The 273,165-nt window shown below is 38.1% G+C and overlaps 8 protein-coding genes across 10 annotated transcripts; 3 read left to right on the plus strand and 5 right to left on the minus strand.

The window, feature by feature from the left end:
- Positions 1 to 16,223: 16,223 nt before the first annotated feature.
- On the minus strand, positions 16,224 to 17,712 carry LOC129727932 (40-kDa huntingtin-associated protein). The gene is made up of 2 exons (XM_055686218.1): positions 17,520 to 17,712; positions 16,224 to 17,464 (listed from the first exon to the last, which is right to left on the minus strand). The coding sequence occupies exons 1-2, from the start codon at positions 17,603 to 17,605 to the stop codon at positions 16,651 to 16,653; spliced, it is 900 nt and encodes a 299-aa protein (XP_055542193.1). The 5' UTR covers positions 17,606 to 17,712; the 3' UTR covers positions 16,224 to 16,650.
- Positions 17,713 to 17,757: 45 nt separating this feature from the next.
- LOC129727933 (28S ribosomal protein S21, mitochondrial) lies at positions 17,758 to 18,326 on the plus strand. The gene is made up of 2 exons (XM_055686219.1): positions 17,758 to 17,916; positions 18,013 to 18,326. The coding sequence occupies exon 2, from the start codon at positions 18,030 to 18,032 to the stop codon at positions 18,291 to 18,293; it is 264 nt and encodes an 87-aa protein (XP_055542194.1). The 5' UTR covers positions 17,758 to 17,916; positions 18,013 to 18,029; the 3' UTR covers positions 18,294 to 18,326.
- An 8,200-nt stretch (positions 18,327 to 26,526) lies between these two features.
- LOC129730216 (probable actin-related protein 2/3 complex subunit 2) lies at positions 26,527 to 37,855 on the plus strand. The gene is made up of 7 exons (XM_055689367.1): positions 26,527 to 27,204; positions 32,956 to 33,049; positions 33,303 to 33,592; positions 33,647 to 33,867; positions 33,933 to 34,024; positions 36,312 to 36,421; positions 36,489 to 37,855. Exons 1-7 carry the CDS (start codon positions 27,131 to 27,133, stop codon positions 36,514 to 36,516), a joined length of 909 nt encoding a protein of 302 aa, XP_055545342.1. The 5' UTR covers positions 26,527 to 27,130; the 3' UTR covers positions 36,517 to 37,855.
- LOC129730217 (transmembrane inner ear expressed protein) lies at positions 37,840 to 38,909 on the minus strand. Its single transcript, XM_055689368.1, has 2 exons — positions 38,322 to 38,909; positions 37,840 to 38,260 (listed from the first exon to the last, which is right to left on the minus strand). The coding sequence occupies exons 1-2, from the start codon at positions 38,572 to 38,574 to the stop codon at positions 38,160 to 38,162; spliced, it is 354 nt and encodes a 117-aa protein (XP_055545343.1). The 5' UTR covers positions 38,575 to 38,909; the 3' UTR covers positions 37,840 to 38,159.
- Positions 38,910 to 48,210: 9,301 nt separating this feature from the next.
- On the plus strand, positions 48,211 to 69,553 carry LOC129732460 (uncharacterized). Its single transcript, XM_055693359.1, has 3 exons — positions 48,211 to 48,511; positions 67,534 to 68,317; positions 68,412 to 69,553. The coding sequence occupies exons 1-3, from the start codon at positions 48,431 to 48,433 to the stop codon at positions 68,513 to 68,515; spliced, it is 969 nt and encodes a 322-aa protein (XP_055549334.1). The 5' UTR covers positions 48,211 to 48,430; the 3' UTR covers positions 68,516 to 69,553.
- Positions 69,554 to 71,404: 1,851 nt separating this feature from the next.
- LOC129732457 (receptor-type guanylate cyclase gcy-5-like) lies at positions 71,405 to 227,211 on the minus strand. 3 transcript variants are annotated; one of them, XM_055693353.1, is made up of 7 exons: positions 226,510 to 227,211; positions 156,697 to 156,887; positions 137,272 to 137,485; positions 113,963 to 115,140; positions 113,571 to 113,869; positions 113,358 to 113,456; positions 71,405 to 74,895 (listed from the first exon to the last, which is right to left on the minus strand). In XM_055693353.1, exons 2-7 carry the CDS (start codon positions 156,875 to 156,877, stop codon positions 72,727 to 72,729), a joined length of 4,140 nt encoding a protein of 1,379 aa, XP_055549328.1. In that variant the 5' UTR covers positions 156,878 to 156,887; positions 226,510 to 227,211; the 3' UTR covers positions 71,405 to 72,726. The 3 variants fall into 3 exon arrangements, with proteins under 3 accessions (XP_055549328.1, XP_055549327.1, XP_055549329.1); XM_055693352.1 differs by having other exon boundaries at positions 226,340 to 227,211; XM_055693354.1 differs by lacking the exon at positions 156,697 to 156,887 and having other exon boundaries at positions 226,340 to 227,211.
- Positions 209,350 to 211,092, minus strand: LOC129732459 (ATP-dependent DNA helicase PIF1-like). Its single transcript, XM_055693358.1, has 2 exons — positions 210,363 to 211,092; positions 209,350 to 210,296 (listed from the first exon to the last, which is right to left on the minus strand). The coding sequence occupies exons 1-2, from the start codon at positions 210,457 to 210,459 to the stop codon at positions 209,365 to 209,367; spliced, it is 1,029 nt and encodes a 342-aa protein (XP_055549333.1). The 5' UTR covers positions 210,460 to 211,092; the 3' UTR covers positions 209,350 to 209,364.
- Positions 227,212 to 256,086: 28,875 nt separating the features above from the next.
- LOC129728325 (uncharacterized) lies at positions 256,087 to 260,039 on the minus strand. The gene is made up of 3 exons (XM_055686761.1): positions 259,895 to 260,039; positions 259,180 to 259,827; positions 256,087 to 258,983 (listed from the first exon to the last, which is right to left on the minus strand). Exons 1-3 carry the CDS (start codon positions 260,037 to 260,039, stop codon positions 256,087 to 256,089), a joined length of 3,690 nt encoding a protein of 1,229 aa, XP_055542736.1.
- Between the last annotated feature and the right edge of the window lie 13,126 nt (positions 260,040 to 273,165).

Raw genomic sequence — 273,165 nt, forward strand, 5'->3', positions numbered from 1 at the left:
GATCCCTGTTTCCATCTAATTAGTAATGTCAATTTTTTTAACAATAATACTGCCCAAATGTTTGTCATAAATATTTTTTAATCTTCTCACAATAATTTTTAAATAATGATACAATTAAGTAAAATATACAGACTATCTCAATCTACAGTGGAGTTATGCATGACTGACGATTTCTGCTTTCGCTTTGCTACTTAATACATTGTTACGCCAACCAAGCTGGTGGCCTGGGTTCGTATCCCACCGCTGACATAGGTGTCGATGGTTGTGGGGTAGCGTGATCCACTCCCTAGAATTAATTCGAGCCGACACCGGGAGATTTTCTGAGGCGAAGAATCTCTGGGATCACGCCTTCCATCGCATGAGGAAGTAAAGTCGTTGGTCGTAAGTTAGGATCCTGGGTGGAGTCGCCTAATCAGGCGTCGGTGATTGGCACAACAACAGTGGCGGACTAAACCGACAGCAAAATAAGCGAGAATAAAAAAAAAATTTGTTACTGAAATAATTTATTTTATCTTTTGTTGCAATGCTTTAAAATGCATTCCCATGGAGTTCTTGCCATTGAATCTCACTTATACACGAAATCACGATTGCAATTATTACGTGCATGCACTGACACATATCCATTTTATCAGAAAATAAACTACAGAGAACAAACGTTCATCTTATTTTGAAGAGATGTGTAAAAACTTGAAGCCATCATTATAAACGTAAGTGGTAATGCTCCCGCTATGCGGCACTCTTGTCACTGACATAAATTCGAATCAAAATACGTTAAAACACTAACGACATCTGTCTTGTGGTCCCCAGTTGCACTGCATAAATATTGTCGTATCAATATTTTATTAACCCATTATGGACCGGGTGTTTGGTTTTCCGAACAGTACTTTAGAAATTTTTCACGAATAACTGAGATAAGATAAAAACATTCCGTCTTCTGTATATGATAGCTGGGAATGTTAGCTACAAAAAAAATGTACTGGACACCCCTCCCCAACCATCCCGTAGGGTGGCTAGCGTTTCGCGCAGATGTGTTCAAAAACAAAATTTTTCATTATAATTTTTAAAACTGAAAATAATAATTGAAGCTATTGATATTGATATATTCTAGTTACTAATGGATGACTTTCATTTTATACCATTTATCAATACTCTACGAGCATTACAACGCGCGTACCCTTTGATCGAAAATGACTGTTCGTTTTTCCGAACAGTGGTCCTATAGGTGTTCACTTTGTTTACGTACTGTCAAACGCAGTTGGTTGAGTGGCTGGATTGGTTATAAATGTTTATTTTATAGTGCTTCAATTATTATTGTTTTATGTTGACTGAATCTGTATTGAAGCTATCGTAAGTATCAGTTTTATGTCTTTTGATTACTTTGCTCTAAGTATATATATAGTGAATTCGATCTTCATGTTTAGAAATCAAGATGAATCGACACCGCGCATTGACGATGCATGAAGTTTTTACTATACTGGAGGAAGAGAGTGATGATGAAGAAACTTTTGCTATTCAACGGGCATCTGAAGAAAATGTGGTATATATTCCCCCTCTCGTTGATTTCAAGTATTAGACTACACTTTTCAGCTAGATCTCACGATGAAAAGTCAAGTAGATGCAGGCATTGTCACAAACCCACAATATTCATCTGTAAAAAATGTAATGTTCATGTACATCCCAAATGTTTTGAAGCTCTTGAACCACATAAATAATAAATTTCAATGAAATCATATGACTCAGGATTTATTGATTCGTTACCACACATTGGCCCACTGTTCGGAAAAACGAACAGTGAAATACTCGGTTGTGGAAAGTCGGAAAATTTTTTCTTCACCATTTTTTTCTTGATTAGAACAATACAAGCCTGTGTTGTGAAAATCGCGTTAGAGAAAATCAGGATCTAGGTCCGGTCCATAATGGGTTAATATCAGCTTGGTTTGTCAATGACGCGAACGCCACATAGGGGGAGCTTTACCACTTACGGTTAAAACAACGGTTTCAAGTTTTTACACATCGCTTGAATATAAGATAGATGTCTGTTATCTGTGGTTTAACCGCAGTTTGTGATCTACCTTCAACCAGTAAAATGCATGAAATCCATGAAATGCATGTGAAGGGGCTCACTAACACTATAGCGATACGGGCTATATCGAATCATTTAGATCATTGGACCACAGACAAACAGACGTGCCTTTTCAAAGAAAAATCTTTGTCCTTATTCGTAACGTTACACCAACGACGAGATAACAAGATACACAAGTGTCAGATCTTCTCATATACCTTGCGAACTTCCGGTAATATGGCGCCCCCGAACGACTCCCAGAAACATCAATGGTGAATGTGTGTGTGTGTGTAACCTGCATAAGCTATCGAATACGAGCTTGACAATAACAACTACAGAAATATCTTGTCATTCGTACCAAACCGATAGTACGCACACAAACACAGTTGATGTTTCTTGGACACGTTGAGGGCGTTTCGATCTTGTTTCCAGTCACATGCAGAGAGCTGTGTGTCTTGTTATTGCTCGTTTTAGGTTATACTCATGCACCACCATGTGAGCTTATTGCCTACTAACCTATTTTCGTGAAACGTTTTTTGTCTTTGCTAATAAGTGTGCAGGCTTGCCTAAATCAACACCAGCGGCATTACTGACGGTTTTTGTCTTTGATAATGAATGTGCATGCTTGCTTCTAGCGGCGATACTGCCCACTAAGCAAAATTTCAAAATAACACAGTGCAACAAAAATTGACTTTTTTTTCTGCTTTGGCTTCTATATATAATTTTTTTTTGTGTATTTTTATGCAAAACTGAATTTCCCCGAGTTTGAACATATTCCAACTTAAGGGGCAACAATGGCGCCATTTTGAATTTTTGAGAAACCGGTAATTTTTGAGGTTTTTTCGACGCCATTTTGTTTTAAGACCAATTATCAAAATTCCAAGAGTTTGTCCACATATTAGCATCTTTTTACTTATCTTTAAAAAAAACAGATCTTAAATCGGACAAAAACTTAGCTCAAAACAATGATTCTACGAAACCGGTTTTGGCATAGTTTTAGTATATTTCCAAATATCTTAAAATAACAATATAGTTCACTCTCGAATTTCCCATATATTTCCGTGAAGACAGACAGGGAACACCCCCTCTTGTGGTGAAAAAGGTAACTAAACTCATTGCACAGTGGTACAGTAAGGCAATTTAGGCGGACATGAGCTTTTCGTAGCGATTTTGGTTTGCGGTTTAAAGCCATAGTTTTTGTAAAAGGTTGTTTCTTATACATACTCCTCTATTTATGTGAAAATGAAAATTAGGGTGGTCCTATAATCAAAGAAATAAAAACAAACTAACTTGTTTTTATTTGCATAAATAATTGTAAACATTCTTTGGCAAACTTGTAGATCAACTAATTCTAAGTAGACAGTAGACATTAAATTTGGTTTCCAAAAACAGTCTTTTCGCTCTATTTTTCCAATTCAAATTTCAAAACAAAGTTTTTTTTTTTTTTTATTCTCGCTTATTTTCCGTCGGTCTAGTTCCGCCACTGTTGTGGCCAATCACCGACGCCCAGGGAGGCGACTCCACACCCAGGACCCTAACTCACGACCCGTTTATTAACGGACCGGCGCCAACGGCTTTACTTCCTCATGCGATGGAAGGCGTGATCCCAGAGATTTCTCGCCTCAGAAAATCTCCCGGTGTTGGCTAGGATTGAATCTAGACCAGTTGGGTTGGTTGTGAGTGGATCACGCCACCTCACAACCATCGGCACCTATGTCGGCGGTGGGATTCGAACCCAGGCGTCGAGCGTGGTTGGCGGAGACGTTACCAACCACACTAGGCCCCCGCTAAAAACAAAGTTTTCTTCGGTAACTTTAATAAAAAATACACCAATTTTGACGAAAGAACATTGTCGATATATCGACAGATGAAGAGTCGATATATCGACAGATGAAGAGTTTTAGGCCCTTTTAAAATATTGAAGTCTCCGTTTAGGGCAAACATAAATAATATTTTTTGGTATCATTTGATAGAACAAATATTGTATAAATATTGTGAGGAAATACCGAAAGTTGCTTAAAATTAGGTGATCTACAACTGTGCCGATGAATGTATACATTTATTTCTGCAAATAAAAAAGTTAGTCTTTTTATTTAGTCGATTTTAGGACCTCCCTAGTTTTCATTTGCACATAAAAAATAGACTAAATATAAGAAACAAGTTCTTAGAAAAAAAATTTTACTCTAAAACCACAAAATCGCATCGAAAAACTCATGTCCGCCTACATTGCCTTACTGTACCACTGTGCATTGTTGTAGAATTTCTGTGGGCGTGTGACATTCTCACACACGAAACTGAATTTACTGAATTTTAGCTTTAGTTGACTCAATTCCATACTTCCACAGAAAAAAATATGTTGTAGATTTCGTGCGTATATTGTTTGTATGTAAAACTAACGCCATTCCAGGAGTTAAATATTGATAATATAATAGATGTAGCTTATCGAGGCACGAAGAAGAAATATTCAAATAATCAGGCCACGACGTGTAAATGGTAAACTAATCCCAAGTTGCTATAGACGTGGTTCCCTGTGTATCTTCACTAGCTCAGATCCATCACGGGAAGCAACTACGAAATGTGCGGCCGTCAAGCTCAAGCTCAATAATCAGGCCACGAAGTGTACAATTAAATGAATGTTTCAATTACCTCGTGGAAAAGATAAAAGGAGAAACCGCACAATGATTGTCAATAGTCGTATATGGTTGTTGTGCAACTTTTAGCTTAGATAACACTTGAATGTTCTATCAATTTAACAATTTAAGTATGGATACATATCATGTTGTAATTGGTTTCAAAGCTTTTTTATATTATATATAAAAGATATTCAACAAAACAAACATAATTAGTGATAACAACTGTTATGCAAAAACTATTATTTAATGCTTAGTTTTCTTCGTTTTGAAAGTATTTTTTGTTTCTTTTACCCCTCCAAATTTTTTGCTCTCGAGTTCTAATCTTCGTATTCATCACTTGCAGCTTTGCTTTAACCAGCATATTTATGTATTTACTAGTTGACCCGGCAAATTTAATAATTTTCAACATTCCAAATTCATTGATTTTTTGCGATTTGTTTATATCGTTTGAAATTTTTGGTTTTATCGGAATGACAACATCCTCGCCTTTGGCTTTAGTACATCACCTCTATTCCGAAAACACTCATATTGGGTGGTATTCAGTTATTCTCTTTGTTTTCCACACGCAAAAGTTGGATGGTGCGAAACCAGTACAAAATTGTGCGTTTTTAGCGCAATTGTTGATGTAATTTGGAACCAGTACAATGATTACGTGTTGGACATAACGCAATTAATGCTCTAGCATTTGTTCAATGTATTTGGCAGCTCCAAACTACTACACCTAAACAGTTTCAACTGGTATCAAGCAGCATTGCAAAGCGAGCGAGAAGCAAAACCTTTCTCATCCTTTCTGCTTGAGAACGAGACATATGCTAGGCTTCTCAAATCTTTTGCACACACGCTTTCGAGATACTTTTTCTTCTTCATGCATTTCCCTGAGTTGCAGCAAGCACGCACCGACAGTATGAGTGAGACTAACAACACTATGGTATCAAGAATGTACAACACGGGTGTCTCGCTCATTTCGTGAAGCCGACAAGACATTGCCTTGCGCGTCGCAATCCGAACCGGAAGAGAAGCGAAAAAGCAACCTGCAAATTGTATGTGATTTGTCGGATTTGTCTAGTCTCGTCGCACGTACATGGAAATCATACGAGCGAGAGACAAATTTCTTGAAAAAAAAGCGGGTGCACAAGTTGTTATTTGCTGCTTGCCCTGCTCCATGAGTAGCAGTCACTAATACACTCGACGCGAGAAATAAAGTGTCGGTATACGATACATATTCTGATTTCATTCTATGTCAATGTATTCGCACATAACACCAATAATAGGTGTTATTTAGTAATTTTCGGGTGTTTTACAGAAACCGGAGGTCACCATTTGAGAATTCAAAATGGTGTCTGTGGTCGATTCTAGCTCCTGTGTATCATTCTGGTATCGAAGCATCTCATATTGGATGGGAATCGGCCGGTTGAAGAAATACCCATATTGGGTGGTATTTGGTCATTTTCGGCAGTTTCCCATTCACCGGAAGTCGTCATTTTACAATTCATAATGTTGTCTGAGGTCGATTTTGAGCTTCAGTGCATCATAACAATCCCGGAAATACCCATAATGAGTGTTATTTGGTCTTTTGCCATTGTTGTTTAGGAACCGGAAGTCGCCATATTGGATTTCAAAACGGCATTTGGAGACAATTTCTGGCCTCTGAGCATCATTCTGGTTAAAGAAACACCCATATTTAGTTGTTTTTGGGTCATTTTCGGCAATTTTCCAGTCACCAAAAGTCGCCATTTTACAACTCAAAATGTTGTCTGAGGTCGATTTGTGATTCAGTGCATCATCACGATTTCGGAAATACCCATATTGGGTGGTATTTGGCCATATCTCGCTGTTTCTCAGAAACCGGAAGTCGCCATCTTGGATTTCAAATGGTATTCAGAGACAATTTCTGGCCTCTGAGCGTCATTCTAGTTAAAGAAACATCCATATTAGGTGGTATTTGGTCATTTTCGTCTCTTTTCCAATCACTGGAAGTCGTCATTTTACAACTTAAGATATTGTCGGAGGTCGACAAACGTACAAACCGTGGAACACCACCGATGGATTGCCTCATACATAGGCGAACTTTATTATTATAAAATATTCGGCCGAGTCCACTTCACAATAAAATGTGCATTTTTTTCAGTGCACCCATTAGGGTAATATTATTGTCAAAAGTTACTCTTTTCGCATGTCGTGTAGAACAAAATCAGAAGTGGCGTACCTAGCGGTCGAAAAGGTGACTAACGCTTCTGTCATTTTCAATTTGTCTTCATAATTTCACGTAAGTGAAATATATTGGTATTTAAGATATTTGATATTTCACAAAGTAAAATAATATCGATTATTTTTGGGCATTAATGGTATTCCGCTAATATCTTAAAGTGGTAGTCAAATTATATCTTATTTTGAGTAAAAAAGTCTCAGAAATCGAATGGTAGGTGTCTGATCTACGTAATATGTCAGCAAAATATCGATTTTGCCCCAATTCCTCTAAAATACAAAAATAGGTTTATCTGCTGACATTTTACGTAGATCAGACACCTACCTTTAGATTTCTGAGATTTTTTTACTCAAAATAAGATATATTTTGACTACCTCTTTAAGATATTAGCGAATTACCATTAATGCTCATAAATAATCGATATTATTTTGCTTTGTGAATTATACTAAACTATGCCAAAACCGGTTTCGTAGAATCACCGTTTTAAGCTCAGTTTTGGTCCGATTTAAGATCTGTTTTTTTTAGAGATGGGTAAAAAGATGCTAATATGTGGACAAACTCTTGGAATTTTGATATTTGGTCTTAAAACAAAATGGCGTCGAAAAAACCTCAAAAACTTCCAGTTTCTCAAAAATTCAAAATGGCGCCATTGTTGCCCCTTAAGTTGAAATATGTTCAAACTCGGGGAAATTTAGTTTTGCATAAAAATACACAAAAAAATTATATCTAGAAGCCAAGGCAAAATATTGTTGCACTGTGTAATCACTTACTGGTCGATGAAATCATCATCGAGTGCACGTCTCTTTGTTTGTGATTGGACGATGACGTCGCCAACGGAATTTTTACAGTTCAACGCTCAGCGGCTAAATTCCGAGCACACCTTTCTTCGAAGAGAAGAAATTTTTTTCATGTACTTGCAATGAAGAAATTTTCTTCTCTTCGAAGGCATTTCTGCTCGGAGTTCACACACAGGCAGGCATGGGGGAAACACAGCACACCAAAGCGCGTGTGGCCCATCTGCTAACAAACACACCACGCAGGGCTATTCGTATTACCATCCGTCGCTAGATAAAGACAAAACACCGGAAAGCCATTCATTAACACGCGAGCCGAGGGTTTTTAACTTCGGCACATGAGGCAACCGAGGGTTTGCAGTTTCGGGGAACACACAAGCATTGGTCGCCACGACGAGATCGACAATGACACAATAATGGATAGCTTGACGGTAGTCATCGCATACAACCACCTGCAATGTTTTTTTTTTTCATATGTACTTTTGTAAAAATGAAGCGTTTGAGAAAACACGTGTCAGCAAGCGGGCTCCCGAGGGCTCACGAAGTCGGGAACACTCGGGCCCGTGTTTGCCGAAGCTTCTGAAGGGCTTTTTTTATTTAGAACACTTTGGGTTTCCGTTTTTATTTAGAACACTGTGGGTTTCCGTTTTGTATAAGCACTGAAGGCAATGAAAAAACTCTCCGTGACATCGCTTAAAACACACACGCAGTGGTGTGGTGGGTTTGGACATGCCTACTCACAGAGAGTAAATTGTCGGACTTAATTCTATTTCACGATGAACCCGAAGGGGACTAAAACTTTTTATTACTGTTTTCAATGCGCTTTGTTTTTTTGAAGTAGAATACTTCTCTCAGGAAGTTCGGCTACATAGGGATGTGAAATGAAAATCTAAAACCGAAAAAAGTAAAAAATATGTCCAATTTCAAATGCTAATAAATCGGTTAGTATTCAATGGATTTCCTTCGTTCTTGCAGCAATAGATTGGAAAATCTTCTAAGATTCTTCCCAAAATAAGATAATTGTGATTTTATTATTCACGCTATTGTACTATTGAAAATAGTCAAGCCTTGTCAAAATGAAAAATTCGACCCCTGATTGGTCGTTATATGCTTGCTTCCCAAGCATGGTCGACAGAATCATATACCTTGCAATTGAAAACATGCTATTTGGCCTATATAAGTGCCTGTTTTAGCCGGAGCCGCTCATAATAGTTCTGAACAGCGACGACAGCAGTCCTCCCTTAGCAGCAGCGGGAGCGAGCAGTGGGTACCATCGATAGCGGAAAGCGACCACAACTGTGGCATGGCTGTGGATAGGCGTAGCAGTTCCAGCGGATCTCACCATCGATAGCAGCAGGGCCAGCAGATGCAGGTACAGTGGATACCAATGGCGGCCACAACTGTGGCATGGCTACGGATAGTGTTGCAGTTGCTCAGCAGTTAGGCCAGCGTATAGCGGCCACAACTGTGGCATGGCTATGCATAGCGTAGCATCAGACAGCGACAACAGCAGTCGTCCTTCCTCAGCAGCAGCACTAGCCCTGTGGTTGGTCACCACGTCTCAGGAGCAGCGCGGTTTTTCTCAGCGTGTGTCGCCAGACAGCCATTATTCCCCCCGTGTTGGGGCAGCATGAAGATTGCCATCAGGAAATCCAATTTTGGAAATCAAAATGCCTTTTTGAAGGCAAATAAACAAGTCATTGAAAGTTAATAATTTTTATCAATGCAAGCAAGCATTCTGTGTTGCATCCTAGCAATTTAAATTTGTCGCACCCGTCTAATTTACTGAAAGTGAAATAGCTTCCACAGTGCGTGTTGTCCGTGTATCTTAATTCCCCCAATGTTAGGGCAGCTCAAAGGTTGTAATTAGCAACCGATTTTGAACCGCAACATGCTTTTTTCAAGACAAAAAAAAATAATTGAAGGTTAATAATTTTCTGGCATCAACACAAGCAGACATTCTGTGCGGGATGCAATAAGATTCTGTTGTAGTTGTCTATTTTTTACTTTCACTTTATTTAGTAAACCCCCCACTGTAGGGGCAGCGCAAAGGCTGCGATCAGCATAACCGACATTGAATAATAAATTGCCCTGTTAGTACGCATTAACAAAAGCAGTCAGTTCGACTATGCAAAGCTAATATGAAGACGATTCAATCAATCAGCGTAAACAGAATTTCGTCGTCTCCCAGCTGCCAAGTTGCAACATGATGCAACACGCAACAGCGAGCAAACGAAATCGCTTGATGTTACAAACCGCAATAAGATACGGGTTAAAACCGTTGCGTGTGTGAGAGCACCATCGGTGTTTATTCGCTGGATACACTATCTACTGTCTACTGAACGCAATAATCTGCTTACATGCGACACGGGGACGGGAACATTTTCTTTAACCAAGCTGCACAACACGACACAAAAAATGTTATTTTGTTGCTTCAATGAGAGTGCTATCGGTCCGGCTCGACAGAATGTTCACAAGAAATCATTTTTGTGCATCCGTGCTACGAAACTGAGGAAAAACTTTAGAAACTGGAAAAAGAGGTGGAGCTTATCAAATGATCGCTCTGAGCCATGAGCTATATCATTCCACCACGTACGTAAAATAATTCATTCCTATTTTCATCCCTATATAAGAGCCTGTTTTAGTCGAAGCCGCTCATAATAGTTCTGAACAGCGACAACAGCAGTCTTCCCTTAGCAGCAGCGGGAGCAGAGCAATGGGTACCATCGATAGCGGATAGCGGCCACAACTGTGGCATGGCTGTGGATAAGCGTAGCAGTTTCTGCGGATCTCAGCATCGCATCGATAGCAGCTGGGCCAGCAAAAGCAGGTACAGCGGAAACCAATGGCAGCGTTTAGCGGCCACAACTGTGGCGTGGCTACGGATAGCGTTGCAGTTGCTCAGCAGTTGGGCCAGCGTATAGCGGCCACAACTGTGCCATGGCTATGCATAGCGTAGCTGTTACAGCGGGTATATCAGCATCGATAGTAGCAGGGTCAGCTGATGCAACGACACTCCCTTCACTAAAATGCTGTTTCAATGTGATAGCGGGAAGCATCAGCAGCAGGCTTGCATGAAGTGAATACATCAGCCAGCAACTTTCTCTAAGGCCTCTGTCATAGTAGACGCGAAAAGCGGTGCGAACCGATTCGCTCGGCCGTAGGTTAATGTACAGCTCTACTGATGGCTGTACATTAACCTACAGCCGAGCGAATCGGTTCGCGTCGCTTTTCGCGTCTATTATGGCAGAGGCCTAATGGGAAAGTTGTATCATTTTGTTCAGAAGAATATTATTGTCGGTAATATTACAGAGATGCGATTGCGTAAATCCGATTTTGAATTAAAAAATTGTTCTTTTGAGAACAAATAAAACACTTATTTGAAGAGTTAATAGCTTTTGGTACCAATAGCAGTATAGTGACAGCCTCAACGGTAGATGCAGATGCAGCCGGTACTTCCCTGAGGCCGATGTAAAGGTAAATGGGAGCAGCACGGCGAAACAGTTCGGGTTATGCTTAGACGCGCGTCATTTTTCGTTGTTGATATTCTCCACATGAAACGACGCGCTTTCGTATGATAGCGGTGGTATTAGCGGTAGATGCATTTGCCAACAAGCCGTGTCTTGTTTTCAATGTGAAAACACCTTTCTCATTGTGTTGACCGTGCGCCTTAGTCCTCACTATCAAGGTAACACAGAGATGTAAGATAAACACTACATCCTACACACCAAATTTTCATTGCTGGAAACCAGCAAAATTTTGCTGATTTTTGGTGTGCTGTGTTTCCAGCAATCTGTTCAGCAAAATGAAATTTGCTGATTATTCAGTAATGCTCAATTGCATAAAAATGACAGATCGTTTGCTGCATGTTCAGTAAAACAAAACACAAATTGCTGATTGTCAGCTTCGACAATTTGCTGTACATTCAGCAAAGCATAAATCAATTTACTGGTTAACCAGTTAGTTCAAGGGAACCATGTTTCCTTCAGGCACCAGCTTCCATCCGCCCATCGGATCATAGCCAAATTACTGTTGAACTAAAGATGTATGATTATCATTTCAACCTTTGAGTTCATCTAGCCCAACAGTGACTTAGCTATGGTCCCATATCCGCTATCAGGAGCTTAGAGATGATCCCGTACCAGCTGCACAGCGATTTGGCGCGTTTTACTTATGTCAGCTTGACGTAAAATATTTTGACATATCAATTCTTTCGCTGGATTCCAGCAAACATTCATTTACTGTTTTCTGTTCAGCAAATAGATTTGCTGTATTTTTGCGAATCACTGAATCGATTACTGGTTTTCAGTAAATTTATCAATGAAATACTGGTTTACAGCAAAAATAAAATTACTGAACGAAATTCAGTAAACTGTAGAACTGAATTACAGTAAACTTTTGAAAAAAATGCTGTGATTCAGTAAACAAGTGATTTGCTGATACACTTTCAGCAATGTACTTTGCTGAACCATAAAGAGAATTTTTGGTGTGTATGATAAATTGAACAATTGTCCTTATAAGGACAACAAATGAATTAATGAAGATTAAATTTTGAATTAGAATACTTCTCTCAGGAAGTTCGGCTACATAGGGATGTGAAATGAAAATCTAAAACTGAAAAAAGTGAGAAAAATTTCAAATGCTAATGAATCGGTTAGTTTCCGATGGATTTCCTTCGTTTTTGCAGCAATCGATTAGAAAATCTTCCAAGATTCCTACCAAATGCATGAAATTGCAATTTTATCATTCGAACTATTGTACTATTGAAAACTCTTAAGCCTTGTCAAAACACAAAATTCGACCTCTGATTGGTCGTTATACCGCGCATTCCCAAGCACGGTCGGCAGAGTTATGGACCTAGTAAATTGGGAATGCATCATTTGGCCATATAAGAGCTTCATCAGATAATGAACAAACATTTCATCGGATATTAAATTGAACAACTGAAATTTGAAGAACACAAATGATTATTTGAAGAGTTAATATTTTCTCGTTTTGCGCTATAATTCAAAGTTAATTATCTTCATCTACATGCATACTCTGATTATTATTACGTGTTTGCGTCGCTTAGTGTTTGGCTACGGTCATGCAGAACGCAAATAATGGCGCGATGCGATTCGGCAAGACGAAATCTGTTGAAATGTATAGCTCTACTTCGCTTAAAAAAGAGCTGTACATTTCACCACGGTAAGGCGAATCGCATCGCGCCGGCATTCGCGTTCTGCATAACCGTAGCCTTTGTTCCGTTCCCGTTTAATGATGTCGTATTAAATGTGCATATTACAATTCGGCAGCACTTCAACGTCTCATTTGCACAAAATTTAAAAATATTCAATGAACTTCATTCAAAATATCAGACAAAAAGAAATTACTATACTGCCAATTAACGGTCAACGTTTATTTACTAGAAAAAATGACTGACACGCAAGCAGCAGGGTTATCTTTCTTGTAAAAGTATTCTACTTCAACCTTGCGGTCGTGGCTTTGCATACAACCTTCTTGTGATTTTTTTTTGCGGTAACAAGCTTAGAGACCAAAAATCGATTTTACGTTCCTAAAGGTGCTGCCACACGGAGCACGAAAATTATGGCATAGTAGTCTATAACATAGTCGTGATAGATTTCTATGTCATAGTTCTATGACATTTTGGAAACAATTTTTAAAAAGTCGGAGCTATAACGTTATAGAAGCTATGTAATAGATAGCTATGAAGTAGGCGCTACGAAGTAGAATCTTCCAACGTTCACACGAGTAAAACAAATTGTGTAGTTTAGCTCGCAAAAATTAAACAATCGCTCCCTTACGCATTCGGTCTGGATTCGTCGGATCCCACAGCACTGGATGCTGCTCCCACAATTCAATAAGCCAGATCTTCTGATTTCGATCCATAACAAACACTCACAAATAAAAACAATCGAGCCAACTCACGGCCAAAACCAAAAAGTACAATCAGAAAACCAGAATAATAACACAACGCGAGCGCGAACAGAGTTGAACTGTCAAAAAACTATCACAAAGTGACTTTAAACTATTCCGTCATGACGGAATAGATCAAAGCAGGAAAGTATGACGCAGAAGATAATGCTGGAGTGTACACACGGCAACAACTTTTTTCTACGTCATAGCTGTTGAAATTTAACATACAAGTCATAGCTATGAGCTATAACGTTACAGTGTAGGTGTTCCTATGAGCTAAGACTTAGTTTTCTAAATAATAGCCAACTATGTACAAGAAATAGCATCCGTGTGACAGCACCTTAATTCTAACACCTTGAAACCATATTTCTCTAAACTGTAAAAAATGAGGTTAGCCCTCTTCATGCAATGGTCTAAAGAAACATTATTCTTGATGTAATTTATTAGTTTGCCACTTTATATTCATTAATCTTATCGAGAATGATTGAAAATTCCTTCCACGTCCCGCTACTCGCAATACTGAACAACCGATTTGACAACGTTTGTTTTACATGGCAGCTTTTCGATCCAAGTTGCGACAATTCGAATATACCAGAGGATGTCAAAAGTTTAATACAAACTGAAATCAGCTGATCGCAACTGTCTCGTGAATTTCCTTACTATAGACAACCTCACCGAATCTCTTTAACCTTACTTTTCTGACAGTTAGCGGTAACTTTGTTTAATTTTGGACTTCGTGCCTTTTTGCTGACTGAGCAATCGTGTGTATTGTGAATAAGCTGCTCAATTTATAGTTGTTCTTAATGTACTGGCACCTCACGCACAACATTTAAAGGGCATTTTGCTAACATTCGAAATGGTTTGCTATTCGCGTTGACGGTGTTGCTGATATTTGTTTGGTTTTTGCATGCGAAAAAGAAGGAAGGAAATATTTTTGCTTTTGTCATCACGCACATTTTGACAATTGCATATGAGAGTTCACGTAGGTGCGAACAGCCTTCGAAATCTCTTTCAACGCGAATAACCCGAATAATTAAGGCAAAACTGCATCGCCCGAAGGTAGATAAAGTTACCAGTAGCTGTCAAATTCTGATGCGTGACGTCACCGTGCGATGATCTATAGAAACGAAAAATGACAGACTGCGTATTTCCAAGTGCACAAGACACGGAAAAGTCAAAACACTACTTTATGCGAAGGGCAAGACAGCTTTTATCTGAGTTAATCTTATACTTGGGAGTAACTCTAATTTACTCAATATTACTCCGAAATTTCCAGATGATTCACATCTTCGATTACCTTGAGAACAAGAAAAATATATGAGCGGTGAGACCGAGTAACATTGATATTTATATTCACGGTGGGGGAAAGGTTTAAGGATGGATTTTCAGAGACACGAGAATTACTCAGATTTGCTTTTTAATTTTCACGTTTCCTTAATCGGTTTCCGTTATACTCTACTGAATTTTTTGGAAATAAATATTGAAATTCAGTCCGCAAATATATATTTCGACTGTGACTTACAGTCTTCCTCAGTGCTTATGTGGACACATTTCAATAGAAGATTTCAATCCAACTATGTACAATGAACAGAATAACTTACCCATTTTCGTTCATGAGATATATGTAACCTGTATTTTGCATCCTGAAAGTTTTTAATAAATTTCCAATTGCATTTCAGGTAGTTTCAATTATTCAAACTAACATCTTGAAAAGATTTCTTATTTGATTGAAAGCTGTCTGACTTCGTCACACACACACCTTTTTCAAAAATAAAAAACTTTAAACAAGTTAATCTATGGTAGATAAGTATTTCGATATTTTTTCATAAACGTCACTCTCGTTAAGGCGAAATTGTGCAGGAGCCACAAATGGCTGACTTTGAATTTTTAAAAGTACAGACTCGGAAATAGTTAAAGTGTCACGTGAGAAAACACTACCTCATGTTTGTGTGGTGTAGTAAAAATATGGTAGTGTTGTCACAAGTAGGTAACGCATTGAATATGTTCAAGTCTTGTACCTTTGAAAATTCGCAATGGATCATTTGTGGCTTCTAGACAGTGTCACCTTAATAACGCTTTAAATAATGATTCAAATCGAATCTATATGATGTATTACCATTCCAGCTGAAAATCGAAAAAACGACTAAACAGTTTATATTTTTCGAATGATCGGTTGTTCGACGGATTGGCTATGGTATTCTTAAATACACCAGCAAATTCAAATGAGATCGAATCAGATTCGATCAACGGTTCGGTACGAACTATTCAGCTCTAAAGGTGAATGCGGAAAGACAAATTGATATTTTGGTGAAAACATTTTAGTATTTTTGTACATAGGTACTCAATCAAGAAACCTTGCTATCCACACACTTTTCTAGTCAAACGGCAATAAATGTATCGTAGGAAGTTTACTAAATGTGCCTAAAACAAGTTTGGCCAAGCCACAAATTTACTTTTTACCATGCAGAATTGGTATCTGATACCCTCCTCGAATCAGTATAATCTAGCTAACTGTAAGAGGCACTAGTTGTAAGTAGTAGAAACCTTGGACATATCTTTCGGACATTTAAGATTATAAATAAGACTAACATTATTAGCATAATGCATTTATATGTATTAATATAGATATAACACTCTTATATATTGGAGCACTGCTCCATCAATGTTTCGAATTATAAACCTTCTAACAGATAATTCTACTCATTCAAGAAACAAAACAAAAAACAATTTTTCACTTTCAAAACCAATAATCATGGCATATCGTGTTGCGTCAATTTCATTAGCTTTATAAAAATACCTGTTTTAAGCCCAGATGTTCAACCGTACTTAAAATTTTTCTTACAGTGCAATTCGGAAACACTCCCAGTTTACAGCAAATTAACTGGGATGGGATGCATTTTCGAACTCATCAATCTTGTTTGAATGTGTCAATTTTAACAATCCTTTGCCCATGATTTTGCAATCATCTCAGGGACAGAACATGTTCACCCAATTAGAGTAAGTATTCTCCCTGATCCAACAGCCCCCGCACACCTAATATCATTTACAATACTTTGAAACGAGCTGTTTTAGCAACAGTTGCTGTGATTCCGTTAATTGTTTGCAATGACTCAGCTCATCTCGTACAGCAACCAGAGATGCTACATTCTTGGACTGACAGGAAACCACCAGCGACTGCAATAGGAAAAACAGTTCTTCAGGGATGATACCTGTCTGACTACTGCCCGTATCACTGTCTCCAATAGTCGAATATCGTTCGATAAACTTGTGATCATATCGAACGGATGGAGGCAACTGGAGCAGACAGAGCAGCAGTAATCGGGATATCTCCACCCTCTTCATAACTTCTGGATAAAGTTCCGCACATCGTCTCTCCGTTATATCGTCGTAGATTTCCGATAATTTTTCAAACGCTGCTACGTAGTCCACTGCTCTGATACTATCTTCCGCTGACTGTTCCAAGTCCCATATTCTATGGCTTGGTGAGCTAAAATTGCTGGTTATTTCCGCGTTCGGGTTTATTTCTCGCAGCTCTCGAATAATAGCAGCCTTGGCTACGGAATCCTCTGGCAAACTCGACAGAGCATGTGTGTAACAGCGGAAGGCTCCCTCCAGGCAGTCGCTGGTTCTATTGTCGGTTCGAATATTGGTTTGCTTGTCGTGTGCCGTTCGGAAAGCGCGTGCCGCCTTGAGTAGGGCGTCAACTTCAGCAGTCTCATTGCCGATTAGTTTTTCACATTTACCCTGTCCCATGAAGCACAGGGCTGCATACTCTGGGAGAAACGAGTTGTTAAAGTTGGTGGCTAGTGTGCCAAATTCGTCTGCCACTTCGGAAACATTTGGTGCAAATTGCCTGCAATCGAATTGCAAATAAAAAATGTTTGGTGATTTCGTGTTGTAATACATACTTGAAAAATACCCGCTGAATTTTCTTCAATTTATTACAGGTTGTTTTATATTGATGTATTAAATCGTTATGAAACTGGTTCGACATTTTTAATTAATCAGATCTATCGGAACTACAGTGCTTTTCCCTGTTATTGCGGCTTTCGAGTATTGATTACTGCAGTCTGCAGTTTTCTGTGTTTATTTCGTTTGATTTCAAGAGAGAGCAAATAATGAGAATTTGAGAACGTAAACATGGATTTTTGAGAACTGTCAAACTATCAACTGTCAGGTGAATGTTTGGATGGTGCATGTGAGCCGAATTGCGGCACAAAATTGAAATAAAACTTTTTTTGTATTGAATAAATTCCACAAAAGCTTCGCAATATTTGGTAACTTTTTATTACTGACTGTTGCTTGGTAAGTTAAAGACACAAACCAGAACTTGTTCAATATAGACGAATAATTATAACATCCGATTGTTCGAAGATTGATATTTACATAATTCTCTTTCAGGAGCAAAACGGAACAAAATGCGCCACGCTAAATTTATCGCCCGAACGGTGCTTGTCCAGAATAATAATATAGAGGAAGCTTGCCGTGTTTTAAATCGGATTCTCGGCAAAGAGGAAATTTTCGATCAATTCCGGCGCACACGGTATTACGAGAAACCTTTCCAAACCAGACGCCGCGTCAACTTCGAGCGTTGCAAAGCCATCTACAATGAGGACATGAACCGAAAAATCCAGTTTGTTTTGCGTAAGAATCGAGTTGATCCTTTTCCAGGATGCTCGTAAGCGACTTAAAAATAACAATAATAAACGAGTAAATATGTTTCTTATTCACTCCTAAAGCCACACAAATCTATGTTTATTTTAACATTTTCAAAACAATTGTGAATAAAATTTTGCTCGATGCAATTGCAGTACTTTTAGCAAACATTCACAAGCCTTCAGTAGTAAAAGTAGATAGTTTCATTAACGTGTTGCTTGATGGTCTGGTTTATACATATTGCAAAAAAAGTCAGATAGCGAGAGGCGCCCAAACTCCGTGCGACTTCTTACCTTGTGCGCCTCGTATCAAAATGTGTGAAAAATATGTATAAATTTTAAAAAGAGTGTTTTGAGCAGTTTTTCTGTATGCAGCAAATCATCTTCAAACATATTTTTTGAAGTCTTTTTATATTTGTTATTTTTCTCACATGTTCATACTAAGTGCACAGATTAAGGAGCCGCGCGGAATTAGGGCGCCTCACGGTAATACGCGAGTGTTGTAATAAGCTGAGTATTACCGAGATTACAGACATTTTGTGCCGAAACTTCAGTTGGGTGAACCAAGTAGTGATGGGAAACTTATCGATAATATCGATAAGTGCTTGACATCGATATTATCGTTAATTTTTTGACGTTAACGATATTATAAGGGTGAGCACAAGTCAGTGCGGCTGGTTACTGGAGGAGACCCAAAAGAAGGAGACCTCACCTACCCTTCCCCAGGAGTTGCTTTTGCCGCTGGGTATTTGTTGCTATTCGACAAGATTTAGCATTGTTGGGGGTGGTGTAAAGGTTCGCCCCGGATGTCACCGAGTTTCTGAGAAATAATGGTAACTAAAAAGGTAGTTTTTAGTTTCCTATGAACAGATGAATTCGACAACTCAGTACTGGAGAACTTTAAAAAAATATCGCACCATCTCGTAAAAAGCAATGACACGAAATTGTAATAAAATGCATTTTCTTTGGCTTGCCAACTCTTATAATATGATGGACATGCATAGCGGCAGTCTATTGGTAATTCTCTGGTAATTGTTTAGATTCACTTGGAACTGTTTAAGTTTAAAGTATCTGTTACCCAACAAACAATTTTTAGTTCCACTAAAAATCCAAATCAACGAAATTGTTGCGCCAAAAAAAGTATCCTGACCTTTTTAAATCCAGATAAATTTTCAAACGCAAGTTTGCAAAGTTGCTTGGTTTAATAAGACCTACACACCCACAATGTTCGATTGAATTCTGCTAGAGTGCTGCAAGCTCAAAGAAAATTAGTACCCAACAGGGAAAAACCGCCAAAATCAACACCTATACTTAATAAATTCATACCTCGATGATTCCTTGGCGAATTTTCAATCTTTGGCTACCAATGAACCTGAAATAAATTCTGATTTATTGACAACATATAAACCTATGTGAAACAGAATGTCAGAAAAAGTTCTACGCGTTGCAAAAATGTACACTTTGGCACACACTCCGGAAATCTGAAACATTTCCAGTGACCCTTGGTCACGTCAAGTTCTCAAGTTATACTAGGAATCTAGGACCGTTTTCCAGTAAAATGAAACCTGTTTTGTCTGAATTGATTCATTTTTCGTGAAGTTTTGGCCATTTGAAAATTGACAGAATTTTGCCTGCTTCAATTATTTCCCTTATTACGCAACCTTCAAAAGAACTTCGGCTTGAAACTACTCCGTAGAAAGCACTCCCGGCGTAAAACTCAAAGATTTTCCAAAACAAACTGTTTAACTCGTCCGGTAGTTTGAATTATCATTCGCAGTATCGTAAGATTTGTCAATCAAGGCCTTAACACAATGGATACGTTGCGGCTGCGTTTGCGGCAATTCGACAGTTAGCCCATACATTTACTATCAAATTGACGCCAACGCAACACAAACGTATCCATTCTGTTTGGGCCGTTACTATAACCGCAATAACGTTTGCGGTAAAAAAATGGACAAAAATTGCCGATTTCATGGGTTTCAAAATGGCGTCAAAAACAGACATCGTGCGGCACTTTGTGGACGCCGGGTATGCCGGTTCTGGCATCTACAACATTTTGACACTATTGGACAATGATCAGAGCATCGAACGAAAACCCGGTTCTGGACGGCCAACGACCCTGAGTGACAAGAAGCTTCAAAGGATGCTGAAGAGGAAGACCGAGGGAAAAGTGGCTAAATCGCTGCGTGCACTTGGCCGAGAGGTTGGTGCATGCTCTAAAACAGTGAAAAAGTATCTGGAGAACATGGACATGCATACAAGAAGCTGCAGTCCCGACCACTGGTCTCGGAGCTGCAGGCAATGACGCAGCGACAGCGGTTGAGTAAGATGGTCAAGTCGATTTTCTCGGCGAATCGCGACGTGGCAGTGGTGATGGACGACTAGACCTATCCCACCCTGGATGGCAACGACTAGCAGGGTTCTTCGTATTTTACCTCCCCCACGAAGGAAGTGAGCACCGAGGTAAAGTTTATTTCACAGACCAAGTTCCCCAAGAAGGTGCGGCTGTGGCTGACAATTAGCGAGAAAGGGATGTCAAAGTTACTCTTCTTTCGCTCCGGGCTGGCCGTGAACGGGGAAATTTATAGTACGAAGTGCCTGACAGACGTTGCGTCGTTCATCAAGAAATACCATAAGCGCGAAGACACGGTGTTCTGGCCAGATTTGACGTCGGCCAACTACTCGAAGCGGTCGTAGGAGGAGATGGAGCGGCTGAATATCGATGTGGTACCGAAGTCGGCGAATCCGTCCAATGTCCCCCACCTGCTTCCCATCGTGAATTTCTGGGCAAACTTGAAGCGCAAGATCTATTCCAACAATTTTGTCGCGAAAACGGAGGAGGAATTAATAAAAAACGAAGAAAGAGCTTTAAAACATGGCTAAACACATGTTTTCGTCCGCCATGGCAAATGTTACGGTTAACTGCCGGAAGGCCGCACGCAAGGACGTAATATTTTTTTTCGAGGAAGCTAACATGATAACCTTGCATGGAAAATTCATCCAACTCAGTTATCTGTCATAGTTTCTTTTTCATCACCATCTGAAATAGTTTTTTTTTCATCATCTGAAAAAAAAAATTTTTACCGCAAACGTTAGCTGTCAAATTATCGATACTTATCGATAATATCGATAAAACCCCCGGAATTATCAATTGTTATCGATGTACGTTTTGGGCGATATTTCCCATCACTAGAACCAAGATTTACGAAAAAATGTGACAGCTGTCATTATTTTTTTAACCGAGCACTCAGTGGTGCCGTTATCGGTTAAAATTACCCGTGCCGGCATTAAATTTTGAGTGTGAATCAAAACTATAAATGATTAATTTCAGAAATCCATCTTTTTAAATTTGAATATAATAAAGTTTGAAAATCAACTCTAAATTATATATTTGTTCTAAGGACAGTTGAATTTCCCCTGAAACTTGACATTATTCAGCAAAGAGATGGAAAGAATAATTCTCGCCCAATATGTGAAAAGGGCCCATGTGCCATTTGTAAACAAGCCAAAGTTTCTCATTTTGTGATTGATACAAGCGTAATCTATCCCTAAAAATAAGATTTGTTGGTAAAAGAAGTTTTTTTAATCAACAAATCTTATTTGTATGGGCAGATTAAGCTTGTATTCGTCAAAAAACGTGAGGTTGTGGCTTGCTTACATATGGCACATGGGCCTTTTCACATGTTTGGCGAGAATTCAGATATTATGGTTATGTTAATTTTACGTCGAATTCGTTTTTAGGGCGGATCTACATCAGAACTAAATCCCATGTGCATTCAGGGTTGCCACATTTATATCTGTATTTTTCTATGAAAATATCTGTATATCTGTATCTCGGGCCAAAAAATCTGTATTAAAAATCTGTATCGAGCAAACTCAGAACGTTTCATGGAAACATTTTCACTTGCAGAATATATTTGAGCAAATTCATTTTTTTCTACGTAATGTTTATACAGGTTTTGTTAAATTGTTTTTTAAAGTTTTCGTAATTTTAATATTAGTATCTCTTCCTTGGTCTGCAACATAGCTTTCAGCTTTTAAAATTGAGATCATTAGCTTAGCGACCATTTCTGGTTTCAACTATATTTTAAAAGTAGGCGTTCCAAACAAACAGAAGAGTGTGGATTTATTATAAAAAAAAACTCACTAATGACCTGTAACGGAAACTTGAAATTAAGTCATTGGTTTCAATGGATCTTCCGGCCAAAAGTTTTTTTCAAGCGTACGAAAATCGTTAGATTGCCCTTGTCAGTTAGTTACTGTTATGAATTTGGGGAATTGTCGCATCAAATCGTTTAAATTTTCCAATTTTACGAACGATTTAATATTACTTAAAGCTGCCGTTTTTACAACAGAATCGCGCTCTTTGCAATTTGTTTTACGAACTTTGCATAGAAATCCTGACAAATATTTTGAAACGTTCATTTTCGCGCTTCGTTCATTCCACTTCTTCTGCATCGGTACCAACATAATCCTAATGTTGTTTTTTACAAAACTTTTAAAATCGTATAACCGAATTCTACCTTTGGAATTGATTTCAGTTCGGCGGTATAACAAAAAAGTAGGAGGTTGTATCCAAGACACGACCGCATAAATGACGTAGAACTACGTACACTATTAACAAATGCATTGAGTATTTCATTACCCTAGTAACACAACTGTTTTTATCAATGTTTTATAGCGCTTTTTTGGCTGTATTGAGCGCTATAAAACTTTGATAAAACCAATATTTTTACTTGGGTAATGAGTTATAATGTCTAATAATGTTTAATGTGACGTTATAATGACTTAATGAAGGGTTGTGAATTTCGTGAACCGGTTTCAGCAGTTAGCAGACCGTGGCGAGGTAAAAACCATAAACAGCACACACACACAAATCATACCATATCATAGACACACACACATCATACCATATCATTATACCATAAACACATCATACCATATCATACACTCATACACACATACACACATGATACCATATCATACACACACAGCAAGCAAGCGACCAATCAGAGGACGTTATTTTTATTTCAACAAGGCTTGACAATTTTCAATAGTGCAATAGTTCGTAGATTCAAACAACATTTTTCTGCATTTGGGCAGATGCGTGTATAATTTTCCAATCGATTGCTGCAAGAATGAAGAAAATCGGTTGAAAACCAACCGACCTATAAGCATTTGAAAAGGGACAAATTTCGTCCCAGTTTTTCAGTTTGCATCCCTGTGTGGTATGCTAAAGTAAAACGTAGTTCTACGCCAAAAAGATATTTTGTTGTTCAAAATTGGTTGCTGATCGCAACCTTTGTGCTGCCCCAACAGTGGGAGAGTTAAGATACACGGACAACATGCACTGTGGAAGCTATTTCACCTTCTGTAAATTAGACGGCCGCGACAGATGTAACTGCTAGAATCCGCATAGAATGCTAGCTTACGTTGTCAAAAATTATTAACTTTCAATGACTTGTTTATTTGCCTTGAAAAAAGGCATTTTGCTGTTCAAAATTGGATTTGGTGATGACGATCTTTATGGTGCCCCAACAGTGGGGGAATAATGGCAGTCTGGCGAAGCACGCTGAGAAGAATCGCGCTGCTACTGAGACATGGTGACCAACCACAGCGCAAGTGGTTTATTTAATTTGAAGGCAGCCACAGGCGCAACTCGCTGTTACTTCTGAGCAGAGTAGGCAGTGTGACTTTGCCCTCGTATCCAAGTGAGTTTTAAAACTTGCTTGCACATTTATTTTCGGTTTGCACGTAAACCCTACTAACAGTGTTTTACACTTGAGTTGGATTTGAGTTTTAACCCTGCATAACAACAATTGCATAAAAATCGAAATGCGATGAAATTCGCGCCGCGTCTACTGCAACAGTTTGTTGCATTGTCCTTTGAAAGCATAAATTCGGTCTAAAAACAAATTTCATCGCGTTACATCATCGCCTGCATCGCTGGATACATCGTGCACTGCATGCATTGCACGCATTTAAACTCAATCGATCAGAGTGTGCGGTGCAAAAAAACTCAAACTATCGAGAGGAAGCAGATACAAGTTGGATTCAAATCTGGAAAAGTGTTACTCAGTTCAACTTCGCACGAATTCATGCCATCACTGCTTCTGTGTGCTGTATCTGCTTCTACTGCTGTCAACGTTGTGGACGGTCCATCCAGCTCGCCTTCCGACTAATGAATGTAGCTAGTTTTCCCAGAAACACTCTTATAGCCGAAGGGTGCTACGTAATAGGCCACGCCTTTCAGTTCAGTTGTCTAATTCTCTAATATTCTTTAGACGAATTATTCCACAATTCGCATTCGATATTTGTTTCCAGCGAATAAACACCGATGGTGCTCTAACACACGTAACGGTTTTAACCCGTATTTTTTGCGGTTTGTAACATCAAGCGATTTCGTTTGCTTGTTGTTGCGTGTTACATCATGTTGCAACTGAGCAGTTGAGAGACGACGCAATTCTGTTCATGCTGATTGATAGAATCGACTTTATATCAGTACTGCATATTCGAATTTACTGCCTTTGTGGATGCGTTCTAACAGGGCAGTTTGTTATTCAAAATCGGTTATGCTGATCGCAACCTTTGTGCTGCCCCAACAGTGGGGGAGTTAAGATACACGGACAACATGCACTGTGGAAGCTATTTCACCTTCTGTAAATTAGACGGCCGCGACAGATGTAACTGCTAGAATCCGCACAGAATGCTTGCTTACGTTGTCAAAAATTATTAACTTTCAATGACTTGTTTATTTGCCTTGAAAAAAGGCATTTTGCTGTTCAAAATTGGATTTGGTGATGACGATCTTCATGCTGCCTTAACACGGGGGAATAATAACAGTCTGGCGACACACGCTGAGAAGAACCGCGCTGCTCCTGGGACGTGGTGACCAACCACAGGGGTAGTGCTGCTGCTAAGGAAGGACGACTGCTGTTGCCAACTTGTTGCTGTCCAGAAGTATTATGAGCGGCTTCGGCTGAAACAGGCTCTTATATAGGCCAAATAGCATGTTTTCAATTGCATAGTATATGATTCTGTCGACCGTGCTTGGGAAGCAATCATATAACGACCAATCAGAGGACGTAATTTTCGTTTAAACAAGGCTTGACAATTATCAATAGTACAATAGTTTACATAATCAATCAACAATTTTCTACATTTGGGTGGATGCGTGTATAATTTTCCAAACAATTGCTGCGAAAATGAAGGAAATCGGTTGAAAACAAACCGATTTATAAGCATTTAAAAAGGGACATACTTCGTCCCCTTTTCGTAAATAGTTTTCCTATTTACATCTCTATGTGGTAGGCTAAAAAAAACGTAGTTCTACGTCAAAAATCTGTAAAATCTGTATTTTTGGCAATATTCTGTAATTCTGTAATACAGATTCTGTATTACTTTTTCAGGTCAAAAATCTGTAAAATACAGAAAAATCTGTATATGTGGCATCCCTGGTGCTAATGTCATAATTTTTATATACGAGTTGACATTACTTGTGTCGTTTTCGTTTTCGCGGTGTACTACACTTTTTCCGTGCTATACTTTGCAGTTTTAAATAAAACATTTTCAGTGTCATTGCACTGGTATGCGTAATAACGGGATAGCTGTCAATTCGTTTTGTTTTGGTCATAATCGCATTCGTCATTCTGTCTCGTTTCCATTTCATATGTCCATCTCGCAAATGTGCTGAGAAAAAATTTACCTGACACTCTACCACGTGGAACGAAAACCAAAACAAACCAGTTTTGACACATACGTGTGAATGTGTTGGTAACTTCCTACTGCACAGTCTGCTTTTTTCGGGTGTCATCAGTGACAGAAAAAGTGTAGGGAGAGACAGAAAAAGGGTAACACGAAAAATCAAATAAAACATTTTCGGTGTCAAAAGTGTCATTTGAGTGTAGTACACCGCGAAAACGAAAACGACATTGATTTCCAGATTACACTACACTGCATTTCTTTAATTTTATTCGCAATACCTTATTTGTACAATTAATTTCCAAGGAATTTTACGCGTAACCATTACCATAAACGGATGATATGGTTTGACGATTGTTAGGCAGATTTTATGGTTATTAATTATCGATTATGCGGGTTGAGCGATTTACCGATGAGAACCGGTTTAGAATAGGAAAAAATCAGATTCAGGGTCCCTCGGAGAGATGAGAACTAGGCGCCATTTTGCAAACTCAAACCGTTCCCGATTTTAAACGTCAAAGATTACACCCGCTCTCTTTCAGTACCATACTGGTTTCTCTCATTTTAGCTGTTCCGTCAGATCGTGCACGACTACGAACAGTCATCATCACCGCGGCTGGGGTTGACTGATTGGGAGCCTCTTCTATCTGCAAGGAGAAAAAAGAACTATTGCCTCGCTATAACAAGAAAAAAGTGTGTCAGCCGCGGTATAGTTTGCGTAAATTAAGTGAATGGGGTACGGATTAAAGTGTTAAGCTTAGAATAGTTAGAGAAACGTACGGTGTTGAGGCCGCCGTTTGACCGGAAGTAGTTTTTTCCGAGTTTGCACTTATAGACGGTTCGAAGTTTTGGTTATAAGGTAGCTGGTTTTTTTTCTCTTCACATAAGCCGCCCCCGGAAAGTTGAAGGAGTTTCACCGATTTGATAGATAGTGCTTGTGTAAAAAAGAGAGTGATAGTGCCGTGGTGGAGAAAAATTGCTGTGTGCTCGATTGTTTTCTATGTTTAGCCGATATTCCCGCTGGCCTGTTTAATGTGTGTCGCTGTCCCCTGGATTAAAACTATAGAGGAGCTATTAACTCTTAGGATTACAGTGTAGCATCAACGACACTGCGTCAAAATTCCACACTAGGAGTAGCTACGGATGAGAAGCACTGAACCAAAATGATTCTACTTGAGATCAATAACCGGATTGTGGAGGAAACCCTAACTGTCAAATACAAGAATGCTATTGCTGGGTGAGTAATATTCCTGCGGAATTCCGAAATCTCTTCGTACCCTATACCGAGTTTAAACGGACGGCCTTTCCACTCCGAAACCTGCTAGTCGAAGGGCATGTGGTGACACAAGAGCGATGACGATGACGGCAGTAATGATTCAGAAGAGTTGGAAAGGAATACGCCTTGTGCGAAAAAATCGCAGCAGTAAAAGACGAACGCGAATGTGTCATGAAACGTTGCTCCGGTCAGAGGCATGTAATTTTTACGTTTGGAGCAGCGTTGTCAGGAATTCATATCAATATAATTACTTATTATATCAAGACTATTACTGCGTGTGGCCTGTCGAAAAATCCGTTTAGATATTTTGAATAATTCGCCTTTAGGCTCGGGAACGAAAATATTTAACATTTAGTTTACCGACGAACAATATCTACAAATTTCCTGCGAATGTTGCCGTATGGCAACACGGGACTTCTTAGGTTTGATTACATTTTAAAAATTTTACAAAAAATATTTGATCTTAAAATGATTAGATAAGAACGGATAGATAGTAGATCAATCTTTCATTTCAAACACAGATTTACAATCACTACTATTACTATAATGTGGTATGTGGTATGTTTTTTTAGGTTTGTCTACTTTAAACTCATGTCTTGGTCTACTTAAAACGCATATCTTCTAGCGAAACGTACTTTTGAAATTGTTCCTGTTTTGAGTCATACATTGATATTATGCACTTTTGCTTCCGTTTAGATTTTTGTGAGAAAAATTTCTTTGCTTGCGATTATCGAAAATCTTTAAAATAAATTTCTCCAACTTTGCAATTCTCGCAACTTTGCGTGTAAAATGCTCATCATATAGACATTAAACTTCTAGCGCATTATTTTAACTAAATTCTGTCCGCACTGCACCAATCTGGAATCAGTTCGTCATATAACGAGATATCGAGCACCATCATGTAGGCAGCAAGCAGCCAGCCAATGTGGAGTTTAATGGTTGCTTCCTCTTTTCTTCATAAGTCTCTCACTTCGGCACGCTTTTGTCGCACTGCCCGCCAAGCACGGAGAGCGATGGATAGGCCCCGATTGGTCATAATGGCTTATTCTTTACTTTTGTCCAGCTGGCAGGTCTCTGTCCTCTTTAAACAAGCGGTACTAAATTTAATTATGCAAGCAAGATGATAAAGCAACAACAGGTGCTTCTTCTTTCTTTATTGTTTTATTATGTTTTTTTCTACGTTCGACACTCAGTGTGGTGAAAAATTCCTTATGTACTCTATGCATGAAGTCAATCCGGTCAAAGTTTTGCTGCAGCTCACACCCAGTTTTCTCATCGGGTGTTGGCAAATTACCAAGCGACTGAACAGTTCACTCGAGTTGTCTTATCGATAAATAGTCTGGGCTCATGTTTTTAGGCTGATAAGACTTGCCAACAGCGATAAAGCGACTGCTCCGTTTCTCGTTACATCGTTCCCGATAACTTGTGAAGGGTGAGCGTTGTGAAACATCGATTTCTAACCGATATCTGCTATCTGACTTTACTGATAACTCGATGATCAAGTTACTGAACAACGAGTCCAGTTGTATTCCGACGCGAGCTGATTGGCTTTGGTCTGGCTACTCCGTTGATCATTATAGGCATGCATTTCTGCCTGTACGTGATGTTAAATGCACATACATTTATTCTAGGTAGCTGCACCTATTCTAGTTCCGATCGATATTTTAGAGCAATCGGAAATCAGAAGTAGACTATTTTCAAATGTCATACTTCAATCGACACAAATAGGTACTGTGACCATCAGCGAGTTTCACTCTCCATAGACTGATAGGGTAAGTTTCCTTACCGAGTAATTCTCCACGGCTGCGGCTTGCACGTTTTAAAATGCATTCAGTCCGAGCGATGCCCTTCGCGCTGAGCACATTTGTTAATGTTTATGTTTATACATGCTGGAAAATATGGTTGATTTGCGCATGAACGAACGTTTTTTTTAGATAAGTGCGTCATTGTAGACAGAATATGTCTATGGTATATTGCTGCATTTTTAAAAAGCAATTATCGTGTCGAACTGTGAGTTGTACAGATATCGCTGCATGAAACGAAGCAGCTGAGAAACGTAAATAATTTATTTATTAAGTCATATATGGAAATTTATCTTCTATGAGTTGAAATATTTTTGCGTTTCTATGTTTCAACATGCCATGTTTAATTAATATAGTCTATTATTGATTTTATTAGAGATTTAACGACATGAAAATGTTCCTATCCTTTATTCAGACACTGGGAGCAACACTTTAACCTTTTATGTATTTGTTGTTCTTTCTGTGCTTGTCAAAGGACACATTCAACAAGAGGCTCTTGTGGCTGTCAAACTCCATACATTTTCCATCCACCACTCATTGCCCTAAAACTAGTGCAATAGGGTAAACGTCTCAAATTGTTGGTAAACTTATTTTCGGATAAATATCGTTTTAGGTGGAAAAAACAAGAACTCAACATTTGTTTTCAGTACAATGTGCACTTTCAATGGCTCATTTCAAGATGGCTTGACAAAGTATTTTTTTTAAATTCTTTTAGCACCAATATTTAGTGGTTAATTTGTGGTTTCGAAATCCAATTTGTGGTAATTTGTGGTTGAGTAATTTTTGAGAAATTTTCAGAAAACTGAGTCAAGCCATCTCTGAAAATGATTTCGCTTCAAATGAATCGGACAACGATGATATATACATCAATCGAAAGCTCTTAATTTGTAGGTCACGAAAATGTAGTTTTTGTAGGCATACTTTATATTAAAATAATTAAAAAAAACTATTATTTAAATTTTTGATCATTGTTTACCTCTTGTTGTCAACACCGACCGTACGCGGCGCTGGTAGACCATCAAGAGCTAAGAGATCTAGAGCATATCGAAAACCGGTAAATCTTTGTTTGAATTCTATTATCTACCTGCGCCATCTGCACGTAACGTTTTCCAATCCGTCATTTTTGTGTAGTGAGTATTGTTCGAGTAACGTAAAACAGATGTTTTTTTCTCAGAAAGCTTTCGTGTAGCGATGAGTATGGTGAACCTAGAGATGCTCAGAGGGAGAGATATGCGGTGAGCCAAACGAACCGTCAAAATTGGAGCCAAACGAACAAGAACGGTAACACCACATTGAGAGGTATTGCAATCAGGTACAAAAAAAACGTGTTTATTTCTATACGATTTTTTGTTCTATTGCCAATGAATGAAATAAGAATGCTGTGAGATTTTAACCCGTAGTTCAACAAACCTTGTGTATAGGTAACAAAATAAGTGAAGATGTATAAAATTAAACATAAACATAAAATATATCACCTTAACAGGTTTTGCTATTCTTAAGGACTTTCACCGTCACCACCGATTATACAAGTCGAATGTTAGTCAACATTGCGCTTTGAGAAGAGATCTGGCACCTCTGACATATGAAACCCAGTTGCCGAATTGGCGATTTTTTTTACCGCGAATCTCTTCCTCTGAGTATTTCTAGGTAAAACAGTATGTAAACAGCAGGGATACTATATGTGCAGATTTGCTGCGAAATGCAAATGTTGATCAATTAGCAGATATTTGTAGTTGACAAGCCTCCGTGTGTTTTACGTAAATTTCCTCAAAATAAGTGAAGTTTTACGTGGGCATGCGAGCGTAATTTTCTCGATCTTCGGTCGAATCATTTCCCGAAAATTTAGTTTTGCCGTTGACCGATTGTTTGAAAAAAAAAAAACCTAAATTAATACACAAAGGGGTGTGATCTGGTCTTTCTCATACAAAATCTATCATATGTTAAAATCTATTAGCACATACGTTTTAACTCTTGAAATGAATTACAGCCTGATAATAATAAAGAACAATTTTTTGTTTCGATAAATATAATAATATTTTGGTAACCAATTACGCAACTGTATTCGACTGTTGGGTATTTTAGAAACCGGAATGATGCCTGAAGATCGGAAATGGGCCTTAGAACTGTAGGGAACGGTTGAAACGCATGGTAAATGCCCAAAGGTGTGAGTCCTGACTAGAATTAAAATTCGATATTTTCTCGTCTCAGGAATATGCTTGTTGTGAACGCCCCTCGTCAGTGAGCGCACCTTGAAACCTACATGCCGACTGATAACGACAGATCTGTCGTTGGTTGCTGAATTGAGGGAAGCAGATCGAACCTAACGATAAAAACTTCTTTTTGCTTGGAGATCGCGTAAAATTATATATCTGTACGACTCATAATTAAGCCAAACGTGTTAATTGTTCATTTGTTAACCTTGAAATCGTATAGTAAGCTAAACTAAAACTTGTTCTAAATTTAAATAAACTGGAAATTTGTTTGTAGGTAAAATTAGTTATTAAATAAAATTATTGTATTCCGAGTAAAGCGAGCCAGAAAGTTACAAAACGTAAGCTTAATTAAAACCTTATATTATATCCTATACTATACCCTGATAATTTGCAGAAAACTTTAACTTGGATGATAAACCAGTTGTAAAATTTCGGAACTCGCTTTCTTTACGTTGCAAAGGCAACAATGCTACTACAACTACCCCCTTAATAATGAAACAAAAAAGCTTTCAACGGCAGCGACAGCGGCAGCGATGTCGTATATATGAACGACTGTCGATATGTTCTAGATAACCCACTAGCACTAACATCGGCAGGTGCCAGTACTACGCTCATCCAACGCCGCGTACGGCCTGTGTTGACAACAAGAGGTAAACAATGTTCAAAAATTTGAATAATAGTTATATAATTATTTTAATATGAAGTATGTCTACAAAAACTACATTTTCGTGAACCACAAATTAAGAGCTTTCGATTGATGTATATATCATCGTTGTCCGATTCATTTGAAGCGAAATCATTTTAAGAGATGGCTTGACTCAGTTTTCTGAAAATTCCTCAGAAATTACTCAACCACAAATTACCACAAATTGGATTTCGAAACCACAAATTAACCACTAAATATTAGTGCTAAAAGAATTAAAAAAAAATACTTCGTCAAGCCATCTTGAAATGAGCCTTTCAATGAATAAAATAGGTTTTGTAAGTATTTGAAATGAAATATCGACGCCGTAATGAATTGGTGATTGGTAGGCAAAATGTTGACGTTTATAGTCCCCTGACATTCAATGAGAATATAGTGCTCTAGTCAGGCCCGGATTTGGGGGGGGGGGGGCAAAGGGGGCAAATGCCCCGGTCCTCCCGATTTAGGGGCCCCCCTAGTCCTGGGGTGACCTTTTTTTTGCTCGTCACCTTTCAGAACGTTACCTCTAAATGTTTTAAGAAAAGAGGGCCTCGCAAACAAATTTGCCCCGGGCCCCCCACCGTCTAAATCCGGCCCTGGCTCTAGTCACATTCAAACCAAAAAAAGGTCAAATTTTATCGATCTTTCCTCAACCTGAAATGTGATGGTTTCAACGTTGATTTATTATCAGGTTGAAACATATTTAAAACCATAACTTTTGCATTGATGTAAACAAAACTAAGGAGAAGAATATTTTTAAATAACATTGCGAGCAACATTAAATTTCGTTCCATTTTTATTATTCATCATAAATATTTTTAATTGATGTCTGATTTATTGTAAAAAGGGTAAACATTGAATAGCATCATGACTCACTTCGATCGAAACAAATCATCGCCTGTTACATCGCCCGTTCGCCTGGTGACGTTTATTTTATTACATTATTTCCGTTTTTTCCTGTGCTACATGTTCATGCTTCTTTTCATCTTTGCTTTTTTTTCTCTCCATACATTAGCAACAAAGCGGAATCCATTGATGTCACTGTGGCAGACTTCGACGGGGTATTGTTTCACATTTCCAACGTAAACGGCGACAAAACAAAAGTGCGAGTAAGTATCACGACGCGTCTCCCCTTCATCATCATCATCGGTGGGTGTTATTCAATCAACCAACCGGTCTGTCCCATCTCTGTCTACGGCAGAACATGGGAAGTTGTTCCACCACATTATCTAAATTATCGTGATCGATGCTACTGAGTGACTGACTGAATGCAGTAGGTCAGTGACTTGTTTGCATCATCGGCTAAAATTTAATAAACAAGATTAAATTACTTGAATGCTAACAGTTTTGTTTTCCCTGCAGATCAGCATATCGCTGAAGTTCTATAAACAGCTGCAAGAACACGGGGCGGACGAGCTGCTGAAACGAGAATATGGAGACCTGCTTATCACGCCGGAGGATGGCTATAATGTTTCGGTACTGGTCGACCTGGAAAATATTCCCGCAAACTGGGAAGAAACCGTGCGGAAGATTGGTCTCTTGAAGCGAAATTGCTTCGCATCGGTATTTGAGAAATACTTCGACTTTCAGACGCAGGGCGAGGTCGAAGGACAGAAGCGAGCGGTGATAAACTACCGAAACGATGAAACGATGTATGAGCTGGTAATTTCCTAATTGAATTCAATTGACCTGGTTCGATTTCGCAGGTACGTGGAGGCAAAGTCGGACCGGGTGACAGTCGTATTCAGTACGATATTCCGGGACGAGGACGATGTAGTGTTAGGCAAAGTGTTCATGCAGGAACTGCGAGAGGGAAGGAGGGCATCACACACGGCACCACAAGTACTGTTCTCCCATCGGGAACCTCCGCTAGAGCTTGCAAACACGGGTGCTAGAGTAGGCGAAAACATCGGATATGTTACGTTTGGTAAGTGGTTTCATTGTCAATGCCGATCTGGTATAATGTTTAACGGAATTTATATTAAATTTTAGTACTCTTTCCGAGGCATACTTCGAAGGAAACGCGGGATAACACGATCAATTTAATCCATATGTTCCGTGATTACTTGCACTATCACATCAAGGTACGTAATAATTGTGTGTAAGTTGTAGTAATTAAGATATTTAGATAGAATATCATTGATTCGTCCTCTATTGTTGACGTTAGTGCTTAATTTGACGGAACAATTGCTCGGCAATATTTTCATTGACCAATTTCCTAATTAGAAATTATTAACTTTTAAATTCATTCAACAATAAGAAAAAAAAAAACAAAATATTATCCGATCACCTTTGATTTAGTTGGAGATAAGCTTAGTATTTTTTGGAGGTTTCGTTCATTAAAAAGTAGTTTTGAAAGCAAAAAAAATAGCAAACCATTTTCGGCCTAATAGTTTAGATCATTCTCTGTTTTGCCTTTTCTGCATTGCGGAGACGTTATTATTTATTTTGAGCCTAGGATTCTATTACACTTTTGCGGCCTTCAAGAAATTTTTAGTTATCTGAAGCAGATTTTTTTTATTAATTACTTTATCGGCCCTTTTTTGTCTTTCATTCTTTTGAAAATAGCAAGACGGAGCTTCAACATTGTAGAACAACTTTTTTTCTATCTACAAAGATAAAAAGAGTTAGATACTTTATTTCATCAAAAAATTGGGTCCCCCCAATTCTTGATAATTTTTGAAGAAGCACTTCATCATATGTGACAACTTTGTAGAAGAAAGTTTTTCTCTAAAATATTGCTATAGAGCTCTGGACCCGATTTTTCTCCCAAATTTGGTTTCTGGACCATTGTGCAATGGTTCAGAACATATATCAACAAAAGAAAAATAATCTCACTATGATGCTCATGGCAGTAAATCCTTAAAACAGATGTTGCCCGAGAGAGTTATAAAATTTGGATTGAAAATTTTCTGGCTGATTCTGCTGATGCAGTAATTCTGTACGAGCGCATAATACCTACACGCGTAACCTTTTATTTTTGACGTAGGACTACGTCTATCTGGAAGTTAGGTAGCTGAATTTGAAAATCTAGTAATTTAACCAGGGAAAAGTGGTCAGGTTTTGAGCGCTGATATGTCAGTCACTTATAATCAGGTTATCGAGGTTTTGGCATCAACCGATCAGAAATTCTTTTACGGTTAAATTTATGTACCAAAAACAACCTATTGTTTGAGATACACTATTGAAAAATTGGTAAATAATCGATTGTCTGAATCATACCGAGCAATCATCGCTACCTATCTTCCCAAGCACAGCCAACACTAACGGATACAACCGATCTGACTTTTTAAATAATTTGTTGTTGTTTTACTCGAGGTCAATTTCTGTTTCCGATGCTTTTTTACTTTCCTTACCATTCCCTATTTTTCTTAACTCCTCCCTCTTTCCGAATAACTGACGAAACCTGGATATAAAAGGTATCATTCGAACATTTCGCCCCATCATTTTCATTCCAAAACCGTACCAGTGACATACGGACGCTAGCTGCTAGCCTTTGAAATGAGAAAAGACAAAATAGTACCGGTCATCTCGTGCCAGGTTTCACCGTAATGCTGGTGGCTGTTAGTAGTACATGGCTGCTGCAAAAGTACTAAAATGTCTGGAATTCTGGCCTGAATAACCAGAGAACAATAATCATCGGCAACTGACACCTTTTAGGGCCTCAAAGTGTTGTAATTGAAGTGGCTAGTTGAATTCGTAGCTGCTACCTACTGAGGATACACCGAATTCGCTAATTCTAATATTTGTCTTGTCATTACAAGCTACGAACAAATGCTTATTTTAATTCGAAGATCTGCGAAGTAGAGGTGCTAATAATGTTTCATCCGTATATTTTATTTATATTAATAATTGTTCAAAGCGCTCTAATGTCTCAGCAAATAATAATGCACTGTTAGATAAAAAATTAGAAAAATATCGTAGTCCTACGTCATGCGGTCGTCCTACTATTTTATCCTCGTAACGAAAATTTTTTGCATGTGAAGCTACAAGGATGTTGTACATTAGTTTAGGTTTCATCATAGAATTGTAGAATATTATTTAGTATTCCTGGTTCTATTCAAGTTAATTTACCAGTTTAAATGGAAGAGTATTGTCTGTTGTATGATGTTCAAGAATTTTTATATTCCTTCCAAAGACAAGTTGAAGTTATATCCCTTGAAATGTATGGAATGTGACTCTAGACACTTCGTAGTTGCGGGAGAAATAAAAATGAATTAGTTCTTTCAGTGTTTAGGGTTTCTTGAGACAAATGCGCAATTATTTGAGGTCACTTTTAGTATATTTCAAATTGATTCAGCGGTCTAGATTTTTCATCAGGTTTTCGTGGTTTTATCATTTGACTAATAACTCTAATCCTGCTCTCAATAGTGTTCGAAGGCGTACATCCACTCTAGAATGCGAGCAAAGACATCGGAATTCTTAAAGGTGCTCAACCGTGCTCGTCCAGAGCCGAAAAATACGGAAAAGAAAACAATCACGTAAGTTACTGTTAGAAAAAAAATAACACCTTCCACTTCTAATCTTCTCCTATTTTGCTGTTTCCAGTGGCCGAACATTCATAAGAAAAGAATGATTTTGGAACTCGTCTTAGTTATTAAATGTGTAAGTAAAAAATTATTAATAATGAAAAGCAAAAAAAAACCAAGCCAGACATATAGCGATTGTATCAAAAAGGAAGGAATGAATGAACAAGCGAACAAGTGCTTTCCGTTGTGCATATATTTTGAAGAGTACTGGGGTAACTTGTAGATGAGAGCATACTTTTGCATCAAATATTACGAATAATGAAAACTAAGCATTTAAAGGAAGAAAAAAAAGATAAAAACAAGTTTGAAAACGCAACATGTATTTGTATGCATTCTGAAATACTAATTAGGAACTTTAGCAGTAAATTCCTTGATCGCCGCTGCCAACAACAAAAGAATTACAGTTATTATAAAACTAACTATAATAAATCCATTTTTAATGAAATTTAAATATTTTATTTAAATAAAGAAACAAATTGCAATTAACTTCGAATGAATGCATAATGGACAGACACTACTAAAATATTGAAGTACACAAAAGCAATCAAGCGGAAGTACGCGACGAAACCTGCAGAAGAGTATGTCAAACAATGTGAGTAAGAAGAGCAAACGTAGAGGATTGTTTTTGGGATACTACCTATTATCGCATCAACGTTTTATACTCCTGGTGACTGCAAAGATGGGTATTGAAATTACTGGTGCAAAGGATAGGTTTTTGATACCAATGTAGTGTCGTTGTAATCTAAGAAATAATCCATGAAATGTGTCGCACAATTCGGAGATTATAGACGAACCCAAAAAAAAAAAAAAAAAAACAAAACCGTGAAAAATTTATTGAAAAGTCCAATCCCCAAACTCTAGTGTAAAGCAGTAATTAATGATTAGGGAACGAATTACACAAAGAACTACCGCATAGGATGGTTGTTCATCACTTTGTGGAAACTAGTTTATTCGAAAACCGTGTGAAGAGCGAGAGAATCGTTTCCGTTTCCTAGCATTACCCTGTGGACTGATGCACTTGTCCGTTAGCTAATCTAGATTTTCTAAATTAATTTCCCGGTATTCCGATAGAAGATTTTCCGAAAATGATGTTCATACCATGAAAATACAAACGTTGTTTATGGAGTACTCAGTTACAATGTTTAAACGCAAACTTGTGAGAAATCAGCGCGCAGTTTATTTTGGCTCTTAACCGAACAAGTTAGCGCTATAAAGTAATTAGAAATCGCGCGACTATAATGCTGTTTCAACCTAACAAACGAAACTTGGCGGTACGTTTGTACCCTGTCATAACAACTACGCGGCCGCTGTGAGGTGATAAAAATCGACACTGCGATCACCGCGGTAACCCATTGAAACTAATAAACTGAAACGTGTAAAATATAATCGAAACTGGGTTAAAATCCTCTAACGATGACATTTCACCCAAAAAGTTTCGAATTTAGGTTTTTTGAAACTACTAGCTCAAATAATCTGGCCTTCTACAATTTACATTCATAAATCTAATATCTAAAATCAGTTTCTCTAAACCGGTTGTGACTCATGAAACAATTTATTCAACAAACAACACACAATCAATCATTTATTAATTAAGTAATGTTCACCGGGTGCCACTCTTTATGTTTAAAATGCAACTTTACAATAACGTTGGATACTGCAAGATGACTTTGAAGCCAACATTTTCAAATTTTCATACTCCATTGATCGAATTGTTATCGGCCTTTCCATCGACGTCTTTGCGCTTCGTCCTCTGCATTTCAACCAAAAATTCCTCACGCACTCTTTCCAGAGCTAATGAAAAAAACAGAAGAATGGTTGATACCAGACTTCACCAAGCCACGACGCTACAAACCTTTCATCAAATCCATGTCATCGATCTCAGTGTTGTTCAAACAATCCAAACGTTCGCGAAACTTTCGGGTCAATTTCTTTCGACGGTAGTCTGCTTCGATTTCTTGCTTAGTGCGTGGAATCCGGAAACGGATACAGCAGCAAAACATTATGATTACACCCAGTACCGCACCGAGGCAAAGAAATAGCAGCTGCCACACTCGCAGTCCCAAATTGGTTTCCTGCTCCAAGATGGCTTCGGCATCCTGGTTCATCGTGTTCGGTTACCTTACAAAATTGACGTAATACAGTTATAACGCGAGGAAGAGCAAGTGTGGTTGATTGGAGATCCTTATCGTCACTGCGGGATCATCCGCCGTTAGCTTTATAATGCTGCTGTATGCAGAACAGATCATATTTCATGCGCCAGGCGACTGTTTCAGTACAGAGCTGTACTGGTATCGCAGAAGCTGCTCATTAATATCTACTGCCGAGACTCATTCGACCCTGTACGGAAGAGTGAAATTCCATACCTCTAGCGAAATGAAGAAATGGAAACACAAAGGACACGCTATATAGGTTTACCTACCACCCGAGCGGGAGTGGTATCCTGTTCCTTATAGCAATAGGACTGCGCCTACAGTGTGTTATGCCTTTATTCACAGTTTGGCTTGTGGGTGCGATATTGAGGAGTGCCACCTGCTGCGGCGCGTACGCTCTTCGATTACAGCAAGTGGCCCAATGATAACCTGGTGGTTATCCGAACTGGAAGTATGTTTTTGTTAGCGCACTGTTGCTTTATTGGACTTAAAGTGCTTCGGCACTCAATAAATTGATGGGAGCAGGAACATTGAAGTTATCTGTTGATACATAGAAAATAGCTACAACATTTTCATACCCTGGCATTTTTACCAGATGAATAAACCTAAACATAGTGATAGTGAAAACCTGTTTAAGTTTTATTCTATTTTTATATTCTTATGGATTTTTTTTAATTTTCCTGCAAACTTATAAATGCTGGTGTTCTTTCAATAACTATATTTTTTAATTTTTTGAGTGTTAAAGTGTTATGACTACAGCCCTTTAAAACAACGAATTTAAGATCGCAAGCATAATGATACTTCAACCCAATAGTTATGTCTTCTCGTACAAAAAACTTGTACTAACAGCGATTATACTAAAAACCAATTATTTTTTTCTTTAAACGTGAGTGTTTCGGAAATTCACCTAATTATTCATTTATTGACGTCCTCCTTTTTATATTTATCTTACGAATAAGCAATGCATTTATTTTAAACTTTTCGTCATTGTGAAATTATATTCCCAAACAAATTGGTTTGCTCGAATTGTTGAGATTATGTTACGGTTAATTTATATAATGACAATGGCTCCGCATTTTATGATTCAGTCGGCCGCTCCGGATCAGACGTTGTTCTACGCCGTCCCTAACATGGGGACACAATCGCGTATGACCCCTCTTACCAGTCAGCATTCGACCAAAGGGGGTTGGCTACGCGATCTCCGCTAAGGTTACTAGTATTCCGGAATAGAAGTTGCTGAACAAAGGTGAATGACCACAATATGGTATTAGGCGACACGTGTCTAGCCATTTACCAACCATTATCATTATTGAGCGATTAACAAATTCGAATTGATACCTGTTTTGTTTTGATTAAACATTGAATGTTTTAGTGTGAATAAATGCCCTCTTATTTGCTCTGATTTTAAATATTTTGCCAATTAAACATTGACTGTTTCTTTAATATTCTAATATCATTTCAGAGTGTCTGATTGTGAAACCGGTGATGAAATAGAATAAAATTTGAAATTTGGCATATTATTGTAAGATTTACTTTCGGTTTAATATACTTTCAACATCAAGGTTTACACCCTCTTTACCGATTAACTGTCAACGCAGCATACATAAAAGAAGACAACAACGAAGAGTCAAATATATATATACCAGTGAAACCTGTAGAAGCTGATACAATAAACTAGTCGGCATTTCTTTTACTGGTGACAACTCAAACTCAAATTACACAAGTGTTTTTGATGTCCTTTTAATTATAAGTTTCCAACGGATTTTCTTCGCTTTGAAGCTAGCGATTGGAATCTATTGGAATCATGTATGCATCTGCCTAAATGCAGAACATTTTAATTTGATTTTTCGAACTATTGTACTATTGAAAATTGTCAGACTTTGATTTAGTAAATCGAAAACGCACGTTTTGAGCTATATAGACGGGAAATGCTCAAACCAATCGTTTTACTAGTAGATGGCGACAAGGACGGTCCTAACAAAGTAGCAGCGAGTATCAACGGTAGTGGTAGGAGCGTCAGCGCTAAAAAATTATAAAAATTTCCGATTTTTCATGGGTTCACCTTCACACGCACTGATGAAACTAACCATGCAGTATCAAACATAGTAACCCATGAGTCAACAGGAAAACTCTATCAGTCGAACTCTAAAGGCCCAAGCACAATGGATACGTTTGCGTTGCGTTGACGTTAGTTTGACAGTAAATGTATGGGGTAACTGTCAAATTGCCGCAAACGCAGCCGCAACGTATCCATTGTGTTTAGGCCTTGACTCGGCATCTAAAACATCTCAGCACTATTGGGCAACAATCACCAAGGGTGAGGTGGCTACATCACTGCGTGTGTTTTGTCGGGAGGTCGTTGCAACTGGCTTAAAAGCGAAAAGTACCTAGCGAACATGGGCATACATGTCAGAAAGCGGCAGTCGTCCACTGGTCTCGGAGGTGCAGACAATGACGCAGCGACAGCGGCTGAATAAGATGGCCAAGTCGATTTTCCCGGCGAATCGCGGCGTGGCGGTATTGATGCACGGCGAGACCTATTTTGCCCTGAATGGCAACGACTGGCAGGGTACTTCGTATTTTCATTCATTTCACACATCAAGTTCCCCAAGAAGATGCCGTTGTGGCTGAAAATCAGCGAGAAGGGGATGTACTTCCTCCAGTAAAACGCTGCCGTGTTCTGACAGTACCCAAACGTTTTCAAAATTTCAAATTTTTAGTGTGAAAACAACTTTCAACTGTGTTACCAGAAGAATGTCCTATTCTCACTCTCGGCGATAGCACAGAAATGCGATCAGCATCATATCCGATATTAAATTAAAAACTTAATTGAAGAGTTAGTATTTTCGGGTACCAACAGCGGGTAACAACAGTGGTGGTAGCAGCGAAAGCGGTAGGTGTAGCAGCACTTCCTTTAGTAAAAAACTGCCTTTGTGCGGTAGCGGCAATATCAACGGTAGATGCATTGACCGGCACTTCCTCCAGTGAAAAGCTCTGCCACATTTTTGCAACACGCAAACGTTTTTGGGATGCTGGCATTCATAATCTACCAGCCGTTTCTAGTTTTAAGTGTACAAACAGTCTCCCCTTTTGTTATCAGAGTGCCTCATTGAGATTTATTAATACTATTTGAATCAAATCCGGAGTGATTCGCGTTTAGATCGCAACTAACAAAATGTAAACAAATCGTTTTATTACACCGTTGGTTTTGATAAGACTCACACAATTCATGGCAAGAACCCTTTTTTTTGTATAAATCGATAAAATTATTTAAATCAAGTTTTTAGTAAAGGGCGACAAAACAGTTTACCCAAAACAAAAGATACTTTGGAACTAAGCCCTTTACATTGTTTCGAAACAACGCGAAATATTTCGTAAACAGGCGACAGTAAAGGGTGGATCAATATTGTTTTCAAAATAAAGGCGCATTTAAAGGGGCGCAACGGGAGAAAAAATGAAACAAAACAAGGCGAAAAGAAGGTGGGCGTACCTCGTTGTCAGAATGCTTTGAGGCGAAAAAGAGGTGGGCGAATCTAAAGCCCTAGAGTTAAAGTTTGGCCCACTGTCACTGAAAAGTTCCAATCGAACAGTCAACAGTTTTTTCATCATAGTTTGAACATTGCTGATGTTCGATTGGAACGAGTTTTGACAGTTCGATTGGAGCTTTTAGTGACAGTCGGCCAAACTTTAACTCTAAGCCTTTAGGCGAATCTCGTTGTCAGAATGATTTATGGCTCATTTGAAAAGGGTTAGAAGAAAAGCGCAGATTTTAGCCATAAACGCACAAATTTAATGTAGTATTGTTAGGAAACTATAAGATAGTGTTATCACAGACAAACAGACGTGCCTCTTCGAACAAAACTCCTGAAAAATCTTCGTCCTTATTCAAAACGTTACACTCATGCGCTTCTATGTGAGCTTATTGCCTACTAACTTATTTTCGTAAACCGGTTTTTGGCTTTGCTAATGGGTGTGCACGCTTGCTAAAATCAATACAAGTTGCTTTACTACTGGTTTTTGTCTCAGATAACAAATGTGCACACTTGCTTATAGCGACCTAGCGGCATTATTGCCCGCTAAGCAAAATTTCAAAAATAACGTTATTTTTCTGGTCGATGAAATCGTCATCGAGTGGCACGTCTGTTTGTCTGTGGTGTTATTTTACGTCGATTTTTGGTATTGATGTCAATGTTAGTCACTTCCTTTGAAATTACGAATTTAAAATGTACTTGCAAATTTTCAAACCGATATTCCCCAATGTTTATCTTTTGCCAGTTGCGCCCTTATCGCAAATCACTCCGGAAATGTTTACAAGGTTATAAAATATTTTGCTTTCTTCTATCCTATTAAACAGATGGTATGATACAATGAGGTATGCAAAGGTAAGGAAGAAGAAGTGCCTGTATAAGTAACGAAAAATAGGTAAACAGAAGCACGTGTTGGGGTTGTAACGTAGAACTCCAAAAACAAGAAAATGCCATATGGAATTGTGTTACGCATTGTTTAACGACGCAGGCACGCATTTTCAGCCGTAAACTGTCATAGCTTGTGAAAATTTCTTGAAAAAAATGTACCGAACATTGAATTCTGGGCAATGTTTTTTGACTTCTACGTCATCACTGTTACCCAGAGATGCCAGATATACAGACAAATCTGTATTATACAGACTTTCTGTGTTGCGATACAGACACGCATAAGCCTACAGATTTTATACAGACATTTAGTATAATACAGATATTACACAGATATCTGATATTCTACATAATGGTTTTACCAGTATACACAAAAAAAACGAACACAAAAACCAAAAGTCACTGTAGCCGTTGCTGGAAAAAGTGAACTAGAAACTGAACACTTTGCTGAACATATTAATCTTGCGTTTTTGAGAGTGAAATCATGACAACGGGAATCGAGTCAGGCTATCGGGGTTTTTATCGGCCCCGTGGGCACTAATCTGCCTGTTTCGCCCCCAGTAACAAACAGCTGATTGTCTCGATCGATTGCCATGCAGGTTATATTGGTGAAAAGACCGTTTGTTCTATTCGGAGCAATATCCAACGTTGAAGAATTGCTTAAAATGTCCCAAACCTTGAAGGTACTATTTTGATAACCGCGAGACTTCTGCCATCATGTATCAGTTTAGCTACATTACGACGAACGACGATTTTTATCACGGGAAAGACTCTTACTTCTATGTGTTACTTAGATTTAAAAGATAAATTAGCTATCGATTAATCGACCAACTATGATAGACTCGAAAAAGAACAATCAAAACAAGCAATAAAACAAAACAATCTGACAGGTCGACAAATAATTAGGTATCAATGTATCGGTAACTTTTTTTCGCAGCGGTATACAGACTTATACAGACATTTTTATGGATTATACAGACTTGCCAAAAAAAAAAGTCTGGCATCTCTGCTGTTAACAAAAAAGAAGCCCTTTAGACCCGAGACTCAAACCATCTCCGTACCTTTCTATATTCCATTGGGTTTGATACTTTCGACATACGAAAATGTACCATAATTCCCGCTCTCATATTCGATTTGGATTTGATTAAGTTGAACTGTCCTTTTTGAGACTACCAAACAAATAAATCGAAGGTCAATTTTCTCGTTTGCGCTTATTTTCTCGTTTTGCGCTATAATTGAAAGTGAATGTTATTTAAACATGCATGCACTCTAACTGTTGAAGCTTGTTTGCGCCGCATAGTGTTTGTTGCATTCCTGTTCAAAGATGTCGTATTTATATGTGCCAATTGAAACTCGGTAGCACTTTTACTTCTCTTTTGCACTAAATTTAAAAAAAATTCAATACTAGTAACTGAGCCGTTGCGGAACAGAGTGGTCTAAAGACCATTTTTTTCGAAAATGAGTTTTTTGCATAAACCGCATCTACTCAAGAAGCTGAAGTTGGGAGATTAAGAAAATTTCGGAAAATCGAATTTTAAAGTTGATTTATTCCGTGTTGAAAATTCGTCCGAAACAGAATGGCCGTTTTGTTTCGGAACAGAGTGGTCTATCTACATAAATCTATGTAATACTATCATGTAACACGTAACATGCAGCATATTACATGTGATAAGGAACATGTCTCTTGTTTTGTACAAGTTACACGTGATATGTAACATGTTACACGTAATGTAACACGAAAAATGTAACATGTAAAATATTATGTAATATGTAATATCTTGTGTTACATGTAATGTAACACGTGACATCTTACATGTGACAGGCTATATGTATCATATAACATGTGACAGTAGCCATTTTTTACGATTTACCGTCATTTTCTTCGTCATTTACCGAGTTTGTGTACATAGACCACTCTGTTCCGTAACGATTCGAGGATTCCAGTGAATATATATATATATATATATATATATATATATATATATATATATATATATATATATATATATATATATATATATATATATATATATATATATATATATATATATATATATATATATATATATATATATATATATATATATATATATATATATATATGAAGTCAGAGTGGTCTATGTACATTGGTGAGATAAAGTCACCGATTTCGCAAAAAAACTGTTAATTTTATGTATCCCAATGTTAAACCACTTCGTAACCTTTACATTAGAACATTTTGTTTGAAAGAATCCGTTGAACAGAATTTTATACAGAGATTTTTCGAAAATCGCTTCTCCTGAACAATTTGCTCGATGGAACATAGACCACTCTGGTTCGCAACGGCTTAACTATATGTTAGGGTGGGGAATCGTTATATGGAAAAAACGAAACTTGATAGCAGAAGGCCAGAACCAAGTTTTTTTTGTTCTTTTGTGGCCCCTAATAATCCTAAATTTATCGGAAGTCGATTGGTTTTGTCTCCGCTTGGCGCATTGCATTTCAAATTTATATGAAGATTTGTATGGAAAAACCAACTTTTTTGCATTTTCCATTCTAATGAGCTCAAAATGGCTCAAACCAAAGGTTTCATGACTTCAAATGGTAGGTTTTTTGATGCCTAAAAACTTGGCCGAAGACACGAAAGAGCTAGGGTGTCCCAAAAAAATACTAGAGCTGTTCAAAGTTGAGTATGTCGAAATTTATGTTGCAAATCATTTTTTCTGCCAACACTGCCGGTGTACCGGCGTTAGTCAGGTTTCCATCAGAAGTAACCTCTAATACACGTTGTAGATTCTACCTACGCCTAGAATATTGACCTGAATTTGTTTGTTTGATCCAGCTGAGTGTATGAACTCGTTACGACAGGTTATTTCTGATGGGAATGCTACTGGCGCCGGTACATTGGTAATGTTGGCAGAAAACAAGATTTTCTGCATTTAAATTGACATACTCAACTTTGAACAGCTATAGCTCTTCTTATGGACACCCTAGCTCTTCAGTGTCTTCGGCAAAGTTGCTAGGCATCTAAAATACTATACTTTAACATAATGTAGTGCATTATTAGAGTATTATTGGACTCTCTAGAAAGGTAAATGCAAAAAAGTAGGTTTTCTCATATAAATTTTCATACAAATTTGAAATGCAATGCGCCAAGCCGAGACAAAACCAATCGACTTCCGGTAAGTTTAGGGTTGTTTGGGGCCCCAAAAGGAACCAAAAGAACTTGGTTCTGGAAAATCGATCATTTTCCCCACCCTACTTTATGTAGTTCTACTTCAACCTTGCGATCGTGGCTCAACGGTTTCCGATTGTATGCTCCCGATGAATTTGCATTAGTCCTATTTTTGTTTTTTTTTTTATTATCAGTGCTTACAAATTTGATTTTAAATATTCAAATTTTCGGATTGTCTATTCATTGTTTTTATAAAATGTAAATTCGTTTGTGACAAAGCAATGTGAAAAGCAGGATATAAATTTTATTAAGAAAATGTAATGTTAAATTTATCATATATTCAACAAAAATGTTTTGCTAAATTTAAATGGTTTCAGCCACTGGCGTAGCGTGGTGGGGGCGGTCCGCCCCGGGTGTCACTCTCAAGGGGGGTGACACCCATGAGGATATTCGTGAGATTAACTATCAATTAGGTGGAGGTGTAACACCTTTGAAAATTACATAAATTTGCTCCTAAGATTATAATCTCAACCAGTTTTTCGAAAATGGGTGGATTAAGTGCTAATGAAAACAATCGTGCTAACTCTCACAACTTTTGATAACAAAATGATTTCACCTGGTGGGGGTGACACCCAGGGGAAAGGAGTGACACTCAAATTTTCCGCCCCGGGTGTCACCCGGTCACGCTACGCCACTGGTTTCAGCGAAATTACACAGCATTACGATATCCACTTGAAAATAACAAGATATACATTCAAAAACACTTTTAAGTGAAATGTAATTCTTAGGTAATTTTTATTTGCTCAGGACTTTTTTTATCCACCACCGAATGTTGCCGGAAAATTTTTGTTTTGTTCTGTGATTCAATGCACTTTTTGAGATATTGAATTTTTCTCAAGTAACTTATTCTACAATTTGTTGGAGACATCAATTCGATCAAAATACAAAATACAATATATTATTTATCACAGCAATTTTTGAAAAACAACAGTGAATATAAATGAATTTTTTTTTCATAAAATGAGTACTCCCAAAACCCGATCAGCTGCGCTAATTTAAAGCCGAACCGCAGAATAGCGTAAAATGGAATGAGTTTTAATATCTTTCAGGTTGAGGTTATTTGGAATTGTTGTTTGTTATTACGCTGGTTATCTTTAATTTGCATATAACTTTAATTTTATTGTCCTTATTCTCAATTCTATATTCGTTTTTATTTTTGTATTCATATTTTCAGAATTCTGATTGGGATCTCTCATTTTTTGAGATATTTTTATTGTTAGCTGAGATTTTTTATTGTTAGCTGAGTTATTAATTATCATATTTTTGTGTTTTTTTATATTTCTATATTTTCTGTGATTTACATTTAAATTTATTCATAGCTTTCAAATATCAAAATTTTCCAATTGCTACCAAATGATAGTTTAAATTATACTATTTCATCTGTTTCAACAAACTAGTTTTTCTTTATCGACTGAATTTGAGTAGTCGTATCATGGTATCAATATTTACACACTTTTCGAATTTAACATAAGGTTCATTTAAGATTAAAATACAATTTTTATCGTGAGCTACCCTAGCAACTATTTTTTAATACTCCTTCATCCCGCCATAACATAAAGACGCTAGCGCCAACTGGTGTGTTCAACACACAGTTATTATGTGCTCGTTCATTCATAACATTTTACGTCTTTCTTCTGCCATCAGCACTGCTCTCCCGAGCAATGTGTAAGTGAGATAAAACAACTGTATTCGTTGTATTTATTCGGAGAACCTTTGAGACACAGGTATATGATATTTGCTCTTGTCGTTTGCGGCTCAAACAGGGTTGTTCAAATTTTATGTTCTTCATATTTTTATGATTAAAATAGTTTCCTTTCCCTAATTAAGTTCAATAGCAAACGTGATTTGTATTGTAAAAATTCTATTAAGCTACTTTTTTGTATGTCACAGAACGTCTTATCGGTAGTTGACATCCCTAAGCACTATCTTTCCAGACCATTCGTCGGTTATGATATTTCACGAGCCTATTCGAGTGTGCCTCAAACGAAAATCGCCAGTGCAGTAACGAGAGAACAACATAAACATTCGTGTCGCTTACTGGGATTGTCTCGCGTACTGTCGGATTGTTGTGTACTGATTTTCACTGGGAAGGAAAAATCACCCATTTGCGATCATTGGAATTATTTTCATCAGCTTCTGTTGTTTTGACCGAGTATTGGATTAATAGTAACCGATCTGTGGAAAGATGACTATCCTGACGAAGCCCTTTGGGGATATCAAAAAGCCAGAAAACCCCCTTGTGGGAGGTGTACCCAGTGCACCTGAGGTGAGTTGATTTTTAACAGGCATTAGTTACATTATATCTTGCCGTCATTTTCTCTGTATCATGATATGCTCTGTAATAATGGTAGTCGTGGCTAACAATCACAGCGAAATTAGCACCTATGGTTGAGTCTGATATTTTTTCCAAACGAAAATCGATTAAAAACTCAATAATGAATGGAAATCACGTGTAATTGACGTTTCAAATTATTACTACTTATATGTCTCGAGTGGCAAAATGAAAGCCATATCTTTAGTCCGGTTGTAATGTGTGAATCATAGACAGCTAAGCTAAGCGTAAATCGGCTAGAAGGGCGGATACAATGGATGCCACCATTTTAGTTTAATTTCTCGTGCTCTGATATGTAGTAAAAAGCAAACAATGCAAAATAGATAAAAATATTTTCAACGCATTTTCTTTGTAATGCGAAAACATTTATTGACTTACGTGAATAGCTAAATGAAAGCAGGAAGAGATACACATTATTTTACAATGCAAATTGGTAGGCTTTTCACCAATTTCGTTCGCGATAATTTTCATTATAAATGCTCTCCGACAAAGTCCGGCAAAAGCATAACTTGCTGTTAACTATTGTGTGCATTGAATGTACCGAATATATTTGCTGGCGAAGCAATTGGTACTATACATATGTGGCCACTTACCTGTATGCTGTGTGCATGTACGCGGTTCGATTATCGTAGTTTTGTTTTCCACTGGTAAGGGGGTATCGTTGTTTGGGAAATCAATACTTTAGAAGTGGATGTTTTGAACGGCTAATATGTGGAACGTAGTCGGTGCCGGGGATTGCACCGGGAGGGGAGAGACAAGTGTACTGGATTTGTGGAAATTGGTACAAAATGTGCAACTTCTTCAACGTGAAATACCTAGATAGTAGCGGCGATTTTAGTGGGCTAGAATCATCAGACATTTGCGATATAATTGAAATATTCGTCTAGAATATTTATTTACCTTAAATTAATTTTCTTCAAGAAAATTTCTTTAAAGTAAAATAGGTTACTTTAACATACAAGTAATTTTTTGCAGGTTGCGGTTGCATGTTGTAAAGCTGGAATAGCTATAAATCAGGGGTATTTTATAATTTTTGACTCAAAAAGAGAGCATTTGCTTCTTATGAAAATCTGACTTTCAATAAACAATAACCTAAGACTAAGTTCTGACAGGAAAATTTGCCCTTAGGCTTGGCATTTTCAACAACAAAATCACAAACTACAGTTTGTATCGCCAAGACTATTCAAAATAAATGAGCATTTAAAAGAGGGAAAATAAAGAGAAACTTAGCATATCTCTCAATCAAATAGTCAAACTTGGCAGCTTCCATCTTTTGATTCGTTAGTCGTAAGATTACGATATACGACTCGATTTTCCAGAAAGTGTTATGGGGTGATACATGAGTTCAGTCAAGAGGGTAAACTCTGCTTTAAAAGAAATTTGTTTTTAAATTCGAAAACTGAAGCCAGAGTTACGGATGACTTTGCTAAGAATTTTCTGATTTAAATTCACTTAGAAATTTAAAATATAATTCAACTTACTTGAAACCTTAAAATTTCTGGTTAACATTATTTTTAGAAAAATATACAATTGTTAATCTTCAATTAATACCAGTTTTGATTAATGTACACTAAAGTCGCTTTTTACGCGGGGGATACGTGCCGCGTAAGAAAAAACCGCGTAAAAAAACCGCGTAAATTCCGGAATCCGCGTGAAAAAACCGCGTAAAATCCGGAATCCGCGTAAAAAAACCATCGTCAATTTTGCATTCCGAGTGAAGGGAAACCGATATCCGAGCAAAAAAAAAATACCACGTAAATTCCGGAATCCGCGTAAAAAAAACCGCCTAAATTCCGGAATCCGCGTAAAAAAACCGCGTAAATTCCGGAATCCGCGTAAAAAAAGCCGCGTAAAAAAACGCGTAAAAAGCGACCTTAGTGTAATTGAATTGCGAAAAAGACTACAAGAGACCACATTAAAACAAATAAACAAAAATTTGACAGTTATATCGCTGATGTCTGTGTAAGCAAAGGAAACCGATTTACGAATATTAGTTAGTAGACAGTGAGATCACATGGTGACACATAAGTGTAACGTTTCAAACAAGGACGAAGATTGTGTTTATATTCCTACCTATCAAAAGAACAATGATTACATAACAAGATAGGAAATGCTTTCTATGCAATGGCGTAGTAAGAATTTTCTTCTAGGGGATTGATAAAAAACCTATAAATTATAAGAATATTGAAGAGAGAGGCAGATTGAGAGAGAGAGTAAATTAAATCAATGACTGTTATGTAGCAAAACGCCACTAAAGAAACAGTGGCTCAGCGTACTCACGTCACCCACTCTGAATACGGGTTGCGTTGTAGTACGGATTTGAGTGCAAGAAAACATTGAAGATATAGGATAGAATAGGAGAGAACAACGTGAAGGATGAAGTGTTCTCCTAATATTATCAGCAATTCCACTTACTGAGCAACGCACGTCAATAAATCAATACGGGAACAACATTCGAATATTTATTTATCGCATAACATAAACAGTAGGGTGCCAATAGAAATCGACTTTTTAAATTTCATTTAACGACAGGTCTTGAAGGTTTCGTCTCGACAAAAATTCGCATGCAAAATTCCAGCTCAATCGTGCAGCAGCCACTTTCCCAGTACGGCAGGAAAAAATGCGAAAATTTAAGGTATTTCTTCAAACTGCATTTTCAACTACTTTAAGCAAGAATATCACAATTTTCGAGTTCAGCTATCATTAGGCTCTTTCAAACAAATTTACTCGATGCTCGATATGTATTCCATTTTTATCAATGACACCCTTAAGACTGCAACTAGAATATTACTTTCCCCGGAACACCGCAAATTTCTTCGGTGAAATGACCCGGTCTGTGCGACTCTAAGATACGGCATCGATGCTGAACAGCTGTTCGTCAGAGAACAGGAGTTTTAGTATTTCCTTTTCCAACAAAAAAAATAACTCTTTGAACGAGTCACTCGTAGCACCTTTACTGACTCCGTAATAAAATGGCGTATCACTCTAGCTCTGGTAAATCCGTAAAAAAGATCTTTATGATGATCTTTCGCATCGATTTTCCAGAAATGATGGCTTCTTTAGCATATTCACTGATAAAACAGTAAACTCGTAATATTTTTTTGGCGTACATTTTTAAAAATGCAATAAAATAATGCCAATGTTCTGATGCAGCACTTGAAACATAGCGTAACCGAACCAAGTACACTGTCAACGGAAATAATTCTATAGTTACACAAATTGACCGAATATTAATGTTTAAAGATTTTAGCACTTTTTCTGCCGCACCTTGTAGTCTAAAATAGTATATTTGCCCGAGATTTTTTCGCTGGAGTGCTGATACCAGACACCTTGTTTCTCGTGAGAGAAACAACGACGTCGCATAGCAGCGAAACAAGTAGGTAAGGACAAAAACAAGTAGCAACAAAGTTGTCCCTTCTTCGTAACTATAGGTAAAAGGAACAAAACTGAGAAATAAAAAGCTAGGAAAGAACAGGGAGAAAAATCGCAAAAGAGAATTGTTTCTCCCCGGTTGAAATGAAAAATGAAAAATTGAAAAATTTCATTTTTTCATCAATCAAAAACTCTATTGAAAGAATGAAAGATTTCCATTAAATTCTACTATCAACTTCAGAAGTGAACATTACTCGTCCGCAATTTACTCGTCCGCAGATACGTATTTCGAATGATGACTTGTAGTCTTCTGCTTTACTGAGAGGAAAAGTTTACATACGTTGGATCATACGATGAGAAGATGCCATTTTGTACAGAAAGAAATGGTTTAAAGTGTTAGGTATTACCCGCTTTGTATCTGTGGGTTTACTGAAAATCTCAAATTTTGAGTTCGTAGATTTTATGACTATAACGACGTCTAGAAAAGGGTGTGTGTTATTCAGTTCTTTTTCTATTGTAAAAGTTATATCTTCATGGGTGTTGTTAAGAGATATGATAAGGGCTTCAAGATCCGCTCATTTTAAAGTACAAAAAATATCATCCACATACCTCCAGCATTGAGCTGGTACGAGTTTTTTTTTTCACCAATATATTTTTTATATTTGCCATGAAAAGCTCACATAGAAAAGGAGAAAGCGGATTTCCCATTGGTGCCTCTTTAGTCAGTTTATAAAATCTACCAAGAAATGTGAAATAATTTTTTTTCATGCAAACATGTGTTAGTATTAGACCTGTGCGCCGACCATATCATGGGCGGCGGCGGCGTAGAAAACATTTTACCTCGGCGGCGACCGGCGCGCCGGCGTGACGCCGTTGGCTTATATCGGCGGTGGCGGCGGCGGCGTGTGTCGGCGTGACACTAATTACCACTTATAATTGCGCATAATGTGTGCTTTGAACTCTCATTTTCGGTTTTTTGTTAATTCAACGATAATAAAAAAATTATTGCGTCAGGGTTGACATGATGTCAAAACTAGAAATAAGAATGGTAAGAAATCAAGTAAATAAACAATTTAGCAACCAGAAAATAAGCAGAGAAAGTAAAACAAGTGTAAATCCCAAAAAAATGGCAAGGAACACTATTTCCAAAGACGTTCAGTTTTGAAAAAAAAAGATAGATAGTTTGTCGATGAGTTCATTTTGATTAACCGTAGACCGACTTTGGAAAAATTCGATAGATCTTACGTTAGAGGGTCGTTTTCAACTTTCATATATTTGGTTAGGTTACCCATGGAAAAACTGAAAAAATGGGATACTCTTTTCATTCAAATAGAAATCTTCGTTAAACTCCACAGATTCTTCATTACCATCTGGAAAATTTTTGTTTGCTCGAAATAGCGTTGAAAAAAGCAACAAAATCACATGAACTAATTTAAATATGGTTTATTTGACACGGCACGATACAATTTTTAGTTTAACTGAGGCAAGTACACTTTTTATTAATTCTAGATTAGCGGGAAAAGGAGGGGACCTTTTTCTTATTTCTCGCGGCCGACTACGAGCTAGTGGGGATTAAAGAGGAGGGGAGGGGAGTTACAATTCTTGCTTTAAACTAATTAAGATATACGATCTATTTGTGTTTCGACTGGTGTTCTTTTTGTTTTTCAAACATAGATTTAGGCTCTTCGTGTTCGTGTCTCCAGCGTCGTATACTGGTATTCTGACAAATAGACAAAAGAATATTAAATTTTATGTCAGTCTTTTTCAAATAACAGTACATTTGTGTCATGTACTGAAGATCACCGCTTCCCAGAATGTCTCTAACGGGAACGTTCGGTTGTTTTCCTCGGGCTCGGAGGGAATCTATAAGCTCGGACCTAACATCACAGAATTCGGCACACGACCGAACAACATGCTCGATGTCATGGTAGCCATCGCCACAAACGCAGTGATTACTGTCTACAAGCCCTATACGAAAGAGATGCGTGTTTAACGTGTAGTGATTGGACATAAGTCTGGACATCACGCGAATGAAGTCCCGACCTACATCCAACCCCTTGAACCATGCTTTCGACGATACCTTAGGAAAAATGGAATGTAGCCACCGTCCCAGTTCATCTGAGTTCCATGATAATTGCCAACTGTTGAGTGTTCTCTGACGCAAAATGCTATAAAATTCATCATAAGCAATTGGTCTTACATAAATATCGCCATCAATAGCACCCACCTTAGCTAAAGCGTCAGCCTTTTCATTGCCCGGAATGGAACAATGAGAAGGGACCCACGCTAAGGTAACCCGGTATTTTTTATCTGTTAAAGCACTTAAAAACCGCCGTTTTTTCCCCAGGAAATACGGGGTGTGCTTCACAGTCTTCATCGATCGCAGAGCCTCAATGGCACTGAGACTGTCTGTGAAGATGAAGTAGTGGTCTATGGGTAGGGTTTCGATGATTCCAAGAAAGTACTGAATAGCAACAAGTTCTGCGACGTTCACGGAAGCAGGAGCATCGAGTTTGTAGGAGGCGATAAAACTTTCGTGAAAAACACCGAAGCCAGTGGACTCATCTAGATTAGATCCGTCAGTGTAAAACATTTTACCACAACTAACATGTTTGAACTTATTGGAAAAAATCTTAGGTATCTCTTGCGGTCGCAATTGATCCGGGATACCAATAATATCTTCTTTCATGGTGGTGTCGAAGAATATAGCATTATTAGAAGTATCTAAAAGTGCGACATTGGAGAAATCGTATGAAGAAGGATTAATATCTTGAGCCATGTAGACAAAATATAAAGTCATAAATCTGGTTTGGGATTGAAGGTCGACCAACCTCTCGAAATTTTCAATTACTAATGGGTTCATGACTGTGCATCGAATTAGCAACCGATAAGAGAGATTCCAAAAGCGATGTTTCAACGGAAGGATACCCGCTAGCACTTCAAGACTCATCGTATGGGTCGACTGCATGCAACCTAAGGCAATACGCAAACAACGATATTGTATTCGTTCCAGTTTGATCAAATGTGTGTTTGCTGCGGAGCGGAACAGAAACACCCGTACTCAAGAACTCACAATATCGTTGTTTGGTATAACCTTAGAAGGTCTCCTGGGTGGGCACCCCACCATGTTCCGGTAATCGTACGAAGAAAATTAAACATGAGCCCTGGGGAAGACCCATGTAACTAATTCGGGAAGTTGTCGAATCGCCATGTGAGAAATACATATACTTTTCTGACAACAAGTTGAGCAAAAAGTTATTCAAATTTGGTGAAAGTCCCTGCGAGTGAAGTTTCTCGCTTAAAACTTCTACAGAGACGGAGTCAAAAGCCCCCTTAATATCCAAGAATGCAGAAGCCATTTGCTCTTTTCGAGCAAAGGCGAGTTGAATTTCAGTAGAAAGCAACGCTAGGCAATCGTTCGTCCCTTTGCCCCGGCGAAAGCCAAATTGAGTATCTGAAAGTAAACCATTTGTTTCGACCCATTTGTCTAACCGTAAGAGGATCATTTTCTCCATTAATTTCCGGAGGCAAGAGAGCATAGCAATCGGCCTATAAGAATTGTGGTCAGCGGCAGGTTTTCCGGGTTTTTGAATAGCAATGACTTTTACCTCCCTCCAGTCGTGCGGAACAATGTTTAGCTCAAGAAACTTGTTGAACAAGTCCAACAAGCGTCTTTTTGCAGAGTCGGGTAGATTCTTCAACAAGTTGAATTTGATTCTATCCAACCCTGGAGCTTTACGAGAGGAGAGCCATCGAAAATTCCAACATAGAAAATGGAGGCTCTTCCGTAGCTACTAAAAACGCGTCTGCGGAAGGTTTTCTGTTCCGGTACAGAGTCCGGGCAGACCTTTTTGGAAAAATCGAGTATCCAGCGGCCTGAATATTCTTCGCTCTCATTAGAAACGTTACGATTCCGCATGCGTCTGGCCGTGTCCCAAAGAGTGCTCATCGCTGTTTCCCTTGACAACGCGTTTACAAACCGCCGCCAGTATCCGCGTTTTTTCGCTTTAATTTAACTCGTCATCTGTCTATCCAGTACATCGTACTTTCGGAGCAGATCAAGAGTACCGTGTTTACGGTAGGCCAAATACACCGAGGACCTTTGCGCGTACAGCTCAGAGCACTCTTTGTCCCACCACTTGTTGGGAGGACGCTGTCTAATCGTTACCCCGGGTATCGGTTTCGTCTGAGCTTGAGTCGCGGCGTCGATGATCAAGCCAGAAAGGAACGCGTATTCTTCCTCCGGAGGAAGTTCCTCGTGAGACTCGATGGATTCCGCTATGATCGTCTCATATGACTTCCAATCAATATTACGAGTAAGGTCGTATGAAATATTGATTGGGTCCGGGGGAGTTGAACCATTAGCAATTGAGATAACGATTGGAAGGTGATCACTACCGTGGGGATCATTGATTACTTTCCACCGGCAATCTAACGCTAGTGATGTCGAGCAAAGGGATAGGTAAAGCACGCTTTCACGAGCTGGAGGATTAGGTACACGTGTCGCTTCCCCAGTATTCAAGAGTGTCATATTGAAGTCATCGATTAAGGAACAGATTAACGAAGATCGGTTGTCGTCGTACAGCGACCCCCATTGCGAACAGTGAGAGTTAAAATCTCCCATTATCAGAAAAGGTGCGGGAAGCAATTCTGCTATATCAGAAAGTTGCTTCTGTTCAATCGCGGCGCGGCTGGAGGTATATATAGTAAAACAAGGCAAAGATCTTTTCCATTCATATTGGTTTGAATGGCAACGACTTCAATACTCGAGATCGAGGGGAGGTTGATTCTGAAGAAGGAAAAGCACTTTTTAATCCCTAAAAGTACCCCTCCACCGTGTGAGTCTCGATCTCGACGAATAATGTTAAAATCGTGGAAATTGCGTTGATCGTTTGAATTGAGAAAGGTTTCACAGAGCGCGAATGCGTCACAATTGTATGTATTTATCAAATGAGAAAATAAATCGAATTTGGGGATGATACTTCTGCAATTCCACTGTAATACAGTGATAAAAATCCTATCCTCTTTCGCCGTATTAGTCATCGAAAGATATAATAGCTGAAATAACGGGCCAAGTTGCTGCTAGTTGCTTCAAAAAGGTTTTCACTGTAGGAAGAAGGGCAAGAAGAATATTTTGTAGGGGATCTGGTATGTTGAATGTTTTTACTATCCAGTCCACAATATCAGAAAATTTTATGAACCCTGTTTCTTTTTTATCTTCTGATCGAGAAATGGGTGCACGAGGGGTTTTTGGTGCCCCAGGAAGCGGTGGGTACTCCTGGTTTGATTTAAAATTAAAACCGGGAGGAACTTGCTTCGGTTTTTCTTCACCGCTTCCTTTTTGTGTGGGCTTATTGGTCATTCCGCTAGGGGTTATCTTGCGGCCTTTGCGAGAAAGATTAGGAGAGTTGATCATTCTCCTCTTCCTAGATCCTTCTGGCATGACATAAGAACACCCTTCGACGGGATCGTCAGAGGTACCCTCATCGGTTGGCAAAAAGGAAAAAATGTTTCCTGTCGAGGGTGGCTCAGCCCTCTTAAGCATTTCTGCAAAAGAGCGCTTTGATCGTTCCTTGAGGGAACGCTTAATTTTTTCCTCGCGCTGTTTGTACGCGGGACACGCCGAAAGGTCATGCCGAGTTCCCTCGCAGTAAAGACACTTTTCAGTATCCTCACTGCAAGCGGTCTCAGCATGATTGCCTCCGCACTTGCTGCAGCGTGCCTTGTTGCAGCAGTAGGTGGCTGTATGACCTAACTGCTCGCAGTTTTGGCAATGCATGACTCGCGGTACGAACAGGCGTACAGGCAGACGAACCCTGTCCAAAGAGATGTAGTTCGGCAGTGCGGATCCGGCGAATGTTACACGGAAGGAATCCGAAGGGAGGAATTTCTTCTTCCCTTCTTCGATGGATACTGAATGCAATTGCTTGACATCCAGTATCTTTACATCTTGAATCAGGGTGTTCTTGAAGCAGCCAACCCCGTGACGCAAAATGTCATCGACCGTGAGGCTTCCTTCGGTAACCACACCGTCGATCTCCACGTCCTTGACAGGGATGTACACGCGGTACTCCCTTGTAAAGAGCTCGTAGCTAGCAATTTCGTTTGCTTGCTTCAAGCTACTCACGACAACTCGCAGTTTGTTCGGCCTCACCTTCGTAATCTCGGTTACGGCCGAAAACTGTTTTGCCAGGTCTTTGCCTATTTGAATTATATTCAAAGGTTTTTTTATGGGCCGGAAGTAAACAACGTAGGGACCGCTAGCGGCATCTGGGTAAGCTTTTACCCGTATTTCCGGTACCCTTGGTACGGGGCTAGGTAGCGGGGGTGGTACAGGGGAAGGTAAGGGAGAACTGCTGGGGGAAATTTCAATTTCTTCCCCATTTGTTTCAACATCCAGGAAAAGTTGCACCTGCATGTCGTCCATTTTGCGGGAGCGTTACGCTCTACCGCACACAAACGATAAATATTCGAATGTGTGGGGGGGATCAAATAGTTGATATTAAATTTTGAAAAAACAATTTCTCAAACTACAAGGGATGAAAATGAAAAAAAGACAGTAATACTAATACTAATAACAAAAGTAATAATAGTAATAATAATAATAATAATAATAATAATAATAATAATAATAATAATTATAATTATAATAATAATAACAACAATAATAATAATAATAATAATAATAATATTAATAATAATAATATTGATAGTAATAATATTAATAATAATGATAAAAAATCTAAAGTGAATACTTCACCGAACGTCTAAGTCACGACCTCACGGCTGATAGTAGGATCAATCGAGTGTCTCCGCAGAACAAACAATGACGATCCAGCTTCGTGTTGTGACACAGTGGCCGTATCCTACACGCGACCTTGTAGATGCCACTTGTAGTTGACTTCCACTCGCTCGATCGTATGGTGGTGCGTGCTGCTAGCGGGGTAACAGCGGTGCGGGAGAATTATTCTTGCTGATATATCAGCTGCGTATCAGATCACTGGCGGGGTAGCCTGCCCCTACCAGTGTGCAGAAGATGTTTCTGCCGATAAACTGCAGGCTATTGTTATCGCACAACACAAGAACTAATCGAAAAAAAAACACCCGTACGATAACTCGTGTATTGTTATTTTGCGAATCAAACGGAGAGAAACAATTTGCGTCTAATCGAGACGAAAGCAAAACAACGAATGTAAATCACATGAACTATGTGATCTCATTACTATGAAAATCACCCTTAAATATGATGGGTCGAAGGCGATCCATTCTGACCGAAAAATCCGCAAATATCACCATGGTAATGGATAATAGCTGAGAGTGTTTTTTTCGATGCCTTAACGTTCAAGCAACAAAGCAAGGAGGATTCAGCAAAAACATAGTCGATTTTCAAGGAAACCTCGCATATTGATCTAAAAAAAACTTAGTATTCTAGAGAAAACTAAAATCTTTACCAGAAAAAAAAGGTGAAAAACCACTTATCATTTTTTCTTATTTTTTTTAACATTCCCGGATTGCTCATACGTTCACATAAAAATTTAAAATAAAAATAAACATATAAACTTATGTTATAATGACTGAAACAATATTCTCGAAGCAAACTGGCCCCGTGCAAATTATTGATAATGACTTCGAAATTTTTTATATCTTTCGATGGAAAAGACTAAAGTCTAAATATTTAATGTCAAATATTGTATCAAATTACCACAAATTTAAATAATTTACACTTAGAGAACATTCGTAAAAGATAACAACCCGTTAAGCATACAAACGGAAAGCATACGGACGCAAGGCATAGAACGCTAGGCATAATGGATGGCAGGCATATGGGCACGTCCATTCGGCCTCGCGTCCATTCGGCCTCACGTCCATTCGGCCTCGCGTTATGGCAGTATGCCTCGTATTCATTATGCCTCACATCCATTAAGCCTCGCGTCTGTATGCCTAGCATACTATGCCTAACATCCATATGCCTAGCGTCAATATGTCTCGTGTCCCGTACCCTTCGTAAATACAGGGGAGGTACTTAGCGAAGTGTTACACTGCGTGAGGCCACCATGCAAAATTGCGTTACGTCGGAGTGAAGGGGTATTAAGAATTGCCAAATTCCGCGTTACTTAATATATGAGTGTTCCCTTATCGGCTGTGATTTGCGGTATTTCTATAATCAGGAAAAAATCCAGCATACACAATCACTATCGGCGCGGTAAAAATTTCCTCGGCGTCGCGCCGAGTCCAAATCATCGGCGGCGGCGGCGTGCGTAAAAGTGTCGGCGGCGGCGGCGCGGCGTGGTGGCGCACAGGACTAGTTAGTATTAATAAACTGTCGACTTCCTTTTTCCAAGTGTTACCACCAGTCCAGACCAGATTTAGGGTTTCATTCATTGGATCGTTAGGGAATAAAGCCGTTACGTTGAATGAAACCACTATCTCATCAGCTTCGATGTAACCCGAGAATCTCAAATGCTCTTAACATATGGACTTGGAAATATCTTGGGCATAGCTTGAAATTTTTTCACTAGCCATTTAGGCAATTTTTCTGTTGGAATTTTTTAGTTTGAAAATATTGAAATTCGAAAGGAAATTTTTTGGCTAGTTTTAAATGAAGAGAAAGGACATCCCAACGTTGTAGAGCTAAGTTTACTATAAAGAAACTAAATAGAGGATGGCAATTTCAAGCATAACAAAAAAAATGCTCTTAAAATACAATTGAAATCTGGACATAAAAATTCAATTGTGATACTCTTTTTTTTTCAGATGTTTCAGAACAAAGTTTTAACACCAAACGTTTGGCGTAAGATCCCAAATACTCAAACGGTTTTTTCTGCCAAGATTCGATCATGCAATGGTATACAAAAATACGTAAATTTTTGACGGATGTTTTTTTTTTCCCAGTGTGGACTCATCACTGCGACCAGAGACATTTCCAGACTACTTCGTGATAAAGGCGAATCGGTGCCTTGTTTTTCTATCTAGTTTCGCCCTAATTTCTGTTCTAATATAGTCCCAGGGCCGGATTTTGGTGCTGCGGGGCCCTCTTTTTTTATTTTTTTTTTCAAACGCTTCGATGGAAGATGACGAGCAAAAAAAAGGTCAGTCACTATGATTCGCAGTATCGCTAGTGAAGTAAGTGGTACGCTTATCATTTATATTCGGGCTTGTGTGTGAATTTAGCTTTTCCATTTCGAGCTTCTGCAGTACTAACGTTTGCGGTAAAAAAATGGACTTTTTTCAGATGGTGATGAGAAAAAACTAAGACAGAAAATTGAGTTGGATAAATTTCCCATTAATGGTAATTATATTATCCTATTTGCAAAAATATTCTACGCCCTTGCGAGCGGCCTTCCGGCAGTTAACCGGAACATCCCCCGTTTTCGAGACAAAATTGTTGGAATAGATCTTGCGCTTCACGTTTGCCCAGGAATTCTCGATGGGACGCAGCTGGGGGACGTTGGGCAGATTCGTCGACTTCGGTACCACATCGATATTCAGCCGCTTCATCTCCTTCAACGATCGCTTCGAGTAGTGGGCCGACGCCAAATCTGGCCAGAACACCGTGTCTTCGCCCTTATGGTATTTCTTGATTAACGACGCAACTTCTGGCAGGCACTTTGTGCTAAAAATTTCCCCGTTCACAGCCAGCCCGGAGCGAAAGAAGAGCGACTTTGACATCCCTTTCTCGCACCTTCTTGGGGAACTTAGTCTGTGAAATAAACTTCACCTCGGTGCTCACTTTCTTCGTGGGGGAGGGAAAATACGAAGTGCCCTGCTAATCGTTGCCATCCAGGGTGAGATAGGTCTCGTCGTCCATCACCACTACCACGTCGCGATTCGCCGGGAATATCGACTTGACCATCTTATTCAACCGCTGTCGCTGCGTCATTGCTTGCAGCTCCGAAGCCAGTGGACGGGACTGCCGTTTCCTGCCATGTATGTCCATATTCGCTAGATACTTTTTCACTATTTTACCGCCTGTACCGACCTCCCGGCGATTTAGCCACTTTTCCCTCGGTCTTCCTCTTCAGCATCCTTTGCAGCTTCTTGTCGCTCAGGGTCGTTGGCCGTCAGGAACCGGGCTTTCTTTCCATACTCTGATCGTTGTCTAATAGTGTCAAGATGTTGTAGATGCCGGAAAGGGCATACCCGGCGTCCACAAAGTGCTGCACGATGTCCGTTTTCTCCATCACAGTTAGAATTACTGATAGAGCTGTCAATTTTTTTTTGCTTACTCATGGATTACTAGGATTGCGATGCATGAGTAGTTTCGTCAGTGTGATTGAAGGTAAACCCATGAAAAATCGGCAATTTTTGTCCTTTTTTTTACCGCAAATGTTATACCGAGTCTCCAAACCGCCAAATTCCCTGGAGAGAGACTTCACCTAACTTTCCTCTTTGTTCAGGTTTATTCTAAAAGGGACTTATTATGTTCCCTGGAGAAGATTAAAATTTCTCTGGTCAGTTTTACTCATTTTGAGAGAAATACACATTTTGTCAACTCTCGATCCTCCAGAGCCAATTTCGCGCTATAAATAAAATACCCTGAAGAGAGCTATTATACGTTGCTCAGGTTAGTTTTATGATAAGAGCGATTTATTTCTGATAGGAGGAAAGTTAACAGACGTACTGTAGAATTCAGATTGAAAGAAGAGTACATGGTGGGGTGGGGAGCCTGAGAAAAAAAAAGTTCTTCGGCAACTAAATGGTCTAATTCTACTATGATTTAAATCCACTACCACCTTGCCTGTAACCTTGCGGCTACGAAGTTACCCTGACGAATGTTTAGATGAATAAATTCTGGATGGTTTCCTACTTTTACTTTTTTTTGACGTTGGACTAACGTCTATATCGAAGTTAGGCACCTGAATTTGAAAATCTAGTAATTCAACCAGGGAAAACCAGGGAAAAGTGGTCAGGTTTTGAGCGCTTATATATCAGTCATTTCTTTTCAGAATTTCGAGGTTTTGGCATCAACCGATCAGAAATTCTTTTACGGTTGAATTTATGTAACAAAAATAACCTATTGTTCGAGATACACTATTGAAAAATTGATAAATCACATCGATTGTCTAAATCATACCGAGCAACCAATCACCACCTCTCTTCACAAGCACAGTCGACACTAACGGATACAACCGATCTGACTTTGTAAACAGTCTCGCAGCTTTCAACCAATAGCGAGCTCGCTTTCGGTAGTTGCAACAGGTGTTTCAACACCGTTTTATAATGCTTCTTTTATCATTACCACTGAACAGATTCTAAACACCAATGGCTTGATTGATAGGGGAAATATTGCGCAAGATTGTCATATAATGATTTAAATATGTTTTCGATACTAAACTAGTTAAAAGTTGTGTTAAAAGTCGTGCACATTCAACCAATCACAAGCTCGCTTCTCCTTTGCTCGCGGATGGATTTTTGCTTTGGGCTATAGCCTGCGTCGTCTCATAGCAGTCATAAGTTAACAAGTGGAAGGCCACTAGAACGGTCCTGATTAATTAGCAGAGGTGACTGATTCCAGTGGCGGAACTGAGCTGCAGCAGAACCAGAGCGGTGGTATCAGGCAGCAGCGGCGGAGGTAGTGGGCAGCTGCATTTCTTCATTCAGTTCGGTTCCCCTTCGATCTGAGTTGGACCCCACCAGCGGTAATCCAATTCAGATATCCTTGGGTAAAAACAGCCAGAAACTGCACGAGCCAGCACCGCCACTAGGAAAGCTACCTCCATTTAGTGTGTGTGCAGTGTGCACATATAGCGTATGTGCATCTGCATAGCTATGACATTTGCGATAATAGTGATGATAGCTAACCAACCCATGTGTATTGATAGCTAGAGCTGTTGCTAGCTATAGTGTGTGTAAGGCAGGTATTAGACGAAGAAAATATTTGCTTTTTTTGGTACGGATTTTATTTTGTGTAAATAAAATTCGTACCAAAAATAGCAAATGTTTGCTTCGTCTAATACCTGCTTAAGACATAGCATGTGTAGCATATTATGGCTATTGCGTGTATATCCAGCGTGTGTACGGATAGTTATAGCGTGTCTGTGGATAGCGTGTGTAATGATTAGTTATTGCGTTTGTATGGATAGTAATAGCGCATGGTTGGATAGCTCATGCGTATGTATAGATAGTTGTATCGGATATATGGATAGGAATAGCGTGTGTATAGATAGCTTTAGCATGTGTGTATTAAAAACTACAGTTTTTACGTGTGTATAGATAGTTATAGAATGTGTGTGGATAACTATAGCGGGTGTTTATCGAAGATTATTATTGTTATTAAAAATATCGTCATAACGAACACAGTTGTGAATTTGATTTAACAGCAGCGATTTTAACTTCTTCACCCAGTCTTAATTCATCGAGGAAAAATTACTGCCTATGAATGATCAACACTTATTTACTAGAAATTTCATTTAGATCAAAACAGGTTCTTTTGAGTATCATAAATTATTGGTAAAGAGAGTTGCAAGTTTTCTCAATGAGCATTCATTAAATTTTCGTTTTTGTTTCTCGGTGCGCGGTTTTGATTTTGTTTCTCACACACAGAGAAAGAAACAAACTTGTCGCTATCGTGAAAAATTACAAAACAATTAGAAATGCTCTGAATCACAATTGAAGAAGTTAAGATATTTTCCTGTCACTCGCCAAAACCTTGATAACAACTACCGAAAAACGTGTAGTTGAGCTCTAGCTATATAAGGTTATTGAAATAAACGTATTTTTTTAATACATGAAGCTATATGCTGGGCTGGAGCTAACCTAGCATGAGTTTTATCGACTTAACCCTTAAATGCGCAATGTTGTTTTAAAACAACACTACTAAAAACGTTTTAAAGTATACGTATTGTAGTATTTTTTAGAAATAATTGAATAAGATTCCCGACTGGTGCTGACTGTCTTTGAAAAAAAATTTTAAAATAAGGTTAGTGGTTAGTGAAAATGTTTGAATTATCAGTAATTATACTAACAAAAGGTCAATTTTAAAGATACTGTTAAAAAAAGTAATTGTTTCGACTTTATTCTGCGATAAAGTCACAGTGTTGTTTAAAAACAACATGATAATATTTGCACATTAAAAAGTAAATCTATCAATTTTTTTATGCATATTTGTTAGTTTAAGAGCAGTTACAAAGATTTTATGTATTTAGATGATCATTTAAGGGTTAATCTATCATTTAAGGGTTAATGTCAAACAATTTTTAAATTCAAAATTTTCGTTTGAATCGTTCTGGGCTCCAATTTCAGATAGTTTCGTTAAGTTTGCTTTTTGCTTAGATAGGAAAATTTTACCAATTCGCTCAATTAAATGATTGTCTTGGTAGTGCAGCTACGAACAAAGGTTTGATTCGAATATGTATGAAATGACAGCGATTAAATAAAAGATATCCATTCTTTTAGTATATATTATTATTTATAACGTTTTAACGTTTCAGCATTCAGAAATGCGCTGTTAGATAAAATTGCAGCAAATACTAGAGTTGCAATTCTCTCTATTATTTGTTTTAATGGAATATAAGAATACCGCAGTCCAACGTCATGCGGTCGTGTCTTGAATACCACCCTCCTACTTTTTGTTTTTACATTTCACGCATTTGAAGTTTTTGGCATGAAAAATTAATTAGAAGGTTGAATTTTCGGTACTGATTGTGCGAAGAGATTTTATACAATTGAATCCAATTTCGAGCTTTTTTTTTTCAAGTGGAAATGGTTTCAGAAAAAAATTCATTGGGTTAGACTATGATTGGATTACTGTTTAATGATAGATCGGTTTTTTTAATGAGGACATGTTTGAGAAAATTTGTCTGCATTGTTAGGTAATTTGTATTATTTAAAAAAATCGATTTTTGCCTTCAATAAAATAAAGATTTTTGACTATGTCAAGACAATCCACAGATGAAAAATCATGACAAAGTTTGGTAAACTTATTTGTATTAAGAACTAATTTGAAAACTATATATTAATTTTCACACCAATAAAACATTGTTCCATGAAAAGGATAAAAACTCTTGCTTTAGGAAATGTTTTATCGATATTTACTAGGTCCCAATCCATCATTACCAGATTTACTCTATTGCTAAATGGCAATAGTTATCGTTAATGATACCATTTTGTAATCCTATTACTATGAGGCTATAATCGATTCGATTACAGGTCGAACTCGATTATAGTGAGCATTAATGGTTTTCAGTTTGTCATCAATCATTTAGACATAATACTGAATTCATTTGGTCTTAATGTATGAATGAGGGGAAAAGACTAGCAGTGGAAATTTTTCGAAAAGGAATTATTAATTCTTTATTAAATATTTATGAAAAATATGTTATTTTGAGACATCCGAGGCATACCCGAGGATTTATTTTCGACAAACTTTAATAATAAAAATTTTCAGCCAAAACAACTTATGTTTATTTTTTTTTTGCTGAATTATTTTTATACGTAACTTTTATAACGACAACTTTCCTTGTGGCGTGATTCGTGATCAGAAATTAAATTCTTATTTGAAAGAATAATCTCGTTTCTAAATTCACTTTTTACTTTGAATGAAACAAATTATATTCAAAGGGAAATCACAGACCTTCGCACCATTCATTTAAATCAAAAATAGTCGAGACGAACCGATTTGCTATTTTTGTTGAAAATGCTCGACAGCCAAAGAAGAACACGAAAAAATCAATAGTAATTATAGAAAAGTTTGCTTCTGAACGTTTAAGGCGACATGTTTTAAGCTTGTTTTAGAGAGAACAGATTTGCCTCAAAAACGACTAATATGTAGCTAATGTTACTTCGTTCTTATTACAATTTAAAACGCAATAGCAAAGAGTTACAAAAATGTCGGAATTAAGTTGTTAACTACATTAGAGCTAAAATTTTATTTGGTTTTATTTAAAACTCTTCATGAGAATGAAAAAATAACAGAAACATTTAGTTAATCTGTGCTCTGTTCTGTAGAATCGAAGCCCAATTGCATATCAATCGGCGCGAAGTTAATAAATAATGCATATTTTCTCCCAGACGGATACCTGGGAATCAGCCGCAAACATTTGTTTTGTTTGCCTTTTTTAGGTCCGCCGCAGCTGTAGTCCTAACGCTTGTAGATCTCAATCTGTGTACAGACTGTTTGTTTGGCAACAGTTCAGAATATGGTCGCGGAAAAAAGTTGGCTGAAACGTGCGCTTTGTAATAGTTGTGTATCGTTAGAGTTCGTGTCTATTTAGAAATGAAAGCTTTATATTCGAGTTTCCTGCAAGAATTTTATCAATAGTTAGACGTGCTTTTAGTGTATACACACGTGGGCAATTGATTATGGAATTCCCCTTTTTTAAATCATCCAATTGAAACTCTTTCAATCCTAAATGTTGCGAATCAATATTTGCCAAAAAAATATCTTGGAATCTAATAGCTTAGAAAGCAATACAATTTTTCATCCAATATCATTCGTGTCGAATGTAGTAAAGAAGGTCAAAACTAACCTTTCGCAAATAAACGGCTCCCACTTCCTACTATCAGTTACCGTTCGATGATTTCTGCCTTGCCTGCTAGCAAACACCTATTACGACTTATTGTTCACGCTTTATTAATTATTCTAGGATGCTTCACCCGATGCCGAATCAGGCGTACCTAGCGTCATTCTAGTCCGCCGAGGTCGTCGTACTGTGTCACCCGTTGTCTCCTATATACTATTTCTGATTGCGACGCTAATTACAACCCTCGGAATTTGCATCGGTGTGTTTTATTATCACCAACAGTGGCACTCGCGCGGCCAATTGCGGTTCCATGGTTTCTGCCAGATTCCGTACGATTCGTCCAATGTCAACGACAACAACATGGTTTACATGAACTCGATGCTTCGTGACGACAGCGATGATGGCATAACACGACTAAACTCTGCACTGCATCGATTCGGTCGCATCGAGGATCTCTTTAAACCATTCCAGAATGAGATGAACGAAATGGAGTCACGAATGGAAGAAACCGAAAAGGAAGTTAGCGATCAGTTCTTCAAGGAAGAATTCGAGCTGGGTCTGTCTGATGATGAAAACTACTCGAAAATTGACGTGCCGGTGTTCCGTGGTCAACGACAGGGCCGTTTCCTGCACGACTTCCATTACAATCAGTCCGGCATTATCGATAAGGACAACGGCCGTTGTTTCTTGATGCCACTAGATCGCGAAACAGTGCTACCACCGAAATCACTTCGCGATTTGATCGAAAAAATGTGGAATGGATACTACAACATCAATACGAACACGATCCGTAAGAACATGCGCGTTATTACCCCCGAGTTGAAGGAATTGGACGATGTTTCGCCCAGGATCACAAAGGAGTGTGAAGACATGAAGATCTATCGATTGGAGAAGCTTGTTTCTGGAGGTAAGTTTCCTTGGTTTGCCAAAATAACATCGTGTTCATTTTTTTGTAGCTCGCTCTTGGTAACAAAAATCATTGTATTCCCTCTCCTTTTCAGTTTTCAAACGATCCGCAGATCTTCACGAGCATGCCAAATTCGCTGAATTTGGCGGCAACTACATCTCTGTGATCGATATTCAAAACATGGAGGATATTGTTTAATACAGCAGAATAACAGAAAGCTAACTTATTCTGAATCAAGAGAGTAAGTAAAATTTAACGTAGTAGAGTAAAAATAACACCCAGGAAAATAGCAAGAAATAGCCGATTCAGCTTGCGGAATTTCCCTCGGGAAACCGTTGCCCGTGTACAGTCATTACTGGATTTCATGTTACAGGCCCGATTCAGAGAATTGATTTCCTGATGAAAAACTACAAAATTGGTGCGTTTACGTTATATAGAAAGCCAATGCGCTGGAACTTACCATGTTATGATTGAAAAAGACAAATTAGGTTACTATAGATCGCATCCTCTAAATTGTAGCAGACGTGTAAACCTATATTTTGATGCTGGAAAATTTATTTTACCAAAACACCATTGAGGGTCAGGTGTTGAACATTCAAAGAGGAATGTTAGCACGCGATAGTTTTATATATAAATATAAAAAAAGAATACATTTCAAATATTAACCATATTTATAACCAACACCCCTTGTCAATCTCTGAATGTAGCTTTCGTGAAGCATTTTTGGTTCACTTCAACAATTCTGCAGTCAATCATGTGATACCAATTTTTTTCAGATTAGTTTATATTTTGTCGATTGCAAATCAAAATAGAATGGTGATGCTGCTAAAGTCCAACTGCTTTTAAGTTTTATCAGACGTTAAAAATGAGTAAACAACCGTTACCGTTTCTTTCAAAAAAAGCAACAACAAATAACTGAGCTAGAACAGTGTGCTATTCCTGAAAATTTGTAATTTGATCAGTAACTCTATAAGATATAAGTAAAATAATTTATCGTAGTTACGAGCCGTTTACGAACAGATTTAGACCACATTCGGGTGGCTGCATTGGGACGGGGTCTTGTTCTGGCTTTCTGATTTTACTGTACGAATACAGAATCTGTAATTGTTCAAGGCACGAAACGAAAGTGAGTGTAATAATCCCTGTACATTTGGGTACGCAACAATGTAGTACCATCACAATAATTGAATTGCAGTTTACATTGAAGTATTCAAATAAAGATTTACTATAAACTAAGGCGTGTATTTTGTTTTAAGTTAAGATTTCGTGTGTCACACTGTCATTCTGTTTATGAGATGAGGAACGTCGGTTGGTTGACTTCTTTGAACGGTTTTTTTTATAAATAGTAAAAGTTTAGAAGAAAAAACATTGAATCCAGATAGCATTGACGAACCCTTATTCAGTTCTTGCGTTATCAACTGATCCGCTTACGGATGTTTGTAACATCGAGAAGTCGATTTTAAGAATTTAGACAAAGCCTACTAAAGAGCATCTGAACTTTGTTGAACATTGAGGATATTCAACGATTATATTACTGCAGGAAACCGTTCTATTCATTACTAAAACATAGCAACCGCGTAAATCAATGGTTGTTATTTTGACGTTTTCGCAAACGCAATATTTTAAATTATTTTGTTGGCGCTTGTGGGTAGTTAAGTTTACTTGTACCTAATTGTGATGAATGTTGTAAACGAAAGTAAGTACCTACACAAGAAACCTTTATTTTGCGCATTTACCGTAAGGCGCTCTGACTCTGTGCGGCTCGTAATTTTGCACACTTCGTATTAAAATGCTTAAAATACCAAAAAAAGCAGATTTAAAAAAATTATGTTCGGAAGTGATTTCCTATATATTATCTGGTAACTTTCTGCTTATGTTTCCTTTTTTACTAAACGGCATCAACATTTTGATACGAGCCGCGCAGAATTAGAGCGCCTCACGGTATTTAATCTAGCGACTTTATAAACATTCGAAACCTATCATGTAAATAACGTTTTGTTTTATATTTTTTTCAAGTTTCTTATATCACAGTTGAACCGAGCTAAGGTAATATTAAGAATATAACGTAAAACATTTGTTTGTTTAAAAAAGACGTTTCGAACGTATTTGCTGATTTTGTTGTTGATTATTTGTAACATTTTTTATTGGTAATAGGTACTATATCGATTTCATTAACGATAAAATTCAGAGTAATTTTTTTTTTTTACTGCATACCTAATGATTGGAAGCTCCAATCTGTAAAAGAAATTCACAGGTATTTACAGACAATCCAGCTGGTCTCGAGGTACGATGCTGGCCTAACAAGCGAGTTCGAGTCCCGGCTCGAGAGAGACTGTTAGTGTCAGTAGGATCGTAGCGCCTAGCTCCGCAATTGTTCTGTACACTTAACAGTCGGTCGCGATGTCTGTGTATAGTAAAACAGAAGGTCAAGTTCCGATACGGAATGTGGCACCAAGGCTTTGCTTTGCTTATTTACAGACCACAATTTGTAAAAAACTCAAAAATTCACTAAACTACAGGATCGACTTGCTTTGAGAATGTTGATCGACACATTATGCTGACATTGTCGAATAATTTCTCCGAGTTGGTAATTTTACCGAGATAAATAAGCGTACATTATCCATTTTCTCACTACTACTTTCTGTTAATAAAAATATGGTAGATCATCTATGTTCTCATTCCATACTGTGCAGTTCTTCAAAAAAAAAACACTTTTTCATGCTGCGCGTACTACACCTGTACTTTAAGTCCCTCTCTTCAATTAAGCCTTCGAACGACAGCTCATTTACTTCCCATTGTGCTCAATTGTGCAGTTGTAAGCGACAATAAAATTGCTTATTTTAATAATTTCCACAATTTGCCGTTTTATAGCTCTCTTGATTGCATATTCTGTTCATAGTGTGAAACTAAACGAGCGTCGCTGCAATACTTGTCGGTTTTCATAGCAATGGAGTATGATACATGGCAACATTACAGGTTTATTTGGTAAGGACGAAATGAAATCGTTACCAAAGTTGAAGTGCAATAAATAATCAGACTGTGATGAGGTCTTTCGGATTAAATTCCCCATTACCCTAGCGAACGGCGTAAGAGTTCAACAAACTTTATTTGTGAATAGAATTGATTGCAACAGTAGTATCTCGTTGATATAATTGTCCCTAAAATTTATATCTAATTAGACTCATCCGGTAACTAAATACTTAGCGATGAATAACCATCATTTCAAATGATTATTAGGAGTTGGTCGCACGTGTCACAAGCAGCATTAGGCTTACCTAAATCCGTTGCCCGTTGTTCACGTTTGTCACCGTTCAACCAGCGAATAGTTCTAAAGATAAATCTAACTAATTGAATCTTGCTTTGGATCGCGTATTACAATTTGCTCTCTTCCTCTTCATTCGAGAAACCCGCGCTCACTTATGATGCTAATCAGTCTTGTTCTGAGGGGTGTTTAAAGCTACACTACTATATTGGTTTCTTTTCTGTTGCTGGTGCTTCACAACTGCTTGCTCGAATGCTCGGTAACTAATTGTTAACATGTTATGTTTTGCTTTCCGCAACATGAGGTAAACTACAGCAGATCAATCAGATCAAACTATCTTATCTAACGTGGCACGCTCACACATCCGCAAACAGACTTTTAATATTATGAATGAAGAACAAAAAAACGAATAAATCTTAGTTGAGAGCTATTATTTGCCACACAGTAGAGGCCGACTAGCTTATTGAATCTCGTACACGCGAATAGATTTCGTCGCATTGGTTAGATTTTTATTATTAAATATGTATTAATATTAAATTTTAGCAGAGACTGTCATTAGGGTAAGGCAGGAGCAGCCTAAAGCTAGTAATGAAAACTGGTAAATTTGATAGAGGAAGTAGTTTTAAATTTTAGATCGGATGACTAACTTTTCGAATGCATGTTTACCAGCAATTAACTCTTTTTTATCTATAGATAACCTGTTCACTGTTGTGGCATTAAGAACTAGAGACCCGTTCCATTTGTGGGTAGCCTATCTGTCGTCAGCCAAATTCTTTAAACTTGCTTTGTCATTCATAGTGATCGGAGAAATAGGATTGAGAGAAAAATGTGTGTAATGATTCTCCTATTCTCTCGGACGGTGTAATATTTGTACTATTGTATGTTTTTGTTGCATTTTCCTTTATCCTTTGCTAGTTAGTATTCCTTCTACTATGAAAAAATAGTATGATTTAACATAATATGCACTGTTTCGATTAGATCGATAAAATATATTTTACTTCCTAGTACAAAATTCTGAGGTAATACAATTATTCGGAAGCGAATGTAGTCTTTTCAAGCACAGCAAGAGTTCTTCCGTTCGTACTTTTTCTTGATCGACTTTGGTTTTAGTAGCGTTTTTTCCTGCATGCCTTTCGGTCGTTTCATGCTATAATACACTAGTGCTGGTGCTGCGGTTGCCAATAGTGACAGAACCGTTAGCGTGGGTTATCAGTACTGGGGCTCGGTTCTTGCCAAAGCCAAACATGGGCACATATCGCAACAGGCTATTATTGCTTTTCGATATTTCCGAGTCCCGTTGCAGCAGTGGCTCGACTGGATTGTAAACGTTTTGACCGGCCTGGCCATTGGCACTACAGTCGGCAGCCGGCCGGGTGGGACTTTCACACACTCGGAACTCGGTTGCTACGTTTAAATCGTTCAGATTGATTCCCGGACGCATGTTCATTCCTATATATCCGCTTGAAGTTTGATTCAGATCATTCATGTGCGTAGTTCCAACCAGAAGAGCAGCTGACGGTTCTTCTTTACGTTTTCTTAGTCCCGGAGGCAGCTCGAACTGGTCACTGTCAGTTTCGTTCATCTGAACTGACGCTAACGGTACATCCAGACATGGATTCAGCAGTCTGGGGTAGTTGGAAATGAACTCGGCCACTTCGGATGCAGTCGGTCGCTTTTTATAATCGGTGTTCCAGCATGCTTTCATGAGGCCTTCCAGCTGTGGTTTAACTCCAGCAGGTGTGGTTAGACAATTTCCTTTTATGAGATGTTCCAGCACTTGATTGTTAGTCATGCCTTGAAAAGGAAACGATCCGAATGTGATGATTTCGTACAGCAGAACCGCATAGGACCAAACATCGGAGGCTGGAGTGAAAACTCCCAGAGCTAGTGATTCTGGAGCCATCCAGCGAACTGGAAGCATTCCCTTTCGGTTGAAACGGTAATAGTCATTCTCGAAGGTCGGTCGGGCCATGCCGAAGTCACCGAGTTTCACCATTCGCTGGGCATTTACCATGCAATTCCGGCAGGCTATATCTCTGTGGACATATTTTTGCTCTGCCAGATAGGAAAGTGCACGAGAAACATCCAGTGCCATCATTGTTAGTCGTTTGGAAGAAATATCAGACTCTTCCGAATGCTTAGCATTCACCAGATGACGACGTGCTAGCAAAAACGTTTTCAGATCACCGTACAGCATGAATTCCATAACGGTATAAACCGGTTCACTTTGCAGGCACACTCCCAGTAATTTTACAATGTTACTGTGATCGAATCGTTTCATAGCTTCGGCCTCTGACAAAAAGTCAACCTTATCCTCAGTAGTTGAGCCAATCTTCAGTGTTTTCACTGCAACAGCAGTCCAAGCGTCTCCATCAATTTGCGCCTCACCTCCATACACAGTTCCGAAAGCACCTTCGCCCAAGCGCCGGTTGATAACAACCCGATCCTTTGGAATTTCCCATTTGTCCAGTGTGTTCAGTGGAATCGATGTCGGTGACAGCAAATCGATGCCAAACTTTTGCAAATACTTAGCGGAGCTTTTCATTTTCTGATCGTACCGTATCTGGAAAAAGCAAAACGATGCCAGGGAAATCAGCGCAATAACCAGCACACACATGAATCCCGTGAAGATCAGTACCGCCCCGTCACAATCGGTTCCGAAAACCTTTGCCAAACCACCTAAATTACAGTCAAGTGCCCCATCATCGGGTGGTTTGCCGTCCCGAGTAAACCACACAATCGCAGACTTGTTCAGCGTCAGTGTTCCGCCAACCAACTGATAGTTACTTTCGGAAATGTTCGGCGTAAACTGTCCCACAATGTTCGGCGTTCCGTTGATCCACTGCAATACATTGATAATGGCATACCGAGATCCCTCATCGCCGAATCGAATACGACCGGATACTCCCTGAAAATCGGTCGCCCGTATGACCTCCATTAGCCGGTTAGTCGTTTTGATCGAATGCAAATCACTCAGATAGGAAGGATCCTCCTTGATGAGTTTATCCAAAGCCAGCGCGTACACCCAAACCGCATCGTACGCGTACCCGGCGTAATCCGACTGGACCAAATTGTGCTGCTGCAGGACATTCCGGTACTGAGCCTTCCAGTCGCCGACGGTCATATTGCTCACGTCCAGTGCGTTCTGATCGTTGGCAAACGGAGCGTGCGAGAGTGAAAAGTGTCCGTTGATTGCTTTGAGCATCTCGTGCCGGGTACACTTGGCTTGCAGTCGACTCGAATCGTTCTGCGTTTGGTTCCACTGGTTCGACAGCCAGACCGGTAGAAACCACACGTAACCATTCTCCGCCGTCATCTGAAAGAAGAGGAAAAAAAAAAACGGGGAATGAATACGTAATTGTAGTAGCAATGTATGACCTTTCGTTGGAACTTTGTTGTGACTAAGCAGCAGTGAATTCGTGTTGATAGTTTGTGGGTTAAGGTAAACTTTGATTATGACATTATGATTACTTCTTCGTGGTTAAAGCAATCGTTAGTTCGTTCAAATAGTGCTGAAACATAAATTAACTGAGTTTGACTTCAAATAGTAATAAAATGAATATGCGTTTCAGATATAAAAAATTGTCTTGAAATTTCAAACAAATAATAATTCCCTTGAAACAAAAAAAAATACACTGTATTTTGTTTGGAAGGCCAAACTACTATCTACAACGTTGTCGAAGCCATCACACCAATCGAAAAACCCGTTTTGGTTCTAAACACGTTTTTAAACATCAACACGATTTTTACACAAACCCTTTTCACAAATTAGTTGTGATTAAAGAAAATACTAATATACTAATAGCGTAAAATAACGTATGTAGCCATCATTTGTGCAGAGTTTCAGTCAAACAAAAAATAATGATTCAAAACAACATTAAATTGCCATATTTTGCTCAGAGATAGCTTTTGATGATTTTCCGTCGAAATGCAGAACACGTCAAGATCTGGTGTTATCTGAAAAAACGAAAAAACCGACTTTCTGGGACTTAGAGATTTTTGAGCTGGGAAACGATCTCATTTCACTTGTCCTATTCTCAATATCACTTCACTGTCAATCTCACTACACGGAGGTGATTTTTGTCACCTCACTTGAGGTGGAATCGGAAATAGGTCTAAAAAGGGAAGTGAGCGTGAGAGTGAAATATATTTCACCGTGAAGTGAGTCCCGTAATAAGCACCCTATCCCCGATTCCACATCAAGTGAGGTGACATAAATCACCTCCGTGAAGTGAGATTGACAGTGAAGTGAAAAAGAGAATAGGACAAGTGAAATCAGATTGTTTCCCAGCTGAAAAATGTCTAAGTCCCAAAAAGTCGTTTTTTCCCGTTTTTTTAGATAACGGTGCTTATTACGGGAGTCACTTCACGGTGAAATCAAAGTGAAGTGAACAAAATCCTATTACGGGACTCACGTAAGTGAGAAAAACGTCGCGAAGTGACATCTGCCGTGGAATCTGGGTTATTATGAGTGTCATATCAGTGAAGTGAGAACGGAAAAAGCGACGTTTCGCGTGGAATTATTTCACGACCATTTTGAACGGTGAAATGATTCCACGAAGATGCCATAAGTCTTAAAGTTGATTGATTTTTGATCTAATGGTAAATATTGGATTTTTTCTTCAGTAACGAAACGAATCAGAATTTGTTCCGTGCCTTAAAGCGGTCAAATTATCATTTTTTTTTGCCCGATGAAAAAAATGCAAACTAGTTCAGGAAATTTTCGATACCGAAAAAAACATTTTTTTTTATGCCGAATGTCTTAGAAATGCAGAACATGTCAAGATCTGGTGTTATCTAAAAAAACGGGAAAAAACGACTTTCTGGGACTTAAACATTTTTGAGCTGGGAAACAATCTCATTTCACTTGTCCTATTCTCAATTTCACTTCACTGTCAATCTCATTTTTGGTGATTTTTGTCACCTCACTTGAGGTGGAATCGGGAATAGGTCTAAAAAAGTGAAGTGAGCGTGAGAGTGAAATCTATTTCACCGTGAAGTGACTCCCGTAATAAGCACCAACACCAGATCTTGACGTGTTCTGCATTTCTAAAACATTCGGCATAATAAAAAAATGTTTTTTTCGGTATCGAAAATTTCCTGAACTAGTTTGCTTTTTTTTCATCGGGCAAAAAAATGAAAATTTGACCGCTTTAAGGCACGGATCAAATTCTGACTCGCTTCGTTACTGAAGAATAAATCCAATATTTACCATTAGATCACAAATCAATAAACTTCAAGACTTATGGCATCTTCGTGGAATCATTTCACCGTTCAAAATGGTCGTGAAATAATTCCACGCGAAACGTCGCTTTTTCCGTTCTCACTTCACTGATATGACACTCATAATAACCCAGATAGCCTCCCCAGCTGGTCTCGAGGTACGATGGTGGCCTAACAAGTCAGTTGTCGTAGGTTCGAGTCTCGGCTCGGGAGAGACTGTTAGTGTCAGTAGGATCGTAGCGCTAGCCCCGCAATTGTCCTGTACACTCAACAGTTGGCTGCGAAGTCTGTGTATAGTAAACAGAAGGTCAAGTTCCGAATCGGAATGTAGCACCAAGATTTTGTTTTTAATAACCCAGATTCCACGGCAGATGTCACTTTGCGACGTTTTTCTCACTTACGTGAGTCCCGTAATAGGATTTTGTTCACTTTACTCTGATTTCACCATGGAGTGACTCCCGTAATAAGCACCATTAGCTTAACTGGACTGGACTTTCCATTAAAGAAATATAAAAACATTAAATTAATTAAAAAAGTTATGGCTATTCGGTCTAGATCCGCCACTGTTGTTTTGGCAATCACCGATGCCCGGGGAGACCAGTATGGTTTAAATGGGGTTTGTCAATGGTAACGGTGCTTATTACGGGAGTCACTTCACGGTGAAATATATTTCACTCTCACGCTCACTTCACTTTTTTAGACCTATTCCCGATTCCACCTCAAGTGAGGTGACAAAAATCACCTCCGTGGGGTGAGATTGACAGTGAAGTGAAATTGAGAATAGGACAAGTGAAATGAGATTTTTTCCCAGTTTAAAAATCTCTAAGTCTCAGAAAGTCGTTTTCGACGTTAACTAACGTCTATATCGAAGTTAGGCACCTGAATTTGAAAATCTAGTAATTCAACCAGGGAAAACCAGGGAAAAGTGGTCAGGTTTTGAGCGCTTATTCTTCAGTCATTTATAATCAGGTTTTTGAGGTTTTGGTATCAACCGATCAGAAATTCTTTTACGGTTTAATTTACGTAACAAAAACAAACTATTGTTTGAGATACACTATTGCAAGATTGGTAATTAATATCGATTGTCCAAATCATAGCGCGCAGCCAATCACTACCCCTTTTCCCAAGCACAGTCGACACTAACGGATACAATCGATCTGACTTTGTTGTTATTGTCGTTGTCACTTTCTGTTTCCGATGCTTATTTACGCTCCTTGTCATTTCATTAGCTACTTAGCCCCTCCTTATTTCTTACTAACTGACGAAGCCTTGGTATAAAGGTACCGTTCGAACATTTCACCCCATCAGTTAAGTTTACTAACAGCAGGCAGCAGCAGCGGACATCAACACCGATGGCAGTAGGCGAAGTGGATCAGCAGCGGGCAATAGCGGCGGTGGTAGTGGTTGGCTGCAGTTCTTACCTCTTTCAGTTCGGCTTCCCTTCGTTCTGAGTTGGACCACCAGTAATCCAATTCAGATATCGTTGGGTGAATACAACCCAAAACCGAAAGAGACTCGCACCGCCAGGTGGTTTGAGATGCCATCATCATCCAGCGTATGTGTATATATGCATGTGCACATAACGTGTGTGAATATCTGTAGCGTGTGTCCCTAATATATAAGGTGTGTGGATTGCTATATAGCGTGTGTGTATGTTTATGGCGTGTATGCATGTTTGTAGCGCGCGTGTGCATGTTTATAGCGCGTGTGGCCAGTGATGCCACATATACAGATTTATCTGCATTTATACAGATTTTTTGCGTATTTTTCATACAGAAATCTGCATATACAGATTACAGATTTTCTGGAAATAATACAGATTTATACAGTTTTTTTTTTGGTTTTCATGGGTTCATAAATTAAACTTCTTTATATAATTGAAAAATATAAATTACCTCAAACGCGGTGGAACGTGTCAGAGGTTTTATTATATTCATCCAGTACATATGCAGATTTTATTTTACAGATTTCTTCAAATTTTACCATGGTGATAAGATTTTTTGAGCTCCAAAATACAGATGAAAATGTGGCATCACTGCGTATGGCACCGCCACCGGCACCGCCAGATTTGAGAAGCCACCATCATCCAGCGTATGTCTTTGAGCTATAGAAGAGACTGTTTCTCCTCAAGCAAAGCAGAGGGACGAATGACCGTTTGGGGTTAAAGTCCCTTAAAAAAAATCAATCAATCAAACCCCATCAGTTTCATTACTAAACCGTACCGGTTACATACGGACGCTAGGTGTTAGCAACTGAAAGGAGGAAAGACAAAATAGTACCGTTCATCTCGGGCAGATTTCACCCGTAATGCTGGTGGCTGTTAGTAGTACATGGCTACTGCAAAATACTGAAATGTCTGGAATTCTGGACGGACTAACCAGTAAACAAGAATAATCGGCACCTGGTAACAATTCAAAACCCGTTTGAGAGAGCATAAACATGCGGTTAGAAACAATAAGATCAACGTTTCAAGTGAAGCCGCACACACGTCCAATCTACACCATGATATCGACTGGGAGAGTGCGAAGCTAATTAAAACCGTCCAGAAGGTTTCTCTGCTGAATGCATGGGAATCAATGTACATTTCTAACGCGGAGGAGCCTTCAACCTAGCTAGAAAGAGAGTACGGAGCTCCCCATCTCTCTGAGACTGGGAAGCTGTAGCAAAAAACATTTGTTATCAGTTGGACATCGGGCCTCGTCCTGTAGATGAGTATAAAAATGCTCGAAACCGGTCGACTCTAAAAAGGTAAATTTTATAATTTATCCTTAATATTAAGCAAGAGCAATAAGTGTTGTTGTCTGGTCCCGTTTACGTGTCCGTTCTATCAGTGTTGTATTGTGAAGCTCTTACGTTAGCACTGCTCATATGAATACTAGTGGTACCTTTTGGTGACTCTAAGTTTTGTAATAGAAGCGTTGCAATTCCCTCTCCTATTTGTTTTAATGGAATATAAGAATACGGTAGTCAACGTCATGCGGTCGTGTCTTGAATACCACCCTCCTACTATTTTCGTTTTTTTTTTTAGATAACACCAGATCTTGACGTGTTCTGTATTCCTAAGACATTCGGCATCAAAAAAAATGTTTTTTCGGTATCGAACATTTCCTGAACTAGTTTGCATTTTTTTCATCGAACAAAAAAATTAAAATTTTACCGCTTTAAGGCACGGATCAAATTCGGTTTCGTTTCGTTACTAAAGAATAAATCCAATATTTACCATTAGATCACAAATCAATCAACTTTAAGACTTATGGCATCTTCGTGGAATCAATTCACCGTTCAAAATGGTCGTGAAATGATTCCACGCGAAACGTCGCTTTTTCCGTTCTCACTTCACTGATATGACACTCAGAATAACCCAGATTCCGCGGCAGATGTCACTTTGCGACGCTTTTCTCACTTACGTGAGTCCCGTAATAGGATTTTGTTCACTTCACTCTGATTTCACCGTGAAGTGACTCCCGTAATAAGCACCAGTTCTACATCTACATCTACATTTTTTTATATCATGTGTAAAACTACTATGATGTTATTTACACAACTGTTGCTACGAAAGGGTCCTACGTCATACCCATGTTTGGGTTTCATATTCTTGCAGTGCTAAAGTGTAATTTAATAGCAATGGATTAGAAATCTTCCCAGATGGTCTCGAGGTACGACGCTGGCCTAATAAACCAGCCGTCATAGGTTCGAGTCTCGTCTCGGGAGAGACTGTTAAGGTCAGTAGGATCGTAGCGCTAGCCCCGCAATTGTCCTGTACACTAAACAGTCGGCTGCGAAGTCTGTTTATAAATAAATAGAAGGTCAAGTTCCGAATCGGAATACAGCACCAAGGCTTTGCTTTGCTTTTTTCTTTTGGATTAGAAATTAAGTTATTTTCCTGCCAAAAATGAGAAGATTACTAAAATGTGTAATTGTGCAGTCAACTGTTATGGCGTTATTATTAATTGTACTGAAAAAGCCACAGTTTCCATTGCGAAGAAACAGGTGTTGCGAGAAAAGTGATTATAGTTTTGAGCAGTTGAAATGGAAAGTGTTCTTTCCAGCAGTCATTTTTCGAAATCGAAATACGGATGTGCCAAAAGAAACAGGTACCTACTTTGAAAATATGGAATAATATCGTCCAATCATGATTAACATTTTATAGTTATCCCATCACCGAACCGAGCTATCTGTTTTGAAAATTCAAATTCAAATCACACATTACAATTTTCGGTCAATTCCAGTGAAGTTGTCAATTGGCTGCAGAGCCTCGGACAGTTAATGAATTTCACAGAAACTGATACGAAGATACAGAAATTCTAGCACAGAATATTTTCAAGGTAGGAGCCAAAAAATATAGATAAATGCTGCTTAATACAAACGTAATGTCATTGAGGATTGAATTGAAAGTGTAGAGAAAGATGACCAGACCTATTCGATAAATTTGACCGACCAGATTGGAAAAAAATATGTTGGAATAATATCAATGAAATCTAACAGATGGACAACATTTACATGATCATATGCATATGCAAAGATTATTAGATTATTAGAAGATAAAAAAAGAAAATACACCAATACAAAACTCAGAAGAAACAACTTAAAAATGAAAGAAGCCCTACAAAGACAAAAAAAATATTGATATTTCAATGTATTGAACATTAGAAATAAAAAGCTTATTAAAGCTTTTTTGCAAATGAGCAGTTTGGTTTTCGTCATGGGCATTCCACTACTCATCAGTTACTTAGAGTAACAAATATGATTCGAACTAATAAATCTGAAGGCTATGCGACTGAAGCTGCCCTTCTAGATATAGAAAAGGCATTCGACAGTGTTTGGCATAAAGGTTTATTAGCTAAAATGTCAAATTTCAGTTTTCCGCTTTACCTCTCAAAAATGATACAAAGTTATTCAACTGACCGCACTCTCCAGGTTAACTATCTAAATGGTAAATCTAATAGATTGCCTGTTAGAGCTGGTGTGCCTCAGGGGAGTATCTTGAACCCAATCTTATATAACATTTTCACTTCTGATCTTCATGATTTACCACCAGGTTGTGAGAAATCTCTGTTTTGTGACGATACAAGCATTTCCGCAAAAGGGAAAAGCATTCGTGTTATATGCAGTCGGCTACAAAAAAGTTTAGATATATTTTCTTCATACTTGCAGAAATGGAAGATTTCCCCTAATGCTTCTAAAACACAGTCAATTACTTTTCCTCATAAGCCAAGAGTTTCATTACTCAAACCCACCCATAACCACGTTATTAAGATGAACGGTGTGGTCTTAAATTGGTCTGATCAAGTTAAATACTCAGGGCTAATTTATGATGAGAATCTTACTTTCAAAGAGCACATTGAAAATATCCAGTCAAAGTGCAATTAGTATATCAAATTTTTATATATTCTTATCAACAGGAATTCTAGACTTTGTCTCTAGAATAAACTGTTAATTTACAAACAAATTTTTAGGCCAGCAATGTTATTGTTGTTGTGCAACCAGGAAGAAGACACTTCAAAAAATTCAGAATAAACTTTTGAAAATGATTTTGAAGCGTCCTCGCTGGTTTATCACGAACGAGCTACATAGGCTCACTAATGTAGAAACATCAGAAAATATGTCAAGCCAAATTATCAACAAATTCCGACAAAAATCGTTGCAATCCTCAGCTGCAACGACTAGCTCACTTTATAGTCAGTAAGATAGTTTTAAGTTTATTTTAAGTTTTGTTTTATTCCCTTTTTTTCCTTGACAAGTAGGTTTAATAATTTTTCTACAGTTACATTAACTTAACTGCGAAAGCTAAAAACATTCAATAATATAAAAACGCGTACAAATATTGATTGTTGATATGCCACCATTTGTTGCCGAACACACAATATTAATTCTGAATAGATATTAATACATAAATAAATCATTACAAACATGAATTTCAGATGAAAACGGTTGGCTGCGAATCTCAAGTTTCTACATATCAATTACTAGAACACAGGTAGCATCACCAAAAACAACAGGTTATCGACAACAAAGGAATTGGCAAAGAAATAGCGGCAAACCTGCGCTAGAAGAAAAAAATCCTCACGTTCGATTATGCATTCCACTAATAGCAATAGTTTATCATCGTATGCGTGGAACATCGACATGTTCCGATGCTGTTTTGTTGTTGCTGTTCGTTATTGCCAAATGTTTGAGGACTTGCAAAATTCATTCTAAATTTAAAAAATCGACATTTTTTAGAGAATAAGAACTATCCGTGCCACAGTATAAAAAAGTTTACGGCTAGGATTATTATTAGGAGGAACGATTAGTAGGAGTGGAAATTAATGGACTATTTCTATTTCTAGACATTTGATTTGGCAAAGTAGGCTTAGTTTTTATAGATCATGTGTTTGCTTTATTTTCGGACCACGATTTTATTTTAGATTTTCTTTATATCGATTAACTGTTTTAGTACCAGTTGGCGGTATCCAGAGTACCTCCAGTTTAATATTTGCATATATCCACGTACTCATAACAGTGAAAATTTAAAGCAGCATAACATTTCCACTCACTCGTTGGCTGTGATGATTCATACTAACAATTTTAAAACGTAATTGAACGAGTTCCGATTTAAATTTATTGTACGATGCTGACCTAAGAAGTGCTCCGCTTGACATTTTGCATCCTAACATGTTGTGCACTGGAACCCCTTTGCCAAACAGTTGAAACAGCACATGCCGCATTTTACGGTTCATACCTGGCAAAATTTTATATTTGATAACACTCGCATATATCTACATACCGCTCAGGCAGTGTGGTATAAAGCCACTAGGCGCTCTAATAGCCGCCGTGCCACACCGAGCTGAAACGTTTCCAAATGCAAATCTGCGAGCGGTGTAACTACGGAGGAAAGTCTGGGATTATAAAAACATAATCGAGTATTAAGATATGTAAACGCTTGGAGAAATCTTCGCCAAGGTCACGTCTAGGATACTTGTAAATATGCAAAATGTAAGTGTAATTTTTATTATGTTCAATTACGCAGGAAATACTGACTGGCTCCAAACTATGCCTTTATAATTTATAAGGATGTCTTCAGTAGAAACTTAATTTAGAGATGAATACGGGATTTTTTTCAGGCCTGGCTCGAGGCCAAATCGCGGTAGATCGACTCCCGACTTTCGTTAAACTTGTTTAGCTGTAGTATTTTGCATCCATGGGTTAGGTGTGAGCTACCTATCCTCAAATGCAAATGTGAAGTAGCATTAGATATTTTTTTAACTTTGACCGCTTCTCTATACACATTTTAAATGAGTTAAGCATTGTCTAGTAAATCGTTTCTGATGAAAATTTGGTCGGAGTTTCACATCATTTATTAGCTGAAAAAGAGGAGTGGTTTATGATTATTTTCATTTTTTATCCATCAGGCACTTTGTGATTCCGGAAATTTCCGACATTTGGACATGCTTGACATTTTTTGTGATTTTGGCATTTCTACCATTTTTGAAATCCTTGACATTTCCGCTTATTTTGGGCTCTCAATAGGGTAAATTCAAGTACAAAAACTTAAATCGATGCAACAGTTTTTGTAAAAAAATCTTCTCAACTAAAAAAGAGAAAGAACACTTTTTTGAAAATACTTATTTTAGTTTACTTAAGAAAACCACCACAAGGGAAATGATAAGATCATAACATTTCATGAATGCACAAATCTGGAATTATGGTATTTACCATGGAAGACCTTCTAAACAGCAAAAGAACGTTGTACAGTATGCAAAAAAGTTTATCCACCCCTCGCTCGCTCTCACCAATTTGTTTTTTTTCTGATAAAAATCCGCTTAATTTAATGAGTGTTCCTTCATGATTTATCATGTTATGGTTTTTTATCACATTGCTAATGAAAACACGGCGCCAGTGGGACGAAATCGAAAATAGTGGGACATCGGAGTTTGTGATGAAGCGCATGGTTTTAGCGTAACGATGTCTTCTATAAAGTTCCTCAGGTTTGTAAGTACTTTATTTGGATGGTGAATTTTTGTTTGAGGGGGGAGTACAGTAAAATAAAAAAAATACTTTTGACGTTGACTAACGTCTATATCGAAGTTAGGCACCCGAATTTGAAAATCTAGTAATTCAACCAGGGAAAAGTGGTCAGGTTTTGAACGCTTATTTTTCAGTCATTTATAATCAGGTTCTCGAGGTTTTGGCATCCATCGATCAAAAATTCTTTTACGGTTAAATTCATGTAACAAAAACAAACTATTGTTTGAGTACACTATTGAAAAATTGGTAATTAATATCGATTGTCTAAATCATACCGCGCAGCCAATCACTACCTCTCTTCCCAAGCACAGTCGACACTAACGGATACAATCGATCTGACTTTGTTTTTATTGTTGTTGTCACTTTCTGTTTTCGATGTTTATTTGCGTTCCTTGTCAATCCATTTTCTACTTAGCCCCTCCTTCTTTCTAACTAACTGACGAAGCCTTGGTATAAAAGGTACCGTTCGAACATTTCACCCCATCAGTTTTAAAACTAAACCTTACCGGTTACATACGGACGCTAGGTATTAGCAGCCGAAAGGAGGAAAGACAAAATAGTACCGGTCATCTCGTGCCGGTTTCACCCGTAATGCTGGTGGCTGTTAGTAGTACATAACTACTGCAAAATACTAAAATGACTGGAATTCTGGACGGACTTACGAGAATAATTGGCAACTGGCACCTTGTGGTGCCTTGAAGTTTTATAATAGAAGCGGTTAATTGAATTTTCTGTTTTGCAAAATGCTGCTGCTAGCGGAAAAAAACCTTGCAAAATTGCATGTTTTTGTTGGTGTTAATATTACGACAGCGGCCGGCGCAGCTTTCAAGAAATTTTTTTCCTTGCCATTTCATCATCTGCTTAGCTCCTCCTTCTTTCTAACTAACTGACGAAGTCTTGGTATAAAAGGTACCGTTCGAACATTTCACCCCATCAGTTTTATTACAAAACCGTACCGGTTACACACGGACGCTAGGTTCTAGCAGCTGAAAGTTAGTAGTACATGGCTACTGCAAAATACTAAAATGACTGGAATTCTGGACGGACTAACCAGTAAACGAGAATAATCGGCAACTGGTACCTTTTGGCGCCTCGAAGTTTTATAATAGAAGCGGTTAATTGAATTTTCTGTTTTACAAAATACTGCTGCTAGCGGAAAAAACCTTGCAAAAATGCATGTTTGTGTTGGTGTTAATTTTACGGCAGCGCTAGGTGTTAGCAGCTGAAAGGAGGAAAAACAAAATAGTTCCGGTCATCTCGTGCCGGTTTCACCCGTTATGCTGGTGGCTGTTAGTAGTACATGGCTACTGCAAAATACTAAAATGGCTGAAATTCTGAACGGACTAACCAGTAAACTAGAATAATCGGCAACTGGCACCTTTTGGTGCCTCGAAGTTTTGTAAAAGAAGCGTTGCAATTCCCTCTACTATTTCTTTCAATGGAATATAAGAATACGGTAGTCAACGTCATGCGGTCGTGTCTTGAATACCACCCTCCTACTATTTTATTTCTCAATTAACTTGTCAACTTTCTTCCGAAACATTGCAGAACTAACTATTTTGAACAAGTTTGGAGAAGATCAAAAAATTGTATCTTTAAGTTGACTAAGTTATGAGATATAAAAGTAAAGCACCCCCTTAAAATGTGTTTTTGCGTAATCACTCTCTGATCTTAAATTTTGCATTATTAAAGTGTTCTTTTAAGTTCAAACTAAGATTATAAGACACATTTTTCTAAAAGAAAGTGTATCGTTATCTCTTAGTTTGAATGAGGTATGTCTGTTTTTGCAATTTTCTGACACAATTTTCACGAAAGCGTATCTTACGGAAAGGCAGATTTTGCCAACTACTTCCAGTTCCATTTTGTTCGGATACTTATTCCCTCCAATTGTGTATGTATATGGTACTGGGAACTCATAATAATTACTTGAAAAAAAAAACTGCAACTTTTTTGGAATTTGAATAATTGCTAATTTTTATTCATCCTCTGAATATTCATATCATCCTACTATATCGTTACAAGAGATGTTCGCTTATTTCAACAGTCGCAACATATCTTCTATAAAGGTTCATGACACCATCAGTCTGTTTGGTGAGTGACACATTCGGTGCATTCCATGCTGACCTTATGCGTTTTGCTCGTGTTGGGGTTGACTACATGGTTTCCGTAAAAAGCTTGGCAGCATTTTTCTTGTTTTCACTACGAGCATTTATTTGAGCAGCAAATGAAAGCTCAGCAGCAGTCCTCCACTATCTGGGATTAGCAACCCACCGTCTCTTACTTCGATCAGTCAGTCTATCAAAAGCTTTTTATCTTCACTTTTTCTGCAAGCCAAGTTATGTTATAATCCGCGAAAAAGGTATAAGTCCGCCTGGATTTGTTAGACGTTTCAACACTTCTCGTAAACTTTTAAGCCCCTCCCTCTCAAATTATCAAGCGTCCATGGCCTACTCATTTACGGGCACCGGTTGTCCTAATTGCAACACATAACATGAAATGATGAGGATTGAAATTTTATCAAACTCCGAAAAAGTTGCAGTTTAATTTCCGAAAAGTAATTATGAATCTCCCTCGATTTCTGTTTGATATATACTGCCCTTCCAAGCATAGTTGTCCCAGCGTGCATAAGGTTTGTGTAGAACATGGGACTATTATGATTGGAACGGCAGTATACACAATAGAATAAGTATCCGCACAAAATTACCATCCAAATAAAGTACTCACAAAACTGAGAATCTTTCTAAAAGACATCGTTGCGCTAAAATCATGCGTTTCGTCACAAACACCGATGTCTCACTATTTTTGATTCCGTGCCAATGTGCGAAGATTTTAACTTTACTTTAGATTTTATGTGATGCAAGACGAAAAAGGTAACAAATTACGCAAAAATGTTTATCCATCCCCAAACGGATATTACGATTCAAGTGTGCTTACCAAAGTTTTAGTGTCTATTCTGCAACTATCTCGAATGTAAATATTGTGTCTGGCTGTCATCTAGTGTTCTGAGCATTTTGAAAAGCACAATTCAAAATTATTGAACATCACAAAACTGGTAAAAGCTAACGTAATATTGCCAATACTGTCCAGCTTTACAAAGATACGGTCGCTAGGATTTTGCAGATGGACAAAAAACGTGGTTCTATCTCACCAGCTGAGAGAGTGGAGTGTCCTTCAAAGGCAACTGGCCGAATTGACAGAGCTATCGTGAAGAAGGCAGAGTGGGAACTATCAGCTCTGAAAATTGCGAAACAAACTGAAAGCGATTTTCCATTCTGACATCACAATCCGTACGAAATCGCCTTCATAAGAAGAGTCTGAAAGGCAGAAGCCATGGTGAATTGAGTCCTGGACCACATTTCATGAACCAGCGGTGACTGGAATAAGGAGATTTGATCAGACGAGCCGAAAGCAATACTTTTTGGGTCTGATGGTATCACAAGAATATGGTGGTGAACCGGTGAAAGTTTAAAAACGGAGTGTTTGTGACCTACAATCGAGTATAGCGGTGCACACTGGTTCAATAAGACAAAAAGTGGAACTACATTCTTTGTATAGCACCTTTCCTCTTCAACTTAGCTTAACGGTTTCTTCGGAACAATTGTTTGTATGAACGGGCCACATGATCTCAAATTGTCAAAAGTTATGTGAAGTTTACTATATTAAAAAAAACTAACATTATTTTGTTAAGAGATAGAGGAATAGTTTGTTCAGCAAAGTTGAAGAAAACTTATATACCTATGAAACTTTGCTGAAGAACAAAATTCCTATCTTCATTTGATATAAAGTTATGAGGTATATTATATGGAAGTTACTTAAAATTTAGTTCTTTGTACTCACTTCTGTTGTTTGCATTTTACTTTTTTTAAATTGTTATGGTACACAATACACACAATACAGACTCTACATCTCCAGGACTTTTGCTTACAAAGTTATATAAGTTATAAAGTTATATGGTTCATTTATTTTTTTCACTAGGGTGGTTCCAAACGCTTGGTAGATTGTCGAGGGTCGGAAATCACAACTCTGAGCGCTTTGAGGCATCTCTAAATCATGTCCAATTGAGCTGAAATTTTGCACAGATCATTTTTTTTGGGTCAGTGAACAAAATGTACATGATTGGTTTTTGATGATTTTTTTTCCTACGGTCATTATCACCCTACTCTGTACTCAATGAAAATACGAATTCTATATGTTCAGCAAAAAATCATATTTCTACACGTTCTAAAGCTTTGTCAAATAAACCATTCACCAGCTAGGATGAAGGTGAAAGCCGCTATGGAATAAAGTTCCACTTTTTGCCCTATTGGACCACTACATAACGCACAGTGGTACAATAAGGCAAAAAGTGGAACTTAATTCCATAGCGCCTTTTACCTTCATCCTAGCTTAATAATGTCTTCGAAACAATTGTTTGTATGAATTACCCGCATAATCGCAAATTGTCAAAAAATAAGGAAAGGTAACTAAGCTAAAAATAAAAGAAAAAACTTTTTTGTGTTAAGAGGTATAGAAATGTTTTATTCAAGAAAATTGTAGAAAACTCAAAATATGAAACTTTGTTGAACAAATAAAAATCCTATCTTTTTTCGGTACAAAGTCATAAAGTATATTACATGGAACTTACTCAAAAGTTTGTTTTTTGTACTTAACTTTTGTTATTAGCATTTTACACGAAAGTGTTGCTCGGAGGAATTGTTAGTGCATACAAAACACACATTTTTACTGAAGACCATATATCTCCAGGACATTTCCTTACAAAGTTATATCGTATTATAGCTTATTTTTTCGATAACTTGAAGAACGTATAGGTTTAAAAGGGGCAGGGGGAATCATGATGTCAATACTTTTCCTTGAACACACGTTTTTGTAGAAGGTCACACATCTCCAGAACTTTTCCTTACAAAGTTATAGCATATTTTGGTTCATTTTTTTCGATAACTTTAAGAACGTATAAAGTAAAAAGGGACAAGTGGAATCATGATGTCAATACTTTTTCTCAAAGTTTAGCTCGAGTGCTCAAAACTGTTAAAAGTTCCATCTGTCCCAATCCACCTTATCTTTATTCTATACGCTGTTAAGGTTATCGAAAAAATACGCTGAAATGTGCTTTAACTTTGTAAAGAAAAGTCCTGGGGATGTGTGGCCTTCAACAAAAACATGTGTCTTGTAGGCCCAAATGCTTCTTTCGAACAACGTTTTCTTTAAAAATGTAACTAACAAAAGTCAAGTACAAAAAACTAACTTTTAAGTAACTTTTATAAAATAAACTCTGTAACTCTGTACTCAATGAAGATAGGGATTTTGTTTGTTCAGAAAAGTTTCATATTCTTGCATGTTCTAAAACTTTGCAAATAAGCCATTCGTCTGTCTCTTCACACAAAAAAGTTAGTATTTTTTATATATGAAAACCTACTGTAACATATGCTCGCCGTACTCTAATCTGGGTGGATTGGGACAAATGAAACCTAAAGGAGATTATAGTAGTTTAGCTTAACTTCAAGGAAAAGTATTGAAATCATGATTCCACTTGCCTCTTTTGAACCTATACGTTCTTGAAATTATCGAAAAAATAAGCTAAAATATTATATAACTTTGTAAGGAAAAGTCCTGGAGATATATGGTCTTTGGCAAAAATGTGTGTTTTGTGTGCCCTAACAATTTCTCCAAACAAAACTTTCGTGTAAAATGCAACTACAAAAAACAAACCTTCAAGTAAGTTCCATGTAATATACTTCATAACTTTGTACCGAAAAAAGATAGGATTTTCATTTGTTCAACATTTGTTCATATTTTTTAATTTTCTACAACTTTACTGAATAAACTATTCTTCTATTTCTTAACACACAAAAGTTAATTTTTTTTTATTTTTAGTATAGGAAACTTTTTATATTTTTCGACAATTTGCGATTATGCGGGTCATTTATACAAACAATTGTTCCGAAGCAACTATTAGGCTAGAATGAAGGTGAAAAACGCTATAGAATTAAGTTCCACTTTTTGCCTTATTGGACCACTGTGCAATGGGGAATCGCTGGCCATCAGCCCAATTTTTTTTTACGTCAACTGTTTTATAATATTTTTTCTTTCTTGCTACACCATTCAAGTGCCTAAATCCAAAATTTGGGCGCAATATTATGAAAACTGATTTTTTATGACTTTTCGAAGCTTGGCATACTGACGTTTTTTGACATATTTTTGAAAAAAAAAAGTACCTACATTATTTTGAAACGCTCTGCAGCTTCAATAATAACTTGGTTTTTTATGGAGTCAAAGGAAAAGTTGCTCGAAATATTGTGCAAAACAAATCTCTTTCATAAGATATTGTGAAATTTGGTCATAGTAGGCCTAACACTAGAAAATTGATGGAAACGTATTTTTTTGTAGAAAAGCAGCTTAAAAGTTTGGTTACCGCAGTTTGCCACGGTTGTGACTACATCCAAAATTTAGGTAAAAACGTATGTTTTCAAATGCATACTGTCCGCTGTAACGCGAAACTGCGCAAATTGTCTCTTTAGTGAGAAATGCGATAGAAGATTTTTTTATTATATTTTTTACACTTAACATTTTATCAAGAATTTAATTTAATCAAACTCATAATGCTGCATTGATGGAAATGTGTGATATCAACATCAATCCGTAATGGTTAAAAAATAAAATTGGGCAAAAATCACAAAATCAATCAATAGAAGTTATAAAAAAAAACATGATCATTGTTTCTTTCTCATTAAATATTTCTTACAATGATTGATGAGAATCACGGTGTCTCTGGTTGAAGAACTTATCAAAAAAAAAAATTAGTATCGCTCTAATACTCGTCATTCGAAAGCTTGAGCTGTCCCCTCTAATTTCCTACCAAAATTGAAATGTTCTATCGGGGGGTCTAGAACAATTTGTTTTCGAACATATATTTGTAATTGAAAAACTAGTTAAATGGAAATAAATAATATGTTTCAGAAATACAAAAAGTTATCAGGGCTCTCTGATCGTACTGAAATATTCAGGGTTGTTTTTATTTATATAACAAAACGAAGCTTTACATAATATCACATTTTTTTAAAAGGGTTAATTTGGAGTCGAAAATCAGCTGAAAACAAATAAAATGTTGTGACTTTGAATACATTGATTTTGATTGATGATTGATTTGATTGATTTCTTAAAATCCTATAAAAAAATATAAAATACCGGTTGTTAAGAGTTGCTGTCGTGGTTTCATTATAGGATATTTGCATTTTTCTTCAAAAAATGGTGATTATTACAGCTCTTTTTTGCTTGTCAACAAAACTGGACCTTGTATCTAAGCTATACGTTTTATAGAGCAACTCAAGAGCTTTCATTTGATGTTATTAAAAACTGCGCCGTTTTAGTAACGACCGAGAAAATTTCATTATTCATACATGTTCTACAACATTATTTAAACCCATTGTGTCAGGAGCGCAACTACGTTTTGTATCGGTGTCCCCCAATCGAGCTTAAATTTCCAGGGTTTGTTCATTCATGAAATAATTTGTACATATAAGTTTTTTGGGAAAAGTGTGAGTGGAGTGAAAAGGTTTCCAACCTGTATTCACGTCTGGTCTAGAACCAGGGGGACCCCTGGTGTCGAAAGGCCCCGGACATTTGCCCTCCCCACTTAAATCCGGCCTGGTGAAATGGCATTTTGAACTCTCATGTCCAGGTGCTGCTAAAATCATAATGTTACTGTAACTTTGACTAGAATGCATCGATTTTTCTGCAATTCGGTATGCTTACTGAACCATTGTACCAGAGATGGTCGAGTTTGCCTTTTTTCAAACCCGTACCCGAATTTAGTTTTTCGGTTGAAACCCGAACCCGACCCGAAACTTTTTTCCGTCCAAACCGGAACCCGAAAATTTTATTTTTGGGAAACCCGAACCCGACCCGAATCCGAAGCTGTGAACCCCGAGCCAGACCCGAACCCGAGATTTTTTTGGAGGTCAATTTTTTAAACCAATTTGAGACTGGAATGTTATAGAGCTATAGCCTGCTATAGCCAGCATTTTGAATGCAGGTACAAAATGGAGTTGCGCTCCTTGTGTAACAGGTTCAAATGATGGCCCAAACATTGTTATAAAAAAATCGATTTATTTTTAAACGGTGAACTTTTTGAATACGTTCAATAAAAACTATTCATTCCGCGTCGAACACTCGACAGAAACGGACGTGCAAAGTGGTCGTTCTATTACAATCCGGTCCGTGTGTACGAATAGCCAAACAAAAGAGTGTATTATTCGCGCTAAAGGCCAACTAGATTGTGAGTTGTGTCGCTTCGTTCTGTACCCGGCTCGCAACTTTGGCTGTATTGGTGCAAAATACCAGCTGCAGTTTTGATCTGTGCACAGTGAATAGATCTTTCTAATTCAAGGCCATCAGTAGACAGTCGAGTCGTGTCGCTGTGCTGAGTGATCTCACACCCGGCTCACTGCTGGTGGCTGTATTGGTGCTGCTGTACTGGTGCTGCTGTACTGGTGCTGCTGGCTGCTTTGGGTGCAGCTTCGAACTATCGGACAACCACTGCTGGAAGGAAGAAGTAAATAGGTACGTGTTCTTGTCGGCGCTAGTGCGCTACATTTAGCGCGATGGATATAGATCCCTCACCTCCCGTGCCACCATCCCCGAACCCCCCCTGACCCTGACCCTTCTGTTACCCCCTCCCCTGTTCATTCTCCAGTCCCCCCTCGCCCCAGGCTTTACCCGGACGGATCTCAACAGGGCAGCTATACTGTTTATTTTCGTCCAAAGGCAGGAGTGAATTCAAAGCGATTAAACATATTGCAAATTTCTAAAGACCTGACGAAGGGGTACAAGGCCGTGACCGAAATTTCCAAGGTCCGACCTAACAAGCTCCGTGTCGTGGTCAGTGATCTGGCACAGGCCAATGCTATCGCTTGCTATGAGCTTTTTTTGTCTCAGCAGTTTGTACACTCACAATTTTCGAGTCTTTTTTACCCCACTTTACCCTTTTCAAAAAATCTAAGATTATGCCACACATTGTTTTATTATATGAATAAACAAAACTTGAAGGTTTCAACACTATCTGATCGGGCTCCCAGCACCTAAATCGTTATAAAAAATTTATTCTGCCGCAATATCGCACCAACAAGTACGGAAATTCATTTTTTGTCAGAGGTGTGGTGCTTTGGAATTCATTGCCTGTTTATCTCTCTAATGAAAAATCATTTTTAGCTTTTAAGGGGGGATGTAAAAAGCACTCAGGTGAGATAGTTGAGAAAAAGATTAAACGAAGAGTAAGAATATTTATAAGAAAAGTACTGTAGTCCAACAACTTCAAGTATAATTAGAGACCGGCACTTTTCTACTAGAAACTACATAATGTAACATAAAAAGACATAGTCTTACGTTACAAAATTTGAAATAAATAAATAAATAAATAAATAAATCCCTTGATAAGTATACATAAGTCCCATTCCACCAGCTTTTCAATTACAAAAAAAATGTCTGAAAAAAAATGTTCTGGACCCGCCGATAGAACATTTCAATTTTAGTAGCATATCAAAGGGGACACCTTGAGCTTTCGAATGATGAGTATAAGAGCGATACTAGTTTTGCTCGGATAAGTTTCTTCTACCAAAGACACCGTGGAATGCGTCGTTTCCTTAGCTAATAAAACTTTTGCTCAACGCTGTTATGCTTGTAAAGCTACGATATCGGAGTTTAATAACATTAAAAATGCAAACATTGTGAACGCATATTATTTGAATTACGGAATATCTTCGCTTCATGGTAGGATACGTTGTTTTCCAGAGTAGGGAGGGGGGTTAAATTTGGTTCCATTTTCTTGGCTAGTTCTCAAACTACCCTCTCCTAGGTTGAGGGGCTTGACGGTTTTGCAATTAGTAATATCTGGTTTAAATTCGCGAACTAACATACTCTTTTCGTTTACGTATTATACAAGATATATCCAGTCTAATAAGGCCAGATGCTAGTTGCAAAACACCTCAAACGTTCTTTGAAAGACTTCGATGGGCTTTTCGGTAGTAATCAAAGTGAGGAAGCAATAAAAATTAACCTAATGACATACTGCATGACCATAGTGAAATGATTAGAATAAATGGACTTTTAACTATGAAGCTCATTGGATTCTTTCATTGCAACGGGCAACGGCCGTAATAAGGCGAAGTTGAATGTTAATGACAATGATTGGGTGGAATGTTTGAGTCATTTAACACTTTGATGAAAGGTCAGATTGATTGATCTCGTCTTTTACGGATTAAACAGTTTTAATTGACTATTGTAACAACTAAGACATGCTTTCTACTGAGGTGCCGAGAGGGCTCAGTAAAGAAATTTGGCATAGTAATCAAAAGATTGCGTTATCAACTTTCTCAAAGCCAACGCTTAACCAGTAGTTAGATATATGCGTGGTAGGAATTCAGATTTATTTACATCAATTTTCATTGTTCCAATCAAATTATCAATCCAATTTCCTTTCTTTTTTTCTCAAATGCGAGAAAAATCAAGAATTAGAACGAACGAACAATCAAGCAATTACCCTGAGGAATATAATCAAACAAAGGTCAACGAAAAAATGGTTATAGGTAACAAACATGAAACAGGGTAAGTAAAAGATTGAAGCACAGCAGGTATGTAAAAAAGCAAATAAGGTTATTATTGTTATTACTATTTATCAAATGTTTCATCGGACAAGAGTTTTAATGAATAAAAATATTTAACCCTCTAGTGCCCAAATTAATTTCTAGACGGGCTTCGGTAAAATCACTATGAATCAATATAAACACTTTTTAAGAATTTATTGAAGCTTTTTTTTTTGACTGAAGCCCGCCAAAAGGCGGCATTGGGCACTAGAGGGTTAAATATATGTGCGGTTGGGAGGGGCTACCTTGAGAGACCCTGGACGCAGACCGTCATACGAGACAAATATTACATAGATAACATATATTACAAATGGATAAAATATATTAACATCAACCACAGATGCATCTATTTCTTCATCTATATCTAATTTTTCTTTTCATGCACCTTTCTGCAACTACTATCACTGTTCCCTTCGACTATCCCCTATATTCAATCTTGTCTTACTATACGGCGTTCCAACGCAGAATTTATTTGACCTCTCGGGTTACTATGCTGCGATGCCAAATCTAAATCTCTCCTCTGGTACAGCATGGAAAGTGCTTAAACACTGGAGACTTGGCCCTGCGGCCCCCTTCTGAACCCAAAAATTAAAATGAAAATGGAAATTTACTTGATTAGTTCTCAAACTATGCAAAAGTTAGTGTTTCATCAGTATGGGAATCCTCTCTTCTAGAGGAGGGAGGGGTGTCGAATCACCATTGAAATTTTTCTTGCTCCCAAAAACTTTCACATGCCAAATTTGGTTCTATTTGTTTGATTAGTTCTTGAGTTATGCAGAAATTTGTATAAACCCACTTCTCTGCTAGAGTGTGAACGGGTGTCATATAACCATAGAATCATATTTGGTCCCTGCAAACAACCACATGTCAAATTTGGTTCCATTTACTTAAACAGTTCTTGAGTTATGCAAAAATAGGAACCCTCTTTTCTACAGGAGGAGTCTCAAACTTTCCCGGCATCAAAACATATTTTTTCACGCCGATCAGTTCAGCCATTTCCAAGCCTATATGGATCAGACAGACAGACAGAACTCCATTTTTATATGTATAGCGAAAAATGCAAATCAAGCTATTTTTAAATTTTTTTCTAAGCAGTAAATTTAGGGATGAAGGTGGAAAAATGAATTAATTAAAAAATAGTATTTTTAAAACTTCGAAAATATAGTTTAACAGAACTCGAACTCGCTTAAATTGCCTTTGTTTTACATAAATGATAATAACCTGAGCAACAATTAACCGTGTTTTAATTTTATGATGGTTTTTTCTTTGGTAGAAATCTAATTTTTAACTAGGGGTGAATAAACTTTTTTGCATACTGTTTTTATGCCATTTTCATCGAAAATCATTCTCACCTTCGAAATAAGAACGTTTTCGGCAACAAGAATGTTAGAGCTCCGTGGCGTTTATGCTGGATTTATGTTGCGATGCTAACCAAACCGGTTAACAAACGAAACCACCAGTGAAATTAAGCATACACACTGAAAATTCTTGGCTAGCGTCTGGGCTGGTTTGCGGCGCACCCGAGCTTCTGCAAATTTTGCAACAATCAGCGATGGACTTCTGAAAACAACAACAAACCTCAAACTTCGTACATTTCTCGCGACTTGCTGGCGACACGTTTTACCTTTCGAAACATATTTCCTTTGTTTACGTAGCAACCTTCTCGGGTGCTCACACCGATATTGTGGTGAGTTAGGCAAATAGCTGAAGCAAAACCGTCCCGTCGGCTACTCTCCGAGAGGTGCATGCGTATAAAATTTCTGCCAGTCCAAGCGAAACCAACCTGTCGAAGTACTGCACTCAAAGCGGAAATTAGCATCAGCTGGTTTATATTTACTGGATAGTATTTCTAAATAGAATCAGGATAACTAGACTCCCACATTAGAATCCAAACGAGAAACTTCCACCACTCGTATCCATCCGGATATCAAGTAGCGACATAATTTGATTCCTGTCGGCGTTTGGTTTCTCGCCGCACATGATGGTTTGTGATTTCCTGATTCGACACCCGAAGTTAGTGCCCGCGCCCAGAAGCGACCTCACAAGGTTTGACGCCAGTCTTGAACCTCAAAACCGCTAGTCCGCTAATTTGAAAGTTAGTATAGCTAACTAGCGAATTGACGAATTAATGGAACAACCGGAACGTGTACAAAACTTGTGGATGGTGTCATCGCAAAAAACACAGCAAACGGAAACAACTTTTGTTGATTCGATGTCATTTTATGGTAAGGAATACCGCCAGCAGCAACCAGATTTCATCATAAAAAAGCATGAACAAGCGATATCATCTTAAAATCAATCTCGACTGCTGTGCAAATGTGATATAATTTGAGTCAATTTGTAGCACCATGAAAAGTGAGCGGTAAATAAAACCGTAAAATCAAACAGAAAAAAAAACGGTATGAACCTGTCCGAGTTGTTGCTGGCAGCGCGGTACGATAATACAGGTTTGCTATCAGTTTATCATTATCCCACGAATCTCGGCTGACACGAACAACGTGGTTGTGTCTAGCGGCTGTTACACATCAGACGATCTGTGGGTAAATATTCCACGGAGGGAACTTCAGGGTGGCCACTCATTTTACATTTTCGAGTTCCCGCATTTTTCCCGACTTTTTCCCGCATGATTGCAAGAAATTCCCGATTGTCAAAAACGGTAACTAGGGTATGTTATATCGACGATTGAACGTCAATTTTTGAACCTTAAATTGGAAGTAATAGCGTATATCACTTCTACCGAATTTGCTCGGGACATTCTACACAAACAGTTGATTAGTTACATAAAATGTAACTTTGGCCTCTCCATGGTAAACAGGTTAAATATAATTTTTGCGATTTTCTCAAATTTGCAAATATTCATTAAGCAGTCAATAATCGTGTTAGCTATTTTGTGCATTCATTATGTTTGTCTATCTGTCTATCTTTTTTAAATATGATATAAGCACCGTTTTTATTCAACGCATAACAACCTATTAGGGGAACAACAACAAACAAAACAGCACTTTGCGTACAAATTTTTTTTCCGTTGTTAAAATCGTCGGAAAAAGTCATGGGAAGTTAAGGGTGAACATAAAACTACTTAACCTAAGAATAAAAAATATTTTGATTGAATTGATTATTTAAGGAACAAAACTTGTGACATGGATTTGCGTTTTTTTTCCTCGAATTAAAGATAATGTTATTTTACGTTCAGGAAAAATACTGCGATTTAACTGTATTTCGTTTATCACGTGTTACATAGATTCAAAACTTATCAGAAGTGAATTCACAACTTTTTCAGCATTTGATTTGCTAGTCAATTAAAGTTGCATCTCTCTGGTCATCTGCCAACATCTTCAACTTGTTTGCATCCAGCGCTCAAAATGGTCAAGCTGATAAAAAAATGGTATTGGGGACTAACATTTCGGAATAAGTGATTTCAAAACTTAAAAAAATAACCTGGAAATCAGAAAAAAAGATCTTAAATTATTATTTTTCAAATTAAAAGTCTTTTACTGCACGAACATGTCTTGCAGAAACCGTTGAAAAAGAAACAAATTTATTTTTAATTTTTTTTTGAACTTTTCAAGAAAAAAAAAGTTTCCTGGATTTGGGAAAATATCCTTTTTATTAGAATTTTTTTAAAAGAATTTTTAGTTTTTATTCCTCCATGATCATCAATGTTCAGTTTACATTATGCGGTTTTTAAAAAATATAATAATATTTTCAAAAATCAGCACCTTGAAACGTTTAATTTAGAATATTATTTATACTCAACAACTGCCAACAACTTTGCCGAAAACATCTCACCAATCAAACAAATCGTTCTGGTTTCGAAAAAAAAATCTTCAGAAATTTTAACTTCTTCCGTGTTCAAATAATCAACGTTGAAACATTTGGCAACTTAGAATTCAAAAAATAAGCTTTTTGAGATATTCAATCAATGTTTTAAATAGAACTACCATCTACAGCTTTGCCGGAAACATCACACCAATCAAGCTAATTACACAGTGCAACAATTTTTGAACTTTGATGCGAAAATAAATTTCCCTGAGTTTGAACATATTTCAACTTAAGGGGCAACAATGGCGCCATTTTGAATTTTTGAGAAACCAGTAATTTTTGTGTTTTTTTCGACGCCACTTTGTTTTGAGGCCAAATATCAAAATTCTAAGAGTTTGTCCACATATAAGCATCCTTTTACCCATCTTTTGAAAAAGAAATAGATCTCAAATCGGACAAAAACTGAGCTCAAAACGGTGATTCTACGAAACCGGTTTTGGCATAGTTTTAGTATATTTCACAAAGCAAAATAATATCGATTATTTCTGATAATTAATGGTAATTCGCTAATATCTTAAAGTGCTAGTCAAATTATATCTTATTTTGAGTAAAAAAGTCTCAGAAATCGAATGGTAGGTGTCTGATCAACGTAAAATGTCAGCAAAATGTCGATTTTGCCCCAATTCCCCTACAATACTAAAATAGGTTTATCTGCTGACATTTTACATAGCAAGTTCGTCCCAAACCCAAAATTTCACCAGCATTGAGTTTTGAGAACTGTGTGCCACTTATTTTATCCTCAATTTGTTTATTCAAATAACTACTAATAACAAGTAATGTTAGAAAGATTGTACAGTGGAACTTATTTTGCATTGCTCTTAGAAAATGAAACAGTTTCTATTGTACATATGAGAATTTATGATTGATTCTCTCACTTAAACGTTTTCTCGATAAACTGGCAACTTCTAGTCCCAGAATCCGGACCGGTTTTCGACCCCGGTTTTAATTCGCTTTACCATCTTGAGAAGTCCTACAGAGTTCATTCAATTTTTGTAGATAACACCAGATTTCGACGATTTATGCTATTCTAAAACATTTGGTGTCAAAATTTATTTCATTTGAAAAGTAGGACCGATAAAAGTAGTCAGCTGGTCAGCGGGTCAAAAGAAGTAAGTTTAGTGACTTTTTGGTTAAAAAATTGACTACTGAAGAAAAATGGGATCAACTTGCACTTTCAACTTCTTCATCATTTGTAATTGCATCATACACAAAACTTTGAAAAAATTTTGGTAACAAAATCCCGATTGAATAAAAAAATTCCCGACTTTCTCCCGCATTTTTTCCGATGTAATTCAATTCCCGACTTTTTCCCGCATTTCCCGTTTTCCCGATTGAGTGGCCACCCTGGAACTTTTACTCAGCAGGATTCATGGTAATACATTAACTTTGCAACCATTCACTTGGCTTGATCCAAATCAAGGTTATATAATAATGAATGTAGAAAAAGGGATAAAGCTTTTTGTATTGTAAAATACCGTACTTATTCATTGAATCAATTCGATTGCATAAAACAAGAAAATGACTGCTGTGCTTTCATATCATATATTGACACAGCCTTAGAAAAAGTATAACTTCTACTCAGTTTTCCAAAGCGAATGGCGAAATTTACCTTTTCTGCCGAATATTTACGAACTAAATATAGGTATAAAACAATTTTTCATTATAAAAAATCTGAGTCCTTTTCGAATACTGCAATGCAATATAACTATATAATGCATTTTTAGCAAGTTTTTTATGAGGTCATCAGTGAATATGCACTGAAGTCACTTTTTACGCGGAAGATATGGTGTTTATAAAAAAATCTTGTGAATTGCGGAATCCGTGTAGAAACACCGAGTGAATTCTAAATTCTGCATGAAAAACTTCACTTGTAAAAAATTTTTTATTAGGTATGTCTGCTGAATACTGAATCAAGATAAAAAATAGGAAAAAATTAATAATAAAGTTAGGCGAATGAATATTGGATATTTCATTTTCGGAAATTTGAATGAAACTCAGAATAAATGATTTGTAAAAAAAAATATTCAAATAATCCGCGTGAAGAAGCGCATTTTTGCAATACAAAACGAACAAGCAAAGTTTTCATGAAAAGACACATGAACGATTTCATGCAAGATGCATGTGGTTTGTTGGCCGAAAACAAAAACTAGCTCGCCTTGAACATTTTACCCCTACAAAATGATAAATGTATTTAAAATATTTATGAAGCTTTTGTAGATTGTTGTTCACAGGCCGGTTATCTCTACACGCGGGAAATGTATACAATTTTGAGACCCATCGTACCATTTTGCTCGAGCATGATATGCCAGCAAAAGTGAATGCATTCAAAATAATTTATTTCCTAGAACTATTTTTTAAATTCCAACGTCTGCTGCAACAGGTTGTATACATATCCCAAATGATTAATTGAAAATAACAATCGCCAGAGCAGAAAACAGCTTTCGCACAAAAAAAATCATTTGTTAAACTAAAAGCCAAGCCGGGCTGAAAATTGCATCCTGAGTGACTGCATCTTATTCATAGCGTTTCGTATGACTGAATTAGTAACGGCAGGGTATTAATAGTGGCTTTGTTCAGAACAAGTTTACTCTCGTAGCTATTTTTAGAGATTATAATCTGTCGACATTATTGTATGATTAGCGGCAGTCGAAAATAAAACCAGCAAAGCTTTTCGCCAAATAGCCAACAGGCAAGCTAAAGTTTTTTTGTTTAGTAACAAATTGTATTGGAGATTGAATGGAAACGTTGGAAAAATATCCAGAGGATAGTGTCGATACGCCCCAAGTATGGTAAATAGTCTTATAAATAGATAGACTTAACATACTAAATAACCACGGAATATTTCAGGTGCAACATTAAACACGTCTGCATTATTCATACGACGCATTGATTTTTATGTGTTATAGTGGTTCTGGGTAAAGGAGTGAGTGGGGGTTTGTTTTCAGTTTCAGGTCCCCGTGGTTCTGTGGTTAGCGGTGTCGGTCGGCTAGCTCTCCCACACGGTTGTGATATCGGGTTCGATTCCCGATCAGGTCGAGGAACTTTTCGAGATGGAAATTTTCTCGACTCAGCACTGGGGCACGGTGTATCGTTGTACTTACCCTACAACATGCAAAATGTGCCGAAAACAATATCGATAACGAATTCTCTCAACTAATCTAGTTGATCGAGACCGCATTAGCCCCCAGGCTAGCGTGCGATATTGTTGTTTTTTGGGGGTTTGTTTTGAGGTCATCGACGCTGATTTGTGCGATCAACTATAACTTTTCGAATTTTGAGACAACTGAAGGTAGTGTGTTTGAAAAGTTGCAACCGCTTGCAACTATCAGTTGATTAATTCTTCTGAAAATAACTTTACAGAAATTTCACATAAAGAGTGTAACAATTATCTGATTCTGTTCAAACTTTGGTGTTTGTGGCTTTTCGGATAATTTCAATTGATTTCTTCCAAACTAATACTTACAAAATATTTTCAAAATATAATTTTTTAGGAGATGGAATTTTTCCATGAATCAATGATTGATTGTAAATCATTTCGTAAATTGCTCTAGAAATTTTTCTGAACGAATTTATTTAAAAAAAACATCGTCTTGGTGCTAAAATAAGTAGTTGGGATTTGGTAAACCGTTGATAGTTTTCCAATGCGCTGATGATAAAACATGATGATGCAGATCGAAAGAACTCTGAATATACAGAACAGAAAAATCAGATTTATTACCTTACCCATAGGCCTAATAGACCACGGTGCTCCCACAGACCGTTATTATAAAAAAAATGCACCAAAGAATCTGAGTATTACAATTACAATTTATTACGAAAGTTCACATCAATGGACAACGTAATCCTAATTCCCTAACAAAAAAAATTTTGAGTACACCATTCGATTCGTTATGACGTCCAGAATCTCTGGTCAAAATTTGAAAATCATCGTACGGTACATTTTTGAGTAATGCCCTTTTGAAGGTCGTGAAGTAAAAAAAGTGTTATAAAAACGACGAAATACTTTTTTCAGCCAAAATTTTATGGAACAACTTTCAAAATAGTTTCTACACATTCCAAGTATTCATACCATAACAAAAAAAAATTATAGACAAAAAACTGATTTTAAGGAGGGTTGTTCGACAAAAAACTCTATTTTGCCGTGTTTAACGTACAGATAGGACATCGCAGTATTAAGCAATTGTTTCTATTTTAAAATTTTCCACAACTTTGCTGAAGAAAGCAATCCGGTATATTGAAAATTAGAGAAAATATTTTTTTATCTAACTGTTAGGTGGATTGATCAAAAAACGGAAAACTCCAAAAGTAAGGCCTTGTTCTATGAAACAATTTTGCTGGAGACATCGAGTACATAAAATCAATTTTTGATAGTCAAATCTAGAACGATCACGATTTTTCGAATTTAGACCACTGTGCACAGTGGGATTTTCAAATAAATCTTTCCACCAATTGTAAATGTCTCGAAATATATACTTGAAATGTGTAGAAACTATTTTGGAAGTTGTTTCATAAAATTGTGGCTGAAAAACATGCTTTACATTAAGTATTTTGTCGTTTTTATATCACTATTTCGAACATTACGACTTTCGAAAGGGCATTACTCAAAAATGTACCGTACGATGATTTTGAAATTTTGACCAGAGAATCTGGACGTCATAGCGAATCGAATGGTATACTCAGATTCTTTGGTGCATTTTTTTATAATAACGGTCTGTGGGAGCACCGTGAGACTTTTTATCGCTTCTAAAATTCGCTCGTGAAAAACTGAACATTTGTAAGCGTTTCCTGTTCAATACACTGTGTTTGAATTCAAAAGTAAATTGAATTTCAATAAAAAACCAGTTGCATGAAAATTTAAAATCCACCTAAAGTGACCGCAGAACTAAAGTTTTAGATATCTAGATGTTCCATGTCAGTTGAGCTGAAAATGCGCAAAAAATTAATCGACTATTTTACTTAAGACTACTTCTTCGTTGTCTCAAGGGTAAAGCTTTTCTGGTAAGTTCTTGATGATTTAAGATTTGTAAGATTTGATGTGAGAATGGTATCGAAACTGATGTCTCGAAGGAAAACATGCTGGTACATAAGCTTTACCAAGCCGTGCCGAAAAAGAGCATCAAGCAATCGGTGTTCGATGCACATTTTTGGCTCGGTACGCAACGATTAAAGAACAGCATCACATAACGATTATCTTTTTCTCTACGATTACATGGAGCGTCCGGTGTGGCTCTGAATCAAGGCTTGGGGCCTTTTTTCCCTATAACCACTCCAGGCACATTATCGAAAAATTGTCGATAAATTCATTAAAATCAGAGAATTCTTTTCTCGATCAGGAAAACCAGGAAATATCAGAGAAAACTGGAAAAATCGGAAAAGTTTTTCAGTTGCGTCTCGCAGGTTAAGATATTGAATCTGCACACTCGAAGTTGTCCCACGCAAACACTTTTCCTACATCATCATTGATGTGCAAGTTAAACACATTTATGCATGTATCTCTGATGATTGAGTATTTATTTTTCTTTTGTGGTTTTAAAAACCTTTCTTTAATTATGTCATATGAAGAATAAAATTTATTTATGAAAACATCGTTTTCGAACACCTGATTTTTTTTTTAAATTCTTTAGTAAACATTCAACATTTCGTATTGCTATGGTTTGTTTTTGCCTTTCTCCTAGAAAGGTATAGCAATCACTTGCAAAACTGAAAGTATAAAAGTGCTCCAAAGGGCCGAATGGCATATATCACTCGACTCAGTGTGTGTGTATGTGCAGATTTTTATTCTCACTCACTTTTCTCAGAGATGGCTGAACCGATTTTCATGGAATCAATTGCAAATGAAAGGTCTTGTTGTCCCATAAGACCCTATTAAATTTCATTGTAATCAGATTTATAGTTTAGAGGTTATGTATCAAAATGTAAAAATCATGAAACATCATTATCTCAAAAACTACCAAACCAATTTGAACAAAATTGAATTCAAATGAACAGGCTACCTGAAATACCCTTAACTTTTGAATTTTATAAAGATTGAACTAGTGGTTCAAAAGTTATGAAAAGAAACGTATTCTGAAGACTGTTTAATCTCACTCATGTTTCTCAGAGATGGCTGGACCGATCTTAATTAAATCAGTGTCAAATCCCCTTCCGCAGAGTACTTACCATGCCCTTGCTCAGTTTCAGTATCCCACTACCCCCCCCCCCCCCCATCACATGAAACTGCATTCTATTGCTTCTGGAGAGTATTCAACGTTATCAAACTTCAACGCTCACTCATTGATTTCGGGAGAATATGAACAAGAATTTATATTATACAAGTTGATCACCGATACTGTTTGATAGATTTGTTCAACTTTTTTTCTATAAAATTAGTATGAAGCCTTCATCCATAACACCTAGTGTAGTGAACGTTGTGCTCATTAGGACGAGACGCCACTGTTTTTTAGGCGAAACGCGGTTCTTTGTTAAACGGCTCTTTAGCGCTAAAACGAATTATTTTCAGCATAAAAGGCTAATGCGGGACCTCTATTCTTTGGTTACATATCCGGTCAACAATTTTTCACAAGGATTTCAGAGTTGCATTCATCTACGTTGCACTTTTTTTGTGCTGAATGCTGCAAACCAACAGGAGAATGCTGAATGCCGCAAAATTGCAGGGAATATCAGGGAAAATCAGAGGAATGAATTTAGAAAAATTTTTCGCCACCCTTAAAGCTATTAATGTTTTCTAAAGAATATCACGCCGTTTATATTATTTTTTGCTGATCAAAATAATTGATCTGCCTATTGATCAATTTAATTAATTAATCAATCAATTAATCAATTTAATTTAATTTGTGCAAAACAAGCTGATTTTTTTATGTTTTGATGTAGAATTACGTTTAACGGCAACATTATAGGAGTGAAAATAAAAAACTGAAAACATCGAGAGCGTCACGAAAATTGTACACTTTCAATTGCTTTAGAACTTAGTTAGTTTTCATCAGATTTTCTTCATTTTTACAGCAAACCAATGAAAAATTAGCTATGCATCCATTTCAATGCGGAAAATTGTAATTCTGAAGCCTTGTTTTAAACGCAAAATCCGACCAATCAGACCCGAAAATCAGGCCAAGGCCATTCGCACTCGCCGTAGTAACAGCTAACGTGCACCAGCACGCAAAAACTCTTTTGTCTTTCTATTCAGCGACTGTAATGGGGCACGCGAGTTCCTACTTGCAAGTAGGAGTACTCGGCTAAAATTGCTAGACTAGAAGTGTTTGAAAAAATGTGAAAACGAAATGCTTTCTTCATCTACCCGATTTTACTTCGGGCACCGATTTTTCAGAATATTTATATTCTATTGATTTTAAAAGATTTGAACAGATATTTTGATTCGAAAAGCTTTAGTGACTGTCTTTCTAAATGCATCCGTTTATTAACTGGGTGAACGTTTTCATCTAGGACCCTTACTTACGACCCGTTGATTAACGGACCGGCGTCAAAGGTTTTACTTTTTCATGCGATGAAAGGCGTTTTTGAGATGTTTTAGGTGAGCTTTTTATGGAGGTACACCTTTTTCGTGGGTTATCCGTAGTTCTCCAGTAACAAGTATAGATAAGGTTGGCAGCGAAAATGGTCATGTCACCGACCATGTACATTTTGTTTATTGACCTAAAAAATGATCTGTGTATCTGTGAGCGATCTGTGGGCGTGGCCTGTACACTAAGAATGGCTTGCTACTCCCGAGCACCATTTTGACGGTTCTATGTGCAATTTCTGCTGATTCTGGTCAATCGCGGGCAACACACGGGCGATCAAATATGCTATGCTATGAATATAAGTTAGATCGATTTATCAGATGAAACTTCAGCTCTTTTCAAATGTTAGTACTAGTAAAAAGCAAAGCCTTGGTGCTACATTCCGATTCGGAACTTGACCTTTTGTTTATACACAGACTTCGCAGCCAACTGTTTTAGTGTAGGGATACTGGGGGTAAGCCCGGCACTGAGGGTAAGACCGTCACCCCTGGGATTTAACTAGAAAACGCTAATTAACTGTGTTTTGGAATATGTGAAGTGTTGGTATTTAATATTTTAGACATTTAAAGACACATCGAAGCCACCGTGAAACGTCAAACGTCAAAATAATAGACAAAACATGCGCTACTGCAGCTGATGCGTAAAAGGATGTAATTTTTCGTGAGTGGAACTTAAGCTTTTATTCATTTGGAAAGACTAAAATAATTTTTCGTTGCTCTACAATTTATTGCCTGTATTGTTAGCAATCACAGGAATTCGATCTGAGGTAAATTGAAAAGATAAATTTGTAGAAATACTCTTTTTAAAAAAATGTGTGCTGTCGGGGTAACACCGTCACCCAGTGAGTGGGGTAAACCCGACATGGTCTGAGGCTAGTTGGATGTTACTGACACAAATTTCTCATCTATTACCGATGGCTCGCTGCTAAATAAATTGATTAGTCGACCTGAAACCATGCAATCAAGTCCTTCTGTGATTTATGTATGATGATTCCAAGGGTTATTAGAGGTGTCAAATGTACTGAATCAAGTCACAAAACTGACCGCTTTCCCGGTGGTATTTGAAATATGCTCCGGTGTGGTCAATGTGATCCTGGCTGCGATTAAACTAGTTAATAATATGATTTAAAGTGCCACATGATAAGTTTGCCGAGTATCAAATTCTTTTATTGTTTATACATAATGTTCACCGGCACTTGTTCCGGCAATCTCCCCAGAACCAGCTGACCGACAACAACCAAATTCAACAGTAACATACAGAATTGTAAGATCCCTCATTTGGCGGTTTCCGAATTCAACATGGTTCAGTTGATTCTAGTAAATTCATGAACAAACTTAGGTGCCGGTGTTACCCCCAAGGGGTGCCGGTTTTACCCGCACTGATTGCTAAACGTCGTTTTTATCTTAGTTTCAAAACTTCACTATTCCTTGTAAAATAACAGTTTGAAAGTACTGAAAACCTTCATATCTTGTAGAAAACAATCTGGGCAATGATTCTGTGAAAGAAACATAACAATATTCGCCATCAAGTGCTACTAAAGAATCATTTTCCTTAGTAGGCCGGGCTTACCCCCAGTACCCCTACAGGACAACTGCGGGGTTAGTGCGACGATCCTACTAACACTAACAGTCTCTCCCGAGCCGAGACTCGAACCTACGACGACTGGCTTGTTGGGCCAGCATCGTACCTCGAGACACTCTGGAAGACACTTAGTGCTAGTAATCTTACAAAAAAAAAATTGAATGCTGCCAGCCCCTAAGTCAAAGTGCGCGAAATTCTTCAGAAGTTACAGTTCTGTTTACATTCATGCAGATTTATTTTCATGGTGTGATCAAATAAAAGTACTGACATAACTTGTTAATTATTCGTGCAATTGAATGAATTGTGTTACATTGATCATATTTTTCAATGAATCTATATTAAGGTGGCAATGCGATGTATGGAAAAATCGAATCTGAAGAACTGACCATGTACATTTTGTTCATTTGCCCAAACTCCTGTGCAAAATATCAGCTCAATCCGACATGATTTAGAGGTGCCTTAAAGTGTTCAAAGTTCTCATGTTTTGACCCTCGAAAATGGACATCCCTAATCTTGTTTAAAATGCCTAAACTTTGAAATGATTCACCAAACCACATGGTCAATAACGTAGCCTGTCACGCTCAATGCAAATCAATAGAGGAATGGATATCGGGAGTGTTAGTCAAGTACTTGTTGCTACTAGATACCGAGAAATCCTCTGCATCATCCACAAGGAATTAGTTCTAGTGAAAAGGAATTGATCTGGATCCATCGAAGTTGATGGTGCGATCTTTCCCACACAAATTCGCGCACGATATGGTTACTTCTCCATCTCTGGGCAACCGGCCACCAGGAGACGATATAAACAGAACTGCGTTACGATCGCTGTATCGGCATACAGGAGAATCGAAGTTTCTAGTTATCTCCGGCAACCAACCAATCGTTAACAGTCTGTATCACACCAAACTTCGCGTTTCACCCCGTGAACTTTTTAAATTTACCTGAAAATGAATGGGATTCGTAAAATGCAACAACCGCACGCCGACACAAACTACGCAAACTACTGGTACCAGTGACAAATATCTTACCGCATTGTAAAAAAAAAAACGATAGAGCGAGTATGGGAAAAAAACCCCGCGAGCAAAGTTTCTAACCTGAAGCCACCACGAGGCACACCCGAGCATTATACAATGTAATGGTCATTGATGCGTGGTCATTGTATTTCGAAACCGCTGTGTATTAAGATAGTCACACTAAGCGCAGTCAAAATACCGCGCGCGAAACTGAACCAGGCTTCGAAATGGTCACGGTAGAACCACTTTTCACTGCGATAATCGTCTTCTTCTTCCTCTGACGCTACCAAGGCTCGCTGTCTAAATACATTCTTAAACAAACATGTCAAATGAGTATCGCCATCACGACGTTATTTTCCCCAAACGTATTTTGACATTTTTTCTGGTAATGAGAATTACGCACGTTGAGTGCGTGTATTCTGGAAATTATTTATATCATTGATCTTGTAATAATATTGCTCAACATAAATAAACGAAGTAGACAGGAATAGGCCGAAATAACATCGCTAAACGATTGACAGTGTGCATCTCTTTGATACGCGAGTGTCGTTTGACCATCCTTTTCTTTCTGTGAGCTGAGCGGCGATGGTTTGGTTGTTTTACATTTACGAGCGAAAGCCGACTATGACGCACGCCAAGGAAGCGAGATCAAATGAAAATGGTGACCGTTTACAAGCCTGAACTGAACTACCCTCTCCGAAAGCAAACAAGAGCGTGTATGACGAAAAAGCCAAAACACCTTGATCACCTTGATATCTTCTGTTTTTTTGTAATATTTCAGTTATGCTCTTGTGATCGGGTTATCATTAGTTTTCCATATCACGGTTTTATTCCGGTGGTGTGGTTCAAGAGTTATAGGAAAACGACAGAAGACGAGGCGAGCGGCAATTTACTTGAGTGACCAGTTTTGGTATTACAGATGGAGTTTGCAAAAGTTTCTTGTCTGAGTAAACTCGAGTTTCCTAATAAAACAGTTTGCTCGTCTCGTCAGTGATTGGAAACGAGCTGAGATGCTCGCCTTGTCTTCTGTAATAGGAGCCAGAGTATTCAAAACATCGTTTTATAGGCCAAAAAAATTTCTTTAACTCATGAAAAGAACCCTAACGGCCATATGAAAAAGACGTGGTTTTTCACTTTTCCAAAAATCGAACATTTTTTGTGAAACTGCTGTCTGTTTGTACGAATTTATCAAAAGGTTTTCAACAAATCAGCCTTTCGCACTGTTGAGGTTGGAAACAATGAACTGGTAGAGTTAATTGTTTTATTTGCTCAAAAAACCACATGGCGAACATAATTTGGAAAAAAACATGCAACACAGCTCCCCATTGTCTCCTATACAGACCTTGTTGTTTTCGATTCCAAGCACGGCCACAGTATAGTCAGAGAGATTTATTGTTTAGCAAAAAAAAAAAATGAATGCGATCCGAACAAGTTTTTCCGTTACTATTTTTAGAGCTCAAATATATTTCGCTGTCAAAATAAGTTAAATCGCTAATATGTAACCAGAATGATTGCCAAAAAATAACTGAGCCTCTTGTTTTTGGCAGTCGATAAACATAGCAATTATCAGTAAATTAAAGGTCAACTGGATTTTAATATTGAGTACTGCGCTATATTTTTTTTCGTTCCGAGATTCGTTTACATTTATGACAAAAACGATATGCTTCTAAATCCTACGCTAATTATAAATTAATCATCCATTGTCAAATCGATTTCATGCTGCGAGAAGGACTTCTACCGGTTTGGGACTGGTTTTCGCCATTTTCGATTGGAAACGAGCTGAGATGCTCGCCTTGTCTTCTGTAATAGGAGCCAGAGTATTCAAAACATCGTTTTATAGGCCAAAAAAATTTCTTTAACTCATGAAAAGAACCCTAACGGCCATATGAAAAAGACGTGGTTTTTCACTTTTCCAAAAATCGAACATTTTTTGTGAAACTGCTGTCTGTTTGTACGAATTTATCAAAAGGTTTTCAACAAATCAGCCTTTCGCACTGTTGAGGTTGGAAACAATGAACTGGTAGAGTTAATTGTTTTATTTGCTCAAAAAACCACATGGCGAACATAATTTGGAAAAAAACATGCAACACAGCTCCCCATTGTCTCCTATACAGACCTTGTTGTTTTCGATTCCAAGCACGGCCACAGTATAGTCAGAGAGATTTATTGTTTAGCAAAAAAAAAAAATGAATGGGATCCGAACAAGTTTTTCCGTTACTATTTTTAGAGCTCAAATATATTTCGCTGTCAAAATAAGTTAAATCGCTAATATGTAACCAGAATGATTGCCAAAAAATAACTGAGCCTCTTGTTTTTGGCAGTCTATAAACATAGCAATTATCAGTAAATTAAAGGTCAACTGGATTTTAATATTGAGTACTGCGCTATATTTTTTTTCGTTCCGAGATTCGTTTACATTTATGACAAAAACGATATGCTTCTAAATCCTACGCTAATTATAAATTAATCATCCATTGTCAAATCGATTTCATGCTGCGAGAAGGACTTCTACCGGTTTGGGACTGGTTTTCACCATTTCGTTCCTTTGTCGGCACGGGTGGTTTGCTGCTTTGGAATAAATTATAGTAATAACCTATCAATTGTTGCAAAACTGTTTTAGCTGCTACACATTTTCCAAAAACAGCGTTCATGTTGTTTTGAAAATCACCTGCGATGGTCTAATTGCGTAGGTTCCGAAAAAGCAACAGAGCATAGGTAATAAAGTGGCTCTTATCTTATGCATCGAAAAGTGAATGTATGTATTCAGAGCTAGTTTTCGGATTTCGTCGCTATTTTAAGAGTTAAATTATCCGCTATAATCGGACTGGTTAAAATAAGGTTGCCGGTAGCTACTTGCCTTAAAATAACGGCCATTTCCGGTAGAATATAAAAACAAGCTTACGGGCTCCAAGAAACATCACCGAATTAAAGGTTAAATTAGGCATGTTTTTCTAACGTTGAGCGCTCTCAACCTAATGCTGGAGTTACGCTCATTGAGACCACGAAAAGTTTGGATTTCAGAAGACCATTTATTATCATAAATTACCGCAGTGCGAGTACCATCGTATATTATGTTGCTTCGTTTCGCTTCAAGAAATATCTTTTCTCTTGAAATATTAATTGCCCTAATAGTAACAGGTTACCGTTTTTATTTTCATTTTTCACGCTGCTTTTATGCGATTCAGTTCCAAAACTTATCCGAGGGTAGAATTAGAAAACAAAATTTAAAGTAATTATTAAACGTAAATGAACGATAAATAACTTTTGGATGAGCAAAATTAGTTTGTTACCTAGTGGTGACTCACTTAGGCAAAAAAAAAAACAGATGTCCAAGGCGTTAGACATATTTACATATCATGTTGCTATGATGATAATCAAATAAACGCTGTGGTAATTATTACCTATTGGAACTATATCCGCAAGGGGAACGGAAAAATAAGTTCCCTCCAACTTGACCATTTTAATCGGAAGCCGGCGTGCCCAAAGATTGGGTGATCAATTGCGATTCGAACCTGCCTGCCAGGGTAAACAAGATTTTATTGTGGCTATCGGGTACCGTTTCTCGTCCAACCGTAAAGTTTCCCTGCTGCCTGATATCACTTTACCATGAAACAGATGCGGCCGTATCTATTTCATGAGCATTAGAACTAAAAAAAACACGCTCGTCCGAAGTTTGAGAATCGGTAGCGAGCATCACAACACTGATGGGTGAGATTTTATTTTGATGGTCGAAATTTGTTGATTCCGAGTCACTACACTGTCAGAATAAACATGAAGGAAATTGATCCGGCAATATTATAAAATTTTGCCCATCGAAAGCCTTTCGCTGTAAAGCCAATCCAAACTTCTGGCCCAAATTATACCCACATTGAGAGCCTACCCATATTACTCAAGCGATTTGTATTCAAATGGCTCTAGGTGGGGACGATGAAGCGATGAGAAACAATGCAAAAAATAGCAAATTCGTGCAACGATACTTACCTCTAGCTTGTACGCTTCGCACATTATCACATGGGCCACCTTGTCGTCGACGTCAGCAATGATGATCCGGGCGTTTTTCGTCTTTAGATCCAGCATGTACTGGAATGAATGCAATGAATTTCGAAACAGTTTATGTACTTGATATTCGGACAAATCAAAATAGATTAAGGAGGTAGGTCTAAATTTGACTTCACAGGAAATCTCGATACTTACCCGATTCATTGCAGTATCGCCGTGATCGCGAGGAAACTTTTTGTTCGAAATCAGCTCAATGTCGTTCTCTTTAAGCAACGTTTCCATGTGTGAAATATATTCGGTCGATTTTTGACCGTCCTCTGTGAGGGCGGCAACTCGGTTCCAGTTCAACTGTTTCAGCAGTCTTGCGTACACATGCTCGTACTGTCGATTTTCGCCAATAGTGCGAAAAAAATATGGGTATGTTTCACGATCCGAGAGAAAAGCTCCTTCCGCAGAGTATGAGATGACAGCCATCCGAAAGTGTTTAGAAACCCCTGGTGAAATAGGTTAGAAACAATTTGAATTTCAAACAAAACTTGAACTTGCAAAGGTAACTCGAACGAACAAAGAAATTGATTTCTACGCACCTGCTATCGGTTCAACCGTATCACTACATGCCGGTCCCAGGACGCCAATCATACGCTCCTGTCTGATGTAGTAATTGATGAAGGTTTTCATTACCGTATCCGCACGACACTGGCCATCGCTCTTCAGTATAATCAGACGATGATTGGGCAAAATGGTGCCATTGAGATTAACCGCCTGCTGGGCCATTACTGCCGCAGGCATGATACCCAGATAGGCTTTTCCCAGACCGGATAGAGGAAAGATACCACCAATGTAAATGTCTTCCTTTGCCTCACCTTTCGGTCTCCACTTATTCCATCGAGCTTCGTTGGCCATCATCCATTCACATGCTATTTGGTTGTAATGTCTCGCGACAGCGTGTTCATCATAGTCTAGATTCGTTTCGTCGCGAGCCGGCAGGATATGGGTTTCGTATTTATCATACAGATCGACAAGCGCCTGGATATCTGATTTATCGAAATATACCCTCATCAATGATTGGAGAGCATGCTGCGAAGTTTCGAACTCGTGCGCGTGGTACTTAAGCAGAGGAGTAAGTTCGTATTTACAACCAGTATTGTTGCTAACTATGATATCCTCACATCGGGGCATAGTCACTGCTACGTACTCAATCGTTTTACTGTCGATTACTTCCGACGGGGTCCAGTGCAGAACCACAAATTTCTTCGTGATTTTTCGATCCCCACCATACTGAGACATTAGGTATTTAATACCTTGCTTTATTTTTCCCCCAAGCCAGATCACCTTTAACTGAAATTTCAGCTCGTTGATATGCTTCACTATGAATTTAGTATCCTCGTAGTGCGGTGCCAGTACCAGAGCACATTTTTGTCCCTGCTTGCATTGCTCCGGAATGTACATTCCCGACCGATCACAGTCGATTGAGCATCGCTTCTCTGCCCACTTCTTCAGCACATCCAAAACGCTATCCACAACTTCGAATTTCTTTATCAGCTCGTAATAATCGCGCTCTTTCCCATTCTCTTGAAACATTGTGTACGGGTAAAGCTTGGGAAAAACGTCTTCTTTCCGGATCAGCGGCTTGGGGATGAACAAACCGAACCGTCCGGGATGTGTTATGGCACCCGCTTCTTCGATTTCCGGTGGAATGATATGGTAGTCGGACAGCATCCACACCTCAAGATCGATCGTCGGCTCCGGCCAGCTGGTGCCGTCTCTATTGGGTAAAAAAGAAAGCAACAATTAAATTAATTATTAGCATAGTTTGCCGGAAGAGGAAGCGGACCTTACGAATTCCAATTATGCCATAAAGTCTGCTGTTTGATGCATGTGTATAAACACATACACTACAGAAGGGATATTACCCGTGTAAGGTTGCATGGTAGTGATTACTTTTGCGCAACTAAGTCTGCTTTCCATGGTGTGAATTATTTTGATTTGCACATGGTGATGCATTTCAAAATTAGAAACAAACTGTCTACTGACACTGACATTTTAAATAAAGAAAGTTGTATTTGTTTTTCTAACTCCCAAGTCTTTTTCGCGAGAAATTTCGATGTAAATCAAATTTGTCAAATTTAAAATACACTCCCAAACTGATTGACGAAAAAAAATCATGATCCATAAAAAAAATGTTGTGCGGTTTACACCGATCTGAAGGCAGCTTTCGATCGTATTGGCCATTGCATATTAATGCGTAACATTTCACGACTTACGTCCGTTCATAGAATGACTGAGTTGGTACTTTTGTGGTGGGATTTTACATGTGAATTTTGGTTCTTGTGTTTCGTCATATCTCACTAATAAATCGGAGTACCGCAAGGCAGCAACATGGTGCCTTTACTTTTTGCTCTTTCCTTTAATGATGCTGTGCTACTGTTGAAGATTACTTGTGAATTATAATACGCGGATGACTTAAACTTGTACTTGCTAGTCCGTACAGTTGGCGATTGTCGCCGCCTAAAAGCTTCACTAAATGTTTTTTGTTGACTGGTGTCATAGGAACTGGTTAGTAATTAGCATAGGAAATACAGGGTTAAGACATTTCACCTAAAAAGAGTTGACCGTGTTCGCGACCTTGGCACTTTACTTGACGATAAACTCACTTTTTATTTGCACCATGCCATCGAAAGCGGATCGGTCGAGACTTCAGAGATTCTCACTATCACGCCGAATATCTTGGAAAGGCCTAAAACGTCGAGATCTGGTACGATCTCGAAAAAGTAGACTTTCTGGGAAGTTTTTAAGCTCAAAAATTTCTAAATCCCAAAAAGGTAATTTACACCAGTCAATTAACATCAAAAACTCGTGTATAATAAACCGTATAGCTACAAGTCGATTTCTATTTGTCATGAAAATACATTTTTGACGTGGGACTACTTCTTTGTTTACTATACTGGGATGCATTCTGTAAAATTGGAAATGAAACTGGCAAATGTTGCGTCAGATTTCAAACGTTAATACTAGCATAACCATATGATGGATAACAATAACCAATATGTTGTTGGATAGATAAAATGTATAACAATTTTGTAGTATGCTAGTTATCACTCTAATTTCATTGCTAACCGGTAAAATTGATAAAAAGTTTCAATAACAAATTTACGCGAATAATGAACCAATTACATGCGAGCATTCCTAGCACAGACGACGTTAATGAACACCATCCGTTCCCTATGATATTCTCTGTATAAATATCAAAATAAAAATTGACAGAGTCTCCCCGTCCCAATAGGTCAATTTATTTATTGATTTATTTATTAAATTAACGAGGTTTTAACCATGTGTTGGTCATTCGCCTCGAACAAAATAGGTCAATTTGTTTTTGCTTCAATGGACTTAGACTAATATGATGTCTCGAGGGTAAAAGTTTTTCAAAAAGTTTGAAACAATCCTCATTTTTAAACAATATCTAAACCTGCTTTCAGAACTTAATCAAAACTGATGTCTTGAAAGAAAACATGCCGGTAAAAGCAACAGTACCAATGGAGTAAAAACTGCAGGTCTCTCGTCGTCTATGATCGCAGCGGTACACTTCTATTCGTACTGCAGCGGTACTATTCGTATTGCAATGGTAAACTTTTGCTCGTACATTTCTATACGTGTGCAATCGAGGAAAAACTGCAATGCTGCTGTTGATGGTGATTGAAAGTTTATCTCATAAATATGATTACCATAAATTACTCAACAAGAATTGTAAACTTTTGCAACGGATATTTATTTAATTTTGTCTTCGATATTCAGTAAATAATCGTGACCGGATAGTATCGAAAGAGTTAATTCCTAAATATATGCATTTATAGAAGAGTGAGAGCCTGCGAATGTTTGTGAATTTTTTGTTTATTTATTAAGATTCATTCAGAATCTCTTTTTACATTTCAAAATTGTTAGATGATATATTATTATTATGCGAAGCTTTACCATAATGAACGTATGTATATTAGCTGTCTTAGTCATACAGCGAATGTAGTTGTAGGCAATTGAAAAACCTAAATTATTCCACCTAGCGGTCAGACCCAGCCTTTCTCATTCAAACTTACTATTTGTAAAAATAGATTTACATGAATGCTTAAATCCAATAAAGGTATATTCACTCTTTGGGTTCTTAAATATTGATGTTGTGATTAAAGTATAAAATATGGAATTTGACGTAATGTTAGTGCTTAAGAAATAGCGAAATAAAAGAAATGACTCTTAATTTCGAACAATTTAATCACGAGCGGTACCGGGAACGTTCAAATAGTACGATACCACATTTAAATCATATGGGCCATATATATTGATCAAAGCAGGCATTGTTTTGAATAGTCTTTGAAATTCTTTTCTTTTCGAAACTTTTGAACCACATATCAAATTGTTATGAAGTTTGTTATTTGTAAGTTTGAGAGATGACTCGTTTGTATGACACTAGTTATGTTCAAATAAGTCGTGTAATACTTGAGATAATAGACTTTTGTTGTTTTGACAATTCAATACATAACGGTTGCTTAAGTTCGATTATAATCAAATGAAAAGGGAACGTATAGGGAAGCCAAACTTTGAAACCACATGTTCAATCATAATTCATCAGTTAACCTTAACTAGCCCGTTTATCTGATATCAATATTGTTCAAATCGGTTGTGTAGTTTCTAAGATAATGAACTTTCGTTATTTTCACATTTCGGTACATTACAGACGAAGTTACAGTCCGATTACAGCAAAATTCAACAGGGGCATTATGAGGCAGCTAGACTAGTTGATACTAGTTCTGTGGAAATCGGGTCAACCATCTCTGAGAAAAATGAGTGAGTCCAAGTAGACTTCGGAATATGTTTCTTTTCATAGCTGGATTTCAGATTTTTAAACATAACAGGCAAAGTAATAATCCGTTTGAAAAAAAAATCATTAGGGTCTTATGGGGCAACAAGACCTTCCATATGACACTGATTTAATTAAAATCGGTCCAGCCATCTCTGAGAAACATGCGTGAGATTAAATAGTCTCTAGAACACGTTTCTTTCCACACCTTCTGAACCACATGTTCAATCTTTATAAAATTCAAAAGTTGAGGATTTTTTAGGTAGCCCGTTCATTTGAAATCAATTTTGTTCAAATCGGTTGTGTAGTTTCTGAGATATTGATGTTTCGTGATTGTTACATTTTGATACATAACCTCTAAACTAGAAATCAGATTACAATCAATTCAATAGGGTTTTAAAGGGCAACTAGACCTATCATTTGCAATTAATTTAATTGAAATCGGTTCAGCCATCTCTGAGAAAATCGAGTGAGATTGAGAGAGCGTTCACACACACATGCAGAAAAAGCTCAGCTCGTCGAACTGAGTCGAGTGGTATACGACATTCGGCCCTTTTGAGCACTCTTATACCTTTAGTTTTTGCGGTGATTGCTATACTTTCTAGGAGAAAGGCAAAAAGTGAAAAGATTGAAATGACTTTTTATTTAAACTTCAATCCCTAGCAAGGCCGCAAACATTGAAATAGTACAATATCAAATTTGAATGATGTTGAGGCCACATATTTTGATCGTAGCTATAGTTTTAAACAGTCTGCGGGTTACGTTTCTTTCTATTACTTTCAAACCACATGTTTAAACATTATGAAATTCATTGTTTAAGGGTTTGAAAGCCCATTTATTTGAATTCAACTATGTTCATAGCTTCTGAGATATAAGAGCGTTTTTCACATTCTGATGCAGCGCCAAAACTAAAAGTTTGATTACAATGAAATTCAATAACCTAAGCGGCAAATAGACCCTTCATTTGACACCAAGATAGAAAGAATCGGTCAGACCATCTCTGAGAAAAGTGAGTGCGAAAAAAAGGTGCACATACACACGTACACACCCACACACAAACATATACACCTATACATGCATATATGCAGAAAATGCTCGATTCGTCAAACTGAGTCGAGTAGTATATGACACTCGGCCATTTGGATCATTTTTCTACCTTTTAATTAGCCAGTGATCGTTAGGAGAAAGTCAATATGTTTACTTTCATTATTTGATTTCACATTTTTATGAACAACGGACACAGTTACAATCCGATTGCAATGAAATTCAACAGCAACTTATGGGGCAACTAGACCTTTCATTTGACACTAATTTTGTGAAAATCGGTTCAGCCATCTGTGAGAAAAATGAGTGAGTTTAAACAACCTCAGGATAACTTTTCTTTACATAACTTTTTGACCATATGTTCAATCATAACGAAATTCAAAAGTTAAGAGTTCCAATCATTTGAAACCAGTTTTATTGAATTCGGTTGTGTGGTTTCTGAGATATTGATGTGATTTTTACATATTGATACATAACCTCTAAACTAAATAAATCCGATTACAATGAAATTCAATAGCAACCTATGGCACAACTAGACCTTTCATTTGCAATTAATTTTATGAAAATCGGTCCAGCCATCTATGAGAAAAGTGAGTGAGAAAAAAATCTGCACATACACACACACACACACACACAGAGAAAATGCTCAGCTCATCGAGTGATATATGCCATTCGGCCCTTTGGAGCACTTTTATACTTTCAGTTTTGCAAGTGATTGCTATAGCTTTCTAGGAGAAAGGCAAAAATAGAAAATAATAAAAAAAGGTTATTTTAGGAAAGACAAAGTCAAACTATCTACAACTCTGCCAGAAACGTCACACCAATCAAACAAACCGTTATGGCTTCAAACATATTTGTAATCATTAGAACCATTTATACATAAACCCTTTTTATAAATAAGTCGTAATTAAAAAAAGTACTAATAGTACAAAAAGACATTTTTTGCTCATGAGACCATCTGAGCAAAGTTCTAGCCAGATCAGAAATAGTCGATAAAAATGGTTGCCTGCTTTTTGTGGAATTGCACAATGTTTAAATTATCACCACAGTTACGCATGAACAAATCGGTACTTTTAAATTGACATTAAACAACGTGTTCTGAAGACAATGAGGGATTTATGACACGCATACAGAATATAATTTAAATTCCACTTCGTTAGGAACTGTGCAAATGGGAGCAGAGAACACAAGTAATAGTCAGGGACTACTTATTACAGCAGGGGTGTTATTTATGTTTTTCCTTTTACTTTAAAATTAAACATGTGGCTGTCGAATTGTCAAACTATTGACAACTCATGTAAAGTTTTTTTTTTTTGACAATTTTCCACGTCGGTAGAAAAAATGTATATTTTTGTATGAATTTGTTGTTTACTTCTCCGAGAGATCTGAACTAGACTTTAACGGGACAAACAATATTTAAAAATTATTTGTACCAATTTTCGCATGATAACGCTCCCTTTCCATACCAGCTCATTAATATTTATTTGAAGTAAATATTTGCGTACTGCGGTACGGCGAATCATGTTGTATCATGTTGGCTTGGTCATGCTAAAAGTTCACTCTGCCGTCACGGTCTGCCCACAAGCAGACAAGTCACTAGATTTGATAATAGCGTTTCTGCTGCCATTATTAACCGACTCATTACCGTTGAGGATTAAGGAATTATTTCGACCAGCAAATTGAATTTTGCCCAGCACGTAAATGCGATTAGAAGCTAAGGCTTATGCTGTTTTGATATTTATTAGGACAAAAAATCTGAACTACGCTAGCTGGTCTAACTTGCTGCATTGTGGGATCGTAGGCAATGCGCTTGGGATGGAGTTGCATTGGCATCATACCTGCTGTATTTCAAGAATTGACCGGTTGATCTCTGGGGTGGTCTAATTCGCGGTAATTTCTTAAAATTACTCATGTTCGTGAGGTAAACGACAACCATTACCAGAATGAAAGAAGTAAGTTTAATTAACCTTTTTTTTTTTCATTTCCAGCAATCAGTCAGTGGAGCTCAGCTCCCATGTGTGAGAGCGAATTGTGGCATGTACACGTAAAAAATGCGGCATATTCAAGGCTGTTCAGCCACGGCGCATAAAAAACCACTATAGCAATCAATAATTAGGGGGTAAATCGTACACCGACATCTCAGCGAGTTACTTCGCAAATTAATCTCGTGGATGCACATTTGTGAAATAATGGATGTGAAAAATCGATGATTGAATGGATTCGGAATTACATAATCTAACCCGTAGCGGCAATGTTTAATGCAAAAATAGAGATTTTTCTAGTTCTGCATTAAAAGCATAAAACGTTGACCTATAAAGTGAATCACAAAAGAAATATTGATTCCGTTTATCCCAAAGAGTCAAGGCGATCGATTTAGACTGTCCGGATTATTCGAACCCTTTTTTGATGGGTGATGGGTGATGGGTGTTCAACAGCTAGTGCATTTTTGTTTCCCACAAAATGATGATTTATTTCACTTAGTGATGCAACCCTAACCGCAGATTTGAACGGTTGAAACCGTCGGCAGTACAACATAAACCGGTAGCTGGAGTAAAGGATGTTTTCATCAAGGGCATTCCGATACAATGGAAAATGGAACCGAAAATTGGAATGTTATTGATCGATTCCGTTATTGATACTGATGAAATAAATTTGCTCCTTTTTATTTACTACGAAATTGCCGGATACTTTCTAAAGCCACACAAACGCAAAAACAGAGTGTGGTCAGAGAAAGAAGTATAACGGCATAAAATCGTCATTGCTAGCATTGGCCAAAAATTGCGGAAGTATCGATACTCAAGTATCGATAATTGTTCCCTGGCGGTATCGATGCCTAGTTGATATTGAGGACGGAGCATCGATACCAGCTGTATCGATTCTCTGCCTGCTACTTGAAACAGGTCTATGAAAAGCTACCATTTTTTCTTGATCATTAATACGGAAAATTGGAGAAGCCAGATGTTTTTGAAAAATGTAAGCGACTATTCGAAAAACCGACAAAATCTGTTTGAAGTCTGAAAAAAATTTGTCTGTGATTTGAGAAAATGCGTTCGCGCAGGCAAAAGTCTGCAAAAATTTTCACAGATGTTGAGAAAGTCTGCGTAAATATAAAGAAACTGTGACAAAAATCTACAGAGACTCTTGAAAAAATATAATTATCTGCGAATCAACAAAAATCTGCACAAAAACCGACTCTAATAATCTGCGTTTTGAAGACAAATCTGCATATTTTGTATCCCTGCGGTCAATAGACTAATGGTACCAGAATAGGATAGTGGTGACAGAATTATATGTCACACACAAATCAATGCAATAGCATACGCGCGTCGGCGGCCATATTGAAATATAGGGCAGCACGATAATCCTGGCTTCTTATTCTTTATTGCCTGCCTTTTTGCAAAATCTCGGCGCTTAGGATTTCGCTCTGCACAGACAGTATTACCAAATGCGGCAGAATTTTTCTCGTAAGAGGCATGAAAAACCGCCTTAGAAATGAGCGGGTATATTCAATCCTGTTGGTGTCTTTTACAAAAAAAGCACAAACCAAATTTCTGCACTGTTTGTAGAAGACTTTAACGCGATGGATCATATCCGCGCACTTCTACAAGGCTTTTCCGTTAGACAATTTGTAGCAATCGACAATATTTTCCGATTTTATAGTTTCTCTTCAGTATCGAAAAAATATCGGGGCGAAAGTATCGATCCAGCTCGATATCAAAGTAGCTTGCATCGATGAAAAATAACGATATTTTAGCCTCAAGGTATCGATACCGCAAGAATCGATACGATATCGGCCAATGCTAGTCATTGCTACAATTTCAAATTGAGAGTACTCTAGATTTACAAACCCTTGCCCTGTTGCTCGAACAGAAGAATATGAAGACTAGCGTGCAGTTTTTAAGTTGAGCGAACTTTAGATACTTTCCGAATTTTCGCCTTAACGTCGAAGTCATCCAAACTAATAATGTTGAATTAATTCCAGACACGCAAAATGGCTAGTGAACAACTGTTATAATAACGCCTTTCGGCCTCACTTGTCTGCCCCTGCCGTGCAGAGTTGAGAGTATACTGATTTGGTTTACATAACGTTGCTGGTAAGTGCATGGTGTGTAGAGACATCGTGTGAAGATGTGTCAAAGGAGCAATGAAGCATTTTGTAAAGAAAAATAGGCAGAAAACTGAATTGTTTGCGAACACATATTGTAACAAAATATCGTTTAGCGGCATTTAAATTTAATTTTACAAATACTTACTAGCCATATTCACAATTTACGAACATAGAAAGATAAATTTACATACACGACCGTTTTTAGCTGTTACTAAATGATGCTCGTTTATAACCCACCAACGCAAAAGAAAAGCTTTTGCCCCCCCGCCCACGTTCCAAATCAACTAATCAGTAACACTTTAATTAATTGATCGGTTCTATTCGTATTTTATAATCTTTTCTGGAAAATAATAAAACAAACAAATAAAAAAGTAAACGGGTGTCGATGGCCCAGGCTATATGCTGTTGACTAGCGTGTAAACAAACGATTTAAAAGCGATAAATCAATGTTTGCTTCGCGGTGGAGTGTTTGACACGTTCACTGTCATGGGGAAAGAGCAACAAACAAAAGCATGAATGAATCGACGATCCAACGGAAAACAATCACTGACACATTGCACGCGGTATACATACTCATAAGTCGGCGGCTCGCACATATTCGCTAGACATAATTCTTAATCTTAACATTTAACCCTTTCGTGTCCATGTTGTTTATCAACAGCAACGTGTGAATCTCTATGTTATATTAACAAGCACATAACGTTAAGCGAAAAGCAATGAATAATACATGTTGCCATATTTCGCACAAAGACTTTATTATTGAATATACAACTTCTAACTTCTTCAAAGAATTCCGGTATGAAAGGGTTAGTTGCGCCAGCACGATTATTAACGACTGTTCAATTTGGGAATGAAAAAAAAAAATCACGCGCATATGACGAGTGTCTATTACGGTTTCAACCAGTTATGCAGCGGTGCAGTACCTAACCTGAAATTTTCGAAAAGCATTGAATAATCCGCAAAAAATGGCACACATAGCACACTTTGTTTTCAATTCATCAGATGACACTATCACGGAGGAATGTAAGAAAACATGGTTACCATGTTTGCAAGCTCAGAAATTGAGTGTATCAAGCAATGGATTTTTTTTTTGGGGTTAATGAAAGTCGCAACTCACGAATGCAAATGCATTTCGCGACACGGTGAAAGATATAAATTACTTCTATCCGGTGAATTCAAATTCGTTTCAAAGCAGAATAGAAATTATTCATTACAAAATCTTAACGGATTCTCTCCACGCACACAATCAGATGAAATGAACAGAATGTGAGCATTATTGCCTGTACGTGTGCTCAGCGCCGCATGCATGCTTGCAACACTTTTGATTCATTCATCAATTTCAGTCGGCCGTTTACTGTCGTTTCCCGATCCGATGAAGTGGCAGGAGTTGAAATCTTTCGATCGTATTCTTTTGTGATACCATAAGGCGTGTTCGGAATGAAAATGTTTTGAAAATCGACATGTAGTGGCAGGTATGCAAATTTAGCCTTGAATAAGCTAGTAACTAGTGAACGAAAATTAAAAAATCCTTGGAACAAGTATTTGTAACTTTAGATCTAGTAAAAATCCATCTAGTACATCAAATTGAAATTTGAAACAAAGATTTTGTGATTAAAAAAACGTTTGAAAGTTACAATTACAATTATATTTGAAAAAGCGAACAATATGAATCAATTCGTACGACAGCGTCTATAGTTTAAATGGTTACAAATCCTGGACCCAACGTGAATGGTTCCATTTCCCTACAATTAGAACGAGAGAATGTATATTCCATGTCTAAGACATCCATTATACAATACATTGCCGATTTTATCTTAGTTTTTGGTTTAAAACTCTGAACGCGCCTGGTGCTATCACAAATTGAATCTGCTAGATTTATCCCTTACTTTTCAACTGGTGATCGATATCGGACGGGAGGAAGTCCAGAAGGTCTGTTTCGAATTATGGTGCGAAGTGCGACCAGATCAAAATCTCGTAATCCCATTCAATATCCAAGCGAGGGAATCCCCAAAAGGTGCCGGACAAGATAGTGCTGTTCTGTATCTCGAATATTATGACCGTTTTAACAGCTTCCGTAATAGGGTGTAGTTTTATTTTGCTAGGCGTCATCAAAGAATTCGTAAAATATTAAAAAAAAAAAACTTAGCATCAAATACAATTAATGCATAAAAACAATGTATTTGAATTTAAACAACACCCAAAGTCTAATTATTTTATGAATATATTATGGTTGTTAGAATCGAGCTCGTATACAAACACCCAGCCGTAAAAATACAGTTTACGATTGGGTATTTGTTTACGAGTTCGACGTGAAGACCCCTATGCAGTTTCGTGTTATGATAATACACCCCGAACAATATTCTTGATATCCTGAACCAACTTTGGGTTACGCTATCTATGCGTTACGGTTTTACGCTGTCCAGCAGGTAGAACTAGATTCATGAAATAATTCAAATTTATTCATGAAACGTAGAATTTCATTCATGATTCTGATTACCTGGAATTCTTTTCACGATTCTGGATTATGCAAATCATGATCGTTCAACTTAAAAACATGAATAAAAATCATGTAGTTTTCTGTATCTTATCTATAATTATGAATAATGAGGACAAACTTTTGTATCCGACAAGTAAATAACAAACTGTAGATGGCGTCAATTCGGTTGCAAGAGGATAATGCGTTGAAAGATGCGCTTCCTCTCTTTTTTTCCTCTCATAAAATCTAGTTTCATTATGTATCTATAAATTTTTGTAACCTCAATTCAAATATCGTTCAAAACCTTCAAAATTGCGGATGCTTCTACTTACTTCTAGCAATCATTTTTCCGCTTCGCAGCCCTAGTTTCAAATAAGCTCACTCACAAAATCGCGTTTGACATGGTCATATACTGCCTATAATCGCATACCAGTCCCACCTGCAATTTTGTCGTTCTTCTAGAGAAGTTATGGTTAATGTCTATCTCATTTTATTATGTCGAAAATATGGAAATAAACCACGCTCAACAGCTGAAATAACTTAACCCTTTATAAGGCAGTGGTATCTATATTGCCACCAACAACTTTCGCTTTTTTTCTGCTACATAATTACGAGCTATGATCAGTGATCAGAAATAAACAATAAAATTTAATCACATTTTTTTAGCCTCGGCCCGTTGAAGGGTTAAGGAAGAAAAATACCTTTACGCGATGTTTTGTCAACTTGTTGAAAATGAAGCTGGGACTGATATGCGATTATGGATAGTATAGGTGTACGCTTGTAGTAGCCATTAATGATATTCATCAATTAGGCGTCGTACAAAAATTACGTAACGCTAAACATCCAGGGTTCAGACCCCCTCTCCCCCCTATGTAACGATAGGTAACGTTCGAAATAGCTCCCCGCCCCCCTATGTAACGATAGGTAACGTTCGAATAACTTCCCTCCCCCCTAAAATTACGTAACGCTGAACAGCCTGACCCCCCCTTAAAAATTTTCAATTTCAAGCAAACATCTCAGTTACGTAAGTATCTCTACTACCCTCCTCCCCCCTACGTCACAAAAAGTAACGCAGACTAAACCCCCTCCCCCCTTCATGCGTTACGTAATTTGTATACGACGCCTTATACCATAATATTATGAGTCATAGTTCATGAATTGATCGAATTCTTCCAAAAATGATTAAAATTTTTTTCCCTTAAGCCCGAGATATAAAAAAAAACTAGTTCTCAGGAACAACTTGTTCCGAACAAGCGAAAGGTGAAAGCAAAAAACTGCATGTTCTTAGGTACAAAAAATAGACAAAAATATTATTCAAACCTGGTGGAGCAAAATTTTAGAAAATCCTGAAACAAGTTATTAATTATCTTGAAGTTGTCATTTTTCGCCTTTCTCCTAGAGAGGTATAGCAATCACTGCAAAAACTGAAGGTATGAAAGTGCTTCAAAAGGCCACTCGACTCAGTTCGACGAGCTGAGCATTTTCTGCATGTATGTATGTATGTGTGTATGTGTGTGTGTGTATGTGCAACTTTTTTTCTCACTTACTTTTCTCAGAGATGGCTGGACCGATTTCCGTGAAATTAATTGCAAACGAAAGGTCCAGTTGCCCCATAGGTTGCTATTGAATTTTATTGTAATCGGATTTTTAGTTTAGAGGTTATGTATCAAAATGTAAAAATCACGAAACATCAATATCTAAGAAACTACAAAACCGATTTTAACAAAACAGGTGTTAAATGAACGGATTATCTCCAGAACCCTTAACTTATTAATTTCATAATGATTAAACATATGGTTCAAAAGTTATATAAATAAATTTTTCCGGGGGCTGCTTAAACTCACTCATTTTTCTCAGAGATGGCGTTCACAAAATTAGTCTCGAACGAAAGGTCAAGGTGTCCCATAGGTTGCTATTGAATTTCATTGTAATCGGTTGATAACTTTGTTCGTTGTTTATAAAAATGTGAAATCACGTTATAGAAGCAAAGCTTATACAAAAGCCTGCTTAAACTCACTCTCTTTTCTCAGAGATGGTTTGACCGATTTTCACGAAATCAGTTCCAAATGAAAGGTCTAGTGACTTTATAACACCTTCTTGAATTTCATTGTAATCGGATTTTTAGTTTAGGCACCGTGTTTCAAAATGTGAATCACGAAATTTCATTATCTCAGAAACTACATAACCAATTTAAACAAAACTGGTGTCAAATGAACGGGCTGTTTTGAAAATCTTTAACTAATGAATTAACATGTGGTTCGAAAATTTTTAAATGAAACGTGTTCCGGAGGCTTTAAAACTCACTCATTTTTCTAAGAATTAGCTGAATCCATTATGTTTTTCAAAATTATTGGCATATTGAAGGACTAGTTATCCTACAAGACCCTATTGAATTTTATTGTAATTGGACTATAACTTTGTCTGTTATATATGAAAGAAGCGAATCACATATTCACATACATATCACAAAAAGAAACATATTCCAAAGACTACTCACTAATTTTTTTCAGAATGGTTGGACCGATTTTTACAAAATTAGTCTCAAACATACTTAAATTATAACTTCATATAACATCAATATTCTAGAACCCAAAGAATGAATATACCTTCACTAGATTGTATTTGACAATTTAAGGATGTTTTCCAGAAACAGAAGCTGCAAAATTGGGTTCAAAGTAAAGTATAGAGTTCACCCCGGCTTCCGAGCACTATCCCGATTCCTGAAAAACATTGGGTAATATTTGTCCTTCTTAGTTTGCTTTCCATAAATCCATAAAGGAATGATATTTGGTCACTTTAAGTTGTTCTCCAGAATCTGAAAGTCTACATCTTCGTCATCGAAATACCTAGATTAGGCGGAATTTGGTAATTTTAGGATGTATTCCGATAACCAGGAGTAGTGATCTGGATTTTTCGCGTGATGTATTTGAAAAATATTTATTTTATGGTATTTGCATGTGTATGTGATTATGTATTAGGGTGGGGAAAATTGATCGATTTTCCAGAACCAAGTTTTTTTGGTTCGTATTGAGGTCCCGAACAACCCTTAACTTACCTGAGGTCGGTTGGTTTTGTCTCCGCTTGGCGCATTGCATTTCAAATTTGTATGAAAATTCATATGGGAAAACCTATTTTTGTGCATTTACCTTTCTAGAGAGCTCAATAATGCTCTAATAATGCACTACATTATGTTAAAGTATAGTATTTTAGATGCCTAACAACTTTGCAGAAGACACTGAAGAGCTAGAATGTCCCAAAGAGCTATACTGCCGTTCTACGCATAGTTGTCCCATGTTACTTTTGGTCGATTTTCGTTTTTTATCACCAATGAGTCTATTTTCACGTATATTTTTCAAAAACTTTTTAAAATAACATTGTTTGTTCCGAAAATCTTGAAAAACCATATTAAGCCTGTTTGTCCCATCGATGATTTTCTACACATATTTGTCCCACTAGATTTTTTCTATTCTAATTCATCCCAACAACCACTAATTCCCACATTTATAACTTGGGAAGTGCTACAGAGCACTAAAGACTTCTCCTAACAACGTTTGGTACATTACGGGTTTCAGAAATTCGGTACCGAAAATCACTTTGCTTGATTATTTAAATGCGGTACGTTCATATCTTTGTTAGGGATAACTAAGCAATGTTTGCTGGTTCGTAATCTAAATAATCTTCCTTTTCGAGCATAAAAAAAGATAAACGCATGATATTCATGCTAATTGGCAGTTGGAAGAACTGTCTTTTGTGTGTAGTAAAAATGGTGAAAGCCCAACAACGTTCAAATATGATCGGAATGGGCAATCTAAAAAAACAGTTTTCCTATTTAATGGTAAGGCATCTGATACTTATTCAATTAACTAAATTTTCATCTCGACTATCATCACTTGCGTATAAAGACAACAAGATTAGCGTGATCATTTTCGTTAAAGGTTAAACAGCCTTGTATCCCCCCAGTACGAACTTTGTATTAGGAAACATCGAATGCACGTGGTGGGACTGATATGCGTAGAAATTACATATTAGAAGGCAAATTTCTCGGCATTATTGTCCCAGTGGGTATTTTTATGAAGAAGAGTGTTAAATGCAAAAGCCCTCAACTAGATTTATTGAAAACAGCCTATTACAAGGTAAATCTGGTTACAAGCCCATAATTGCATTTGTCACATTGACGCAATGCGTAAAAGTATTGTAAAACTTTAACATCGTTTTTCTCGTTTGCATGATTTGAAACATGGGACAATATGCGTAGAACGGCAGTATAGCTGTTCAAAGTTGAGTATGTCGATTTAAATGCAGAAAATCTTGTTTTCTGCCAACATTACCAATGTACCGGCGTCAGTAGGATTCCCATCAGAAGTTACCTGTTATAACGAGTTTATACACTCAGCTAGACCAAGAAAACAAATTCAGGTCAATATTCTAGCCGTAAATAGAATCTACAACGTGTTTCAGAGGTAACTTCTGATGGAAATCTGACTGACGCCGTTACACTGGCAGTGTTGGCAGAAAAAATGACTTGCAACATTAATTTTGACATACTCAACTTTGAACAGCTCTAGTATTTTTTTGGCACACCCTAGTTCTTTAGTGTCTTCGGCCAAGTTGTTAGGCATCAAAAAACCTACCATTTAAAGTCATGAAACCTATGGTTTGAGCCATTTTGAGCTATTTAGAATGGAAAATGCAAAAAAGTTGGTTTTTCCATACAAATCTCCATATAAATTTAAAATTCCAATAAATTCAGGATTGTTTGGGGCCCCAAATAGAACAAAAAAAAAACTTGGTTCTGGCTTTCTGCTATCAAGTTTCGTTTTTTCCCAATAACGATTCCCCACCCTATTGAAAAAGATCGCAGTAAGCTACGAAAACGAACGGACGCGAAAAATTTTCGTGTCACAATTTTTAAAGTTTCGATTGTGCTTTTTGTGAGGATATAAAGATATTTGGACGACTGGAACTAGTTTATTGGTTAACTTAATCCTGTTTTTGCTGGCTTGGGTCCAATCAACCTGCGCTCAAGGTCTTTTGTTGCTGTTCATCGCTGACAGTTGCCGCACCGATTCGACGCTGGAGTGCTGTGCGTTACAGAGGACCGGCTCCGGTGGATACTCACTACAACGAGGTTGAGGAGGTCGAAAGTGTAGAAGAATCATCGGTCGGCGTGCACTGCTTGCTGGAAGGTGTTGTGTTGTGTATAGGCCTGCAATTACTATTATATTTTGAATTGTTGCCTATCTTTACTGTCCGGAAAGCAAAGCGCACTATGCGTAGCTCACAAACCACTTCCAAAGTCAAGGTCTGGGTTAACCGACAGTTAGGTCGTGAAGCAGGATCATCGCTCTGGATGTGCTGCTTCCCCGGTGAAATTCTGTTGGGCGATGTGAGTCTAGGGGCTATCTACAGATAAGTACACAGCTTTTTTTTTGTTTCTCTATAAAGGTGCTAGTATTAGTAATAAACTAAGCGTGTAACATTATTCAATTCACCCGATTACCACGGTTATGCGCGGCCTAGTTCGCAGGCTTTCATTGACAAGCATTGTTTTCGTCTAGAAAATGTTAGTGTAGTTTGTGGGAGTTTGGAATATGCGTTTTACCATAATCATATGCTTTGATTCTTTGATTTTACTAGCTTTTGAGCAGTTGTTTTATGTAATTTTTCGTATATTCTATCTATGGCTTTGTCAACAAATTTAAGACTATGTTCTGTATACTATGTATATCTGCTTTTTTTAAATTTTTGAGGCTTTGGATGCATGGAACATTGCCAATTTTCATATTTAATAGGCGATTCGTACGTCGAGTAGAGAAAATCGACATAAACGCCGGGTTCCTGCACGTCTGTGTCGGCCAGAAAGATTGAAGCGGTCGTTCGTTACGTTTCGTTGAAAACGCGTATTCAACCCGGGTGAGTTTTGCTGATATATGGATTTTTGGAGTGTAACGATTTCGCAAAATGAACCCAGATATTTGATAACATCTGTTTTATCATCACCGTTTAGCCGGAATCTGCTCGCGCAAACTATATTAATACATCGCGAATCGAAGTAGATTTCGTTCAGTCGATAAATATCGTGTTTAATCGAATGACTACGCGATATATGCCTTTCAAAGAACCGCGTTTGCTTTCTCGAGGATATTCTGGATTAGTAATAGACAAATATTTGAATTCTTGGTCGGCCTAGCACATTTTGTGACTCGGTGCCCGCATTTTGTACGCCGTATATCAACAAAAACGTTGACAATAAAAAAAAACTAGTAGGGCTTCAGGATTTGAGTGGAAGGAATGGAGAAAATAGCTCGTATGCTACGCAAGATAAGTAACCTTTTTTATGGAAAAATTACTGCGCGCGGATTCATCGTTTCAATTCTTCATTATACCGCTTCGTATGGGTTTTTATATATACAATTCAAATAGTATTTTTGCTTCGTTTCCTTAAAATCACCTATAAAAATAGTATGTTGGTGAAGCAGTTGATAATTTTCCTATAGGATGATTTTCTGGTGCGGGAGGTGGTTACATGCTTTGTGCCACCTGCGACATATCAATGGTTGTCGTTGACACTAGGACATTAGTGGTGTTATCGATGGGAGGCGGTTGTCGATGTTAAAGATGGGTACCAATAACTTTTCTATAATGTAATGGAAAATATGGGAAAGATCACGAAAGATCTTTATTCTTGTACGAAAATAGACCTGGAACAGAAATTTAAAAAGCAGGGTTTTCTATAAATTGCACACTATTTACCAATGTCATTATCGGACTATGGTGCAGTAATGATAGCCAAAATCTTATGCTTCACTTTTTCGATTTTTATAGCTTTTGGGCAGATGTTTTATATAATACGTTCCAATTATGACTGGTTCGGCATTTTGTTAATAAACTTGAGACTATATATTGGTCAATATGGATAACTTCGTTTTTAAATTATTAAGGCTTTGTATGCATGAAACTTTGCCAATTTTTCTATTAAATAGGTAACATTCACATCGAAATGTCGTATCCCCGAGCGTCTGCGTCGGTAGAAGAAAAAATAGCGGTCGTGCGTAATGCTTCGGTGTAAACCGCGTTTCCGGTTCGGGAGAGTTTTGCTCATATGAACGTTTTCGAAATTAAGTGATTTCGCGGAGTTTACCCAGATGCTTGTTCATGTCTCACCGAACATTTCGATCGGTCGATAAATATCGTGACTAACGAAAACGCGATGTATACCTTCCAAAGAATCGCGGCCAACGTGTACTCGAGATTGACAAATAACTGGTTGCTACAAGTGGTAAAGGCTACTTCACGCGCGTCGTACGCAGAGGATTGCGGTATTTGGCAAGAAAGATACTCATGGTTCGTTTCCGTAATAAGCGCGCATCATTTTTATATTCCGTTTTTCAGGTGTGTTTTTCGCGGGATCGTTTTTTTAGAGCAGACGAAGTGAATACGAGAGACGTCGTTTGTCGATCTGTTATATAGTTGACCGAACCTAGAGAGACTCCGCGTTTATACATTTCAAGAGGCCTATCTTCAGATACATCAACAACGCGCAATAGCTTTCGGTATAAAGAGGATCACCTTACGAGGAGATATCCGATCATTTGAAGTTGTCTCGATTCGGTCAAAGATCCAGTATCCTTGCGTACGATTTATTGTTGCTGTGTTACATTTTAAAACTGAATAAGTTCGAATCGCATTATGAATATCGTGGCGGATGTAATGAACTCAATGGCGCGACACTTGTTGTAAAGAACCCGACGCTCGAAATCAGCGCATCGTTCACCAAAACAAACCCTGCTATATACCTTGCCCTTTCTCCAACATCCCAGTGATTTCTCGTGGAAGTGCAGAGGTGTTCTCGGCTTCCATAAAGCGAGTATCACGTCAACATTTTCCTCCTTCTTTGACCTGCATTCGGATGCGGCCGGCGCTGGTATTTTAAATTTAAATTCCTTTTAAAACATCAGAGAAAACTTGTTCATGTGTTGAAAACTTTTTTTAAGTCCCATATTTTTACCTGCTAGTTTTCCAACAAACCTTCAGTTTTATTGCAGAATACTAAAAAAAAACAAACATCAAAAGAAGACAGTAATGTTTTTTCCTTATTCGTAAACTGTGAATCGTTCGTTTCAATTGCTACTGCGGTGCTATGCCGAGACTGTTTCCATTCTATCAATCCATTTAATCCCTGGAGAGAAACATCACATAACGTTCCTCTCTGATCACGTTTAATTTAAGAAGGACATATTATGTCTAGAGGAAGGAGTCTTATCGAAATTTTGTTCCTTCTGTTAGTACCAAATCACAATCACAATTCGCTGAAGATGCTAATTCTCTGGACTCATTTTGCCAAGAGGAAGCAGTCTTATCGAAACCTCGTTCCTCCTGTCAACTAATCACATTTTTGTCCTAAGACTTACATTTTAAGTTATAAAGTAGACAATGTATGTGATTTTTTCGAGGATGCTAATAATGACAACGGGCTGAGGATATGATATAGACTTAGAAAATTCTCCCTCGTCGGGACTCGAACCCGCAATGTCCGATGTCTCCGGCATGGTGTTTTGGCCAATTATGCTACTGAGAGAGGTAGTTTCCCCTAAGACCAATATCGATCACCCTTCTCTATTGCTCTATGCTCCACACACGCCTCGATCAACCACACACACACTGCACACTGTAAAAGATATTTTTGGAACTGAACGATTGCCTGCTTTCACACGCGACTTACTATATCTGATGGGAAGAGAAGACGAGGTGATTCAGTCTCCTGCGGACCTTCCACGGGAACGCATCTAACGGAAGAGCTCCGTTAAGCAGGGATTACTTCATGAACTAATTGCTTTTTTTTCTAAGTCTATATCACATCCTCAGCCCGTGTTCATTATTAGCATCCTCGAATAAATCACATACATTGCCTACTTTATAACTTAAAATGTAAGTCTTATAAATGAAAACTGTTTTAGAATTAATTGTAAAAAACTAATTATGCTTTACAAAAAATTAAAAAAAAAATTAAACACAAAAATTTTTTGACCAGAAAAATTCATTTTAAGAAAAAAAAGGTTGAATTTTTCTCATTTTTTTTTCAAAGAAACTCGAAGTTACAACGCAAAAGAAAGAAAGATGGATTATTGAAAAATAACACTGGTCAACACAGGTTTTGCCCTAGAGCTCAAACCGGAAAAAATAAACGGGGCTACAACAATATAAGAACATCGTTTAACTCTATCTGCAAAAATATAAAAGTTAGATGCTGGATTTAGTCGAAAATGTGCGTCACCCCAATTTTTCTGATTACAGGAAAATGTGCGCTTCACCATATTTTTTTTATTCTCGCTTATTTTCCGTCGGTCTGGTTCCGCCACTGTTTGTTGTTCCAATCACCGACGCCCGGGGAGGCGGCTCCACCCAGGACCCGAACTTACGACCCGTTGATTAACGGACCGGCGCCAACGGCTTCACTTCCTCATGCGATGGAAGGCGTGATCCCAGAGATTTTTCACCTCAAAAAATATTCCGGTGTCGGCTAGAATTGAATCTAGACCAGTTGGGTTTGTTGTGAGTGGATCACGCCACCCCACAACCATCGACACCTATATCGGCGGTGGGATTCGAACCCATTCGACGTTACCAACTACGCTAAACCCCCGCTCAACGCTCCAGCATATGTAACAACTTTGTTGAAGAAAGTTTTTCTCTAGAATATTACTATCGAGCTCTAGATCCAAATTTCCCACTAAGCTCGTTCCCTAGAAGGCTGTCGAATAATTAACTTAGCGTCTCCATCGATTCAACAGTAACAGGAGGCGCACGGTTACCGTTCGCGTTGGAGTTGGTGGGAGCTTTTGTCGCGTAACTGAAATGGCTAGGGACATCAAAATTCACAGGAATAGTTAAATAGCTATAATTTTTCAGTTTTTCCAGTTTGAGCATTGGGGCCGCATATTTTCGACCAGTGTAATTTTTGATGGAAGGGTTTTGAACAATTGCAATAGTCATTTCAAATCGAAAAGATTATAATAATTCACCTCGTGAATGCATCCGTTTTCAAGTTATTCTGAAATTTAATTCAAGAAAATTTTAAAACAAACAATGAATTTTATTGTATAATTTATCCCGAATTATTGATCCAATTTCTATGATGTCGAAAAATGCATTGTGTTATATTGATCTATATTTCAATAAATCTATGTTTGAAGCTGGAGAACAACAAATAACTCACTAAAAAGTGTGTTTCCATAAAAATTGAAATTTTTCAAACCTAATAAATATCTTAAAAACAGATGCGTGTAGAAAATTAATTGCCAAAGTTTTGGAATAATGTCAAATTTCAAAAAAAAGCATAATTCGAGGGGGAAGACCAAAAAATTTTCTTGTATTTTTTTTTTGTATAGAACAATTAGTTACCTACAGTTCGTTCTCAGACAATTTTCTGTACAATGAGAGGTTTCTGAGCTACAATGATTTTAATAAAACCTACGCAAGAAAAGAATACGTCCTTCTAAGAAATTATGCTTGAGTCTGAAAAATTTATTCACCCGCGGAAAATACTCAGCTTTGACAATAAACCCATTTTATAGTCCTTTGACAAACAAAATTGCCTAATTCCACTCAAATTTGAACTTCCGACCACCCGCTTGTCAAAGTAACCTTGCCTCTGTAGTGTCATTTACTATAGGTTTGATCTGCTTAAAAAGGCTCACTAACTTTTGCATAACTATAACTAACCAATTTTTCCGCACATTGGAATTGAAATAAAACGTTTGAGAGAATAGGGAATCTAATCTGAAGTTCAGGTTACTTTTTACATTATCAAACAACATACATCCTACATTAAAAAAACTAATTTGTGATTAGAAAAAATCTTATTGGTAGATGCTTCTCAATATAATTATACCACTACTCCTTTCTACGTAAAAATATAAAAAAAAAACTAGCTTATTTTTAAGACAGAATATAATGCAAAATATCATAATTTTGTGATTCTTTCGTCAAAACAGGCAGGGTGGGGGGGGGGAAACTGACAACAACACATCATCAGTTTTTCGGCTCTGAAAAAAACCGTTACGCGTTTTCACATTTACTGCCTAACGGATTGCTTTTTTCACATGTATTTTTGAAACGGCTTGAATCAAGCCGTGAAGAAAAGAGAGTAATCAAGGTTTACACTCATACATAATTTATTCGGGTAACAAAAAATCGAGCTAAATTCAAAACATTCGGTCCTTGCTGTGGGAAGGCTATAAAATCTGCTAATTATAAAGCAAGTACAAACAATTTCAAATTACGTAATCTCAAATGTCCCTTTCGAACTAATTGTAATGGATGCGCTCAGCTGTTTATCAATACGGAAGCTCAACAGTTGGTAGTGCGAGCAGATAGAACTGGATTAAGTGTTTAAACAGAATAGCAGATATTTTATACTCACGAAACAAGATTTTCCAGCGTGACAAACAACCGCTCTCGTTCGATCTCGTGCGTCCGCTCGTACAGGTCCACCAGCTTCACGTTGCGGTAGCCGAGTATCTCGCGCAGGAAGATGCTGTAGATGCGCGATATAATTTGATGGGTATATCGTCTGCTCACTTGTATGGCTATTGAATCATTCTGGTTGCGTGAGGCGAATCGTGGCAGGAGGTTTTCTGCGTTGAGTGGGTCCAAGAGGAGAGAGTGCGCGAGAGAGAGAGAGAAAAAAACGAAATTTGTGAGAGCTATACAATCGTCAGCCACCATGCGTTGGCGGGAAATAAGCAAGACTATAAAAATAAGTGAACAGTTGTTGACCAGCAGACACGAAAATAATTGACACTAGCCGAGGGGGAAAGCGACAGTCAGTCGTTTCCGTTACGCGCAATTCGGTTGATTTTTAAATTTAGAAACATTTTCCATTTGTTACATTTGCTACCTGTTCGATATGATCTATATCATTGTTCGGGCAGGCATGACGGGTTTCACGGAAAGAAAGACATTTCACAAGAAAATCTTGAAGGTTTGCGTCGTAATTAGGTGCGAAGGTCTGCTAATTGCCAATGAAGGCTTGTAGCAAAGGAATTTCATTGTATTTTCTCTTTGGTAAACAGAACTATTAGGTAGGTAAACCTTCAATTAAAAATAGGATGTAACACATTGAAGTCGGCTTATAAAATCAGTACTTTCTACCTTGCAGTGTAGTATTATGTATGTGTGTGGGGTTTAAGATTTATTCTCTAATCGTCAGATCGATGCCAACTTCATCGTATTCAATAAACAAAATATTTAATCTTCCAATTATAGGATACCTAGCGAACATAGAATACATCGACACCCGTGCGCGTTGAATGGCAATAGATGGACAACAGATAAATTATATCCACAATTAGGTTGCGCAGACCGCTCGCCAAGAGCTAGCGGTCTTAAAACGACGACGTTCGCCGATAGGTATCACTTACTTGCTTTGCGCGTCTAATTGTTGATGACAACAAAAAAGTAAACAACGACTCTAGCCAGTCCCGACTGTCCGTCCGCAGGAAGCACAGCATTTTATTGAGTTTCTCAGAAAATAATATGTACGGTGAAACACCGTATTCGGTCAACGCGGTGAAGGGGGTTGTAAACCTACACTAAATCGACATTCCGTTCACTGAACGATTGCGCCGTTCCGAAAATCCACTTGAGGTGGATATTTTATTGGACATAATAAACCACCAATCTACACGAATCGTGGATCAAATCCTTCTGTTTGTAAAATACGGAACGGAATAAAATCGAAGCCATTATAAATATTATATAACGCTACGTTACCGGCTTCTTGGAATTTGAAGTGGCAGGACTATTGTATAAGACCGCCCATAAACACCTCCTTCTAAACTAACGCGAAGAGCGTGCGTTAGAAATGGCATATTCAAAAAGCGCATCATTAAAAAAATTGATTTTAGTATCAGTTTGCGAAATAGAATTATTAAGTTTCACCCGCGCGCGTTCGCAACAATATAAAATTTTGTTCCTTCTTTTGTTTGGTGAACTCGAGGACATAAACTGATGAATTACCATTTTATTTATTATTGGGTAAAAAGTCACAATTGATTGAATCCTGCATTCAATATGGTTCACAGTGAATTGGCACCTTCAACGATTTCAATAAATTTGATATTTTATTTCGGATAACTTTAGCATTTAAACAATGTCAAATTAGTATGGATGCCCGACTCTTGGTTTGCTGGAAGAGGACATCATGTGTTTTAATGTTCATGCCCTTCATAAACCTAATGTGCGATAATTTATTTGAGGAATAATGGATGTATTAGGCATAATTTTTCGCACGTTGTTCAGCATTGTTTCAACAGACCCAAAAGAATGTAAAACGTGTTCAACCTGCTAAACAAGATTCATAAAATAAAGAAAGTGCATTTTGTGAAAAAGTCCAGGGATACGCAATTTCAATGTTCAAGTAAAGTAAACTTCAATTGTTTAACGTGAAATGACGGTCAAGAATTTGAATGAAATCGAATGGGGAAAGGCTGAGTATCCCACAGAAGCTGTAAACTACGCTTACTGACTGTTAAATAGTTTTCTGAACGGGCTGAGCTGTTGAAGAACTAACTTGTAACGGCAGATAAATATCCATCATTTCCCGCATGTTTTGCGATAATCTGTTGATGTGACCTTTCCAGCATGCGGAATTGAATCTGATCGAAAATTTACGATCTGGTATTGGATGCAAATATGGTTAAAAAACGATAAACATCTACTTTGTGATGCTCGCAACAGACGATAAAGGATTCAATTAACGAATGCTACTTTATGGAGGGTCATTCGAAGTTTTGGTTGGGGATTATTGGTTTTTAATTTATGTAGCTATCATGTACTTTAAGTCAAATAAGTTAAGAGTTCAAGAATTAACACCGCTTCTGGTTAATTGTCGAACACATTAAGTTGTTTACATACTTTATCACTGTTAATATGCTTGTTTTTACCAAAAAATCTATGCAAGATAAAACCAAGCTATTGAGTATTTGTTAAAATATGATAATTTGGTTCTTTTTTATCAGTTTTGGTAATGTGTGGCAACATATTAAAATAATCATCCGTTTTTACATTCTCCTAGAATATAACGTCAGTTACGAGTTACCTTCTCATAACAACTTATTATGATATACAAGCAAACAGTACTAATAACCGCTACGATCTGAAGCACTGTTCTCTGGAAAATTAATATCCCTCATTAACGGATTTCAACAATCATCAAATATATTTTATTAAAAAAAATATGATCGAATACCGCCAATATCTAAAAGTTTAGCAACTTTCATACAAAACGCATTATCTGATATCGATGAATGAAAGGTACTGCGCTCGTGCAGCATTCTTTCCCCAATTTTAAACTATTGTTCCTAGAACAATAATAATACATGAAATTTAATTATCTTAAAAAGCTCATTTTTTAGGAATGTCATTTAAAAAAAAAACTACAAAAGATTAGCTAAACATTGATGATCTGATCATCAAGAAATGAGAAACGAAAAAATAAAAATCATCAAAAAAAGAAGATAAAAGTCTGAACGTTTGGGTTGATTGGTATAACGCCTTTAGCAAAGTTGTAGTTTTGTCCTTCCAGAAAAAATATATCGTGAAATAAGAAATTTTTTATTAGAAAAACAGAAAAAATATGAATACAAATAAAATATCCTGAGAAACTCACTTTTTATGAATCTGATTTTATTTTCTACGAAACTACACACTGTAAGCTAAGCTAACCAATAACAGTTGAATGAACTTGAAGAAATATAAAATTAAAAAAATTAAAATTTGTCAAAAATAAACATTTTTTTAATTTTTTTACATAAGACGCAAAAGCTTCAAGTAGAGAACAAATAACAAATAACTGCTACCCACGGAAGAGCAGCTTGGCGCAGCTACCCTTGAAGATGGCTGGAGGAGCATCCAATCCGCCATAGGTAGCACTGCTGTAGCGCTACTAGGTACAAGGGCCCCGAATCATAGAAATGACTGGTTTGACGGCGAATGCAAACGGTTAGTCGAGGAGAAGAATGCAGCACGGGCGAGAATGCTGCAACCTGCAACACCGCACGAGAGCGAACGTGGAACGATACCGACAGGCACGGAACAGCCAAAACTCAGTCCTCCGAAGGAAGAAGCGCCAGCAAGAGGACCGAGATCGCGTAGCGATGGAAGAGCTGTACCAAGCTAACGACACTCGGAAGTTCTACGAGAAGCTGAACAGCTCCCGTAAAGGCTTCGTACCGCAAGCCGATATGTGCAGGAGCTTGGACGGCAACCTCCTTACTGACGAGTGTGAGGTGATCGAAAGGTGGAGGCAGCACTTCGACGAGCATCTAAACGACGATGCAGTAGAGCGCGAGGACGGTATGGCAACTGATCTTGGTGCACGAGCAGAAGACATCAGAATTCCAGCCCCCGATCTTCTGGAGGTGGAGGAGGAGATTGGTCGGCTGAAAAACAACAAAGCTGCTGGAGTGGACCAACTTCCCAGCGAGCTATTGAAATACGGTGGAGAAACACTGGCTAAAGCCGTGCACTGGGTCATTGTCAAGGTTTGGGAGGAAGAACGAGTACCGGAGGAGTGGATGGAGGGTATTGTGTGTCCCATCTACAAAAAGGGCGATAAACTGGAGTGCTGCAATTACCGGGCAATCACTCTGTTGAACGCCGCCTACAAGGTACTCTCCCAAATACTTTGCCGTCGACTATCGCCATTTGCGAAGCAGTTCGTGGGTCATTACCAGGCGGGATTTATGGGTGCCCGAGCCACCACGGATCAGATATTCGCGGTTCGGCAAGTTATGCAGAAATGCCGCGAATATAACGTGCTCACACATCATTTGTTCATCGATTTCAAATCGGCGTACGACACAATCGATCGGGACAAGCTATGGCAAATTATGCACGACTACGGTTTTCCGGACAAACTGACGCGGTTGGTCAAAGCGACGATGGATCGAGTGATGTGTGTAGTTCGTGTTTCGGGGCACTCTCGAGCCCCTTCGAAACCCGAAGAGGGCTGAGGGAAGGTGATGGTCTCTCGTGCCTACTGTTCAACATTGCCCTGGAAGGTGTCATTAGAAGAGCGGGGATTAACACGAGTGGCACGATTTTCCAAAAGTCGGTTCAACTGTTTGGTTTCGCCGACGATATTGACATTGTGGCTCGGACCTTTGTGAAGATGGCGGATACGTACATCGGACTAAAGGCTGAAGCCAAACGGATTGGACTGGTCATCAATGCATCGAAGACGAAGTACATGAAAGGAAGGGGTTTACGTGAAGACAGTAACAGTATCAGTAACCTCCCACCTCGAGTTCAAATTGGTGGTAATGAAATCGAGGTGGTCGATGAGTTCGTGTACCTGGGCTCACTGGTAACTGCCGACAACGATACCAGCAGAGAAATTCAACGGCGTATTATGGCAGGAAATCGTGCATACTTTGGCCTCCGGAGGACCCTTCGATCGAGTAGAATTCGCCGCCGCACCAAGTTAACCATCTACAAGACGCTGATCAGACCGGTAGTCCTCTACGGGTATGAGACATGGACTATGCTTGTGGAGGACCAACGCGCCCTTGCGGTGTTCGAGCGGAAGGTACTGCGTACCATTTTCGGTGGACTGCAGATGGAAAACGGAGTGCGGAGAAGGCGAATGAACCACGAACTGCAGGAGCTGCTTGGGGAGCCGTCTATCGTCCACACCGCTAAGATAGGCAGGCTGCGGTGGGCTGGGCATGTTGTAAGGATGTCAGACGACAGCCCGGTAAAGATGGTTCTTGAAACCAATCCGTCAGGGACGAGACGGAGAGGTGCACAGCGGGCAAGGTGGATCGATTAGGTGGAAGACGACCTGCGGACCCTACGCAGACTGCAGAGCTGGCGAACCGCAGCCATGGACCGAGTGGAATGGAGACGACTCTTACGTACAGCAAAGGCCACACCACGGCTTGGGACTGTTTGGTAAGGTAAGGTAAGTAAGAGAACAAATAAAGACACATAAAGATCTACAAGTGTAACAGACACATGTCACTTGAAACCCTATTGTGGTCATTCAGCTCTGTTTTTATTGTTCAACATCGCATTGGAAAGTACTATACGGAGGGCTGGCCTGCAGAGAAGTAGCACCATCATAACGAAGTCTAACATGCCTCTAGATTTTGCGGACGATATCGACATCCTTGTTATTACCGTAGAGCGGTGGAAGAGACCTTTGGACCTCTCTAGAGGAAAGCTGCGAGAATTGGGCTTGTCATAAACTCTGCCAAAGTACATGATGGTTAGTAGAGAGCGTGGTAACCCGTCGGATGCTGATGCTGGGGTAATAGATGGGGAAGCACTTGAAGTGGTCGACGAGTTTTTTTGCCTGGGTAGATTGGTGACGTGAGGCAAGCAATAAGGTTAGTCGTGCGAAAAAGGGACGGATAGCGGCCGCAAACAGGGTTTTCTACTAATTGCGTAACGAGCTGAGGTCTCGCGGCCTGCAATCCCGTACAAAACTAGCACTCTATGGAACACTGATTCACGTGGTGGCTCTCTATGGTCATGGTTTTTTTGAGCGTACTGGAAAGGTGAGGTATACTGGAAAATAGTGTTTTGCGCAGACGCATGAACCATGAAGTGTACCAGGCATACAAATCGGCGAATATAGTCAAGTGGATAAAACACGGTAGGCTACAGTGAGCTGGGCATGTAGCAAAAATGCCAGAGGAACCGACAGCAAAAACTAAATTTAGCAGGAATCCCAATAGAGACCGTCAACTTTGGGGTAGACCTTGCACTCGTTGAATGTGTGCTGTCGACGAGGAAGTCCGCGCAATAGGTGTTAGAGGCGACTCGATGATTGCAGCCCAAGACTGAGTGATATGGCGACGTATTCTGGATTCGGCACTGGATCGATAATCGGTTTGTCGACGCAAGAGTAAAGTAAGTGACGTTTGCTTTAAAAAAAATGGATTTTTTTTGTTGGTGATAAAAAATCTAAGGTTTTGATGAATTTCCCTTGGAAAGAAATGTTACTACCACATCGCTATTCAGCCGCTCCATTTCCTCCGATGATTGCTACGTATAGTGGGCCAACGGCAGATCCGACAAGAACACCGCGGCTTCGCCCTTATGGTAGTCCTTGATGAACGACGCAACTTCCGATAGTCACTTCTTACTAGAAATTTCCACGTTCCGGCCAGTCCGCAGTTTATTGCTCTTAATTGCGCTTACGGGTGACTTTGTGCAGTTTTCGGCACCCAAGCCAAGCGGAAGACTTGACTTCGAGTGTGAGCAAGTTTTGACCTACTTCTATAGGCAGCTGAAGGCTGTTCTTTTTCGCGTGGTCAGAACGAGGTGTGAACTGGTAAGAACGAGGTCTGAAACTCTAAGTGAGAGTTCGAGTGATAAAGCTGTTTATTTTTTCTGCCGAGTCATGGGCTTGCTATGATTGAGTTTCGTCAGTGCGTGTAAAGGTAAACACATAAGAAATCGGCAATTGTTGTAGTTGTTGAGCATATGAGCAGATTATGTGTGTACAGGACCTTCAAACGATTCGAGGAAACTTGCATAGTGGTCCCCAAACAGAAACTGGGTAAAAAACGGAGAGTGCGGACTGCACGTTTTTGACGAAATCCAGCCCAGTCGGCAAGAAAAATGGTTCATAAAATAAACACGAGTCATAAAACTATGCATAAAATTATCGCAAAGGACCTTGTATACGGAGCTTTCAAGACCACAAAGATTAACGCATTATCCAGCAAAAATATTGCCGACAGGATTGCAAGATCTCGATTGCGACTGAAGAGGCACGCTGCGCACAACATTTTTATTACTTTGGAAGCTGTTTTCAACAAGCAGAAAGATCATGTATATAGAGCATGTCTTCAAGGTATTGCCGATCGAAGTCGTGCGTGCAGCTTGAGATAATTTTCAGAAGCTTTATACGGGGATTCGACTGTAACACTAAATTTGATTTTGTTTCGGCTTAGCAGTCTCAATAAAAACAGCGCTGATCTCTATGGGGTTATCGCCAACGTTTCGATCCGGTTGGTTGGGATCTTCATCAGGGCTCGACACTAATCATATTGTACAGTTACAGAAAATATCCTACGTGTGGAAGTCAGGTTCGAAAAGGGGGAATTTTTTTACGATCGTCGTACACTATCTTTTGCGGGAAACAGTTGAACCCAAATAGCAGCCGCTAATTAGCAAAATAAAACAATTATATTGAAGTATTAGAGTAAATTTAAAAAAGTGAGAATAGAGCTAGAATAGATGTTTCAGACGCAGTGCAATTCCCCCCTTTCGAACCTGACTTCCACACGTAGGATATTTTCTGTAACTGTACAAGCTGATTAGTGTCGAGCCCTGATTAAAATCCCAACCAACCGGATCGAAACGTTGGCGATGACCCCATAGAGATCAGCGCTGTTTTTATTGAGACTGCTAAGCCGAAACAAAATCAAATTTTCAGAAGCGTTTGCGGACTACAAATATTAGGGTGGGGAATCGTTATATGAAAAAAACGAAACTTGATAGCAGAAAGCCAGAACCAAGTTTTTTTTGTTCTATTTGAGGCCCCAAACAATCCTAAATTTATCGGAAGTCGATTGGTTTTGTCTCCGCTTGGTGCATTTCAATTCAAATTTATATGGAGATTTGTATGGAAAAACCAACTTTTATGCCTTTTTCATTCTAAAGAGCTCAAAATGGCTCAAACCATAGGTTTCATAACTTCAAATGGTAGGTTTTTTGATGCCTAACAACTTGGCCGAAGACACTCAAGAGCTAGGGTGTCCCAAAAAATATTAAAGCTGTTCAGAGTTGAGTATGTCTAAATTTATGTTGCAAATCATTTTTTCTGCCAGCACTGCCAGTGTATCGGCGTCAGTCAGATTTCCATCAGAAGTAACCTCTGAAACACGTTTTAGATTCTTTCTAAGCCTAGAATATTGACCTAAATTTGTTTGCTTGATCCAGCTGAGTGTACAAACTCGTAACGACAGGTTACTTCTGATGGGAATGCTACTGACGCCGGTACATTGGTAATGTTGGCAAAAAACAAGATTTTCTGCATTTAAATCGACATACTCAACAACTATGGCTCTTCTTAGGGACATTCTAGCTCTTCAGTGTCCTCCGCAAAGTTGTTAGGCATCTAAAATACTTTAACTTAATGTAATGCATTATTAGAGCATTATTGAGCTCTCTAGGAAGGTAAATGCAAAAAAATAGGTTCTCCCATATAAATTTCCTCCAAGCGGAGACAAAACCAATCGACTTCAGGTAACTTTAGGGTTGTTTGGGGCCCCAAAAGGAACCAAAAAAAACTTGGTTCTGGAAAACCGATCATTTTTCCCCACCCTAATAAATATATACAAATGCAAAAGATGTGAACTGAACTAATCCTACTGTAGCTTTACTACTCTACCGAGAAAATAATCAGAGAAGAGATATTCATCTGTTCTCCTTTTATGGCATAAATGAAGTGCATCACTTTCACGGTAACACCCTGTATATCAGGACAAAATCCAGGACACCAAATTTTGGGATTATCTCCTGTCCCTCACTCCTTGTTTCTTATTTCTACATGATCAGATAACCATAACCAACTCCGTAGCTGCAAGGTTACCGAGTCCGCTATGGTAAGCGAGTGGTCGTGGGTTCGAATGTTAGTTGAATCAGGCCATTTGGTTGTTAAAGGACTTCCGCATGGGTTTACTCTCAGGCTCTCCACCACGTACCTTCCTTCAATCTGAATTCTGCAGTACCCCGTTGACTCTTCTTCTAATAAAAATAAGACCCTATTATAATAAAACTGGTGTGAGTAACGTATGAAAGTTCTCTCCGGTGAATGGTAATAGGCGATATTGTGAGGATGGACAGAGGCTCGGTATAGTAGAGCAGTAAGCTTGAGACGGAAAGGTAAAACTTACACACAAGCAACGGAAATGATAAGCGTATCACTTACTTCAATAGTGATACTGCTAATAATATGAAGTGCGGAGTACAGAAAACATCTGGGCAATATCACAATAGATCTAATCTCTGGTCGCAGTGATGACTTGATGAGTCCACACAGGAAAAAAAACCATCAATGTTTAGTAAATCTTTTGTAGTTTTTATGAAAAAAATGAAATTTTTTGAAAAGTGTTTTTTTTTCTTCACGGTGAATATTTTTTTGGATGAACAAAATCATTATCTCCAACTTTACCGAAGACATCACACCGATCAACCAACCATTCAGGCTCTAAAAATATTTGTAATCACCAATACCCTTTTTTCATAAACCCTTTTTACGTAATTTTAAAAAAAATACCAATACCACAAAGTGACATCTCTAGCCCATAGTAACATGTAATTTTTAAGTGTTTAAGAACATCAAGTGCATAGTGTTAGAGTCAGTGCAACAAGTTTCCACAATTCATTTTTTCATTGTGTTTCAATTGCTGTTTGCGATGTGGTGACGCTTAATGGGAGTCGCTAAAAAAATTTAGGGAATCGAAGACATTTTTCACTGATTCGGCAATAATGGGGACGCATAGTTATTTTTAACTTTGGCGTTCACATCGACTTTGTCGAGAAGGGTACGTACAATTCCTTCCAATTCTTGGGAACCAAATCTTAATTTTCATACCAGGTTTTCCTATTGGCATTTGCGACATTCGTTTTATAAAGCAGCCGGATCATGTATGTATTTTTATCTGCATTTCAAATATATTTCCATTTTTTTGGAATGAAACCAAATCCGACAAAAGTTGTTTTGAAAATTCCAAGTAGTTGTTTACCGACAAAAGTATATAAATTGTATTGATAATCACAAAGTAAACTATATCGAACAGTGACTACATGTCGTTATGGAACTTTTCGAAACAAGAACTGGAGACTGTTCCAGTTTTTGGGGCCGGTATTGTATCGCATTATACCCTATCTTTCACAGGTATGTATTACGCAAATAAAAATAAGAAGAAAAAATAAATTGTACCGGTTTTACGATATAAAGCAAATTAAACAATCATTTTCCATCCTTAAATCAATGGTGGAATAAAGAGCGGATCGAGTGAGCGATCGTTAAAATCTGCAAAGAGAAAGGTAATATCGATTGAGCATACTGGCATACGTATATGTATCCAGAGCTTGGTCAAGTTGACATTAAACTGTGAAGGCGAAAAATAAAAGTATTCGATACACAATGTTTTTGCCTCTCTCTTTTTTTTTCTGTCCGTGAAAGAGTACCTTCTAACCAATACTGGTTTTCGTACGGATAGCAAGACGAATTTCCTGTTTGTTTCAATTCCATTCAGTCAACGATTGTTTAACGGAAGTCTCTGCTTGACAGTTAGTTGCTTTTTGAGATTGGAAATATTTTTTTCTATTTTCGAAGGTGAAATATCCAATGATCGGTTTTTTGTTATCAAATATTTTCATAGTTTGGAAAGCCGGTTTAGGGTTCAAAAAATACTTCGCGGAAATCTACTAACGAAAACGTCAGGCACCTGAACTCGATACAGCTGGACTAGTAAATGAGGACAAGAACTGATCATTTTGTTTTCAGTTCTGATATATTACGAAAAATGAATATGAGACACCTGTTTTTTCGATTTCGGATAACCTTGTTTATCGATAGATTCAATGACTGTGTACCTACATGCAAGGAAAAAAATTCGGTCAATTTTCCGCCCTGCCTTGAATTAGCCTTAACACGCCACATCTGAGATGATGGTTTTGATGGTATGAATGTTGTATGTGACACGCGATTCTTTGTAATCTGTGTTTTTTGACGTAGGACTACGTCTAACCGCACTATATTGAGATACATTCTGCGGAAACTGAAACCAAGATGTAACGTTGGAATGAAAGATTTTAAACGGTAATACTGATGTAACCACAGGACGGATCACAATAATAAATATGTCCTTGGATTGATAAAATGATGGACAATTTTGTGATTTTTCAGTTATTTTTATCACTTCATTGTTAAACAGTGAAAATTCCATAAAAGTTTCAAGGTCGAGTTTTCACGAACAATGTACCAATCACATGCAAGCACGCCTGGCACAGACTTCATGAATAGACACCAACTTCCTGCTGTGTTTTCTGCATAGCAGTGGCAAAAAAAATTTGACAGAATCTCCCCGTCCCAATAGGTCAACTAATGTTTGCTTCCATGAGCCTAGACTATTTTGATGTCTTGAAGGTGAAGCTTTTTCGGAAAGTTCTTAACCACCTCCACTATCAGACAGTTTTACGTTCTGCTGTTAGAATGTTTTTAAAACTGATGTCTTGAAGAAAAACATGGTGGCACAGGTACCATGGTGGCAGTGCTGCACCGATCAATGTATGAATAGAGCGCTGGTCACACGTCATCCAGCAGTGCAGAAGAACTCGATATTCATAAGTGTGTAGCCAAGCCAAAAGACTACATTGCCGCTGTCGACGCACAGTGAGGCGTGTTGGGTTAACGCGTAGGTGTCGTTTTGCGATCTGGAACACAATCGAATTGCCGTTTGAATTGTCTTCTTCTTCTCTTTGTTTCGTATAGTAGCAAATATCAGTATTCAATTATTCGGTCGCCGCAAAAACGCTGCGCCACCGGGGATAGCAAAATTTTGTACGGATCGGTAGAGGTAGAGCATCCAAATTTGGTCCATTGTACAGATAAAATCATTGTTCATTTTTCAACTCTACACTCTGCTTTTTTTCTCAGATTTATTAAAATAACTAAAAATAGAGTATTTAACAGACAATAGAGAACCAAAATGCTTCATACAGATCTTGAAAAGGTATTTAAATGAGCTGTACTGATGAATTATATTCTGCTAGCAAAATGAATTTAGTTCAATATAATAATCCTAGTTGCATCCCGATTTGGCGGTATAGAGGAAAACCAAATTCATTTCATCTTGATATTAGAGTTCCCACATTTGTATATGTATTTTTCGATTAATTTTTTTTTTACATTACCATCTTCAAGATAATATTACTTTCCATAACCTTACTTGTAATTGAACAACATAATGCAAACATTTATTGCTGAGGCTAATGTTGTTTATCCTTCTAGCCCGGTTTATTTTTGAAGATAGCAGACATATGACTTTCAAATATGGCATGTTCGTTGTTTTGTGGTATTTTGAAACTGATTCATTTGTTTTCTGATTCTGTTTACTGATAAAATGTTTAAGTTTACCTGAATTGAATGTTAACATGTTTATAAAATTCTAGGTCAATTTGTAATTTTCAGTGAATACAGTCATACCTCGATATAAGGCAACCTCGATATAACGTAACCCGATATAACGTAACTTTTACCTCGATATAACGTAACTTTGAAAATGTATTGAAATTGAAAATAAATGATGCAGCAACTGTTTTCGGGGTATAAATTGCTTCAAAAAATGTTTGCAGTAAGTTTTAAAATTAATGAAACTAATGCGAAAATTGTCCTAAATGGGCATAAGAAAGGTTTAAAAATACTAATAGGTGATGGAAAGTAGGTTTTCACGCATCCTTCAGTAACAATTCACAGTCTTGCATCAATTAGAAAAAAATTTTTTTTTGCTTGTTGAAATTTTCTCTAAATGGGCATAAGAAAGGTTTAAAAATACTGATAGGTGATGAGAAATAGGTTTTCGCACATCTTTGAGTAACCGTCAACAGTCTTGCATCAATTAAAAAAAATTGTTTTTAGCTCGTTGAAAATTGTCCTAATGGGCATAAGAATGGTTTAAAAATACTGATAGGTGATAAGAAATAGGTTTTAAGGGGGGCATAAGAATGGTTTAAAAATACTGATAGGTGATAAAAAATAGGTTTTCACGCATGAGTAACCTGTGGGCATAAGAAAGGTTTAAAAATACTGATAGGTGATGGAAAATGGGTTTACGCGCATATTTGAGTAACCATTAACATTCTTGCATAAATTCGATATAACGTAACTCGATATAACGTAACGAAAATATAAATAAAGTTGCCTTATATCGAGGTATGACTGTATACAGTTTCGTCTAAAAACTGTAATTCTTTATCGTTATTTCTCCCACGAACTGTAACTTCAGAAATTTATTTATGTGACATCTTTGCCACTTGACGATTTGTGAGTGAGCCATTTTTCACAAGACAAATAAATATAGAAGGAAGTTTAATTTCTAGTAAGTCGTATTCAATTTGCCATTTCGCGTATTGAAGAAAATTGATTATATTAATTGATAATACGGTCATTTCTCAGGAACCGTTTCAACGATTCCATCCGCTTCGGCAACATAAAAATTCAAAATACCTTTCTTTTGGAGGATGTTGAGCTTAAATTGGTTGAAAAATCAAGAAAACTAAAATATGTGATTAAACATAATCGCTCGTTTTTGGCACATGTGTGCCAAAATCGAACCGTGCCAAAAGTAAAACTATCTCAAATCAAACAGAGCCTCAAAAGAAAATATAAAACTATTGTAGTCCTACGTCAACTATGCGGTCGTGTCTTGGATACCACCCTCCTACTTTTTTTGTGATACAGAAGAGTGTCAAAGTGGCAAGACTATATAATTGGCCTCTAATATGTTGCCAGCTAGTCCCAGCACACGTAGAGCGGATATCGAATCAGTTGTCTAATCAACATAGATCACACTTCATAACGTGCCCGACATTCTGACCTTATTGTCGCTTTATCGATTGTTCAAGCAGAAGTTTACCGTATGATGGTTTTATTACTCACAGCGAGTATTTGAGAATATTGCTGAGCGGTACGTTAGCTAGCGGAATTTGTTCTGCTGATTATGTTTCGCAGGATTACGCGCTTCTCGTACGCTCAACCTTGCCTACGCTAATTTGGTATCAACAACATTCACGGAAAAAGCGTAAAAGGTGTGTGGAGCAAGTTTGGTCCTTTTGAAAATATTCAATTGTTTAAAGAAAACAAACAAACTTTTCGATCTGTTGCTTGTGTGTAAGCACAGAAAAAAAAATCAATAACAGTAATTGGATCTTCCCAAACTTTGCAACAGTACGGTAAAGCTGTGACGCCAGAATGGTTATGCTGTAGCGACGTTCAGCTGGCCAGACTAAAGAGTAAATGCCAAAAATTATCTCATCCGGTTATCGGCATCACAGCCGAATATGTGAAGCCCTATCGGAGGAATAAAGAGAAAGAGAAAAACAACAAAAACAGGGCAAGTTGGTTGGCTCTTGATGTCACATAATATTTCAGAGCTTGCCGTGGATAAGACGTAGTTTTGGTTGCTCGCTAAGCAAGGCTATAATTATTACGAAAAGGTTATTCGATCCCGAAAAGACAAAGTTTTTTATTTTTTCAGTATATCTTTGATCACGAACGCACGCGAGGTGATCAAAAGCTGAAAGCGGGCACCTTAACGGTTCAGTTGAACGAGGTGGAACAGAAACCAATCCAAGAGAGTGGCTATAGAATTTATCAAGATCTCTTCGTCCGATCGGTTTCGAATGATGGGCTGCGAAAATTGCTTCATAAATATGGTAAAGAAATTCTAGAGAAAAATTGAGGGAATCGAAGACATTCCTCGGGAGACTAGTGATTTGTGACCCATGAATGAGACTCGTCTGTATGCTAGCTACACGCGAAAGTTTGAGCCTGAGCAATTATAGCGTTCTTCCGATTCGCATAAGTTTTGATCTGATTTCCCACATGAATTGCGCGCGAAGCACAGCGCAATAGAAGCATTTCGCGCCAACCAACCACTTCTTAAAGTCCGACTGAGCATGAAAACTTTCACGAGCCGTTCTACTAAACGAAATTCGAAGTCAATTTTTTCCATACATTCCGTTATCCTCAGTTCAAAAATTTTTAAGTCGTTTTTTTTTTTCAAAAAAAAAGGGTGATACTTCGAATTTTGTCAATTTCATGAACTTGCTGTTTTAATCGGCCAAAGAAGTGAAATTTTGATTAATTTTTTTGTGCCAAATTGTTGGTTTTCCACTGCAGATCATTATGACATTACAAAAGTTTTGTACTGACAAGGAGCTGACTATAAACCACGTAAACTGTGGCAAATGTCTTGTGTTTTCGAATAAACGTAAATAACTCGTTAGTGGAACGAGATAAACGATTCCTGTTTCCAGCAAAGATGCACATTATAGTAAAACGCTTCTTATGGCTTTGAGAGTTAGTTCACGATTTGTCCGCAGAGATGGCGCACGAATCTAACTTTTGATAGGAGCATTCAAGAGATATGGTTTCTTCAGCAAAGTTGTAAAGCTATTCAATTCAAACAAAACTACTGAAGACGAAACGATTTAGCAAATCTCGATTGTAGAGCCAGCAAATGTTAATACAGTTTTTTATGGTCTTGTTTATAAAAAACTGTTCTACAACGGTGCTTGATCAATTCAATGCAATCATTTATAACGTTTTCTATTGTAGGTTGTATGAACAAACTCACTAAATCGATCTTATTAACTTCCTCGTAAGACATTGCTCGCTTCTTCGTAAAACACTTGAATAAAACTTAAGAACTGTAAAGCACACATAAAAATTTGTTTCCTCCACATACACAAGCAATCACTCAAAGAAATGAACTAGAATCAGTCAGCCATAAAAGACATATGAGCCGTATGATTCAAGAGTATAACACTATGTGTGAGATTGCGTTTATGCGTGGGAGTAGTTATGAGATTGACGGTTAACTCAATGCAATTTTGTGTATGAAACATCTGACTGCAGTGTTGGAAAGTTCGACCATGAGAACCTCCATTTGTTTATGCTGTACGCCGACATATCCGGTACACAGCTTCTACTTCGGCTGTAACTGACGAGTAAATGCCCAAATGCAAGCTCGAACCATTTGTCTAACTCTGGCAGTGGTATTTGTGTTTGGTGAGAGAAGTTCGCGTGAGGTGTTTCATAGCCGTGTTTTTATAAAACAAACACTGGGAATCATTTTTGGGATAATAATTCATTTTTTTATTCGGTTAAGTATGATTTCACATGAATAATCGCTAAGTCTCTTAGCGATGTTGTAATGGGTTAACAAAATAAATTTCAGAAAAAAACTTTGGGTTGGTAAAAAAACATCGATACACGCGAAAACCAATTTATAATTTATTTATAATGAAAAAAATATTTTTTTTACCCAAGTGTGTACAACTGAAGAATCACACTAATTTTAAGTTTTTCCAGTATATTTTTGAACCTAATTGCTATGACATACGTTGATAAGTCTTCATAAAACTCCATAAAATTACATGAAAAAGTAAAAATTTTAAATTACCTTTTTCTACAAAAACGCAAATTTTACTCAAACTTTTAACATATGTTTTAAACAACGTATATTCTAATAAACCAATTAATATAATAATTTCACGTTTTTTTAGTGTGTTTTGAACCAAATTGCTATGATATACGAAAAACTTTGTTGATAAATCACCCAAAAATTCAAAAATTGCAAAAATGGAAAATTTTTAATCATCTTTTTCTACCAAAACGCAAATTTTCCGCAATCTTTTAACACATATTCTTGAAGGGCACAAGAAGGGCTCTCAGGTGCTGTGCTTACATTTAATGTTTTTGATGGTAAAAATTAGGAAAATTACGCATATTTTCAATGTGGCCTGCGACTGACTCTGTAGGGTTGAAATCCATTGCTCATCTTGTTTTAGGAAACTAATTTAATAAGCTTTCAATCATATGTGAACATATCATGATCGCTTTAGTAGGTTTTTATATATTCCAAAATATTCAGGAAAACTATTTTTCTCCGTTTCTGAAATAGGTAACTTTGAAGGCATTTTTCAGCATGAACCTTTTTTTGTATCAAGATTTCGTTCAAAAATTATGAAAATATAAATAAAATACAACAAAACTATGTGCTCAAAACATCCTGAATATGAAATTCGCATTTTGGTAATTTTGGCCACTCTTTTATATAGGGACCGTCTTATGTGCGCTTTGAGGTACGACCTTCCGAAGGAGGGGACTTTTTTTGAGAAGACGAAATTTTTAAATCTGATTGCTGAACAAAATTCTAAAGCCAAATTGTTCTCAAACAATCCTTTGGCACCCTAAAACACAGCTACATTGGAATTGCTTAGAACAAACACTCATGCACAGGTGCCCCCGCACATAAAGAAATTCAAGTTTCGGCACAGAACAGGACCGAGCAATAGAGCTTAGAAAAAAAAAACCGACTTAGTGCTATTATCTGCTGATTTTAGGTCTGCCAATTTCCATTTTATGATTCAATAAAGCATGTTTGCGAATCTATAAAATGGTTTGGAATTAAAGCACGAAACCAGTTCTCGAGCGAACATTCGGTATTAAATGGGTGTGATTTCTGAAGAAATTTAAATAATTTCGATGCAGATGTTGTCATTTATTGTGTCCATATGGATAAACTTTAAAAGGGTTCTATTGAGCGGAAACATTTTGCAACTTATTATTTGCATATAATCAAACAAATTTTACATTAGAGGTTAAGCTCGGTCATCGATGGTGGTAGGACTGACTACCAGAAATTTCAACAGTAGTCATTTGGCGCTTACTTTCAGTCTTTCAAATGTTTGTAAACAGGATAAAGCGATGAAATGAATAACTTTTAGGAGATATCGTCATCATCATCAAAAGTTATGTACTTTTATGACGGCTGGGCAGAGTGTCAAAAATTCCAGTTTTTATCCTCAGAAAGAACGCCCAGCTAGTTGTAAATTAAAAACCCAGACATTCAAGCAACGCATAAAAACACGACACTATAAAATTATTGGTCCAAAAATCGAAAAAAAAAGTTGATTGCAAATCAACATCGCAAATGTCTTATTCCCTTGCCGTTCGGATAACTGCTTCGCACGGCCCACTAGAGTTCGGGTAGCACAATAAAAAAATTAGGCGAAATTATCTGCTGTAATATCACCCCACCAAAACAACGTATAAAATGCCTGTTCAAATTTATTTACGTCTCCTCGCAGACAAACCTAAGGTAAGCACCTTTGCGCTATTCAATTATTTTCTGTAAATAAAGAAATTGTTATGTATTTTTGAATTTTAAGATTACTCTGCATGCCATAGTCATGCCAAGACAGCGTGGGGGTAGCACTCATGAAAATCACAGAATTAAATTGAGTTGTTGGCTCAGAGTGCCCGATAGGAACGTTTGTCGGTGTGATGAACAACGCTTTTTCATTCGGTTGCGTATCAACGTTTATATTTTGCTTCGACAAACATTTCCCGTTATTTATTGCGAGTTTTGTTTTATTTAGATTTAATGATTTCAGCTACTTTAGGATAAATTAAGTTATCGAAGGTCGGTCAGGGCCTGACCAGTGGCATGTTATTTAAATAATGAACACCAATCTCCGTTTTAATGACCTTCCACGAAGTTCATTTCCATGGCGAAAATCAAATAAACATACTGTTATTAAGATATTCCACAGGTGTTTTGACAACATCATTTACCAACATAAGCGATTATTTCCCACTTCGTGGCGTTGTGTCACTGAGTTTGGCATACGAAGTGCTGCTTGTCATTTCCCGTGTCGACTGGAAAGTCGACATGCTGGTGCTAAAAAGCTTCAATTAACCGTTAATTGTTTTGTTACCTCCCGACGGATTTTATATGCCATCCACTGCTACCTAAATTCTTCCCATCAATTTGAGGTCATACACCGTTAACACTTCCAGATTTTCTTTTTTTTTCCGTTGTGAGATATAAAACAAAATGGAGGACCTTTTAATTAGATTTCATATTCTCGTCTCCTGACCAAAAGCTTATCGTTCCCACTAGAGATGATCGGCCATGAATATTTAGACACCCGAACTCGACTCGTACTAAGGTTCACAAAATTATATTACCCGACTCTCTTTTGTTGGCGGTTCACAGCTTCTATGAATTAGCAAACGTGCTATAGCTACCTTTCATGTTTGCCGGAAAACAGTCATACTCATACTGTTCCGTTGTGAGGCCCGATCCGAGAGTTTCGGTTGGCAGCATGTAGGATGTGACACTGCCTGATAGCGTCACAACAAGTAGCAAGGAGGTGACAGCAATTGCCAATTTAGATTTTAATCTAGTTGATCGGGTTCTGAATGCCATCGCGGAAAATCTGAAAATGAATTAAAGGGAGTTTAGTGGAATTGGAAGAAAAATATGTTGAAAACAGTATATGTGATTCAAAATGATGAACAAATAAATTAATATAATGAAAAATTTCAAAACACCACAAATATTAAAAATGTTAAAAATATCAAAAAGATTAGATGAATGATTCAGAAAGATTCCAGCATACGAGTTATGCAAACCCGAAAAAATAGTAAACAAAAAAATACTAGAAATAAATGGTAAATTTTGAACTTAAAAAAAATTGAATTTTTTCTTCAAAAATCAAAAATAGCTTTAAGTTTTCATAATAAATAACATTTACCATTTTTTGATTCAAAATTGAGTGTTTATGTTAAATTTGAAGTTTTTAAAAATTAGATTTTTAAGTTTAATTTTAAACTTAAAAAAAATTGAATTTTTTCTTCAAAAATCAAAATAGCTTTAAGTTTTCATAATAAATAACATTTACCATTTTTTGATTCAAAATTGAGTGTTATGTTACATTTGAAGTTTTTAAAAATTAGATTTTTTTGTGTTATATAGCTTCCCAGTTGTCCTTGAGATAGAAGGCAGTCCTCGTATTTTTGAATCTCGGTTGGGTTAGAAGAGATCGTTAGAGGTAACAGGATCGTAGCGGTAACCCCGCACCTGTCCTGTACACTTACCGGTTGACCACCACTAGGACTTCGTTATGCTTACAATGCAATAAGGCAAAAAGTGGAACTTAATTTCATAGCGCCTTTTACCTTCATCCTAGCTTAAAAGTGTCTTCGGAACAATTGTTTGTATGAATGACCCGCATATTCGCAAATTGTCAAAAAGTATGAAAAATTTACACTACTAAAAATAAAAAAAAATTAACTTTTTTGTGTTAAGAGATGGAAGAATAATTTATTCAACAAAGTTGTAGGAGATTCAAAAATATTGAACTTTGTTGAACAAATGAAAAACCTATCTTTTTTTGGTACAAAGTTATAAAGTATATAACATGGAACTTACTAAAAAGTTAGTTTTTTGTACTTAACTTTTGTTAGTTGCATTATACACGTAAGTATTGTTCGGAGAAATTGTTAGGGCATACAAACACACATTTTTGCCAAAGGCCTTATATCTCCCGGACGTTTCCTTACAAAGTTATATCATATTTTAGCTTATTTTTTCGATAATTTCAAAAACGTATAGGTTAAAAAGGGGCAAGTGGAATCATGATGTCAATACTGTTTCTTGAAGTTAAGCTGAAGTACTATAAACTCCTTAAGGTTCCATTTGTCTCAATCCATCCATGTTAGAGTACGCCGAGCATATGTTACAGAAGGTTTTCATATATCAAAAATACTAACTTTTTTGTGTTAAGAGATAGAGGAATGTTCAAGTTTTAGAACGTGCAAAAATATGAATCTTTGCTGAACAAACAAAATTCCTATCTTCATTGGGTACAGAGTTACAGAGTATTTTCCGTAAAAGTTACTAAAAAGTAAATTTTTTGCACTTAACTTTTGTTAGCTACATTTTACAAGAAAATGTTGTTCTAAAGAAGCATTTGGTCATACAAAACACACGTTTTTGTTGAAGGCCACACATCTCCAGAACTTTTCCTTGCAAAGTTATAGCATGTTTTAGCTTGTTTTTCCGATAACTTTAAGAACGTATAAAGTAAAAAGTGGCAAGTAAAATCATTATGTTAATACTTTCTCTCGAAGTTTAGCTCAAATGCTCAGAAATGTTATAATTTCCATCTGTTCCAATCCACCTAATCTTTATTCTATGCGTTGTTGAAGTTATCGAAAAAATATGCTGAAATGTGCTATAACTTGGTAAGGAAAAGTTGTGGAGATGTGTAGTCTTCAACAAAAACGTGTTTTTTGTATGCCCAAATGCTTCTTTAGAACAACGTTTTCTTGTAAAATGTAACTAATAAAAGTTAAGTACAAAAAACTAACTTTTAAGTAACTTTCATAGAATATACTCTGTAACTCTGTACCCAATGAAGTTGGAATTTTGTTTGTTCAGCAAAGATTCATATTTTTGCACGTTCTAAAACTTTGCCGAATTAACCAATCCTCTATCTCATAACACAACAAAGTTAGTATTTTTGATATATGAAATCCTACTGTAACATGTGCTCGCCGTACACCAATATGGGTGGATTGGGACAAATGGAACCTAAAGAAGTTTATAGTACTTCAGCTTAACTTCAAGGGAAAGTATTGTCATCCTGATTCCACTTGCCCCTTTTTAACCTATACGTTTTTGAAATTATCGAAAAAATAAGCTAAAATATGATACAACTTTTTAAGAAAAAGTCCGGGAGATATATGACCTTTGGTAAAAATGTGTGTTTTGTGTGCCCTAACAATTTCTCCGAACAATACTTTCGTGTAAAATGCAGCAAACAAAAGTTAAACATAAAAAAACTAACTTTTAAGTAAGTTCCATGTTATATACTTTATAACTTTGTAGCAAAAAAAGATAGGGTTTTCATTTGTTCAACAAAGTTTCATATTTTTGAATCTCCTACAACGTTGCTGAATAAACTATTCTTCTATCTCTTAACACAAAGAAGTTATTTTTTTTTATTTTTAGTATGGTAAACTCTCATACTTTTTGACAATTTGCGAATATGCGGGTCATTCATATAAACAATTGTTCCGAAGACACTTTTAAGCTAGGATGAAGGTCAAAGGCGCTATGGAATTAAGTTCCACTTTTTGCCTTATTGGACACCTATATTCGTATCATCGCTCTTAAATATTTGTCGAATTTACAGTCAAATTTCACTAATTTATTCTAAAGTAAAACTTCCGATAGTATCCAATTGTATAGTAAAATAACGTTTACAATAAAAAATTGACTCATTTCGGATGGCATTGAAAAACTAAGACAAATAATTGAGTTTGATAAATTTCCCATGGAAAGTAATATATTAGCTTACTTGCAAAACAATTCTACGCTCTTGCGAGCGGCCTTCCGGCAGTTAACTGGAAAATTCGCCATGGCAAACGAAACATGTTTTCAAGCATGTTTTTAAGTTTTTTCTTCGTTTTATTTACCGATTACTCCTTAGAATTTGGGATAAAAAATTTAGCAATTGATAGCAAAGTTAATTCTTGATTACGTATGCAGATTGAAGAAGTTGTTTAGAGGATGCGGCAGCAGGGTTCACGCAAAAGTTCAAGCTTTAATCATCCAATGTGTCCTTTCAATTCGCACAGAATTTGCTCTGACTTCGCACAACCAATGCGTGATACGCATAACGCAAACTTTGTACAAGGAATACATTGACAGAGATCAAAATCAGAATATGTGACATATACACAAAAATCGTAATGTCTCGGTAAACTTCGGCTTCGAACACGATCAGTTTCGAGGCGCTCAAAAAACTTTACTTTCGCGAGCCGGTGCGTATCAACGGCTCGTGCATCCCTAAAAATCGTCAGCAACCGAAACAGCCAATGGCGAGCCTTGTTGCCGTGGAAGTTATTGACGCTGGTGCCAGTAACGCAGAACCGAATGCATGTGAATGAAACCAGAGTCATAATTAAATGCAAAATGTTTTGGACTAATCTCATGTTTTTGTTTATTGTTAATGATTGAATGATGTTTTCAAATGACCAGATTCATGAAAAAGAATCGATCAGACAATAATTTTTTCAATGGAGTCAGTACCCAACTTATCAGTATTGATTGCTGGTTATACTGTTTTAACGACGCCAACCTTCTGAACATCGGCTGATGCTTTATAAGTGTAGTGGTTTGGAGCTGCGCAATACATTCAAAATACGCTAGAGCATCAAATGCGTTATGCCCAACGCACATGCGTTGTACTGGCTGAGTTGGCGTTTTAACAGATTTTTCTGCGAAATCACAGAATTTTTTCTTTTTTCAAATCACAGAATCTGTGATCACAGATGACAGATATTTTTGGAAAATCACAGATTTTCACAGATTTTTCCCATAAATGCCGGAAATAATAAATAACCCAATTTTTCTACAAGTCAGGCTTATTTCTCCGAAGATACGATTTTCCAGAGGGTCGATTAATCATCCGGAGAAATAGGTTTAACTAACCGGAGTCTTTTTTTTTCTTAAATTTCGGATTTGCCTTTTATTCGATTCCTTCTAGAATACCAGTTTTTGCGCTATATGTTGCTTAGTTGAATCAGTGAAGTATGCAGAGAGGGGACCTGATTGAATCACCTCATTAAGATTGAGTATTTAATATTTTGACGTTTACCGTATCCTATTTATATACGAGTTTCTTCTGATTAAATCATAGCCACTTTCTTTGATCCACAGCTTATCTGGTTTGTTTCAGTAAGGTCGCAAACAGAGCAGACAGAATAATTACTCTAAACTATTTCCGCAGATCATTCGTTTGTAACTTTTATCATAAACAGGGACTTTATGGATGTGATTTTTTAGATATCTGCAGATGCTGTTACAATTCACTTTCCTTCTAGTTGCTTTTTACTTCCTACACAGTACCAAAAAATTAAATTCACAATTAATACAAAAGAAAGCACACAACGGTTACTAGCACATAAAGTGAAAAACAAATACAATTTCACACCGTTAATAATGCACAGTACAGAATCGTTTAAAACCATGTAAATTTGTACGTTAAGTGATGTAAACTTAAAACTTTGAATATAAACTTGCATGCAAATTCACATTATATTCATTTACATAGCATGTGAATATAATGCGACACGGAATATTACATGGTTTCCAATGCTCCATTTATGTGCATTAAAACAGATGTAAATTTTTTTTACTGTGTAGCTTCGGGTCGTTACTTTGGTCTCCTGTAGAAAATTCAATTGGGCGGACTTTCAACCCACCTCAACCGTTGTTCACTGAGCGAAATTCACAGATTATTCACTAATACTGAGCAGAAACAAGTCAAAAGGACTCACAATTATTTTAACAAAGAACAGCTTGAAAATTACGAGACCATACAATAGTTTTATTATAATTATTTTCGCGGGAAGGAAGGGTTAGTAGGAATAATTTTACTTGCGCTCTTTTTCTTTTTTCCACGGTAACACGTCCGTCGGGCACTCCGCTCGCTGGGGGTGTAGATGCTGATCGGGTGGCTGCTTCGTTGCCTTAGAGATGCGGTGGATTCTTTGGTCGGATCCGGTCTTCTGGCCAGCTGGGCGTTGTAGTATCGGACGCAGCGGCGTCGGTGGTCACCAGTGGGGTGTCACAAGCGTAGCACCGGCTTGTTGATTGCTGGATAATCGGCTGGCTAGTAACCCGGAGGGTGTCACTGTTGCACTATGGATGACTTCAATTGGCTTCAACTCGCCTTTCACCACGGCCGCGGTTTTCAACGACGCGCCAAAACTTAGCGTACAAAATGGCCTTTCGATTTTGCCACAAAAGGTCTCACTTAGGGCGTTATTCCGCCAAAACTTCGAAACTGGATATTCAGTGCGCGACTACACTCCTCCGGGTTATAATCAAAAATTCTCTCGCATATTCGCTATCCGACCTTTTTATTTACAACCTGTCCGCTTTCCATCGTAGACCCTCCCTGCCGCGTAGCGCACCACCCCGTTGTTTGTACCCGACGACTCGAAGCTTTTATAAACTTATCGTTTAGTTTGGTGCCAGGGTTTTATTTATCATTATTTGATTTTTTTAGAACAATTTATTGATTTTACCTAATCTACGACTTGTTTTCTCTTAAATTTAAATTTTATATACATGCAAAATACAACAAAATAGTTTAAATAAATAATTCATATAAACAAAAACTAAGCAAAATGGCACCAAACCGAGGCTATTAAACAAAAATTAAACAAAACTCAAACATAACATTGGAGTATGTAAATGAATAATTTTTGCTTAGACATTTACTGACAATTATTCATACGTGTAAACAAACAACAGGCATCGTCAAACACAAATTGTGGACCTGGCACTGCGGTCTGCTGACACTAAAAAAAATTACAATATAAATACGAGTAAAGATCAAGCTGGCTCAGCGACCAATGGATTTTATTGTGACCGTCAAAGAGTTTGGTCACAATGCAGATGTCGATTTTCATGTTCTGTATTTACGTAAACAGATGCGGATATCCGTAACATCTCAGGTGTTTTATTTCGCTTGTTTCGCATGACAAATCGCATCCCAGTGCAAAAGCTATTGAAGCGAACAGCAAATACACCAAGGAAAATTTTGCTACAAAATTTTATGAAGGGATATTTTTTTCAACATCCGCATGATATCTCGTGATACATGATGCGGATACGGATGCGCATGCGGATGTCAATTCTCATGCAGACGTTACGCATTTACGGATGCGGATACGGATTTCCGTAACATCCCTAATTATAATACCTCTTTCATCAGCAGTTGGAGAGATAATTTTCTATCAATGCCAACCTAAACAAAACTACGTTGAGGAAGAAGACTGTTTCAGTGCAATTTCAAAAGCTAAATAGTAATTCAATCGAGTGGAGGAAAATTTAATGTTAATATAATGTCTAAGTTAAAATATTTATAGAACGATTCATTAACAAACTATCAAACTATATTCAGTAATTTAATCAATGTCGTTTTCTTTCAAACGAATATTCATATCCCAGATATGATGACAGATTTTTTTTCTCTGGTCACAGATTTTCACAGATTTTTACTGTCAAAACACAGATTTCGGAATGGCAACTCTGTGTACTGGTTCCAATTTTAATCAGTAAATGCGCTAATTTCGCTCATAGACTATCTCACCGAATCTCTTTAACCTCACTTTTCTGACACTTAGTGGTAACTTTGTTTACGTTTTGGACTTTGTGCTTTTTTCTGATGGAGCAATCGTGCGCGTAGTGGAAATGCTGCTCAATTTATAATTGTTCTTAGTGTACTGGCACCTCACGTACAACATTTAAAGGACATTTTGGTCACAATTGAAAAGATTTGCTATAACTGAGAACCGAACTGCATCACCTGGAGGTAAACAAAGTTACCAGTAGCTGTCAAACTCAGGTGCGTGACGTCACCGTGCGATGGTCTATAAATGATCTGGTTACGCACACTCCAACTTTTGCGTGTTAACGTAGAATTACGACATCCTGTCTATTGCAATATATAGTTTGCAATAGGTTTGAGAATGTACTCGATTAGGGTTAATTAAGTTGAGAGTGTGAAGCGGTAAGTTTTAGTGATAGTTCCCTTTCAACTCTTTTTCAATAATTGATCATTATTGTTATTAGTTCAGAAACAATACTTGACCGTCATTGGGACATCTGTTTTCTGTTGATGCTGACTAAATAAATAAATAAATTGATTGTTTTTGATAACGCTAAACGATAAAGAATATAATTACGCTGTCCAACGATATGAACTTTTTAATGAATGATTAATTGATTGGTAAACTGGAAGAGCAGCGTTGATTTTGGATCTGTATTTACCGATGATACGGGATGATTCTAGAACTTTTATGATTCTCCACTCCGCACACACTGCAAACAGCAAACAAGGCATAGCGATCATACAAACGCGCTACCGGCACACTAACAGCTATTAGCAGTGGCCAAACGGCTGAAAGCGAAAGCGGCGTGACAGATCCGAACAAAATTACTAGCATATCCGGACATGTTAAATAATGCTGTGCAGTGCGGTTCACCGCACAGTGTGTCTTCTAGAAAGTTGCTTCGTTTACTGCTGTCCATCATATTAGGAATGGACGATACTAGCATCGATACCAGCGGTATTGATACTGGGGGTAGCGGCAGCGAGTATTTTGACATCGATACTCACCGCGAGAAATGAGTATCGATACTTTCTAAACGACGGTTTTTGAGAAAAAAATGTAGGTCTGATACCGATACTATCGAAGCATCGATAATCGATACTTCTTCAACCGAAACCCCGATGTCTGGTATCGAAGTTTATTGAAGTATCGCGATACCAAAATATCGATACTTTTGTCAGTATCGCCCATCCCTACATCATATGCTTTAATGGAATTAGTTACAAAGTTCGCCGTACAGAGGGCGCCATACCTAAATGTTGAACGTGACTTGCTAGACGAATAGTTCCTTCTGCAAAGTTGTGTAAAATTTTATTATAAAACTTTTTGATGAATACCTCAAACCTCTAGAAATTGAGATTTCAGAGCTACAAGACGTTTTCTAAAAAGGCTTTTCAAAAGCAGTTCCGATGTACGCGCCGGCCTTTGTGCTATAAAGAGCGCCCAAATGCATGTTTAAATCGGTAACTACAGTTGGCCATATATATTCAAAACTACAAATAACCCAGTGTAGTTGTGTGTTTTTCTGTTAGTCAGAAAGGTACTCTATCGGATGGCTTCATAGAAGCTTGGATTCGTTAGCGCCTTTTCGAGTTTCAACTCAAATAAAAAAAAGCCTTTAAAAACACTTTTTTCCAGTTTTTATTCATGAATACTGTATAGGTTTAATAACCAACATATCATCAGAAATTGTTGATCTTGATTTACCGCGTCACTCTCAATTCTATACAGTCATGTTTTAGGCCTTAGAGTTGAACATATGAATGAAAAACTGCTTTGAAAAGCCTTTTAGAAAACGTCTTGTAGCTCTGAAATTTCAATTTCTAGAGGTTTGAGGTATTCAGCAAACAGTTTTGTAATAAAATTGTACACAACTTTGCAGAAGAAACTATTAATCTATTTAGCAAGTCACGTTCAAAAGTTAAGTATGGCACCCTCTATACGGCAAAATTTGTAACTAATTTCATTAAAGCATATGGAGGACAGCAGTAAACGAAGCAACTTTCTAGAAGTTACTGATAACATAGGACTTTTGCCGTCCGTTTCTCGATTTGGACACACTGTGCGCCGGTTGGTCCGTCTGCTGTGGAACGCTGCGATCGAATGAGTCGTCTGCTCAGCATAGCTGTGCTCAAATCAGCTGCTGCTCTGCCGGCTGCGGGTCAAGTCAGTTTCCGGCAGGAATCAACCGTTTTCTTGCTACAGTTATCAGTTATACAATGAAGACTAAATGTTTGCATGCTAGCTTTCATACGTGACTACTGAGAGGTAAACTTCTACAAGGCTTTACATTTTTAATAGTACAATAGATAGCATCACAAAACCCCAATCGTTGAAAATCTGTCCACGTGGAATGTGGATGACTCCTAAAACAATTGAAAAATGTCAAAGATGTGTTTTATTACGCGGGGCCGTCCACATTTCATGTGGACAGCTTATGAGAGTTAGGCGGTACGCAAATGTCCACGGTAGGGAGAGAAGGGTGTAATGATAATATCCACGTGGATACGATTTTTTTTCCAAAAAATGGAAATCTACCAAAAAAAACATATTGGCCTATAAACAAAATTTTGCGAATATTTTGGGTTTCAGAGTCGTTGTCAGCAATACTTGAGATAAATTTGGAATCATGTTATTTGTGGCCTCTTCTTTTTTTTTTTTTTGGAAAGATTTTCAGGCATGTTGAACACATGTTGAGAACCTTTCAAAAGTTTCAGGTAAAATGAGATTTTATTTGTTCTCTCTTGTTAGCAGAGGTGCTTTTAAGTTTTTTTCAGGTTTATTCAAAATCTTTTTTCATAAACTTTGTTTCAACTCTGTGAAGCACTTTTAACTATGCTGTGAGCTAAGTTTGGATTCAGTTTTGTCATCCTTCTATAGAATCAATTTATGTCTTTTTTCTTTGGCGTCCTCCAACCATTAGGCTGAGTTTGAATCATCATCTTTTTGGCATTTTCCTTTCGTTTGAATTACCTACTGTATTAATTTGAATCAAATTTAAGATATTTTTTCCGGTTTCAACTGTCTTTTAAAAGTATCATCCATTCTCTAAAATAAATTAAGAACTGTTTTATATTTAAAAAAGGTTTGAACCGGTTCGAGGAAAGTTTATAATTCCTTTCATTTTTATTTTTTTCACCATCGATGCGTTTTTAGAATACTTGTTTTTTATTCTTTAAGATGTTTTAGTCACTAAAGCTTATATTCAAGATTACTTTCTTTTCGACTTCTTTTGGATTTGAGGGATGTTTTTCAGCAAAAACTTCTGTAAGCCCTCTTTTTATCTATAAAACGCATTTGATTGTTTTTAAGGTTAATTTAAGATATATTTCCGATAGTAGTTTTCAGCTTTTTCTGAAGCTAAGTTTTTTGGATTTTCCTGTTTTCCTAAGATTTTGTTAAACTGAATTTGGAGCAATTTTGTGTTAACTTTCTATTAAAAATGATTTAGTCAGTTTGCTTCCCGGAGGGTTTTCATGCATCATGAGTTAAATTTGAAGAATTTGTTATTTTATTAATCTTCTGTAACTTGTAGAAAAGTTTTTATCTTCCCAGCTTCCAGTTTTTTCAATGTCCATGGTTGTCCAGGGGGGGCAGGGGGTTCTAAAATGACTATTTTTCTGTTCCGGTTCGAATGTGGAAGGACCCTCTAACAAAAACAAAAAATAAGAGAATCTTCACAGATAACAATGATCCTATTCTTCAAATCTCAAATTATCAGGTAAACTTTACATAATTTGTTAGCTGTACATACTACCTGAAATAGAGTCATTCCTAATCTTTGGAATTTTCACAAGCACGCATCAGCTCACCCGTATTTTGAATTTGGCGTTCCGGTGCCCAATTCTCATGCTATGTCAGTATCCAGTGCTAATAAGTGTTAATTTATTAGTTGCACCCGAGACACTCTGTGAGCAAAAAATATTTAATCCATGTTAACAAAACAGCCATTACGATCAAGATTAATATCTAGCGCGTATTATATTGACAGATTCGAAAGGTCGTATCAAAACCAGACAATAGCCATTAAGTGAGTTATAATCCTGTTTTAATCATCACTGAGAAAAGTGAGGGATTAGCACTTGTTTGGTACGCATATTTGAGAACACGTTTTGACGGGGCACCATTGTAAGGCTCTTTTGGGAAACGGAAGTGTAACAATTCTTAGCGAAAAACAAAACCCATCCATCCAGTTTCAGTTGTGAGATGTGAAAAAGCACTTTGCAGGATTTTTGTTAAATTGCATTATAACTCGGATACAACTTTCGCAAAAACAAATTCGCGTCGATAACAAACGCAAGGTCAAACCTTTCATTTTTCAAGCGCAGACACAGTAAAACTGGCTAGTGAATAACATCATTGATAAACTTTGGTAAAATTTATTAACATCGTGTTGATAAATTAGTTTTTCAGCTATGATTCTTGTCTTGTTACTTGTTAATGCCAGGCTTGTTTAACAAATTTTTAAGAGATAATACAAAAAGCATCATTGCGTCACATGTCACAGTGCATCTATTTTATATTTTATTTATTTTATTTCTATGCGGTGTTTGGTTTATGCTTTACCCCAACTTTCGTGGCTGATCGTTATTTTAAATTAAGTATTTTAAATGTCAACGAACCATCAGCTTATTTCAAATAATCACTGATTTCTCATATCGCCTTTGAAGATCGGTAGCCATAATCACGACTAAAAGCAAAGACTAACAATAGGATCCTTATCCCGGCCAGCCCAGATTTGCGCATAGTAGCACCTTACCCGGAGTGCAGAACGAAACCATTAAGATAATATCAGAGGTAAGGTTTCCAACCATCAACGCCGATATTTATGTAAATATCTGATTGCCCGTTTCCTCATTCGCTATAAAATCCATTTCCTAATTCGTCTGCCGTTGCTAAATACAGCACAGTGCGCTCCAAGTCGCCGCCCGAAACTATAAACATAAGTGGTAATACGCGTAAGATTTAGAAAGCATACAATTTTCTACATTCGCTTTACGGACTAAGGAGTGCGAACTATAGACCGTGACAGAAACATTTGGTCACATGGCAAATACTCAACCGTTCGTGCTGGCAAACGAAAAGGCATTCCCATTTTTCTTTGTTGTTTATTATTACCAATAATTTCTTTAAATTTTCGAGTCAGCATTTTTTCTATTTTTGTAATTTCAATTTCAACATACTAAACCAATTTATTATAGTCGGTTGATGGCTATCACACCATTCTTCATTGATCCGAAGTCGCCACAAGTGGTCCGAGGATATATCATCCTCTAGACATGTATTGCCTTGAACTGTATAAATCATTTTTATTTTCTTTACATCATTGCCGAATCGGCTTGGCTGTTTATCGGAAAGTTCTAACTCGTCGCAATAGTTTTTTTCTACACATTGGAGTTGGAAAATAGTTTTGAATATTTATCGTGAAAATTCTGAATACTAATATAATTTATTGATTGAATAATTTAAAATTTCGTACTTTAAGAAAGTCGTAGTAAACTGCTTTAATATTAGTTGAGAAGCCTATAACGCACCAGCTAGAAGACAGCGCAAACACTTAACCTAACATGCCTGCTAAAACTAGGTTATTGACCGTTGAACTCATGAAATTCTTCATTGCTGAGTATTAAACGTTAAATTGTTCTTATTTCGTTTGTACACCGTGCAGCAATACTGTGTGCGTTAAACTCGAGGCACATGTATATGCACACATGAGAATGGCGCCTTATCAGTTAACACGTGAGTGAAAACGAAACCAAGTGCTGATTCACAGCAAGCTTCACCTAGCCATGGTCTACTTGCAGTGCTCGTTTATGACTCTTCCGGCTTTGGTGGGAAAAATCTATTTGGCCGTCGAGATGCTGGTTGTAAATGTGTAACTCGGTAATCCACAGCGATAACAGCTTCGTTTATGTGTTTTGCTATAATTGACACATTGTAGAATTGAGTAAACCTTTTTACGTGGCATGTGGCAGTTGTTGACACGGTTGTGGAGATAGGACAAAATCGATTCAATACTTTGTTGCAAGTGCTGTGACTCCCACATGTGGCGCAAACTTCTCTATATTGGATGTATATTCACATAGATTCTTGGGAACAGTTGAATATTGTCTGTTAAGAAGCAGGATATTATTTATGCATGTACGATCGAATGTCTTTAACAACCTAAGCATCCGGGGAGACATGTCTGATGTCCCGTGAAATACAATAAAATTTTACTTCATTGGTAGTGTTATGTTGTTTCAATAGGGCTCTAGTCGTTATGGAGATTTGTTTCTAAATAATTACAATATATTGCTGCCAGAGCACATGCAAAAACAATTACAAACATAACTTTTTTGTTATGAGTAGTATGAGAATAGTAATTTCGAATTTGTTCGAATGAACCTTTTCACACGAAGGTGGACTACGGTCGTAAACAAGAATATCTTTATTAATTATTATTATGTTCAAAATGTCAATAGGATGAAAAGTATCAAAAGTGCCAAGAGTGTCGAGAATAGCAAAAACATCAAAATGGTAAAATAAGTTCAGTTATGAAAACATAGATTTCGTGCTGTGTGTATTTTAATTTCAATCTAATATGTTTCTGCACTTAAATGTAATAGAAATTCTTTTATAATCAGGTAAATTTTACAATATAAAACCATTCTTCGTACTTTTTCATAGATCATCCAATATATTTTCATAATTTTCATTTCCTTTCCAAATGGCGGTCTTGATAAAAAGAAAATTTCACCTATACTTTATACGTAAATTGTTAGCGGTACAATCTAAAATAGAGTCATTTCCAACCTTTGAAAGTTTAGCATGCATGCAAAGCAGCCGCATTTTGAATGTGGCGTTCCGGTGCCCAATTCTTTTGCTGTGCCGGTATCCCCCAAGCTAATGGGTGATAATTTATTAGTTGCACCCGATACACTCTGTGAGCGAAAAATCTTTAACCCATGTTAACAAAATAGCCATTACGATCAAGATTAATTCGAGCGACTGACAGATTCGAGCCACTGCATACACACTTCAAAACTCGTATTGCAACGTTGTACCAAGAACAGCCAATAGCAATTAATTAATTTTAATCCTGATTCAAACATCACTGTCAAAATGAGGGGGAAATAGCACTTAAATACACTATGAGAAAAAAACCTCTGTCTGTCTGATCCATATAGGCTTGGAACCTACGGAACCGATCCGCGTGAAAAGTTGTATGCAGGGTTTTGGGGGACGGGAAAGATGATTGAGATAGTTCGGGATCCCTTCCTCTTTTGAAAGGAAGAGGTACATACTAATGAAACAAAAATTTCTGTACAACTCGAATACAAATTTAGCATGTAAAGGTTTTTGGGAGCAAGAAATATTTCCATGGAGGTTCGTCACCCCTCTACCTCCTTGAAGAGGGGGTTCTCATACAAATGAAACACAAATTTCTGTACAACTCGAGAACAAATCAAAAAAATGAAATCAAATTTGTCATGTGAAGGCTTTTGGGAGCAAAAAAATTTCTCATGGAAGTACGAAACCCACTTTTGGAAGGGAGGGTTTCCATACAAACACAAATTTCTGTACAACTCAACAATAACCAATCAAGCAAAAGGAACCAAACTTGTCATGTGAAGTTTTTTGGGAGTAAGAAACATTTTCATGGTGGTTTGACACTCCTGCCTCATTTCTGAAAAGGGGAAAGGAGGACGCCTAACATATGGGACACAAATTACTGTATAACTTGAGAACTAATTAAGCAAATGGAACCAAATTTGGTTTTTGGGGCCAAAAAAAATCCATGGTAGTCCGATACCTATTCCTCTTCTGGAAAGGAGGGTTCACATACAAATCAAACCTTTTTTGTAAACGGTGATTTGTTAGTAGCTAATTAGTAATGAGTTTGTTTGGCCAATCACAAATGGTGAAATTTATAATTTCAAGTATTAGGATTTGTTTTTAATAAAGGATTTAATCACATTCAAGTTAGTTTCAATTATTTCTGCTGATAAAAAATTCTAAGAAGAACTTAAATCAAATTGACGTGTGTCCAGCGTTGCCAATTCTCCAGTTTTTCCTGGATATCTCAAGTTTTTTTGAAGATCGTCAGCGAAACAGCTGAAGGTTGAATATTTCCAGTTTTTTGATAACTGTTCCAGTTTTATCCATTTTTCTGTTCATCGCCACATTTTTTGAACTCATTTCCATTACATTTTGGTCTTTTCAGTATTTTGTGCATTCATGCGTTTCGGTTGTAAGATTTTATTTGAAATCTACTCAATTTCAAGTACGCCGGTAACTATAATCTCCATGTGTAAACAATTTTCTTTCAGCCTTTTTGGTTACATGCAATAATACGGTGCAGCATTTTCGGACCGAAAATCAAATAAATTTATGTAAAAGCTTCAAATTTATATATCCAGTTTTCTCCAGTTTTTTATTTTGAATTCTTCCAGCTTTTTATAAAAAAAAGGTTGGCATCGCTGCGTGTGACTTTATTCTCACTTGGACGCACAAAATTCAAATTTGAATTATGAACTCTCTCAAACTGCTGAGCAAGTCTTTGAGTCTTTTGTTCATTGGACACAAGAAAATGTTAACAATCTAGTCTCAAAATTTTGATTTCTCATAAGAGTAAATCTATGTTTAATCTCTTTCTGTAAATCGTTATAAATAGTTTGAAAAACAGGGTCACGAGAATGTTGCTTGATTCGGTGCTGGAATACAATTGCAACTCCACCGCCGAAACCCTGTATTCTATCATATCTATGAACCACGTAATTGGGACCATACTTTAATTTAATGTTAGACTTCAAAAATGTTTCAGTGATAACTGCAATGTGCACATTATTTACTGTTAAAAAATTGAAAAGTTCATTCTCATTGGCTTTTAATGAGCGAGCATTCCAATTTAAAATTTTGATTGATTTATTAACAATCATTGTTAAATTTCAAATTGGAAACGATTTTAAGTGTAAAATTTGTTTCAATTCGAATTGCTCCTAACATGGAATTTGCCTGCAACATGGCGGTCATAAGTTGGCTGCGGAGTCTGTGTATAACAAACAAAAGGTCAAGTTCTGAATCGGAATGTAGCACCAAGGCTTTGCTTTGCTTTGCTTTTTAATCAATGTACTTTTATGTTCTACCGTTTTTTGTTTACCCCCCACATTACCGATCATTTTCGAACTACCTACATTAGGCGGAATTATATTCGAACTATCTGTAACCTGTGCATACGTAAGAGGGGTATGCAAAGGAGTAGGTAAACTATGCGTCACTGGTACGCTTGGAGAATTAGTTTTTGAAGTTTGTTTTGATTGAGAAATTGAATTTTGTTTATCCTGTCTTGCCTTAACACTGGCTAAAAGGACAGGGCATTCGTAAAAAATTGACATTTGATTGCCGTTACAATTGACTCAGCGAAAATTTTTACTCTCTTTCACAGGACAGGTGTCCTTTTTGTGAGAGTTTTCACAATAAAGACATTTTTGGTCCATGTTACAGAAATTAGATCCATGGCCATATCGTTAACAAGTACGGCATTGGGTGATATGCTTTTCACCTCCGCCAAACTTTCGATATAATTCCCATTTCACTCTCACATTATATAAAGCATTTGCTTTTTCAAATAATTTTAAATTGTTAACCTCAGTGCGGTTAATATGAATTAAATAGTAAACAAGGGAAACACCAGTTCTCTGACTGTTTTCACCTCGTGATTTTTGTTTCATAAGAATTACTAGGGTAGGGGCTGTGTCAAGTATTTCTGTCGAAATAATTTAAATCTCATCAACGGTTTGATCGTTGGTGAGACCTTTCAAGACAACCTTGAGCGGTTTGATATTTTTGATGTCGTAGATAAAAAATTTGCACACCTTGTCTGTTGAATACAGAACAAGACGATTACGACCCTTTATTGAGTCGGCTATTAGGCGGTATTCGTCTCTACGGCCAATCAAACGTTGAAAGTTCCCTTTGAAAATATTGAATTCAGAAGAAATGGTTACCACAATAGGTGGAACTTTCTCCTTTTAAAAGAATTTACATTTTGTGAAGTTTTATTAGTGATAACTTCCATATCGCTGGCTTCTTGCTCAGGCAAAATATCAAATACGTTTTGCTGCAGGCACTCCAATTGTCCGAGAGAGAATACTCTTTTTTCCTCCTCATAGTGATGCGCGGTTTTTTTTCGAGCTGTCATTTCAGGTGATACGAAAAAAGTTAAAAACAAATGTTAAATTCAAAAGTAAATAGTCTTGATAAAGACTGAAAAAATAAATTTTTTTAAAAGACGCACTAACAAAACACAAACTTTCAAGCTATGGGCAGTCGAGGACCAGTCCACAAGCAACCGAAAACACATCTGACCTGTCGGGCAGCTCAAGACGCACTGACGCACAGTCTTTTTATTTCTGGTTTTGTATGAGGACAAGAGAGACCGAAATAATTCTTCACCGCGAGCAGGTATGAATGGTATGAGTGTAATAAAATTTTGAATGTAAAATGCGTCTTCTCCACCGCTAGAAGTCGATACTTAAAGTAAAGAGATCTGGTCTCGTTTTTGGTTCTACAGTTGAATATCTGTTCTGTGGTGTCAGCCAAATCGGTTACTGTAAACGCGGCTTACTCTGGTTGTGCGGGTGACATTGATAGCGTATGATGACCTGCATATAATTACTTATAAAATTTGTTTCGTTATTTTCTTAACTGTTTCACAGCTATTTCAAGGTTAAAGTATTACTGTTTGTATAAAACTATGATTTTGAGTACTCAAGAGAAGTGCTTACGCATAAACCTTCTAAACTGGCCACTTTCAGAGTACCTAATGTATCTTATTATGTGTCGTTGAAATAGGCTAACTTTAGGTACACGGAGCTAAAAGATGTGTGAATAGTGGCTATAGATATAAGAATCATAATTTCTTATCAATAGTTAGAAAGTCTTTATATATTTTCGAAATGGTCACGGTAGAACCACTTTTCACTGCGATAATCGTCTTCTTTTTCCTCTGACGGTGGTAAGGCTCGCTGTCCAAATACTAAGGCTGTGCGTAATTTCGAGGTTTTCGAAATTTAACGAAATTTTTCTCGAAATTCTTTATAAAATAAGTAAAATTTATAAATCTTAGGTCAATTTTTTCGTTGATTCGTATTTAAAAAGTCTACTTAGGGGCCATCCACATTCTACGTGAAAATTTTTATTTCTTATTTCCAACACCAACACTGGGTGGCAATTGCTAGGCACGTCGTTTCGTGTTTTAAATATATCCCTCAGTGCAGAGCGTGTTTTGGGCATGACTGGTTCTGTCACTTTTTCCGAACTCTGCTTTTGTGTGAGAGGCCACTGTTGTTTTACATTTACGAGCGAAAGCCTTCTGTGGCGTATGCTGAGGAATCAAAAACAAATGAAAATGCTAACCGTTTACAAGCCTGATATGTCGTTATAAAATTCAACTTATTCATTAAGAAATTGGTTTCAAATAACCATACTTACAAGCTTGCCAAATGCGATGTAAACTATACATTGAATAAAAAAAGGTTTCCAAGGGTTGACATTGTAAAATAATCACATTTCCATATCAAATCGGTGTTTTGGTAACTTTCTTTACTTACTTTACTTTTAAGGCGACAGACCGATTATCGATCCAGTGCCGAATCCAGAATACGTCGCCATGTCCCTCAGTCTTGGGCTGCTATCCTCCAATCGCCCCTAACACCTATTTCGCGTGCATCCTCGTCGACAGCACATATCCAACGAGTGCGGGGTCTACCTCGAAGTCGACGACCTCTTTCGGGATTCCTGCTAAATATAGCCTTCGCTTGACGCTCATCCGGCATTCTCGCTACATGCCCAGCCCACTGAAGCCTGCCGTGTTTTATCCGCTTGACTATATCCGCCGATTTGTATGCCTGGTACACTTCATGGTTCATGCGTCTGCGCCAAACACCATTTTCTAGTTTGCCGCCAAGGATTGAACGCAAAATCCTACGCTCAAAAACACCAAGAGCTCGCCGATCAGCCTCTTTCAGCGTCCATGATTCATGACCGTAGAGAGCCACCGGAAGAATCAGTGTTTTATAGAGTGCAAGTTTAGTACGGATTTGCAGACTGCGGGACCTTAGCTGGTTACGTAGTCCGTAAAAGGCCCTGTTTGCGGCTGCTATCCGCCTCTTTATCTCACGGCTAACCTCGTTGTCACATGTCACTAATGTTCCCAGTTAAATAAATTCGTCGACTGTTTCCCCATCTAGCACCACCGCAGCACCAACATCCGACGGAGTACCACGCACTCTGCCAGCCACCATGTATTTCGTTTTGGCAGAGTTTATGACGAGCCCTAATCTCGCAGCTTCCCTCCTGAGAGGTCCGAAGGCCTCTTCCACAGCTCTACGGTTGATACCAATGATGTCGATATCGTCCGCAAAACCGAGAAGCATGTGCGACTTCGTAATGATGGTGCCGCTTCTCTGCACACCAGCCCTCCGTATAGCACCTTCCAATGCGATGTTGAACAATAAGTTCGACAGCCCGTCGCCCTGCTTCAAACCATCTAACGTCACGAACGAGTCCGATATCTCACCGGCTATCCTGACGCTTGATGTAGAACCTTCAAGGGTGGCACGAATCAGCCTAATCAGCTTTGTTGGGAAGCCATGTTCAATCATAATCTGCCATAACTCATTTCTCTTAACTGAATCGTACGCTGCCCTTAAGTCTATGAACAGATGGTGCGTCTGCAAGTTGAATTCTCGAAATTTATCGAGGATTTGTCGCAAGGTAAACATTTGGTCCGTCGTGGAGCGTCCCCTTCGAAAACCGCATTGGTACTCGCCAACAAAGGTCTCCTGCAACGGCCTCAGTCTGTGGAACAGGATGCGGGAGAGAATTTTGTACACGGTATTGAGAAGAGTTATGCCCCGATAATTGCTACAGTCCAGGCGATGGCCTTTTTTGTAGATCGGGCATATGAGACCCTCCAACCAGTCCGAGGGCAATTCTTCATCAGACCACACTTTTAGCATGATCCGATGGATGGCACGATACAGCTGTTCGCACCCGACTTTGAAGAGTTCGGCGGGAATGCCGTCCTTCCCGGCTGCCTTGCAGTTTCTCAGCTCCTTCACTGCTTTCTTCACCTCGTCCATGGATGGTGGATCCACAGCTTGACCATCATTCTCAATAGTCATCCTGCTCCTTTCGACTCCACTATTTCCCTCACCGTTCAACAGCACACTGAAGTGTTCCTTCCAACACCTGGTCACCTCTGTTTTATCGGTTATCAGGTTCCCCTCCCTATCGTTGCACATGACAGGGGCTGACACGTTTCGATTCCTGATTCCGTTGACCTTCTTGTAGAAGCTCCTCGCATCGTGCCTGGAGAAGCAACCTTCCGCCTCCGAAAGAATACGCTCCCAATGCTGTCGTTTCTTCCGGCGATGGAGTCTCTTTTCAGCGGCTCTTGCATCTCGATATCTACCCATGCTCTGACGAGTCACAGCCGTGGCCAACATGTGACCCCTGGCGCGGTTCTTCTCTTCCGTCACTCGCTGGCACTCAGCGTCAAACACAGCTGCCGCAGTTGTACCCAACACTTCTCGCGCTGTAGGGCTGATCGAACTGTGGATGTGCCTCCACTGTTCATTCAGGTTCCCTTCAAATCTTTCCTCAATCCGTTCATCAACTTTCTGCGAGTACTCTGCAGCCACTCCTTCAGTTGATAGCCGCTGGATGTTCAACTGCATCCTCCTCGTTGCCTTGGATTTCAGCACGTTGGACAGCCGGGCGCGGATTTTGGCTACTACGAGATAGTGATCCGAGTCAACGTTCGGTCCTCTGAACGACCTCACGTCTGTAACGTCTGAAAAGTGCCGTCCATCAATCAGAACGTGGTCAATTTGAGAGTAAAGCTCTCCATTCGGGTGCATCCAGGTATGCTTACGTATGTTCCGGCGTGCAAAATAAGTGCTACATATAGCCATCCCCCTAGCTGCAGCGAAATTAACAAGCCTCAGGCCATTGTCATTCGTAGTAGAGTGGAAGCTTTCCCTACCAGCTACGGGGCGGAAGAAGTCTTCCTGCCCGACCTGTGCATTTGCATCTCCGATGACAATCTTTATATCGTGTCCTGGACACTCATTGTATGTCTTTTCCAGGAGCTCATAGAACTCCTCCTTTTCGTCATCGGGTTTCTCGTTGGTCGGTGCGTACACATTTATTAGGCTGTAGTTGAAGAATTTGCCCTTTATTCTCAACACGCATATACGGTCACTGATCGGCCTCCATCTAATGACACGCTTCATCTGTTTTCCAATTAGCACGAAACCGACTCCTCTTTCTGCTTTCACGCCGCCGCTATAGTAGATGTGGTACTTAAATGAAGTGTCCGCAATAGGATCTACTGCTCGGAGTTCGCGTTCTCCCGATTTCGGCCACCGCACCTCTTGGATAGCTGCAACCTCCACTTTCACCTTCCGCAGCTCTCTAGCCAGGATACTTGCGCGTGCCGGTTCGAGTAGAGTCCTTACATTCCAAGTACCGAGTTTCCAATAATCGTTGTCCTTTTTCGTTCGCCTAGGTCCATGCCGATTATTCCGTTCCGTATTTATATCTGGATTGTTCGTAGTATTTAATATTTAGTATGCTGCCTTACTAGGGCTGCGATACCTAGTCTCGCGACGGGGCTGCCGTCTTTGATATAGCTGGCGAGACACCGCGTTTCATGATTCAGCCGCCCGCTCCGGATCAGACGCTGTTGTACGCCGCCCCTAACATGGGGGAACAGCCGCGTACGGTTTGGTTATTGAAGATCATTTTGAATTAAAATGTTGAATATTTCCCCAATAGTGCAACTATCGGTACACATCTACTAAGGAAGCATGTACCCTAACTCTTATTGTTTCGACCTTTTTTCTTTCAAGGTGAAATAAGCGACACAGAGGAACGATGAGTGAGAAATGCATTTGTTTAAAGATAAAACACCAGAAAAATATTTTTTATTTTTGGAAGAGTCTACCGCAATTAATTACCTTTTGATGCAACAAAAGCGTTGACAAACATTGAATAAACATCGGTTTTTTTTCTTGTTTTGTAATCCAGAGCAAGCCGCCGTGTGAGTTTGTTAACAAATTCGTCTTTTATCGGTGAATGTGGAGAAAAAAAACGACTTCGTTGGACTTTGACCGGCGTAAAAAGAAACGGGAAAATAACTATCAGAAGAGAACAGTGCTCACTGGACACAGAGAAAGCAGGATAAATCTTTTGCCGGATTATTGAGATCATGGAATTTCCTTAATGCATATTTCTGTTAATAAGCTAAGTATATTTTTTCCTTAGTACTGAAAATCTGTTCAAAGTTTCATCCGCGATGGACGTTTGCCACGCGGGGGCTAGAAACATAGCAACAAAAATCTTTTTTTTTGTTTTTATTTGGTGTAGACCAGTGACCCGGGGTTGCCAGCTATAATAAAAAGACTACGAACTTAAATTCAATCTGATAACTCTTGTTGGGCTCGTTTTATAATTAGTTTGGCTTTTGAAAAATGAGCTGTGAATGCATGACACTCTTACAAAACAAAATAGGCAGTTTTCCAATAGAGTTTAAAAATAGTTTGAAAATTCAATATCGCGCTCGACAAGTATTTGATCCCATCGTCTACCATGCCCTAACTGGTCGGTTACAGACATTTCACTTAGTTCTATGCTTTTATTTTATGACTTTTCTAGCTTTTGGACAATTGTAATACACACAAACAATTTTTATTTAATTATACTGTAACCGTTTTGGTCGGGCTGACGATAGTCCACGACAACTAAATTTTGATTGCGATTGTTTTGGCATTTTGTTAATAAACTTAGCACTTTGTTTGGTTTGATATGCATATTTGCATTTTTCCTAGTTTTTAGGCTTTGGAGGCATGGAACTTTGCCAGTAGGTATCTTAGTTTATTTATTATAAGAGAGAACCGGTGCGAAACACCGTGTCCCTGCGCGTCTGCGTCGGTAGAAGGGAATAGTGCTGCCGTGCATAACGCTCCGGTGTAAAGGCGTCTTCGGCTCGGGTTAGTTAAGCACATCTAAGGGTTTACAGAGTGTAGTGAATCGCTTTTTAAGAACAGACGAATGTCGTTAGTCGACCTGTTAAGCAGAAAGCCATATCTCCGGGTGACCGAATATCTACCGTTATAATTTTCGGTATAAAGAGGGTCCTTCACGAAGAAACGATAGAAGTGGCGAGACGTTAACGTGGACTCAACTCCAGTAGTTTTCGTAAAATCGTGTAGTCAGCTGAGATAAATCACGTTTCGGTAGTTGTATAAGGACTTCTTAAACAGATGTCCGAATGTCTCGTCGATACCTTCCATGAGTTCGTGTTTTCTACAGATAGATTATCAACGCGATGTAGTTTTCGGTATAACCTCTTGGAGGAAACAATAGAAGTGTCGAGACGTTGACGTGGATAGAGCTTTCGTAGCTCTCGTAACATTGTGTAGTCGGCTGAGATACACCAATGGGAGACTCTCTTCGGTAGTTGCATGATGATTTGTTGAGGGAATGTTCGAATATTTTAGTCTGTATTAATTTAATCGCAGTTCCGGTATTCTCGCGTGCTCTTTTTTCGGTGGTATATCAAACAGAACGAGTTCGAATCGCGTAATAATTTTCGCGGAGGTTAATATGAACTTGTAGGCGCGATATTTGCTATGAACCCGGTACCCGAATTCAGCGCATCGTTTACCAAAACGAAATCTGCTGCAAACCCTACCCTTTTCTCCAACATCCCAGTGATTTCTCGTGGAAGTGCAGAGGTGTTCTCGGCTTCCAATAAAGCGAGTATCACGTCAACATATTCCCATACACACTCCTTCTTTGACCTGCATTCGGATGCGGCCGGCGCTGGTATTGCCTAACATAAAGATAAGATCACCAGTTTTTACACATTGAGGATGAATGTTAGTCCCAAACATCACCCATTGGTTCTCTGTGTAATTACAGCTGATCTGGCAATAACGGAGTAGCAACCGCGGGCGGTCAATCATGCTCATGCTCATGCTCAAATTCGTCTTTTATCGGTGAAGTATTTTATCGGTGAGGTATTCATGCCTAAATCTAGCTTTAATAAAATGCATAATGACATAATTTCTCTGCATCGTTTTTTTACCTCGAAAAAATTAGGAGCAACCGCTTTTATTAAACCTACCGATGAGGAGACCCGCTTAACCTCACCTTCGAATACAGATGAAAATCTGGTAATAAGGTCAGGGCCTGTAGTTTCAGCTGCTAGTGATTTAAATCATGTTAAATTCTTATTTTTATTTTATTTTTTTCCGGACCCCGGGGGCATTACCCGGATTAACCGACCCGGATGGCTCTGTTCCAGTCCGGTCCAAAAAAATCAGACTTTGAAGGGTCCGGTCCGATAGGTTTTCGGACCGGACTTCCGAACGGGAAAGGTAAAATTAGAGAATCTTAACCAAAACACAAAAACGTACGAATGAAATAGAAAAAAAAAACAATTGAGATTGATTAAAATTGAACTAAAATTGAGATAACATTGCGTCACAATTTTGAAAATACTTTGGCAAAATAAAACTCTGAACCAAACTTTGATAATGCGTGGACATAAGCTAATAAGCCTCATCTCAATTTAATTTTGCTATAAATTTATGACCTGTTTCATAAAATTGTACATCCGACACTAAACCGTCTCAAAAATTATAGCCGCTGTTGGTCGTTGCATCAACTACATTTCATCATTTATTTGGTTTTTGTTTTTATAATTATAACAACATGAATTAATGTTAGTTATGTTGCATATTTCGTAAAATCTTACGTCGATTAAACTGAGGAATTAAAACGTTTATTATTATGCAATTGTCATTCATAATCGGTGAAAAAATATATCGCTTGTCGCTACCGTATCACCCGTCAAAATTATTTTTGGTTATTTTGAACGTCGTCAATCGACGTGACAGCACTGCAACGCAGGCAGGCGTGGCAATGACTAAAACCACACACACACGTCTTGTGTTGTGCTCACTGTGCACCAGTTGTTGACTGAAAAACGTCTTATTTATTCGAATGTTCCTTTCTTGTATTATAGGTAACAAATTTCGCAGCTGATGCACTGAATGTTGTTTTTTCATCTTCGGTAACCAATAGCAGATTCAATTGACTAATTTAAATCGTTTTTTTTTTGACAAGTGCATTTTATTGAAGCTTAATTCCAATTGCGCAGAAAGATCAACTCGATGTTAAATAATCCTGTGTATATTATGAATACTTAACTTTTTATTAAATATCCACGCAACATTTAAGTCTTGAATAAGTTAGTTATTTTGTCAGGACAGGACCTGAAGCTGGTCAGTATCAGTTCATCCATACTATTTATAACGCGCAAAAGATCACGAAATTTTATTAGCGTGTACGTCTCATAGCAACCTTTTATTTTTAGGAAATTATATGATTCTTTGCCCTAATCATAAAAATCAAAACTGAATTCCTGCAATTTCTATGCATATCTGAATGTCACCGATACTCGTACAACTTAATTTTGTACTCGTTTGTATTTACTTTTGTAAAAATTCACGTTAGCGGTTAGAAAACGGCATGGTAACAGATAACTTTAATTAATCGGGACCCGCGAAACTGCAAAAACCAGATAACCCGATTTTTGTGAACATACATTTAATCGTTAAAAATCGAAAAATCATGTTTTTTTATAACCATCTGAGCAACGGTTCGAATGTTAATTGCTTCGTTTAGGCAAGCACGGAAATGAATGTATCTTTGAAACAGGTTCTCCATGCAGCGCATGTGGCAAACTGAACAAATCATTAAAATATATAAATAAATAAATGTTAGTTATCGTACAAAAACATCTCCGAGAGAATGGACTTGCTTCAAAATAAAAATAAGTGTCTATCAATCGACCTTACATTATGTGCACGCTTTGCTCACACATGACACAACACTATTAATTTCAGCCCAAATCTGTCAAAATATAGAAAAAAAAAAGATTTGTCCTTGTTTGATCACAATAGGCACTTTGCTGTGTAACTTAAAAAAGAACGCTCAAAATTACATTGTAGCGTGTCTATACTTTTTTTTATTATTTTGATGGTATCGGAATCGGACAATTCAAAAGATCTTCCAAAAAAATACAAACAATTAACACTGCACGCAGCAAGGTTAAAAACTGGAGGACAATAAAACTAATAGGTGAACACCGAATATAACCTTGGTGAGTTTTAATAATGTTTCTCAAATGGAAGAGTGAAATAAAAATTTTATTTGCCCGAACCAGGACTTTGTGCAATCGTAAAACCCGATGTTCATCTAATAGTTTCGCCTGTCGTGTATATAGTGGGCCAATGCTAAGCATGCATAATCTTTCCGGAGCGCGTAAAAAAAAGTAAAAAAAAAGCGTACGAACAGGTTTTTTGACCAGTTGTAATTAGTCGGTATAACTTTTCAACTATCTGGAAATAAAGATCTAATCCTACTAATGATTTAAAAATAAAAACTGAAAGTGATTTTGAACAAATAGTATTGGACTACATACCTATTTGTGGAAGGAAATCGGCATCAGAAACAACTCGCAGTTGCCCCGTCAACAAACAGTGATCTCGTTGGGTGTCCTCAGTTGAATTAAAGGCTGACCAGCATTTTTTAACTACGTTATTTTCCGGTTCCTTATGGAAACTGGCTACAAAAAGTACTTTAAAATCTATCATGTGGAAGTGGAAAAACCATGAACATATCTGATCATGGTTTTTCCACTTTAAGAACTTTGGTAATTCCAAATATTTGAATTTCTAATAAATTTTAAAAAAATCCAGAAAGCTCAGCTTCAATTATTAAATTTCATAATCATCAGTGCTCTAAAAAGTTAGTTAAATAACTGACTATTATCGGGCTGTTACTTTTATTTTTTTCCCACATGAGTGTTCCAAAAAAATTTTGTTTGATAATTCTCAGCTTTTCTACTGAAATTATCGCCAGTGTGACGAAAAATTTTCCAAATCATACATTCATAATTTATCAAGAATGCAAATCCAACAAGCTTACTCGTCTGTTTCACTGTACCAAAACGTGAAACAAAACTAATTTTTTACGCCACTACGGAAGGCTCGAATACTCAAACCTTCCCCTGCTGCCCGTACGCATGGCTATGCTAAGAAATGATAAATTTGACTGCGAACCACGACCGGAAACTGCAATCTCGAGTAGACACACACAAAGTGACGAATGGTTCTGAATGTCGGCGTGGGGGTAGGAATTTTTTTTCTTCTAATCCTATTTTAAGTTATTAATGCTCCGTTAAATGTTATATTGTTACGTTGAAGTGAGCTCTAAAAACATAAATTCGAAACAGAATTAATAAATGTAAGCGGTTTTTTTTTTCAGAAGCACGAGAATTCCAGTGTCAAGAGGATGGTTAAAAATAAAACTGTCACATTGTTTATTCCGCTTTAACGCTCAGGAAAATCGGCGAGTCTCATTCGGAAGATTAAAAATTCTGAACATCAATCAACACCACTGACAAAACTGACTGATTGATAATATCGAGCAGATGATTGCTGACCTTGGCTGTCGATGACGATGCACTTACTGCACTAATAATATTATCAAAATAAAACCCATTCTGATTGATTCAGAAACAAATCGTTCTCTCTTCAGCGAAAATGCTACACGTCATTTCCGATCGAATATTTTATCAATTTGAAGTTCAAATACAGAGCACCGATTGGTCTATTCCAACGTCAACTGCAGCAATGTGATGTAGCTTATTTGTTATAATTTGCTATCAATGAATATTCAAATCGTACCATTCCTTACAGTGCACACTGGGCAAACGTTCGCGAGCTCGTTATAATTCATTTTATGACAACTATATTTTTCGCCATACGCTCGCGCCCGAACAAAACAAGTTTAGCTTGATTAAATTAAAATAGAGGTTATCGAAGTTAACAAACGTCTCCGAAAAAATGCCGACATTTAGTTAAGGTAGCTTGGCCGATGGCAAGTTCTATTCTCGCAGTAGAACTTCGACAGCGATACACGTATCATTGAAATGGGCTTTTAATGAACCAATCGTTCCAAATGGTGCCTTCGGTTATGAAACTACCGTGATCGCAAAGTTGTGTATAGAGTTATTCCCTCTGAGTTGTGTTTTCGACGTTGAAAAAATTGCCTCAGTTGAAAAACATTTATAAACTTAATTGTTTGCGTTTCTCTGTTGCAGACGAAAACTAAAACTTTACCCTGTCCCAGGAAGAATAATATCTTGGCTAATTATTTTTAATGCGTCACGAAACTTGTTTACGGCTAGCGCATCCGTGAGACGGAACGCGGGGAATTTGTTGATATTTCGGCACAACACTTGCGCCGCGCGTTCACTCGAACATCTATCCAGTCTATCGAGGTCCACCAAAATCCTTGCAGAACGAGTCGCACGATAATAGACGGTAAACAATCGACGCTAGGGCAACGAGGAGCCCAGGTATCCGTATTCGATAAGACTGTGCTTTTGAGTTATACTTATTTATTCATTTTGTTTTTGGTATGATTGTTTCTCTGTAGGAAAAGATGCCGATTCAAGGAGTCATCCCAAAATGTCACATAATTACATAAAATAGCTAGCTTACGATGAGGATGCTGTGCGATGGAATGTTGCAGAATGAGTTTGGTTTCAGTGAAAATAGGACAATAAAACCTGGTAAAGTATCATTCACTTTATATTGAATATTAAATTTACATAAATGATCGTTAGACTACTAATCATTGCTTATGATAATATAAACAATGTGAATCGTTTTCCGTACAACTAGAACAGCCAGGATTAGCAAGTGAAATTATCCAATGGCGAAAATTCTTTCATTTCAGCTAATGTGATAGCAGTGAATCTCTCCACTACAGAAATGAGTCTTCCCGAGGAAGCAGAATGAGGTCATAGTTTTTTTCCAAAGTTTGGTCAAGAATAGCAAATTTTGCATATCGAAAAATCGAATCACATTGAAATTAATCAAAAGTCGTTTTTCCATTTAAAACCATTCTTATCTAATAACTCGCGTCTCGTTGTCTAATTTCTATGTTCACGAGAGCTCAGAAAAAAGAGAAATACACGGAATTTAGAAAGGTTATCGCTAGTTCTATTCCACTACATTTTCGGCTCGATTCACGCTCAATTTAAATTGGAAATTTATTTGAAGAACATGAAGAAAAAATCCAACATGTTCTTTTCTCAATTAAGCCTAAAAACAGATGGTGTTGATATCGGTAATGATTGGTAGAAAACAACAAACGCAGGTTTGTTGTCTCCCTTCACGAATGATACGCTTATTAAATCAAACGTTATTCAACGATGTCTACCACATGAATATGTAAAATCAGTAGCACGTGAATGCACTAAACAAGATAGAAAAAAAAAAACAAGTTGTGACTTTGACCGTTTTGTCAACGGAGGATCCCAGAGAGGCATGGTCAAAGAAGCAACCGAACTAGGAAAACTCATTTTTCGTCAGTCTGAGTCCTATTGACGCGCCGGGCGTTGATGATTCGTTCTCTGCATACATAATTCGTCTGTGTCTACTATTTGCAAAGATAAACAGGAAAGGTTGTTTTTTTTTGCCAAAAGAATAATTTACAAATTTTGGAATATTTTTTAAAAATTTTTACGCTTCAACATGTCTTCTTTCTTTGCCTCGAGTCGGCCAGAGTTAATAAGAACTGTTACATATAGTTTCGACCATTTCATAATGTTTAGCGTCTTGACGATTCCGGTTTCGTGACCCAACTGGGGGATTCCATGCCAAAGTCGTGGTCGTTACAGAGGGTCGGGGGAACAAATCAAATCAATCAAGATGACATTAAGTTGATCTTTTATGGACTTTATGAATTAAAAAAAACCAGTTGGGGCTTTCGTCAGAACGTCACGGACAATAGAATCCTAGCTGGTAACATTCTAGCAAAGATTCCAAAGAACATGTCAGGCACTTCAGGAACCAAAAGGTTCCAGCTCGAACATATTGAAAACCACTTGAACACCATATGCACACTGGAATAAAAGTGAATTCGATAAGGTAAAAACCAATTCAAGTGGGACCACTTCATTCATTATTGATTATTACCACACCCAACGCAAACGGGGAACATTTTATTACTTTAGGAAAACTTTTATTACTTTTTGTGTCTTATGACTGCGCATTATACACAAAAAGTAATAAAAATTATGACGGCCACACGCTTGTATGTGTTTCTTCAGGATAACATACAGCCAAGCACCGCAATGCATGTGTTAGCAAGACTTCACTCGCTGCATTTGTATTGATGCAACGATCTGGTTCATTTTTTTCCTTTTCATCCACATATAATCAGAATCTCAACCGTCAACCTCAAATGTTTAATTAGAAACACTTTCGTTTCGTCCCCCAGTGTTTACTTGAAATGGAAATATGTAATACTGTCTGACCAGAGTTGTCGAAGTTGCGAACATTGTTCTGGATGGGCACAAGTTCTGTATTTTCAAACAGGTCCAAATGGGTTTCCATGAACCAATGATTATGTGCTGTAGATAACTTGCATGAAAGCGAATGTTTTTGTTTTTCTCTAACGCAGTTTACAGATCGTGTGTCATTGTAAGGCGCATTTCAAGTCTTTGAAATCATCAACGTTTGCATACTCTATGACGGGGAAAATGCTGCTTGGCAGCTCTTGTCATATTTTTTCGCTACTCCGTAAGCATACGGAGTGGGGGCTAATACACGCACATCGGATGAATTGGAGATTGAAGAAACTTGTAAGGCCTCTGCCAGGCTGAACGCCAACACGAGCGATGGGGCGAGATTTTTGCCGTAGGTTAATGAACAGCTCTACTTGCGGCTGTTTATTTACCTACGGCAAGAATCTCGCCCGATCGCTCGCGTTGGCATTCAGTGTGATTTTTTTTTTTTTGACTTGAGACAGAAAGGGAGCATTTTCGACAGAAAAAAAATTGCATGTGGTTGAAACGACCTTTATTAGATAGTCGTACTCCCGTAACACGTGCTAAATATATGACAGTATGTGTTGTTACATGACTGGGGAAGAATTTTATTGCCTTTTAAGTAATGGATTTGTTACTTAAAAGGCAATTTTGCGCTATTGCTTCTAAAGTAATAAGGAAAAATTTTGCGTGCATGATATTTTAGCTTAAATTGGTTGTGCAATATTCTTGAAAAGGTATGGAAAAACTAGTGTCCCCTCAAAATACGCTGTGTTTGTTCATTTTGTTAAAAAAAATCATCTTATTATTTGCATTTGTTTGTTTTGATTTTATTGTTACTATCGCCATATCTGTACATTGCTCAATAAAATACCTGCAAATCTTTAATTTTCTCTTTCTGTTAATTTTTTCTACGTACTGTTCTAAGTTAAACAAGAATTAATCCACCTAGCAATGCAACGTACTTTTGTTATACCATTACATCGTTTTAGGCTAACAATGTAAGCGTTAATATATTCTATTATAAACATTTATCATAAATTTGCGAAAAAGAATTAATTCATATTTCAGAAATAATGAAAGCTTCTGAACTCAGTGGTTGCTAAATATATCTTGTAAGTAAAATTTCATAACCCTGTTGGCTTCTATTTCGCTATTATTATTAAGGACGATACAAATTTTGAATTGTTTTTATGTCCAAGTTTATTAAAGTTAGCCAAGTAGAGGACAAAAAATAAATAGCACCGAAAAGAAAATCTTTAATGAAATTTTGTATGCAAGTTACTATGTTTGTAACCTGCATGCAAATGAAGCATGAAAATAAAACTTTATTGTTATTATTATTCCTTTGGTTTGCTTCTGAATGACACTCTCGCTGGCACTTGGCCTGGTGGTTGCTGAATTGAGAATTAGAGTGACAATGACTTGTATGAGAAAAATTTGATCTATGAATTTCGCTTAGAAGTAATGCTCAAAAGTTTCGTCATCACGAAAAAAGCCTCCGTGCAAAGATTTAGCTCAATCGGACTTCGGGAACGGTCAAAGTTTCACTTTTTTGATTAATGAAAGCTGGGAAACTTCCTTATCTCAAAATTTTTAAGTCCCATAAAGTCGACTTTCTCGAAATAACATCATATATCGACATTTAATGCATTTCTAAGACATTTGGTATAAAAAAAATTCCTGAAGTACTAGGGTTAGGCAACCTATTTTAAGCAGCTTGTGGAGCCTCCTGTGTATTGAGACGAAATACTCGAAATATGTGTGGTTAAATACAAACATAAGTATATCAATTTGTTTACTATCTTTCTGACTGTCAGCCCTTGTTTTCAGATTGTGAAACCCATTTAGCAAACTTTAACAGTAATCAAATGAAACTCCCAATCGAGGAACACAATTTCAATTACACAATTCTGTATGCGATTTTATTTCAGCGCCCGAAAGGCGCCTGAATGGCTACAATTTTGGTTGAGTTTTTTCAATTGATGTTTATTCAAATGTTGAACGATGTCTTATATATTCGTAAGACAGCTATTTGATCGAAGTTTTCGTTCTCGTCATTGAAACTATCGATATTGATCAAAATTCAGTAGTTTGAAGCCCGTTTTCTTCGACTGATTAGAGTAAGTGCCACTACTTGAGCCGTTTCTTACCCTATCTGTGTGTTTCTTCATCAGACGAAGAAGTGAAACATTGACAGCTTTGAGGCACGTGTTCCCGGAGTCCGATTGAGCTGAAATTTTGCATGGGTAGGGTAACGGGGGTATTTTGATCAGCTTTAGGAAGTGGTTGCACAATTTAAAAAAGAAAACACGATTTTTTCAACATAAATATCTGCTCTATCATACCATTGTTAAATATCTATTTTAGCATATAATGCAACTTGTTGAAAAATATCCTAGAAAGAACAAAATTCCTACGAAGTACTGAAAACATATTTTGAACCACCAAGTCTACATTTTGGCCCACCTCTATATTTAGAGCCATGTGTAGAAATATTCCGGATTATTTATATTATAGATCATCATAGATCTTTTAAGAGCAGAAATAGGGGATTTGAGGAGGACATCTTTCTGCCGTGAATTTTTCACAATTTTGGGCAACACTGTAATTAAAGAGATTTTTTGTTACAAAGGGTACAGTATCCGCAGACAGAATCAATTCGTTTATTCAGCGACTTACGTATTTTTTCTCAGCCGCCTTTAAATTTTTCCAGAAATATATTTAACAACACTCTAAAGAATATCATTTACACTTGGTGATATTGTGCCTGTAGTGTTTTTTTCGATTGATCAAATTTGTTATCTGAATCTTACTCTGACAATAATATCCAAGCCGGAATAGACAAACATAGGAAGCTATGTTGAAGAATATCAACAAGTTCCTGCAAAAAATCGTAGCAATCAACAATTCCAAAGAAGTTGAATTCGCTGTACTACGAAAACAGCTCATATAATATAATATTTGTTAAGTTAAAAATTAAAAAAAAAACATTTTTTTTTTGTAAATACATCTTAGTGAATGGACCAAAAATTTTCCAAGCATTCGCCAGCTCTTACTCTCTTCAAAGTTTTGTTTTTTATTATTTATTTTGTACATTCAATAATTTATTCTTTCGATTTTATGCCGGTCACGATTATTTAGTGAGTATCGAAGATAGAATAAATTTAAAATAACTGAAAACTCATAACCGTTGCAAAAATGTTCAATTCTTTTTGAGTAATTTATGGTAATCATATTCATAAGATAAACTTTCAATCACCGTCAGAAGCAGTATTGCAGTTTTTCCTCGATTGCACACGAACAGAATTGAACGAATGGAAGTGTACCGCTGCAATACGAATAGTAACGCTGCAGTATGAATAGTACTGCTGCAGTACGAATAGAAGTGTACCGTTGCAATTATAGAGAGACCTGCGGCGCTCTGCTCAACATACACTACGGTACTGTTGCTTTTACTATGTTGCATATCTTCTTTCAAGACATCAATTTTTATTACGCTCTAACAGCAGGTTTATGAATTGTTCAAGAAAAAGGGGTTGTTTCAAACTATTCGAAAATATTTTACCTTCGAGACATCACATTAGTCTAAATTCATAGAAGCAAACATAAATTGACCTACTGGGACGGGGAGACTCTGTTAATTTTTTTTTTCGATATTGATATAGAGAATATCACAGGGAATGGTTGGTGTCTATTCACGTCGTCTGTGCTAGGAATGCTGGCATGTGATTGGTTCATTTTGGTGTAAAAATTTGTCCTTGAGATTTTTTTATCACTTTTTACCACTATGCAATGAATAAATAATGATAACTAGCGTATTACAAAATTGTCCATCCAACAACATATTGGTTATTGTTATCCGTCATGTGGTTATGCTGTTATTGCCTTTTGAAATCTGACGCAACATTTACCAGTTGCATTTATCATTTTACAGAATGCATCCCAGTTTAGAAAACAAAGACGTAGTCCCACGTTAAAAATCTGGTTTATATCGGTTTTGAAAAGCATTCTCAGTCAATTTCATATCGTTAAATGTAATAAATTAGGGAATATTTACCTGTAAACTGCTACAAGCAGCTTCTTTGTTCAGCACGCAACAGGCGAATGGAAAACAAAGAGCTCAAAACTTGGCGTGGCCAAAATATGTTCGCTTTAGTCAGAGACAAACATATTTCGGTCATGCCCTCAACTACTATTTTAACTTTTTCCAACTTGTTAGAGTATAAAAACTGTTTCTATGGTATTTGATTGATGTTACTGCAACAATGAATTGTTTTAAAAGCATATCTATTTGTTACAATAGCTTTCGAAAGATGAATTAAATATTAGCACTTCCTTTCGACTTTGGGTTGACTCTAACTAATTCCAAAATAATGCTACCAAGAATCCATGTTTTGCCGTAAACTATGATGTAGTATGATTCCAAAGTATGTTTTTTTCATGATGCATTCATAGTTTTTGTAATTTTCATTAAATGCGTAAAATGTTCCCGGGTGGGTCAAAGTATGGAGATGGGCCAAAATACCCCCGCCGTTTCCCTACTCTCCTCGAGAAGACAAAAGTTTCGGTCAATAACGGCGCCGGTTACGTCTGTGATCATTAGGACAAGGCAGAAAATTGTAAGGAAGGAAGTGTAGCCGTTGTTCTTGTCGGAGACCGCGTATACCTATGCATCTCCACGACTGCGACAAAAAGGAAGGGCAGTGTCACCGTGGTAACTGACTGAGTCAGAAAAACAACAAGCTTATCAGTTCAGACCGTCCTGTTCGATGCCGCAGGAGATAAACTATTGATATTGTTCTGAAACATTTTGTTTTTTTCTTTATCCCAATTAGACACCAACTGATCGGAATTGCTCTTGTTTGTTTACACTTTTAATCAGAATACAAAAGAATATTTATGATCCTATTGGACCAGAATATGTAGTGCCACACAGTTTATGTTGATTGCTTGAATCGCTCAAAAGTAAATTTCTAACTGAAACTGGGAGTGATAAATTTTCTAAGAAGTGGAAACGGTAAAAAACATACGAACACGTTATTACTGCGACTGACGGATGACTTGACTTTCTTTTTTTACCAATGGAAGAGAGAATGAACATTGCAAGGCAGTGAAATATTTCGTTCTAATGGAAACAAACACTAACATTCATGGTGACTATTTTCTACATTCTATTTTCATGCAATAGCGCAGAAATATATAAGCCACATTAAACAGATTTCAAATAAGTTAATTTATCGTCGAGATAAACCTATTTTAGTATTGTAGGGGAAATGGGGCAAAATCGACATGTTGCTGACATTTTACGTAGATCACACACCTACCAATCGATTTTGAGACTTTTTTACTCAATATAAGATATAATTTAACTACCACTTTTCGATATTGGCGCATTACCTTTAATGCTCATACATACTCGATATTTTTTTTGCTCTGTGAAATATACTAAAACCATGCCAAAACCGGTTTCGTAGAATCACCGTTTTGAGCTCAGTTTTTGTCCGATTTAAGATCTGTTTTTCTTGTAAAAGATGGGTAAGAAGATGCCAATATGTGGACAAACTCTTAGAACTTTGATATTTGGTCTTTGAACAAAATAGCGTCAAAAAACATCGAAAATTTCCGGTTTCTCAAAAATTCAAAATGGCGCCATTGTTGCCCCTTAAGTTAAAATATGTTCAAACTCGGGGATATTTATTTTCGCATCAAACTTCATCAAAAAATCATGCATTGAAGCCGAGGCAAAAAAAATGTTGCACTGTGTAATATAGGAATTTATAAACGGTATTAATAGTAAATGAGTTCCAAATATAAATGGTAAACTGCTAAATGTTATGTCAAATTCTTCTACGTTTGACTTTTTTCTATGTTTGTATAAATTGTCATAGAATAAGTAAATGGAATCTTATGGTAGTTTGGAGAAGAAACAAAACGCGATTAGAGCTTACAAAGGAGGAAATGCAGCCTTCTGTTACAATTGACCTTAGCAAAGCAAAGACTTCTAAAGCAATACAGTATGATGATATATCTACAGTGCAAAAATTTTTCCGGTTTCAATTCAATTTCAAGATTCCGAGCGCTTCTAACACCAATTTCCGGGATGAAAGGATTGATGCTTCAAAATTCAAATCTTACGCTACAGGAACCACTCACTACTACCGACGACGGTTGTGTGCCAACAACGGTGTACGCATTACTGATTCATGGATGTCAAATAATCGATCAATCCTCGATTCACATTGGTAAACATTTGTAAGAGGGCCAAGAAAGCATGAATAAAAAAAAGTGGAAAACACGAGATAATCATTGCCGCCTAAAGGGGATCCCGTGAGACGACAACCGATAACATGTTTCGTAGGTTATTGATTGCAACGGATCCGATAGCTCCGATTTTTATTCACAACAAATGTAAGGCGACAAAATGCATGTTTTGGTAGAAGATGAGATGAATTTATAAATTATAAACTATCATTTTGTGCTATATTTTTACAAACCACCATGCGTCTTTTGGAGTAACCATTTTGTTCAACGAGGCGAGACAGAAAATAAGAAAATATTTCCTACAGAACGTATATTTTACAAGACAGATGTATTTTTGGAGATCATTTTACAATAAACCTTCAGGATGTGGTTTTTGTGCATTAAACTCATTAATATAAAAAATCTTAACAGTGTGCTCGTCTAAGCTCAAATCTCATCCAGGAATTGAGAAAAACTCAGGAAAAGTATAAAATATCAACAATAAGAACACGAGTATTTTTCGGCGATGGTTTCATTTCTCGATCCCAGTTCCGGTACACCTAATTATTTCCGGAGTAACTGGTTTACTTACCCAATTAACAACTTCTCCCAAGTAACAAACGCTAGAATTATCTACTTTTCACATAGCCGAGTTTGAAGAAACTCCTAATAAAGATGTTTCATTCGTATCTGGGCATGAATGACGATACGCTCGAGCTCTGTGCTGAGATTTTTGTGGCGAAATCCCACCAATGCTGAAGCAACAATTCGAATTTCCTCTTCGCTGTGGCTTCGCTCCTCACCCGAAGAGACAACCCGACAAGAGCGAGGTTTCAACGGTTAATTTATGGTTTTGTTTTGTTTCCGCGAGTTCGTGGAAGGTGTTTTGTTATTTTGAAACTGTGAATGAACGAAAAATGAATCACAACTTCGCACCGCCTCCCGTATCCTGTGTTGATAGACATTAAACATAACGCGGCTGCTGTCTGGTCTGTCTGGTGCGTTCACAAACCTTAAACTGAAGAAGAACTATAGAAATGTTCGCTCAGCTTTTCAGAATTGCCGCAATTGACATAGTTTTACCAATATTTATTAATCTATGTGGGCTTTCTTTTTTCAGCCGCTAAAAAAATGAATTGGCTAACGGCAGTTGATTCCGGCGTCCATTAATTACTAGTCAGACAAGGCAACTGAACACCTTATTTCCCCAAGCGTACAAGCAGTTGGTTCAAATGAAAATAATTAAGGTTTAGCGTTACAGTGCTCAACTGAACAAATCAAAAGTTAATAGCTTGTAACATAGAATTGAAAGTTTATTTCAGAATTTCTAATGAGCTAATCATCAAGAGAAACGAAATAATAATTAGAAATTGAAATTCAACAAATTGGTACTACTCATTTGTACCACAGCCTGCATATGGAGCACAATAGTCGACTACAGCTTGCAGTAGTCAGCACGTAATCAAGCACATGAACCAGTTTACGAGCAGTCATTAAACAATGCCTAGAGTACTCAGTATTTGCTTTCATGTTACGAAAATAAGTGTTTTCCCTTTTTCTTTCAGAACAATCCATTTGCGCACAGTGGTTAGAACAGTATGAACAAAGTAAACGTGTAGAACGTATTTAGCTCGCTTTCCACTAAGACACGTGACAAGTGTTTGAAAAGTAATGAAATCAATTTTTCATGCCGTAAGAATGTTGATTTTCAAATTCGATATACACTTGCCTGGGGCTGTGTGATACACTTTTCACTTCAAGCCGATGTTAGCAATAATCAGCACAGCTATAATTCACAGTACGCTACGCGGGTTGGGTGAGTAAAGTTTAAAACCACAAACCGCGAGCGACAAAAATAAAAAGACGCTTTACGGCATGCTCCAAGGTTTTAATTATTTGTAATTTTTTAATTTCTTTCACGCATGCGAAAACATGTATCATCCATCGCGCTATGGTATGAATAAATAAATTCTAATTAACATATTTGTAAAAAATCAAAATTGGTTTTGTTCAATTTGCGATAAAGACAAAAACAGGAGAAGCGAAAACCACAACAGTCAATGATCTGTTAAATAAATCCATCTTTCCGCGCTCCCCAACAGCATCAAATTTATTCTTCAAGTAGCTTCTTCTTTTCTTTGATCTTGTCTCGAAGGTAGAACGCTACTCTCGCAAACCATCCGCTGTCGTCGTCGTCGGTCCTGACGTTGGACCCCCGTTCTGATTCAACCCCGAAAGAGAAATGCAGTGTCAAGGCTTTGCTAGCGATGTTGGAAAGCGAGTCTGCTTGGAATTAATTACCATCACATTCACAGCTTTTTGTCTTGAATTTTCGCTTTTGTCTGGTTGAGTTTCGTCTTCCAATTTTCTAATATTCTGAGCGAACGCATAAATAAAGAAAACATATATAATGCGGGAGCACTGACAAGCAACTGTAGTTTTCGTAAGAGTTTCGTTTGAAATGATTTTTTTCTTGCGACACTCAATATTTTAGTTCTCAACGTCTATACAAAAACTTGAATGGTCGTGACATTCGATCCTCTGCGTCCTAAAGAAAGAGGAAAATCGCTAAGAATAAGAACCAGGCTTAGCCAACAAATAAATATGAAAATTGTCGCAGAGATATTGAAAAATAGAACAAGGCACAAGCTGAGAATAACTAAGCCTTGTGAGCAAAAGAGACGCCTAGAAACAAAGTAAGGGAGGCTTGTTTTGACAAGCTAATGGTCATGAATTCGAATCTTAGTAGAATAAAACCGTTTGGTGTCAGAGATACTTTTACGAATAAATTTATTTACATGCTCCCTTCCATCATACCTACTTGACCCATCCCTCACACTAAATTCCAAAAAATAAAATCACACACAGATAGATAAATACCTCTCCAGGCGGCTATAATTGCCGTTACTTGGCAGGGTAACTAACAAGGCTCGACTTTTCTCTTAACAAAAAAAAAAATCCCTCTTATAATAAAACAAGTCTGAGTAACATATAATAGATCTCTTCAGGGAGTTGAAATTATGGCGCGATATTGGCTGGAGGAACGTGGTTTCGGTAAGACTCCTTCCTCTTGACATGATATGAAGTCCTACTTATAACGAAACTGATCAGAGGTTTAGCATTATGAGCCTCTTCAGGTAATTGTGTTTGTGACACGATGTTGGCAGGAGGCACGAGGTTTCGATAATACTCCTTACTCTCGACAAACAATGTCCTTATAGTAAAACTGACCTGAGGAATATTAATCTTCTCCAGGAAATTGTAACTGGCTCTGGAAACGAGGTTCCGATAAGACTCGTTTCTTCTGACATAATAAGTCCCTCTTAGAATAAACCTGGCCAAAATAGGTTTGTTAGGTGTGGTCTCTCTCCAGGAAATTGTAATTTAGTAATATTGAGCGTCGTGCACAAATTATGTAACGCTAAAAACATAGATTTCAGTTCCCCCCCCCCTATGTAACGATAAGTAACGTTCGATATGACCCCCCCTAAAATTACGTAACGCTGGACATCCTGCCCCTCCTTACAAATTTGCAATTTTGAGGAAACATCACAGTTACGTAACGGCCTCAACTACCCCCCCCCCCCCCCCTTTACCCTATGTAACAATAAGTAACGCGGACTCAACCTCCCCCTCCCCCTTCATGCGTTACGTAATTTGTGTACGACGCCTTAGTCAGATGGGAACAATAATATGAAGTGCGGAGTACAGAAAACACCTGAACATTATCACGACACATCAAATGTCTCTGGTCGCAGTGATAAGTCCACACAGAGAACAAAAGAAAAAAAGACTCGGTAAGAAATAGCAGTAAAGCCGATATATAGGCCTGTCGAGGAAAGGTATAAGTATAAAATTCTGTCACTGGCCACGGTGGCAAAGTAACCTTTCTTTAGGTTATAGTCGTTAGAGGTAAACTCGGTCGCTGGTAACAGCGAATGTAACACTTCCATCTTTCTTTACCCGACCGACCATAAGGACGTAGCCGGCGCCGTTATCAATCAATAAAAAGCATCAATTTTCAGCAGAATTTTTATTGGTACTCCGAAAATTTAAGATAAAAAATAAGGCATTTTATTAATTTACGTCGGGGCTGTCCAAATTCCACGTAGACACAAAAATCGTCATTTTTTACCCCCCGTCCCCTCTCGTGGACAAGCGTGGATATTTACAAACCCCCCTCCCCCCTCTTTGTCCACGTTGACATTTTTTTACAACGAAAATTCAAAAAATATTTATTTCGGTGGTTTTATTCAGTGATTAAACAAAAAATGTGTCAGCAAAAGAACCAAATGGTTGAAATATAAAAGCGTTCTGAAAGAAAAGGACAAAGCAAAAAATGTTTCCAAATTTAGCGAAAAGTGGATTGATAGATTGATGAGACACAAGACAAAAATAATTCCAAATTGAGCTTAGTTGATAGTGCCCCGAAGACCTCTGCTAACGAAAAAAATGTTAAAAAAGAAATATACCTTAGAAGTCAAATTTATCCCAAATAAAGCTGACAACGACTCCAAAACTAGAACAGCTGTGGATTTTTTATTGCAAGCCAATTTTTTTTTCGGCAGATTTTATTTCAGCCCCTGTATTATCGTGGAACCTTGACATTCAAATAAAAATTTGGAAAAACACATATTTTAAGTGACGAATGACCCTAAGAGTTTAAACCACTATAGTCTAATCTAGTCTAGTCTAGTCTACACTATCACAGCCAGTGCTTGAAAGGATCCTGGAAAATGATATCCACCATTTTTTTAAAAAAATATTTCCATACATTTTTCTTGTCAACAGCCAGGCCTATCCGGGGACAATCCGTACCAACAAATCCGTATGTAAGAAGTAATAAAATTCGTTGGGAGTGAAAAAGCTAAGAAAGTACACTTTTTAGTTGACCAATCTTCTGGGATGGAACATGGGTATTTCCTCCTTATGTCTGAGTTTCGAAACCTAGGATAAAGTGCCTTTACTCGCTTCAACTGTTACGGTTGAAACTTAAATACTGACTCTAGTCTTAGCATTTTTAGTTTATGGTTATAGCAGCATTACTCGCTCTCTAAAAGGAATATGAATAAGGAAATAAATTTGAGTTCAATATATACTTAGAATTTGTCTATATTCCCTGTTTCTTAAGCAAAATTTATGGCTCCCCTGTGACACTTCGCGTGAACTAACATGAGTCAACCCTCGCTTGTGAACGATCACGTGGAACAAACTCACCATCCAGGATTCCGTTTTTGTCGACGTTCACCCTTGACGGACCCGAACTGCCACTGAAATCGAAACCAAAAATGCTTTGACCTTGAACGTCCGCAGCGGCAGCCACGTCACTGTCAATTTTTATGTTGCGGTGTTTGTTCCAAAACAACTCGACTCCGATCCAGAAATACTACCAAACGCTAGTGGGGCTCTGATGCTACCACCAACGCCTGTTTGAAGGACATTATGCCGGATCGATCTGGGAGTGGGTACCACAAAGAACATAATTTGCGAATTTTTTTAGTGAAATAAAAACCACATCAAAAATTTACGTCTATTCGCGCTCTTGGCTTGCTGCCTGACGTTAAGAGTTAAAACCACTATAAAAAAATCATATTTTCTAACTTATTAATCCATGAAACGGAATCCTCTCAGTTTGCTGCAGGTTCCTAAATAAAAACACTAGAAACTAAATTAAATAATCTTAATTTGATAGGATTCTTGGGCATTAGCACTGGAAAATTCATTTATTCAAATCATCTTTCTCAAATTGCACTATTTCACACAACTACTACCAGGCTCAGGTTCCTCAGAAATTCACTAGCGTGTAGTAGAATCAAAACAATAGAAATGGTCGGGTTTGCTGACCTGTACCCGTCCCGAATCCGAATTATTGTTTGGTTGAAACCCGATCCGAAACTTTTTTTTTTAGATCAAACCCGACTCGAACCCGAGAATTTTATTTTTGTGAAACCCGAACCCGAAATTGTGAAACCCGAGCCCGGATTTATTTTCTCACCAAATACGATCCCGACCCGAACCCGACATTTTCAAACCCGAACGGATACGGGTCGTGTTCGGGTTTCGGGTTTGAAAACCCGAAATCCAACCATCGTTGGAAAACAACTGCTCTTACACTGGTGAGCAAAGCGAGGCACTTGCAACAACGAATCATGTGTATTTGAATAGCTTACAAAAAAAACATCTCGGTAGAATCTTAAATATCACTCAAGAGAGATAATGAACTGGTACGATATTTCCCACGCTCAATAACTACACAACAGCCGTTACTGTATAAATGAGGGCATCATCTAGGTAAGAAAGTAGATTGCGTTGTTTTCTTTGTATCTCGAAACTGAAAAAAAATCAGCCACCCGTCCCGCATGATTGCTTTTCGAATGCTATCGGACTTATCTCAGCGGTGTATACTTCTGTGTATTCTCATTAGAGTGATTCACCACTCTTCATAGTGGCAAATCATAAAAAAACTTAAAGGTCTTTTAAAAATGATAGAAAATGATAAATAATGCCAATATTCGGGTGCTGAACTCATTTCTGATGTCAGAAAATGTAATTCACCTAAAACACCGTTAGACCTTTCTTATTAACAGATTCCGTTTTTGTTCAGATCAAGCTCAACATTGGTATACTTGTTCCTTATCGAAAAACATTAGACACGTAACTTTTTGTTTGGTCCTTGGGGCGCTTCTTTTTGAATTAGGGTTGTGCAGAAATAGACAATATTATTTTCAAAAGTTTGTAACTTTTGAATCATTTACCGATTTAAAATCTTCTAAATACAAATTGAAGGTAATTAACAGGCCATTCAAGGAAAAATAAGATATCGTATGTCAATGTACGTTAGTTATATTTTTCCCGTTCACGGATTTGGATTAACCATTATTTTACCCTTTGGAGTGAAGATGTGTAAACCGGGACCCAAAAATTCGAAAAGTACGGTAAATTTCCAATAGGCTGTTGAATATCCGATCGTTCCAAACTGTTACACAAAACTGTACGGTACACATGAGTTCTGAAATACATCTTTTTTGGCCTTCCGGTAATATGTTTTGATTTAAAATCTGGTTGTTTTTTCGGCAAACGTTGAAAAATGACAAAATTACATCAATTTCCCTTCAAAATGAAATTTGTTGATCCAAAATCGGACTTTCGAACAAAAAAATCATTGAAATTGCCTAACAAGCAACATTAAAAATGCTGCCTAAAATCGGTTAATCAACCGATTCTGTGCTTCCTGTGCTTCAACAACCGTTAACAATATGATACATATTAGCAGGGATTTAAGTGTTGAAATTAATATGGTGTGTTTTACGAAATTTAGGATAAATTTCCATTTCTGAACGATTCCATAAGAGCACGTAAGCGTCTTTGCAGGACGCACGCTCCTATTTTCGGTAATGCAGTACGCGCAAATGATCTCACGTAGCCTTTTTATCGCAACAGGTTAAGAGAGGTAAACACCTGTGAAATAGCTTCTCTTCCGTATATTTTTATTCCAAAAATATTTGATTAATTGATAGGATATCTGACAAAAGCTCGATGTGAGAAATTTAATTTATAAAAAATCAGCTTCACCAGTGAATATATTTTTCACAAAACGGTAAATGTTAGTTTCGAGTTGAATAGGTTTAGCTGTAAATGCAAGCTATAAAAACCCTCACTTGACCAAGTTGATGTCATCAGTCCTGCCAGAAATGTATGCCAATTTAACATTGAAACGAACTTTTACCCCTTCCTTCCGCTGTATGGCGCAACTGCGACCTAAAACGGAACAATATGTATTGTACATGCATTAGTTCCACTCGATTACGTACAGTCGTTTTAATGCCTACGCGCAAATGCTCTACTGCTCGAAACGACTGTGTTACATTTTTGGTAATAATTTTATTATATTCACCAAAGTTTCTCGCAGTGATTTGGGCAGACAGAAGAAGAACATTGGGTACCGAAGCTACTGCGACAGTCTTATTGATTTTACGTTGTGGTGTGGCAGAAAAGCAACCCCCCTGCTAATGTTGTTCGGGCAATAAACCCAGCTTTTACGTGTATAGATTTTCAGATTGTCGCAGTGTCAGCTCAAGGCAATCAAGCAGTTAATATTTAAAAAGACAAGAATCCGCTATTGGTTATAATTAATGCATCACAACCACAAATATAAAATGGCAAAGTTAGAGACAGCATCTGTCATCATGTATGATACCTGGGTATCATGGATATACAGGGAAAAGGATGACAGAATGAGGGTTTACTTCTGTCTCCACATAACGCCACAAACGTGACGAATATTTTTCATTAGTGGCACTGCTGCTGCCTTTGAAGCAACATCGAGAAATAAATTTATTCTTGTCTCTCGAGCAATAGAACTTTTAACCGGAGCATGCATCAGTACGAGTAGCATCATCGTGTGGTCGCTGTAACCAATTTCACGTCTTGCCTTATCACTCCGCAACATTCGACTGGTATGGTAGACACAATACAAATTACGTGTCCCCAAGAGGAGAAGCTAACCTAACAGCGGCACAGCTTCAGCAGAAGCAGAAAACGCAAAACCTGAAAGTAATGTCTTTCCGAGTGCCTCCGTGGATGGAGAATCAGAAGGCTCCGGGCCGCAAAATAAAGAATGTTCACCAGCGTGTGAAAGAGAAGCAAACTAAAAATCGATTCCTCCGCCAAGGTCGTTTGAGCTACTTCTTAGAGCTTTCCCTCTGCTCTGGTTGGCAGGCAAGGGCAACTCAGCCGGATTCGGTAGTAGAGTCGTTTTTAACATTGGGGTATACTTATTTTTGGGGAACACGTCGCCGCTGCTGACAGTAATATGTGGCCTAGAACTTATTACCTTTCTCCCCAGATTGACTGTTTTTGCGCTTTCTCTTTTTTGGTTGCGCATTTACATATGTATTCGAGCGTTACTGTGCGGTGGGTACGCACGCTTGCGTTAGGGTATCGTGACTAGCGCCGTAGGAACTAAAAATAAAGAAAAAGAAAAACCTAGACAGTTTTGGTTGCTTTAACCGAAAACCGAGAGTATGCAAATGTTTATAATAATTGGGCAGTATTAAATGCGTCGTAATGTGATTATTATCAGCAGAATGTTAATATCCAAACAAAGTGTACCAAAACAGTAAAATTAATAGAAATTACATTGTTTGTTTTCGTTAGGAAAAAAATAAACAAGGCGTAGGGCCTTTTTTACTCTATTCATAGAGAGAATGACACACTCTGTAGAATGATTTCGCTCCAGCTCTAATTCTAAACTCTAAATACTCGTTTAGTCTTAGAGCTGACTTCATCAATTAACTAAATGCTCGCGTTAAATGCAAAAAAAAGTCTTAAGCACCACGCTAAACGAATTTTCGATTTATTTTGTTTGGGTCAGACACCGAAAAAGCCAGACATCGAAGCGGAATAATTCCTGAAAATCACCGGCACGCTAGGCTTTCTGGCTGTAACACGATATCGCCCGTTCATTCGTTGTTGTTCTGTCTAAGAGGCGTACTGGAATAAGCGAAAAGTGAGCCAATTTAGGATCAAGGCCTTATTTGCATGAAACAGTCGTAAAATTATGCATATTAGAATGCCCAAAATAGGTAAGTTCTATGGGATCCATTGCCAGCTATACACGGCAATTGAATGTTAAATTATTCTTATTAATGACCGAATATCGATATTTCATCTTGGACCCAAACGAATTAGGGCATGTTTTAAACTTTCAGCTTGCCCCCTGTTGGGAGCTAATTTTTCCTATGAAAAGGTTGCTCTGTTTCGTTAATGTAGAAGATATTTTGTAAAGATTCTACGTCGTAAAAATCACCTCTCGAACAAGTAGGTTACACTTGACGGTAGTTGGTAGTATACCTTTACTGGTTTTTTATACCAGCATGATCTGCGATGAGCGAATTTCAACACGCTGATAAACTGATGACACTGTTACAGCCGACATTTAGTTGAAATGGAACTTTTTATAGCTTACAGAAGGTTAACCTAGTTAACGGTAACTAGTGATTACTGTAATTTTATTGGTCTTTGTGTTTTTCGTGTTAAAATTATTTGGGTTAAGATCAACAACGATCCCGCTAACATATGTCATAAAAAAATACTTTTTTTAAAGAATTAATTGCTTTCGCCAAAAATAAGAGGATCAGAAATTTAGTTTAACCCGTAAAGACCCGGGACGGAACTTGTTTTTCGAAAATGCTCGTTCTCAGCACTGGAACGGCCGGTTTGGGAAAACTTGGAATTTTATTCAAGGGGAATAGTTGCTCTAAGTTTTGGTAAAGGTGCCACCCATCTGGGCCCCTCCCCGTTTTTGTGAGACGCAAATATAGCTGTGTTTTTTTTCTAATTTTTCAAACAGATTTAGCAAACACTGGGAATTTTCATACGTATCAATTGCTCCATTTATCAAATCATGTCAGGTAGATGAAATATAGTATGTAGGAGTGAATTTTGAAGTTTCCAAATTATTTCAGTACAAAATCACAAAACTACGTATTTTCATAAACATTCAACTAACGAAATCGTTCTTCAAATTTTAAGTTCTACATTTTTGGAGTAAGGTCTCCTGAATCCATACGCGATGAAATATTCATTTTAGTATGCAAACATTTTGAGAAAAACGAGTTTAAATTTACCAAAGTACGTATTCTCATGGGAACCTGATTTTCTTAGTCTCCCACGGTAGGTTTCAACTTGGCTCTTCAATTTTCAAGCTCTATATTTTTAGAGTAACGTCGTTTGAATCCAGAGATAGTGAAAGATTTATTCTAACATGCACAGATTTGGAGAAAATCAAGTTTTCATAAGAACTCGTACTTTAGTGAATTCAAACTCGTTTTTCTCTATTTTGTATTGAAATAATTTGTAATCTCCAAAATTCACACTTACATGCCATATTTCATCCACCTGACATGATTTGATACATGGAGCGATTGATACGTATGAAAATTCCCAGTGTTTGCTCAATCTGTTTGAAAAATTAGAAAAAAACACAGACATATTTGCGTCTCACAAAAACGGGGAGAAATCCAGAGGGGTGGCACTTTTACCAAAACTTAGAGCAACTATTCCCCTGGATTAAAATACCAAGTTTTCCCAAATCGGCCGTTCCAGTGCTGAGAACGAGCATTTTAAAAAAACAAGTTCCGTCCCGGGTCTTTACGGGTTAAAAGAGGAGTAAAACTATCCTGCGGATGCACTGGATCCAGCTCAACAACCAACACAACACAGCTTACAACTTAATCATATCTTCTGAGGTTTCGCATTACTCATACATCCCACCTTTCCCTGGGCGCGCGAGAAACAATTAGTTTAACATTTCACAACATTCAATTTGCTATATCAGGCACAGTTTTATTCATTCCAGGATTGAAAGATTATTTAGTTTTTTATGTTATGAAGTCGGCATGGGAGATTTTTTGCCCTAATGTTGAATGTAAATTTGGATTTTCGTCGTATTTAATATTAATTTCAACATTGTTTATCGTGTATAAACATGAGACGACACATTTTCCCAACAACCATATTATCCAACGCCATGGAAAGCATCCTGGTATTGCGAAGATCATTCGCTATTCGCTTCTGGCTATAATGGTGCGGTTTTATACTTCCGCCCCGAACTGATAACCATAACTTTCTTACAGTAGGTATTTATGGTAATGGCAGAAGCGCACCCCGTACTGATTTGATCGGCGCAATCGGTAATATCGATGAAATGTGACTAATATACGTTATGGGAAAAGCATAGGTAGCGGATTCGTCGCATGTAGGAAATTGAATAAATATGTACGCAAGTGTTTAGTATTTCATACTTCCGCTCGTAAACTCAGATTGACTAGTGAAAAGTAGTCTTTCGATTGAAACGGATTAATAGATGGATAGGACATTGTTATCAACGAAAAATCAATATTTAAAAAAAGAAGAAATATATTCAGTTTCTAAGTAAAATATTAGCAAAGATGCAAATGAAGTTGAACTGGCCGATCACGACCTGACGTTTGTTCCTTAAAACCTCTGACAAGTGTTTTTTGTTTGGCTCAAAAATACATAGAAAATTCAAACGCAAACATGGGTACTCCTTCCATTTGATTATACGTTACGTTCAAATGTAGGATTGTTTTCTTCCAAGAGGAGGAGGTTTTGATTAAAAAGTGTAAATTATGAGTATTCTCATAATTTACACTTTTTAAGAGGCAGAGAGGCAGTTTAAGAGGGAGTTATATGCGCTCACTTTATTCACCCTGAAAACGGGTTGCGTTGTAGTAGGGATATGAATGCGGGAGAATATTGAAGAGACGAAATAGGATAGAACAACGTAGAAGATTAAATATTTTCCTACTACCATTAGCGATTCCGCTTACCGAGCAACGCACATGAAATATATAAAAAAAAACCGTTGCAGAGTCCAGCCAATGATCAATTCGAGAACAACATTCGAATAGTTGTTCATCGCTTAACATAAAGATGCTGATATAAATCGTCTTTCGAATTCCGTTTAGCGATAGGTCTCAAAAGTTTCGTCTTCTCGAAAAAAGTCCTTATGCAAAATTCCAGTTCAAACGTACAGCAGCCACTTTTCCAGAATCATTTCACTTCTGCCAGTTGATCATACGAAATCCTGAGCAGACATCTATATACGACATTCGTGCGCAGAACATAACATGTGTGCTTGCTTATAAGTTTTCATCTCTTGTTCAGCACAAAAAGCTATATTTCTACTGGGTTTTACCCTGGTCAATCCGTTTCCACTAACTTTCACTCTGCTTGCGCGGTATGGATCGTAGTCTTCAGATTGATACTGTCTAGAAGCTGCTTCTATTCGCGTTGATCATGAATTATTTTGTGCCAAATGCGACAGGCTCGGAACTTTAACTGGACTTTAACTTTAGCAACAACACTAGTGCTCCTCAGGGCAGTATTCTTGGGCCGCTGCTTTTTTCTTCGTACATTTATAATGTTACTCAAGTTTTACCACCCAGCACTCAATAATTGTACTCAGTTGACGCTAAACTATTCCGAATTATCGAAAATCATGACGATTGCTGTATACTTTAAACGTTACTTGATTAGTTCGACGACTGGTGCCCACGCAACTATATGATGTTCGGCATTTCCAAATGTACCGTGATCAGTTTCCTGCGCATAAAACAGCCGTTGTTGTTTGACTATCGTATTACTTCTCTGAAGCTTTAGGCTTAATGGTGGAAGCCCATTTTCCGGGTTCCATTTCTGGAAACTGTGAAACCAACCCAGCCTGCGACATAAGATGTTTTCGAGTGATCACTCCAAGATCTGATAGAACAAAAGAGGTGCAGATGGGATTCTACCTGCCATGATTCAAAATGGAGAATCAGCACTAATCCCATCTCTTATGGAGATTTTCAAGGCAAGCCTAATACTTCACCACATACCTTCTGCATGGAGACCAGTAAAGGTAGTCTTCATACCAAAAGCAGGGAAACGCGACAAGTCACTCCCTAAAGACACACCCACCCATCAGTTTATCATCCATTCTACTGAAAACGATGGAGAAGGTTATATACGAATACCTAAAATCTGAAAACATGACTAAATCTCCACTATCTGAGTTCCAGTTTGCTCATCAAGCTGGAACATCAATGATCACAGAGTTACACTCGCTTGTGATCAAAGTAGAAAAATCGTTCTCTTGGAAAGAATTGGCACTGTGCGCATTTCTCGACGTTGAAAGGGCCTTCGATAATGCTTCATATTTATCGATGACACAAGCCATGAAAAAGAGACATTTCGATAATGGCATAGTCGAATGGATCCATAGCATGCTCACAAACAGACAAATAACCTCAGAGCTGGCTGGGTCGTCAACTATCGTGACTGCAACTAAAGGTTGCCCGCAAGGGGGGGTTCTCTCTTCCTTGCTATGGTCATTGGTGGTTGACGACCTTCTAAGGGGCCTTGAGGCAGAAGGTTTTAAAGTTGTGGGCTTTGCTGACGACCTAGTTATAGTGGTTCGTTGTAAATTCGACAATGTTATATCAGATAGGATGCAGCAGGTCTTAAACCTTACCCGCTCTTGGTGTATGAAAAAAGGCCTGAGCATCAACCCAGCAAAAACATCAATTGTTCCCTCCACAGAAAGAAGATGACTGCACTAGCAGTCTCTACATCTTAGTGGGGTGAAAACCAAATACAGCGACTCAGGTAAATATCTCGGTGTAATCCTAGATGCTATATTAACCTGGAACGCACAGTTAGATTTGATAATAAGCAAGGCAAACTTAGCGTTGTGGGTTTGCTTCAAGATGGTGGGAAGAACTTGGGGCTTAAAACCAAAAATGGTAATGTGGGTGTACACCGCCATAGTAAGGCCTCGAATTTCTTACGCTTCGTTAATATGGTGGCCAAAAACCAAGGAGACCACGGCAACGAGGAAGCTAAATAAACTTTAGCGGCTAGCTTGGCTAGCAAGGCCAAGAAAAGTGCACTTAAGCTCAAACGACAAAAGATGATACTAGACGTCACTTGAAGATCGTCAATCTCCTACCTGCTGAATTAGCAACGAACATGAACTGTGATTAAATGGAACCTAGATCCAACTACGACATCCCATACTCAGTGTATGAACCCTCTCGCTCAGTATGGGATGCGTGAGGACCTAGCGTTCGTAATGGATCGATCAAGTTCTATACTGACGGTTCAAAACTAGGGATCGTAACAGGAGCAGGAGTGTACGGTCCTAGAACAAAAATCGCAGTAACTATGGGAAACTGGCCAACAGTGTTTCAGGCTGAAATAGTCGCCATTATAGAATGTGCAAATATCTGCCTGAGAAGGAAGCATAGACACGCCAACATCTGCATTTTCTCGGACAGTCAAGCGGCTATTGAGGCCCCGAAAGCTTGCAAGTGCATGACTAGAATTGTCTGTGACTGCATTTGCCTTCTACAACAGATGAGCCAGTAAAATTCTGTAAATCTTTACTGGATTCCTGGTCACTGCGAAATAGAGGGCAATGAAGTTGCAGATGAACTCGCCAGATTTGGTTCCCAATCAACCATCATTGGTCCAGAACCGTTTTGTGGTATCTCAGACTGAGTCCTGAAGGCTGAGCTAAAGAAGTGGGAACAACGAGAGATTACAGTCAATTGGAAGGCAGTGAAATCTCTAAACCAATCAAAAAGATTTATAACGCCAAACACAAAAATTTCTCAAAAGTTGCTGAGTCTCGCCTTCCAATGGCTTTTAAGGTAGCTTTACCCAGCCAATATATACTTACTTATCCATTAAGACTTCTAGATTTAATTCAATAAATAATAATTATAAATAACTAGCTGACCCGGCAAATTTCATTTCGCCAAAAAATGGTTTTAATTTTAAATATAGGGTAAGCAATCCATTAATCACAGTTTGTGTTTCTATTGTTGCATTGTTAATTTATTCGCAATTTTTCAACACAACTTGCTGAAGGACATTTTATCAACGGTGTTACCACTTCCATATGACAGAATACTTTATTAGATAGATTCACATTTTGTGGCGAATTTCCTCCAAATTGCTGAATGTTGAATGACTAATTGAGTAACTTATTTACATCTAATCTACATGAAAAGTATTAATTTAAGTATGGACAGAAAAAATAAAAATACCCCTTCCTCAACATATCGTTAATATTTCTAACTACTCAAATGCCGCAAAATGGGACATGATTCTCATTCAAATGAGTCATTCCGTCTATTTTGGTTTCTTATAATTGCATCCTAGTTTTTATTTGTTATTGAATAAACTGTTGTTTTAATATAATCACATTCTACATCATCATAATTTTTTACATCATATACATTTTGAGCATTATTAACATTAGTTTCATTTTTTACATTATCTACATTATTTACGTCATTTACATTTACTATATTATTTACATTGTTTAAACTATTTACATTATTTACATTAACTACATTATTTACCCTATTTAACTTATTTACATGACATTAACTGCATTATATACATCAATAGCGAAATGGGTTAAGTAATCACATTAAAAGTCAATTCAATGCTTTGTGGTAAACTACGTTTTTCGTTTTTTTGTCTGGTGCATAAATAAACAAAGACGATGGCTTACCAACACGCGAGCATGCCACATACAATTGACCATGTGAAAAGCATGGAAACTCAAGATTCACTCTGCATACCTCCAAAGATTGACCTTGAGATTTGTTTATAGTCATAGCGAATGCAAGGCGTACGGGAAATTGAATGCGTTTGAACTCAAATGGTAAATCGGTAGTAATTAAAGGAATTCTGGGTATAAGCACTTCTTCGCCCTGGAATTTCCCTTTGAGTATTGTTCCTTGAATTATATTGTTTTTGAGTTGCTTGACTACTAATCTTGTCCCATTGCATAACTTAGGTTGGTTGAGGTTCCTGAGCATGATGATGACTGATCCAATCTTTAGCTGCAAATTGTGCGGTGGAAATCCTGGCAAATCCAATGAATTTAGGAACTCCGTTGGATAATTGGTCACTTCTTCAGGATTAGTCACACAATCTACTGACTTGAATTGACACAAATGTCCAGGAATTGCATTTTGAATTGCGAAGTTCAACTCATCGACATCTTTATTTTTTGCTGCCAAAATAGCACGTGCACTCAACCAATCGTAATTTGTATAATTGTGTATGATATTTGGGAATACATTAGTAATCAGTTCCTCTTTCGTCGTTGTGTAATGGCAGAAATTCGGCGGCAGTGTAATCAATCCGTTGCAAACATCGATTGGTATTTCCCCATTACCAATGGCTAACAATTGATTTGAGAACACATCTGCGGACGAATCATTTTGCATCAGCACTCGCATGTTGGTTGTCAATTTCAGCTTCTTCACAAAACGCCACAAATGAGAGAGTTTAAGGCAAGCGTTGATTGCATCTGCTGCCGTTGATCGCGGAATAACGGGAAGCGTTTGTCGAAAATCGCCTAGAAGTTATGTTCCTGAATATTAGTTCTATACCTACTTGATTGATGAAATAAAAGAAAAATCACCTGCCAACACAATAAGTGCCCCTCCAAAGTGTCTTGCGTTGCTTCGTAGATCTCTCATTGTTCTATCTAGTGCCTCCAATGCTCGTTTGTTTGCCATTGTGCATTCGTATGATCATCAGAAGGCATAACCTGCAAGACCGTTTTAAATAGCCGAATCAAAGCGTTATGTTCGTGGAGAAGTTCTTGTAGTTCTCCAATGATGTGACGCTTCATAGCACGGTTGATGGCACAACGCTTATCAATTTCTGTTTCATAATTTCCAACGAAATATATTTGAAGGAATTTATGATCTTCATTTATCGGTGGCAATAACGATCCTGTTCTATGGTGAATTTGACCTTGAATCTGAAACGGTTTTTGATTAATATAAAAATGGGTGAGATAATCCTAGTACAGAGGAAGTCATAATTCAGTTCAGTTATAAATTATATTTTAACTGTCCACTGTTCAAAGATAGATTATTTCAATGAAAATATACCTTAAACGTTGGGTTGAATCCACTTTCTTCAACGATATTCGCTCCGAAAGACGTCATTTGAAAGCAGCTATTATACTTATGAACATTCGTTAAAAAATGTTTTGCTTCCAGCGAGTCTTGAGTCAACAATGATAGCAATGGTTCTGGTGGTTGAGCCAGTGGTGGCAACTTCACTTTGCCACCTGAACAACAGAATCCTGCTGTTTCCGAGTGAAATTTCAGAGCATTGCAATGTTGGCATACCAAATCCATGGGTCCAATAGTAACGCATGGCAGTTTGCTGTAGTCTGTTGTGCAGTCATATTGGAACGCAGCGCGATGCAATTGGATGTTTAAAGCGCTTATTGTTCTTCGGCGATTGGCGTTAGATATCAAATTGTGTTCGTCCTGCGGTCCAGCATTCACCTGTGCTTCTGCTTCCACCTGAGTTCGTCGTGCACGAATTCTCGTCATCCGTTCCCGAAGCTGTTCATTTGCTGCAGTGTTTTGCTCAGAGCTTCTAGTTGCACGGAGAATTGCTATTTTTCGTGCATTACGGCTGCGTGAACCAATGTTTGGTCTTCTGATTGGCGGCATACTGCTTTTCAAATATTGTAGCTGGTGAGCCGAATAAATCAAATACCTTGGAGTAATCAGATAATCAGAAGAAATCAGCACCGGTCATTACTTACCTGAGCCAATCAAACTCTCCCTTCACCTTTCTCACCGAAATTTTCACAATAAATAAAAAAATGGACTTTTAATTGATAAACAAACCTCGTAATTATTTTTCACCGTCCAACAACCTATTAATAACGTTTTATTAAATTATAAGCAGAAGCTGTCAACTGATAAACAAACAACTGAAAATTTGTCAAAGCCTTCTGACAATGCGCGATGTATGGCTTTCTCTCCTTACGAATGCTTTCTGTAGAAACACTATTTTTCTCCTCAATGTTTTTTCTTCAATATTTTCCAGGTTTTCTCATCGTACAAACTTTCTTTGTATAAAGACAAACAAAACAAAAAAAAACTGCATTCAAATCAGAAAATCCATTACAAAGTTATGGAGGTACGCACATTTCTGTCTCTCTTCTTAATTTATATAATAGATAACCAAGCGTAGACACAAAATTCCATTCCCACAGACAGACAGACAATCGGCGTAACCTTGAGTTACATAGTCTGAAATAGTATATTTTCCCGAAGTTCCTTCGACGGAATGAAGTGCTGATACTAGACACTTTGTTTCCCATGTGACAAACAACGACGTCCACATAGCAGCGAAATAAGTAAGCAACGACAAAAAAAGGTAGTGATAACATTTTCTCTTCTTAGTAACTATAGATGACAAGGACAAAGCCGAAAAATACAAAGCTAGAGAACAGGAAAGAACACCATTATTACTCAACCATTTTTACAGGAGGTATATTATTACTCTCGAGGTTCCTGTAGATTAGGTTTAACCCTCTAGTGCCCAATACCGCCATTTGGCGGGCTTCAGTCGAAGTTTTGAAAAGCTTCAATATGTACTTAAAAAGTGTTTATAATGATTCATAGTGATTTTAACGAAGCCCGTTTAGAAATTAACTTGGGCACTAGAGGGTTAAGTAGAATTTGTTAGAAAAATCCAAGAACAGACTTGAATCAGGGTGGTCACTATTTATCAACACGAACCCAGACCTAAGTATTATAAGTCCCTGGTAATTGTCTACATGATTAACTCAACCTTTGCAATCGGGCTTGCGAAATCATGACTCAAAGCAGTTGAAGTTTCACTTTCTTGACCACTGAAAAAAAAAAGCGTGAAATGTTTCCTGAAGAAGCTCAATTGTTTTTCATGAAATTACCGAAATCGATTTTTTTAAACCAATTGTGTTAGAAAAGCACAAAACTTCGAAATCTAGTGTTGTCTCTGAAAAAAATGTTGTAAAGTTCGTCTTTCCCGGAAATCAGAGAGTTTTCGAGCCGGAAGACTTTCCCAGAAAGTCGATTTTTCACAAAAAAATGTTTTCAAACAACACCAGATCTTGAAATATCATGCATTTTTAAGACATTTGGTTTCGAAAAACTTTCGATTTTCTTCGAACTTCTTAAGAAATATATTTCTGTGCATTTTTTCATCGATCAAAAAGTGTAGCTTGACCGCTATAAGGTTCCACATCCTGAAGCTCGATTAAGCAGAAATTTTGCATAGGGACTTTTCTTTCAAAAAGACTGCGCTTTCGAGCTCTACTGCTAAACGAAGTTCGAAGATCAAATGTTCGCATCCACTAATAAACAGTAATAGCGAACCCTAATAACTTGGAAAAAAATTAAGATCAAAGGCTCCGGAGGGTTGAATCCTGGCAAATCCCCCCCCCCCTTAACATTGGCTACGCCCATGCCTCCAGGTAAATCCGAGTATGCTTAGATTAACTGAAAGCCGTGTTTTTTCAAGAATTGTTACTGTCAATTCTATCACAATTCCAAAAATCCGAATCTATTAATATAATACAAAAGGAATGCGTCTTTGCATTAAATTTATTACCTAACTGATATTTGCAAAGTGGTCAATTATAAAACTTAGATGTTTTATAGTAAAATTTGAATAGCAATAAAAAACAAAAAAAAACAAACATGGAAATAGTAATGTTAATCATGTAAAAAATTAATCCATAGAAACTTTAAAAGAATTAATCATCATTGGATTTACTTCAAAAAACCACGCACACAAGTTTTTTAGGTCACACTAGGGCAGTGCCATCACCATCATTAGCCATCACTTTGGTGCGAAAACGATGTTCCGTGTTAGCTGGGGGCAGAAGTGTAAGGTCTATTACGAGCTGATGAATTTTTTTTTTGATACTAAGCGCTACCATTTACAACTGAGAGCAGCTCTTCGATTACTATACACATATACACGGTGACAAAAAAGTCCGGTCACACTTTTTTGGCGTCGCCTGTAGCCTACACGGTGCATCTCTCTGGTGCCATCTATATGCCAAATGAAAGGGTTAACTTTGCTGCCCAAAGTGGCAGAGTTTCGTTTCTGTGCAGTTTGTTTACATTGAGTTGTGAGCCATGGCAGAGTTAAGAGCAGCTGTTATCGCTGAATATGTGAAAGGGTACAAACCCGGACATATATTCAAACACCTAAAACCACTCGGAATCAACCGGAAACTCGTGTACCGGACCATAAATCGGTACCTAGAGACCGGAGGCACCGAGGACAAGGCACGATCTGGACGACCAAGGTCTGTGAGAACTCCAAGGCTGAAAAAGATTATAAGAGACCGGATTCGCCGGAATCCCGCCCAATCTGCACGGAAGCTGGCCAGGAACCTTAAAATGAACCGAGAATCAATCCGCCTGCTTCTGCGCAAGGATTTGAAACTTACACCGTACAAAAAACAGGTGGTTCATGGGTTCACGGTCGCGGGAGTAGCTCGGTTGGCGCGCAGATGACGAGATTAGTTTTTCGGACGAGAAGCTGTTCGTTTTGGAGCAAACAGTCAATCGCCAAAATGATCGAGTTTGGAGTGTGAGCCTCCAGCAAGCTCCTGCGGACAAGCTGAACGTTTCCCGGTTCCAAAATAAGACGTCAGTGATGGTTTGAGGAGCCATTTGCAAGAGAGGTAAACTGCCTCTTATTTTTATCAATAAAAGGGGTCAAAATCAACGCAGCGTACTACCTGGACACGGTTTTGAATAGAAATGTTCTGCCTCAAGCTGAACTATTGTTTGAAGACGATTAGGCCGTTACAAATTTTATTTTCATTTTATGTCACCCCCCCCCCCTTCAAAAATCTTAAATATTGGAAGGGGAAGAAAAAAAGCTCAATCCGCTTTGTTCATTTTATTGGTTTTCCGACAGCATAAATGCTTCATTTAGCAACAAACAAGTCCAGTAACAGCGAGAGTGTCGTCAAAAGACAAGCGAAATAAATAATAATAATAAAAAACTATTATTTTTCAACATTTATTTGAGTGCAAGTTAAAAACGTCATAACTTGCACACAAACTTTGATCAAAGATATTTCTTTTTTTTCGTCTCGGTGTTATTTATTTTTTGCCACCTCCTTTGCTAACTTTGATAACCTCGGACATAAAAAGAATTCGAAATTTGTATCAGCCTTACTACTGCGTGCAGCAAGATGGCGCCCCATCCCACACCGCAAAGGTTGTTCAGGCGTGGTGTGAGGAAAACTTGACCGATTTCATTTCGAAGAATGAATGTCCTCCGTCGTCTCCGGATCTGAATCCACTGGATTATTTCACGAAAATCTGGGACGAGATGCCGATGGAGCATGTGCGCGCCGCTTGCGACGACCTTTCGAGACGTCTGAAGCTGGTTCGATAAGAGAAAGGTGGTGTAATTCCGAGATATCGTCTGTGAAGTATCTTTATGAGTTACTGCATAAAGCTATGAAATCCAGATTCAGATTTTCTTCTTATTCTTTGAAATATTGAGATTTTCCTGTGTGACCGAACTTTTTTGTCACCCCGTAAGTATTATATAAGTCCCTGGTAATAGTCTACATGATTAACTCAACCTTTGCAAACAAACTTGCGGAAATCGTGGCTCATAGTAGTTGAAGTTTCAGTATTTTGACAACTGAGCATGAAATTTTTCCTGAAGAAGCTCAATTGTTTCTCATAAAATTACCGAAATCGATTCTTTTGGAACCAATTGTATTAGAAAAGCACAAAACTTCGAAATCTAGTGTTGTCTCTGAAAAAAATGTTGTAAAGTTCGTCTTTCCCGGAAATCAGAGAGTTTTCGAACCGGAAAACTTTCCCAGAAAGTCGATTTTTCACAAAAAATTGTTTACAGACAACACCAGATCTTGAAGTATCATGCATTTTAAAGACATTTGGCTTCGAAAAACTTTCGATTTTCTTCGAGGTTCTTTGTGAAATATTTCTGTGCATGTTTTCATCGATCAAAAAAGTTAAGCTTGACCGCTTTAAGGTTTCACATCCTGAAGTTCGATTGAGCTGAAATATTGTATAGGGACTGCGCTTTCGAGCTCTACTGCTAAACGAAGTTCGAAGATTAAATGTTCGCACCCACTAATAAACAGTAATAGCAAACCCTAATATGGAAAAAATTAAGATCAAATGCTCCCGGGGGTTGAATCCTAACACGGACAAATCCCCCCCCCCCTCCCCCCTTAACCTTGGCTACGCCCCTGCCTCCAGGTAAATCCGAGTTTGCTTCGATTAACTGAAAGCCGTGTTTTTTCAAGAATTGTTACTGTCAATTCTATCAAAATTCCACAAATCCAAATCTATTAATATAATACAAAGGAATGCGTCTATGCATTAAATTTATTGCCCAACTGATATTTGCAAAGTGGTCAATTATAAAACTTAAATGGTTTATAGTAAAATTTGAATAGCAATAAAAAACAAAAAAAAACAAAAATGGAAATAGTAATGGTAATCATGTAAAAAATTAATCCATAGAAACTTTAAAAGAAATTAATCATGATTGGATTTACTTTTAAAAACCACGCACACAAGTTTTTTTTAGGTAAGCCGACACGCACTGTCCCCATTAGCCATCACTTTGGTGCGAAAACGATGTTCCGTGTTAGCTGGGGGCAGAAGTGTAAGGTTTATTACGAGCTGTTGAATTTTTTATTTGATACTTAGCGCTACCATTTACAACTGAGAGCAGCTCTTCGATTGCTATTCACATATAAGTTCCTATGTTGTGATAGAGATTTGTGGATACTCCTGAAGAGCGAAGGTGATATGAACTTTCCTAAATATTAACCAAATGATAATCGATGCCTTACACTGCCGGCAAAGTCCAACTGCAGCACCTAATTTTGAGTAATTTTAGTTATTAACTTGGTGTGAGTTAGAGACTTGAGAAAAAATGTCACTTGAGAATAAATGTCATCTAGTGCCCAAATTAATTTTTAGACGGACTTCGAAAAAATCACTATGAAGCTTTATAAACATTCTTTAAGTTCTTATTGAAGCTTTTTAGAGGTTCAACTGAAGACCGTCTGGAGGCGGCATTGGGCACTTAAGGGTTAAAATTGATAAAGTACGAGGTAATCGCCACGCGAAAAACTAGAATAAGTAGTGAAAAAGGTTGGAACCAACAATATTCATGTTCAGGATATAAACGACCCGCTGCAATTGAAACTGTCACTTAAAAGTCTTCTCATCAGACGACTTCAAAAATAAATTTTTTTTACTGCAATCGTTAGGTTTTGTATCAAAAAATATTGTGAAAAAATTTCAGAGCCTAACTCAAAGAGACCGAGGCCCGAGAATCGATAGATTGTTCGAATTGGCGTACTGGTTTACAAAAAAAAACTTGAGCTGTTTATACAAAGTTACATTTGTTGCAAAGATAACACGGGTCGACAAAAGCGAATAAAATAATGCCCTAAAGCTCAAAATAGTCGCCCTTAAAAGATTCCTGTGAATTTTGGAGGACTTAGTGTATGCAGAAGGGCATTAAACAGCCGCACAGTAAGTGCTCGCCGGGTCCGTCTACGTTGGCTTACGGGAAAACTTAATTTAAGCCTTTGAAAAAATGTTGGTGGCTAAGTACACCAAAACTCACAGGAATGATCAAAAGCTATAATCTTCCATTTTCTTTCAGTTTAAGCTCTAGGGCAAAACCTGTGTTTACCAGCGCAATTTAAACACGCAACTATTCCTCTGTAATTATCAAAAACAAACTTGTTTTTTGAAGGTTTTTCAACGCCTTCATTGTAAAAAGGAAGCGAAAATAAAGCCCTTTATTGAATGATTTATTTCACATTTATTTTTTATCCTTTCTTAGCAAAAGTGCATGATTACATGCTCTTCCAATCCTTTCGAATATCGAATATACATACTTTTCTTGTGTGTTACAGGTGAAAGGGAAGGCCTAAATTGTGCACGCCTTTTAGCTTGTTAGCGACGAGCCGCCGTGCGAGATCGTTAATAACAACTTGTAGGAGCATGAGCGAACCAAATTTGCGCAGGAACATGTTTGGGCCATCCACATTCTACGTGGACAGATTTTTGACAATTTTGACCCCCCCCCCCCCCCCATCAACGCAGTCCACGTGAAATGTGCATGGCCCTTTGATAAATTAATAATGTGGTAATTGTATCCACATGCCCGTACAGTGCACACTGTTTCCAAAGCTGCAAAAACGTGATCGAAATTATTTTGACCCATAAACGTTGATTTTAGAGCCGTGACGTCTTCAGCAAAGTTGTTCCATTATTTATTCTCCATGTTATAGAAGTTGCGATTCCATGAATGATCAACTCAACAGTGAAAAACGAATGTTACTTTTTTCATTTTGGAATATAAAAATTCACAAGTTGTAGCAAATTTTGAAAGAAACAACTTTGCGGAAAACACCATACTTCTATCTATCTTTTCAAATGGACTTTTGTGGAGTTTTCATAGATTACTGCTAAAAATCTTTATTCGTATTTAACTTTTTATAGTGATTTTATACAAATTTTGAATGTTCTACAAAATTGTTTGCTACAACAAAACAAACAATATCACCGAAGGAGGTTTATTTTTATCTTACATATATTTTTGGTTGTTGACGATTTTTACTAGAATAATGCGCTAATTTACACTAATTACTCTTAACTCAAAAAATAATGATTTTGGAGTCATAGTGTCTTCAATAAACTTGTTCTGTCAATAATTTATAACTTTGTTGAAGTTAGAATTTTGTGATTAATTTACCTAAAAGTGAGAAATGAGTTTAATTTTTCTCATTTTTGCAAAAAAAATCCTCTTTGCAGAGTAAAGTTTTAGCACATTTTGTAAGAAACAGGTTTGTCGACGACACTTTACTTATATCTGCTAATTTAAATGAACTTTTGTGAAGTTTTCTCTAGATTGCCCCTTAAATTCATTTTTTCAATATAGATTTTTATGGTGATTTCTAAAATTTTTCAAAGTTTTACAATGTTGTTAACTATAATAAAACACACAAGTTCACCGAAAAAAGTTTATTTTTATCTGTCAAGTTTATTTAGTTATTAAAGATTTTTATTAAAATTATGCACTTATTTATTTACAAATATCTACACTGGAGACAGCGAGAGACAAATGCCTAAATCTGGATTAAATAATGTCTCACTCATACTTATCACTCATACTTTCAAGGAAATTGTTCGTTTTGTGATATCAAACAACAATATAGAACATTGAAAAATTGTAGAAAATCACTTCTAAATGTTATATTGAAAAAATGATTTTTATTGGCAATCTGTAGAAAACTTCACAAAAGTCCATTTAAAAAGTAGATATAAGTATGGTACCTTTTACAAAGTTGTTTCTTTTAAAATGTGAAACAACTTTCCTGAGCAAAGTGAATTTTTATATGCAAAAATGAAAAAAATAAATTTGGCTTCTCACTGTTAAGTGGATTAATCACAAAATTGTAACTTCTATAAAATGGAGAATGATTAATGGATCAACTTTCCTGAAAATACTATGGCTCTAAAATCTATTTTTTCGGGTCAAAATAATTTCGAACACGTTTTTGCAGCTTTGGAAACAGTGTGCAGCGGCCGGTTCAGCAAATTGATTCAGTTTGCAAAAAAAAAAAAAGAAAAATCATCTGGTTTAACACAAAAAACAGATATCAGTTTTGAGACGACCGACGCATTTTTATTATCATCGATAATGAAGTGAGTCAATGAATAGACGATGATAAGAGCACAATCCTCAGTTGTAAATATTTCTGGTCTGATCAGTCTTTCATTGCACCAAATTTGGGGGGAAAATTGGGTCTATATCTCTATAGCAAAATTTTACTTACGCACAGAATTATAAATTGCATTTTGTGTTCTACCAAAATTACAATTGGAGGGGCTTTATTTACATCACAAGAAGTTCGAGTGCTTTGCTACATGAATAGAGTTAAGTTTTCCCATATTCCTGGGCATTTGAAAGGATGCTAAACAGACACAGTGCTGTAAGTTGTAACATTGTTAAAGTTCTCCAGCGGTAAAGATAGTTTTCAACCCTAAATCAAGTTAACCGCAGACTCATATTAAAAGGTGATCGGTTTTCACACAGAGTTAATGAGACTTGTTGAAAACAACGCCCATTAGCCGTAATAAAGTTTATTCTCATTAACATCAAGAAGGTAAATTGACTTAAAAGGATTTGTGAAAGGGTACAGTGCTTCATAAATAGCGCATGGTGCCCAGGCACTCAACACTTAGTTTCCTGTTGCCTTGAGATGAGTATTGATTTACCTACTATCATACCAAAACTCGTCGAATTATACGCTGATAAACTTAAATGCCTCAAATAAACCTCTGAAAATTAAATTGGTTTGCTATACGTTACTTTACTGTTCAAAATTGCATAAAATTTTAGTATGCAGAAACGTCAAATATGTTTTTAATATAAACATATTCCGAGGTTGTAATATGATCCTAATGATCATTTCAAATGATTGTGATCCGTTTCCAGGATATTTCAGATACAAGTAACAGAATCGAATTATGGACGAAAACGTAAACAGTTAACAAGCAATAAGATGATATATTCTTATGCGGCAAGCCCGTTTCACAATTTGTGTGTCAAACTATTCCTTTATTGTTTGATGACTCCAAAATTCAGACATAATTGTCAGTATCCTTATTTTGTCTTCTCTCGAACAGCCAATTTCTTTTTTATTGCAGAGTCATCTCGTCAAAGCATGTCGCCCCGTCAAAGCATGTGAACCGAGGATATCTGGGGTATCGAGGGTATCAAAACCATACATGTGTTTTTTTTTTGACGTTGACTAACGTCTATATCGAAGTTAGGCCCCTGAATTTAAAAATCTAGTAATTCAACCAGGGAAAACCAGAGAAAAGTGGTCAGGTTTTGAGCGCTTATTTTGCAGTCATCTATAATCAGGTTTTCGAGGTTTTGGCATCAATCGATCAGAAATTCTTTTACGGGTAAATTTATGTAACAAAAACAAACTATTGTTTGAGATACACTATTGAAAAATTGGTAATTAATATCGATTGTCTAAATCATACCGCGCAGCCAATCACTACCTCTCTTCCCAAGCACAGTCGACACTAACGGATACAATCGATCTGACTTTGTTGTTATTGTTGTTGTCACTTTCTGTTTCCGATGTTTATGCTGCTGCTAGCGGAAAAAACCTTGCAAATATGCATCTTTTTGTTGGTGTTAATTTTACGACAGCGGCCGGCGCCCCATCATTCTGATTCCAAAACCGCACCAGTGACATGCGGACGCTAGGTGATAGCAGCTGAAAGGAGGAAATACAAAATAGTACCGGTCATCTCGTGCCGGTTTCACCCGTAATGCTGGTGGCTTTAGTAGTAAATGGCTACTGCAAAACACTTAAATGGCTGGAATTCTGGACGGACTAACCAGGAAACTATAATCGGCAACTGGCACCTTTTGGTGCCTCGAAATTTTGGTATAGAAGCGGCTAATTGAATTTTCTGTTTTACCAAATGATGCTGCTAGCGGAAAAAACCTTGCAAAAATGCATGTTTGTGTTGGTGTTAATATTATGACAGCGGCCGGCGCAGCTTTCAAGAAACATTTGTCTCTTCCATTCCATAATTTATGTAGCCCATCCCTCTTTTAATTTATCTGACGAAGCCTTGGTATAAAACGTACCGTTCGAACATTTCACCCCATCAGTTTCATTACTAAACCGTACCGGCTACATACGGACGCTATCTTGAAAGAATTCTGGACGGACTGACCAAAAACATGGATATATTCGGCACCTGGCCCCTTTTGGTGCCTCGAAATTTTGTTACAGAAGCGGCTAATTGAATTTTCTGTTTTATTACAAAATGCTGCTGCTAGCGGAAAAAACCTTGCAAATATGCATCTTTTTGTTGGTGTTAATTTTACGACAGCGGCCGGCGCCCCATCATTCTGATTCCAAAACCGCACCAGTGACATGCGGACGCTAGATGATAGCAGCTGAAAGGAGGAAATACAAAATAGTACCGGTCATCTCGTGCCGGTTTCACCCGTTATGCTGGTGGCTCTTAGTAGATTAACCAGAAAACAACAATGTAATCGGCAACTGGCACCTTTTGGTGCCTCTAAATTTTGTTACAGAAGCGGCAAATTGAATTTTCTGTTTTACCAAATGATGCTGCTAGCGGAAAAAACCTTGCAAAAATGCATGTTTGTGTTGGTGTTAATATTATGACAGCGGCCGGCGCAGCTTTCAAGAAACATTTGTCTCTTCCATTCCATAATTTATGTAGCCCATCCCTCTTTTAATTTATCTGACGAAGCCTTGGTATAAAACGTACCGTTCGAACATTTCACCCCATCAGTTTCATTACTAAACCGTACCGACTACATACGGACGCTATCTTGAAAGAATTCTGGACGGACTGACCAAAAACATGGATATATTCGGCACCTGGCCCCTTTTGGTGCCTCGAAATTTTGTTACAGAAGCGGCTAATTGAATTTTCTGTTTTATTACAAAATGCTGCTGCTAGCGGAAAAAACCTTGCAAATATGCATCTTTTTGTTGGTGTTAATTTTACGACAGCGGCCGGCGCCCCATCATTCTGATTCCAAAACCGCACCAGTGACATGCGGACGCTAGGTGATAGCAGCTGAAAGGAGGAAATACAAAATAGTACCGGTCATCTCGTGCCGGTTTCACCCGTAATGCTGGTGGCTTTAGTAGTAAATGGCTACTGCAAAACACTTAAATGGCTGGAATTCTGGACGGACTAACCAGGAAACTATAATCGGCAACTGGCACCTTTTGGTGCCTCGAAATTTTGGTACAGAAGCGGCTAATTGAATTTTCTGTTTTACCAAATGATGCTGCTAGCGGAAAAAACCTTGCAAAAATGCATGTTTGTGTTGGTGTTAATATTATGACAGCGGCCGGCGCAGCTTTCAAGAAACATTTGTCTCTTCCATTCCATAATTTATGTAGCCCATCCCTCTTTTAATTTATCTGACGAAGCCTTGGTATAAAACGTACCGTTCGAACATTTCACCCCATCAGTTTCATTACTAAACCGTACCGGCTGCATACGGACGCTATCTTGAAAGAATTCTGGACGGACTGACCAAAAACATGGATATATTCGGCACCTGGCCCCTTTTGGTGCCTCGAAATTTTGTTACAGAAGTGGCTAATGGAATTTTCTGTTTTATTACAAAATGCTGCTGCTAGCGGAAAAAACCTTGCAAATATGCATCTTTTTGTTGGTGTTAATTTTACGACAGCGGCCGGCGCCCCATCATTCTGATTCCAAAACCGCACCAGTGACATGCGGACGCTAGGTGATAGCAGCTGAAAGGAGGAAATACAAAATAGTACCGGTCATCTCGTGCCGGTTTCACCCGTAATGCTGGTGGCTTTAGTAGTAAATGGCTACTGCAAAACACTTAAATGGCTGGAATTCTGGACGGACTAACCAGGAAACTATAATCGGCAACTGGCACCTTTTGGTGCCTCTAAATTTTGTTACAGAAGCGGCAAATTGAATTTTCTGTTTTACCAAATGATGCTGCTAGCGGAAAAAAAGTAGGAGGGTGGCATTCAAGACACGACCGCATGACGTTGACTACCGTATTCTTAAAAAAATAGTACCGGTCATTTCGTGCCGGTTTCACCCGTTATGCTGGTGGCTGTTAGTAATAAATGGCTACTGCAAAATACTAAAATGGCTGGAATTCTGGACGAGAATAATCGGAAACTGGTACCTTTTGGAGCCACGAAATTTTGTTACAGAAGTTTTGTAAAAGAAGCGTTGCAATTCCCTCTACTATTTGCTTCAATGGAATATTTTTTTTAAGAATACGGTAGTCAACGTCATGCGGTCGTGTCTTGAATACCACCCTCCTACTTTTTCATACCGTCAGTGATGTTCAAATACTTTTTTTTCTAGCATGTTTAATCTCATAAATGTTGCCGATGTTATCGGTAAAACGTTGATTCCAGTTATGTTTTTGTTAAATGACTTAGAATAAAATTTGAAATATCTTGATTAGAGATGCTTTTAAAAAGTTTACCTTTCAAAAATGGCCACTAGGATTATATTTCGTCATCGGAAAAGGTTCATCACGAAAAAAAAAAAACAATTTAAAAAAATGCCCTAAATTTTTCAAAAAAAATACTCGTAAGTCAAAACAGTTTCCTGTAAAACGCTAAACTTTCAAACTAAATACATGTGCAACATTTCATTACAATCAGAGCCACCCAAAATCGGACAATCGGTCATTTAGCGTGGATATACTCTAAAGCTAATCACATTATAGCAATCCCTGTTTCGAGCTTTCTAACATGTAAATACATGTATATTGGCTAAAGATTAATGCGACAACAATCGAAATAGCGTATCGATTATTGATTGTGTACCTAATCGAATAGTAGTCATTCGAGTGAAAAACGCTAACAATATGTACTATTTTTTTCTCACCTAAACGTCTAGCCATCATTGATAGTCTGACTCTTTAAATACGATATTAGATTGACCCCATTATCATAACATTGAAGTGTGTCCAATGTTTGTCCCAATATGTGTGCACGTAAGCTATCGAAAAAAAACTGGCATTGAATAGAAGAAGCTCTTCTTGGACTGTCAGCGTCGATTGCATCATTAATCAACAAGAGAGTCGATATCGTGCGCGTAGAATCAGTATCATATCAAGCGTACACATCGCACCTGTTCGTGTTTTGTTTTGCTTGAGGTGGACTGTCTATCTTCCCAATCTAGATATTTACTATCATTTATCCAAGGGCTTCGTAGAAGTTTTATTTCTAGGTGTGAGAAATTAACCCAATTAAAAATGATTTCATTAATGATGCATACAGGTCGGACTCGATTATATACAGTCTCCGAAAAATTTTCACTGTATATAATCGAATCCTGTATATAATCGAATCAGAAAAAAAAATTTTTTTTGTTTATTTTGCATAAATAATTTGTTGTTTTTGAATAAATAAGTAAGTAGTTTGGTGACTAACCCCCTTAAAGTCGCAAAAAACCTTTCTTACAAAAATATATGCATATATAATCGAATCAGAAAAAAATTTTTTTTTGTTTATTTTGCATACATCTTTTGTTGTTTTTAAATAAATAAGTAGAATTTTTTTGACTAACCCCCTTAAAGTCGCAAAAAACCTTTCTTACAAAAATATATGCATATATAATCGAATCAGAAAAAAAATTTTTTTTGTTTATTTTGCATACATCTTATATTGTTTTTAAATTAATAAGTAGAAATTTTTTGACCAACCCCCTTAAAGTCGCAAAAAACCTTTCTTACAAAAATATATGTATATATGTATAATCGAATCAGAAAATTTTTTTTTGTTTATTTTGCATACATATTTTGTTGTTTTTAAATAAATAAGTAGAGTTTTTTGACTAACCCTCTTAAAGTCGCAAAAAACTTTTCTTACAAAAATTGATGTATGTATAGATTTCGTAGTTACTCTTTATGTTATTGCAGTCAGCCATGGCAAGAACACTACACCGTGCTGCACGGGTGCCACTTTTGCATAGAAACACTACACGGCGTGTACTGTCGTTCTTACACATTACGCAGTGCAAGTTGCAATACACGCCGTGTAGTGTTTTAAATATTTTCTCCGTAGTGCGTGTTTTAAACATGGCTGATTGCAGCAAACCTTAAGAAAAATTTTGATCAGTGTGTATTGTGTTTGTTTACTCTTTTAGTTTTGATATTGTTGTGCTGCGTTTTCAAGCAATTCAGAACAAAAAATGGCAAGTGCTTACGTAAAAGCCAGGAAACGAAGAAACGTTTTAACTTTTGCTCAAAAAGCAAAAGTTCTTTACGATCTCGAACAAGGTCTGCCGGTTCGTGACGTACAACAAAAATACAACATCGCTGAAGCAACTGTGTATCATTTAAAAAAAGACTGTGTATCATTTGAAAAAAGACAAAGAACGGACTTTTATGAATCAATAAGGAAGCGCTTATTTATAACGTAACGCAAGAATAATTATTGTTGATCTCCTTTCCCCCTTTGCCATGCTTTTTGTTTAAATTTTCCGTATGGGTTGCAACACTTTGCCAACGCTTTCCCGGTTCCTGAGCGTTACAAAATTTGTAAACGTTCCCTCGCGATATTTCTGTTTTAGATCAGCTTTACTTTACTTGAAACATTATGGCTCAAAAACCAACGTTTTGGGTCAAAAAATGTTGCGTTACGTCATATTGGACTGAAGGGAACGTCCATTAATTACGTACCGCAAATAAAAACTATTTTCGACCCCCTCTCTCTTCTAGGTAACGCTCTTTGTATAGATCTTCAAAATTTTAAGTATTGATTGCGACGTTTCGTCAGATCTCTACCTCCCCCAAGCGTTACGTATTTTTGGTCGATCCCTATACGACATTGCTGCTTTAGGTAAGTTATACTTAAAATTGAAAAAAAATATTTTTTTTTATGATTCGATTATATACAATTTTGTATATAATCGAATCATATATAATCGAGTCAATATATAATCGAGTCTGTATATAATCGAGTCCGACCTGTACCTGTGCTTAGGATATTATCAAATGTTCCCGGAATAAATTCTCGGTTCTGCAATAATCCAATCACTGCTTAGTGGGTTATCTTCGGTTCTAATTTGGCATATCTCACACTACTTTGTCATAATACACCTTTGCTGCACTAATCACCGTTATGGATATGAACTATTACTGACCTTTGTAAAACACTTATATATTGGTGCCTTCGCGTGTTTCAATAGTAATCACTAAGCAATCCAATTTGCTAACCTTTGTTACATTAGATATATTACGCGTTGCCCGTTGAAAACATTCTCAAAGCAAAGTAGTCTGATCCTAATTATCGTAAATATCTCTCACGCTTGATTTGTCTACGATGATACCTCGTTGATATTCTTCAATCACAATTTTTTATTCTTTTTATATCTGCGTCGCCACAGCCAAAGTGCGAGACCGCCATACGCTCAACCCATCGCACCCGGAGCACTGCACTTAAAACATAGTGAAATATTTTCCACTTCTTCAAAACCTTGATTGGGTCACTTTGCTCGGACCACCGTTTTAGCCGCTGTACACTCTCAAGAATATTCAATGATTAAACTCATTTTACATTAGCTAGGTATATAGCGCAAACACCGTATTGAATTTTCTGTAAAACCCGATTCGACCCTCTTAATATGACCTCTCCAGGCGACGACACTTTTGCGGGTCAGTCGTTTCCTGGCCAAGTGCCAAAAGCGCCACCAAACGTAATAATCACACCGACCGACAACAACTGAATAGAGAGCTGCTTTCTGTAAACTTCTATTTTTTATTTTGCACAAACGCGCACGAATCGCGCACGAACTCATAACAACAACCAACCGGTATGAGCTCTTAGCGGTAACTAACTCGTTAGCTGATCCACTCGACAAAAATGAAGAGCAAAATCATGAAAACACCAACCCAACCGTAGTAAACAAACGAAAGTTTACCACCGATCGGAGAGCACAATCATAAACGCATGTCATCACGTTCGCGAGCGCGAAGCGTAGCGTCGCTAGAGGAGAGCTAGACACACATACCACAGCAGTATCCAGCCAGCGCCACAGCTGGTGTATAGTTTTATTTATGAGTTTGATTCCGTTCCACTCGGGAGTAATCCACGTAATATAGATTGAACACATAAGTTATGTGGAGAAACGTAGGAACGAAATAATGAAAATTGGATCGCAAAACCCGAGCCAAAAATTTAAATTAAATCACGTGAGTCATGTAAAATGATTGTAAGCAATGACTATACCTCAAACTTGGAGAAAACACTTTCAAAATTGGTTTGCGTAAGTAGCACCATACTCTATTAGGAAAATGGAATCGAAAATGAACATATTTTTCATATAAATCGGTTGTTTTTCGATTTATTACTTTCTGTGAAAATTTTGTGCTTAAATTTTGAGAAAATGAATCTAGTTCATTTCATTCAGTCCAATTGTTAGAATGTATAACAGTTCTTATAACAGTGCCATCAAGTATTAGTTTTAAACAGTATTATTTTTAAGAGCAAAAACATAAATAATTTAGAATTTGGACCGACTCTTGGTATTTAGGATACTTGTTTAGCAAAACTCATGCGAAAAAAGCAACTGATGTCCAAATACGAATGTACTGAATTGAGTAACTCCCAGACTGAAACAGAAAAAAAAAATATTTTAAATATTCTGTATGATTTTTGCGGAAACTTCATTAACATTTTCTCAATCCACTGTTGTGATAATATGCATTGCCCAAGAAGCTTTCGAAAAGTCGAATCATAACAAAGAAACACAAATACAGTTCGCAAAATCAAACCACATGCCGGGCCAACAGCAGCAAGCCTTGACCGAGCGCTTTTCTGTGCGAAAAGTATATAGATCTTTTCTCACCCACTCTCTCTTATCGTATATCGAATTGAGCATAGAGTTTAGCTTCTCACTAAACTTTCAAGAGAGTTCGGGCTTCAATGGACGTGTATTTCCTATCTGAAGAGACTGCGAAGGCTCTGTAAAGTAACGTAGCTTTGTACGATATTCACATTCGGAGCTTTTAAATAACATTGAACGCGTATCCATGTGTAGGCATTTAACATTGAATAAACAAGCAAGAGATTTGTAACATCCTAGCGTGCAATATACTAACAAACAAAAACTTATTTACCTACATCAGAAGGATACAAGTGTTTTTTAGCGTTTTCAAGAAAAATATTCAAAACTCATGAGTCATTAACTGGAAGAAATGCAAGACTGATGATAAATATGGAATATCAAGGAATTGAGAATAACAATACAATTTGAACATTAGACTGGGACACGGTTAGGGGAATTGTGGGTAAAATAAACAGGGGTGGTAAGATGGACACCCGTTTAAATCTCGTTACGTTGAAAAATAGTACAAACTTTTTTGGCACTTTATCTTAGAGGCACTAGAAGCTATTTGAGACAAAGTATGCGACATGAAACAGTCAAACAGTCAAAATAATAAACAAAAACCAAAAACACGTGTACATTCGTGGTGATGATGTTATTTTTGGCCTACAAAAAATAAGGTTTTTTCTAGTGTAAAACAGTATTTTATAACGTTTTTTCTGCAAATATCTCTACTCAGACCACTAACCATCAGAAATCATTAGGTTAGTAATTGTTTAAACGATTTTCTCGATAAATTTAGGTATTTTCAATAATATTTATGTGCGGGTAAAATGGACAGCCCATGGTGATGGTGAAAAAATTGTGTTAATTTCCATTGAAAAATCTAGATGCTTCGTGTTTATATCAGAAAAACGCAAAGGTAAACTTGGATCGATGAACAGATGACCGCGGCTAAACGTACAGTTGAATGCGGAATGTCCGTAGAAAAAACTTCCGCCATTTCTCAGTTTCTTACTGATAAGGTCATATATTGTTATTAATTCTACGACAAAAGGTGAAAATTGAGCTGTTGGTAAATGCATAAGTGTGTCACGTGCTATGGAACAATATTTTACTATCTGTAAAGGGATAATTAATGTTCACGCCCAAGGTGTTTATATTACCACCTCCCTATGTTCATTTTATCCACACGTGTCCATTTTACCCCCAAAAAACTGCTTTCGAAAATGCCTATGAAAACTACGAAAAATACTATATTTGAGTACTTCTTTTTGTTTTTTGTATCGACCATTAGTGACTCAGTTAATGTGCGCTATCGACTCATAGTTGTTGTGTTAAACTGTGCAGGAAATTGTGGAATGGCTTAGGGTGTCCATTTTATCACCCCTTCCCCTATATGAAAAAAAGTGATGGAGTTATTTTTTCGCTCTCATGCACTTTTCGTGTTTCTTATGGGTCCTATAACAAATGTGTGACTTTTCAGATCGATCGGTAGAACTTTATTTTTGCACCCGATTTTTAAAGTTTCCATACGATTTTATATGGGAAAATCCACTTTTTTCAAAACATATTTTCTAGAGAGGGCCAGATGGCTTCTAAAAATATATCGATACATGATATTTGTAGGAAATTTTCCTATGAAAAAGTCTTCTGAAGACTGTAAAGCGCTACGGTGTTTGTAGTAAAAGTTATTTCCTTTAAACTGAGTGAATATTTGACAAACGGCTCACCATTGAATTTTTCTAGCAATACTGCTGCAGCATGCTGCTCTTGCAAATTTAACCATGTAATAAGAAATGATATTGCGTAAAATTAACTTGGAGGCTTCTCCGAAAATACTATGAACAAAAATCACACTTTCAAGCCTAATTCCACGCGAAATTATATCGCATCCTTAAGTAAGTTTGCAATAGCAGCATGCTGTAGCAGTGTTGCTGGAAAAATTCAATGTTGAGCCGTATGTCTTCAAAAGAGTTTTTCCCAGAAAAATTTCCTACAAATATCATGTACCGATATATTTGAAATAGCCAACAGGACATCTCTAGAGAATAAGTTTAAAAAAAGTGTATTTTCCCATACAAAATCGTATGGAAACTTTGAAAATCGGGCACAAAAATATAGTTCCACCGATCGATCTGAAAAGTTACACGGTTGCTATATGACCCATAAGGAACACGAAAAGTGCATGGGAGCTAACATCCAAATTTTGTCCCACCCTATTGAACATATGTTAGTAACACTGGTCGACAAAAGCGATAAACAAGCACTCCTAAAGCTCGAAATAGCTGCTCTAGAAAAATTATAGCTTTTTAACCATTTCTTTGAAATTTGGTGCCTCTAACCAGTGTAGAAATGCGTCAACTTACGTGGGAGTGTCGCATAGTAATTGCTCGCCGGTTTCGTCGCTTCAACTATATTTACGAGAAAACTTATTTCAGTCTCTGAAAATATGTTGGTGGCTGGGGGCACCAAAATTCAGGGTGGCTAAAAGCCTAAAATTCAGAGTGGCTAAGAGCAGTGGTATAGCGAGAGCGGGTGACACCCGGGGCGGAAAATTTGGGTATCACCCCTTTTCCCCTGGGTGTCACCTCCACCAGGTTGCAGTGAAATCATTTTGCTATCAAAAATTTTGAGAGTTAGCGTGTTCATTATCAATTGCACTAAATCTACACATTTTTGAAAATAATGGTTGAGATTATACTCTTAGGAGCAAATTTATATAATTTTCGAGGGTTTCACCGCGACCTACACCTAATTGATAGTTAATCTAACGGATATTACTTTTTTTAGGGTAACACATATGAAAATTTTCCTCATGTGTGTCATCCCTTAGAGGGCACTATTTTCTTATCTTCTTTACCGATTTTATCATCGCCTCGAGCATGTTACTAAAGGTAGATGAAGTTTCCGAAGGTTCAGATAGGAGTTTTTTGGTCTGGAGGAGCTTGAGAATAAACCCATGCTCAAGTCCTTTGACATTGAATAGCCTGATTATACTAAGATTCGAACCCATGACCACCCGCTTGTCAAAGCGGACTCTGTAACCTTGCGGCTACAAAGCTCCTTGGGAATTAGATTTGAGTCTGAAAAGTTCCTGCTAAGCCAAATACGTATGCAAAGTTTCACTCAAAACAAAAATGGTCGATTAACTTTTTGAGAGTTTCCAGGTCATTTGGCATGGAAACGCTCAAGAGGATTTCTAGACCAAATGGCAAAATGGTTCAACGTGATCATCTCCGATCCAGATGCAAAGTTTCATAGGTTTACTATCACACATTTTTCATCATCAATTATTGCGGAGGAATCAAATAAATTATTGATAACCAAAAATTAAAAAATAAATACAAATCAGGTAGAAATGACATAGAAAAATATTTGTTTTCGCACGTCTGAAATGAAGAGAGAAATATTTATATTTATATTTATTGAATTAATTTCAACCGACTCAAGGTTTAAATGAAATATTAAAGCTATGTGGTTGGGAAAAGCCACCTTGAGTAGAAATTGATCCATCCTCAAAGTGGCATAAAAACCCAGCATCTTTTCCATAAAACATATATATATATATATATATATATATATATATATATATATATATATATATATATATATATATATATATAACATATATATATATATATATATATATATATATATATATATATATATATATATATATATATATATATATATATATATATAAGTTAATTCTTTGGAACTCTTCGGGGGATTTTAAAAAAAACTAAAACTGAACTTCACTTCAACTCGGTTCACACTGGAATGATTTTATTGTCGTTAAATTAATTACAGAGAGCTAACGAATAACCTAAATCCCTGACTTAGCACATAACGTGCACCTAGCGTTTGGACACCTGCTTGTGGCTTCGCCGTTCGACGTTGGAGTTATTTCCTGTTGTCTGCTGACGCCGCGGATTCCTGGGCCTGTGCCGGTTAAACTTTGAGATTTGGTTTCGTCGTTAACTGCTCCTTGCGCAAGTATTGCTCGTCCCGAGCAATTACCTGTTTTCGCGAACTGCTGGTATTTGATGATTCCAAAAATTGTAACTGCCAATATAAAAACTGTTAAAGTGCTTATTGATACAAATCCGATTATGTTTTTAATGTCGATTGTCTCTAGATGCTTTCGATTTTCTATGTGTATGGCATGTAGTTCCGAAAGGTTAATGTGTCTATGAATTCGCATAGGTTTTATTTTCGTCGGTTCCAGTGGTGTGATTATGGGTTGATAAAATTGGAATTCGAGATTTTCATAGAGCTCGTTGTTTATGTAAATTGAACAATTATGGAATGTTATCAAATGGATGCCTCTCAGAGCTTTGTTATTGATACCACAGGTGCTATTGATATTTACGTCTTGGTGAACGGTTAGTATCAGCAGCGTACCTGGGGCTATTTCTCTTACTTCTGTGGTTGGAGGTTTTTCCACGAGATTACAATGTCCAAAACGTCCTCGCAATAATGCGGCGTCACACGGGTTTTCGCTAATGTCGATTACCTGTCTTCTTTCGCATAAGGTAACTTTGCGGTTTTGTTGGCATTTTGAAACAATCGCTAAGATTTGATTTGAGTTCATTAAGACTTCATTATGCATCAGTTTGGCTGTATGGTTCAGTATTGGCAAAGGTTCGATGCTCACTTTCCGGTATGTGATTGGAAGAAGTCGTGGTATGTTAACGCTGATGATGAGGGTTGATTCGCTATATAGGGTGCTGGTGGTGAGATAGTTGTTGGTGTCGTCGAGGCTGTGAATTTCTAAACCTTGGCTTGAAATCTCCTGTGCTATTAGATCAATTTCTTTTGGTGTAAGAATTAGTTTACTTATAATGTTTAGTTTAGTAAGCAAGATAGCGTATTCGATTGATTTTAGAGTTTCTATAAATGTGTTTAGTTGAAAGACAATTTGAATTTTCTGGTTTTCGCTAATGATGTAATCATTATCTTTAAGAATACTATTTAGGGCATTCTGTTGGTTTTTAATTTGATCTGTCATAATGTTTATTCTGTTTTCGAATTTAGTATTAATTTTTATCTGCCTGTTATTTTGCTTTATGATAGTGTTTCCAGATTTTCTAAGCTCGTCTAGGTTGCTGTTGATCAGTGCTAGATCGTCTGCATCTAAGTTTCCGGTGATAAATTTAATTGTACTGCCTAACATATTAATTGCTCTTTTGTTTCTGTTTGGTTTAACTTGTAGCATATTAAAAAGGAATCTGATTTCATTCAAGTTCATTTTTATAATGTCCGAAAAGTCACTAGGTGAATTCTGTAACTGACCAATCATGTTTTCGATAAATAACACAGATGTTTCTAGTTTTACAAAGCCAATCACATGCAGCAACCTGTCGTAACCGTCTATTATCCTCCCTTCTCCCTCTTGCAGTATCAACGCTCCTGCGTTGTTGGTAATATCATTAATCTGTAGGACTTGGTCTTGGGATTGGGTGTTCATTGATAGGATGAGCAGGAGTGTAAGCATGGGTAGTTGCATTTTTTCCGTTTGCCAGGGTTTGACGAGAGTTCTGTGGAAAGAAAGGTGTGAGTGTGAGTGTCTCATATTCTTTTAAGATTATTTTTGTGTAGCTTTCGACCCGAGTCGTCAATGAAGGTTCTAGTATGATCCTCGACGACTTGAACCGGAAGGTACTTTGGATTGGTCTTATTCCGTATTCCCTGGACTTTCTGGAAAACTTCTTCGTTCGGCTGCAAAATCGGTTGGACCTCGCGATGATTGTTATGTTGTTCAATTGTTTTATGTTGCGTTTTTTGTAATTGTAAGACAACTTCATCGTGCATTTTGTTCCGACTTTCGATCATTTGATCCACGTCGAGATGTCTGTCGTCACCATCTCTGATGGCAAAGAAGATTTTCCGTGGTTTCAATTTTGTAGCTGAATGAATGGTTTCTTTATACAGGGTACAAGCAATACGAAATACTTCCTTGTTAGATAACTGTTCGTATTTTGATCTGATACACCTAAAAATCTCAGCGAGTGTAGAATGGAATCTTTCGACAGTGCAATTCGTTTCGCTGCAATTTGTAGGTGTAAAATATATTTGAACATTTAAATCGTTGAGAAGTCCCTGACTTCAATTGACCTCATGGCTGGTTCGTTGTCGCTCACGATGAGTTGAGGTTTTCCGTGTGTGCTGAAGTATTTCAACAGAGCCTTCCGAACGTCCTGTATCTGCCTTGATTTAATTGGAATGATTGCGCCAAACTTAGAAAATTTATCTACAATTGATAAAAACATATCAGGTAACGAAATGAAAATGTCTATGTGAATAATTTCTAGTGGTTTTTTCGGAATAGGAGTTTCGCCAAATTTAATTTTATATGGGTGACGTTCGTATTTTGCTTTGTTGCACACTTCGCATAATTTGATAAATCTTCGGATTTTGAATTTCATTCTGGGAAAGTAATGGGTTCTAGAAATTTTTTCTTTGTTTTCCCATATCCCTCGATGTGCTGAATCGTGCACATTCTGAATTAGGTCATTGTGTTCCTCATCCGTTTGAACGTCTTGTAGCATGGTTTGCGTTATTTTAACTTTGAAGGTTTTGCATCGGTTAAAATAATTTTTGTAGACAACTTGTATGGTGGGGATTAATCTCTCGGGGCAGAAAATACAGTTGACTCTTTTGTGATCCATATATTCTTTGAAGATATTTAACATTGCGGGTACTCCGAAACATATTTTTGTTATGGTTCTCCTGAAAACACGTGGAAACACTTCCTCGAACTCATTGCTATCTTGTTCGCCAATTTTTAGCACTAGCTGATTCGAAAACACGTTTAAAGGGCGGAGAGTCATCTGAACAAACTCAGAATCGTCTGTATCCGCTGAGTGAACAGTGGCAGCGTCCGTGTCGCTGTCACTTTCTTCATGTAGGTTTATTTCGTGTGGAAATCGTGATAATGCGTCGGCGACAGTATTTTGCTTTCCAGGTCTGTATCGAATTTCATAATCATATTCTTCGAGTGATAGCCTCCATCTAACGTGTGCTTACTGTTAGGGTGATTCAAATTCAGCCCGTATGTGAGCGGTTTGTGATCGGTATACAACACAAACTTTCGACCGAAAAGGTAGGGTCTGAAATACTTGCAGGCCCATACGATAGCCAGCAACTCTTTCTCTATAGTCGAGTATTTTTCTTCAGTTTGGGAAAGAGTACGAGATGCGTATGCTATCGGTTTATCTTTGCCTACTGGACCTTGCGACAGAACCGCGCCAATGGCATGGTTTGATGCATCGGTCGTGAGGATGAAAGTTTTGTCAAAATCAGGGTACTGTAGAATAGTACTGCTTGTTAGAATGTTTTTGCATTTTTCAAATGCATTAATAAATTCTCTCGAATAGTCTAATGTCTCTCCTTTTCGTAAGCTGTTAGTAAGCGGTTTCGCTATTCGAGCAAAATCGCGAATAAATTTCCGGTAGTAACCTAAAACTCCAAGAAAGCCTTTTAGTTCTCTCTCGTTTTTTGGTAAAGGCCAATTTTCAATAATTTCAATTTTGTCTGGGTTCGGTTTGACTCCTTCTGAGGTGACTAAGTGACCCAAAAATGCGACTTCTTTGTGAAGAAACTCGCTTTTGTCTAATTGCACTTTCATATTGAATCTTTTAAGGCAATTAAAAATTTTTGCTAAGTTTTCCAAGTGTTCCTGAAGGCTTGTCGAAAACACAATAATATCGTCCATGTAGACCAGACATATTTTACCTATGTGTTCTCTTAAAATGTTGTCCATCACACGTTGAAATGTTGATGGCGCATTGCGAAGGCCGAATGGCATTCTTAAAAATTCATAATGACCGTGTTCTACGCTGAAGGCGGTTTTCGAAACGTCATCGTTGTGAACTTCGATTTGATGAAACCCACTTGCAAGATCTAATGTAGAGAAATATGTGCACCTCCCAGTTTATCAAGAATGTCATTTATGTTGGGTATTGGATACTTATCCTCAATTGTCTTGTCGTTTAACTTCCTATAGTCAATTACGATTCTCCATTTTTTTTGACCGGAAGCATCCATTTTTTTAGGTACGACCCAGACTGGTGAGGACCAAGGACTATTCGAATGCTGGATGATACCTTGCTCTAGCATTTTTGAAATTTGCTTCTGTACCTCTTCTTTATGACAGAAGGGGTACCGATATGATTTAGAATGCACAGGAATGTCGTCTTTCGTTGTTATTTTATGTTTTATTGCGTTGGTGAAGGTGAGCTTTTGTTCCTCTAAGTGGAATATTTCCTCGTTTTTTTCGAATCAAATCAATTAATTTTTGTCGCTCTTCTTCATTAAGGTGAGCGAGTCGTAGTTGTTTGAAAAGATCTTGTTTATTTTTACATTTCGGGATCATGTCAGGAAAACATGTCTCAAAATTCTGTATCTCAACTTGAAAAGGCTCATCAATTTTGACTTTAATGGGTTTGCTGCTAATGTTGGTAATGGCAACGTACGCTTGTCCTTGCTTAGAGCTCTATAACCCTGAATGCACTATTAAGGATTCGGAAATTTCTATGTCATTTTCAATTAAAAAATCACCTTCATTGTTGTTTGTAGGGATACTGATGAATTTTGATTCGTTTGAATTTAAACTAATGTTTGTTGTGTCGGGGTATTTTCTAAACATTGGTATCGTGGTTGATGGTAACTGTAACTCGTTAGAATGCGTGAGGATGTTGGCTTTCAAGTGTTGAAGTGGCTCGTAACCTATGAGTCCATCAAAGTATGAATGAAAGTCAAAAATGTAGAAAGTTAATTTGGGAGAGTTTTTGATGTGAGGAAATGGATTGAATTCTGTAAATTGATTAATTTGGTGCGATCCGTTAATATTTCTGACAGTAGCAGGTTTCATGAATCTGCATTTTTCTATGTTAACCAAACGTGGGCTAATATAATTCTTGTTAGCACCTGTGTCAATCAGAAATTTTAAGGATCCTCTCGTCGTTTCTATTTTTATGTACGGTATGAAATTGGCTACGTTGTTGTTTGTGAGCTTGCGGTTATCTGAAAATTTAGGTCATCTGGTTTATCATCATCTTCCTGTTTTTCACTATGAACCTCGTTAGCAGTTTCGGGCAAAATTTGCGTTTCATTCTCGGTTGTCTCGTTGGACTGATAATAATTTTCAAAGTCTGGATAGTAAGATAATGGTTGATAATAATTTTCTGTATAATCTTCATATGGGTAGAAGTTATTATAGCACTGTTCGGTATTTGTTAGTTCTTCAAAATGGAATTTAGGAGGGTTATATGGTCGAGCAAAGTTTTGTTGTGCGAAATTCTGGGGGCCAAAGTTCGTTGGTGGGCGATAATTCTGTGGAAATCGCGGTGCAAAATTGTTTTGCATTCGAGGAGGGGGTATGTTCCGAGGACGGTTCATGTAATTTACTCTAACGGATGGATCTATATCCATTCTTTCAGGTTTTGGTTGAGGTTTCCGCGGGAGGAAAGGCCTAAACATGTGTGGTGGCGGTTGTTGCGGATGTCTATAAGAATTATTCACTGGAAACATTGGTCTTGGTTGAAACTTAAATGGTACTGGTTTATATAATGGCACCTGTTGAGGTGCTCTGCTAGGAATTGGTGGCGGATGATGTGTAGTTTTTGGTTGTATGTAATTGCTTTCATCTAAACAAAGTCTCAGCGCATCTTTTAAGCTTTTCGGGGTTTGGGCTCGAATTGTGGGTCCCAGCGGATGGTGTAACCCAGCAAGAAACACTTTGAGCCCCATTTGTTGATAAAACTGGTTTTTTGCTGATTTGACTTCCGGATTTTCTTCCGTTATGTTGAGTAAATTTACAAGCAAGGAGACAACGTGGGAAACTTTTGAATAAAATTCTTCAAGTGTTCCCGTTTGTTTGATACCGACTAGATCCTTTGCGAGCGACACTTCATCTCTGCGGTCGCTGTAATGAGTTATCAGGTTGTTTTTTATTTCTTCCCAGTCTAACCCGGTGCCGTATAATTCTAAAACGTTATCGGCGTCGTTTATAATTTTGGACCTAATGGCCTGGATCCAAATAATATGGATCGGAGATCCCCTGGCCGAATCAATAAGTGGTATTAAATTGTCTATTGAACTAATAAATGAATGTAATTTAACGGGATCGCCGCTAAAGCACGGCAGGTCTCTGATAATTTGTGGCGTCTGAAGCGCCTTCAGAATGGTTTCTGTCTCCCTTAATGGGTTTTCTGGTTGTCTTACGGCTGCTGCTCTAGCAACGCGAGCGGCTTCAGCAGCGCCTTGTGCTTCAATTCTTAGTTGGTGAATTAACTCATCTCTTTCGTTGATTTCATGTCTTAATAATTCTACCTCTTGTTGCAAATGCTCCATGTTTATAAAATAATTTCACTTAAACCTGTTTCACTTTCAGAAAAAATTAATCACTTCTTATCTACCTTACCTTAATGATTCCGGTTGACCGTACGGTGATCCTCCGTTTAGTTTCCGTGAGTCGATTTTAATTCCGATATCCTCACGAAATTACTATCACTGTTTTTATTTTCTTATTTTCACTAATCCGTTCCGACTGCGCCAGTTAATTCTTTGGAACTCTTCGGGGGATTTTTAAAAAAACTAAAACTGAACTTCACTTCAACACGGTTCACACTGGAATGATTTTATTGTCGTTAAATTAATTACAGAGAGCTAACGAATAACCTAAATCCCTGACTTAGCACATAACGTGCACCTAGCGTTTGGACACCTGCTTGTGGCTTCACCGTTCGACGTTGGAGTTGTTTCCTGTTGTCTGCTGACGCCGCGGATTCCTGGGCCTGTGCCGGTTAAACTTTGAGATTTGGTTTCGTCGTTAACTTATATATATATATATATATATATATATATATATATATATATATATATATATATATATATATATATATATATATATATATATATATATATATATATATATATATATATATATATATATATATATATATATATATATATGTATATATATATATAAATATATATATATATATATATATATATATATATATATATATATATATATATATATATATATATATATAACATAATAAAAATAAAATACAAACACAAACACAAAATACACTATTCACATTTAAAAGTTCAAATCCTGACGATGGTCATAAACTCTGGCCATGTGTCGTACTGGTTCATGCGAGCCGTAGTTAGTACGGTGAGTCCCAAAACGCAGCAGCTGTTGATGTCGTTGAGGTCGGGCTGGACAGTGCAAGCTAAGCGACGAAAGTATTTCAGGGCAGTCATAAACACCCAGCAGGATTTTGTGGGCCATATTAGCGATGAGATCCTGCCGTCTATGAAAGAGCGGTGTGAGACCAACTAATGAACAGAGTTCCTCATGCGGTGGCAAGTTATCTGGATTCCTCCACGGTAACGAACGACAAATACGACGGACGAAGCGTTTTTGAATGCACTCAATGTGATTGGACCAAAATTCGAAGCGTGGACCCCAAACAACACAGCTGGTTTCTAATATTGGTCGCACCAGTGAGCAGAAGAGAGTGCGCCATGTACCTGGATCTTGAAATTCTTTTCCAATTTTTAGGATGAGTCCTAACTGTCGATTACCTTTATTAATGATCATTTCGTAATATTGTCGAAACGTAAGCTGATCATCCAAAACAACACCGAGGTCAGTAACAACAGTATTACGTTGCAAGGGCTGATCATATATACAGTAGTCATGCATCACTGTATGTTATTTTCCGAGAGAAGCTGATGACTGTACATTTTGGAATGCTAATGGCCATGTTGTTGCAACCACACCACTCTGCAAACAGGTTAACTAGTTGTTGTAGTCTCAGGCAGTCATTGTCGTTGCGAATAATCATGTAGATTTTCGCATCATCTGCATAAAATGATCTTGTTCCGGTTGGTAATAGAAGAGATAAGTCATTTACAAATAGTGAAAACAGCAAAGGTCCTAAAACGCTACCCTGAGGTACTCCTAAATTATTCTGGAACCAATCAGATGTTGACGATCCTAATTTTACTGCCATTCTGCGATGTTGTAGATATGAGGAAAGCCATGCTATCAAATTTGCCGATACACCCAACTTATCGAGTTTAGCTAGCAGAATTTCATGGTCGACACGGTCAAAAGCAGCCTTCAGATCAGTATAAATGGCATCAACTTGATCACGTTGATCCATTGTTCGCAGGCATAGCGAGGTGAATTCCAGCAAATTTGTAGAAACTGATCTACCGGGAAAAAATGCATGTTGTGAGGTTGAAATATATTTTTTTACGCGAAAAAAAGTTGTTTGTACACAATAGCTTCCAGTACTTTCGAGCAGGCACACAAAGAAGTTATTCCACGATAGTTTTCTACGTTACGCTTATCGCCTTTTTTGAAAACAGGGAACATGAAGGATGATTTCCAACTTCGAGGAAATTGCTGACATCGCATAGAGAGATTAAATAACGAAGTAATAGGCGATTTCAAAGACTCGCAACTTTTTTTCAGTAAGACTGTTGGGATACCGTCCGGCCCAGCGCTGTACGATTATTTCATTTTACAGATGGCTTCGGTAACTTCAATTTCAGTGACTGTGAATGTTGGAGCTGTAACCACATCGCACGGAACGAATCGTAATGCCTCTGCAATATTGTCAGTACTAGCACACTCAAGGTTAAAAACGCTTGAGAAATGTTTAGCAAATAAATCGCATTTACAGCTCAGAGTTTTCGCCTCCTCGCCAAGCAAATACACGCTCGAAGGTAAACCGTCTTCTTTGCGTTTCTTGTTTACAAATTTCCAAAAGTTTTTTGGCTTAAGACGCAAACTGCGCTCTGTTTTTCTCACGTAATTCAGGTAGAGTCTTTTGTTGAGGATTTTATAATTTCGACTGGCTGTAGTAAATCGTATTCGGTTGAAGGTATTACGTGTTTTCTGATACGCACGAAGAGTCGATTTTCGTGTTCGGTTTAAACGAAGGAGTTCACTATTTCCCCATGTTGGTTTACGGCGCGGACGAACTGGCGGAATGTGTCGTACAATTAGCTCGTGAATAATTTGAACGAAAATTTCCACCGCTTCGTTAGGGTCAGTGCAGTTACGTATTGGTGTCCTATCAGTAATGCGTAAGTCTGTACTCAAAGCGTCGTAGTTGCCTCGATGAAAATCAAATGCGTTGGGGTCAAACTCATCGATAAACGTCTGTTTCAAGTGTCTATGTAAGCTAACCATCGCAGGCGGATGATGAGCGTCAACGACACTGAGGACGTCAGGTGCAGCAGATACATTACAGGAAGGCAATGAATAACGATTGACGAAAATCAGGTCCAGCAGTCTATCATTCTGATTGTGTACTGAATTGACTTGATACAAGCCATGCAATGCGACACCATCCAGTAAGCAGGAACTACTAGCATTAACTGAGGAATACAGGGTGTCCACAATGAGGTATTTGTTACGTGGATGCCTTGCCCAGGTTATCCCAGCGCGGTTGTAATCGCCAAATAAAAGGAGATCGTCGTTAGGGCCCATACAGTCACAGACTTTTTCAAGTGAGAAAATGTGCTTCTCGATTACGTTATACTAATTTACAAATTTGGTGGAATATGAATAGCACCAGTTACAACTCTGGTATCACCGGAATCAATTGTAATCCATAGCTGTTCAAGTGATTCCTCCATAGCATGGTGTAGCAGAGCAGATTTTAGTGATCGACGGACTGCTACAAGAACACCCCCACCAATCGTTTTGTTGCTGTTGGCCAGACAACGATCGCTACGAAACACAACATATTCAGATCCAAACAACTGCGATGAGCAAATCTGATTATTCAGCCAGGTTTCAGTCAAGACGATACAGTCATACAAAGAGTCAGATACAGCCAAATAAAACTCTTCGATTTTACTTCGGAGACCGCGGACGTTCTGGTAGTATAGTAGCAAGGGTCCCTGGACTAAATCATTAGAAGCTTGATTGCCCCCGCAATCCACCGGAGGTCCAACACAGCTTTTCCCGAATGAGCCACGGTTCGAGGTATCAGTATTTGTCACAATATCAATAGTATTAAAATTATCAGCAGGTGGTGTCAAAAAGCTTATCTCAACTGGTGATTCGTCATAGTCGTCATCATCTCCAGCTGGTTCGTGATGTTCGCTATAACAAACGCACATTCCTCGAGTTTTTCGAAAAGAATTAAAATACATATACTTAACTGGATAGGGGGGCCGTTGCCCCCCTGAGTCCACCGGCGGAAGAGTGACAGCATTCATTTGCCAACAATTATGTTTTAAACAGATGTTGGCGGTATAGCGAGACCGTTTTTTGTATTAAAATCTTCAAACTCCCTAAAGAAAATACCAGTCGGCCAGGTACTCGGAGACAGCGCAGTTTCCTTATACTTGATCTCAACACCAACTTTGAATGAGACAAAGCGAAGGGTTTTCAGATCTGTATCTTTTTTAACCAGTTTTATAACTTCAGGAGGCTCAGCGCATTGCAAACATTCAGAAACCATCTCTTCAATATTTTCATTAGACACGTCGGGATGAATCCTTGATAAGTACACCCAAAACTTCTTTTCAGTTATAGGAACAGTGGCCACTAATTTCGAAAAATTTGTTTTCGTTCCTTCCGCTGTATTTAGTTTGGGAGTCACCTCATCTTCACGACGGCGTTTCACAGCAGGACGCTTGATAGACGGCCAAATATTTTTAGGGCCACGAGAAGATGTTTCAATCGTGTCACCGCAGTTTTGAGGAAGCATCAATCGATCTACTTTTGTGTTTCGAACAGCAATTGAAACTGATCGTTTATTGTTGTGTCTATCGGCGCGGCTGGTTTGTCTTCAAGCTTCTCAGCTAAATAGGCTCTGATACTTCTGCCGTTCAGTTCGTCTCTACAGGTTGGGCATATAAAAATAGCTTTGCCTTGACCAAACAAATCTTTATGGGCACGGCCGTTAAATCCACAGCATTGTTGGCCAATATGATAATAGGTATAACAGAAGCCACAGCGCACCGGTTCCAGATCGTTGATAAGCAAGTGACATTCGCCGCACAGTTTTTTATCCATATTTCGATTGCTGCTATTGTATTATCACTAGCTAGCAATAGGCTCAAAACGATGCGTTTGTATAGGCGATCGCAATTCACCTCGAAGAACACCAATGAAATATATATCACAGCAACAAACACAAACAAGTTAGTACTCCACTGTCAGTGAATACTGTACAATCCAAATAGTTGAATAACACCAAAAAATCGCACGAAAAACTTGTTTTTACCAAAAATAAATAAAAATCAAATATTAAGAACTTCAAAAGCACGTAAACATTGACAAGGTTGCCAGATCCTTAATTAATTAATATATTAATATTTTCATAGGGCTTTTACACAGTTTTTATATTATTTGGTTATAGGAAATAAAACAAATTTTGGAAAATCGATTTTAAATCAAATGCATAATTTTCGGTTATAATATTTGTACTGCCGCTCATAGCAAGTCCGTCCCATTTGCGTTTTGATGGTGACGAGAAAACAGCAATTGAAAATCGTAACGCTTTAGGTGAAATTTTGCACTCAACAGCTTTTTCAATGAAGACCATCAACAGACTTTAGTACTGCAAGGACAATCTAACACTTTTGCATCATAAAACTTGCATAAACACCGAAATTTGATTAAAATTTGTTGAAAATCATAAGCTGGGACTCACATGCGATTACTCTTACGGTAGCCAGAATGATAGCAAGTCAGTCCCATAGCCACTTACGACCGGTGATGAAAAACCAACTACTTCAAATCGATAGCTTGCGTATGGAATGAAACTATCGCTGGTCAATTCATAAATGACCTTCTCTCGTGCTTCATTAAACAATCATTTTGTGAGAAGCATAACACAATGTACCAACTGCGCCGCTCAAAATAAAATTTGATTTTGTTTTTACATTGATACTACTGATAAATTCAAAATCAGTTTAGGTGTAGGAACTTGTTCTTAATATTCCTGAGAGCGATCACGTAGCAGTGGAAGCAAATATGAAAGCTTAGAAAAATGTTTGCTCCGTTAACAATTCTTAACCACGTCTTTACATAAAATAGGACAAAACACGAAAAGTAGTATTTACTAAAGAATGCTTTAACTAACAATACAGTGACACACCTAAAGCGTTCACTGTCAACAAACAACAGCTGAAAGAAGCTACTGGTGGAAACTTAAGCAGGTATTAGACGAAGTAAACATTTGCTATTTTTGGTACGAATTTTATTTGCACAAAATAAAATCCGTACCAAAAATAGCAAACATTTGCTTCGTCTAATACCTGCTTTAGTCTTAAAGAAAACATTGTACTATCAGCTAGAGCCAAACGATGTAGAACGCGTAAAATTCAATCAAACCTCCTATCGTATATCACTTGGTACATCCAATTTTAAACCTGAAGATCATAAGTTGTGGTAAATATCACATTTTTCATAATCATTATTGGCTGTGGGGTTAAATTGCGAAGATTTTTTTAATGGGACCGACTTGCGATCACCTTTGCTATGGGACAAACCGACTTGCTATTTTTTTCATAGTTTCTCAGAACGAAGTATTCAAAAATATTTGTTTTATCGAATGTAGACATAAAAAGGAATTGATTCCATAGATAAACTCAAAATTGATAAAAATGCAATTGGGACGGACTTGCCATGAGCGGCAGTGTACCTACACTTACAAAGTTTCTTTCTTCTTCTTCAATCAGACGATCGTGCTGTATCAAAAAGTTGTCGCCTTGTTGCTCGGTTTTGGGCTGTGTTTCGCCAGTGCCCTAGGCGTTTCATCACCAGCAAGTCTCCTTCGATCTGGTCGAGCCATCGTGCACGTTGCGCCCCTCTGTTTCTGGTGCCGGCAGGGTTGCTGAAGAGAAGTTATTCACAGGGTTGTCGTCCGGCATCCTTACGACGTGACCGGGCCACCACAACCTTCTGACTTTCCCCAGGTGTGCAATGGAGTCTCCAAGTAGCGCGTGCAGCTTTTTATTTATGCGCCGTCGCCATTCTCCTTCGTCCGTCTGTACTACCCCACACCGTAGATAGTCCGCAGCACCTTACGTTAGAAAACTCCAAAAGCGTTAAGGTCCTCCGCGAGAAGCGTTGTTGTTTCGATTTCGTAGACTATCGGTTTTATTAGGGTTTTCTGTAGCGTCAACCTCGTGCGTCGTCGCAATTGACTCTATCGAAGTGTCTTCCGGAGCGAAAAGTAGGAACGATTTCCAGCCTGGATGCGTCTCTGGATCTGGATCTGGGTATTATTGTCGACGGTCATCAGTGACCCAAAATACACGAACTCATCGACCACCTTAAGCTCATCGCCGTCTACAGAGACTTGAGTTGGGAAACTAATGTTGTTCTCCTTAGACTCTCACTCGCATATATTTCGTTTTCGACGCATTCATTCGCAGTCCGATTCGTCCGGCATTGGCTTTAAATCGGGCGTAAGTTTCGTGTTATGATGTCAAAGTCATCCGCGGAGCCCAAAAGCTGAACAAACCTTGTGAAAATCGTGCCCATCGTGTCGATGCCCGCCCTTCGGATCACACCCTCATGAGTCTCAACCCTCTGCGCGATTCAAAGGACCTCGAGATTATACCCGGAACACGCACGTAGCACATCACTTGCTAGCCATGCTGGCATTCATCAATCGAGTCAGTTTATCCGGAAATCCGTTATCGTGTCGACTGTGTCATAGGCCGCCGTGTAGTCGATGAAGATGTGATGTATGGGCACGTTGTCTTCGCGACATTTCTGTAAGATCTGTCGGATTGAAAATATCTGATCCGTGGTGTCACGAGCTCCCATGAAGCCCGCTTGGTACTGACCTACCAACCTCGGTTAATCGTGATAGATTACTGAAAAGCATCTGTGAGAATTTTTTGTAGGCGGCATTGATAAGCGACATACCTTGGTAGTTGCGGCACTCCAGCTTGTTACTCTTTTTGTAGATGAGACAGACGAGTCCCTCCATCCACTCTTCTGGCAGTTTTTCCACCTCCCAAATCCTAGAAATGGCCTCTTGCAGCGCTCTAGCCAGCGCCTCTCTCCCATGTTTAAAGAGTTCGCTTGGCAGTAGAGATGGTCGGGTACGGGTATTTTTACCCGAAACCCGTTCCCGACCCGTACCCGACGGGTTCGGGACGCGTTTCGGGTAACGCCAAAAAATATTCTACGGGTTCGGGTCGGGTACGGGTAATTAAAAAACCAAGGCTTCGGGTTCGGGTCGGGTACGGGTTTTGAAAAATTCTCAATTGGTCGGGTACGGGTCGGGTACGGGTAATTAAATTTTCGTGCATTGTGAGAATTTAATTTTTATCATTTCAAGCCTGGGTGTTTTCTTAATGTCGATAATCGGTAAGATCGGAGAGAAAATCGCCCATCATCACTCAACGAGAGATCGCCCAATACCTATTCTGACAGTTGTCGGCAGTCTATGCACCAAGGGAATGAATGACATCATGCTATCGCTTTCTAATGTTAGATTGAATAGTTCTTCCTACAACGGTTTTGATTTAAATGGAGTTTTTGTCGGGCTTTTTTCATAACTGTCAGGAAAACCGCGGAGCATTGCACAGTGGGGCGACTTAATACAAATGCTTGCCAAGTAAAAAAAAAGTGTCGATAAATACGACAAAAATATGGTATATACTTAATTTTAGGGTGCTGAACACGAATCTCCATTCCACTTTTTATTTGGAGACGTTCATAAAGCACGTGACTTAATTTTTCATGATTTTTTAGCACTTCTCCCCTCACTTTTTTATTAAACAGAATTATATGATCTCTAACCACAAGCAACGCCACAGGGCGTCCTCTTTACAAAAACAGCTTACGTTGTTTTTGCACAACTCCTCAAATCAACCAAATTTCGCAAAAATATTGTTTTTCTAAAAATTAAAACAATATTATATATTATAATAGGTAATAAAAACAAACTACAAATCAACTTTTTCTTCGAGGCCAAAAAAATCAAGCTATCATTGAAGCTGCAGAGCGTTCCAAAGTAACGATATATATTTTTTTTTAAATATGTCAAAGAACGTCAGTATGCCGAGTTTTGAAAAGTTATAAAAAAATCAAATTTTATGATATTGCACCCAAATTTTGGACTTATGCACTTAAATATTTATTTATTTATTTATTTATTTAATATCTGTTTTTTACAGATTTTTAGAATTTATCAATGACACCGAATCTATACTCAAAATTACAGGTTTTTGGCAAATGCAGTGAATTATCAAATTTTTCTCAAGTTATAAACTATATTAATTTTGAGCTTTTAAAATTCGTTTGACCCTTTATTGTGTTTATAAAACTCGTCGTTTATTTTAAACTTTACCAGACATGCACTTTTCATAGTGGACCGATTCCTTATAGTGGACCACCCGGTCTCTGGGTTCATTATCATTCGTTCACACGCACACTCGGTTCTAGCCTGGCTCCGGCCATCATCTCGAGAAACCACATATGACAATCAGTGCATAAACATTCCGCGTCGAACACTCGACAGAAACGGACGTGCAAAGTGGTCGTTCTATTACAATCCGGTCCGTGTGTACGAATAGCCAAACAAAAGAGTGTATTATTCGCGCTAAAGGCCAACTAGATTGTGAGTTGTGTCGCTACGTTCTGTACCCGGCTCGCAACTTTGGCTGTATTGGTGCAAAATACCAGCTGCAGTTTTGATCTGTGCACAGTGAATAGATCTTTCTAATTCAAGGCCATCAGTTGACAGTCGAATCGTGTCGCTGTGCTGAGTGATCTCACACCCGGCTCACTGCTGGTGACTGTACTGGTGCTGCTGTACTGGTGCTGCTGGCTGCTTTGGGTGCAGCTTCGAACGATCGGACAACTAGGGACGTTGCGATACTATTAAACATCGATACTTATAGCATATATCAAGATGGCTTGACAAAGTAATTTTTTTCAATTCTCTTATCACCAATATTTAGTGGTTAATTTGTGAGTTCGAAATCCAATTTGTGGTAATTTGTGGTTAAGTGGTTTCCGAGAAATTACCATCACTCGATTAACGTTAAACGGTATTATCATATGCTGAGAGCGCTGTAAACATTGACAAATTTTCAAGCATTTTTTGGGAATCGAACCAAGTTGGGCCAGGCGTCAAAAAAATGACAATTGATCAGTATTATGCACCAAATGAATTCTTTATGTTCAATGCTAATAAACCGGTTGATAAAAATTCCGATATTATAAATTATAGCTACTCTTAAGAAGTTTTCGCAATTAGTGATTTTTACGTATTTTCGAGCGTTTTCAATATTGAAAGAGTTATCAAATCACGCGGAATCCGATCATATAATTATCGGGGGAATGGAAGTTCATAACATCACATCCTCGCAAATATCTCATCCGGTAACGTCCGGATTGACATTTGCGACCCGTTTGAAAAATGTTGTTCATGACATATTTTGACGAATACCTGCCTCATGCTTAAAACAGAGTTTAGGTTCAACAAATATTAAATGAGATTAGTTAAGTGAATGAACTTTAACTAATTCAAGTCAACTTAAAATTAACTTGATGCACAGAATCAATAATCTAGGTAAATAACACTCCGTCCAAAGGCCTTTTTCAACCTACGTAGGTTCCACGAGGCATCATATAATCTGTGAGCAACAAATTAAAAATTCAAAATAAAGATATTTTGCTACATCATTTTTCTGGTAAATTCTTCGATTTGTTTCGCTGCCCGTTTTGCGAACACAAATTATACGAGCGTATTTCTTCATCTATTCAATAACATTAATGAAGCCACATAGGCTATGTAAATGTAAACATCAAGTTATGTGCGTGATATTTAGAGTTACTCTTTGATACAATACTCGAACCAGCCACTTCCACTTCTCACTCAAATATTTTCCAACATGTTACTAATCGGTAGCGAAAATAATTTAAATAATTTCGTAGCAAGTGTGTTGGCTGAGTTCCCCGAATTTCGATATTTACCATATTCCCCACACGCACGCTCAGTATAGCAGTGACAAACACCGCAGACAGCCAACGCCACTAGCGGACAGCAGCGTCGTCAATAAATAAACAAAACGTAGAACTACGTGAACAATAAAACACAAATTTCTGTACAAACACTAGTAATTATGACGTTAAAAATTACATTTTCGTGAACCACAAATTAAGAGCTTTCGATTGATCTATATATCGTTGTCCGATTTATTTAAAGAAAAATCAAGTTTCAAGATGGCTTGACTCAGTTTTTTGAAAATTTCTCGGAAACCACTTAACCACAAATTACCACAAATTGGATTTCGAACTCACAAATAAACCACTAAATATTGGTGATAAGAGAATTGAAAAAAATTACTTTGTCAAGCCATCTTGATATATGCATACTTATCGATACTTGTATCAAGAGCAGGTACTGATATTCTGATAGTATTGAGGCTAAGGTATCGATACCTACATGCAGAGCCGGATTTAAGGGGGGGCCCAGGGGGCCCGGGCCCCGGGCCCCCACATTTTTGGGGCCCCCACAAAACGAGAAAAAGTTCTTTTCTCTATCAAAAATGAGATTCAATCAAAAGTTCAATTTACAGTAAGAAAATTTGAACAGACCATTTCAATCTGAAACTTTCCTTCAGAGTTATTTTTTCGCGAGCGCCAATATCACAACCACATCCATAAGAATTTACCTTCGATTCTCTTGGAATGACACACATTAACACACCATTCGAATCGAACCAGCGCGCATGGGAGATCAAGCAGGAAAGAAGATAATCCACAAGTTTTTTTTAATACATTGCTGTTGATTCCGAAAATAAGTTTACCTGTCCGAATCAGGGATACTAGATTTGCGTTGCAAAATGCAGATTTTCAGAGTCCGTGTGCAGATTTTATTGACCTGCAGAAGTGTGTAGGGGTAAACAGGGTAAGACCGCCCTGCGGGGTAAGACCGCCCACTGTAGTTTGCTACCAAGTTATAGAATAATTGAAAAATTTCTTTAACGTGTCTATCACAGTATAATTACATAACATTTTGCACGTTTTTCTGTTTTGATAGTGCGCGAACGGTCGCAGAAATAATCAAAAACAACCTTTCAGCTGGCAACCAGTCAATGCGCTATTGTTTTGCGGCAACGGGACTTAAGGTTTTTCAGTCTAAAAATCTATTGTTTTGTTCGTGAATATACGTTTAATCGCTTGCCTGAATCTATCTTCTTTCGGGAATATCGAAGGCCGTGAGTAATCTTGTAATTTTGACTACTTTTTCGGTCAAATATGAAAATGTTCCACTGGGGGTAAAGTCGCCCACTATACAAGGGGTAAAACCGCCACGAATCCAACTGCTTGTTGTTTTACTTCAAGACCCAAATGCCTCGACACTACAAAGGGAATATTTACAGGATCAGTAAAGCAACTTCAAGCCACATAAGACATCGATGTTAATCGACCATTTTCGATTTGGTTGAAGCTTTTCTAGTAATATCTTTTAACAAGACTTATTTTTGAAAAAAGTAAACCTGTGTGAAAATGGTGTTAATGAACCAAAATAATTTTAGAGCCATGATGGTTTGTTTGATTGGTATGACGTCTCCGGCAGAATTGAAAATAGTAGTTTTTTACTTCCGAAAAAAATACACACTCTAAAAAAATTTAAAGAAAAGATATAAAAATAGAATTAGAAATATATTTTTTTTTCAAATTTATTTGAAAAAATATGTTTTTGCCTGTAAAATCTACAAAAGGTAAGCTAAAATTTTATGGTTGTTGGATCATGGAGTAATAGAAATATTAATAGCTAAATTTTTGTGAAGAATTTTTTTTTGGACGGTTTGTTTGGTGTATAGAGTCGTTGATAATTTTGTTCTTCAAAAAAAAACATAGAAAATTGAAAATATAAATAAACGAAAGAATAATTATTAGTATTTTTCTATACATAATAAGTCTTCAAAAGAATCATACAGACAGGTTTAATGAGTTTTAATTTTTAGCTTGTAGATAGGTATATTATGAATTCAATATCTTGAAAACCCCCAATTCTGAAAATTCTATTTATTTTGAAAACCAAAAAAGTTACCTAAACATTGATCTGCACTTGAATAATCAGAAAATAAATTAAGTTGAAACTTAGAAATTTTTTTTTCTGATTTTTCGCAGTGTATATTTTATTTAAAAAGAAAAAAAAAATACCATCCACAACTTTGTCAGAGACACTATACCGATAAAATCAACCGTTTCGGCCCTAAAAATATTGTTTATCCTCAAAAAATGGTGGGCGATCTTACCCCGCTGGTGGGCGGGCTTACCCCGCATGAAAAAGATCTGCACATTTTCAATGAATTTTTAAAAATTTAAAAAAAACTGGAAAATATACAGAAATATTTCAGTTCTTATATTTCAAATGCAATAGAACTTTGAATAGAAGAACCTCTTAGCGAAGAAAAAATGAAATTGCAGCCGCAACTTTATTTCTATAAACAGAATTGCTTAAGGGGGCGGTCTTACCCCGCTTACCCCTAGTTTTTTCCTAGGTTCTGTAGATTATTGCCAGCGTAGCCTTATATTTGCGCAGTCTTTCTCAAATTGTGTGCAAATTTTTGCTTGCGGATCGCATTTTTTTTCGAATTGCGGTAGGTTTTTATTTTTCAGATATCAAGAAAAAAATTCCGGATTTCGAGCAGTTGCATACATTTATTTATTTGAGCCTAATGATCTCGAACGCAACTGGAGAAAGGTCTTTATCGAAGATGAAACTGATTGAAAATAGGTTGCGTACGACTATAAAGAGTGAAAGGCTGTCAAACTTAGCATTGTTAAGTTGAGAGTACAATATTCTGAAGGAGCTGAATGTTGATTATTCAATCAATAAGTTCTCTGCAAAAAAAAAACTCGTAAGAAAAAATTATAGCAAATTTTTGGTAACTTTTCAATGAGAAATAAGTGTTTTTAACTCGTACGATAAAAAAACGGGTTTGTTTTATTCTAGGGCCCCCACTGTAAACTGGGCCCCGGGCCCCCACAATCGTAAATCCGGCTCTGCCTACATGTATCGTTGTGCGATACCAGTTCATTAAAAATAAAAATCAATTCCTTTTTATTATTTATAAAAATCAAAATTCTTTTTATTATTTATCCCTCAAGATGAAAACGTTTAGTTCAAGTAAACCGTTCATTTTCATTTACTGAACCTAGAAAAAATCAGCTTCTGCAGATACCAAAGGCCGGTTACGCTTTTCCTTTATGAGCTCCCGTTTTCGAGAAAAGCGGCTCGCATGGCTCAGTAGATTTGACCTTCGGATCACCGTAGAAGAGGATCGTTTCCGTAGGTTAATCTACAGAAATTTCTGTTGAATTAGCATCGCTGATGAGATGGCATGCATGCTTGTTGCATTGCACAGGAAACAGCAAATTTTCTGTGTTGTTCGTTCTTCTTTAGGTTGTTTTGATTTTTTTTCGATACTGAGCGGTGTGTATCGATATTGATGAAGTATTGCTGGTAAAACATCGATACCAAATATTCAAGTATCGGAGGTAGAAAGATCGATTCTGTGTTAGTATCGATGGTATCGCAACGTCCCTACGGACAACCACTGCTGGAAGGAAGAAGTAAATAGGTACGTGTTCTTGTCGGCGCTAGTGCGCTAGTGCGCTACATTTAGCGCGATGGATATAGATCCCTCGCCTCCCGTGCCACCATCCCTGAACCCCTCTGACCCTGACCCTTCTGTTACCCCCTCCCCTGTTCATTCTCCAGTCCCCCCTCGCCCCAGGCTTTACCCGGACGGATCTCAACATGGCAGCTATACTGTTTATTTTCGTCCAAAGGCAGGAGTGAATTCAAAGCGATTAAACATACTGCAAATTTCTAAAGACCTGACGAAGGGGTACAAGGCCGTGACCGAAATTTCCAAGGTCCGACCTAACAAGCTCCGTGTCGTGGTCAGTGATCTGGCACAGGCCAATGCTATCGCTTGCTCTGAGCTCTTCACACGCGAGTATCGCGTTTACATACCCGCACGAGACGTGGAGATCGACGGTGTCATAACCGATTCGAGTCTGTCTGTCGAGTGTATCCTAAAAAGCGCAACCGGTTGCTTCAAAAATACCGAAACACAGGCGAAGATTTTGGATTGTAAGCAATTGCGGTCCATGTCTCTCGTCGGCGGTAAAAAAGTTTACACTCCGTCAGACTCGTTTCGCGTTACGTTTGCCGGGTCTGCACTCCCTAGCCACGTCTCGATCGACCGGGTTCGTCTGCCTGTGCGATTGTATGTACCCCGTGTTATGAATTGCACCAATTGCAAGCAGTTAGGCCACACAGCCGCCTACTGCTGCAATAAGGCACGATGTAGCAAGTGTGGGGAGACTCATGCGGAAGATTCTTGCAGTGTTAATGCTGAAAAATGTATTCACTGTGGGGAAAACCAGCATGAGCTCTCCACATGCCCGGTGTACATGCAGCGCAGAGATAAAATCAAGCGGTCACTTGAGGAGCGTTCAAAGCGTTCTTATGCTGAGATGCTGAAGAAGACCGTGACCACTTCTACCATAACATCGAACCCCTTTGATCTGTTGTCCTCTGATGAAACCGATTCTGACGATTCATCAGCGGGAACATCTTATGCCAATCCTGGGGAGTCTAGGAATAGGAAAAATGTTTCTTCTCCTAAACTTCCCCGTAAAGGTCCTAAGACTTCCCAAAGTGTAATGAAAAGTACGAACAAACCAAACAGTGCTGCGGAAAAACCGAAGCAAACTCCTCCTGGGCTTGCAAATTTAAAGTCCCAGAAGGAGTTCCCAGAACTGCCAGGAACATCTAAAACCCCAGTTGTTCCTTTTGCACATCCAGTTGATGAAACAAACTCTGGATTAGTGAAATTTTCTGACATTGTGGACTGGATTTTTGAAAATTTCAATGTACCCGATCCAATTAAAATTTTTCTTACAGCATTCCTCCCAACAGTTAGATCATTTTTGAAGCAGTTGACTGCCCAATGGCCCCTCCTTGCAGCGATTGTAACCTTCGATGCCTAATTCAACTGCGTATATGAATGATTCTATCTCTGTCTTACAGTGGAATTGTAGAAGTATTTTACCAAAAATTGATTCGTTTAAAGTTTTGATAAATAAAAACAAATGCGATGCATTTTCCCTTTGTGAAACTTTGCTTACTTCAAATATTGATCTCAACTTCCATGATTTTAATATTATTCGCCTTGATCGAGACACCCCATATGGAGGAGTACTTTTAGGGATTAAAAAGTGCTATTCTTTCTATCGTATTAACCTCCCCTCGATTCCAGACATCGAAGTTGTCGCATGTCAAATGACAATACAAGGTAAAGAGCTTTGTATTGCCTCAATATATATTCCTCCCAGAGCACAGGTTGGGCAACGGCTGCTCTTTGATTTAATAGAACTTCTTCCCTCGCCACGTTCGATTTTGGGAGACTTCAACTCTCATGGTGTGGCTTGGGGTTCCCCTTACAATGATAACCGCTCCTCTTTAATCTATAACCTTTGCGATGACTTCGACATGACTATTTTAAACAACGATGAAATGAAACGTATCCCGAAACCTCCAGCGCGCCCAAGCGCTTTGGATCTATCGACGTCGCTACGGTTGGATTGCACATGGAAGGTAATCCTCGATTCTCAAGGTAGCGACCATCTGCCTATTCTTATTTCAATTACAAACGGGTCAACTCGCATGCGACCAATTGACATTCCGTATGACCTCACACGGAATGTCGATTGGAAGTTATACGAGAAAATGATTTCAAAAGCGGTCGAGTCGATTCAACATCATCCACCACTTGAAGAATACAACCTCCTCGCGGGCTTGATTCTCGACGCCGCGTTGCAAGCCCAAACGAAGAAATATCCCGGCGTAACGATCGAAGAACGGCCTCCCACTCCGTGGTGGGACCAAGAGTGCTCCGATGTCTACACGCAAAGATCCGACGCGTTTTGGGCCTTCCAGAAGGGAGGTATACCTGGCGACTATTTACGGTATTCGGAGCTTGATACCAAGCTTAAAAGTTTGGCTAAAGCAAAGAAACGCGGATATTGGCGTCGGTTCGTGAACGAGATGTCGAGAGAGACATCGATGAGCACTCTTTGGAACACAGCCCGAAGAATGCGGAATCGCGTAACGGTCAACGAAAGCGAGGAGTCTTCAAGTCGGTGGATATTTGATTTTGCCAGGAAAGTATGTCCGGACTCTGTTCCTGAGCAAAACATTGTTCGCGATGCGTCTCCGGGCCACGACGCGATAGAATCACCTTTAACGATGGCAGAATTTTCAGTTGCCCTCCTGTCCTGTAACAATAACGCGCCTGGGTTAGATAGAATCAAATTCAACTTGTTGAAGAATCTACCCGGCAATGCCAAGAGGCGCTTGTTGAACTTGTTCAATAAGTTCCTGGAGCAAAACATTGTACCGCAGGATTGGAGACAAGTGAAGGTGATCGCCATCCAAAAACCAGTGTTCCTGAACGTCCGTGGGCTGATTTCGTTAGCAAATCACAACGCTTCTAATTTGTTGTAATGTAGCTTTAGCTGTAAATTTATTTTTATTTCAACAATAATTTAAGCAATAGGTTTTATTTAGGGTTAACTTACAAATTTAGGTTTGCACGTGTTTCAAGAACAATTTTAACTTTTTCGTACAATTTAATATTTTAATAACTGTAGTTTTAACTTTACTTGCATGAAATCTATTTTACTAGGAGTTCTTTACTGTACGGCTGTCTAATTAAGATAGAAGATGAGCTGGCAAATTTTAAGGAGTAACCCTTGTCCCTTCCATCGGTGACAACTCCTTCGGCGGCTGGGTTACAGTGTCAATATGACAACTCCTTTGTCGACTGGTATAATTTTCTATCGGTCTAACCGTGAGTGTTGCCAGTATCAACATTCTCTCCCCCGTAACACTGGCCACCAGGTTCAGTTTTACCACCTCTATCTACCTCTAACATTGCCAATTTTGCCACCGGCCTGCGCACTAGCCCCCTCGAAGTTTGTATCATTGCTTGACGGATTCGCCCATCTACCCCTTTGAAGGTTTCAACTATGCGACCTCTTATCCACTCGTTCCTTGTGCCCTCGCCGACTATGAAAACCAGGTCGCCTTCTGCTATCGGTTTTGTATCGCCACACCATTTCGGCCGCCGAGTAAGCGTTGGCAAATACTCCCTAATCCACCTTCGCCAGAACACGTCAAGATGATATTGTATTTGCTTCCAGGATGATCGCAAAGTTTTGGCTAGCGGTGTTGTTTTTGCTATCGGTTGACGAACACCGTTTGAGTTTCCCAAAAGGAAATGATTTGGTGTGAGGGCCTCGTACTTCTCTGCTGCAATCGGTAAGTACGTCAGAGGCCGGCTGTTAACGATTGCCTCGGCTTCTACCATAAAGGTTTCCAGCGACTCGTCATTCAGTTTGCGGTTGTTGTTACACGCCATCTCAACAGCAGCTTTAACAGAGCGTACCATGCGCTCCCACGCACCACAAATGTGCGGGGCGCTGGGAGGATTAAAAATCCATTTGGTTGATGTGCCTGTGAATGTTACGGCTAGCTGTTCATACTGCTCTCGAAGTAGTTTTGCGGCTCCCCTAAAGTTTGTACCATTGTCTGAGTAAAACTCAGACGGGGAACCTCGGCGGCAAATGAAACGCCGAATACATTTTACGCAGGAGTCAGTCGTCAAGTTGTGGGCTATCTCTAAGTGCACTGCCCGTATTGTTAGGCACGTGAACAATGCTACCCATCGTTTTTCATTGCGTCTGCCAATTTTCACCGTCAGGGGTCCAAAAAAGTCCAGACCTACATGTGTGAATGGTCTTACAAACGATGCCATTCTTGCAAGCGGTAGCGGGGCCATACGCGGCACCTTCGGTGTTACCTTATAGACTCGGCACCATTGACACGCTTTTGCGGCGCTGTTGACTGCTACCCTAAGCCTTGGGATGTGATACCGTTGGCGAATCTCATTAACTATAGTCTCAGAGTTGCCGTGCAAGTATTTACGGTGATATTCGTCCAGCAACAGAGAGGTAAAGGTATGTACCCTTGGGAGAATGATTGGGAATTTCAGTTCCATTCCCGCATTTGGTGCTGCTTCGATTCTGCCATCACTACGAAGAACGCCGTTCTCATCAAGAATGGGACAGAGCTGGTACAGTTTGCTGTCCTTTTCTAAAGGTACCTGCTGTTTTGTTGAACTCATACGATTAAGGTTCAATATCATCATTTCTTCCGGGAAGCATTGCCACTGCGTTTCCCGAATAAGTAGTTGTTCGGCCTTCTGTAGCTCTTCCATCGTTAGTGGCTCAACAGACCGTTCCTGCCCTTTAATCAAATGCTTAAAATTTACAATGGCTCGATACACATATGCGACTGAGCGAATAGCCCGGGTTAATCGAGAAAATCTTTCTTGTTTTACTAATCGTTGCGGAATTTTCGTCGATTTATGCGCATAGCAAGGACGAAGTTCTTCTTCTGTTGGTGGTGTCAGAGATTGTTGAATCGGACACTCTGCTTCAGGCAATTGTAAAAAGGCCGGACCCTTGAACCAAACACTTTCGGCTGTTAAATCGGGTCCTTTTCCCCACTTTGTGGCAATGTCGGCGGGATTCTGCTTAGACGGAACCCACCGCCAGTTTTCCACATCAGTAACGGTGAGTAATTCCCCTATTTTACGGGGGACGAACTGTCTGTATCTACGATGATCAGACCGCAACCAGGAGAGAACCGTAGCCGAATCGCTCCACAACACTTTCTTTGTTATGTTTACAGTGTGACTTTCTTCGACGAACTGCATCAAACGTGCTCCTAACACAACTGCATTCAACTCTAAACGAGGCACTGACTGCGTCTTCAGTGGCGCGACCTTAGTCTTTGCGGTGACCAACACGTGCTCAGGAATGTTATCGGCGTTTAGCGTCCGAAAATATGCTGCTGCACAGTATGCAGACTCACTAGCGTCTACAAAAATATGTAGCTGAAGATCCCTGTAGCGTTCACTTGTGGCACCCGGAAAATAACAGCGCGGAATTCTGAGTGTTTTAATGTGTTCGAACAGATTCGTCCAATTTTTCCATCTTCTCTGCAAGTCATCACCGACCTTCTCATCCCACTGAATGCCAGCTCTCCACACGTCTTGTAGCAGAATCTTTCCGTGCACCACAAAGAGACACAACAGACCTAGGGAATCAAAAAGCGACATAAGACACTTTAACATTTGTCTTTTGGTAGGAGGTTCGTCGCTTTGCATTAATCGATCGATTTCTTGTGTCATCGCCGTAGAAAACCCAAAGCAATCCTCGTGTGTCAGCCACAAAAGTCCGAGTACGCGCTCGTAGTTCTTTGACTTGTCTGATGCCAATTGTTTGTCTTCTACAGACACTCCTTCTCCCAAACGATGGAGGACCTCGCTACTGTTTGACAACCAATTACTCAACTCGAACCCACCACTCAGATGAATGTGACTCATTTCTTGAGACACCCTGATCGCCTCCTCAAATGACTCATAACTTTCAAGTGAATCATCAACATAGTGATTTTGCACAATGCCTTCGACAGCTCGCGGGTAAAGGTCTTTAAATTCTTCAGCGTTCTTGTTTTTAATGAACTGTGCACACGCAGGAGAACACGTTGACCCGAAAGTCATGACATCCATGAGATAGATATCTGGGGCATTGGTCGAATCGTCACGCCAGAGAAATCTCTGCGAGTGTCGGTCTTCTTTGCGTATGAAAATTTGGTGAAACATCTCCTTGATGTCTGCGAAAACAGCCACTTTAATTCATCCTCACTCGCACGGTGCGCATACCCTTTGAGTTGGTAGGCCAATAGCTGTTTTTGTAAATTTTCCTTGAGCTCAGGATTTCGACTCATTTTCCTTTCTAAACAATCAAACCGACGGAGAGCCATATTGTAGCTATCGGGAAGCTCTATGCGGTCATACTTCAAATTAAACCTGTCTCGTAGTGGTTTCCTCTGCGAATCGTTGTATCTACCAATATTTGGTTAGCGCGCTTCTCTTCCTCTGATATAGGCAGCACGACCGGTTGAACTACGGCTTCATCAGTGGTTAGAAAATCCCTAACCAGATCGTGTTCACACATATGGCAGTTGACTGAGGATCTCCAAACAGCAGAACCTTTTCCGCCATAGATACACCAACCCAGTCTCGTTTTTGCCGCAACTGGTTCGCGAGTTAATCCTTCTTTTATCTTCAGTGGAACCATTAGATTTAGGTTGTTCACCCCAACAAGAATCTTTGGTACGGCCTCGACGTAGCTCGAGACTGGGATCCCTTTGAGGTATGTATATCGCGCAGCAAGGTTTTCGAATGACAGTGTTTGTTTTGGTAGCGACAACTCTTTTACGGTTTGAACCTCATTCAACTTATGCTTTCTCCCCCCGGCACCGGATATAACTAGCGACATTTGTTTTGATTCACTTTCAACTCTGGTTACGTTCGCCGTCCATAGCAAACACAAAGGGGCTTTTACACCATCAACACCAAGCTCCTCGGCAATACTTTCCTCAATTAAGGTCAAAGATGATCCATCGTCAAGGAAAGCGAAGGTCTCTACCTTTCCTCTAGGCCCGTGTAAAGTCACTGGCAGTATACGAAAGAACGAAGAATGCTGCATTATGCGGTGTGTGAGATTTTCAGAAGTATTCACCAATGACTTCGCACTCGTACTTGCGCCCGCGTTGGTACGTGACGAATGCAAAAGTGGATGATGACGAAATTCGCAGCCGTTGGTTCCACAGCAGCTCATTTTCCTGCAACTTCTTCTCCTGTGTGAGCTTAAGGTGAAACCTCATTGAATCCAAAAACGATTGTAAAACTTTTCGGGCGCTCACCGTTGACGGTCGGTGGAAATGTGTACAGTCTAATGCACTCTGTCGAAACTGTTTAAGGTGAAACCTCATTGATTCCAAAAATGGCCGACTTCGAGTCACCACTTCGAATTTTCAAAAGCACAAGACTCGGAAATACTCATTGCGTTCCCTATGAAAATTTTATTTTATGTTTGCTCCACCACAGCAAACATAAAATAGCATTTTCACAGAGAACGCATTAACTATTTCCGACATAGTCTTTTCGGCAGCCGAGCAGGAAAGTCGTTTTTCTTGAGTGCTCTGTGAATTACCGAAATTAATATCTCGCTTCTTTCTAGCGTTGGTGTTGTGTGGCGTGCGAATACGCGTCGTTATTGGTGGGGGAGCCCCGACTGCCGCACAGCGCCAGTGGTAATGGTGCTAAGCGGCGCGATTGCTGCGTGCGCGTGTGAAGGTGGTGAGTCGTGCTTGTTTTGGCGCGAGTGCTGAAAGGTGTCGTGCTGGTCCAGCATCAGCGTAGGTCGATTCCCGCAGCAGAGGAGTACGGAGCTGTGGTAGTGGTTAGTTGGCGCGTGTGCTGTGGAACCCTGACGGGAGGAAAGCGTACGGCGTCGCCGCTCTGCAGTTGAAGAGACAGCGCAAGCAGTGCTGCTGATTCACATACATATAAAGATAAGTGACACAACCTTTATATATATATTTTTTTTTTTTTTTAACTTTTTATTTCCATATATACATACAGATATATTTCGATTTCGTATTTCCTCTCCTATTTATATATAGTCATACTCTTTAGCTTTAAATATATAAGTATTTCAATATATTCCATATATTAATTAGTAGCGGCATATAGTTCACAACCGCTATGGCGGTAGGTGGATTGCCTATTCCACCGGACATCTCATCTTGCTCAGAAGGTGACGAGCCCGGGATGGATTTTTCTGACATCCCGAATAATGAAAATAACGCTTTTTTCGATGTCGTTAAAAAGCGTAAAAGACCCCGTAAAACTGCCCCGGTTATCCCATCCAGTAAAGATGAGTCAACTCGGGTTAAAATGTATCAGGTTAACCAACCTGGTCTACGTTGGGTCGTGTATTTCCGACCCAAAAACAAGCCTCTCAGAGTTTTACAGATATGCAAAACTCTAAAGGAAAAGTACTCGAGCTTGACCGAGGTCTACAAGGTCAAAGCGGATAGACTCAAGGCAACATTCTCGGATCCCCGACAAGCAAATGCTGTCGTCCAGGATCCAAATTTCAATATCGAGTACCGCGTTTATATACCGGCACGCGTAGTTGAAATAGAGGGTGTTATAACCGAGGCTGACCTCACCGAAGAGGATGTTGTGAAAGGTATTGGATGCTTTAAAAATCCATCCCTTCCTGAAATAAAAATCCTCGAATGCAGGAGAATGTATTCGAAGGATAATACGGGCAATTATTCCCCAAATGACTCGTTTAGAGTGACTTTTGAGGGAAAAGTACTCCCGGATTTTGTCGAGCTCCACAAGCTTCGACTACCCGTGAGACTTTTCTTTCCAAAAGTCATGACGTGTACGAATTGTTTGCAGTTAGGGCACACGAAGACCTACTGCAACAAGAAACCTAAATGCTTCAAGTGTGGTGAAATCTCCGAGATTAACCACGCTTGCGGCGATCAAGAGACAAAATGCTGTCTTTGTGGTGGTGATCCACATGAAGTCGAGGCGTGTCCAAAATATAAACAACGCTCAGAAGCGTTAAAAAAATCGACAAAACAACGCTGTAAGCAGTCATTTGCACAGATGCTTAAGACTGCCTTACAGCAACAGGAAAACCCATATTCCAGCTTGGAACATGACGATCCCAATGATGATGAAGAGGTATATCATCCTCTTCCGTCAAGTGGAGCCGTGCGTAAACGACCAAGCGTATCTTCCCCCAAGCTTCCTAGAAAGGAGCAGAAGAAAACACATATAGATACCCCAAGTGGTCCACCTTCCAAGCAAAATATTGCTAAGCCGTCACCTCCAGGATTCAAGCTTAATCCTGAGGGTAACAATTTCGATAAAGAGTTTCCCAAACTACCAGGAAAACAATCTGCTTCCGCCAAAAAACAGACATCGGAATCTGAAATACCGACCATTGATGGACGTATCTCATTCAAAATGATCGTTGAATGGATATTTACCACTTTTGGTCTATCTGATTCCCTCAAGAGTATGATTTCGGCTTGGCTTCCAACAATTTGCATGTTGGGTAAACAATTAAGCACCAAATGGCCCCTCCTCGCGTTCGTATCCTTCGATGTCTAAATCAGACAGCCGAAGTGACGAATCGACAACAAGGATCATACAATGGAACTGTAGAAGCTTGATCCCCAAATTAGATAAATTTAAACTCCTGCTTCACGATAGCAAATGCGATATTTTCGCGCTATCTGAAACATGGTTGTCAACTGATACGACACTTGCCGTTCAAGACTTCAATGTCATCCGTTTAGACCGAGGAAACTCTTATGGCGGAGTGCTCCTTGGTATCAAAAAATGCTACCCATTCTTCCGAATTCCTCTCCCAGCAATTGATGCAATAGAAATTGTTGCTTGCCATATAACAATTGCTGGGGAGGGCCTCACTGTCGCATCAGTCTACATTCCGCCTAGAGCGGTTATTAACCGGTTGCAGCTGTCACAAATAACGGAACTGCTTCCGTCTCCACGCCTCATCCTGGGAGATTTCAATTCTCACGGTACGGCGTGGGGCGCACCCAGGGATGATAGCCGCGCTGTTCTTATTGAAAGCTTTCTCGATGACTTCGATATGACCTTATTGAACATACCTGGGTTAGCTACGAGAATTGCAAGACCTCCAATACGAGAGAGCACATTAGACTTGTCGATGTGTTCCTCCTCAATGGCTTTGGACTGCAAATGGGAGATTATTCAAGATCCCCACGGTAGCGACCATTTGCCAATCAGTATTTCGATTAAGAGCAGGCTCCATTCTGCTACCACAGTCGAAGTAGAGTATGATCTTACCCGGAATATTGATTGGGAAAAATTCTCGAACACAATATCCCAGGGTCTCGAAACAACGGATGAGCTTTCTTCATCCGACGAATACAACTTCCTTGCAACATTAGTGCTAGATAGCGCGTTGCAATCTCAGAAGAGACCTGCCCCTGAGAACAAGTTGAAAATTCGTCCCAACAAGCAATGGTGGGACAAAGAATGCACCGAGATAAAAAAAGCTCTAAAAGCATCATACATAGCATTCAGGGATGGTGGTTCAATTGAGCTTTATGATCAGTTTAGGGAGCTGGAAATAAAACAGTCTAAGCTACACAAACTGAAAAAAAGATCATACTGGCAAAATTTCATAAGCTCGTTACCCAGAGATGCTTCTATGAGCTATCTCTGGAATACGGCTCGAAAAATGCGCAATAGGTCGGACAGTAATGAGGCTAATGAATACTCTGAACGTTGGATCTATGATTTCGCGAAAAAGGTATGCCCAGACGCTGTCCCATCACAGCAAAAATTTAGCGATACAACAGCTATTGAAGAATCAGAATTTACCATGTTGGAGTTTTCAATTGCCCTCGCGTCTTGCAAGAACAAGGCTCCAGGACCGGACAGGATCAAATTTAATTTGATGAAAAACCTGCCGGACTCGGCCAAGCTACGATTTCTTAAACTGTTTAATAAGCTTATCAGGAACAATATGATTCCGGAAGCTTGGAGACAGGTTAAGATTATCGCAATCAAAAAGCCAGACAAACCTGCCGCAGATCACCGCTCGTACAGGCCGATTGCGATGCTCTCATGCATACGCAAATTGCTTGAAAAAATGATCCTGCGTAGACTTGACAACTGGGCAGAAACAACTAACCAACTATCAGAGACCCAGTTCGGCTTCCGTAGGGGCAAGGGCCCTAACGATTGCCTGGCATTGCTAGCCACAGAAGCGGAAATGGCTCTTGGCAGCAAACAACAAATGACCTCGGTTTTCCTGGATATCACAGGCGCATTTGATTCAGTTTCAATCGAAATTCTTTCCGAGAAACTGCATCAGAGAGGATTCTCCCCTATATTAACAAACTTTTTGATCAACCTGCTGTCTGAAAAGCATTTACTTTTCAACCACGGTTCTTCAACAATAACACGAACAAGCTACATGGGTCTCCCCCAAGGCTCTTGTCTGAGTCCGCTGTTGTACAACTTCTACATCAGTGACATCGACACATGCTTGACGGACGGCTGTACAATGCGCCAGTTAGCTGACGACTGCGTTGTATCAGTCACGGCGACTCTAGCTGTAGACATGAAAAACAGCCTGCAAAATACGCTAGATAATCTGACCGGTTGGGCCAGTTGTCTTGGAATCGAATTCTCGCTTGAAAAAACGGAGATGGTAGTCTTTTCAAAAAAGCGACCACCACCTCGCTTCGAGCTAGTTCTGTCCGGAATACCCATCACTCAGTCACCTAGCTTCAAGTATCTAGGAGTATGGTATGACTCTAAGTGCACATGGGAAAAACATGCCAATTACCTGAAGCAAAGATGCCAACCGAGAATTAATTTTCTTCGGATGGTAACAGGAACATCATGGGGAGCGCATCCAGAGGATTTAATACGACTCTACCAAACCACTATTCTCCCCGTAATAGAATACGGCAGCATATGCTTCAGAGGAGTCGCAGCCTCACACATGCTGAAGCTAGAGAGGATACAATACCGTTGTTTGCGTATCGCTCTAGGCTGCATGCAATCGACACATACCATGTCCCTAGAGGTCATTGCGGGAGTACTACCACTCAAAGAGAGGCTATTCGAGTTGGCTCTTCGTTTCCTCATCAGATCGGAGATAGCAAACCCAATGATAATCGAGAACTATGAGAGGTGTTTGGAAGTTGTTCAGAAACCCTGTATGTCTGTATACCAGCGGTTCATGACCATGGAGATAAACCCTTCGGTTGTTGCTCCATCCCGTGAGATTTCAACATCGCTCAACAATTCTTCTGTTGTATTTGATTTGACGATGAAACAAGAAATCCATGGAATTCCCGAACACCTTAAACCAACAGTTGTGCCATCAATATTTTCGGCAAAATTCGGCCACCTCCCAGTACAGAACTCCTTTTTCACGGACGGATCTGTGATGGATGGACAATCCGGATATGGCGTTTTTAACACAGATCATCACATATCCCGCAAACTGGCACAGCCTTGCTCCATATATGTAGCTGAATTAGCTGCCATACACAATTCGCTGCGAATTATCGAGCTCAAGACACCAGGCAATTATTTCATCTTCTCGGACAGCCTCAGTTCTATCGAAGCTCTCCGATCGATTAAACCGGTCAAGCACCCGTCCTATTTCCTTCCGGAAATTAGACGGATATTAGAAGTGCTGGTTGATCGGTCTTTCATTATCTGCTTTGTGTGGGTCCCCTCTCATTGCTCAATCCCAGGCAATGAAGAAGCTGATTTATTAGCGAAAAGGGGTGCCATAGAAGGAGATATATTTGATAGACCGATCATCTATACCGAGTATTTTCACCTGCCTCGACAACTGGCCCTGGCAAACTGGCAGGAAAAATGGGATAAAGACGATCTTGGGCGATGGATGCACTCGATTTCGCCCAAAGTGTCTACAAAAGCTTGGTTCAAAGGGTTAGATTTAACTCGAGATTTCATTCGAGTTATTTCGCGCCTAATGTCCAATCACTATGTTGCAAACGCACACCTTTATCGAATAAACTTAGTCGATAGTAATCTGTGCGAATGTGGAGGGTACGAAGATATAGATCATATAGTCTTCGTATGCCCTAAGTACCACAGAGCAAGGACCAAGCTTATTGATTCTCTCCGAAAACAGAAAGTGACATTTACAATGCAAGTACGGGATGCGCTTGCTAGCCGCAACCCAGCGCTTGTAATACCTATTTATGACTTTTTAAGAGATATCAAGTATCGAATTTGATTATCTCCTTGCTTCTTCTTCTTATTTTTCCAACACAACCTCCATCAAAAAGTTTCACACTAATTCTGTTCCTTTTTTTTTTTCTTTTATTGATCTTTTTAGAGACACATGAATCATCGCTTCTTTCTGAGAGTCATGATCCACCAAACATAGATATAAGTTTTGATTTCTAAAGATATAAGGAACCATCACACCTTAACGAATAGTATTAAGAATTGATATTTACTCATACAGAGAAGAACTTTATTTATTATTGTTATTGTTAGCCGTAGGTCTAAATGATATGTATTTTAAAATTGTATTTATAAAAGAGAAAAGATGAGAGGGTTTTTATGCCTGTTTGAGGAGGAGCAGTCGGGATACAGGCTCTACTCAAGCTGGCTTTTCCCTACTCCAAAAGATATTCGGCCCCGTTATGCTTTGCGGTTGGGCCTAAATAAATATTAGAGTTTAAAAAAAAAAAAAACTATTTCCGAGTCTTGTGCTTTCGAAAATTCGAAGTGGTGACTCGAAGTCGGCCATTTTTGGATTCAATGAGGTTTCACCTTAAACAGTTTCGACAGAGTGCATTAGACTGTACACATTTCCACCGACCGTCAACGGTGAGCGCCCGAAAAGTTTTACAATCGTTTATCCTATGACCAACATTTTTGCAAGCGGGACATGTTTTCTCATCATCCGACTTAGATGGGAAGCCGATTGCATTACCGGAATTAACAGCGCTTGCGTGAGCATCTATATTACCTTTTAGTTTGGTTTTATTTTTCTCGAACGTACTTGCACTGACGTTAGCATATGTAGTCACTTTACTCACTGATTGCACCACACTTGACATGAATTTTCCAAAGGTTTTTAAATTCACCTCGGGAAATCTTTGTAAGTAGGATCCCCATTCCATTTGAAGATGCGGTGGCAGTTTTGCAACTAATTCGACGAGCAGTGTAGGGTTTGACATGTGCGCGGTTTGTCCGGTGACTTCTGAATGATCGCAAAGACTTTGAATAGACATTCCAAAATCAATAATGGTTTGGAACCGTTCCAATTTCGGTGCTGGCGCTGAACGCACTTTCGTCAAAAGAGCGGAAATAAGAAGTTCAGGCCTTCCATAAAGCATATGGAGCGTCTCCATTACATGAGATACCGATTCAGGCAAAAGTAATCGGCTTTGAACAGCTTCGTACGCGGCACCCTTGAGACAACGCTGAAGGCGGCACAAGTTTTCCGCGCTGGAGTACCCACAAGCTAGCGTGGAGTTTATAAAACTACTGATAAACAGCGGCCAATCCGCGGGGTTACCAGAAAAGATCGGCAAATCACGAGGCATAACCTGCCTAGCGGCTAATTGCGAGGGGGTGGGGGCGAAAGTGGCTAAGTTTGCATTGAGCAATGGCAATTGGGATGGCGATAAAACAATATTACCAAATTGTTTGAGTAAATGTTGGTTGGTGGCATCAATATTATTTGGTGGTATATTGGCTTGAGAGGGACAATTTACTGGCTTACCTGGTGGCACGGGGAATACTTCACCAGAGATTTCTGTAGGCCAATATGTTAACGGTGGTGCAGGTACAGATGAACCTATAGCTGCGGGTGGGGGTGCGTTCATTCGTCCAAACTGTGATGAAGGATACGCTTCGGGTATCGGTACAGGCTCTGGTTGACTGGATACGATGCGTTGCACTGGCGCAGGTGGATCCATTGATGTAGAAGCATACGGTGCTGTTGCTGGCGCTGATAACGTATCGCGCGACGATGAAGGCTGGAATTCTGATGCAGTGTATTTCTCGGCTACCGCTGGTGCAGGCACTGATTGTTGTATTGCTGCTGATTGCGGTACTTGCGCATTCGGTGGCATCGATGTAGGCGCAATAGAAGGCGCAGCTGATAGTGCCTTTGATAGCGCGTGTGTAAATGACGATATCAAAGCGGGGTGCTTAAGCGGGCTCTGCACAATTTTACCATCTGATAGCTGTGTCTTGGAGAGACTGGCAGTTAAAGTAGCTTTCGGTAGCGTCTGATTGGTTCGTACTGGCGGCAAGTTTGGATTGTCTCCGTTCGCTGATATCGGAACTTGGATGACTCCAGTTTGCTATGCGCATGAATTTACCCAATTCATCACTTTGGACTGCTTACTAACACGGCTGCTTATACTACGCACGCTCTTATCACCATCCTCAGCCTCGAGCTGAGATTCGAGCAGCTTTCATTTCTCCTCGATGAATTTACTCTGCATTGCTTGGAGCTCTGCTAGCTTCTCAAGCTGTAAATTCAATCTGGCCGATTTATCTGAGCCACGAGAGACACGAGATGAGCAGACGATGCTGCCTACATCGTCTATTTTGCACTTGGGGCCAGGGTTGCCACAATTAGTTCTGTATTTTTGCTCGAAAATATCTGTATATCTGTTTCACGGGCTAAAAAATCTGTATAAAAAATCTGTATCGAGCAAACTAAGAATGTTGGATGAAAAACTTCTTCCTTATATTGAAACTAATCACCATTTTTTGCTTTAGCTTAATTTTTCATTAGTTTTAAACTTATAATCAGACGAATGTAGTAACTGAACACGATATTGCTTATTTTTCTTTACGTGATGCTCATGCATGTTTTTGTTAATTTAATTTTAGTAGCTCTTGCTTGGTTAACAACGTAGCTTTTAGCTTTTAAAATTGAGCTCATAAGCTTAGGGGCCATGAGATTTCTGGCTTTAGACTTGCTGCAATTATATATTGAAAATATGCGTTCTACACAAGCCGAAGAATGTGGAATTTTTGAAAAAAATCGCACAAAATGATCTCAGTAACGGAAACATGAATTTACCATTCGCCATTGTGGCGTCCAACTACTTAGACCAAGTTAAGTCATCTGTTGCAACGAATCTTCCGGTCAAAAAGTTTGTTCTTAGCGAGCAAATTTCGTTATCCAAGTCTTGTCGATCAGTTACGGAATTTGGGAAATCAAATCATTCAAACTTTCCAATTCCACGAATGTTTTAGGATTGAATAGAACTACCGTTTTTGCAACAGGATCGATGAAATCGAATCACTTTGCAATTTGTTTCACGATTTTGAAATAGAAATCCCGTCAAATATTTCGAAACGTCATTTTTCGCCTTCGGCCAAGCTTCATCCCTCTTCTTCTGCAATGATACAAACATAAACAACATCTGGTTTTCTCACAAAAGTTTGAAAGTCGTTGAATCGAAATTAACATTTCAAGAAATTTGTTTCATTTCTAACAGCAAAAAATTCTGTAAAATCTATATTTTTGACAATATTCTGTAATTCTGTAATACAGATTCTGTATTGCTTTTTGAGTTCAAAAATCTGTAAAATACAGAAAAATCTGTATATGTGGCATCCCTGCTTGGGGCATGACCATGAACGGTTCTCAACCGAGTCGGAGACACCAACACACGCAAAGTGCCACCAAGCTAGACAACTATCGCATTGAACCATATCACAGACAGACGTCCAAGCAAGAACAACATTGATCAAAATTTCCGTGTAAATTTTTCATAGTAAATTGCGTTATAAATCACCTGTACACTAGCGCTGCCTGGTGACCTTATCGCTACAATACATTTTTTTTTCGCTGGTGTACGAGGCTGGCGGTACTGGTAGCGCTATCTGGTTACGGATTGCTACTACAAAAAACTTTACACAAGTTTGGAACTCAGCTTGGACGTCTGTCTGCGACCATATTATCCGCACTGTTGGGACGGTCGCAACGTACGCAATCTGACCGATTCTCGTCGAGCGTTTCTGCGAGGGGTGCCCCACCATTCTCAGATTCCTCCGGGATGGACTGCATATCGATAATTATCCACTAAATTTCTAAAGTTTGTTCCTGAACGTCCGTGGGCTGATTTCGTTAGCAAATCACAACGCTTTTAATTTGTTGTAATGTAGCTTTAGCTGTAAATTTATTTTTATTTTAACAATAATTTAAGCAATAGGTTTTATTTAGGGTTAACTTACAAATTTAGGTTTGCACGTGTTTCAAGAACAATTTTAACTTTTTCGTACACTTTAATATTTTAATAACTGTAGTTTTAACTCCATTTGCATGAAATCTATTTTACTAGGAGTTCTTTACTGTACGGCTGTCTAATTAAGAAAGAAAGATGAGCTGGCAAATTTTAAGGAGTAACCCTTGTCCCTTCCATCGGTGACAACTCCTTCGGCGGCTGGGTTACAGTGTCAATATGACAACTCCTTTGTCGACTGGTATAATTTTCTATCGGTCTAACCGTGAGTGTTGCCAGTATCAACAACCAGGGAAACCAGCTTCTGATCACAACTCTTATAGGCCGATTGCAATGCTATCCTGTATCCGGAAATTGATGGAAAAAATGATACTCCGTCGTTTAGACCATTGGGTCGAATCAAATGGTATACTATCAGATACTCAATTTGGCTTCCGCCGTGCCAAAGGGACGAATGATTGTCTTGCGTTGCTTTCAACAGATATTCAGCTGGCGTATGCTCGCAGAGAACAAATGGCGTCTGCGTTCTTGGAAATTAAGGGGGCTTTTGATTCCGTTTCTATTGACATTCTTTCGGGTAAACTTCACCGACAAGGATTTTCTCCAATTTTGAACAATATTTTGCACAATTTGTTGTCCGAAAAGCACATGCATTTTACGCACGGTGATTCGGCAACTTTTCGCATTAGCTACATGGGTCTTCCCCAGGGCTCATGTTTAAGCCCCCTTCTTTACAACTTTTATGTAAATGACATCGACGAATGTCTGGCAAATTCATGCACGATAAGACAACTTGCAGACGACAGTGTAATGTCTGTTACAGGAGCCAAAGCTGCCGATTTGCAAGGACCATTGCAAGATACCTTGGAAAATTTGTCTGCTTGGGCTTTACAGCTAGGTATCGAATTCTCTCCGGAGAAGACTGTGATAGTAGTTTTTTCTAGGAAGCATGAACCTGCTCAGCTTCAAACACAATTAATGGGTAAAACGATTTCTCAGGTTTTGGTACACAAATATATTGGTGTCTGGTTCGACTCTAAAGGCACCTGGGGTTGTCACGTGAGGTATCTGATGAAAAAATGTCAACAAAGAGTGAATTTTCTTCGTACAATAACCGGACAATGGTGGGGAGCCCACCCAGGAGACCTTATAAGGCTTTACCAAACAACGACACTGTCTGTTATTGAGTACGGGTGTTTCTGCTTCCGCTCCGCAGCAAACACACATTTGATCAAACTGGAGCGAATACAATATCGTTGTTTGCGTATCGCCTTGGGTTGCATGCAATCGACCCATACGATGAGTTTGGAGGTCTTAGCTGGAGTACTACCATTGAAAAACCGCTTCTGGAGCCTGTCTTCTCGTATTCTAATCAAATGTGAGGTCTTGAACCGTCCCGTGATTGAAAATTTTGAAAGGTTAATCGAACTTAATTCTCAAACCCGTTTTATGACATTGTATTTCAATCACATGTCCTAAAATATTAACCCTTCTTCGAATATTCCAAATCGTGTCGACTTATCAAATACTTCTGATTCTACTGTGTTTTTCGATACATCCATGATAGAAGAAACTCGTGGAATCCCGGATCATTTACGCGTGCAGCAGATCCCTAAAATTTTTTCCAATAAATATCGAAACATCAACTGCGACAATATGTACTACACTGACGGATCACTTCTTGATGGGTCCACTGGCTTCGGTATCTACAATAACAATTTAACCGTCTCCCATAAGCTCGATAATCCTGCTTCTGTTTACGTCGCAGAATTAGCTGCAATTCAGTACACCCTAGGGATTATCGAAAAAATGCCCACGGACCATTATTTCATCTTTACGGACAGTCTCAGTTCCATTGAGGCTCTCCGATCGATGAAAGATGTTAAGCACTCTCCGTATTTCCTGGGGAAAATACGGGAACATCTAAGTGCTTTATCCGAAATATCTACTCAGATTACCTTAGCGTGGGTCCCTTCTCACTGCTCGATACCGGGTAATGAGAAAGCGGACTCTTTGGCTAAGGTGGGCGCAACAAACGGTGATATTTATGAAAGACCAATTGCCTTTAATGAATTTTTCGCATTTGTACGTCAGAATACGATCATCAGTTGGCAAAATTCTTGGACCAAGGGGGAACTGGGAAGGTGGTTACATTCCATAATCCCCAAGGTATCGACGAACCCGTGGTTCAAGGGGTTGGATGTAGGTCGGGATTTCATTTGCGTGATGTCCCGGCTTATGTCCAATCACTATAGATTTGACGCGCATCTCCGTCGTGTTGGGCTCGGGGAGAGTGGTATCTGTGCCTGTGGTGAAGGTTATCACGACATAGAGCACGTTGTTTGGTCATGCCCTGTACACCGTGACGCCAGGTCTAGATTTATAGCTTCCCTGCAGGCCGAAGGAAGGCAGCCGGCTGTTCCTGTTCGTGATGTCTTGGCGAGCCGTGACCTATCCTACATGTCCCTTATATACGTTTTCCTGAAATCCATCCACGCCCCAGTTTAGTCCTATCCCCTTCCGCTTACATCCAACTAAACGACAAGAACACGTTAAGACCCCGGATCCGGAAACAGCAATCAGACCCGCACGATACTCTCAAGGCCCGATGGAAACAACCCAATATGCCAGTCCGTAATATCTTGGCCCAGCAGCGGAACAAATTTAATATGCTGCTTACCTATGGCAATGAAAACCATCAAACAGCAAACCTGTGCTTTAATGGAAAATATTCTAGCTTTAAGTTAGATTTAGTTTCAGCTCGTAGTCGGCAGCGAGGATAAAAAAATTTCTTTTAGTTATTAAGATACTTTAGAAAGTAAGCTACCAGATATAATTGGCGCCGTTAAACATTGAATTGTATTCGTGCCGTGTCAAATAAACTATAGATGAAGAAAAAATAAAAATCAGTGCATAAAATGTACGAGGTACCCAGGCATGTTGAAATAAAAAATTAAAAAAAAAAAACAGGACGGGTCGGGTACCGGCAATTTCGGCGTTTTTTTTCTATCGGGTACGGGTCGGGTACGGATAGTTAGAATAGATATTTTTCGGGCTCGGATCGGGTACGGGTATTTTAAACAAACCAGACTTCGGGTACGGGTTTGAAAATTTTCGATGAGTCGGGTACGGGTCGGGTACGGGTAACAAATTT

This window comes from Wyeomyia smithii, chromosome 3 (genome assembly GCF_029784165.1).
Source record: "Wyeomyia smithii strain HCP4-BCI-WySm-NY-G18 chromosome 3, ASM2978416v1, whole genome shotgun sequence".
Classification (NCBI taxonomy): domain Eukaryota; kingdom Metazoa; phylum Arthropoda; class Insecta; order Diptera; family Culicidae; genus Wyeomyia; species Wyeomyia smithii.

Bases quoted from the DNA above. Each gene is read 5' to 3' on its own strand.
- LOC129727932 (XM_055686218.1), bottom strand. From the start codon at position 17,605: ATGTCGAACCAGTTTCATAACGATTTAATACATCAATATAAAACAACC. The intron at 17,465-17,519 runs GTATGTATTACA...ATTCGATTGCAG, and splicing joins ATTCAGCGGGTATTTTTCAA to GCAATTTGCACCAAATGTTT.
- LOC129727933 (XM_055686219.1), top strand. From the start codon at position 18,030: ATGCGCCACGCTAAATTTATCGCCCGAACGGTGCTTGTCCAGAATAAT.
- LOC129730216 (XM_055689367.1), top strand. From the start codon at position 27,131: ATGATTCTACTTGAGATCAATAACCGGATTGTGGAGGAAACCCTAACT. The intron at 33,593-33,646 runs GTATGAGCTGGT...TCGATTTCGCAG, and splicing joins TACCGAAACGATGAAACGAT to GTACGTGGAGGCAAAGTCGG. The intron at 34,025-36,311 runs GTACGTAATAAT...TGCTCTCAATAG, and splicing joins ACTTGCACTATCACATCAAG to TGTTCGAAGGCGTACATCCA.
- LOC129730217 (XM_055689368.1), bottom strand. From the start codon at position 38,574: ATGAACCAGGATGCCGAAGCCATCTTGGAGCAGGAAACCAATTTGGGA. The intron at 38,261-38,321 runs GTTTGTAGCGTC...TTTTTTCATTAG, and splicing joins TGACATGGATTTGATGAAAG to CTCTGGAAAGAGTGCGTGAG.
- LOC129732460 (XM_055693359.1), top strand. From the start codon at position 48,431: ATGACTATCCTGACGAAGCCCTTTGGGGATATCAAAAAGCCAGAAAAC. The intron at 48,512-67,533 runs GTGAGTTGATTT...TAATTATTCTAG, and splicing joins GTGTACCCAGTGCACCTGAG to GATGCTTCACCCGATGCCGA. The intron at 68,318-68,411 runs GTAAGTTTCCTT...TCTCCTTTTCAG, and splicing joins GGAGAAGCTTGTTTCTGGAG to TTTTCAAACGATCCGCAGAT.
- LOC129732457 (XM_055693353.1), bottom strand. From the start codon at position 156,877: ATGGCATTCAGAACCCGATCAACTAGATTAAAATCTAAATTGGCAATT. The intron at 113,870-113,962 runs GTGCGTAGAAAT...CTATTTCACCAG, and splicing joins TACGGTTGAACCGATAGCAG to GGGTTTCTAAACACTTTCGG. The intron at 113,457-113,570 runs GTAAGTATCGAG...CATTCATTCCAG, and splicing joins GCGATACTGCAATGAATCGG to TACATGCTGGATCTAAAGAC.
- LOC129732459 (XM_055693358.1), bottom strand. From the start codon at position 210,459: ATGGCAAACAAACGAGCATTGGAGGCACTAGATAGAACAATGAGAGAT. The intron at 210,297-210,362 runs GTGATTTTTCTT...CATAACTTCTAG, and splicing joins GGCACTTATTGTGTTGGCAG to GCGATTTTCGACAAACGCTT.
- LOC129728325 (XM_055686761.1), bottom strand. From the start codon at position 260,039: ATGAGGTTTCACCTTAAGCTCACACAGGAGAAGAAGTTGCAGGAAAAT. The intron at 259,828-259,894 runs GTGAATACTTCT...GTATACTGCCAG, and splicing joins GTACGAGTGCGAAGTCATTG to TGACTTTACACGGGCCTAGA. The intron at 258,984-259,179 runs GTTTAATTTGAA...CTGTTTTCGCAG, and splicing joins AGGAAACCACTACGAGACAG to ACATCAAGGAGATGTTTCAC.